Source organism: Globicephala melas, chromosome 5 (genome assembly GCF_963455315.2).
Source record: "Globicephala melas chromosome 5, mGloMel1.2, whole genome shotgun sequence".
Classification (NCBI taxonomy): Eukaryota; Metazoa; Chordata; class Mammalia; order Artiodactyla; family Delphinidae; genus Globicephala; species Globicephala melas.
Window position 1 is genome coordinate 37,162,096 of NC_083318.1, and position 254,120 is coordinate 37,416,215.

The 254,120-nt window shown below is 46.1% G+C and overlaps 3 protein-coding genes across 5 annotated transcripts; 2 read left to right on the plus strand and 1 right to left on the minus strand.

The window, feature by feature from the left end:
* The first annotated feature begins 70,332 nt into the window (after nt 1-70,332).
* STX18 (syntaxin 18) lies at nt 70,333-192,982 on the plus strand. Of its 3 annotated transcripts, none has more exons than XM_060299153.2 (11): nt 70,333-70,351; nt 138,483-138,550; nt 151,212-151,327; nt 153,081-153,158; nt 153,318-153,384; nt 167,395-167,510; nt 176,999-177,087; nt 185,844-185,902; nt 187,384-187,453; nt 189,956-190,036; nt 190,729-192,982. In XM_060299153.2, exons 3-11 carry the CDS (start codon nt 151,219-151,221, stop codon nt 190,822-190,824), a joined length of 765 nt encoding a protein of 254 aa, XP_060155136.1. In that variant the 5' UTR covers nt 70,333-70,351; nt 138,483-138,550; nt 151,212-151,218; the 3' UTR covers nt 190,825-192,982. The 3 variants fall into 3 exon arrangements, with proteins under 3 accessions (XP_060155136.1, XP_030720053.1, XP_030720055.1); XM_030864193.3 differs by lacking the exon at nt 70,333-70,351 and adding an exon at nt 70,686-70,971; XM_030864195.3 differs by lacking the exon at nt 70,333-70,351 and adding an exon at nt 138,645-138,717 and having other exon boundaries at nt 138,498-138,550.
* Nucleotides 191,674-224,285, minus strand: NSG1 (neuronal vesicle trafficking associated 1). The gene is made up of 5 exons (XM_030864198.2): nt 224,099-224,285; nt 223,573-223,727; nt 219,821-219,937; nt 200,239-200,349; nt 191,674-193,508 (listed from the first exon to the last, which is right to left on the minus strand). The coding sequence occupies exons 2-5, from the start codon at nt 223,699-223,701 to the stop codon at nt 193,308-193,310; spliced, it is 558 nt and encodes a 185-aa protein (XP_030720058.1). The 5' UTR covers nt 223,702-223,727; nt 224,099-224,285; the 3' UTR covers nt 191,674-193,307.
* Nucleotides 223,700-224,579, plus strand: LOC138842681 (putative HTLV-1-related endogenous sequence). The gene is made up of 2 exons (XM_070045511.1): nt 223,700-223,830; nt 223,991-224,579. Exons 1-2 carry the CDS (start codon nt 223,700-223,702, stop codon nt 224,577-224,579), a joined length of 720 nt encoding a protein of 239 aa, XP_069901612.1.
* The last annotated feature ends 29,541 nt before the right edge of the window (nt 224,580-254,120 follow it).

Consider the following 254,120-nt stretch of genomic DNA (forward strand, 5'->3'; position numbering starts at 1 on the left):
CCCCATGTACCTTCAGTCGCCACCCTTCTTTCTTGCCAGGAAATGAGGACATTAAAGACAGTTTATTTGGAGGCAAATCGCCACTATCCTAAGCTGTCAAGTGCTGACCATGGCATCCTGGCACGCATGACATGATTCTCTGATCCGAATTTGAATTCCAATCGAGACCTGCTACCTCCACCTCCATAGATTCCTGGTACCCTTCTGTCTGCAACAGCTGAAACATCACAAGGGCAGCAGCTCCCATTGGGTTTTAACTTCTTGCCAGCCCCTCTGAAGCCAGAAGATCCAAAAAGAAAACTGAAACAAAAATTAATTCCTTCAATAGACACCTCTTCTAGCTGAAAAATAGAAAAGAAAAGAAAAAAGAACCAGTTCACATTTGAAGTTGGAATCTTCATCGTAGCTCTTCCCCTCCTTTCATCCTGAACAATTCTCCCATTTACGATGCAGAGGGTTTCAGAACCCCCTGAAGTTGCAATTATTTGGACATTTTTGGAACATGTCTGTTAATGATTTGTGATCCTAAGGACTTATTTTGAATTAATTCCTCTTTTAAAGGGCAGTTTGGTCTCCCAATAAGGGGCAGACCCTGAATGCCACAGCCTCTGCCTTTGTGCTAAATGAACTTTTTAGAGATTCCAGATGACTCCTGGCACCGGACAGAAGGAAGCCAGCCAGAGAGGTCAACGCTCTGGGCCAGCTTCCCGGGAGGATCCCCCCCCATCCTCCCATCCCTCTCCCTCCCCCTCCCCAATCACTGGGCAGGAACCAGTGCCCCCCAGTCAGGTATTTCAGAAATGCCTTTGAGACAACAGGCCAGGCCAGCAAGGCCTGGGGTGAGCTCTCAGCAGGGGCAAAATGGGAGACAGAGTCCCAAAGCTCCTCAGACACCACCCAGAAGGCCCTTAATCACTCCTCCCCGGCTACTGTTTTTTATTGTGGTAAAATATACATAACATAAAATTTATCATTTTAACATAATTAAGTGGCGTTAAGTACATTCACATTGTTGTACAGCCGTCACCAACATCCATCTCCAGAATTAAGTTTTTACCTGTTCCCTCCACCTGGAATGCTCTTCTTTCACCTCATAGCTGGGTTAACTCCTAGTAACTCTCAAGTCTCAATTGAAATGCCACCTCCTCCAGGAAGTCTTCTCTGATAGCCCCCTTAAACACTTAACACCCCATTCTCCCCTCCCCAGTCCCTGGCACCCACCATTCTACTTTCTGTCTCTGTGAATTTGACTACTCTAGGCACCTCGTATAACAGTGGAATCAAACACTATTTGTCTTTTTTTGGACTGGTTTATTTCACTCTGCATAATGTCCTCAAGGTCCATCCGTATTGTAGCCTGTATCAGAGCTTCGCTCCTTTTAAAGGCTGAATCGTATTCCATTGTGTGCATAGACCACATTTTGTTTATGTTTGTCTATAACTGGATATGTGTGTTGCTTCCACCTTTTGCTAATTGTGAACAATGCTGCTGTGAGCTGGGTGTGCAAATATCTGTTCGAGTCCCTGCTTTCAATTCTTAGGGGGTATATACCCAGAAGTAGAATTGCTGGATCATATAGTAATTCTGTTTTTAGCTTTTTGAGGAACTGCCAGACTGTTTTCCATAGCAGCTGAACCATTTTACATCCCCGCCAATAGCGCACGAGGGTTCCAATTCCTCCACATCCTCCCCACCACTTGTTATTTCCAGTTTGTTTGATAATGGGTGTGAAGCGGTATCTCATTTTGGTTTTGATTTGCATTCCTCTGACCAGTAGTGATATTGAACATCTTTTCCTGTGCTTATTGACAATTTGTATCCTTTCTGGAGAAATGTCTACTCACGTCCTTTGCCCATTTTTTATTGGGTTGTTTGGGTTTTTTTGTTGTTGAGTCGTAGTTCTTTATATATTCTGGATATTAACCCATTACCAGATATATGACTTGCAAATACTTTCTTGCATTCATAGGTTGCCTTTTCACTCTGGTGATAGTGTCCTTTGACACACAAAAGGTTTTCATTTTGATGTAGTTCAATGTATCTATTTTTTCCTTGGTTGCCTGTGCTCCTTAATCATTCTTGCCTCTAATTCTTTACCAGTTCTCTCCACCTGGAATGCACTTCCTTCATCTCTTAGCTGGGCTAACTCCTAGTAACTGTCAAGTCTCAATTGAAATGCCACCTCCTCCAGGAAGTCTTCTCTGATAGCCCCAGCATGGAATAGGTGCCCTTCCTCTTGTGTTCCCAGGGATGAGGGGCTTCCTTCAATCAGAATACTTATCCAATTATTTTATAATTGGCCTTCCCACCAATACACACACATGCCCCTGAACTTCGAGTTCCTTCAGGACGGGGTTCTATTTTCTAGTTCATTAACCAAGTGCAGTGCTTGGCATAGGGAAGGTTCTCAATCAAATTCGTTGACAGAAATAAGCTATTCTGTGGCTCCAGATATTTTTCATTATAAAACCTCTTACATGAGAAAGTATTTCATAAATCCTCCCCTGATAGAAATTATATTTCCATGTTTATGTTAATTGAGAATATCCGTGACAGAAACAGTGAGGTTTTCAAATAAATGTTTCTTCTTAGTCCCAGTAGCGTCAAAAGTCATTCCATCTGCCACCATGCTAGGTTTGCTTGAAGATTCCAAGACTCAGAGTAACTACTCAGTCTCCCCTTCCTGGGATCCACAGCCCACAGATTGAGAACAACCACCTATTTTATTGATGGGAAAATTAAGTCTCAAAAGGTGAAAGAGTGCTTCCAGCAATGATTTGTGCTTCCAGCAACGATTTGTCCTAAAATACCAACTGCAAAATCCTGCCCTGTTCTTGCCAAAAGATGCCTACGTTTGTCGGACTCTGGTCCAGATATAGGATTTGGGAAAATCTGGTGGCCGTGGCATAAACAAGGCTGTGGGTCCACCACCTCATTTCTTTTTCCCAGACACATCCTGGTCTACATTTCCCAGCCTTCCCTGCAGCTCAGCTAAAGACCATAGGACTGAGTTATGCCCAATGGAATATGGGCAGGGGGGATGGAAGCCGCTCTCAGCTCTGGTCCTAAATGCACCCTTTCCCTTCTCCTTCCAAGGTGGCCTTGGCAGCCACGTGTTTAAGATAATGACGTGCTGAGACGGAAGAAGCCTGGATCCGCCAATCACCACGTGCAGGAGAGCACTGGAGTGTGACCCAACTACAACATACCTTCACTGCGTCAAGCCCCTGAGATTCCTGGTTACCTTGGCACCTGGCACTGCCCACCCTCTCCCAACTAACGTGTCTGCTCTGCAGATGAGTAAACCCACGAATACTGATTACAAAGGTGCCTCATGTGCTGGTGGGTTTCTCCCAGCCCAGTGCTCTTGTGACAAGTGACCTCTCTCAGTTTTATCTCATTGATTTGATGGGACTCAGAGACCAGTGACATCTCCCCTGGTCCCCAAGCACAACCTAGTCCGACGGGGGAGGCTGACAAGCAAAGCCAAGGTTCAGGCAGGGGACACCGGGGACGCCAGAAGTCAGAGTCACAGCTACATGTGTTACAATGCCAGGGAATTAGCGGGACCCACTGTCTCTACAGGAAAAGTAAGTTACAATCTCTACAGGAAAAGTAAGTTACAAGTGACAAACCATGAGAGAAAAAAAATCGCGAGAAATCGTGGGTTCTGGAGTCTGACAAATCTGGGGTCAGTTCTTCCTTTGTCTACCTGAGAAATCATTTCCACTCACTGGGCCTCAGTTTCCTCATTTGTAAAAAAATAATTACCAATACAAAATGAATGAATGAATGAATGAACAAAAAGATTATTTGCTGGAAGAATTGAATGAACACAAATCTCCCATACAGTGGGCACAGAGCAAACTGCTACTATTATGACCGCTATTATAAAAAAAAGCTTTGTAAATTTTCAAGTTCTATATATAATCATCTTAGTCTGTTTGGGTTGCTATAACAAAATACCATAGACTGGTGACTTATAAACAAGAAATATTTATTTCTCATGGTTCTGGAGGCTGGGAAGTCCAAGATCAAGGCACTGGCAGATTCAGTGTCCGGTGAGGCCTGCTTCCTGGCTCATAGACGGCCGTCCTCTCCCTGGTCCTCACGTGGGGAAAGGGGCTCTCTACCCCTCACCTGCTTTATTTATCTCTGTAGCACTTACCACCACCTTGTACGTTATATGTTGGCTTGGGTTTACTCTTTGTTTCCTTCTCCTCCATTTTGATCCAAGCGCCTTCGGAATAGAGATTTTTGGTCTGTTATATTCCCCGCTATTTCCATCATAATGCCTGACATGTGTGGTAGACATGCAGTAAATATTTTTTGGATGAATAAATGAATAAAATAAAGAATGAATGGGCCACTGGAGAACAACACTTGTCACCTGGCAGGTTCTGAGTTGCCTTCCCGGGTGAGTAATGAGACAGAATCAAAACTAGCCTGTGTCTGAAAGAAAACCGGAAATTCCTCCTCTCCGTGTTGCAAGTGTGTTGGACCTCCTGACTACCTCTGGCTGGTGAGCTTGGTCCTGGGTTCATCTGATGACTCATGTCCAACTGAGCTGCTTAATTCACATCTCTTACAGCAGGAAAATAACTCCTCCAAAGTGCCCTGAAATCCCATCTCTAAGAACCTCGGTGGCCATTGTGTTTGGACTTTTGAATATGCTAAGGGCATTATGTTATGTTATCTGCAGCACAGAAGGAGAAAAACTAGATGCAGGGATCCCATATTTTCAGAGAACTTATACCATAGATGCAGCAAGTGATTGGAGGCTGGTGAGTCTACTTACAATGTAAGTGAACAAGTTCTATATCCTACCATAAAGTAGTATTTAATAGGCAAATAAAATAATAACTTAATGTGCAATGATGCACATGCTTCAAGATGGATGGGTGACATATTCTGAAGATGTTTAGCAGGAATTCTGTATTTAACAGTGACGAAAATCCAGAGTGGAGTTGTACTTATTGTTTTCCCAAGAAGTTTTTGCTTCATCTCAAAAAACATGGACAAAAGGGCTTCTATAAAATTAAATTTAAACTGACTTTTCCCTTCCTGTCTGGTGAAACTTCCTTTATTTTCAGGGTTCCCTTGGTCATGGAATGTAAACAGCCTCACCTTACCAGCAAGACATTCTGAAATTACAGAGTGCTCATCAAAATCAAATTCTTCTTTGCAGCAACATGGATGGACCTAGAAATTGTCATACTGAGTGAAGTAAGTCAGACAGAGAAAGACAAATATATGATATCGCTTATATGTGGAATCTAAAATAAATGGTACAAATGAACTTATTTATAAAACAGAAATAGAGTCACAGATGTAGAAAACAAACTTATGGTTACGAGGGAGGAAAGGGAGGGGAGGGATAAATTGGGAGATTGGGATTGATATGTACACACTACTGTACATAAAATAGATAATTAGGGCTTCCCTGGTGGTGCAGTGGTTGAGAGTCTGCCTGCCGATGCAGGGGACACGAGATCGTGCCCTGGTCCGGGAAGATCCCACATGCCGCGGAGCGGCTGGGCCCGTGAGCCATGGCCGCTGAGCCTGCGCGTCCGGAGCCTGTGCTCCGCAACGGGAGAGGCCACAGCAGTGAGAGGCCTGCGTATCGCAAAAAAAAAAAAAAGATAATTAGTAAGGACCTACTGTATACCACAGGGAACTCTACTCAATACTCTATAATGACCTATATGGGAAAAGAATCTTAAAAAGAGTGGATATATGTATATATATATATATGTATAACTGATTCTTTATTGTACACCTGAAACTAATACAACATTGTAAATCAACTGTACTCCAATAAATTTTGTTTAAAAACTCAAATTCTTCTGTCCCAGGTTTGTCCAATTAAATTGTGGACATCGTTTTTTTGTTTGTTTGTTTTTGCTTTTTTCATTTTAACCAAAGCTGAATCAAAATGTTGGTTCTTAATTTCTATTTCTGCCTTTGGGAAGATCATTTTCATGAGTGTTATACAGTATAAAAAAGTTGGTGCTTAAATAAACTCAATAAGCCTTTAAATAAAGGTTCTGTTAGCAATGGTGTATTGATATAAACATTCTCTAATGATCTAATTGTAAAATCACCTCCATTTTTGAGGGACTTGACCCTCAAAGGTCACAGAGAGCACAGAGCTCTCTGCTGCGGAGCTGCCTTTCATCCAAACATGCTGAGAGGTAAACCAGGTAGGAGGGAGCTCTGTCCGTTTTGCAATTAATTCAATTCCACTCATACTTACTGGGCACCTACTGTACGTCAGGTCGCTCAAGGAGTTCACCCAGGGTCTAGTCGGGAGGAGACGCATGGACAGTGCTGGCAACATAGTGCCATAGAGAAGAGCCAGTAGCTCAGTTCTTGCTCGAGTAGGCACCGCTCCGATTCTGTACACGTGCCGTCTCATTTAACCCTCAGGACAGATTCGCAAGCTGGCTCCTGCCAGGACCATCCCCATTTGGCAGCTGAGAACAAGACACAATGAAGTCGCTTGGAGTCACCATTCAAATTCTGGAGGTCAGAGCTGGAGCCCACACTCTTATAGACGGTAACCACAACTCTGACGCCGGAAGCTTGGGTGATATGGTCTCTGAGAAAGCAGCTACCCCATCCCAGGTGGGGAGGGGACATCCATAAAGGCTGCCTGGAGGTGGGAGGGCTGTGCAGAATGGTGTGGACAGAGTAGGAGTTAGCTAAGGGTAAGAAGATGTTCTGGGCTGAGGGAACAGCCTATACAATAACAGAGAGGAAGGCAACTGTACTAGGGTTCTCCAGAGAAATAGAACAAATATGAATTTTCCTGTTTATTTATTTATGGGTGGGGGGAGAGAGAGAGAGAGGGGGGGAGAGAGAGAGAGAGAGAGAGAATGAGAAATTGGCTTCGGAGGCCGAGAAGTCCCACTGTTTCCCATCTGCAAGCTGGCGCCCCAGGAAAGCCAGTGGTGTAATTCAGTCTGAGTCTGAAGGCTTGAGAACAAGGGACACGATGATGTAAATCCCAGCTCAAGGATGGAAGATGACATGAGACGTCCCAGCTCAGTGAGGCCAAATAAAGGGGCAAATTCCTCCTTCCAACACCTTTTGTTCTGTTCAAGCCCTCAGTGGATTGGATGATGCCCCTGCCTCCACCCTTTGGGGTGGCTGGAATGGGGGTCTGCTTTACTGAATCCACCCATTCAAATGTTAATCTCACCTGGAAACAGCCTCACAGACACAGCAGAAACAGCGTTCAATCTGGGCACTGGGGGCCCCCTCAAGTCATCACCCCTTCTGGTGCAACCCCTGATGCTCAGAGGCAGAGGGAGCTGGTAGGATGAAAGTAGGGCCTGTGTCTGTGCATTCGAGTCCTCGTCTCAGCTCTCCTAGTGATAGAACTTTGGGTTCATTACTTTGTATTCCTGGACCTCAGTTTCCTCATTAGTCAAATGGGGTAGCTGGTGTACCTATTTCACAGGGATATGACAGGGATCAAGTGATAAAACATGGGTAAAAGCAATTTTTAAACTCTACCAAAAAGAGTTTGTTGTTTTTTAAAAAATTATGTATTTATTTATTTTGGCTGCGTTGGGTCTTCATTGGTGTGCATGGGCTTCTCATTGCGGTGACTTCTCTTGTTGCAGAGCACAGGCTCGAGGCACGCAGGCTTCAGTAGTTGTGGCACACGGGTTTAGTTGCTCCGTGGCATCTGGGATCTTCCCAGACCAGGGCCTGAACTTGTGTCCCCTGCATTGGCAGGCGGATTCTTAACCACTGCGCCACCAGGGAAGTCCCACCAAAAACATTTTTACAAATGAAAGGGCTCTTGTTATTATCTCCAATTTTCTACTTTTTGATGCTTTCCCCAAATATTATTTTGTTGTACTCCAGGCAAAGTTGGAATGAATACATTCACTCAACAGATATTTGCTAGGAGCAAAGGGAAAAGATGAAAATCCAAGACATCTTGGAAGGGGACTTCCCTGGCAGTCCAGTGGTTAAGACTCCAAGCTTCCACTGCGGGGAGCATGGGTTTGATCCCTGGTCAGGAACTAAGATCCTGCATGCCGTGTGGCACAGCCGAAAACAAACAAACAAACAAAAAAATCCAAAATTAAAAAAAAAAAAGACATCTTGGAAGTGTCAAGCTAGGGAGGCTTAAAATGGACTCATTCTAAAAAATTTATGGAGCATCTATTATCTATGATACATTTTCAGAAATAACAGTGACCATATAGGTGGGAATAATATTAGCTCCTATAACAAATATACTCCCCGATTGCAGTGACTTCATGAAATGTTTCTCACTCCCATAAGAGTCCCACGCAGAGGTACCTGTCTGCTGGGGGCAGGATCCATTCTTTTCTGCAGGATTATTCAGGGGGAAACTGCCATTTCCCACAGTGGCTACCATAGTCATCCTGGGCTTCGACCTCTGGCTGAGAGATGGGAAAAGATGGTGTGAGGACCATGCCAGGAGGTTTGCAGGCCAGGTGTGGAGGTAGCCACATCACTCCCATTCACATTCCAGTGATGCAGGCACAGGGCCCCACCCCAGCGCCTGGGGAAAAGGAAACCAGGTTTGGTGCACAGCTGGCTGTCTATGCCAACTGACTCTGCCCTCCAGTGGCTCATAATATTACCTGAAAATTCAATTAAGGAAACAATTCCATTTTCAATACCACCAAAAAGAATAGAATACTTAGGAACAAATTTAAGCAAAGAAGTATAACACTTGTATGCTGAAACTACAAAACATAGTTGAAAGAAATGAAAGAAAACCTAAATAAATAAAAAGACGTCCTGTACTGGTGGATTAGAAGAACTTATATTGTTTAAAATGGTAATACTCCCCAAATTAATCTACAGATTCAATGCCATCGCTATCAAAGCCCAACAGCCATTTTTGCAGAAAAGAACAAGCTATTACAAAAATTCATATGGAAATGCAAGGGACCCGGAAGAGCCAGAACAAACTTTAAAAGCATGAAGTTGGAGGATTCACACTTCTTAATTTTAAAAATGACTATAAAACTAGAGTAATCAAAACACTATTATACTGGCATAAGGATAGACATGTAGATCAAAGGAATAGAATTGAGAGACCAGAAATAAACTGTCACATTTATGATCAATTTATTTTTCAACAAAGGTCCCAAAACCATTCAATGAGAGAAAGAAAAGAGTCTTTTAAACAAATGGTACTGAAATAACTGGATATCCACAGGCCAACGAATAAAGTTGGATCCCTACCTCACACCAGATACCAAAACTAACTCAGAATAAATCAAATCAAGGAGCTAAATGTAAGAGCTAAAGACAAAATTCTTAGAAGGTAACATAGGTGTAAATCATCATGACCTTGGATTAGGCAACGGTTTCCTAATATGACACCCAAAGCACAAAAAGCCAAAGAAAAGAAGTAGATAAACTGACTTCACCAAACTTAAAAACTTTGGTGCATCAAAGGACACTAACAAGAAAGCGAAAAGAGCAAACGGCAAAATATTTGCAAATCATACATCTGGTAAGGGTCTAGTGTCAGGAATACATAAAGAACTCTTACAACTAACAACAACAAAAAGCCTCAATTTAAAAATGGGCCAAGAATCTGAATAAACAGTTCTTCAACAGAGAATGGCCAATATAGTAATGGCCAATAAGCACAAGAAAAGGTGCTCAACATCACTAATCACTAGGGAAATGCAAATCAAAACCACAATGAGATACCACCTTATACCCACTAGAATGGGTATAAATAACCAAAAGGACAGATAATAACAAATGTTGGTGAGGATGTGGAGAAATCAGAACCCTGTACACAGCTGCTGGGAATGTCAACGGTGCCACTTTGGCAAACAATTCGGCACTCCTTCAAAAAGTAACCATGTGACCCAGCAATTCCGCTCCTAGGCCCATACCCAAGGGAACTGAAAACATACGTCCACACAAAAACTTGTACATGAATGTTCATTGTACCATTACTCATAGAAGCCAACAAGTGGAAACAACCCAAATGTCCATCAATGGATAAATGGATAAACAAAATGTGATATATCCATACAATGGAATATTTTTCAGCCAAAAACGGGACACAATTCTGATTCTACAGCATGGATGAACCTTGAAAACATATGCTGAGTGAAGGAAACCAGTCACAAAAGGTGACATATTGTATGACTCCATTTTTATGAAATGTCCAGAATAAGCAAAACTACAGAGATAGAAAGCAGGTTAGTGGTTGCTAGAGGCTGAGGGAGGGGCAACTTTGGGAGGGTCTACTAATAAGTATGGAAGATCTTTGGCGAGTGATGGAAATGTTCTGAATTAGACAGTGGTGATGGTTATACAACAGGGTGAATCTACTAAAAACTACTGATGGTACACTTTCAAATAGTGAAGTTTATGTTATGTGAATTATATCGCAATAAAACTTACTCTAAACTAATATGAGAGACATTGGGTAAACACATGAATTACAATAGAGTGTGATAAGAGCATGGCAGGTCACACAGGCGAAGGGACAATAAAGTATAGGAGCATCAAGAAGGCAGGGAACACTTCCTGATCGGGGCTGCCTGGCGTGAATTTTGAAAGATGAGTAGGAGTTTATCACACAGTGGGAACAGCCCAAGCAAAGACATGGCCAGCTGCTCAGCATGGCCGGAGTGGGGGCATTGGGAGAGCGAGGAGTGAGGTTGGAGAGGGCCCCGGGCCAATATTTCTATTGAATTATTTGTGTAACTGCAATCAGGGGTCTCCCTGCTTGACTGTTGGCTCCAGGAGGACAGCCTATGTGTATGCCTTGTTCTCAACAACTGGCCCAGCGGCCAGCCCAGTGCATACTGAGAGGAAACTTCTGGAACTTATTCTCGTTCACCTAGCTAGCCGTCTTTGGGCTCTGCTAGCTGCTCTGCCTCCTTTGGCACCCTGCTCCACAGGTCTGGATACGTCAGACTGTGCATCCCTGAAGCCATTGGCTCCATCAAGGCAAACTCTCATTCCTAAGGCCTGTCGGCACGGGGACTCTAAAGCAGGAACCCAGCCTCAGATGCCCAGTGCTTCCAAAAGTCGAGGCAGGAAGTAAAATTCAACTGAGATGCAATAACAAGGCAGAGGCAGAATTCTCTAATTCAGGCCAACCGCTCCTCCAAGGTCAAAATCCCACTGTACCCAGACTCTGCAGCCATCTCCTGTTGAGCCAGTCAGGGAACGAAATACCCCCGACTTGTTCATGCAGAACAAATTTGTCTCCTAAACAAATACCAATCAGCAAAACAGCCCAGAGTTAGGTACACTGACCTCTCGATAAACTTAAAAAAGCTGTTGAGTTTGGACATGTGGATGGGGGGCTCTCCCCGCGCTCTTTCTTTCTGGAGGGAGGAGGAGAGAAGCCCAGGAAGATCCCGCCTTGCCGATGCTTTGCCAAGGTCGCTGTCCACCCCCTGAACTTCTGACTTGAGGGTCTGGTGGGCTCCCAACTCAGGAAGCCCCCAGGAGCTGGGCTTGGCTCAGCAGATCAGAGCATGCTGACCTGCTCCAGCCCTTCCCCTCCTGCACAGGTATCTTTGGGAAAGTGCCCGTGGAGGAGTTGGGATCACGCTGCGCTTGGGTGGGGCAGGCTCAGGACTGACGAGTTAGGGAGTGGGGACAGCTCCTCCGGCCCCATTGCACTCCATGCGGACCTCTCCATAGAATACCAATAACGGCGACAGCTACCAGTTTTGTATGTGTCACCATTACACACATTTTCTTATTTAATCCTCACATCAACCCTCAAAGTTAGCTGTTATTTTATTTTATTTTTTTTTAGAAGATGTTGGGGGTAGGAGTTTATTAATTAATTAATTTATTTATTTTGGCTGTGTTGGGTCTTCGTTTCTGTGCGAGGGCTTTCTCTAGTTGCGGCGAGCGGAGGCCACTCTTCCATCACGGTGCGCGGGCCTTTCACTATCGCGGCCTCTCTTGGTGCGGAACACAGGCTCCAGACGCGCAGGCTCAGTAGTTGTGGCTCACGGGCCTAGTTGCTCCGTGGCATGTGGGATCCTCCCAGACCAGGGCTCGAACCCGTGTTCCCTGAATTAACAGGCAGATTCTCAACCACTGCGCCACCAGGGAAGCCTGAAGTTAGCTGTTATTATTCCCACTTTTCAGATGAAGAAACTGAGGCAACTTGCACAATGTACTACACCTAGTAAGTGGCTGAAAGAAGATTCTAATCCAGGTCTGTCTAATTCTATAGCGCACGTATTAACCATTAAAATCATGCTGCCTGTCAGTAAGTCTGCAGTCCCAGTTTGCATGGGACTAAGGAAATTTCCAGAGCACCAGATTTTCAGGGCTAAAACTGGTTGCCCCAGGCAAACTGGGATGGTAGTTTACTGTGATAGGCTGAATCACAGCATCTCCCAGCCAAAGATGTTCTCATTCTAAGCCCCGGAAACTATGAACGGCAAAGAGGACTTTGCAGATGTGATTAAATTGAGGATCTTGAGATGGGGAATTATCCTGGATTACCAGAGTGGGTCCAGTGTCATCACAAGAGTCCTTATAAGTGGGAGGCAAGAGCATGAATTTTAAAAAAAAAGGCGATGTAACCACAGAAGCAGAGGTTGGAGTGACGCAATTGCTGGCTTTGAAGGCAAGGATGGGGCTACGAGGCAAGGAAGTCAGGTGACCTCTAGAAGCTGGAAAAAGCAAGGGACTGATTCTCCCCTGGAGCCTCCAGAGGGAACCAGCCCTGCCCAAATCTTGACTTTAGCCCAGTGAGACCCACATGGGACTTCTGACTTCCAGAACTGTAAAACTAAAAATTTATGTTGGTATAGCAGCAATGGGAAACCAACACAGACACTGCAGCTGCCTCCAGGCAATGGCCTTGCCACTCTGTCTTACTTTCTTTTTCCAGGAAAAGGAACATACCCTGGGTGAACAACTATGGTGTCAAGCCCTGGAAGAGTCTCACTCATTCTTCCATGCATCATCTCGTGAACTCCTGTGGACAATGGGTATGAACGTGTTATTATTCCAATTCTCTGTTTACAGATGGGAAGACCAGGCCAGAACTAATGAAGCGGGTTTCGGAGTAGTACGTCCCTGAATCTGACAGCCTGCCCGGGTTCCAGAATTTCCCCCCTGAGTCCTGTCCTAGAGCTCAGGGCCCTGCTACTCATAGATCGATCCTGTTCATTCATTCATTCATTCAGTAAACACTGAGCTAGCAACTTCTTGGTGCCGGAACAGCCCCAGACACTGCGGATTCAGAGATGTGCAAGACATAAGTTTTGCCCACAAGAAGCTCACATCCTAAGAGGCTGATGTTCTCCAAAGTGGGGAAAATGCACACCTGGGGCTGTGCACAATGGCACTGGGATGTAAGAAAACGGGTAAGAATTGCTACTTCTCTTTCTTCTTATCTAAGAGTTAGCAGGACTTAGGAGATTAAGCTCTGCTGCATTTAATATGTGGATTGATGCTGGTGCCCAGGAGCCCACCTGTGTCTGGTGGGTCCACGTGAGCATCCCGCAGAAAGAGGGAGAACTAGTCATCACATGGTGGAATATGCCGGGGGTGGAGGGTGCGGATGGGCAGGATTCGTGGTGATCCCAGCTCTTCCATTGGGCTGTCCAGTACAGTGTAGTTACCTGCACCAGGTAAAGTAGGTTTGCAACTTCGTATTATCTTGCTAATTACATGAACTTGAACAAGCACACACAGCTGAACAAAATTCCTGCAGAGAATCCACAGATTGCAGACAACACTCAACAGGTAAGGCTGAGTGGGCCAGAAAACAGCAGATCTGACACTGCTCCCCTTCCAAGTACGAGCTCTCTGTCATCCCTTAGGTAGAAACCCTGACATCTAATCGGAGGCAAAGGAAATGGGAGAGAGAGAGATTGAGAGAAATTCATCAGGAAAACAAGCTAAATATGATCTACAACTGCTATCACTAGCAACAAACTTCTCTGAATGGTTATATATTGTGACCGGAGATATTGACTGCAGATTTCACAGAGTAAGGGATGTTTTTTAAAAAGCATCCGAAACATTATTAATAATTTTTGTTTCAGCACCGGGAATGAAGAGAATAAAAATATACTTTTAATAAATCTTGTTTAGTAGTTTTTAAAAATCCATTGTGAAATTTTACTGTAAGATTTATAACATTCATTATATATTTACAGTTATTACACATATGTAATTTAGAAATATATATGGAGTGCCTGCTCTTTGCATGTGGAGTGCATGATTTATGGAGTAAATAAATTTTTTAAGTGGAGACAAGAGTGATAGAGAGGACAGGCATGTCAACCATGAAGTTGATAAAACATTACAGATGCCAGTTTAGCAACGCCAACTGCCTACTCTCTGTCTGTTCTCTTCGTTACTAAGAGAACCCTGATTTTTCTCTCTAGGTGTCAACGTGCCTGCACATTTCCCAAACTCTTTTGCAGTTAGAGGTCCCCACGTGACAGCCTTCTGGCCAATGGCACATGTTCTGATTATCGATTGCAGTGCAGAAAAACCAACCCCAAACCTGGTGACTTAACACAGCAACCCTTATCTATTTCCTTTATGATCTGAATGTGGGCAGGGCTCATCTTTGCTCCAGTGGTATCAGCAGGGGCAGCTCAGATGGGGCTGGAGGATCCATTTCCAAGATGGTTCACTCACATGGCTGGCAAGCTGGTGCTGGTTATGGGCTGAGGGCTTCAGTTCCTCTTCACATGGGCTTCCCCATGGGGTGACTTGGGCTTCCTCACAGCATGGTGGCCTGGTACCGAGAGAGAGGATTCCAAGAGCTAGGGAACAGAAGCTGCCACTTCCTTAAAGCCTCGACCTGGAAACTAGCTCAGCACCACTTCTGCTGTACTCTATTGCTCAAGCAGCCCCTGAGCCTGTTCGTATTCAAGGCGAGAACACAGAGACCCTATCCCTCACCGAGGGGAGTAGCAAAGAATTCATGGATATCTTTAATCTACCAGTACATGTAAGCAGAGCTTGCTAAGGATTCCTAGGAAAGCTTGTACATCCTTCTCTACTGTCGCTTCCTTCTTCCTTTTCCTGGAACTCCAGTGGGAGACTTGGGGTGGAATGCCCATCCTGTAAGCAGGAAGTAACCACGTTAATGATTGCCACACACTGGAGATGGTGTAGAGAGAGGAGCCGGGGTCCCTGGGAACATCACTGAGCTCCTGCCCCTGCCAGGACTGCCCATATCGAGACTCCTTGTGAAATGAAAGGACACGAACTGCTCCTTGGTTCAGCCCCTCTAGTGACAGGCGGACAAACACCGTCCCTAAGCCAGAGCTCAGAGCTGGAGGAGCACAGAGGAGAGAAGGATGAGAAGACTTCATAGGGAAGTGATGTTGGAGTCAAGGCTTGAGAGGTGAGTAGATGGCAAAAGCTTTCCTGTAGCAAAGGTGCAGAGGGGCACCATCTACTCTTCCTGCCAGCCATGGATCTCCCAGCTGAGTTGCAGCCCCTGGGTAACAAACACCATCTCCTAGGATCCCTCACTTCTTCTCGGCCCCCTGAGACCTCCTTCTCCCCCACTGCCACCAGGCCCATGCCCCCTGAATCTCCTCACCCCCAAGACTGTTTCAGCAGGATAAAGCACTAGACAAGGAGACATTTAGAAAAGGGAAAGAACAGGAAATCAGGCACCTTCTGTGAACCAGGTCTTGGGCTCTGTTTCATGCTTGTTATCATCTTGTTTAATTCTTGCAACCACCCTGATAAGGACACATATCCCCACTTCACAGGGGCAGGGGGAACCGAGGCTCAGAGAGGTTAGCGACATAAACCAAGGTCACACAGCTACTAAGAGAGGTAGCTCAGTGCAGAGTTCAGGCTGCCTATGTCCCTTCAGTGTATGTGTTCATTCTAGTCCAGAATGCACCCGATCTGTATCCAGGAGTCTTGGATTCAACTTTTAGCCCAGACACCCACATTCTATGTGGCTTAAGTAACTTATTTCACCTCCTTGAGCCTCAATTTCCTCAACCCTAAAATGAGCGAGTTCTGAGGGCTGAATAGGAGCTCTCAAAGGAGGTTTCTATCCTCGATATCCTTTGATCTTATGCAACTTTGGATAACAACAAGGTTTATAAAAACAAAGTATCATCAAACGAGCTTGTAATAAAATTCCAGAGCAATATGTAGAGGGGAAAAGGGCTATAAATCCCCAGGATGTCAATTCCAAGTTGAATATAATTTACAAGAAAATGGTTCAAATATCACAAGGTCAAAACAATTTTGAGCTTTCCAGTATTTACAAACATACCTCACTTCATAAACCTTTCCAGTCCACGCTGCGCAATATATACAGGACCATTTTAAAACGACTCTAGTTAATTTGATGTGGCTTGAAGTGAGGTCTGTTAGAAATGTGCTACTAATTTTGGACTTTTGTGTTTAGGGGAAAATGCGATTGAAGCTTAATCCAATTTTCTAACACCCAAAAACAGCTACAAGGAAATAGACAGGCATGAAGGAACAATGGCCTCAGAAAAGGCTCAACTCACCACTAACTTGCCCTGCTGGAATGTTCCATACCGATAAAATGTTAGCCCTTCCAGCATGAGGAAAAGTCAAGCCATGAAGGTGGCTCATAATGGGACAGGGAGCTTAGGGAGGAAAGTCACTCAGCTTTACAGCTGCCCTCAAGAAACTCTTTCTGGAGGACATTTCTGCTCTGACTAGCTGCACAGAGGATTCTCAGTATAGGTGGATACCTAGTCTTAGAACTAGATGACCGATGATAGTAACATTTATCATTTGTTGAGCTGCCCCCAATGCAATACTTTGGGTTGCCTAGCTAACTGCAGTTTCCTGTTTTTTCCATATTGGCCAATGCCCTGCCCCATCACCGCTCTCACAAATCCAGATAGGTCTGAGCCAAACATGGCGGTCTCATCCTCCTTGTTATTGATTGGTTAATAGGTAAGCATGTGTATTTCGGCAAATTGTATTTTCCGAAAATGGCTGCACCCATATATAATCCATCCCATGTGCTCTTCTGAATATATGACTTTGACACTCCTCCCGTGGATGGGCAGGGGTCTAGGTACCCTCCCTCTGAATTTGGGTGAGATTGCGTCTGCGGCAGAAAAATGCTATGTGACGTCTAAGGCTAAGTCGTAGGTAATATAGTTTCCACCCACTTCTCTTGGGAGGCTTGTTCTTGGAACACAGATACCATACTGTGAGGACACCCAAGCAGCCCATGGAGAGGTCCACAATGGAGAGGAATCAAGGTCCCAGGCCCACAGCCCCAGCTGAGCTCCCAGCCAAGAGCCAGCACCAACTTGCCAGCTGTGTGAAGAAGCCGTCTTGAAACTGGATTCTCTAGCTTCCAGTGGAGCCGCCCCAGCTTAGGCACGGAGCAAAGTCAAGTTGCCCTTCCCAGAATGCAGATTTATAAGCCAAATAAATGATCGTTGTAGTCATGTCACTAAATTTTGGTATGATTTCTTATGCAGTTGTAGGTACCAAGAATAATATGTGATCTGTTCTGACAAATAAAATGTAAGTGGAAGACTGATGGGGGTCATCTGGGAAAGATTTCTTTACTCTTCAGAAGACATGCACAAGGGAAGAAAAAATGTCCTACTTCTGCCTCTGGACATGGGTATGTGAGAATCTGATGTCTGGAGCTGTAGCAGCTATCTTGCAACTATGAGGGGACCCAGTGAAAACGCTGAGGATGGAAAGCGAAGAGGCAAGGTGGAGAGAACCCAGTCTTTGTTGACATTGTTTAGCCAACCCTGGAACAACCCTATCCTCAGACTCCCTTTTATGTGAGATAATAAGTTAATTATTGATTAAGCCAGTTGAGGAGGGGTGTTCTTTTACTTGTAGCCAAATGCATCCTAACTAAACATGTAGCCTATCCTTTACATCATTCTATTTATTTGTGACAACAAAACTGAAAGTATTAATACCATCAATTTTGGGCTGAAGAAACAGACTTAGTGAAGGTAAGTAGCTTCCCCAAGGTCATTTACCAGAATTGGTGGACCAGAATTCACACCTAGCTCTGTCTGACTCCAAAGTCTGTGCCCTCCATGACACCCCGTAACTCTTCGTCACTGTCTAGTGGAACAAGAATTGACCCGGGAGTCAGGGTCCCCGGGTCAATTTCAGACTCTTCACTAATTCTCCGTATGGCTTTGAGAAACACCTCACCTCTAAGAGCCTGTTCCCTTATCTTTAAGCCTTACGGGGGGGAATTCTCTGGTGGTGCAGTGGTTAGGACTCCGCAATTTTATGGCTGAGGGCCTGGGTTCCATCCCTGGTAGGGGAACTAAGATCCCACAAGCCGCACGGCACGACACCGCCCCCCCCCAAAAAAAAGCCTTACAGGGCTACTGAGAAGCCCAAGTGTTCATTTCATTTACTGTGACATGAATAATATTTGGATATATTATACAGATATATATTTTCATCTCCTCTACCTTACTATAAATCTCATTTTCTGTTAGCCATTCTACTTTAGGGTCTCAGGAAATAGGAGAACAAGAATGCCACCTTGGAATGAAGAGGGATGGACAGAGGGAAGTCCCTACCAGACAGGAAGGAGAGTGAAATAAATCCATCTGGCTCTCGAAGAGGAGAGAGAAGGAGGTGGGACAGAGAAGCGATATGCCCATGACCTTGAGGTAGAAATGTCCACATAATTTGGAGGAACCAGAGAGCCTCAGCTTCACGACCTGCTCGCCCAGGCAGAGCCAGAGGAGGCTGCAAGGCTCTAGGAGAAGCTGCACATTGCATGAGGTCCAACAACCAACATGGCGGTCCAGGGCAATAGGGAAGCGTCAACAGAGGACATGTCTGGATACATGACCCTAAGGAGGCACTGTTCATTCTCCACAATCAACAGAGCACCCAGAGGTTCCCAGATGCCTTGGTGAGAGGCAGAAAGGATGAGGGGACCAGGAGAGGCTCAAGTCGGAAGGAAGGAGCCACAGAGTGCAGAGACTCTGAGAGCAAAAATAAGTGCATAGCCAAGACCGTTAGCAACGAGTGCTCAGAGGCTGCCCCAGAGGCCGCTGGGCCCAGCTGACCCTCAGTAGATCCCACACAGGGGACCAGATCAGCCCAAACTGGATATGCCCCCACAGAGCCAAGAAGACCCAGGGACACCCCAACCAGCCTGCCTCCATAGGGTCATGGAAGCTTCACCCTCAACCCTTGCAGATGCCAAGAAAGGAGGAGACACGGAAAGTCTGAGCACGTACCTGAAAGAGATCTGTTACTAAGGAGACTTGTAACTGTGGAAGAGACTGAGATCCCAGGACTATCAAACTGTGGGTCCCTCTCCCCTTTCTGCTGCTACCCAACAGCACAGGTTAGGTCATTTCTAGAAAATACAGAAGCTGCATTTCCTTTACCTGTGTGAGGGGTGGTGTGTAAACCTGCAATCCCACTCTACCTGTTATTGTTATTGGTCCACCATATTGTCTCTGTCCTGTCATAAGTCCTCTCTCGCAAAGGACGACTCCTATGAAAACTCATTTTTAAAAGTGTTCCAAGGGCTTCCCTGGTGGCTCAGTGGTTGAGAGTCCGCCTGCTGATGCAGGGGACACGGGTTCGTGCCCCGGTCCGGGAAGATCCCACATGCCGTGGAGCGGCTGGGCCCGTGAGCCATGGCCGCTGAGCCTGGGCGTCCGGAGCCTGTGCTCCGCAACGGGAGAGGCCACAACAGTGAGAGGCCCGCGTACCGCAAAAAAAAAAAAAAAAAATAGTGTTCCAAGTGGAGCTGATGAACTGAATTTTCTCCCGAGGCCAGTCGGGACTCGGTGGTGTTTTAAGCAGGGAAACAGCTGAAGAAGTTAGTGGTTTAGGAAAAGCTGGAGGCAGTGAGGAGAAGGGGCAAGATTCGAGGCCCAGAGCCTCGGATGTGAACTGGTCCAAAAGAAAGATGGCAAGGATCCTGGACTCAGGCAGGGGCCACAGAGAAAACAGCTAAGGAGGGCAAGATTCAAGATATACTCAAACAGCAAGTCTTGCCGCTGTCACTTGTTTAGCACCTGCCCTTGGGCAGGAACGACCTCCTCTCTGAAACTCAGTCTTTTCTTCCATTAAAAGGAGATGGTAATACTGATCTAGCAGAGATGTCAGGAGTGTTCAACGAGATCGCAGTGAAAACACACAGCACAGTGTTTTTCCCGCTACAATGGCTATCCTTACCCCAACCCCACTATGGAAGGATTCGTTTTCAAACAGCGATGAAGATGTCTAAGAGAGGTACACCTGTCTCTACGGCTGCTAGGAAAGCAAACTAAAGCCTCTGTCTTCCACTTGGAGAAGGAATTATCTTTACAGCGGCAAACCGGGATCCGCAAAGCACAAGAGAATTTCATTACAAGTCTATAAAGAGGCACTCGGAAAGGAAACCCTCCGCACGAGGGGCCTTTGCCAACCACATCCAGATGTGTCGTGAGAACCGCGTGCCTCTGAGGGATTAGGTGAGACCCAGCATCCTGAACTAGAGTATCTCTGCTTCTGTTTACTGTGAGAGGTCAGGCAGGCTCCTCACTTCTCAGGCCCTCAGTTTCCCCACCTCGAAGGGGAATAAATACCCCTGCTGTTACAGGGTTGCTGTGAGGCCTACGAGGAAGCATGCACAGGTGAAGGGGAGAAATCCCGGGTGTGGAGTCACCTGGATGACCTTGGGGGATAATCAGCCCAAACCTCAGTTTCCTCATCCGTTACGTGGGCATAGCACCCCCTGCCTGTCTCCCAAAGTTCATTTGTTCTCCCAAGTCTGAAGAATGGAACCAGTCTCTGCCAGGTATCAGGCTCAGACTGCGTACTCGGAGCACCACCAAAACACAGCAGATGTAGCCTCTGCCGCTGGGGGGCTTAAAAACGCCGGTCAAGGTCATCCCTGAGAATAGCACAGACTCCTCGGTACAGAGGCGGTCAGGCAAAGAGCCTCTGGAACACAGCTGCCTGGCTTGGAATTCTCATTCTACAGCTAACTAGCTGAGCCACATTTAGGAAGTCACTTAACCTTTGCATACCTCAGTTCCTTCATCTGCACAGTGGCAATAATACTAGTTCACTCAATTGTAAGAGCTCATCGAGGTAAAATGGGGAAGGCTGTTGGAAGGGTTATCTGCATGTCCTCTCTCCAAGTCTTATTTTTTTATGAAAGGATCTATGCTACCTGGCCCCAATCCCCTAACAGTCTCGTTCCCTAGTATTTTCCTGCCACGTACTCACCCAGAATCTAGAGACACCAAGCCACTCCCAGCCTCCAATCTTGCCAACACCTTGATCTTGGACATCCAGCCTCCAGAACTATGAGAAAATAAATGTCTCTTGTTTAAGTCCCCAGTCCATGGTGCTTTGTTAAGCAAACTCAGGCAGACTCATACAGATACACACAGAGGACTTTTAAATTAACTTTTTATGCCATTGCCCAAGTCACATTACTGGTCAAATTGGAGTTTTGGTTTGTTTTTTACTTAATAATATATCAAGGACGGCACCCCAGATCACTACATAGAAATCTAATTTTTAAAAGGTTGATATTCCAAAAAGATGTATATCATTAACTTCTTCCACCTTTCTAGTCCCGATGGACTTTCCAGTTGCTTCCAGGCTTTTGCCACCACAAACAAGTGACAATAAACATCCTGTTCCTATGGCCTTACATTCCAGGGCTTTCGTTTCTGCAGGGGAGAGTCCCAGGGTGGGATGGCAGGACCAAAGGAAATGTGTGTTTCTAAACGTTAATAGATTCTTACAGATGACAGTCCTCAGAGGCCTTGCGAGTTTCCAAGGACCCAAACAGCAACTCCTGTTCCCGCCAACAAAATACGGTATGAAAAAAGATTCTCTTTCCCCTGGGAGCTCAGCCCCCTGTCTGCAGAGAGTCTGCCTCCTCAGAGGCCAGCTGGCCACGTTTCCAGGTGGCAGGGAAGCAAGCTGACAGCCGGGCCTGGGTCTTGGCTGAATGTCCAGAGGGAGGTGGCTCAACCTCGGACCAGAAGAGGACCCAAACCCGGCCCAACTCACCTTGCAAGCACTTGGCTGGAGAGAGCAGACACAGAGGGCCACGTGGTACATTGGGGACGATTCTCCCAGCCCCTGAGCCGACTTCCTGACCACATTACTCTGGAGGGCAGTGTGGCCCAAGCCCCTTCTGTCCTTCCTCGCTGCTCACTCAGTATACACTGCGCTTCCCCAGGACAGGCCTTTCTAGACCCCCACTTGTTCTTTCTTCCTCCTTTTCCTTCCCATCCACACCTGGCCGCATCCTTCTGAGGCCTGGTCTGCCATGCTGGGCGTGGGTCTTCATTGAAAAATAGCAATTGCTCTCCTCCTGGTCACAAGTTTGGCGATTCAAACTCATCAGTTCAGCAAAATAATAATAATAATGGCTAACATTTGCTGAACGCTTGGCACTAAGCACTTGAACTTGAGGCGTATTAGTTCATTTACTCTTCACAGCAACCACTGTTATCCCATCTGACAGGTGAGGACATACAGGCTTAGCAGCAGGCACATGGGACCTTGACCTCCTGCTGCCTTGTAATCTTCTGTGAATTCCACAGGACCAGGACTCACCTAGTCCAGGCATCCGTGTGCCTTGGGGAGGAACCTGGATCACCTTGGTCCTCATGGGGAGGTCCAATGTTCCAGGCAACCAAGGGCCCTACCGTGTCTGTCCCAGGGGTTCCTCTCTGGCGCCCACGTTCCAAGTAAAACGTCTGCAGCTTTCATCGACCCACCCCGACCATGCTCACTCATCATTAATTCCGCCCTCACCTGGAGCACCGACCATGTGCCAGGCGCTGGGGAAGCAGAGATGGATTTAAGCCAGTGCCTGCCCCCAAGGGGACCACAATGTGGTGAGAGTTTCATGAGCCCAGAGGGGCCCCCATCCTGCCCGGGAGCAGTCAGGGAAGACTTCCAAGGGAAGTAAAGTTCCAGTGAAGAGGTATCAGGACCACCATTCCTAGAAGAAGGCACAGAAAGAGCAAGGTCTCGGAGGTCATCAAGAGAAGGCCACTTCCAAGTGGTCACCCAGCACTGGACGCACTGCTAATGCCCAAAGTTCTGAGAAGGGTGCCCAGATTCCTTGGTCCTGGACACTTTCCATTCTCAGAGCCCGGAATTAGAATTACAGTCACGGCTGCGTCTGACATCTGCTCGAACCAATTCGTTATCATTAGGAAATGAATCTCTAATGAATTTCTGCCACCATTAAGTCTGATTTACAGTAAGAGTAATCACCCTTGGAAGCACACGCTTTATCCCTTTAATTAATAATCCTCGCTTATCAGCAGACCTAATGATCATGGGACAAAAAATGCAAGAAATCCTCCCAACTCCAGCACCAGCTTCCCCATCGCACCCTTGGGGACAGGGGAGAAGGGTCAGGTCTCTGAGGAGGGTCCAGGGACCACGTTGTCTGCCTATGAGGCTATTAACAGCCCTGATCCTCTAGCTGAAACTTCTGAGCCAGCCAGACGGTTCGGCTCAGACCCCGAGGCCCACAGGTCACGGCCAGCCCCTGCCCTGCCAGGCTCCCCATTTCTCTGAAGGTTCACTCATGCTGGGGCATCTCCACGCTGCAGTCAGGGGTCCCATCTATACTTTAGCAAATCTGAACAAGCCACTCCCTGTTTAAAACCCTGCAGGGGTGCACTTGTGTCTCAGCTCCCTACACCCCAAAACCACCTGCCTGAACCTTCCTCCTACACAACCAGCAACCCTGCCCATTCTTCTCCTCTTCTCCCAGACACCTGGGGCACCCTTGTGTGACCTTCTGCCTCATTCTGACATGACCTTCCTTCTGTCGCCTCACACTCATCCACAGCCCTTCTCCCATCCCTCTGCTGCTACCCTAAGCAGTTTGTACTGAAAGGATCTTCTGTGTATCCGAGAGGCAGGTGGACAAAGTCAGTGAGTAACACGAACGTAACATAAGGAGCCACCGTCAGCACGTGTCACAGAGGGGACCGAGAGGGGGGACCTTTCAAGATGAGGGGATGCCTGAGCTAGGTACTGAAGAGCCAATTCTATATTAATGTTCCACGCACCGTTACTAACCACTCAGCAGGTGCCGGGCACTTTACTACGGTATCTCACGTAAATATCATATCAATGCTAAGAGGTAAGTATTATTACCCCCATTTTACAGGTGAGAAGATCGAGGTCCAGAGATATCAAATATGCCTGGGGTTTTGCAGAGCCTGTGAGTGGCAGAGCTGGATCCCAGTCTCTGAGTGTCTGTCCCAAGATGCACACTTCCAAGGGTACCAGTTTTCATGGGCTTTTAAGAGCACTCTTCATGACAAAGCAGGACACAATATAGCACTGCCATTATCTTGCCATGGCTCACACACACAGATCATATCAGCTGACTCGTTGGTGTCCACCATTGATCCAGAAGCAACACAGCAGGTGTACATTTCCACCCCACTCTGAGGACAATTAGATTCAATATCTTGGCACACTTGGTCTCAGTCAGCTCAGGCTGCCATAACAGATACCACAGACTTGGGGGCTTAAACAACGGACCTTTACTTCTCCCAGTTCTGGAGGCTGGAAATCTGATCAGGATGCCAAGGTTATCAGGTTCTTGGTGGGGGTCTTCTTCCTGGCTTGTAGATGGCTTCCTACTCTTTGTGTCCTCACATGACACAGAGAGAAAGGAAACAAGCTCTCTGGTGTTCTACTTAGAAGGGCACTTACCCCATCGTGGGGCCCCACCCTCATGACCTCATTAACCCTAAGCACCTCCCAAAGGCCCCATCACATTGGGGGATTAGGGCTTAACGCATGAATTTGGGGGGGCACAATTCATCCATAGCACACCTGAAGCCCACTGATGGTGTGGGCTATGCTATGCTAAGGGGAAATCCCATTCATGTCAGAATGATGGAGCCAGAGCCATTTGCTGGGTTCAAGTCCTGGCTCAACCCCTTACAAGGTCATGATACTGAAGAAACTCCCTGTGCTTCAGATTTCCTCATCTAAGAATGAGAATACCAATAGGACCTACCTCCTAGACTCCTGGTAAGGCTTAAATGAACTGAAACATGTAAAACATTTGCAACTGTGTTTGGTGCATAAGAAGCATTCAGAAGTGTTCGTTGATATTGCTGTGTCACCAGGAATATCTTGTTCTCAGCAAAAAACTGGTAAGATTCAGACCTTTGGGGCTGAAAGATGAAATGTATACAAATATATCTAATGAGACAGAAGGATAACAGGTTAGATGGAATTTTGAGATGGTAGCCTGTATTTCCCCCCCACCCTTTTCCTTTTTTCTTCCCAATTCTGAAATGAACAGCCAGGTGACATGTCCTGAAACACTCCACTTATAACGAAGAAACATAATAGGCAGACTTGTGTGCCATTCTCCCTAAAACCCTGGTCCAGGCCTTTCTTCCTCCACATGCAGGAGAACCTCCATGTTCCTCAGGGCAGCGTCCATGCTATTCCTCAAGCTGATCCCTGCTCCATATCTCTGGATTCATCTCTTGATGCTCTGTCTCCTGTGACGCGGCTCCAGCAACACCTGACACATGTGCGTACACACCAGGCTGTTTCCAAGCTCAGGGACTGTGCCTGCTCATCCCCTCTCTCCTTTGTCAGCCCTAGCTACAAGTCTCTGCAAGGACGCCCCTCCAAGAAGCATTCTCTGGTCCTCCCAGTCTGTGCCCTTCCTCCCATGGGCTTCCATAACCCCTGGGCACTGAACCTACCCCACTGAATGGCACCTGTCGGTGGAGGTTGCCCAGGACAGTGGTTAAGAGCATGAACTCTGGACCCCAACTGCCCGGATATGAACCCTGACTTTGCACCTGCCGTCTGCATGATGATGGGCAAATCACTTGGGCCTCCCTGTACCTCTAGTGTGCCCTTTGTCAATGGGGTTACAGACATGTGCCTCCCTCACGGGGCCCTGTTAGGATATAAGGGTACATAAGGCCCTTAGAACAGTGTTCAACATGTTCCCGGTGAAGAGGCCACCGTAGCCCTCGCTAATGCTCTCTGTACATCCCCACCACCCGGCCCAGCGCCGAGACTCAGTAGTTGCTCCGTAAATATTTGTTGAGCTGAATTACCCGACAAAATGGAAACAGAGCTTGGCTCACCAAGAGGGCGATCACTCGTATTACACATTAGGCGATTTTTCCAGAGTATATCATGCCAAACATTGTACATTCTTTATTACAGTGAGGGTAATGAGATTCATTAAAGGGTAGCGCCGTTTCATTAGAAACCCTTATTTTCGGAATTTTGTAACTCAGCCACAAAAATTCACTCCGGGCAAAAATGCTAAGTTTCGTCTGGAAGTAAATGGGTTTATTTTATAAATTTTTATGCATTTTCCACACATAAACAAATGGCTAGATAAACCATTCTTGAATGGAAGGATTGCAAGCGGAAAACTTGATATTTTGGCATAGGAGACAGAAAGACTCAAAAAGAGGGGCGGGGGCAAGGGGAGGGGGCTTGCTTGGCTAGGAAGTGTGCTTCACTGGGCATTTATACATAATCTTTCCTCAGAGCCTTTTCAAAGGTCTCTTGCATCATAATGACCCGCTATTGTGAGGGTTTCATCGGGCCAGCTGCTGTTCTAAGTGATATATATGTATTAACAAATTCCTCAAATTACAAATTACATGTCCTCCTAAAGGATGGGTATAGTGGGTTGAATCATGTCCCCCCCAAATTTATGTCCACCTGGAACCTCAGAATGTGACCTCAGTTGGAAATAGAATCTTGGTAGATGTAATCAAGGTAAGGTAAGGCTTACTAGATAAGGGTGGGCCCTCAATCCAATGACTGGTGGCTGATAAGAGAAAAAGGAAGGAGATTTGGACGCAGACACACAGAGGTGAGAAGGCCCTGTGATGACAGAGGCAGAAATTAGAGTGACACAGAGACCGCCCAGGAAAGGCAGGGACTGCTTACTGCCACCGGAAGCTGGAGAAAACAGGAAAGGATTCTGCCCTGGAGACTTCAGAGGGAGCACATCCTGCTGACACCTTGATTTGGACTCCTGGCCTCCAGATCTATGAGAATACATTTCTATTGTTTTAAGCCACCCAGTTTGTGGTCATATGTCACAGCAGCCCCAGGAAACTAAAGCAAGGCAAGGCCAGGTGACTTACCTGTTTACTCAGTGAGTAGGCAGAGCTGAGGTTGGAAACACAGGCGGTAGGCTCCAGGGTCCAGTGGTGCGCCCACTCGTACCTGCTCATCAGAAGATCCATAAACAAACATTTTGAACCAGCTCAACAGTAAACAACACACCTGTAGATGACTGCATCTCTTAATCCTTCCCCAAGGTCCCAAAGGAAAAAAGGAACAGGCACCCCGAAAATCTTGTTTTCATTTCAGGATTTTAATTCATAATTCAGAGCTCTACCTAACAGCCTAAAAGCTACCTCTCATTGATTTCTACGCCGTGGTGAGATCTGATTAGGGCAACAACGTAGATCTTTACACACATTCAATGTCTAGAAAAACAAAGTCACAAGGAAAAGCAATTTAATAGTGTCTGGGTCGGGGCAGTAACCCCACCCTCATCCTCAACCAGGTAAGCCTCTGTCCTTCCCACCTGCCCACTCTAACCTGCATGACCTCAGCAGGGGCACGTCCGGGGGAGGGGATGCCAGCAACGAGGCAGCCATTTAAAATGTCCATAGTATAACTGAGTCACTTTGCTGTACACCAGAAAGGAACACAACATTGTAAATCAACTCTACTTCAATGAAAAAAAATAATAAAATGTCCATATCAGCTCATAATGATAGCTGTGGAAAGATGTACACAGTGTTATGAAGTGAAGAAGCAGCTTATAAAATGGTATGTACAGTGCACATCATTCTTAAAAAATGTAAATGCAGGGAGTTCCCTGGTGGCCTAGTGGTTAGGATTCCGGGCTTTCACTGCCATGACCTGTGCTCAATTCCTGGTCAGAGAACTGAGATCCCTCAAGCCGAGTGGCGAGTGGCGCAGCCAAACAAATAAATAAATAAAATAAAATGTAAATCAAACATATAAACAGAGAAAAAGGGTGTGTGTGCATCTGTCCATAAACACACAAGTAAGAATGGAGAAGAGTTGACACAATGTTAATAATGGTTCAGTAGGAAGATATTAAGGGTCCTTTTTGCCACGTTTTGCTGCGTTATACGTTTACTTATTGTCTGAATTGTTTTCAATGAATATGCATGTATTTTATAATTAGAAAAAGATAACAAAACTCTTTACACTCAGGGAGGGCCAGGAAGCCTGCAAACTGCAGTGAATTGTGTGCGACCTCTCCTGCAGGACGGGCACCAGAAACCCCCCAGGTCACAGGGTCTCACCCAGCAGTGCCCCAGTGGAAGAAAGGCTTCGTTGAGTCAGCAGCCCAGAAGGATTGGATTTCAGCTCCCCTGTCAGCTCCCCCTGCAGCCATCCCACGTAAGCCGGCCTTTCTTATCTAAAATGCAAATGAATTCCTCAGAGTTAATCTGAACCTCCTGGCCCAGTAAGCAACAGGGAAATGAAAAAGTAAGAGGGCCTACCAAAGCCCAATGGGGCCTGAGCATTTACAGCTAAGGGGACAGGTCCATCAGAGGGGATTTGAGTGTTCCAGAAAGAGGAGCAGTGCCAGGCAATAAGCCTTGAGAGGCAGAAAGACCCAGTGGCTGCTTATTCAAGACAGACTGTGTTAGTTTCCTGTGGCTGCCAAAACAAATTACCATAAACCACGTGGATTAAAACAACAGACATTTATTATCTCAGAGTTCAGATGGCCAGAAGTACAAAATCAAGGTGTCTCAGAGCCATGCTCCCTTCAAAGGCTCAAGGGGAAATCCTTCCCTGCCTCTTCCAACTTCTGGTGGCTCCTGGCATTCCAGTGGCTGCATCGCTCCAGCCTGTCTCTGGATTCACATGGCCTTCTTCTTTCTGCATATCTGTGCATCTTCTTCTCACAAGGACTGTTGCTGGATTTAGACCCACCCTAACCCAGTATGATCTTAATTTAATTACCTCTGCCAAGATCCTATTTCCAAATAAGGCCACATCCTTAGGTCTGGGAGGACATGAATTTTTAGGGTACACTATTCAAATCAGTACAGAGACAGACCAGCTCCTGGGACCAGGTCTACCCCCAGCCTACCCCGAGGTTGTCTGTCCCAAATCCCACATCCTAACAGTATCTGGTGACTGACACAACTGCCCCTTGGAGCAACTGGTCATCCATCCAACAGTCAACAGCTATTTACTCAGCAACAGAAGAAGGACCCAGACACATTAGGGTTAGACATTTGCATGCACATTTGCTCGCTGTGATGGTTGATTTTGCGTGTCAACTTGACTGGGTCACAGGTGCCCAGTTAAACGTTATTTCTGGATGTATCGGGTCAGGGGGGTGGTGTTTCTGGATGAGCTTAAACTCAAATGTAGACCGAGTAAAGCACATTCCCTCCCCAATGTGGGTGGGCCTCGTCCGATCAGTTGAAGGTCTAACTAGACTAAAAAGCTGAGTAACAAAAATTTCTCTCTGTCTGTCTTCAGCCTGGGACATCAGTTTTCTCTTGCCTTCAGACTTGAACTGGAACCAATGGCTCTCCTGCTTCTCAGACCTTCAGACTTGGACTGGAATGACACCATCAGCTCTTTTGGGTCTGGACTTAGCCTCTATAATCATGTGAGCCAATTCCTTATAACCAATCAATCATATTGGTTTTATTCCTCTGGAGAACCCAGACTAATACACTCCAACATGAGGCAGATAGCCATAGACCATCGTCAAGGAACAACAGTGTAAGCAGGATTTAAAATAGGAGAGAAGGGGAAAAAAATAAAAACCTATGAAACTCTGAGGATGGGCAGTCTTGTTTATACACTTTTAGCATAAACTAACAGGCTGGTTTCTAACCAGGAAGTCAGTCCTGGCAACCTGGGTCTAAGCAGACAGACTAGGGGTACACAGAAAACCGGTTCAGCTGTTTTGTGGATCCTCCAGAAAACCTTGGCAACTGGGCTGTGAAGCACAGGAGACAGACTGTCCTGCGTGAGGTTCCTGCTCCTTCCTTCCCCTTCCCATGGGCCGAGTCACCTTATGCATGTGTCCCAGCCTCACTCTACAACAGGCCATGAGCTCAGATACCGGGACAAGCAACACAGCACAGCCCCGGCCTCACTGCGCTTTAATTTTCTCATGTCTTAATGACTCTCACCTTTACCACTTAAAGAATTGAGTCTTGTCCCAAGTTAGCAATAAGGAGTGAAGGAGACTCAGCCCTCATTCCTGACATTCTCCTTCCACACTTTCTTTGATGCAAAACAGCCTGGCCCCCGGCACCAGCCTGAGCTGGCTTTGAACCCCAGTCTTAGGAGGGTTCCCTAGATGCAGCCTCAGGTGGGCTCTAGCACACAAAGGTCACCAGCTCATCCCAGCTAGACATCCCCGGTTTTAGCACTGAAAGTCCTGTGTCCCCAGGAAATCCGTCAGACAGGAAAGCTGTCAGTCCAGGCTTATGACAGAGGGAGGGGAGGGACTCAGGATCAGATTGCGGGGGGAGGAGAGTGAGAAGTTAAAGGCAATACAACCCCGACCCCCAAGGGCTGCTTCTGGAGCTGGGCTGGCCCTTCAGCATGGACACCCTGATCAGTCAGAGGCAGGCTGCCCTCAGAAGGGCTGTCACCATAGGCGAGGTGGCCCCCTTCTCTGGAGGGGCTGACAGCGGGCTAACAGCAGCTGGGGCCACAGGCCTCTGCTGAGTTGGAGGAGGGTCTGGATGGCACATTCCATCCTGCTTTCAGATCCTGCTGTGGATCTCGGGCAGGTTACCCCACCGCTCTGAGCCCAGTCTCCTCAAACAACACCGTTTTTCCTACCTGAAAAGGGTGTGGGGAGGAGAAATCTAAAAAATATAAGGAAAGTGACTAGAACATAATAGGACCTCGCCAATGGGGTCGTTTCCCTCACTTCCACCTGGCTTTAGGACCTGAAATGAAGGTGATAATGAACATGGTCGTACTAGTTTATCATAGTAATGATAATAATAGCAATAGCCAGTCTTTATAGGGCCCTTACCTTGCATGCTTGGTATTATTCTAAGCACTTTGCATATATGAGCTCATTTGATCTTCAAAACGACCCTGGGAAGCAGGTACTATTATTATCCCCATTTCATAGATAAGGAAACTGAGGCTCAGAGGCACTCAGTAAGTCGCTGATGTTTGCAAGAGTAAGAGGGAAAGGGATGGTATTTATGTTGTGTATTCCTTTTTCTTTCAAATGACGGAACTTAGGCTAAAGCACCTTTGACTTAGAAGAATAAAAGTTAGGCAGCATCCAGGATATATAAGGAATTCTTACAACTCAATAACAAAAAGACACACAACCCAATTTAAAAATAAGCAAATGACTTGAGTAGATATTTCTCCAAAGAAGATATAGAAATGGCCAAGAAGCACATGAAATATGTCATCAGGGAAATGCAAATCAAAACCACAGTGAGAGTTGGTGGGAATGTAAATTGGTGCAGCCACTATGGAAAACAGTATGGAGGTTCCCCAAAAAACTAAAAATAGAGTTGCCATATGATCCAGCAATCCCACTCCTGGGCATATATCCAGCCAAAACTATAATTCTAGAAGATACGTGCACCCCAATGTTCATAGCACCACTATTCAGAATAGCCAAGACATGGAAACAACCTAAATGTCCATCGGCAGAGGAACAGATAAAGAAGATGTGGAGGGCTTCCCTGGTGGCGCAATGGTTGAGAGTCCACCTGCCGATGCAGGGGACACGGGTTCATGCCCCGGTCCGGGAAGATCCCACATGCCGCGGAGCGGCTGGGCCCGTGAGCCATGGCCGCTGAGCCTGCGCATCCGGAGCCTGTGGTCCGCAACGGGAGAGGCCACAACAGTGAGAGGCCCACGTACTGCAAAAAAAAAAAAAAAAAGAAAAAGAAGATGTGGTACACATATATAATGGAATATTACTCAGCCATAAAAAAGAATGAAATAATGCCATTTGCAGCAACATGGATGGACCTACAGATTATCATATTAAGTGAAGTAAGTCAGACAGAGAAAGACAAATATCATACGATATCACTTATATGTGGAATCTAAAATATGACACAAATTAACTTATCTACAAAACCAAAACAGACTCACAGACATAGAGAACAGATTTATGGTTGCCAAGGGGGCGGGTGGCAGAGGGATGGATTGGAAGTTTGGGATTCGCAGATGTAAACTATTATATATAGAATAGAAAACAATGTCCCACTGTATAGCACAGGGAAATATATTCAATATCCTGTGATAAACCATAATGAAAAAGAGTGTGCATATATATGCATAACTGAATCACTTTGTTGTAGAAATTAACAGTAGAAATTAACACAACATTGTAAATCAACAATACTTCAGTAAAATTAAAAAAAAATGAAGTGTACAATCCAATGGTTTTTAGTATTTTCACCACAATCAATTTTAGAACATTCCTATCCTCCCTACAAAGAAACCCAATACCTTTTGCCTGTTACCCCTAATTCCCCACCTTTCCCAACCCAAGGCAACCACTAATCTACTTTCTGTATCTATAGATTTCCCATAGATAGAATCATACAATAGGTGGCCCTTTGTGATTGGCTTCTTTCGCTCAGCACGTTCTCACGGTTCATCCGTGTTGTAGCATAAATCAGTGCTTCACTCATTTTTATAGCTGAATAATATTCCATTGTATGGATGGACCACATTTTGTTTATCCTTTCATCAGCCATGGATGTTTGGGTTGTTTCCACTTTTTGCTATTATGAAAAATGCTGCTATGAGCATTCGTGTGTAAGTTTTTGCGTAGACATCTTTTTTCCACCCTCTTGGGTAGATAGGAGTGGCATTGTTGGGTCCTGTGATAATTCTATGTTTCACTTTTTGAGGAGCTTTTGGACTGTTTTCCAAAGTGGCCGCACCATTTTGCATTGCCAGCAGCCGTGTGGGAGGGTTCCAACTTCTCTACATCCTCACCAACCCTTGTCATTATCTGTCTTTTTTTTTTTTTTTTTTTTGCGGTACGTGGGCCTTTCACCGTTGTGGCCTCTCCCGTTGCGGACCACAGGCTCTGGACGCGCAGGCTCAGCGGCCATGGCTCACGGGCCCAGCCTCTCCACGGCATGTGGGATCTTCCCGGACCGGGGCACAGGACCCGTGTCCCCTGCATCGGCAGGCGGACTCTCAACCGCTGCGCCACCAGGGAAGCCCGAAGCAATTACTTTTATTCTCCCTCTTTTACAACAAATACTAAGACTGAGAGAGTGAACAGGTGTGTCCATGATCACTCATCTTAAGCACGCAGGTCAATTGCTACAGCTGTCTGCCTCCCAGTTACCAGCTGTAAAATGGGTGTAATAAAGAACACTAGACACTCAGTGTGATGTGAAAATGGGATAAAATAATATGCGCAAGTGCCTGGTGTTCCCTCACTCACTCATGCATCATGCATCCAACAAGCATTTCTTGAGCACCTGCTATGAGGCAGGTGGTGTATTGGGAACTGTGTAAACTAGAAATGTATTCCTCAAAGTGTGGTCTGCGGACCAGCATTATCAGCAGCACAGGACACTTGTTAGAAACACAGCATCCTCCCTCCTGAATCAGAGCCTGCATTTTGCCAAGGTCTCAAGGTAATTCATCTGCTCACTTAAGTTTGAAAAGCACTTCATGACAGCAGTGGGTCTCAACCCAGGCTGCTGCCCATCCAAATCATTTGTACAATTTTTATTTTTTATTTTTTTAATTTAATTTTTATTTTATATTGGAGTATAGTGGATTTACAATGTTAGTCTCGGGTGTACAGCAAGGTGATTCAGTTATACATATACATATATCCATTATTTTTCAGATTCTTTTCCCATATAAGTTATTACAGAATATTGAGTAGAGTTCCATGTGCTGTACAGTAGGTCCTTGTTGATTATCTGTTTTAAACATATTGAAAGTAGTGTGTATATGTTAATCCCAACGTCCTAATTTATCCCTCCCCCCACCTTTCCCCTTTGGTAACCATAAGTTTGCGCAACTTTTAAAACTAGAAATGCCAGTCTCTCTTCCCCTCACACTCCGCTCTCCGATTCTGATTCAGCTGATCCAAACTTCTTCTCCTGGTGCAGGGATCTAGTTGTGTGTCAGAGTCGGGAACCTGTGCTGGAGACTAGGTCATGCATGGCTCCTCCTCAGACCTTTCTGTACGTGAGCAACCTGGCTTTGTACCTGGAAAAGTGGGGGTCAGGAGACTGGTGAAATAATCTGAGCAAGAGTGATGGGGTCTGGACGGAAAAGAAACAACAGACCCCAGAAATGTCTAGGAGACGACCCCGGCAAAACCTCACCAAGGGGCAGTGATGACAGTGATGGTGACCGGGTGACTGTGGAGGAGCTGGTGATACCATTCCAGGAAGGGGGCAGTGGTCACGAAGATAAAGAATATGGCATATGGACAAGCAGAGTTGGAGCAGCCTTTGGAATAGCCAAGGGGTGATGTGTTGCAGGTAACAGGATAGGCAGGTCTGATGCTCAGCAAAGAGTTGAGGGATAGAGACACGAACTTGGCGTGTGAGGACAAGACCTTTCAGACCATGCAATGATAGCCTTTTTTTTTTTAGGATGTTGGGATGCCGCATTAGGCTATGTTCTGCAGATGGACCTGTAAGGGTGTACTCTTACCCTTGTGTGGGCCACAGCTCATCTGGTTTCCTGGAGAAGCAGTACATTTCTCAAACAAAACCTTGGACCTGGGCAGGAATGCCTGAAGAAGGGAGATAAGAAGACATCCTTTCTCTCTGGTCTAGAGTCTGGGAGAGTAAAGGGTGCCCTGGAGAGCTACCTGCTCACATGTAGTCACATTAAATATATATATATATATGAACCAGGAACCTGCACCTGCTTAGAGACCCCAGGGAAATTCTCACTCAGGACTGAAGGGAAAAGGGTTTCTTTGAAGCATCATTTGTGGTGGAGGGGTTGGAGGTGATCTGGGTGTCCCCATCATCAGGAGGATGGATAAATGAAATGGGGCAGAAACCCACCTCTGAGGACATAAGTTCTAAGTGAACCAAATGACTTACAGAACAAATTCTTCAATCTAATAACATCCATGGAGATTAAAAATCCATGACCAGATAAAACACTACCTATTTTCCAAGTGTGCATAAAAATACAAGGATACCCATTGTTACAGACTAAATGTTTATGCGCTCCCCAAATTCATATGTTGAATTCCTAACTCCCAATGTGATGGTATTTGGAGGTGGGTCCTTTGGGAAGTAACTAGGTTTAGATGAGGTCCTGAGGGTGAGTTCGCATGATGGGATTAGCATCCTTACAAGATGAGGAAGAGAAACCAGCCTCTCTCACTCTCTACCATGTACGGACACAGTGAAAAGGTAGCCATTTTTAAGCCAGGAAGAAGGCCCTCACCAAGGACTAAAACTTGGTCTTGGACTCCCCAACCTTCAGAACTGTAAGAAAGAAATGTCAATTGTTTAAGCCACTAGTCCATGGCATTTTGTGATAGCAGCCCAACCAGACTAAGACATTTATCAAACATTTTAAAGTGATTGCCTGTGGTGGTCATGAGGAAGGGGTGTAGAGGAGAGAGTGCAAGTGTGAGATGGAGATAAAAAGAGAATAAATAAATAAAGCAAAAAAGCAGCCTCCCGTAGAACAATGATGAAAGTATACCATGAATTGTGGAGTAGGATTCATTAAATTCTCCACTTTTGATGTCTAAAGATAAAACTGGAAGAGGGGTGGCCCTGCATGCTCTTGCCCAATTGGTCCTTGATCTGTGACAATGGCTGAAGCCAAAAAGTGAAGGCACCTAAAACCCTCTCTTCATAGGGATCCTCATGGCATGGGACAGTCCCACAGATCCTGGAGAGCAAGTTGGTTCTTGTGGTAGCCAGCTTCCAAGATGGTCCCCAGTGATCCATGCCTCCTGGCATTCATGTCCCTGTGTACTCATCCCCCATACTGAATCAGGGCTGGCCCTTTGTGACCAATAGAATATTAAGGAATTGGACGTGTGTGACTTCTGAGGTTAGATAAGAGGCATTACAGTTCCTGCAATGACCACTTGCTCTAGGGAAAGCCAGCCACCATGCCATGAAGACACTCAGGCAGCCCTATGGAGAGGCCCACTGGCAGAGAAGCCGAGGTCCCCCAACCAATAGACAGAAAGAGCTCGCCAGCCATGTGAGTGATCCACTTTGGAAGTGGAATCTCCAGCCCCAGCCAAGCCTTCAGGTGATGCAGCCCCAGCGGATATGTGAGTGCAACCACAGGAGAGCTCTCAAGTGAGACTGTCCATGAGATGTCTTTCTCTCTTCCCACCCAATGGAAACCAGGAATATAATAAATGATGGTGTCACGTCACTACATCTTGAGTTGATTTGTTACTTAGCATTAGATAACTCACACAGCTCTGTTGGTTCAGACCTTGTAAGCCAAGCTGTTTAACTTCTTTGGTCTTGCTCTGCTTATTCCCCTTGAGTTTTTCCTTTGTATGTAGCCGCATATTAAGAAAGCTTCTCTTGTCAACTGTGCTTTAGGAAAGCCAAGGGGAAGGGATTGTTCACTCTTATGTCAGAGATTTGCAGGAAAGCAGGCCCTTCCTGACATGCCCAGAGGAAGGGTGAGCAAGAATTGCAAAGAAAAGAAAACTCAGACAGGGACCAGGTGGCTAGATACCCCTTCCCATCAGAAAATTCTCCTCTCGACAAAAGACTTGTATGCAGAAAACTACAAGACACTGATGAAAGAAATTAAAGATGATACAAACAGATGGAGAGATATACCATGTTCTTGGATTGGAAGAATCAACATTGTGAAATTGACTATACTACCTGAAGCAATCTACAGATTCAATGCAATCCCCATCAAACTACCAATGGCATTTTTCACAGAACTAGAACAAAAAATTCCGCAATTTGTATGGAAACACAACAGACCCCCAATAGCCAAAGCAATCTCAAGAAAGAAAAACGGACCTGGAGGAATCAGGCTCCCTGACTTCACAGTATACTACAAAGCTACAGTAGTCGAGACAGTATGGTACTGACACAAAAACAGAAATATATATAAATAGAACAGGATAGAAAGCCCAGAGATAAACCCACACACATATTGTCACCTTATCTTTGATAAAGGAGGCAAGAATATACAATGGAGAAAAGACAGCCTCTTCAATAAGTGGTGCTGGGAAAACTGGACAGCTACACGTAAAAGAATGAAATTAGAACACACCCTAACACCATACACAAAAATAAACTCAAAATGGATTAAAGATTTAAAGGTAAGGCCACATACTATAAAACTCTTAGAGGAAAACATAGGCACAACATTCTATGTGACATAAATCACAGCAAGATCCTTTTTGACCCATCTCTTAGAGAAATGGAAATAAAAACAAAAATAAACAAATGGGACCTAATGAAACTTAAAAGCTTTTGCACAGCAAAGGAAACCATAAACAAGATGAAAAGACAACCCTCAGAAAGGGAGAAAATATTTTCAAACAAAGCAAATGACAAAGGATGAATCTCCAAAATATACAAACAGCTCATGCAGTTCAATATCAAAAAACAAACAACCCAATCCCAAAATGGGCAGAAGACCTAAACAGACATTTCTCCAAAGAAGATATATAGATTGCCAACAACCACATGAAAGAATGCTCAACATCACTAATCATTAAAGAAATGCAAATCAAAACTACAATGAGGTATCACCTCACACCGGTCACAATGGCCATCATCAAAAAATCTACAAACAGTAAATGCTGGAGAGGGTGTGGAGAAAAGGGAACCCTCTTGCACTATTGGTGGGAATGTAAATTAATACAGCCACTGTAGAGAACAGAATGGAGGTTCTTTAAAAAACTAAAAATAGAACTACCATATGACCCAGCAATCCCACTACTGGGCATATACTCTGAGAAAACCATCATTCAAAAAGAGTCAGGTACCACAATGTTCATTGCTGCACTCTTTACAATAGCCAGGACATGGAAGCAACCTAAGTGTCCATCGACAGATGAATGGATAAAGAAGATATGGCACATAGATATAATGCAATATTACTCAGCCATAAAAAGAAACAAAATTGAGTTACTTGTAGTGAGGTGGATGGACCTAGAGTCTGTCATACAGAGTGAAATAAATCAGAAAGATAAAAACAAATACCATATGCTAACACATATATATGGAATCTAAAAAAAAAAAAATGATTCTGAAGAACCTAGGGGCAGGACAGGAATAAAGACGCAGACGTAGAGAATGGACTTGAGGACGTGGGGAGGGGGAAGGAGAAGCTGGGATGAAGTGAGAGAGTGGCATTGACATATATACACTACCAAATGTAAAATAGATAGCTAGTGGGAAGCAGCTGCATAGCACAGGGAGATCAGCTCTGTGCTTTGTGACCACCTAGAGGGGTGGGATAGGGAGGGTGGGAGGGAGATGCAAGCGGGAAGAGATATGGGGATATATGTATACGTATAGCTGATTCACTTTGTTATACAGCAGAAACTAACACAACATTATAAAGCAATTATACTCCAATAAAGACTTTTTTTTTTTAAAAAAAGAGGGCTTCCCTGGTGGCGCAGTGGTTGAGAGTCCGCCTGCAGATGCAGGAGACGCGGGTTCGTGCCCCCGTCCAGGAAGATCCCACATGCCGCGGAGCGGCTGGGCCCGTGAACCATGGCCGCTGAGCCTGCGCGTCCGGAGCCTGTGCTCCGCAATGGGAGAGGCCACAACAGTGAGAGGCCCGCGTACCGCAAAAAAAAAAAAAAAAAGAGAATTCTCCTCTCAGGGCTAATCTGGGAGACTCTGGGTTTTACTTTATTAAGTCAGGTAGCATTGCCTTTCTGGTAACTCTAGGCTTAAAGTAACCATTTAAAACACAGGGCTGGATGAACTAACTCTGGGAAGGGAATGTTTCCAGTGAGTAGAAGCAGAGACCTGAACCCTGGGGAAAAGCAACATTCAAGGAATTACCTTTGGAAGAGGAGGCAGGGAAGGGAACAGGAGAGGATGAGAGGTAGGGTCAGAGCTAGGGCTCCAGAGGGTCTTGGAAGCAAAGGGAAAAGATCTTTAAAAAGGGACATTTCTGTAACAAACAGACAAACAAGAGGAATGGATCTTATATGCTTAAAAAAGAAAGGAAAAAGGCTCGAGATGATGACAGCTCTGCAGTAGCCCGGAAGGAAGGTTAGAGTCTTCAAGGATCCAATAAATGTGATCCTTGCCAGTCACGCTTCTCAGAGTTCCTCCTCTGGGCCCAAATGACCCGGACAGTCACCACGACCCATCATCACACAAGCGTCTACTACCTCTCAAGAAGGTGACGTCATTTCCCCATGTCTGTTTCTCGTCTTCAGACAAGGCACAACTCTAGAAATTGCTGAATGCACAGTTTTAGCAGAAAGATGGGCTCTGTCTTCAGCCCCTATTTTCCCAGATGCTGTTCTCTTTTGTTTCTGTGCACCCTGTCTCTGTGTGAACACTGAGATCTCATTGAGCATCCCCAAAAGAGGGATTGCACTCGACGTGCTGAACCGTCCCTGGAGGAATACACAATCATCTTCAGTGAGCAGAGGACAATAAGGAGGTGTCCTGTTACATAATTGAGGAGACAATGTCTTTTAGACTCAGTCTGGTTCACTTTTCACACTAAATTAATCTTAATAAGCATCTGCTTTGAGTAAAGGAAGTTTTGTGATAATTCAACCGTGACCTCTGTAAAAGTCCAAATGATTTCACTTTAGTCTCCCAGCCCCGAGTATCCTATTGAAATGGTCGTCTTTATTTCATGATCATCAGCATGTTAACATGAGCTGATTAATCCCATCAACCTAACTACACAGATCGGACGCAGCCCAGGGCTATGACATCATTAGCTTTGGGATGCGAGCACGGAGAATGGCAGACGGGGCCAGTCAGCTGGTCCCACAGGTCATTTGATCCAGGCTCCTTGTTTCTAAGAATTAAAAGCAGATTCTCCCTCCAGCTTGTTCTCTGGCTCCACGATCCAGGTAAAATGGTCCCTACAAGGGCATCACTGGGACATATGTAACAGGGGTCCACTGAGCCTTCATTCTCCCATGGGACCATTTGCGACCAAGCAACTGAACACTCAGCCAGGACTTAGGACCCAGCACCCCGTGGGTCTCAGTGGCCAGCATGATCTCTGCCAGCCTCTCTTTATCCTCCTCCATCATTTCTGAGCACGCCTTCCTCATGACTGCATCACATACTTTCTCCAAAGCAGGAGCCCCTAACAACCTGGACATTCGTGTCCCTGCCATCTGGCGGCCATTGCTCCCAGCTTCTGCATCGTAATGACCTTTCAGGAAGTTTCTCTTCCCACCGTATATAGGCTGGGTGAGAATGTCTGTCAAGGAGTTCTGCCTCCTCTCAGCTTGAAGCGTGATTCTGGGACGAGCAGCGTCAGCATCACCTGGGAATTTGTAACAAATGCACATTCTCAGGGCCCTCCCCAAACCTGCTGAGTCAGAAAGTCTGGACTGGGGCCCAGCAAGCTGTAAGCCCCTGCAGTGGCTCCATCGTATGCCGTTGCCAGAGGTAGGCACGTGAGCCAAATTACTCTGTTGGCCATAAGTCCATAGTTTACATTTGGGTCCCTCTCCGTGTTGCACGTTCTATGGGTTTTGACAAGTGTATAATGACACGTATCCACCATTACAGTATCATATAGAAGAGTTTCTCTGCCCTAAAATCCTCTGTGCTCCACCTATTCGTCCCTCCACGTGTTCTGATTTAAGCCACTTGTTTGCGATAATGTTTGTGATAATTTGTTACAGCAGCTACTTTCTCCCTCCCCCGGACTTTGGTCTGGAACAGAGTGAGGTACCTCAGAAGACGGCTGGGGCCAGTTGCCCAACATTGGCTTGGCCTCACCTTCTGTCGCTCACATGCCCTGCACCCTCACAGGTGCCCTGATTCCTGTCCTTCCAGAGCCTGCCTTGGCCTTTTTGTGGATTCCAAGAGCTATGATGATCGATCATCCTAGAGGTGGCCTTTCAGCTTAAGTGAACCAGAGTTGGTGCTTGTTGCTTATAACCATAGGGCCTTGTCTCCAAAGCGCAGATTTGAACGACAGTAGAAGTAGTGCCCATAGCTTACACTGAATTCAGCGCTTAGAATGTTAAGAAAAATCTATTTCTGTTTCTAGGATAGAGTTTAAAACAACACTGCCATGAAGCTAACAACTTTCCATGGAAGGGAGCAGATCTCTAAATGGTGGTTCAAGTTGCTGAGCAAGTTTCCTGAGACTTCTGGGTCGGGCTGAGAACACACCAAGCACCATCAGAGCTTCATTTACTCACTCCTCATGGCAACCCTCTAGAGTGGACACAATTATGGTTCCCTTTACAGAGAGGAAACAGGTACAGAGAGGTTGGCTGACTTGCCCAAGGTCACACAGCCCTGCTTACTCAAAGAATGCAAAGAGCACCATGCAGTCTAAAGCGCTGGTATTGTTTCCCAGCTTTGTCACTCACAGCTGAGTGCCTTTCTGTATCTGCTTCCTTTCCTATTAAATGGGGGTCACAATACTCACATGACAAGTGGGCGCAGAGATGATGTGCTGGAATGAGAAGAGGGGCCTCCCAACAAATGGTAATCTTTCCACATGAACAAACCAGTGCAGATGAGAAAACCACAGCCCAGAGAGGACAAGTGACATGCCAAATGCCAGCCAGTCAGTGGGTAGCAAGATCAGAAAAGGCATTCTTAGCCGGATCTGGAAGGTTCCGGAAGCTTTCTCAGCAACTTTCACCAGCAGTAAGAAATCTGCTCCTTTCCACGGAAAGTTCTTAGCTCCGTGGCGGTATTGTTTTAAACTCTATCCTGGAAACTGAAATCGTTTTTTCTTAACATTTTAAGGAACATTTCACTTTCATTTACTATTTTAAATGATAACTTGGATATGAAGACATGACCTAGTTTGGCCTGCTTTTCAATTGGGATTTGGGGCTGAAACACTTTACTGTTAGATATACAGACCCAGTCCAACTCTTTCAAGATTTCTGCACACACACAGACACACACACAGATGCACACACCAGTATCACAAAATGAAGTCAGGGTTGGAGGTAGGAAAATCAGGAAGCCAAGCAAACCAGGCCTCCCCCGTGTGACCTGTCTTGAGGCCTCAGCCCACTACCTACCCAGCCCTTTCAGAGCCCGTGCACACACATGGCTTAGATTTCTCTTCCTTGGCCTGGCATAGAGATTTAAACACAAATATCCTGTGAGAGGAAAGAGTCGGTGCCAACTCCCTGACTCACAGATTTGCTCCCTTTTCTCTGATTTTAGCAAGGACTGCAGGAGTGGAAGAGGCCTACCCCAGGTAGGCACTGAGTTTGGAGGCAGGACACCTGGGTGCTAGCCCATCCTCTGCTACTAACTCACTGTGTGGTTGTGGGTCAACCATCTACTCTCTCTGGGCTAGTTTTGACATTAGGAAAGGGAAAAATGATATCTTGTACCAAGAAGAGATCCCACTTAGAACCCCTAGGTTCACTCAGTTCCATAAAATACTCGCTGAGCAGCTATTATGTGAGGCACAGAAGCCATAAATATGAGAAGATGCATCCTTCTGATGAGAAGAAGCTCATCACTGGGGATCAGGGAGGTACCAGGTGATGTCCCATCTTCAGCCTCAGTTCTACCATTAACCGTAATTTGGATAGCCCTGATCTTACAGACTGAAGTATCCGCCCCCCGCAAATTCATATGTTGAAGTCCTAACACCCAGAACCTCAGAATGTGACTGTATGTGGCGATAGGGTCTTTAAGGAGATAATTAAGGTTAAATGAGGTTCTAAGGGTGAGGCCCTAATCTGATAGAAATCATGTCCTTATAAGAAGAGATACCAAAGAGTTTGCTCTCTCTCTCCAAGCCCTTAGAGGGAAGGCCACATGAGGACACAGTGAGAAGGCAGCCATCTGCAAGCTGGGAAGAGAGGCCTCACCAGAAACCAACCTTAATGGCACTTTGATCTTGGATTTCCAGCTTCCAGAACTTTGAGAAAATATACTTCTGTCCCGTAAGCCACCCAGTCCACAGTATTTTGTTATGGTAGCCGGAGCGGACTAATACACCTCTTCTCAGGCTGCCTCGGTCCTCCAATTAGGTTACTGGATCTTTGCCTTTTTTATCCCCGGGACCCTTTAGGAACCTGATGAAAGCACAAATGCTGGAAAACACCATTTCAGAGGTCTCTCCTGCCCACTAAAGAACATCCACGAGAGGACCCTGAACCCCAGCTGGTCTCTGTAGTTCGTGCCAGTCTCAAGCTTCCCCACCTGGTCTTCTGCACTGATATAGGACAGAGAGACTGCCCCTTCTTCACTCTCAAATGTGGACCCCTTTCAGTGCAATTAGAACAACTGCATGTCTTGAATAAGCAAAGAACACTGGGGTTTCTCCCTCACTGTCCAGACAAACCACTAACCTTTTTCTCATTAGGGAAGAGAACCCACACTGAGTTAGCAACTTTCTTTATGCAAATCCTATACAAAACTTAATTCAAATTTCCTCTGCTTCTGGCTATACACAGTAGCTACACAAAAGTATTCGGAGTAAACTTCTCACTGAGAACAACTATAAAAGCTGAATTTTTTTTAAAGAAAGAGTTGTTTGGGGCTTCCCTGGTGGTGCAGTGGTTGAGAGTCCGCCTGCCAATGCAGGGGACACGGGTTCGTGCCCTGGTCTGGGAAGATCCCACATGCCGCGGAGCGGCTGGGCCCGTGAGCCATGGCCGCTGAGCCTGCGCGTCTGGAGCCTGTGCTCTGCAACAGGAGAGGCCACAACAGTGAGAGGCCCGTGTACCGCAAAACACACACACACACACACACACACACACACACACACAAGAAAGAGTTGTTTGAAGTCATCCAAAAATATCCCAGTCAGGTCGGACTAGAGGGATTAAGACCCCACAAAAACACACTGAAATAAGTGTTACATCCTCTGCTGATTAGCTCTTGGGGTATTTTTCACAATGTGGGTCATAGAGGCCGAATCAAAAGCAGCGATCCAGAACATAAGGCAGCATCTTACTGAGATTAGAAGGATAAAGAAAAAATTAGATACCAGGGGTAACAAGCACCTGGTGGAGGGGACAAGATACCAGAGGATGGAGGGCCATGAAGAAGTGAGTGCTATAATCTGCACTCTATTTCTCTACAAGAAATGTACCAAATCCTAAACTATGCAGTCACAGGAAGAGAGACACAGAGAACCCAACTAGAAAGTATCTGCTAGGAGGCTAAGCACAGAATTTGGCAGTCTCGTGGGCTTGGGGAAACAAAATTTGGAGTTCAGGGTAAATCAAGAGTACGTGTTCCTAATAAACACCTCAGGCTTTCAGTTGAAACCCTAAAGGGCTACACTCTAAGAATATGATGAATGGGACATAGGCCAGACGTGACTGAATGAGGATGACGTAGCCATACTTTATCCATCAATAAGAAGAAAATTAAACCTGTTCTGGAAGAATATGATATCATCCAAAAGCTCTACAATTTTTCATACACAATTTCCAGCATGCAATAAAAAATTACCAGGTGGGATAGAAACAGGGTTGAATACCAACAGTAAAGAGAAAAACAGAGTGAAAACAGATTACAGAGGAACCAGATATTGGATTTCTCAGATATAAACTTTAAAACAAGTATGCTTAATATGCCTAAGAAAATAGAAGAAATGATGGAGAAAATCACCGGAAACTGGCATCTATTAAAAAAGAATCAAAGCCTGCTAGTTTGCCCTACAAATTTTGGACTTGCCAACCCTCACAATCACGTGAGTTAATTCCTTTAAAAAATCTCTCTAAATAAATCTGATATCCATAGATATATATCTATATAGAGAGAATGTATATATATAATATACATATCTTATTGGTTCTGTTTCTCTGTAGAACCCTAGTGCAGGCAAGATCAATCATTGAAGAGAAAATGGCTCAGCATTTTTCCAAGTTTTATTAGAGATATCAACCCACAGATTCAAGAAACTTGACAAATGCCAAGCAGGATAAACACAAAGAAAAGAGATTAAGAGAGCCCGGAAAAAAAGACTGGCTTCAGTTTTTATGGTGATTAGAGGACAGAGCTGGGATTTGGCTTCCCACGCAAGGTTCAGACTTGTGGGGTTCAAATTTCCCACTGGCACAAAGGGAAGTTGCACCCAGGCTTTCTGAACTTGCCCAGATGTGGGACAAAGGGGGAAGAGGGAGAGGTGGGCTTGAAGGCTGTCACTGTCCAACATCAAATGAAAGAGTCAGGCTTTCTGACAGCAAATCATAGTCAAACTACTGAAAACTAACAGCAAAGAGAATAATCTTTAAAAGATACTTTATCTTAAAAAGAGCAATAAGACTGACAATAGACTTCTCAACAGAAATGATGGAAGACAGCCAATGGAATGGCATCTTTTGAGCAGCCAAGTAGAATTCCACACCCAGTGAAAATATCACTTTTTAAATGGAGGTAAAGTATAGATATTTTAGACAAATAAAAACTTAGAAAGTTCACTGTCAGAAAAGCAGCACTAAAAGAATATATTAAAGGAAAATAATCTGAAATAGAAGCACAAATAAGGTAGAAAGAAATGAGGAGCAATGGGGATGGTAAATATATTGGTAAATATAAGTAAATACTGACTACTTAAAGCAAAAATAACAATGTATTTGGGGAATTAATATATATGTAGAACTAAATACATGACAGTATAGCACAAAAGGCAGAAAGGATGAATAAGCTGAAAGTATTGTCAGGCCCTTGCCTTATGGAGGAAATACAAATACAAAAGTATTATCTAGGAAATGGTAACATCCAAAAGTAGATGCAATAGGTCAAGGGTGGGTGTTTTATTCTCTAGGGTAACCAGTACAGGAATAATAACAGGATGTATAACTGACAAGTTAGCAGAGCAGAGAAAACGGAATAAATTTAAAAATTTTTAGATTAATGCAAAATTTGTCAGATATATAAAAAAGCACAACTCAATTGTATTGTGACTATAAGAAAAAGGTACCTTAAATATAGGAGTCTGAAAAGTTAAAATTAGAAGGATAGAAAAGCTGATTACGTTAAGAGTATAGTTATTGCTATTAACCATAGTAACATATAGACATAGAGATAGCTACATGTCTTTAACAACATATAGTTAAAAAGACAATATATTCTTTAAAGCAAGATTCATTACTAGAGATATTTCATAATATTAAAGAGCCAATTTAGCAAAACAATATAAAAATTTTATAGCTGTACACAGCTAATAACATAGCCTCAAGATAATAAAACATAAACTGAAAAAAAAAGAGAAATAATCAAATTCATACTCATAGTGGAAAATATAACATACCTCTTTCAGTTACTGAAAGAAAAAACAGGCAAAAATTCAGTAGATATAAAAGACCTGAACAACATAATTAATGAACTTGAGCCAACAAAAATATATAGAGCACTGTAGCCAACAACTTCCGGGTACATACTCATTTTTTTTTTTTTTTTTTTTTGCGGTACGCGGGCCTCTCACCGCTGCGGTCTCTCCCGTTGCAGAGTACAGGCTCCGGATGCGCAAGCCCAGCGGCCATGGCCCACGGGCCCAGCCGCTCCGCGGCATGTGGGATCCTCCCGGACTCGGGGCACGAACCCGCATCCCCTGCATCGGCAGGCGGACTTTCAACCACTGCGCCACCAGGGAAGCCCACGGGAAGCCCACCGGGTACATATTCTTTTCAAGAGCACAAGGAATGATTACAGAAATAAACCATGTGCTGTGCAGTAAAGCAAGTCTCAACAAATTTGAAAGGACTATCATTGTACAGATATATTCTTTGACCATGACGAAATAAGCTAGAAATCAATAACAACATAACTAAGAAATCAGCTAAATGTTTAGAAATTAAGATATAGCTTTCCAAAACTATGCTTGGTTACTAATCATTGCTCCTGGGAGATCATTTGGGGCCTCCTTTGGTTCCCTCTTGTGATACCAGAACTGTTAATAGATAAACTGAGACATATTAAACATTTTAAGAGGTTATTTGAGCAAAAATCGATTTGAATCAGGTAGCACCAAACCAGGAGTGTTTAGGAATGCTCCTGGTATCAGGTGTTATGTTTAAGTCTTTAATCCACTTCGAGTTAATTTTTGTGAGTTGTGTAAGATAGGACCTAATTTAAAAAAAAAAAAAAAAAGATATAGCTTTCTAAATAATTCATGGGACAAAAAAAGGAAATTTAAAAATATTTTTAGCCGAATGATAATTTAGAAACAACATATTAAAAACTTGTAGGATGCAATGAACTGCAATGAACACAGAGTTTATAGGAAAATATAAACTTAAATATAAATATTAAAAAGAAAAAAAAATCACTTATGTAAACCAGGAGTTAGCAAACTACAGTCCATCAGCCAAATCTAACCCACCATCTGGTTTTATAAATAAAGTTTTATTGGCACAGCGCCACTGCAATTTGTTACTATATTAATCATGGCTGCTTTTTACTATAACACAAGAATTGAATAATTGTAACAGAGATTGTAGAGCCTGTAAAGCCTAAAAGATTTACTATCTGGTAAATATTTCATTGACCTCTGATCTAAGTTTTCAGTCTCAAAACCTGGAAAAGGAACAGAAAACTAAACCCAAAGAAAGTAAAAGAAAACAATAAAGATAGGAGTAGAAACCAGTGAAATAAAAAATAAACTTGCAGAAGAAATAAACAAAGTCCAAAGGCAATTTTTTTAAGATTAATAATACTGATAGGGACTTTCCTGGTGGCACAGTGGTTAAGAATCCGCCTGCCAATGCAGGGGACATGGGTTCGATCCCTGGTCCGGAAAGATCGCACATGCCGTGGAGCAACTAAGCCCGTGCACCACAACTACTGAGCCTGCGCTCTACAGCCCGCGAGCCACAACTACTGAAGCCTGCGTGCCTAGAGCCTGTGCTCCGCAACAAGAGAAGCCACTGCAATGAGAAGCCCGCGCACCTCAACGAAGAGTAGCCCCTGTTCAATGCCACTAGAGAAAGTCTGCGGGCAGCAGCAAAGACCCAACACGGCCAAGAATAAATTAATTAATTTAAAAAATAATAATAATAATACTGATAAACTTCTGACAGGATTGTTGTGGAAACTGACAAGTTCTAAAACTCATATGGAACTGCAATCAACCGATAACAGTGAAGATAATCTTGAAAAGTAAGTACAAAATTGGGTGATTTACACTACCAGGTAGCAAGTCTTTTTGTTACTGTAATTAAAACATTTTGGTAATTATGTGACAATAAAGAAGTAAACAGAACAGAGTCCAGAAATCGACCCACATATATCGGGGCCAATATAATGCTGCTGGCAAAAATAAAAAAGTCTTTCAATAATGGTATTGATGAACTGAAAAGCCATAGGAAAAAAAAATGAACTTTGACCCCTACCTCACATCATATGCAAAATTTCATTCCAGATGGATCATAGACCAAAACAGGAAAACCAAAACAATAAAGCTTTTAGAACATAGAAAGAAAAGGATTTTTATGAACTCGGGATAGGTAGTAATTTATCAATAGTACACAGAAAACACTAACCATACAGGAAGAGATTGATAAATTAAACTTCATCAAAAACTTCTATTAATCAAAAGACACCATTATAAGAGTACAAGGCTAACCACAGAATGGGAAAACATATTTTTTACATATACCCACAAAATATTCATCTTCAAAATATATAAAGAACTCTTATAAATCATTTAGGAAAAGACAGATGGCTCCATTTCTTTTAAATTGGAATTGAATAGGCATTTAAGAAGTCATCCAAATGGCCAGTATATAAATGCTGCGGAGGGTGAGGAGAAAAAGGAACCCTCCTACGCTGTTGGTGGGAATGTAAATTGGTACAACCACTATGGAGAACAGTATGGAGCTTCCTTTAAAAACTACAAATAGAGCTACCATATGACCCAGCAATCCCACTCCTGGGCATATATATGGAGAAAACCATAATTTGAAAAGATACATGCACCCCAGTGTTCACTGCAGCACTATTTACAATAGCCAGGACAGGGAGGCAACCTGAATGTCCACTTCCAACCTGTGTGTCCTTAGACTATCTAGCCTCTCTGTACCTCAGTTTCCTCATCTGTAAAATAGGGATCATACTAGTACCTAAGTCTAAGGTTGTTTTGAGGACTCATAAGTTGATTCATGCAAACTTTTTACAGTAGTGCCAAATACGTAGTAAAATCTCACTAATTGTTTCTTTTTATTTTTTGGTTGGTGTTATTATCTTTGCATTCAACCTGGAGGGTCACAAAAGTTGGGGTAAAAAGCAAAGACCTTACACTCTCAGGCATTCATCCCAGAAAAATGAAAACTTGTGTTCACACCAACATCTCTACACAAACGTTCATTGCAGCTTTATTCACAATAGACAGGAACTGGAAACTCAAACGTCCTTCAGCAGGTGAATGGTTCCATACCACGGAACACCACTCAGCAGGGCGGCGGAATGAACCATTAGTCCATGAAACAACTTGGGTGGGTCTCAAGGGAATGATGCTGGGTGAAAAAAGTCAACCCTAAAATCATATAAATGTATGCTTCCATTTATAAAACATTCTTGAAATCACAAAATTAAGGAGGTGAAGTGATTTGCCCCAGGTTGCCCTGAAATGAGCCAAGATTCCAATCCCTGAGGCTGGGTTCTACTTGCTCAGAGGGGAGAGAGGATCAAAAGTGGGAAATCTGGGGGTGGATGCACTGATTTTCTCCCCCTGACATTGTGTATGAGTATGTTGGGGGAGGGGAGAATTAGGAACCGGGAAGAGGAGCATTAGGAGACAAAGGAAGACGGGGTCAGAGAGCAGACACCAAAAAAATGCTAAGAAAATCAAAGGGCCGAAGGGAAACAATAGTTTAGGGGGCTATTGTGCTCTTGCCCAGATCCTCTGGCTAGGTCTGAATAGAGTCCCCAGCCATGTCCTCCTCTCCCACCAGGGTGCATGCAGAGGTCATCTGGGTTCAAGGATGTGACAGCTGCTCTGGACAGCGAAATGCACTGCACAAATGTTTGTTGTTGTTGATGATGATGATGATGATAATGACAATGATGATTTTTGTAACTGTTGGTTGAAAGGACCCTTGGCATCATTTCACATTTTTTACTGCCCTCGCTGGCCCAAATCCGGGCAGCTGTTCGTCAGTCTCCACGTGCCTGATGCCAAGGCTCAAAGTCAGAGCCAGAAGTGGCATCATCACCAGTGAGTTTGTTAGAAAAGCCCCACCCAGACCACCGGAATCAGACTGCATTTTAACAACATCCTCAGATGATGTGCTTGAGCAGCACGGCTCTAGTCCAGCCTACTGGTTTATTGCCAAGGAAACAAAGGTGTAGAGAGAGTGAGGGACTGCTCTGAATCCCAAAGCATGTTTGCACCAGAGCCAGAGTCAGCGCCAGAACCCGGGCTCCGGGGCTCCCAGACAGCTGCCTTTACCCAGAAGCCTCTGGTTAAGATGGTTAGAGGAAGGTTTCCTTGGTGGCGCAGTGGTTGGGAACCCGCCTGCCAGTGCAGGGGACAAGGGTTCGAGCCCTGGTCAGGGAAGATCCCACATGCCACAGAGCAACTAAGCCTGTGCGCCATAGCTGCTGAGCCTGCGCTCTACAGTCTGCGAGCCACGGCTGCTGGGCCCGCGTGCCACAGCTACTGAGGCCCACACACCTAGAGCCAATGCTCCACAACGGAAGAGGCCACTGCAGTGAGAAGCCCACGCACCGCAGCGAAGAGTAGCCCCCGCTTGCCACAACTAGAGAAGGCCCGCGCACAGCATCGAAGACCCAATGCAACCCAAAGTGAATAATACATAAATTAATTAATAATAATAATAAAAAAGATGGTTAGAGGAGGAATGGGGCTGAGCTTCCTAAGTGAGGAAAGTTCTCTGTCTTTTCTCCTGAAAGCTGTCCTGGTAGGAAAGCAATGCCCCTCAGTGAGCTCACTCAGCTTGTGCTTTGGGTGCAGGTAACAAAGTCCACCAGTTTGCAAACATATAAAATCCTCCTCTTCCAGGGAAGGTTGTGCAGAAACATCACGGGAGCTGGATTGTTTCCGAGGTAGACCACTTCCTCTCTTTGTACCTTGGTTTCCTCATCTGGAAAAGGTGCTCTTCCCTGACAACCATGATTAAGCACCTGAACGCATCAGGCCTGGTGCCAGGCCCTCGGTAAAGATGCACGTGTGCTTACAGCCTGGTGGTCACAAACACAGGAAGGTCATTCGGTATCTGCTAAGGATACAAAGAAAAGTGGGAGGCAGCGGGGAGACTGCACCCAGAAAAAATGCAGAGAATCACAAGCCACTACTGTTGGAAACATTTATTTGACCCCACTTGCCAAAGCCAACCTTGGCATCTTCCCTTCCCATAATGCTCATTTGGGTGAAACCAAACTGTCTCCTCCATGAACCGTATCAGTTGAAGAATGGTAGCACTGAAAGAAGCATCATATTAGAAATCTCCTGGTCCATCTTCATTTCCCAGAAGGGGAAACTGAGACCCAGCGAGGGGCAGAGGCATCCCTGGGGACACCGAGCATTAGTGGCAGCACCAGGACTCTCCGCTCCTTTTCTGGAACACTTTCTATCTCACATCCTGCCCCCCACTTCCATGATAAAGTCACAATTCAATCAATATTGACAAGCGTCCTCCCTCTATCGGCGGTAGGAGGGTTGTTGACACTTGGTTACAGTTAGTTCCTGCCCTGAGTAAACTCATTGCTTAGCAGTTGGTTAATCCTGGCTACTTATTAGTCGTAACACTGGAAGGATGGGAAGCGTCCCCCAGAGTGCGGAGGCGGGACTGGCGTAGGCGGGACCATTCTGGGGGTGGGGGGGAACCTTGGGAAGAGCCTGCAACTCACAAGCTGTGAGGAGGGCTTTCCAACAAAAATGTGGGAGACCTGGGTAAGTAATTTTTGGCTCCACCACGATAAAAGCAAGCTGCAAAGGCAAAACTAATAAATGTCTAATTAAAGATCTACAGAAGGTAGCACCGTGTCAACATCATTAAAGTTGCTAAATTAATTATTCCTAAAAGTTTCATTACATGTGAAAACGATTTCGATTTTCTCACTTTGCAAGAACTTCCCAGTTCGCCCAGTCAATCCTAAGAAATTGCAGCCATTATAAATTAGGGCCTTGTAACCAAGTAAAGCAAAATTAAAATCATGAAAAAATCCTTTCAAAAATTTTATCATAAAGTTCTATGTAATGTGTGGGATGTTGCTCTTTTTAAGAGTTCGCTATGATGAGAGCTGGGACCTCCAAAACAGAGGTACCTAAGGGCCTGCAAGTTACCATAACTTGGTATGCTAACTAGCTCAGGGCTGGTGGCTGACTAGCCTGGCAGAAATCCTTGGGCAAGTCACTTACCAACTCTGAGCTTCGGTTTTTCCCCTTCTGAAATATCCAGGGGAGTCACTAATCCCAACTGCGGGAGCCTGCTGTAAGAATCCATGCCAGGCAGTAGAGGGGAGTGGATACCACCTGGGTAGTACTTCCCTCACTTGTCTGCGAAGCAAAATTTAATGGGCGCCAAAACCTGGGTATCCACGATAACATTTTAATGCAATATATTTTTTTAAAACAAAATTAATGCACACACCAAAAAAGGCAGATGAGCAAAATACCAAATATGAAGATACGATCTGTCGGGGACTCAGGCCAGCCAGTCTGGCAGCACCATTTCCAGTTCTGCAGACTGGTGGCGCAGTTCCTTCGTGCCTCGTTTCCTTTATCTGTAGAACGGAGCTAAGCACCCTCCCAGCTCGAGGAGTTTGGGGGAGGAGGAAACGGGTTAATAAACGCTAAAGGATTTAGAGGAGTGCCTGGCAGGTAGGCGCTTTAAGTCTTTACTATTACGGTGCAAAGAAAGCACTGCACTCAGTGGGAATTTCACACGCCGTAAGAGAAACCGAAGGTCACACCGTCACCAAAATTTGGTTCGGGCCAGGTCTGCGTAGAGGCGAGTCCTGGCTGCGGTTGGACCGGCTGGCGCTGCAGCTCCCGCGCCCGGGAGGCGCTTGGGGGAACTCGGGGACGGCGAACGGGCGCCGGGGAGCCGGGCGGGGGCGCGCGGGGCAGGCGCGGCCACCCGCTGGCCCCTGCCGCGTGCTCGTCTCCACCTTTGTCCCGCTCCGCGCCGCGAGGCAGCCGAGCGCCCTTTGTCCGCCCAGCTGCGTCTCGCGGCGGCGCTGACACTTGATCCCGCGGCCCAGCAAGCCCTTCATTAGGCCCGGCCGCACTTCAAAGTGTGCGCAACAGTCCAGCTCCGAAGGCGATCCCCGCGGGGCCGTGCCCGTCGAGCTACAGGGCCAGACTGTCCGACAGGGCGCGGTGGCCATCCCTGCCCCGCCGCGCCCGGGACACCGAGGGGGTGCCGGTGTTGGGGCTCGCAGTGAACATCAGCTCCTTCGGTGGGAGGTGGGAGGACGCCTTACCCCAAGGGGGCCAATAATGACACGCTTTTTGTCCATTTCAGAGTCAAGTAGAGTGCGTAATTATCTTCAAGATTTTCTTTTTGTAAATAAAACAGCCCCTCCACACACACACACACCTTTTGCCCATTTCTGAGACCAAAGGAATCTTTGTGGCTGCCCAGAAATCCTTGAGGCTGCCCAGAAGAATTACGCGCTGGGAGTAAATTAGCGCACTGGGCCTCGCTGGATGGGCAGGGATGCGCACAGTTTCAGGACAGCTGGTGTGTGTGTGTGTGTTTGTGCGTGTTGGGGGCCTGGGGAGGTGATCACTCTCAAACGGAGACGTGGTGGAGACGGGGAGACCAAGCCAGCACTCACACACTTCACCTACTTCAGTCTTTTCCCACCCACTGACCACCTCCCAGCTCCTTGGTCTTTTCCATCAACCCACGTGCTGTTCCTTGTCCTTGGAAGGCTCTTCTCTCCATTTTCTACTTAATGAACCCCCCACCCCACCCCCGAGGCCCTGCTCAACTCACCCTCATGAGAAGTCTCTTCCCCTGCCTTCAGAGTTTTCCTGGTTTAGCACAGGAGCTCTGGAACAAGAGAGTGGCTGCTTGGAATCCTGACTGGACCACATATCTCCCCCTGTGAGAGAGGCAGGAGGGAGGATAAGTATTGGGTAGGTGAATCCTGGACCAGGTTTCCCAGATGCTGACCTTGAGGTGAGAATTAGTGGTCAAGGGATTTATTAAGGAAGTGCTCCTAGGAAAAAGCAGTAGGGGAGTGGGGGAAGCAGAACAGGGCAGGGAAAGAAAGGATGCCAGGTTAGGCAAAGTCCCAGTCTTACTTAATCTTGCAGGGAGCTCTTGAGGATTAATTCCACCTCCATAAACTCCCTGACATCGGTTTTGGTGATGAGTTTTTGAATCTGACACCAAAAGCAACAAAAGCAAAAGTAAACAATTGGGACTACATCAAACTAAAAAGCATTTGCACAACAAAAAGCTGAATGGGAGAAATGTTTGCAAGTCATACCTGATAATGGATTAATATCCAAAATATACAAAGAACTCATACAACTCAATAGCAAAAAATCAAACAATCCAATTAAAAAATGGGTAGATGTTCTGAATAGACACTTTTCCAAAGAAGACAGACAGATGGCCAACAGGTACCTGAAAAGATGCTCCACATCACTAATCATTAGGGACATGCAAATCAAAACCACAATAAGATGTCACCTCACACCTGTCAGAATGGTTATTATCAAAAAGACAAGCAGTAACAAGTGTTGGTGAGGCTGCGAGAAAAGGGAGCCCTCATGCATTATTGGTGGAGATGTAAATTGGTGCAGCCACTGTGGAAAACAGCAGGGAGATTTCTGAAAATATTAAAAATAGGATTATTATACAATCCAGCAATTCCATTCCTGGGCATTTATCTGAAGAAAATGAAAACACTAATTCGAAAAGATATATGCACTCCCATGTTCATTGCAGCACAATTCACAATAGCCAAGACAACCTAAATGTCCGTTAATGAATGGATGGATAAAGAAGATATAGTACATACATAACAATGGAACATTATTCAGCCATAAAAACAATGAAATATGGCATTTATGACAACATGGATGGACCTCCAGAGCATTATGCTAAGCGAAATAAGTCAGAGACAGACAAATACTCTATGGTCTCACTTATATGTGAAATCTAAAATAAGTAAATAAATGAAGCTCGTAAAAAATTAGTTAAATAAATAAACAAATTACACCTCTCAATTTATTCTGCCTGCAAAGTAAGGAACATGGACTCTCCTACCTGTCAGTCTTTGGCTACTGGGGATGGGGGGAGGCAGGGCTCGGAGAGACACACTTACAGGAACTGTTCGTTGGCCATCGCTGCCAGTGCAGAAGACACTTCTAGCATCCCAGGGTAGTTCCTTGAAGAAGGCTGCAGGTGTCAGTCTTTAAGAGCAGAGCACACAGAAGCTTGGGGGATGGGCAGGCAGAGCCAGTAAAGGGCATCTGTGTTGTCTGGGGGCTCAAGGTGTAGGGGGTCTCTGGGAAGAGCGCTGACAGCATTGGCTACAGTAGCTCACAGAGGGGTGCCACGTCCTGGCCCAGAAGACACTCTATTGTTCTTCTCACTTATGTGTCTGCCGCACCCAGTAAACAACCAGCTCCTTTGGGCCACAACAAACCTAGATGAGGTATGTTCTATAAAATGTCTGGCCTGTAATCTTCAAAACAGTAAAGGTCATGAAGATCAAGGGAAGACTGAAAGAGACGAAAAGGGGCTTGACATCTAAAGGTAAGGTGTGACTCTAAATGGGAGCCTTTTGCCATAAAGGACATTATTGGGACAAAGGGTGAAACTTGAGTGTGGTCTGAGGACTAGATGCAGAAATGCATGATATGAACTTCATGAATCTGGTGGTTGGTCTCTGGAAATATACACTGAAGTATTCAGGGGTGACCAGGGATCATACTGACAACTTTCAGATGGCTGAGGAAAAAAAATTCTTTGTACTATACTTTCAACTTTTCTGTAAACTTGAGAATTCTTTTGTGTGCATGTATATATACATGTGTGAGTGTGAGTATGTGTGTGTGTAATATATCAGGTCATGTCACTTCACTGCTCAGACCATTTATTGCTTCCATATCACCTTTGGAATAAACAAAGTTCTGACCCTGGTCTGTTTGTCCTACACATCCTTTACCATGTCCTCATGCCTCACTGTGTTTCAGCCACACTGGCTTCCTGGATGTTTCTACAGTGTGCCAAGGACTCTCCTGCCTCTGGGCCTTTGCACTAGCTGTTCCCTTTGCTTGGAGTGTGGCTCTCCAGATTTCCATACAGCCCTCTCCTCGCTGTATCCAAGGTCTCTGCTCACAGGTGCCCCATCCGAGAGACCTATGAAAATAGCTCCTCATTCAGGTCAGTCACCTGTATCCCTTTACCTGGTTATCTTTTCTCACAGTACTTTTCACTCCTTGACATTTTAACATGGGTTTCCCTGTCTATGGCTCATTTCCTCACTAGCACATAAGCTCCCTGTGGGCGGGGACTCTTTTGTTTTTCCTTCTACCCCCAAGGCCTAGAAAAGTCCTGGCACAATGTGGTTGGTCAGTGTGGAGTGCTCTGTAAGTCCCTAGCACGGTGTGTGGCCACAGTTAGTACTCGGGAAGATAAACAAAAAATACAACACTGACCAAGTTATGAAGTCGTTCGCTCAAGTCTTGGAACTGGAGATGTCAAGAGGTGAAAGATCAGGAAGAAAGAACACAGGCTCTGCCTGAAGCCTGGAGAGGTAAGCCCCTGAGGACAGAGGCTGGATTCCAAATCGTTTCCTCTTTGCTCTGGGTACAGGTCGCTTTAGTGCTTTGTATCTGGGATTTCTGTCCGCCTCTGGGGACTGGGCCATGCCCACAGGGGTGGGACTTCTCTCTCCCGCTTGGGCTCAGCCTTTGCTTCAAATGCCTTCCTGGAGACAGGTTTCTCATTTGGCCAAGGCGGCCAGTTCCACTTGAGTATGATCCAGTCCACAGGCCGTTTGCTCAAGGCTGAGAAACAGTCTTGAAATGCCACATTTCCAGATTTGCTCTTGCTCGTTTATAAATGTATACTGTAAGCAAGTTCCTGTCCCTGACAATCCAATCCCTCCTTTGGCACTGAATTACCTTCAGAGCACTAACATCAACATGGAGAGGATGCCCTTTCCCCAGCCCCAGAGCAACTGGAAATACTGGATATCCTTTTAGCCATTAAGGATGGATAGGATGGGAAGTTTATAAAATAAGTACCTATCACACTTTTGATAATCTCTGCACCTTGCTAGGAAATAGAATGCTATTTTGCCAGGTCCTGCCAAGTTACCACTCATTCATTCAATAAATATTCATTGAGCTCTTCCTCTGTGGCAGGCAGAACTCTAGATACTTGAGACATACATCAGTGGACACATCAGACAATGATCCTGACCAAGACACCTTTGTACAGGTGTGATACACCTGATACACACATTTCTTGTCGCTTTACCTGGTGAATTTCTACTTACCCTTCAAGATTCTGTTCAGACCAAATCCACCTCCTCTGGAAAGGTTTCTCAGTGTGCCCTCGGAAAGTTAATTACTGCTTTCTCTATACTATCACAATACTTTGTTCAGACCTCTCTTATAGCACTTCATTATCTTTTTTTTTTCTAAATAGGTATTATTGGGGGGGTAGTTTTGGGTTTACAGAAAAATAGAGCAGAAAGTACAGAGAGTTCCCATATACTCCCTCCATCATCCCTGCCCCCACTGATTTTCCCCATTAGTACATTTTGCATTCATGTGGTACATTTTTTATAATTGATTACTATGTGAGGAAAATAACTCCCCTTCCTATTTAAACTGCTATTAGGAGGATTTTGGGTATTGTGTTCTGTATTAGCTTTCCAAAGTAATACAATACCTACAAACACTTACTACAAGCCTGGCACTGTGCTAAGCCTTTTATAGCCATCATGCCATTTAATCTTTGTACTAATCCTATGAGAAAGTGGCATTATTACCACATAAGAATTTTTTCCAGAGCTGGATCTGCTAAGGCTCTGCTTCTCCAATTCTACCCAGACTCCTGAGAAGCAGACCCCAGTCAATCTGCACTTACCCCAGCACAGTAAGTTGGAGTTTTACTTATCCAGGTGTGGTCTTGGCAAGAAATTGCTTTGAGAAACAGAGATTTGAGCCAAAGTCTGCCACCTCCATCCAATAACAACAGAGAAATTTGTGAGTTGAGGCTGGAAAAAGATATGAGAATCTTAGGGTTCTGGGGTCACCACAGTGTTTCTGAACTCAATGCAGTTTACTGGTGGACAATGGGGATGAACAGAATGCAACGCGGAGGATTCTCTGAACATTTCTGGATCCTGGGGGTAGCCAGCCTCCTTTTCTAGAAGCTCCAACAGAGGAGAGGGTTGAGTGGTACCCTGAAAGTTCCCCATCACAGTTAGCCGAACGATACAATTTAAAACAAACCTCCACTTGCTCCTGATAGTACCGTCCGTCTGCTTTTTCACCAATAAGGTTTGCATTTGGGTTAACAAGCAAACACCCTGGGTGGTGAAGAAGAGTGTAAACTATCAACTATTTACTCCTTAGTATGAATTACTTTGCTTCCATTTTCTCTGTAATACCTAGTTTCATTAGGGGATGTTTCATTAGGGGAAGTTTCATTAGGGGATGTTGAATAAATGTGGCAGAATGAAACATTTGCCTATGAATGAACCGCATTCACAAAGGAGTGTTCAGAAACTCACAGGTGGTCTCAGAGCTGAACCCTAGTGTGTATATGCACACACACGCACACACTCTAACAGGAGATGCAGAGCTTTTGAGGTCTTCTTGGGTAACAGGAGCAAGATTCGAAAGTTCAAGAAGCTACAACAAGGGTACTAATGTAATAAGACTAAGTGTAACAAGGACAGGTGTCCAGAATTGCCCCACACAGGGGGGAGATGGGGAAGGCAAGGCTTAATTGCCTAGAGGACAAACAGGAGGATGGGGATGGGGGATGGGGGAGGGAGAGCAAGCAGGGGAGGGCTGGTAGCCAGCAGCTCCTGTGAGTCAGCAGTAGGAGCTGTCTGCCAAAACATTAATGAGCTTCTGAGCCGCTCTAATACAAGCACAGTTTTCAGAACGGGAGACAACAGAGGCATGAGAGTCAGACCACACCTGAAGTCTAGGGCTCAATTCTGGGAAGAAACACGGGCAAATGGTGACCGAAGGAAAAGCCACATGACAGGAGAGGGAACGGGGAAAGCAGGGCAGAAGATGTGGCCTCAAAAAAAAAAGCAGGAACGGGGCTTCCCTGGTGGCGCAGTGGTTAAGAATCCGCCTGCCAATGCAGGGGACACGGGTTCGAGCCCTGGTCTGGGAAGATCCCACATGCGGCGGAGCAACTAAGCCCGTGTGCCACAGCTACTGAGCTACTGAGCCTGCGCTCTAGAGCCCGCGAGCCACAGCTACTGAGCCCACGTGCCACAACTACTGAAGCCCGCGGGCCTAGAGCCCGTGCTCTGCAACAAGAAAAGCCACCGCAATGAGAAGACTGCGCACCGCAGCAACTAGAGAAAAACCCGCACACAGCAACGAAGACCTAACACAGCCAAAAATAAAAATTAAATTAAAAAAAAAAGCAGGAAGGATGGGGGCGGCTGGAGAGCAGGGATTGTGTCTGATTCACTTTGATGTTCCCAGTACCTGTTGCCGAGCCAGGCAAATACGTTTGCGGCTCCGTAAATATTTGCTGAATGAACAAATTGGAGCAAAACAGAAAGAGCTTTCCGGTGGAGTTCCCCATCCATGAGAGTATTTTGATGCAGAATAGATGGCCCCTTGCTGGAGTTTTCCGGGAGAGATCCAAGCATCCAATGAAGGCTTGGGAATAGATGCTAAGATCGACGTCCTGAGAATTTATTCTCTAAGTCTAGGTAGTAAAGCCCTCACCATCTCCACCTCTCAGACTTTATTTCTCTTTCATCAGTGATTCCCCAAGAGAAGGGAAGAGTGGCCAGTGTAAGGGCTGTTCGCTCCCGTAAGGTGTACTCCCCTCTCCCGATGCCCAAGAAGAAACACCACGCCACCCCCCTGCCCCCTCTCCCCGTGCACCACTTCATTAAGAGCATTCATTGTGCTGTGTTTTTCCTGTCTCTGCCTGGTGTATGTGTAACAGCCTCTCTTCCCTGAAGCCTGGCTTCATTTGTTTCATACCATTTTGCCCCGAACACTTACACAGTATTGGTTGAACAGTACCTGTTAATAAACATTTGTCCAAGGAATGAGTGAATGAATCCTGCACTCTTTAGACTTTGTTAGGAATGTGTTTTCTACGCTGGCCTGTCTTTCATACAATATTCTTAAGTAAAGTTTGTGTATATTATTCCACTGGAGGAAAAAGGAAGGCAGACAGGGGTAGGGGGTAGGGAGACATTCTGGAGAAGTAAAAACTACCCTCTGTGGGTTTCAGAAATGTCTGGAATATTATGCCTGAAGCTGAAACATCAGGTTGTATTTACTTTTGCTGTTCTATAAACAGTTGTAAGTTTCCTAAAAAACAAACAACAAATAGAAAAACCTCTTGTTACTTTTTTGTAAAGAAATCACATGAGCATGTGTCTCTCAGATTCTGGGTCTTGATAATCTTACTTGATTTGTTCTCCAAGGTTTAGAAAAATTATGTATTGATCTTATGCCTTGTGTAAGGGTTTTTAATGAGCAAAAGGCAAAAAAGTGCTTGAAGAAATTTCAATGAGAGCAGGGCTATCCATCCCCTATCATAGTTCCTGCAGCTAAAGCAGTGCCTGACCCATAGTAGGTGCTCAGTAAATACTCAGAGGAGTAAAATAGTTGTTTCCTCAATGACAGGTGTCACATAAGGAGCACATTATTAACAGTACTAGTTAATCTACCAACATCTCAATGGTTAAGTATGATTCTGATGTCCAAAAACAAAGAAATAAGATGAAAGAACTAGTCAATGGTGGTAACTGAATGAGTTAGGATTCAAAACCTGCCGTGCCTGACTCCAAAGCCACCGATCTCTCGTGTCACACGCTACTCAGGGGACAGTGGCCTTTGGTCCGAGCAAAGCTCATCTTGGGCTTTACCTGCTACCTGCCCAACCCCTTCTTCCCCTAGTTGTTCTTGGGTCCGAATCTCTGGCTACCTTTTTCAAATGCTTTTGAAAACAAGGTAGGATATAAGTATTAAGTGGGTGGATGGTTAGAGAGTGAGCTAACTGATGGATAGGGAGTGAAATTGATGGGTCGATAGTTAGTTGCACACATAGGCTCCTTCTCTGTCTGTACCTACAGTATCAGCCTGGCAATTTCAGTCTGGCAACACATCCTAACAAAACAAATTGGTCTCTATAACTCTTCCCTGCCAGTTCCGTATCAGCTGCCTGCCCCACCCGGGATGGTAAACCCCGAAGTCTTGAAAAGTGGAGCACACTTCTGCACTACAGTTTTTGCCAGACCTCATTAATTCAGGAAGATGATACTTCAGTCAGTGGAAAGACTGAATTGTGCAAAAACTCCTTAATTGCGGGTTTTCTTTTGCTGTCTGCTCCCTTAATAAAGTTGGAAACTATTTCATGTAAATTCTATTCTTTGAATGGGGCCCTCATGCTTTCCAGCTCCATGAGCTGGAGCAGAGATGGAGCAGAGCAGGATAGAGAAGAACAACCCGCCTGGTGAAAACGCTCCTTCCCAAGGAGATGGCTATTGTCACTACATCTACTTTTTAACTGTAAATCAAATTCCTCTTAGGGATGCTGTATGTGAATGTGAACTTTGGGGATGCCGATGTGAAAGGGAGCCAGAAGTTTGATGTGCAGGCAACAGAGTAGCGGTGCAGCAGAACGCTTGGCACCCGTAGTAACTCCAAGGGCAGGAAATATACACTAAGCCTGGAGATGCCTGGGGTGGGATTGGGTGGCTTAATGAGAAGGATGCATGGGTGAGAGTCAGTGAAATGGACAAAAGAGAGGATGTTGGTCCAGCCAGCAAGGCAGAGCTGGAAGGGTGGCCCAGTGGAGAGATCTGGCCAGGCCAGGAGCCCAGGGGTATAGATGGCCCCTAAATCTGTTTGAGTCCACCTCTGGTCTCAAAGCCAGAGTTCCTGCAGCTACTCTGCACTTCTGCCTGTCTGGCCCACAAGCACTTCTGGCATGACTGATCTCTCCATGGGAGGCATTTCAGACTTTGGAGCTGGGCTGCTTGGGCTCCACTTCTGCTCTTTACTTACTAGCTGTGTGACTTTAGGCAAGTGTCTTAACCATTCTGTACCTTGGTTTTTCACATCTACAAAATGGGAATGATAAGATGACCTCCCTCATAGGATTGTGTGACTTATTGCCCATAAAACACTTAAAATAGTGCTTGTAAGTAAGTAAGCTAGTAAGTAGTACGTAAGGATTTACCATCATCACCGCCATCATCCTTCTCCTTTATCTCTATTAATGGCAATGAGTCACCCAAGCCAGAAATTTCCGTTCATCTACTTGTGGGGAATGGATGTCCATCTTCATGCCCATCCTGCATTTCCTGGAACCTACACTCCCCAAGGCTAAGACAAATAAAGGGACTACAACTCAAGGTGGAGGAGGAGGAAGACACGACCTAGAGAAAGAGGTGGCAGAGCTCACACCGGAAGCATGAATGAAACATCTGACCATTGTTTACACCATCCCGCCAGTGGGGCAGAGGAGACCTCCCTTAAGTCCTTGCATGAGCCCCACTAGCAAAGATGAATGACAGCCCAAGAAAAGGGAGGAGCCAAGGGGACCGCCAGGGCTTCAATAGACCAAGGAGTCAGGGAGGGAAGGACAGAAAGAAGGTCTGAGGGGAGGTCTCTCTGCAGACCCAGGAGGGTGGCCATCGGGCTGCCATAGAAACGAGAGCTAAGGTCTGGCTGGCTACGGGGGCTGGGCCGACCATGGGTAAAGCAGCTGCCTCTGCCTTTCCTCCCTTTGTCGGCCATGTGTGGGTAAGAACCTGAAGTAGAGGACGATGAGAATATTTTTCTAGTCTGTTCAGTTATGGAAACCATGACTCCTCCTTCGACAACAGGGGAGGGAGGGCCAGCCTGGGCTCCTTCGTAACCAACAGAGTCCTGTGGGTCTGACAGGAGGCATCCAACACGTGAAAGTCCTTTGGTTACAATTAGGGACTTTGTAAATTAAATTAGTGGATTATTATAATGAATTCGACATTTCCAACAAAACACTTTGGGGGAGTGTTAACTACTGAATGATTGAATGATACAGGTTCTTTCTTAAAAACCTCTTCCAGATTATAGCCACTCGACTTTAAATCACTTAAAACACAAACCTAACCCATCAAGCCTACTTTTGGGGGGAAATAACTCAAAATTATTCCAACACTGAAGCTCACAGTGAGACTTTTATGTTCAAATTTTAACTTAGAGCTGTAATTTGCCTGCCTTTTTGATGAACTATTATTAAAACCGGTGGCTGGCTTAAAGTCTTCCTAAATTAGTAGTGAGAAACTTGGCTTTCATGAGAGGGTTGGGGAGAACTCCAGCAGTGTGGTCAATTCCTGGTTATTGATAACTTTTGGAATCCTGCTGGGCTGGCCTGCCTTATGCCTACAAGGCAAAGAAAGGTGAAGACAAGTGATAATGGAGACCTAAAAATACATCAACAGGAATAAATGTGTTGTGAGGAAATTCCAAACTTTATTAAACGTACTTTTGTTGAAAGAAGCCCTACAGAGAATTTCTTAATAAATTTCAGAGAGGGGAGGTGTTTGGTCACTGGAGTAGCCTACATAAGCAATCGTGGTATTTGTGGAATGTCGAACGGCAGATTGCTGGAGGTTAGTAGCACAATTGTTTCTTACAACAGGCCAAGGTCTAGGACAGTGGTTTGGGGTTGGCTGAGACTCGTGTTCTCCTGTTAAAGGATTCTGTGAGTGACATGGGATTCCTCGGTTTGGAAAGAGCTTGAGAGTGTAGCCATCCCCACGTGTAGCCAATGCTCCCACACGTAAAGTTCCGTGGCCTGAAGAGCCATTGTCCTGATATTAAACACCTTTTGGTAAATCATTCCCAAGTTCAATGACACCCACATCCAGGAAATACTTCTTGATGTTTAGCCTCAATCCCTCCTGCTTCACTGTAAGCTCGTTTCCTCTCATTCTGTCCAAAACAGAAATAGGGAACAGCTGGTCTCCATCCACTGGTTCATACACTCGAGGACCTTTATTTCATCCATCCCCTAAGTCTTCTCTTTTCCAGAATAAATACTCCAACTCCCAGAAACATTCTCTGAGACTGACCCAAACCACGGTGTCCAATTACTTTCTAAGTTCTTCCTTTAGCCCCTACTCTGATCCAAGGTACCGTCTCAGCCTTTATTCACCCTTGCACAGCACACATTAGTTGGGTGATGCAGAGACCAGAAAGTGAACCAAGTCTCCTTCCGATACTTGAAGAAGACTCTCCACCACCTCCAGATGCCCCGACACCACCAGCCATGAAGTTTAATCCTCAACGACCTATTGCCACAATGGCTGTACTTCCATTCTTAGCTCTGTGCCAGATGCTGCCTTATACACTTTATATAGATCAGCTCATCTCACGCTTCCAAAGTCCTGTTGGATAGATATTTTTTATGTTTAATTCACACTGGGATTTGAACGTGAGACTGTCAGACTCAGAGCCCAGGCTGTTGCCACAATAACAGGCTAAGACCTCATTCCAGCTTTGTACAGTCCCATCAAGACTGGGATGACTGAAATGGCCAGGAAGGACCACCAGAACATACTCTCTACAGTTCTATTCCTGTAGTTGTGTCCCCTTTCTCATTCATGCTGATCTTTTCCTATCCCTGGAGAGTGGGCTAGTGATACATAAAGCTTCTTAAAAATTTCACTCTTCAGAGATGTCATTTAAAAAAAACCAAACTCTGTTATTGTGCTTAACTGTCTATATATACACTTATCTGCCCCATTAGTTTTTTACCTTTTCCAAGGTGGGGATTTCACCTTTGTTTTTATCTTTTCAGCACCTAGCACAGTGCCACTTATTGAGTAGACACTGAAAATGTGTTTGGAATCTACCTGCATGGATGGATGGATGGATGGATATAACACACACGAATCCACACTTACTAGTCAGCCCAATTCTCTAATCAAAAGTTCTTATATGATACATATAAACATAGAAACACATGGGTCCCTTTGTATAAATGCCTCTCCCCCACTCCCGTCTCCACCTCCACTCCCACCAAAAAGCTGGTCTGGGGGGGCACTGAACAGTTTAGGGATAAAGAATAAAATCTCATTTTTTTCCCACTAACTCAGTGTGTGATCTTGGACAAGTCACTTGTTTTCTCACCTGAAATACGAGGGGAATGGCCTGGATGATATTTGAGGACCTTTCCCATCTTAAATTTCCATAATTCTATGACTGTCTATGTACCTTAATCAGACTTATCTAAATAATCACAAAAAACACCACTTCATGCTGGAGAAACACAGTCATAAGAAACTAAGCAAAACCAAATACCCTTCAATATCCTGTTGTGAACTATAAAACGTCCCCTAAAATCACACTTTCCCCTTGAAACAGGATGTAAGAAAATATTTTCCCATTAAATCCTTTTAAAGTGCGAGGGAAAGCATTTATTCTGTGATTTGCTGTCCAACTCAATAAAAAGTGGAGGATTCGGCCACGTTCATCACAGAAGATACTGTCAGAAAAGCAAAGGTGGTGGAAATTCAGGTTGGAAACCAAGATGCCATGCCAACAAAGTGAAGCACGAGTTTTCTGGAGGAAGCTTCCAAGTGTGTATTGAGCAGTTTATATCTACCATTACATTGGGGAAACCACTAAATGAGTTTTAATGAAGTGATTTACCAAACGTCTGGGGTGGACGGAGTGAGTGCTGGGAGGAAGTGGCACTAACCTTGCAAAGCTGTGGGGTGAGGGGAGAGAGAGGACTTGAACTCTGGTAACTGTTGATTGCATTGTTGCAAGTTGAGTCCTCTGAAATGGGTTCAACAAAGTAGGATACTTTCCTTAAGAGAGATGGAAGGGGCTAGAAGATTTCAGAGGAAATCTTGGTACTTTGGATATCTGAAAGCCTCCTGCTAGATTAAATCCTTTAAGGGATTTAAATCCTCTGTTTTTTTAAGATTTAAATTTAAATTTAAATCCTCCATCTTCCTTATTTCTCTAGACCCTTGGAATGTTTCAAGGAGCAGGGCTGGAAACATTGTTTGAGAAATGGGAAAAGAATAGATGGATCTCTCTGTTCATCCAGGAAGACAAGGCAAGAGGTGTCTGCCCAGCTCATAATCAGTCCTCCTTTCTGTTGGAGCTACCCCGCTGGGGTAGGCAGAATAATAGCCCCCCAAAGATGTCCAAGCCTTAATCCCTGGAAAGTGTGAATATGTTACTTGGCAAGGGGGAACTGAGGTTGCAGCTGAAATTAATCCTCCAGGGATTATCCCAGACTTCCCGGGTGAGCCCAGTATAATCACAAGGGTCCTTACATGTGGAAGAAGGAGGAGCAGAGTTGATTTCAGAGCGATAGGTTGTAAGAAGATTGTTATTTTTAGGCAGAATGTTGTACAGCTGGTCTCAAAAGCCTATTTATCGTGTGTAACTGAAATGATATACCTTTTAATTAGCAACTCCCCATTTCCCCCTCCCCCAGCCCCTGGCAACCACTATTCTTCTCTCTCCTTCTATGAGTTTGACTATTTTAGATACTTCATATAAGTGGAATCATGCAGTACTTATCCTTCTGTGAATGGCCTCGTTCACTTAGCATAATGTCCTCATGTTTAATCTGTGTTGTTGTATATTGCAGGATTTCCTTCAAAAAAAAAGAAGGCTGAATAATATTCCACTTTATGTGCTTTTTTTTTTGATCTGTTCATCCATCAATGGACATTTAGGATGTTTCTATGTCTGAACTCTTGTGAATACTGCTATTATGAACATGGAAGTGTAACTATCTCTTTGAGATCCCAATTTTGATTCTTTTGGATAAATACCAGGAAGCAGAATTGTTGGATTATGTGGTAGTTCTATCTCTAATTTTGTGAGGAAACTCCATATTGTTTTCCATAGTGACTGCGCCATTCTGCATGCCGACCAACAGTGTACAAGGGTTTCAATTTCTCCATCACCCTGATTTCTTTAGCTAGGTTCCTCCTTAGGAACAAGTTTATTCTTTGAGCTTCCCATCCCTAGAGTCATGGTCCTTTTTAGAACCCCTGAGAAAAAAAATTGTTTTATGAATTTCTTTAGGTCCACTTTCTAAAGTGAAAACACATGCTCTCCAAGTCCTCTCCTCTTGCATTGTGAATTCTACCATGGCATGGCCGGCCTTCCAGGGTTTCTGTCACTCTAACGCTCCTAGCCAGGTCTTTTCTATTGGTTAGATCTAGGTGTAATCTAGTAGTTCCTTCCTCTCTATCCTTTACCTACTCAGAGATAACACTGTAATGTTGGTAATTGGTGAATGTACCCAGTAGTCTGTTTTGGCAGATTTCTGGTTACGTGGTGTATCAGTCAGGATAAGATAATTATGCTGCAGTAACAAACAACCCCAAATCTCCATGGACAAGTAGAGCGAAGGTTTACTTCTCACTGCCAGCACACGTCCTTAGTTGGCTGTGCTCCATGTCATCTTTACTCAGGGAACCCAGGTTGATGACCCAATGGAACATTACAGGTTGCCAGGGCAGAAGGAGAAGAGAGCACAGTGAACCACATGTTAGCTCTTAAATTTGCTGCCCAGAACCAAAACGTCACTTTTCACGGTTAAAAGGAATCACCTGGTCAAGTAGCTGTCAATAGGTCAAGGAACTATAATCCTCCCCTAGGAGAAGCCGTGAATATGAGTGAACAATGAAACAGACCACCAAGGAGGGTCTCCAGTTACTATATTATTGTGGCAAGTCCATGATTTCATGAACCCAGAAAACTGGTCTCCCCATGCTGCCTGCAGGAATTCACACTTCCAGGCATTGGGCACCCTCCTCCATACAGCAAATACCAGCTTACACCAACTTTCCCCAGGTAGTAGGGCTAGAAAACCAACATCTCTAAAGGAGGGATGATGACAAAACCTCGGTGGCTGACAACTACATGTCTATTTCTAACTGACAGCACAGTTCTGTCATGGCTTGGGCACCCGGTTGGGCAATATAGCCTCTTTTTGGCGGAGGCTGCATTTAATGACTTCCATGAGACTCCCCAAATGATTCTAAGCTGCCTACATCTATCCTGATTGTAAGGAGGGCGCTGTTATAGGGAACTCTATTCCGTAATTCCAATATGCCCTACTGTTTTTCAAGAGTAGAGAGCCTAGCCTAATGAATGAAACATTGTTACTAATGAAATGTAGTTTATGTACCACTTCAAACTTGGAAGTTTGTAATACACTCCCACCATGCTTCTGTTCTTCCTTTTTATCCACATCCCCTCTCAGCTTTATGGGGTTTCCCGTTAGTCCATGGTCAACTGAAGTGACCTTGCTCTTTGAGGTTAGAAGAGTAAAATAAAATAATACAAATGCAACAGCTCATATCCCATGGTCTGTGGGACATCCAAGGGCCTCCTCAAGATCTTTGTAACTTTTCTAGGAGTTTTAGGTGTTTGTGGTCACTTGTGGTTTTAGAGCCTGATGTTTTGAGCTCACGTGGGTCTCATCTCCATAATCTTCTTTGCTCTTTGTAGAGGCAGACAGAAGATTTAGACCTTTCTCCCAAACTTTTTACCCAAAAAACCCAACCGCACCAAACACACTACTCACTGAAGCTTTGGTGTAGCTCAGCCCCCTCCCACTCAAAAACCCTACCCAGTGAGCTACTGTCTCCTTTCCTGGCCCCTTCCCTGGGTTCTGGTTCCTCCCTCTTACCCTTAATTCAGTCCCATTCATTTTATTATGCAGGGTGATTTAGCTCTCCTTCTACTCTGCCCCAGACTTATCTTCGCATAAGCCAAAGACTCATTAATGTCTCGGTAAGACAAAGGGCCACTTATGCAAGGCAGAATCATTGGCAGAGGTTTAGTAATTTCTGTCTTATTCTCTCTCCCTTACTCTGTTGGTGGAAGAAAGCGGTATGAAAATTTATTTTCCTCATAAGGAAAGGCTGAAGTGGCTACAGTGTGGGTTTTAAATACCATTTTCCTTCTTCCTTCCAGGTACCTATGTAGTTTCTTAACATCTATTTCTGATAAACATATTTAACACAGCGGGCGTCAAACTTTTGGTGTCAGAACTCCTTTACACTCTTAAAAATTACTGAGGGCCCTAAAATAACTTTCGTTTATATGGGTTTTAGCTATGGATATTTACTGTATTAGAAATTTAAACAAAAATTTGAAATATTCATTCAGTTAAAAGTAAAGATAAACCCATTACATATTAACATAAGTGGTATATTTTTGTGAAAAAAAAAAAAGCATTTCCAAAACAACTTAGTGAGAATGGCACTGTTTTACATTCGTGCAAATCTTTTTAAAGTTTGACCTAATAGAAGACAGCTGTTTTGCATTCAGTGTTTTGCAATATCACAAGTCACCCAGCCTCTGGGAAACCCAATTGTGCACAACTTATGAGAGAATAAGTGTGAAAAGATAAATAACATCTTGCTATGAAAATCATTTTTTATTTTGCCTACCACTCTTTGACAACCACATTTTAATACATATTCTAATTGTGCATCCTCTTTAGAAAAAAAGAAAACAAATGATGAAATCAAAGATCTTGAATTAGATCTGAACCTCGAACCAAAATGTAGAAAGAATTCACTGGCTAACTTTCAGTCGACTTAAATAACTATGACTTAAGATGGTATATTTAAAAACCATACATGAGGAAGAACAGAAACCAGTGAAACTCTTCCGTCCTTGTCTCGATCTGATAAATTCCTAGTCATTCTTCAAATCTGCCTTCTCTACAGTGTGATGCCTTCTCTATAGAGCTTTCCCCACCATAATTAATAACAAGAATGTTAACAATAATGTTATTATTAACAACGGTAACTAACTTTCATTGGTCTCTAGGAGCCAAGCAACGCCAAAACACTTCGCACGTGTTATCTCGCTGAGGAAGGTGCTGGCTTCATTTTACAGATCAGGTGGGTGACGGTTGGAAAAGAAAGGCCTCTGGCCTCTAGCTCTCTGCCGTGCACACCTGCTCTGCCCTAGCACTTACTGCACCCAGGTGGTCACCGCCCACGTGCTTCGGTCCCGCACAAGGTGGGTTCATGAGGTCTGGGTCAGGTTGGGTCGCTTCCTGTCCCCTCGCAACCCGCGCAACAGGGAGCCAAGAGAATGGAGCCAGCCTTCCGGCTTCCTGATCCCCTCGGTCCCGGGGCCTACACGCCCTAAGCGAGCTCGCGAGGGCTCGGGACTCCGGGACCTCCCCGCACGGCTAAGTCAGCCAAATTTTGCCGGGAGGAGAAACGGGCGCGGGTGTGAGCGTCGCTGGGTCCGGGTCGCCGAGGGGATGGGCACGCGCGCCGGCGGAGACCGGAACCTTTCTCCTCTCGCCGCCGTAGCCCCGGGCGGGCCGGAACCTTTCTTCTCGTGTCGCCGTTGGTGAGCGGAGGCGTGCGGAAACGGAACGGTCCTCCAGCTGCCCAGCTCGCGCCGCGGTCGCCGGCTGCTGACGTGGGCGGCCCTGGTGGGGGCCGTGGGTGTGGGTCGCCATGGCGGTGGACATCACACTGCTGTTCCGGGCCAGCGTCAAGACCGTGAAGACGCGCAACAAAGCGCTGGGAGTGGCAGTGGGCGGCGGGGTCGAGGGCAGCCGCGACGAGCTGTTCCGCCGGAGCCCCCGGCCTAAGGGCGACTTCTCCAGCCGGGCGCGCGAAGTGGTGAGCTGGTTGCTATGGAAACGGCGGGCTGGAGAGGGGGGGCGGATCCGCGGCAGGGACCCCAGACCCCAAACCGGACTCTGTCCCGTAAGCAGTGGGTGAGGGAAGCGCCTGGAGAAGGTGGTGTCAAGGGCGGTCAGGAGAGTTGGTCCCAGAGAGTCGACGGCTGTCTTTGGAAAGGAACAGCCTTAGGTCGAGGAATGGGGACGCATGTTGGGGAGATCGGAACTATGTCTGCAACGTACATGGGCTGCTTTGTGAGGTAATGAGCTTGCCGTCACTGCAGACCTAAACGCAGGCGAAGCTTCCCCCACCGTCCTTTGCTTTCCTGTCGCAGCACTGACTACAGTCACAGTGTATTTATCTCTTCTGTTTACTTGTCTCAGCCCCCTCCCCTCCCCTGCCCCGCACTGAGATCCAAGATCGCATTCGGCCGACCTGGCCCTTCTCCTTGCCTCCTGAAATAGGTTAGGGTTCGTGCCAGAGACCGGTCTGTCTTGAGACTGGTTTAGGATAATCTTTCACAAACACTTTCTATTACAGCCATCTAAACTACTTTCTGTTCCCTGAACACAGCAGGCTTTCGTTCGGGAGAGCTGGGACCTACTCCTTCAAGGCAGTAACAGTGTTGGCTTCACTTCAGAATCCCCGAAGCCTGACTCAGAGCATTGCTTAGTAAATGTTTGTTGGATCAATGAATGAACAAATGGTTGTCTCCTTCCCCACTACACAGGAAACTCTGTAAGGGGAGAGATAAAGTTTGCCAGGTTCACTTTTGGATCCTTGGCAGCAAGGGTGGATCTAGTTTTTGTGGAGCTTGAAGCTTATACAGTTCTGTCTGTCCTCTTTAAGAAATAAAAATACAAAGTCACAAAAAAAAAAAAAGGTTCAGAGCTTTGGGGGGGTGCAGGGGAGGGGCCCTGACGCTCAAACTTCATGGTAAACCCACTTCCGTTTGATACACAGTGCAGTGCCTGGTACTTTGTAGACACTCAGATATTTTTTAACATATGTATGCATGAATTAGTGAGTGGCAGTTTGCAGAGGATATTCAAGCCTGGGAAGGGAAATTGGTCCAGATGAATATATTCAGTCCATCAATAAGCATACACTAAGCGCCTACCTTCTGAGCATTGTGTTAGAATAACGCAATTTATAAGGAATGGTGGGGGAGACAGACATATTACCAAAAGAAGTGCCACAACACCTTGAAGACGTTGTGTAGAACACAAAGGAGAGTGTTCAATTATGCGTCAGGGCCAAGAACGGCTTTACAGAGGCGATGATGCCTGAAACAAATCTTGAAAGAAGAGTAGTTGGTTCCAGTGCACATAGAGTGGAGAAGGGCATCTCAGGCTAAGAGAAGAGTATGCACAAAGGTGTGGAGATGGGTAACTTTATGCTCAGTTTATTTATACTCAATGCGTGTCTACCCGTTAAATTACAAACAAATTAGTAATGGCATTTCAGATTTGGGGGCGGGGAGGAACTTTTCGTAGCTGAACAACTCCTAACGGTGATAACTATGCCACTTTGCATTGGGAGCTTGATTAGTTAACTCATTTGGGCTGTGGGATGAATGGGGACCTTGGGAGTAGAAACTGGGTCTTGGATTTAGAAGACTTAGATTCCAATCTGGGTTCTGCTACTTAGATGTGGGTGACTTGGGTAAGTCCTGTTACCCAAGTCTCATTTCCCTTTTCTATAAAATGGGCATGATAATACCCTCCTTGACTGGTAAGCTGATTATTAGGATCTTATGAGACTTTGTATATATCGTAAAGAGCCATAATGATTATTATTGTTCCCCTTCACTCCTACGCTAACTCTGTGTAGGCCATTTAGATGTATTTTCATCAGTGGCACAAAACTTTATTCCCTACACCACTTTGCTTTCTTGTACTTTCATTCTTCACTTGCAAAGGGGAACCAAGGAAGTTCATGAGGGAATCTGAAAATTCTGTGTAGGTACTAATAGCATCGATAGTGGAGGCAGTGACACTCCTCTGTCAAGGTGAAGCTATCAGCGATGGCATATGTGTGGCAAACATGCAGTTATTCCTCTTTCTCCTTCCCTGGGACCATGGAAGCCAGTGTTAATGTCCCAGTACATCTGTGTTGCTCAGAATCCTTTGGAACTTTGTGCCCCAGGCAACCATTACCTATTGTTGGACCTGACATTCAAGTTGAAATTTGCTGATATCCTACATAACATATAGTAAAAATAGAGTCTGTATGCCTGAAGCAGAACCATGGACTTTTTTCTTTTAGTACTTAAAAGGATCTTAAGTTCATGTTGTTCAGTCTTTTCATTTTATAGGTGGGAAAACTAACACTCACGTAAGTGAAATGTCTTGCCCAGAGTCATAATAGATGAGGTCACAGGACAGAGCCAGAGGAAGAAGGCAGGTCCTTTGACTCCAGTTTAATGTTGCTTATTTCCCACCCTGCCCCATACATATACTTCCACTATAATTTTAAACCAAAAATTCTTCAGCTGAGTTTCTTCTTCCTGAGTTAATACTATATTCATAATTGCATACTGAATAAGATTTGGAGCATAAAGACCTTGCATAAAGACCAAAGCATAAAGACCAAAGAATTTGAACGCCTTTTGCTTACTGCATGAACTTGGGCAAGTTACTTAACCGCAGTTTCCTCACTCCTAAAATAGAGTGAATAATAGCAACCTTATAAGGTGGTTATGCAGATGAAATGAGGAAAGGTGTGCAGGTACTTGCATGAGTGTGAATTCTTTTGATTGCTAGTAAGGGTAACCTAGTTTAAACTAACCTGAGCAAAATAGGAATGTGTTGGCTGGTAAAACTGGGAAACACAGGAAGGAGCTTCTTTCTCCAGATCTTATCCATAAAACCCCAGGAAAGGACTCTAGTTGGTTCTGCTTGGGTCCTGAGCCCTTGTTATGGCCTCAGACGGATAAGGTTCTTCACATGGCCAGGTCAGATGCCCACTCCAATAGGTGGGTTGGGTGCTGTGATTGCTGCCCCACCAGAACCTTGGAAAAGGGAGTGCTGTGTCTGACACTAGGGAGTAAGGGATGCTGGGCAGGCAAAACTGACAAAAATGTTCCTTCTATTCCCTAGCACAGTGCCTGACCTGTCTTCACTTTACCTGCCTGGTGGTCTTCAACTCTGTGGGGAATAAAAGACTAGAATTGTGGGAGCTTGTATGTCAGGCTTTGGTGTGGGAATGTGTCTGGAGGTGCCTCATAGGGGCAGCTCTTTCATTTTCTTACTAATTTATAAAGGTTACAGAGTCCAGGAGAAGCAGTTCACAGTAAACCAAGACCCCTCTGAGTAGCCAAACTGAGTATGCAGGGGCAACAGGAGCCAGTGAACAGAACATCAGGGAACCTGTGTTCTAGACCAAGTTGAGCCATGAAGTGGACAGACCACCTAATCTTTCTGCACCTCAGTGTCCACATTGGTAAAGCCGACAGCTTAGACCATAACTGTAGCAAGTTCTTGTAAAACAAAGATGTCTCATTTATAAGATAAACAGCGACTCTGTGTTGTTGGGAATTCTATTTTCAGATTAGGCATGCAGATGAATTTTTCTTTGTTTATTATACATTGCTTTTGTGAAAGCTAAGTGTCATTTACTTTTATCTTTTTTATGAGTTAATTATCTTTAGTTCCTGGCTTAAATTCAGACTTCTTACAGCAACCCAACCCCAAAGTCCCTGCTACCTTCCTCGAGCTCCCCTCCTCTCACCTTCCTCTTACTCTACTCCAGCTGCCCTAGCCTCCTTGCTTTCCTCACATGTACCAGGCACATTCCTACCTCAGGACCTTTGCGCTTGTTGTTACCTCGACCTGGAACACTTTTCTCTCAGATTCCATGTGGTTTGATCTTTAGGCCTCTGCTCATTCGTTGTTTCAGTGAGCCCTTCCTCCACTGCCCTGTATAAAGTAGCATCCTTTTTCTGTTCTTTACTCCGCTTTATTCCTGTCATTATCTAACATATCATGTATCCATTGACTTGTTGTTTATCCACTAGACTATATGCTTCATGAAAACAAAGACTCTTTAGGTTCTATAATAGTGCAGGATAGGTTCTCAGTAAATGTTTCTTGAATTAAAGAATGAGTGTTATCTACTGTGTCACTTTGCTTTTAATTTTGGAGCTGGTTGATCTCTGTCCAAGCCTCCTTCCAGTTCTAGAAATGTGTGATCCTAACATGATTCCTTAATATTATACAGTTTATTCCAGTATCTGGAATAAACCTTGAATAAATAGTAGCTTTTATTTTATTAGTAAGATTTAGTTCCTACATCAAAGAGTTTATAGTCAAGTGGAGAAGCAGACCCATAAATAATACAACGACTCAGGTAGAAGTGACAACCGTAATGCTCAGCATTGATCCCCCAGGTCCTCCTCGATTTTCTTCTCAGTTGTAGTGTTGAACTTGTGTGCCAGTGTTTGGAGCCAAAGGTTAAGCTGGGACCACCTGGATTATTATCCATAGTAGCTGGAAATAGACTTTATCCAAGGATTGAGTATAATTCTACTTAAACTGGGTTTCAGTTGAGGGAGCATTGTTCAAAGAAGCAGTATCAGGCAACAGGTGCCAAGGGTCAGTGAGAAGCTGGAGACAGGCCCACACAAGACAGGAATAGATCAGGAAACAGTGTAGGTTTAGGATGTAGGATTCAAACAGAACGTGGGTCTGTTGAATCATGTAGATTTAAAAAAAGTTAATGGAGAGTTCTTTTTGCAAATGAAATAAGGAGCAGCTTTTGCTAAGGCTGGGATGAGGGGGCTGGGAAGAGAGAGGTTCATTAGCCCGCTTGCCCCTCTACCGCCATTCCCCCTTCTCCTTGAGGAGCCCCTTTGGAACCAGCCATAGGGCTGAGAGAGACACAGTTTCTCGCTCCATTAATGTTCTCCAAGTCTTCTCTTAACTTCATGGTGCTGTATTTTTATGGATCATAATAACTGAGTGTGTACTGTAAGCAGAACTCAGTGCTAGTGACTTTCCATGGTATAAAGAGTGAGCCCTTTGTATGAACTGCACTCTGAAATTTTCCAGGATTTATGAAGACTATAGCTTTTGAAATTATATTTATTCAATACTAATTGATTTATTCCATCTCCTGTAAGCATTGGACTCTTGATAGGTGTCAGTCATTGTGAGGACACAAAAAACTATGAGACATACGTCTCGGCTCTTTGAAAATAGAAATAAAGGATAACTAAAGCTCCTTGAGGGAGAATTGGTAGAAAATCAAACTGGACCTTGAAGGATGAGAACCATTCTACCAGACAAAGGAAGGGAGTTAAATCGCATTCCTGGCAGAGGGAGGAGTGTTAGCAAAGGCACCGGTGTACAACAGCAGGGTGATGGGGGGAGCAGAGGCAAGGCTGGAGTGATTGGAGCCCTTTTCTGGAGGAGGCCTGGGTGAGGGGCAGAGAGGCAGGAGATGCGGCTGTGCTGGATTAGGTTAGAGCAGGGGTCAGCCAACTTTGGCCCATAGGCCAAATCCAGCTGCTGCTGATTTTTGTAAATGAGGTTTCAGTGGAATGAGACCACGGTCATTTGTTTCCATGTAGGCTATGGATGCTTTTGTGCTATAGTGGTAGAGTTGTAGCTGGCAAAGGCTGGCAGAGTCTGAAGTATTTCCTGTTTGGCTCTTTAGAGGAAAAGTTGACCAGACCTTGGGTGAGAGCATTGTCAGCAGTGCTGAGGAGTTTGGACTTTATGCTCTAAGCTATGTGAGCAGAGGCCTGAAAAGTTCATATTTGTCTTTTAAAATAAGCAGCAATATTGCAGATGGGTTTGGAGTGTAACACGACTGACATAGAGGAGCTAATTGGAAGGTTATTGCAGTAATCCAGGTGAGAGCTGATGAGCTAGTGACAGAGGAGTGAATGGATGAAGTAGATATTTAGGAGGTGGATTTTAAAAAAATGTAGCCATTGGTGGGGGTAGAAAGAGGGAGAGGTAGAATAATTCCCAGCTTTCTAGTTGGCAAGTTTCATGGTGGTAGATATCACAACAACATTTTTTTCAAAGTTTGAGTAGGATGCCAATTAATCATGCCTTCCCTTTCTCAGTTCTAAACAGTGGAGAATAGATTCACGGGGCCCAACAGACATTAGAGTTTTATTAAGACAACAAGTGGTGGGTAACTCCCCAGTGGCAGTGCTTCTTGGTGAATCTGGATTGGAGAGCATAGCTGGAACCCAGTGGGTTCCTCTAGGTTTGTCGTATTTAGATCTTGGAGATGGTTGAGTCTTTAAAATAGACACATAGTTCATATACCCAGCCAACCACCTCACAAAGCCAGCGAACACTGGGCTGGGCCTTATTATGGTGAGAGCTACAAGGCAAGTCAACCGCACCAGACTGCAGATGGGGATACTGAGTAGGGCCATTTAGATACCAGGTTCTTATATAGACTTTTATTCTCAGTTGTGCATTCTTTATTCTTGAAAGAAAGTCATCTGGGTGGTAATGATTGTATCACATACTGTAGAAGCATGGTTCTCAGGGATAGTCAATTGACTTTCTCCTTCATTCCAAGAAAAGTCTGGAATGGGTCAAAGAGTTCCCTCTTTTCTCAGTTTCTAGTTGGCAGGTAGCCAATAGTTCAGTGTATCACCTACTAAGGATAGGGCTGCCAAAACAGGTCCTCTCAGGATGACATTTTTAATGAACTCTTCCTGTCCATGGTCTGATACTATCTTGCAGGCTTGAGAACCAGGTTTGTCAACATACCAAGGATAGAACCATCTATCAGGGCAGATATCAACTGAGCTCACACCAACTTGTGTACAAGTTAGAATACCAGATTATTTTCTTTGAGTGCCATAACTAATACTCAGGAGGATCTAAATTTTGGAAAGTCAGTTATTTTTGAGCTTCTGCTATAGGTCAGTAACTCTGTTGAGGGCTTTACATACCTGATCTCAATTAATTTTTCTCTATTTGGGGGATAGAAATATAATATTATCAAGTGATTTTACAATATTGATCATATTATGAATAATATGATTCTAGAATTTATACAAACTTGATGTTTGAGGTTTCTTGTTGTGTGAAAAATCTATATGGGCTCCCCCTGGTGGGCAAAGTATCAGTGACGTTTACAATGGTTAATTATGGCTTGTGTTACGAAAAACTTGTGCTTAAAACATATTAAGTTTAAAATTGACTTAAAAAGAGGCCCCTTCCGAACCCTCTAAGAGAAAGTGAATAAACCAGAGAAGTGAAAAGTATGGTGGGTTGAATGAACTCATATATCATATAGCTCACATATGAAAAGTTTGCAGCACAGTTGTAATTTTAAGCTCGGTAGTACTTTTTTCTTCCTGACTTTCAGGTTCTCAAAGTCTGTAAATACTAGAATTTGCCTTCTACTTGTTACAGTCTAACATAATGCCTAATTGTCAAAACTTTCTTATGGAGCTCAGAAGCTATATTTAACCAAGAGAAGTGAGTCTTTTCATTTCACAATATTGTATACATTCCTGTTCACTTTTTGGACAGATGATAAGAAAACCATAGTAAAATCAACATTTGTCTTTTATAGTCTAAGTAGAAATGACAGACTGCAGCATATCTTGACTGGGAGAAATTGAGAAAGGAATTAAAAAGCATAAGTTTTGAATTATAAATACTTTTGGACTATGCCAGTAATTAACTGTATGATCTTGGAGAACTCACCTAACCTCTATTTTTGTTTTTCGTTTGCTTTTTGTTTTTTTCATTTTTCTTGTTTAATGAGGAGCTTTGACTAGATAATCGTTTAAGGACCTTTTCAACAGGGTGTTTCCATGATTCAGTACTCCTTTTTCTGAAAGTCTCAGACTATATTTTAAAATGCTTTTTGCAGTAGTAACTGCCCCAGCGCCTTATGATACTTCCCCCGAGTTCCTATGTACTCAGAATTTTTCACCTAGATAAAAAAAAATGATTTTGTTTTTCAAAGTTGTTGTTTGGTATGTTTCCACAAGTATATTTGATTTAATAGTGATTATGTACTCTTATAATGGGCTGTTATCAGTGGGGCATGTTTTTGAAGTTGGCTAGTTATAAAATCTGATTATAAAAACAGTAAGTGCTCATTAAACAGAATAAAAAAGAAAGTGAAGTTCACATATAGTACTACTTGCCAGAAATAGCCACTGTTTTAATTTTCGTATATATTTTTTCAGACATTTTTCCTATTAAACAAAAACAATTTTTCTACAGTGCTGTTTTCTAGCCCCTCTTTTTTTTTTTGTCTTGTCTTGGTTTTTTCACTTAATAACATATTGTGAACATTTTTCTATGTCAATACGTATTGTTCTTGTCATCAATTTATTTGGCTGCATAACCATTAAAAATAATATTACAGAATAAAAATCTCTTACCTAAAAAAAAAAAAATATTACATAACTTATTCACCTGAACCTCTATTGAAAGATATTTAGGCTGCTTTCAGTTTATCACTATTTTAAACAAACAGTACATTTTTTACCAAATTTGTTTCAGATTTATAATCTCTTAAGATAAAAGGCAAAATGTATATAAATTCACGTTACTTGTTTTCTGTTGAATCTTTTCTCAAATATAAAAAATTGGATGCCCTAATTTGATAAAAAGAAAATTATTCCTAACTTTGGGGAAAGTGTTAAATGTATGAGAACTTATTTCAGTGCTGGAGGAGAATAGAAAGGGGTAGGTGATAACTGGGAGCAGGCTAGTCAGGAAAACTTTTACGTGGGAGCAGAGCCTTGAAGAGCAAGTAAAATTGGGTAGGTGGCGAGCCTGAGCAGAATGTATTTCAGTGACGGTAAGGAAACTGGCTGACTAGGCCAGTGGGTTCTTCTTTGTCAGTGGCGTGAAACAAACTTGGGGAGGTACTTTATGGTCTGCAGATTATAGAAGGCCTCCTGAGCTTTTGTACAAAACAAGTGTACAAAAATCAGTGGCCATCCAAATCTAATTAATGACCACTTAAAATCTAAAGAAATCATTTACAGTAGTAACAAAAAGCATTTCTAGAAATAACCTTAATAAGAAATGTAAATGCCCCATTTGAAGAAAACTTCCCAGTTTCGTAGAGAGATATAGAAAACTTGAATAAATAGAAACACATATTGTGTATGTGGAAGGGAAGAAGTGTTAGAAAGACATCAGTTATTCCTAAATTAATTTGTAGATTTAGTGCAGCTTTATTCCAAATTCCAGCAGAAAGTAGTTCTGAAATTTATCTAGAAAAGAAGATGAGTGAAAATAGCTAATTAATTTTTGAAGAAAAGTGGAAGGGTGTGTGTTGGGGTGGGTGTACTAGCCTTACCAAATATTAAAACATTTTGAACCCAAAAAATAATATATGTGTATATGGATCAATCAGTGAAGCCTGTTAGGCCAGGTGTGTATGTGTGTGTAACTCTTGTTTAGGGAGGTATTGTAAATCAGTCAGAAAAAGAAGGTTTATTCAGTGATTTGGGGATAATTGGTTAGCACTTTGGAAAGAAAGGCTTTTTTTTTTTTTTTAGGTCCTTGTCTTTTACTGTACATACATTAAAGTAAATTTTTACATGGACTAAAGATTTAATTGTAAAAGCAAAACTGAAGAAAATGAAAATGTATATGAAATATTGACCTATCTTCTAGAAGTGGGAGGTCTTTCTGAGTTTAAAAATTAGCAGCAGTAATCTTAATAATGGTGTTGATTTTGATGATAGCAGCTATCACAAGTACTTTACATAGAGACACTATAGCATTATTCCCAAGTACAAGAAATTATTAGGTAAATATGGCATAGTGAAGAGTTTGTCATGACATGAGAAGAATTGCTCATATTAAAAAATACTACCAAAACCAGTTACAATTAAAACTATATATACAAAATCAAAAAACTGTAGGCATGGACATAGTGATTAGAAGGAAACTGGCTGACTAGGCCAGTGGGTTCTGGCCTACATTTTAGTGTATGTAAAATGCTAACAATGGCTATATCTGGCTGATGAGACTATGGGTGATTTATTTTTCTGCTTCTATCTTCCTGAATTTCTCTAATGAACACATATTACTCTTGAAATGAGAAGCAAAACAGAGTAAGTAAAACTCTAGGCAGATGAGTTTTTATTTGCTGTGGGAGGAATGGAAAAGAATATCTTTTGATTGGAAAAATGTCATGAATAAGCAGTATCTAATTATATATTAAATGTACAATGGAGGGGGCCCCTCTTTAAAGGAAGTCTGTGGTAAATCTTTTGTAAAGGGAGTAATATTCCTGTAACTCAGCTGGAGTTTCAATTCAGACTTTCTTAACCTGTACAGGAAAATCATCCACAAGTGTTTCATTGATGTCTTAGCTTTCTGGTTGTCATTCTAAAAAATAATAAATGGTAATAATAGCTACCACTCGTAGAGCACCTACTCTACCTGGCACTCTGCTAAAAGCTTTGTAATTTGGTTGACTATCCTTGCAAGTTAGGTTCCTTTACTCATAAAGAAACCAAGGTGTCCTGCCCAAGATGATGTAACATTGATGAGCTTGTGCCGTATTCCTGGGATCGCCTGCCACCTCTCCAGGTTCTGTGGATGCAGGGATATGTGCATGCGGAGTGCTGTCCTGGGACTTTGGAGCTGGACTTCACTTTGTGTGGCACAGGTCAGATCTCTGGTGATTTTCTCCTTGGCATGTTGTCATATCATCTACTGTCTTTAGGAGCATATTTTGCTACATAAATCACAGGTATTTGAAAATGCCTGACTAGCTTTTGGGGAAATACAGCTGCCTCCAAATCAAACTCTTTTTTTAGTCAACAATTACTAGTAACTGTGTATTTTTTAGAGGTAGTGTTGAGGTATGTTTTTGGGAAAATGGAAAAAGGGTTGTAGTTTTAGTTAGTAAAATCATTGAGAAGGAAGGAGACCCAATTTATACATTATATCCATCTGAAAAAGTATAATTCCCTTTTCTGTCATTGGGACACTAGTTTGTTATTTATTTGTTCATTCAACAGTCAGTCCCATGAAGAACTCGAGCTGAGATGATTTTTCAGAATTGCTCAGGTGAGGCAAGGGACCAGGCCTTTAAAAACATTGGTCAGTCATCAGAAGAGGGCTTCACCAGGGAAAGGCCTTTGAGTTGGGTGACATAGCTTCTTTCTGCTGAGGACAGGGCCTGAGAGAGACTCAGCTGTGAGCCATCAGCAGGCAATTCTTCTGGATGTTGGGGGAATGAGGGCCTTCATCCTGAAGGCACAGCTCTGCCATACTACCCTTTAGGGTTGTTGTGAGGACTGAATGAGGTATTTCATGTAAAGCTGCCAGCATTGTATCTGGTACATTAGAGATACTCATTAAATGGCGACTACTTTATTTCAGCTTATATTTTTTGAGTATCTGCCCATAAGTATAAGGAAGGCACTTAGATTGCTCTTTGGGCTGGAAAGATGAATGAGACTTTCATTTTGGTCATTAATATGCTAACAGTCTAGAAGAAGGCATTCATTCATTCAACAAATATTTATTGAGCATCTGCTATACGCTATGTACTATTTTTGACCCTGGGGATAGAGCAAAGGTAAGACAGACCAAAATCTCTGCTTTCATGGAGAGTATATTCTAATGGGAAACTTATAGTAAACAAGTAAACAAGTAAACAAGTAAACAAGTAAACGGATTCAAAAATACTTGTGTCAGGTAGTGATAAGTAAACTCATAAGGCATACTCACAATTATAGAAGTTTTCACAAGAGGAACTTTGATCATTTAGATAGCAGAGAGATTACTTCAGGGTAAGGTTGAGGGGAGGCTTCATGGAAGAGGTGACATTTAGGTGGGCCTCCCAGATTTTCCACATGTGGAATGGAGAGAGGAGATGCAGGACTGAACACATGACGAAGGCTCTAGGAGTGGGGAAGCACAGGATGGTAAAATCTGAGGAAAGCTGAGTTTAACTGGAAGGAGTGTGAAAAGTAGGTAATGGGGTGTGCCAGGTATTTCCCCTCGGCCCCTACAGATCTGCTCTCTATCCTTTCCACTCTGCTCCTGCGTCAGCAGGCCGATCTTTATGGAGTGCGTGACTGGCTTGTTCTCTGGCTTCTGATTGGGTGCAGCCAGTTCGAGGCTCCAGCAGGAGACTGGAGGGCTGGAAGAGGCAGGAGTTGGTTTGGGAACTGGGTAAAGGCTTTGCATCCACAATCTATTACTTAGATTACGTGTCTTCCCACCAGCCCTAGAATTTTTTACCTGTGTATGTCAGGCATCCCATGGGTTAGGATGGCTTTAGCCAGTAGGCTGGTACCAGCCATCAATAGACAGGATTGTACTGTAGCCCCACTCAGGGGTGACCCTGAAAGATAGTGACAAAGGGAATTCCTCCCCGTGGATAGAACTTTGGACATTTCATCTTTGCCTTTTTATTTAAGGTGGCTTTTAAAGGCGATATGTTTCTCTCTGTCTCTCTCTCAACTTTACAATGGGGTAATGTCAAGAATTTTAGGCTCACACAGATTTTCTCTTAGTGATGTGGCAGTTCATACTTTTCTTCCAAATATGACCTGAAGGATTAGAGGTGGTAAATGGTCTTGTGGCACTTTGACTATAAATCTGAACTGGAATGGAATCTGTAACCCATTATCAGATTCTGAATCAGGCTGCCTTGTCTTTCTCCTGTTTTTGTTTCAGTGAAAATGTGTGTTTTTATTCTGTCAGTGGATGGTTTACACACCTAATATACCTAATATTAAAAGGGAGTTATATAATGAATACTTGATGTGAAAGGGACTAGTTAAATACTTCAACTCCAAAGGATTCCATTAAAGTAATAAGGAAATTACATTTAATTTTAAATGGTAGAAAGATTTTTTTAATGTTATTGCTATTAAGCATGTATTACACACACTCAAGCCATTTTCTGCAAATGAATTTCCAAAGCACAATTCATCTTTTTACAGGTGGAGAGGAAATATTCTTGCAAAATATAGTTTGATGTTGTCTTCTTAACTGCAGAGAGAAGCATACTTTTCCAAAGAATAGAATGTGATGGTTGATTGGAAACTTTCGGAGTTACGGGCTTTTAGCTCTACCTCTTGAAATAAGAAAATATATATAAATGGGTCCCCAGATGAAGGCGTGGTGGGGTACTTTATAGCCCTAATTGACTCCAGACATAGAGGCCGTGATTTGCAAGCAAGCAGTGACAAGAGGAAGTTAAATCAAAATTAAATTAAGGGAAGGAAGAAAAAAAGAGAGATATTAAGGAAAGGTGATGAATCTTCTGAAGGCGTCTAAATACTTATCTGTAGGTAAGTGAGAAATCTGTGAATATATCTCAGTTATGTCAAAGGATGAAATCTGGAAACATTTCAGTCCTAAAAACGACCTTCTCTCTTTTATAAAGTCTTTTTTGTATTCATTGCTTGGTACAGTTCAGTCAGTACACGCATATTTGCTTCTATACTTTTCCATGACTCAACTGGCAGTAAAATCAGCATCTCCCATGATACACATCAGGTGATATTTTGGGAGAATTGGTTTTTCTGTTTATATTTTGACTGTTTGATTTTGTTCAGCTCATGTAAATACAATTCTGGGAGTCAGAATTGATTCCGGCCACTCAGCCACGCTGACCGCCATTTCTGCACTTGCCTCAGTTTCCCTTTTGCTGGCCTCCCCTGTCCAGTGAGTTCTCAGGCCCAAGAGGACAGGGACTGTGTCCCACTCCCCATCACAGCACAGATGAAGTGCAGCATTCAGCACGTATTTGTGAAGTTAATCTGTGCCTTGTGCTTCCTCTCTTTCTCATCCGGCCCACTGCTACCGTGTGTGCTCATCCCTCACCATCTTGAGCCTGAGTTGATTAAACAGCACTGAGCACTCCCCGCCCTGCCCCCCGCTCAGAGCCAAGCCACTGTGCCGAAAATGCGGCTTTCCTTATGTTCCTGTGCTCAGAAATGTTCAGTACTGCCCATTCCTCACACAGTGAATTCTGTTATTTGGCTGGTCTTCAAAGGTCTTTATAAAGGTAGCCCTACCCACTTTTCCAGTGTTGCATCCCACACTTCCCTGGATCATCCTACCAGCTTTAACCAAGCTGCTCTTTTCACAAACTCCTCTGCTTTCTTGTCTCCTTGTTTGGCTCTTGCTATTTCTCTTGCCTGGACAGCTCGCTCCCCTTCACTTACTCAAATTCTACCCATCCTTAAAGGGTAGAAGTTTAATCTCTTCTGAATTCAAAGCACTTGCTGTCTGTATTACTCATTAAGCCAGCAACTATGTGTGGCTTATGACAGCCTTTGCATTATTGTTTGGTGGTGTTATTATTCTTACTTTTTGAAGATCTGATTGGCTTTATTCAGTGATTTATGAATCAAGCAGTATCCCATCTAGCAAAGAGATAGGCACTCACATGTTGTTATTTAATGATTGCATTGTTGCTTAGCTTTCCAAGTGCTGTTATCTTCCAAACTACATTATATATCTTTGAGCATGGGAGATGGAAAAGGAAAGGGCGCGAGTGATTTGATGTTTTTTACATATTTCCCTCACTGGCTTTGGTAGCTAGTGCTGCAGCCGTTAACACAGGACAATCACCACGTCTTACTCATGTTTCCCTTCCCAGTGCCCAGCCCCGCGCCTGGTCCATAGTGGCGATTCAGTACATGGTATGTGACTAAATAAATAGAAGGCGTTCTCAAATATTTGTTTACTAGTTTGACCCAAAGCTAAAAGAATCAACATGGGTGATTTTCCAACTTCTAAAAGCCATAAAAATCCAGTTTCTCATTTAGCTTTTTTTCACCATTAACAGTTCTCCCTCGAGCACTTCTTCCTTTTGCCTGCCTTCAGCTTCATGCTGAAATATAAATCAATTTCCTCTAATTCTTTTCCCTGTGAAATTGGAGAACAGCTGTTTAGTCACCTCCTTATAAATAACCCTTCAACAAGTTAAATTGCCTCTAGGATATGCTTTCTCCAGATTAAATTATCCCAAAGCCCTTTCTTTTTCTCATAAAGGCCTTTTCAGAAAGAAGTGTTAGTTGTTTTTTTAATTTCTTTTTCTAGCTCTTTATAAAACTTTATTCTTTTCATAAATGTACCATAGAATACCCCTATAAAGGCCTGATTAATGCTGTCTGGAAAGGAAGGCATCTTGAATCTCCTCATTTGTGTTTTGGAGTATCCTGTTAACCTTTTTTACCTGTTGCCTGTCGGATTTAACTTGTGGTCTACTCTCACCCTCTCCTTGTTTTGTTTCCTTTTTCTGTGCATTTCTTCAAATGAGTAGCTTGATTTTCTTCCCACAAAACACTAACTTGCTGTATCAGGAGTCTTACAATTACAAGTTACAGAGACCCAATGTGAATTAGCTTAAATGATTAAGGGAATTTATTGATTTATGTCACTGAAAAGTCTAGTAATAGGACTTAACCTCCAGCACGGCTGGACCCAGGGGACAAAACAGTGTCACCAAAAGCCTTTTTTCTCACTCCCTATGATCTGCCTTCGTGGTATTAGCATCTCCCTTAAGGTACCTCCAAGCTCTGCTTCATGGTAGCTGTAGAGCTGCAGCACGTGCAGACCTTACTTGCCATACTACCCCATCCAGAGGAAGAGAGAGGTGCTTTCCTCAGAGTACCCACCAGCATCTTGGAACTGAGGCAGATGCCTCTCCTTAAACCCAACTCCAGAGGTCTGCTTAGGACCCAGCTCTTCAAATAGAACAGTGTCACACATGGCTGAGAATAGGGAAGGAATGATTTCCAAAGGAAATTTGGGGAGCTGTTCCCAGGAGGAGGGCAATGGATGTGAGTGGCCAACAATAGATGTATGTTACACTCAAAATTGTGCTTCTTCATTCTGCCTTAGACAGATTATTGATATTGCTTTGCACTGAGGGTATCTCTGCGAATGAATTCTTCACTCAGTCACTCACTCAGTCACTCACTCTCTCATTCTTCATTGAACACTCTGGATAGAGTATGCCAGGCACGCAACTAGGTATTGGGTATACAAACGTGAGTGAGGCAATATCCCTGACCAGGAGAAACTCATAGTCTACTGAAAAGACAGACTAATAGGCAGATAGTTAAAGCATGTTGTAATAAGTGCTGTTATCAAAGTATATATGGACACAGAGGTAGAAGTGAAGAACTCAGTGGGAGGGGCTTGAAGCAGGGAGGGCTTCACAGGAGAGCTAAGCCTTGACGAGTAGAAGGGATTTCCCTAGATTGGGGAAGGAAGGGCATTATCCTCAAAGCCATGGTGAACCATAAAACGTTTTCAGCAGGGGACTGGCAGGATCAGGTATGGATTTTAGAAAGATCATTCTGCTGGCCATTGGTAAACCTAGTGGAGGTGAGAAGGACTGGCGGTGAGGAGGAGGATCCATCGACTGTTTCAGTAAATGACATCTGAGTGAAGACCCCGTGCACTGAGCCAGGGACCATAGAGACAGAGGGCAGATTTAAGATATATTGACAGGATTTGGGACTTGTTAGATGTAGGAGATGAAAATCAATTGTTCTAGATGAATTCAAGGTTTCAGTTGTGGGTGACTAGATGAGTCTGGTTCAGTTCAAGATGAGTTCATCTTTGTGGTTATTTGAGGTGCCTGTTGAACACCCACCCAAGGGATTCATGTTTATCAGGCCGTGGTAGATACAGAAGTGGACCTCAGGAAAGGTTTCTGAGCCAGAGGCATAGACAGGGAGACATCGGAGTATAGGTTGAAGCCTTGAGGAAGGAGTGAGGTTACCCAAGGGGAATTTCAAATGAGAAGAAAAGAGGGCCTGGGAATGGGGAATGGCAACATTTGAGAGGCTGGTAGAGGAGAAGGAGAAGGAGGCTGTGGAGGAGTTAGGCAGGCATCTGGGTCCCTCCAGATAATAGACCTCTTCTCATCTTGATAAAGGCAGTGTCACCTGGGAGGTTGGTGGCATGGTGGTTAATTAAGAGCATGGACTCTGGGCTTTACTACCTACTGGTGTGTGACTTGTGGGCAAATTACTTAACTTCATTTCCTGATCTATAGGATGGGAATTAGGTAGTACCTAATTTTGGAGGATTAAATGAACAAAGCGCTTTGAAAGTGCTTGGCACATAGGAAATGTTATAAAGTGTTTGATAAATAAACATGGAAACCAATAAATGCATGTGCCCTGCATTTGTGCATCTGTCCGTCTCTCTGAGCTTACATATCCACTGGCCAGTTAATCTGAAATCCAAAATTAGTTTGTTTGGACTTAAATAATTTATTCTTCTGAAAACTCTAGTGATTCCAGTGTAACAGTTTAAGTGTCTGACTTCCTGAAGATTTTCTGGATTATTTATTGGATTATTTTTTCTACTGGCTATTAATTTTACCTCTGACTTTGATGTACTTTTCTTTGTTTCTTCCATACTTCATATATTTTAAAATTGTTCTTAATAACCTCACAGCATACAGCTTTCTCTTCTCTTTTTTTTTTTTTTTTTAAGATTTTCTTCCTCGGAATCATTCTTAAAGTTCTGGAATGCTCTGTCAGTTGCTCCCCCGCATTTTGGTCAGTTTCTGGCATGTTACTTTTAATCAGGCTACTTTTTTCATCCATCTGTAGGAATTGGCAATATTTTCAATTCCTCTCCATTATGGTCAGGAATATGAACTTGCTGTCTTTTCTTCTTCCTTTTGCATTTTCCCAAGTATGTGTCTTGAACCACTGATTAGATCTACGTGCCCACAATAACATAAGCAGGCACAAAGCTTAAATCTGATTTAAAGGAGTATTGTACAGTTTGTTCCTCCATTAAAGTCTAGATTAAAATAGAACAGTATTCAGGGTGTGAGTTTGTCATGGAATCTCTAACACTCGTTGAATCAGACATCGTGTGTGTTCGTTTTTAAGTAACTGGGTGGGTCACTTTTTTATTTATTATGAACACAAACACTGATGCTAACAACTGACATGTGAAAGGAAAACAGGGAATAGTGATGAAAACCATTTAATGATTAGTGAGGAAACAAATATTGTTTAATGAAAATAAAAACCATGTCTAAAGGGCCTAATGCTGACTTTTGGAAATATAACCATGTTGCGGTCTGTTGTGTACCCTCTGTCCTGTACAGTAGATATTGTTTAAAATTGCTTGGGAACTGGAGCTTGCAATTGTGAGCCTGGAATGTCCTGCAGATAATTAAGTTGTGGTCAGGCTTTGGAAAAATAAAAAGTTCTCGAACTATGATTTTATAAACATGCTACAATAACATTTCTTTATATTTAACAGTTTCTTATAGAAAGCTGATACTCTCATGAGGCATTGATTAAAGGTAAAACATCAAGAAAGAAAAAATATTAAATTAAAACTTCACTTAGGATGTTGACAGTTGGCTTGTAATATTAAACAGATGTGTATGTTTCTCGGGATATTCTTCTTTCTGAACTGAATTGCTAAGTTGTATTTTTTTAAATGACAACTACAAATTTTTGATCAGTTAATAATTTTAAATGCCCTTTCTACAATCTTCCGTATTCTAACTTCATCTGTAGTTTGAGCCCTCTCAATGATATAATGATTGGTGAAACCTTTGCTGCCTCTTCTAAAGTCTTTCATTTTCTTTCTTTCTTCACTCCCCCCCCACCCCCGGTCTTAAAGCTTAACTGGGCTCTTCTGATTTCATGATGCATTCTTGGAGATTGATTCCTTGAAATAATTTTAGGATCACTGAGTGGAATTCTACCCTTTTAGATTTATGTCTGTAGTTTACTTCTATATAAGTTTCACGTTGGCATCTCAGTGCACAAGTTGACCTACATTGTGGTATTGTGTTTGTGTGGTCAATTGTAAAAGCTTCGTGATACGTGTGTAGAGCCAGCCATGCAGATCGGCCCATACCCCCGTGCTGTGGGCCCAAAGAAACGTCAGTGAGGGACCTCAAGGAAAGAGATTCAGTAAACTCTTCTTTTTGCTCACAGGGTTTGCCATATTAGGCAAATAACAGAGTCCAGTAAGGGCAGTGGAAGGGGTGGATTGGGCGGGTGGGTAGCCTTTGGTAAATGGAGGAGGAGTCAGGTCAGATTTTGTAGGATGAGGGGAAGATATTTTGCATCTTCAAAGATTCTTCGTATCTATTCGCAAGACTAGATAAATTGTTCATTGCGTTTATGCTGATGAAATTTTTTAGTTCTGAAGATCATTTTAATTGTAAGTCTGACATGTGGACATCTTAAGTTTTCTGAGAGATATATTTTATGAGGCAGGAGTCTCTGATCAACCTGGAAGAACAGTTTAGTTGGTTTGGGTAGATTTATTTATCTTGGAACTATGTATTGTTTGCACAGTCTTCTTTTTGGAATCAGTGTTTTTTTCTCTGCAGATTCTATTTGGGAAGCTCTGATTTGGGGCCTAGTATTTGGAAGGCATTTCCAATAAACACAAACAAAGACCCGCTAGACTGTCTGAACAAATACAATGACATACTTTAGCATACAAAGCTTTATTTAACCTCAAGAGTAATGAATTTAGTTTTAATAGCAAACTATTTAAACATTACTATTTGTTCTTTATATCTAATATTGTAAATCGTTTTTAAATGTCCTCTTTCTTAAAGTTTGATTTAGAAGCCAAAAATTTTCTTCTTATAAAAAAGTGCATTTTTATATGAAAGGATTTGACAAGTATGCATTTCAGGTGTTCAGCTTTTGTTCTCCAGCTCGCTGTTTTAGAATTATTCTATTACATTTTGTGTGTGGGAGGAAGGAGAGCAAATTTCTGTGTTCGATGTCTTAGCAGATTTAATTGAATCATTGCCATATTCTCCTAGAAGTTTGCAATGCTAATTAACAGTACTCTTTCGGAAGGAGTTGGGAACTTGAGCTATGTGCAAAAATACTATATAAGTTTAGCATAATTTGTTACTCTAGAAAGAGCCATCCATTTTAGCGTAAGAATCTGAAAAGCAGTAGAACATGTCTGTTAAGGTTTCTATCAGTTAGCTTGTTTCAGAGCTTTGTATTATTTCATTCCAATTCTCTTCCAATATTTTGCTGTGAAGGAGTGTTGTAAATATTTTAAATAGTTCTCTCTGACCAGAATTAATAATACCAGATATAAGTAGAAAATGCTGTTTCATTTTACCATTCTTACTGCATCATAAGCTAACTCTCTGTAAATGATATTCTTGTATAGATATTTTGGCCTGGCTCACTGATCCTAATTTCAGTATTATGCCTGACTTAGCAATACGCTGCTGTGATCAGCAACAGTAAATTGTATTAGGCAGGCTTTATTTTCTGTGGCAGTGTGGTATTGTAGTTTCTCCCACCCCTGAGGTAGAAAACCATGGTCTTAGTATTGTTTTTCAGTTTTAATGTTTAATAACTCTGTCTTGGGGAAAGGGAAAGTGGGAAGTTTTTCAAAGTAGATGATGATTAAAGAGTTATACCATTTGAATTACTTTCATCTTTTAAAAATTTCATTTGATCATCATTTTTTCTCTGTACAGTGTTTGGATCTTCTCAGCTATTTCACAGATAATGAATTTGGTTCTGTTCGGGAGAAGGGAGTACATTGCCAGTGTTTGCAACGTTCATTCTCTTAACCGCGAAGTTACTGATTTGGGAATGGAAGACACTCGTTGGTCCCTAGTGGTCTGAAATGGAAAATGCATCTCCGGAAAATTTCATTTGAACTTTCCATAAAGTTTAACATTTGATTAGAAACAAAAATGTTAATAATTTTAGGTAGGTTGATTGGCTTATTTATAGTGTTCTTTGAGCTACAGTTGTAGTTACTTATTTTCTTAATCTCTTATTGAAAGTAGATGAACTACATATAAAAACTTGGGAACTAGATTAGCACCTGTATTTCAAGCCACTTAGGAAATGGAGGAAAACTCTGTAAATGCTTGTGTAAGTGCTAAGTAGACTGAGAAAAATCTGTCAGAAGTTTTCTCTTTGTCATTTCTTTGTTAGCTTTATCATGCTTAATTTTCATGAAAATAATGTGTTTGTTACTGTGGTCGCACCGTGATTTAGCTTTGGCTTGTGTATGATATTTTATTGTCCCTGTCCTGGAAAATTATAGCAGTTTTTATGAGGAGTGGTTTGTGGGTTCACACAACCCCCTTGGAGTGCCATTTACCATAATTCTCTTCTAAAAGGACCATAAAACATCATGTAAATTGTTTAAAAAGGGAAAGGCCTTCTTTGAGAAAGGCTAAGAAGAAATCTTTCCAGGCTTTCTTTTGTTTCTTATAGTTTCATGATTTTAAGCTCTATTTAAAGTATTAATGTTAAAGAAATAAAGTGCACATGTATGTGAGTAAAGATTGTTGTGAGCCAGAGCTGGGCTAAAACCGGGTATTGATGCAGAATAATATGTATCAAATTCATTATAATATTTTAAAATGTGTTTCCTGTGACTTTGGAAATGAAATTAAGGAAGAAAGGAAGAGAGAGAGGGAGGAAGGAAGGACGGAAGGAGGGAAGGAAGGATGGAATTAATTCATAGCATGTATATCTTTTTAAGAAAACCCTTGTGTTCTCTTAACTAGTTGTTGTGTGTCTGTAGTCGACGTTAAGGCACAATTTTTGGTAACCAGTCTTGTGAAACGCATATTTAATTTCACAAACAGATTTACCTAGAGAAACTTCCCCCCTTGGCCGTTTTACCATTTCGGTTGGCTTGTGGCATTCAGTTTATGTACACCCTTACGAAGAAAGCATAGAATAGCACAGTAACAAGGCCAAAGTTCTGTCATGGTTTTCTGTACAAATGCTTTATTCCGATATTATCTTGGTTTTGTGCATGAGCTCGATGGAGAGCAAGGACGGAAATTGTTAATAATTTTCTACAGCATTTACGTGGTACTCTGAGCTTCTAGTCACTTAATACAGATATATCTTAGGTTTAGGAAATTTTAATAAGAAAATCCATACATATGCAAAATATAAAATAGAGGCCCCTGTTCGTTTTGCATAAAGATATAACAAATATATAATAGATTTAATTTAAAAAACCACTTCCTTAGTACATGTGAGGCTATTATAGTTGTAACAACATTTATGGGAACACTTACAAATGAAATGATGATAGCTCTGTTCATGTAAATAGTGATATAAACATTTGTCTCTGCAAAATTTTCTATTCAAATTAGTGTGTTTTAAAAAACCCAAGATTATCTGTGTGGTTTAGAAACTCCTTGGTTTTGTGACAAGAGGAGGTTACAAGTAGATTATATTTATGCATCTTGAAGAGAGTGTCAGTAAAATTGCTAAATTTTCTTGAACATGGCTGTAAATCTTTGTCTATAAATACTTCCTATTTGCATGTGTAATTTCATGAAGAATATCAACTTAGGTTTTATTAGGTGACTGTAAATTCTCCTTTTCCATGTGTGTTGAAACACACACATGCACACAAAACCAACTTCCTAAAACATATCAAAACTTTTTAGAATTATTTCTTACTCTACACTCTTTTTTTTTTTTCTCCTGTTGAGGTGTTTCTATACTATCAGGATCACAGAGTAGCCAACCGAAGTGAACTTGGGGAATAGAAAATGAAGGAGATTTTAAAAATAAACAGACGAGTCTAATGTGACGTTGTGAAAGGTGGGAACGAGGTGAAGGCTGTCCTGCTGGGCCTGGAGCCTCTGTGCCGCTGGTACAGAACCGCCCTTGGCCTGAACCAGCTCTTCTCGGGGCTCGTTTGGTGGAGTTGGGAGCCCCTTTGACCAAGTCTTTAGCCTGAGAATCTACTTTCTGTGGTTAAGTGTACTAAGCAGAGAAGACTTTTTGTGGTATTTTAACTGAAGCTATTGGTTATGCCACAAATTCTATAATTAAAAATTTTGTGTCTAGCTCTATTGACTAAATTGTTTTAACATGAGATGTTTGGAAATAGGATAGGCAGGACACTGAAGGGACCAAATACCAAATTCTCCAAGTTAGATATTATTTTCCACCATGAATTTATAATACACTGCTATATAATGACATCATTATTATTGTAAGTGATATAGAATGCTATGTTTAGGGGTTTTCTTTTTTTAGATTAGGAAATAATTTTTCATTTTTTGTGTTTACACAGATAACGTATTTCCTAGTCATTTACAGTTATTAAATAAAAATGCATAAGGTGAGTCAAGTGTGTGTTATCTTGTTTTATAAATTACTCAGTTGGAAGGAATCTAAACTTACTTTGCTTACAGCTTTTGTCCCAAATGTTGATGTTTCCTTGTTTCTGTTTTTCACTTGAGTCAGAAAATATTTTTCGTGGACTTATTAGATGACAGTAAGTCATTTGTTATTAAATAGCTATATTTTTTCTCTTATGTGAAAATCCTCATCAATATGACCAATTCCTGTCAGAGAAGGGGCACAATTTTTCAATTTTTCCCCCCAAAACTGCAACTTCAGAAAATATGTAAGAGATGTAGCAATTAACCTACATGCACATTTATAATACTAGAAAATGGGCAGCTAGTTACATTCAAAGACAGGATCTGATAGACCCAAATTGCTTAAAACATCACAGTTATTGAAGATCTACCCCAGGGAATTTGAGAAACCATTTAACAGATGAAAGTACATTTTGAAAAGTCTGACCTTACAGGCAATCATAAAATGAATCAAAACAGTGCTTTTTTTCCCCCTGAAATGTACAGAGCCCATCTGTGTCTAATCCAGTAATTATAGACTGTGTTCAATTACCTTTTCAAACTTGGAGCAGACTGGAGACTAGGCAGTGAACAAACATAGGGTTTTGTCTAGACCTCAATTGACCACAGTCTAAAACTTGAATTTATATCTAATTTTATTTTTTGTTTGGTTTGATGGTTCTTAAAGGATTCATTTTTGCTACTTGGTGTTTTCCCTTCTTAGATTTGAGATATTGCCTTTTCTCATCACAAAAGCTTTTGTGTCATTGATAGCTTATGCTATAATCAGATGTGTGTTTTCTGAATACTTTTGTCTGCAAATCAATAATTTGCACTGGAGAAAAGACTGCATGGGGTGGGGGAGGGGATTATACCTGTGAGTAGTATTTTTTTAAAGTAGCCTTTAAAATGTTGCTGCTGACTATAACTCTTTTTTATGTGCTAGGAAAAAATAATTTATTTGCCCTTAAACTTAGAAAACTATAGTTAAGGTAATTTTCAGTTGCTTTGTACACTTAATAAGATGTTTTTAAAAATACATGTAAACTGCTAAAACAAATCTGTCTCTTTTATCAAATATATTTTACAGTTGTTTTTCTCTTTGCACATTTTTTATTGCATTTGCTCATCAGGCTGGTATCCATTATAAGATACAGTGTATAGTGTTCAAAATCCACTTCAAACCATTTCTCTTCAAGTCAGTTTATGATTTGATGAATCTTTGTGTGAGAATTAACCACTGCTCTGACGGTTCAAAATATTTAAATTTTATCCAGGAATCTTGGAACTTCAGGTTTTTCTTAAAATACAAGACAAACAAAAGGTGACTACGGTTTGTTTTTTGTTTTTTTTGTGGTACACGGGCCTCTCACTGCTGTGGCCTCTTCCGTTAAGGAGCACAGGCTCCGGACGCTCAGGCCCAGCGGGCATGGCTCATGGGCCCAGCTGCTCCGCGGCACGTGGGATCTTCCTGGTCCAGGGCACGAACCCGTGTCGCCTGCATCGGCAGGCGGATTCTCAACCACTGCGCCACCAGGGAAGCCCCGATGACTGCAGTTTTTAGAATGCTTATGCAATAGCCAAAGCTCTTTTTTCCCCATTATTTAGTATTCATGTCATTCACATTCTAATTAGCATTGGAAACCAATGTTTTGAGGTATTTATTGGATGTCATCATTGCATATTGAACCATGAATTTTTCTAGAAACTTTATGACCATTCCCAGAATGGTGTTTTGGGTTTTTTGTTGTTGTTTGTTTTGTTTTAAGTTCATTTAGGTCTCACCATTCTAGGGAAGTTTTAAAGTTTCTGTCATAGGGGAGGGTATTTGGTTGCATGAATGAAATTTCTGAGAGTTACATGGGGAAAATGAAACCTAAAGAGAGTTACAAGTACCTTATGCTTAATATATCCGTGAGACATTTGCTCAGTTAGACTAGAATAGTATGATATCTTTACCTCTTTCCTGTCCCCATGCTTCTTAGGATCTTCACAGAGAAAGTGAAATATTAGTCTAAGTAGGAACTTGAGAGACCCTTTGGATCCTGTCTCATTCCCTCCCTTATCTAATCCATTTAAAATGTTCTTATTTCTATCTCCACCCAGTTTTTCCTAGGCCAGCGCTCCCCCCTAGTTCCTACTTCATTATGCGATGTTTGGGCCACTGAAGCTACCTCCTTCATGGCACTTAGCCTGGTTTGGATTTTTATATTTGTTTATTAACCTGTTTAATGCCACTCCCACTGGACTGTAAGCTCTTTCAGATCAAAGGCTGGATGTGTGCTATGTTCTGTTGTATTCCACCATTAAACACAATGTTGCTTGTGGCAGGCATTCGCTCCTTGTTGGCTGAATGATGGATGAATGCACTGTCTGCCTTACTTTCATCCCATTCTCCCTGGCTTAGTCACCATATCCATATTCTTTCTCAGATCATCCAAGCCCCTCTTAACCCAATGCTAGTCTTTCTCTCCTTTTCTTTTTGTGCCATTTCCTCATATAGATCTTATTTCTCTCACCAAATGACTCTGGCCATGCTGGTACCCTGCCCTGAATACCCCCCACCATTTTCCTTTCAGCCAGCCAATTTCTCTCCTCTTTACAAAGTGATACACTCCTCAGAAACACTGTTGCTCTAAGCTACATCTCCTCTTGTATACTTGTACTTACCCGATATTTGCACTTAATTGAACATAACCTTGGAAAAGTTGTTTCTATGGTTGAGGACGTTGCTTTATGATCTGTTGATATAGAGCAGTTAGTCTTTCAGGCTGTGTTGTTATAGGGCTCACATGAGGTCTAAGTGTGTGAATAATAGCTAGTATTTCTTTAAAGCGTTCCAGTCTGCCAGTCGTTTTCGCTCAATTCTCACAATCCTTTTAGGAAGGCCTCCCTGTTTTAGAGATAAGAGACAGTGAGCTTCAGAGAACCCAAGTTGACTTGACTGAGTCATGAACCCCAAAGCAGCAGGACAAGAATTCAGATCAGGGTTTTGGCACTCTAAACTCTTATGTTCTTTCTGGCACATCAAGATTGTTTGAAAATATAAGTTTTATCTTTATAGACATTCTGGACACATAGAAAACTATTGGTTTGTTCATTGATTAAAACGATGCAGCCCATAGTTTTGTTATATCACTTATTGGACTCACCGCAGCTGTTGGCTGTTTGTCTTCCCCATTTTTGCTTTTTAAAGGCACTGGCCACATCCTGTTTGATTTTCAGTCCACAGTGTGTGGTCATAGTAGAAATGCAATTGTTGAATGAATATAGTGAATCAAATGAAAGTATAAAAAAATGCAATCAAAGATAAATCCTTAACTGACATAGATAATATCTAAAACATTGGGCTGATATAAAGGCAGTACGGTCCGGTGGTTAAGACCAGAGCGGCTGGAATCCAGTCTGCCCAGGTTTTAAGCCCCAGCTGTGGCACTTTCTAGCTGTGCGACCAAGCAAGTTACTTTACCTCTGTGTGAATCAGTTTTCTCATCTGTGAAATGGGGATTATAATCGTACCTGTCTCATAGGGTTGTCTGTGTGTGTGTGTGTGTGTGTGTGTGTGTGTGTGTGTGTGTGTGCGTGTAAAAACTTAGAATAGCATCTGGCTCATAATAATGCTCAGTAAATATTAGCTTTTATTAAATAGACCACATAGGGCCACTGGGCCATAAAGATAGGCATTCATAAACAAATATACTTGATTGTGTGTATCAGTAAAAATAATGGAAAATATTAAGGAGTTGCTGGAGTAATTTGGGTGGCTCACGCTGTGTGAGGGCAGCATGAGAACGCCAAGTGGAGGAGGGAACACTGAGCATTGAGTGTGGGAGAAGAACGTTCACTCTGCAAAACACATGCAACATTTCCTGCGTACTCTGCCATATATGATGTATGTATATTCCACAGATCAAGTTCAGAGGAGAAAGGTGCTACAGGGTGCTCCTTTAGTCAGGAGCTAAGGATAATTCCTGAGACGTGCCCTCAGAGAGTAGAGGATACAGATCGGAATATCCTGGATCCCAAGGAAGAGAGAATTTTGATTAAATAAATAATTGGTTAAGTATCATGCAACAGAGGAAAACCAGGAGGTTTGACCATGTTAATTGGTTATCATGTAGAGAATAATTTCATTGAAGAGTTAGTTAAGAGAAGCCAGGTTGGAAGGGCTTAAGATTAAATATATGAATGTCTTGAAAAATCGGGACAAAGTGGACCATCCATTCAGGGTTTTTAGTATTGAAAGACAGGAGTGAAAGATCTTTAAAAGGTAGTAGAAATCACATCTAAATAACATTGAAGCTCTCTCTTTCTGCCATAACCAAATAGCTGAAAGAACTTTATTTCTCACTCTAAATTTTTTTAAATGACAACAATGATAGAATGAATTTCATTCATGAGATCAGTTTTCCATTCACGCTGCACTGTCTGTTGCTGTGCTTGACAAATTGATTGCTTTACTTATGATAATATTTATGCAACTGCTTTCCCCATCTGCAGTGAAAAGATTGAGAAACATTTCTTTGATTTGTGTATCTACAAGTCTTCCTGATTTATAGAGAAGTCTTGCAGCAATGACCACTCAGTAAACAGTTTTTGAGCACTTTCAGGGTGCTGCTTGATGCAGAGACATCATAACGTACAAGTCCTGGCCTCGTGTATTTTGAAGGCTGAGGGTTGATCATCATGTCTCCTTTAGGCTGGATTCTCTCCCTCAGTGGAAGCTGGAATCGTACAGTCCTTCCTCCAGTAGTGCCTCATGCATGGGTTCCTTCCAGATCCTCAATGTCTTTATCACAGCCCTGCCCTCAGGTTGAAATAAAAAGAAATTATGGCATTTATAAAAGCAATGATTGAACATCAGTCTTTTATAAGAAAAGATAGAAGTTTATGGTTGTCTAATCGCAGCCAACTAGCACGTTATTACTGCATTAGCACAGAGACACCGCAGACCTCTGGCTTTGCAGTGAGGATGTGAGTGCTGGGGTACTTTTTCCTCATTAGAGGATTAAGAATCTCATTGGTTATTCCTTTTTGTTGGGTGTCTGTTTAAAATGTAGAAATGTGATTTTTACTAAGCTTGGAATTTTAGAGATTTCCAAGGTGTCATATTTAAGTAATCTACTGATGAACTTTGAAAATATTAGCATTACTGTGTGTTGCTGGTGAATGTAGCCCCTAAAACTGACACTTAACACAGTAAGATTCAAGAACAGAGGGGAGAGGCCCCAACCTCCGTGACGCTGACGGAGATGACTCTGCAGGTTGAAACCCCCTGCACTTTCCTCTACTGCTTCAAGCCTTTTTCTCTGTCCTTCCCTTGATTATGACTGGCTCCTGGCTCTGCAAAGGGGTGCTTCTTCTGGGATAAGTTGCAGTCAAGTGTTTGAGCCGACTTCTGTGGGATAACAGATGAATGGAAATCCTGAGAGCTCTGGTGTGCCTAAAGCTGAGATTTGGGAGCTAGGCTCTTTCTGATCTTACTCTCAAGGTGCAGGTGCTTCTAAATTAACATGGAATATAATTTCTGGGATTTGCTAATGGGAGAACCAGGGAAAGATTTCCTGTCTCCTGTCTCCTCTTAGTATTTGGGAAAATTTTAAAAAATTTTAAACTTAGACTGCTTCCTTCCTTAAAATTTGAATTGAATGCACTCATGCCCATTTGATGTGTGTATTATCATATTCCTGGATTTTATTCTTGAACCCAGTTGGAAAGTTTCAAGGCAAACATTTGGTTTTCTGTTAGCCCACAAATTGGGCAATGGTTGTTCAATTATGGTCTTCCGCTGACTTAGGCAGAGTCACATGTTAAAAGTATATTTTGCTAGTAGCCCACAAAGCATACCAACTGTCAGTCCTTTGTCATGTCTGCCTGTGGACAGTAATATTACAGTAATAGTAATATTCCAAAATTTCATCTGTGGATTACTTAAATGTATCATCCAGAAATTCACTTTAAAATACATCAGAGACAAAACAGCCAAGCATAGATGTTATGTACTCTGCCTGCCCACTTACCTAAAAATTATAATGGTCTCTCAGTGGACTCAGATGCTGCCCGGAATACCTAACTCACAGACGTGCCTCAAATGTAGAAAATCAAGTTCAATATTATGAAGAAATATTATTTTCCTGACTATTTGCTCTGTGTTATGCTTATTATTCCATATTAAATGGTTGTGGTGGATGCCTATTATATTTTTTGTCCCAAACCACCCTTCTATCAACAGTAAGCACCTTCCTCCTTTTGGGAACTGATACCGTCTCTGACTTCAAACTGGTATTTTCAGCAGAAGCTGCTGTGTTTCCATGTAACATCCTCCAGGTCACACACAAAGGGTAGGTATCAGACTCAAATCAGGACAATAAGAATCCTTCCCTAAGATTTCTTAAAAATTGCAATTTGAGAAAAGAGTGATTCTTTGTCCAGTGGCCTGGATTTTAACAAATAAAAGGAGCTGTTGGTGGCCATGTTCCCATTGCTGAGCTGCAGTGAGAGAATTAAAGCTGAAAATCAGAGAAGAAAAGGGATTAGAAATCAAGGGAGCTCTATAATTTAAAAATTAATTTATTTTTAATTCAAGTATAGTTTACTTATACTATTAGTTTCAGGTATACAACACAGTGATTTGATATCGTTAGAGATTTCGCACCATACAAAGTTATTATAATATTATTGACTATATTTCCTGTGTTGTACATTATATCCCCGTGACTTCTTTATTTTATAACCAGTAGTTTGTACCTCTTAATTCCCTTCACCTATTTCACCCCTCCCGCCACCTTCCTGCCCTCTGGCAGCCACTAGTTTGTTCTCTGTATCTGTGAGTTTGTTTCTGTTTTGTTATATTTGTTCATTTGTTTTTTAGATTCCACATGTAAGTGAAAACATACAGTATTTGTTTTTCTCTGTTTGACTTAATTTCACTTAGCATGAGATACCCTTTAGGTCCATCTATATTGTCGCAGATGGCAAGATTTCTTTCTCTTTTACAGCTGAGTAGCATTCCGTTATGTGTGAGTGTGTGTGTGTGTGTATCACATCTTTATCCATTCATCTGTCAATGGGCACTTAGGTTGCTTCCATGTCTTAGCTATTATAAATAATGCTGCAGTGAACATTGGGGTGCATGTATCTTTTGTTTTTGCATATATATTTTTGATTTAGTGTTTTTGGTTTTTTGGATAAATACCCAGAAATGAAATTGCTGGATCGTATGGTAGTTCTATTTTTAATTTTTTGAGGAACCTCCATACTGTTTTCCACAGTGGCTGCACCAGTTTACATCCCTACCAGTAGTGCACGAGGGCTCCCTTTTCTCCGCATCCTTACAGACACTTGTTATTTCCTATCTTTTTGATGATAGTCATTCTGACAGGTATGAGGTGACATCTGATTGGGGTTTTGATTTGCATTTCCCTGATGGTGAGCATCATTCCATCCACAAACAGAAGAATACCCATTCTTTTCAAGTGCATGTGAAACACTCCCCAGGATAGATCACATGTTAGGCCACAAAAAACAAGTCTTAACAAATTTAAGAAGAATGAAATCATATCAAGCATGTTTCTGACCACAACGATATAAAACTAGAAATCAATTACAGGAAGAAAATTGGAATAAACACAAATACATGGAGACTAAACAACATGCTACTAAAAAACCAGTGAGTCAATGAAGAAATCAAAGAGGAAATCAGAGAACAGCTTGAGACAAATGAAAATAGAAACACAGCTTTCCAAAATCTATGGGATGCAGCAAAAGCAGTTCTAAGAGGGAAGTTTATAGCCATACAGGCCTACTTCAAGAAACAAAGGGCTTCCCTGGTGGCGCAGTGGTTGAGAATCTGCCTGCCAGTGTAGGGGACACGGGTTCGAGCCCTGGTCTGGGAAGATCCCACATGCCGCGGAGCAACTGGGCCCGTGAGCCACAGTTACTGAGCCTGCGCGTCTGGAGCCTGTGCTTTGCAATGAGAGAGGCCGTGATAGTGAGAGACCCACGCACCGCGATGAAGAGTGGCCCTCGCTTGCCACAACTAGAGAAAGCCCTTGCACAGAAACGAAGACCCAACACAGCCATAAATAAATAAATAAAAATTTTAAAAAAAGAAACAAGAAAAATCTCAAATGAACAACCTAATTTTACACTTAAAGGAACTAGAAAAAGAACAGAACAAGCCCCGAGTCAGCAGAAGGAAGGAAATAATAAAGATCAGAGAGGAAGTAAAGGAAATAGAGACGAAAACAAACAATAGAAAAGATGGATGAAACTATGAGCTGGTTTTCTGAAAACATAAACAAAATTGATAAACCTTTAGGCAGACTCACAGAGGAGTTTTAAATACCCACTTCCAATTGTTTCAGAGGTCCAGCTGGATCTTTGCCCTTCCCATGTTTTGGCATTAAACCAGTGGCTCTCAACTGGTGGCAGTTTTGCCTCCAGGGGATTTTGGCAATGTCTGGAGACCTTTTTGCTTGTCACTGCTAGGGGCCTGCCCTGGCATCTAGTAGGTAGGGGCCAGGGATGCTGCTAAGCCATCCTGCAATGTACAGGACAGCTCCCATTCCCAGAATAATGCCCCTACAACAAAGAGTTATCTGGCTCAAAATTTCAATAGGGCTTAGTGTGATAAACCCTGAATTTTAACCCCTTTTTCAAACTTGTTGGGGATACCTTAGTATCCCCTTTTTTGGAATGCTAGCTAGAAGCAGTTGCTGTTCAAGAGAACCTTAACTAATCTAGGGGTGCACATGAGCTAATTGTGAGTGTTGTTTGCTTATTGGTACACATTTTAGTTCCATATTTAAGATTTTTCAGCACAAAGCTGACCTAATGAACAGATATCCCATCACTCAGGTTTAGAGGGACTATTGAATTCACCTACCACACCTACACATATTGTTCAAATGGACCTTTGGAGCCTTTCTTGGGTACCTAAGCAACATATATTCTGAACTTGAGAACTTTTGAAGCAAAATCTGTTCATAAATTGCTACTAGGATTGCATCAAAATTATGCTGTCCTCCCTAAGATTTCTTTTGAGATTTACATTCAGCTCCTATATAAGGGATGAAATATATCCATTTTTAGGAATAACTATGTGGAATAATAACACACTGTCTTACAGTGGTCTTGATCAAGCATGGCTACCACAAGGAACTGCCAGCATCTGTGTTAACATGGGCTGGGCAAGCAAAATTCCTCTTTGAAACTATCAGAAAGCAAGGTACCTCTGATTCATCTTCAGACTCATATACATGAATTTCTCAATGAAAAATTGATGAAAAGAATGTTAGTGATGACTTAACAACGAGAATTTGAGGTGTTGAGCACGGTCCTGCAGTTAATCTCCTAGATTAAGAATCAGATTTAATGTTTCTTACATTTTTCACTAAATCTTTTTTTTTTTTGTAACTTTCTTTGACTAATGTTTTTTAAAAACTGTGATGGGGAATTCTCTCTCAGTTTCTTTCCCCCTGGCCTCCCCCATTGCTCTGGTTAAAACTACAGATGAACTGCAGAGCATTTTGTGAGGCTAAATTTCTCTCGCTCCTTTGTTTTGTCTTTCTCTCTGTCTCTCTCTTTTCCACTCTCCCTGCCCTGGTTGACACATAGGCACTCATTAAGTGTTTGTTCAAAGAACAATGAATGGTTGTCTCATCTAACCGCACAGCTCTATTTGAATTCCATTAACTCCTAAATTTTTATTTCCAGCTCCAACTTCTCTTTCAAACTCTACGTTGGATTACCTACCTGACATCTGTGCTCAGAGGTCCAGTAGACCTTTGCTGTCCTTGCTTTTCATCACATATGCTAGGTCTACTCCTGTCTTAGGGCCTTTGTACTTGTTCCCTGGACTTGTAATGCTTTCCCCCAGATATCTGTCTGGATGACTCTTACCTCCGCTCCTTTAAGCATGTCCTTACGTGTCATCTTCTCAATAAGGCCATCCTGACCACTCTATTTAAAATTATAATTCATCTCTTCCTCCACATTCTACCTAGATTTCCCTTTCCTTACTCTACTTTTTCTTTTTTTTCCCCCATAACATTTATCACCATCAAATATACTTTATTAACAGACTTACTACTGTTTATTATTATATGTTTTTAACATATTTATTATATTTATTGTTTATCTGTCTAGAATCTGGCTAGATTGTAAGCAGAGCCAGGATCATTCAAATTGGGATCTTTTGACTCCCAAGTTTAATTCAGTTTTTGTTACAAACCAGCTTCTTCTTCTTGACTTCAGAATGGCCCTGGTATTTTGGGATCTACTACTTCTGGTCTCCTGAAGTGTCGGGCTCAGTCTTTGCTTCAAAATAACAAATTTCATATATACAACCTACATAATTAAAGTGATGTTTCTTTCTGTTTCTGACTGCAACACCAAAACTTCTTGGATTTTCACCAAATTCAGAGCTTATGTTTGGGATGACGTAAGTAAAATATAGGCTCCGTAGCATAAATGAGAGATGAGAAAGGGCAGTCAAAAGAGGCAGGTTTCTTCTGGAGCAGCTTCAGCAGGGAATGGAGAGGCCCAAGTGACAGGCTCTTAAGACACCATGAGCACACAAAAAACAAAAGCAAAACAACAGTGGTTTGGGATACGAGCCCCAAGTTAAAAGTCCTAAAAGCAGGTGTTTTTCACCTGGGCATTTCTATAATGCATCTTACGCTCTAGAAGGAGTATCAGCCATGATACATTTATTTGATGATAATTCATAATTCTCCTAAGCAGTCGTGGGAGGCCAGCTAGTATTTAAATTAAAAGACACCCTATATTTGGACTTTTACATCTGTGTTAGGATGGCCAAAGTCATTTGTTCTGTGGTCAGCTCACTGGCACAGTAGCTGCTAGACGATAAGCACACAGTAGATACGGAATGCTTACTTTCCAGGCTGGAGCATAAGGTGCTAGGAGAGTCAGTGTATATCTTTCTAGTTGGCTTCTTTTTTTTCTTAATTTTAATTAAAAATTAACATACAATAAGATTGACCTTTCTGCTGTACAGTTCAATGAATTGTAATACATATGTGTATATATATACATATATGCCAACATATATATATATATATATATACACATATATATATTCTCTTTTGGTGTAACCATTTTATAGTCAGGATGCAGAACAGTTACATCACCTACAAAATCTCCCTCATGTTATCCTTTTGTAGCCACCCCCCACCCCCCTCCCCCTACACAACTAGTTCTTCCTTGCTATAGTTTTGTTTTTTTGAGAATTTTATGTAAATGGAATCATGTTGTATGTAACCCTTTGAAACTGACTTCTTTTAGTGAATATAATGCCCTTGAGATTCATTTAAGATGTGTGTTTATTAATAGTTCCTTCCTTCTTTGTTGCTGAGTAGTAGTTTATTATATGCAGGTACCATGGTTATCTGTCACTTGTTGAAGGACATTTGGGTTATTTCCAGTTTTTGACACTTATGAAAAGAGCTGCTACAAATATTTGTGTACAGGTTTTTGTGTGAGCATAAAGTTTCATTTCTCTAGGGCAGATAGCCAGGAGTGGGATTGCTAGGTCGTATGATAACTGTATGTTTAATGTTATTAAAAAAAAACTGCCTGTGCACAAATGTTCTTAGCAGCATTATTCGTAATGATCAAGAAGTGAAAATAGGGCTTCCCTGGTGGTGCAGTGGTTGAGAGTCCACCTGCCGATGCAGGGGACACAGGTTCGTGCCCCGGTCCGGGAGGATCCCACATGCCGCGGAGCGGCTGGGCCCGTGAGCCATGGCCGCTGAGCCTGCACGTCCGGAGCCTGTGCTCCGCAACGGGAGAGGCCACAACAGTGAGAGGCCCACGCACAGAAAAAAAAAAAAAAAAGTGAAAATAATCCAAATGTCCATCAACTTGAGGAATGGGTAAATAAAATATGCTATATCTGTACAGTGGATATTATTTGGCAATAAAAAGTAATGAAGTACTGATACTTATTACAACATGGATAAGCCTTGAGAACATGCTAAATGAAAGAAGCCAGTCACAGAGGGCCACATATTGTATGATTCTATTTGTATGAAATGTCCAGAAGAGAGAAATCGGTAGAGACAGAAAGTACGTTGGTTGCCTAGGGCTGGGAGGGTTGGGGAGATACAGGAAGTGACTGTCAATGAATATGGGATCTTTGGGGTGATGAAAATATTCGAAAATTGATTGAAGTGATGGTTGCACAACTTGTGAATATACTAGAAACCACTGAATAGCACACTCTGAGTGAATTGTATGCTATATGAATTATATCTCAATAAGGCTGTTTAAAAAAACAGCAACGGCTAACTTGTTTTTCACAGTGGCTGTACATTTTGTATTCTCGCCAGCAATACGTGAGAGGTCTAGGTGCTCCTCATCCTCACCAGCACTTGGTATTGTCAGTATTTTTTATTTTAGTTGTTTTAGCTAATGGGTGTGTGTGTAGTGATATTTCATTATTAATTTGAATTTCCCTAATGGCTAATGATGTAGAACAGCTTTCACGTGTCTGTTTGCCTTCTTTAGTGAGGAGTCTGTACAAGTCTTTAGCCCATTTTAAAACTGAGTTGTTTGTTTTCTTAGCGTGAAGTTTGAGAGTTCTTGACATGTTCTGAATACAAGTCCTTTGTCAGATGTGTGATTTGCAAGTATTTTCTCTTAGTCTCCCAGTTAGTTTGTCTTTTCACTCTCTTAAACACTTCTTGATGGGTTACAGGTTCTCAGGGTTTCATTGTTTGATTACTTCTGTACCCTCAGTGCCTAATATAGTACCTGGCATAAAACAGATAATCAGTTAATATTTGATGGATGAATGAATGAGTTCCCTCTTCTTACTGATTAGCAGCAGGTTTTTGTTTTTGTTTTTGTTTTCTGAGAGATAATATATTAAAAGTAAACCTAATTAGGTCACTTCCCTGATTAAAATATTTCCTTCCAGTTACCTCTTTAGGAAAAAAAAATCTCTAATATAGATTGTAAAGCCTGGAATGATACAGCTTGGTTCCTTGAACATTTCATGCTGTCCTCTGCCTCATAGTCTTTATACATGCTGTCCCCTCTGTCTGAAACACTTTACCTCCCACTCTCTTTGCCAGGCTAATTTATTTATTTCTTAGTTCAAGCATCACCTTCGCTCATTCATTCTAGACTCTGGGAATATAAGAATGAATAAGACAGATACAATCCTTATCCTCTTGAGGCTTACCTTTCATGGCAGAAACCCTCTCTGCCCCTCACCCCAGAGTAGGTTGGGTGCCTCTATTTTATGCTTTTATAGTATCCCTATGTTTTTACTTCACAGAACTTTGTGTAATTATTTACAGTTATGTATGTTCAGTGTTTTTCACCCTACCAGCCCATAAACCAGTGACTTTTAAATATTTTTGTTTATTTGTCCTTTAAAAGAATTTTGAAAAAAACTAAGTAACCTCATACATATATTTCAAGCTGACATCTATAATTTTTCATTTTAAGTTTAAATAGTTGCAAAGGATATCATTTCCAGCATACTATAAAACTTGACATTTTAAAGTTAAACTTTTGATCATTCTTTTAAATGTATCCCATGGAATCTAAATACTATATTTGATACCATCATTTGTTGAAAAAAAAACAAAACCCTTAAAAAATCTTTTTTATAGTCATAAATTTTACAGTCTTCCTTTTTCTCCGTAAACTCCATTTCACTTCCCCCACATAATATTATCCTATCCCTCATTGTTGAAAATCTTTTATTGCTCATTCTCTTATACTTCTTTGCAACAAAAATAGGTATGCAAGTAGAAATTTAATTTTTAAGGTATTTCCAGTGATAAACAAAAGGCTGCAATTGTTCTCTGTTGAATTATTCTGTGTTGAGTTACCTTTGCAACTATTACCAATATACATGGATTAAAACAAAAAATATGTTATTTGAGGTGAAAAGTCTCTTAAGGCAACAGATTTTTTTAACTAGATCGTATGCAAGTGGATGAATGTTACTTTTTTCTAGACTATGACAGTGTTCAATATCAACTACATTCTTAATTTGCATTTCTTATGACGTAAGAGCCAAGAAACCTTGGAAACCTTGTTTGCATACATAAGCGGACAAAAGTGGAAGGAGTTTTGTTATAGCGCTGGCACTCCACTCTGTTCTTTGAACTTCCTCTGAGTTACGTGCCCAAACTGTCATCAAAACTTTTTAAAGTGATCTGTCAGCTGACAACTCAGATCCTCCATTAATTGTGTTGAGTGGAAAAAATTGTAACCCCCCCCCCCCCGCCACCAGACTTGTGAAAGGGTTTGTTGTCCAGTCATTAGAGTCATTCCCAGAATTTATAATTGTCCCTTTGTTAGAGGTTTTTATGTCCAGGACAGTGCACCATAGGAAGATTCAGGTATGGTGGAGCTCTGACTTTCTTTAAGAAGTGGGAGAGGGGTGCTTGTGAAGGGTTTGTGAGAAAGTAGAACCAGCAGGATGTGGGTCACAGCAGATTCACAGGCAGATCTGCTTCAGAAAAGAGTTATACATAGATGTTGAGGCTCTAGAAATAGACTTCCTTAAAACTATGTGTGCCAGATACGCCACAGCAGTCCCTCCTGTGCTTCCAGGGATACCCATCCCTCCGTTGTGTGGACTACTGCTTCAGGACACATGAGGGCAAAGAGCTATGATTTTTTTTTTTTTTCCAACCACAATTTCCTCAACTCAGGGCATCTAGTAAGAACTCAATAAATATTTTTTCACTGATGCAGGAAAAAATTTTTCATGTAAAATTTGACTCTAAATCTATTAACTCTTTCAGTTTTCTTTGAAAAGATATAAAAGGGAAAATGTTTTTATTCCAGAGTAGTGTTGTATGCTATGAAGTTCATTTTTAATTTTCAAGAATAAAATGTTCTTTTACAAGTAAATTTTTTAACTCAGTAGCTTATAATAATGCCACTTTCCCTAAATCCTTTTTCTTTGTTTTCCCAATTACAGTGTTTAAGGTAACTTTTACTGTTTTTCAAGTAATAAGGTTCTGCTTGAATTCGCCACTGAAATAATGTTTTTTTGGTACTTTTTATCCTAATGTAATTTTCAAAGATTTAAAAAAATGTTGTCATTTGTTTTCTTTTTACCTGCAAGTGGTTTTGAGGTATCTGGTAGGTACTTTTAGGCATATTACACCTATAGGGTAATAAAGGTCTGTGTGCGTGCATCACGTAAATAGGTTATATTGCTGCTAAGAAATATGAACTGTAGATTGGCAGCTTCATCTTTCTGTTAATGTGCAGATTCTTAATGCTTAATATCCTGGAGGTTTCTGTTTTTCTGCAGAAAATCTAATACAGATTTTCTGTTGCCTCTTAAAATGCTGCACTTCTCCAGGAAACCTTATCTTCAATATAGCATCTGGTTTTCTGTGAAGTCAAAATTCTGAATCAGAATTTCCAGCTGTTGCATCTAGTTTTATGGAGCCTGAATTGAAAATCAAAAACTAGGTTATGTACTTAAATACCAGAAGTGAATATAATCTTTCTTTTTATAAAACAGGATGGCAATTGTATTTAAGTATTTCCAATTTGCAGAGTTATTGTTCATGATTTGCTCCAAGAGAAACAAGATTGAATAACAGCTGAACAGCTTTAAGTGAATAGGTTAAGTTTTATTCTCCTGTCAGTGTCCTGTGAACCTACACATGTGGTGTCTGCACAAGGACAGATAAGAATTGTAAAATGTTAGTACTCACAAGCGCCTTACAGACCATTTAGTCTGACTCTCCTCATTTTCTAGATGAGGAAACTGAAGCCTTATTTTGCCCTGTATATAGAAAATGATCACTAACTTGAGGCAGAAGAAATCGGGTTTAATGGTATTAAGATAATTGTGTTGTTTACTGTTCTAAAAAGCAGTCATTCTGAACAGGCAAACAAAGGGAGGGGAGCCTTGGCAGTACTGCTCATGGACTGCCGCTGTGTGCCTGGGACTGGGATGCCGTATGAGGCAAATAGTTCCTTTCCTGTGTGGGAAACCATTTGGCAATATATGTCAAGATTTAAACATGTTTGTAACTTTTTAGCTTGTAATTCCTCTTTTAAGACTTTGTCTTAAGGAATTACAAAATCAGATAAAGGTTTAGTATACAAAAATACTCTGGTATGGTTTAGCACAAAGATGTTCATTACAGCATAATTTATCCTGTGGAAAATCAGAAGAAACAACTTAGTTATCCAGCGGTAGGAAAATAGTCAAATTATGGTAAATTTAAACAGTGAAATGTTATATAGCCATCAAAGTAGTTTTCTAGAAGATTTTTTAATTATGTGAGAAAGTGTTCATTATGGTGTCAATTAAAATAAGTAGAATATAAAATTGTACATATAATATGGTTCCAATTATATAAAGGATATATATACATAAAATGGAAAATACATCAAAGTGATAAAAGAGTTTATTTCTAGGTGATCTTATGGGTTGGTTTTATTTTCTTTATATTGTGCTTATTTCACAAATTCTCCCTGATTAGCAGAAAATAAGGTTATTAAAAAAGAAATTTAAAATGTAGTTGAAGAGGCAAAATTTTTTCTAATACCAAGTGATGGAAAACCCACTTTAAAATCCCACTGAGGACAGGCTTATTGATACACAGTCTCTGATGCTTGTGCTCTGTTAAGTCTCACACAGCTGCCCTACCTTCACCCCCATGGCTGGGATCCTAACGGTGGGAGTAGTGACCCATCTGGACTGTGGGCAGTGGGGTGAAATACACGAGTAACTGCTGTATTAATCAACAGTCATTTTATTTGGCAAAAAATAAATTTGAAAAGCCATTTCCCCCTGTTGAATGAACATTCCTTTATTCTTTCATTTAGCATACGTTTTTAGTGCCTACTAGTTAATTCTTCTGACTTGAAGGTAACATTCTGCTACTAGTGATTCTTTGCCCAGTGATTGTTGAAATTTTCATAAATCTGCTTGCCAGAGTATTCTGGTATACAGGTAACTCGACACAGTTCCTGTTCTCACCTGGTTCAGGTTTAATAATTAAATTGGGTTAGCAATTAAATAATGAATGTTTGTGTAGAAACCAGTCAGTGTAATATCTGTGAACCTGAAAAGACAACTTTATAATCAGTGCAGGGCTTGGTGGGATCCATGTGGCTGTGGCTTTGCAGTGCAACATGGTCGAGCAGCTGGGCAAATTAAATGCTGTTTTTCTAAAAGGTAAGCTTTCCAGAGCATGATATGGTTTTCTTGCTTTCAAAATTCTTTGAAAAATCTGTGAATATTTTGAATATTCCAGTTTATAATTTATAATTCCACTTTATAATTCCACTTTATAATTTAAAATTAATAACTTCTTACTACTGTAATTTCATACGTTTTATACTAACCCCCTAGGAAAAAAAAAGTATTTACTTACTTCAAATTTCTTATATTGATTTCAGTTGGTCTCATTCCACATTACAATTACGGCTTTCCAGTCCACAAGGTATGGCTTAGAGTTGTGTTTCAAATTTGAAATGGGTTGTGCATTAATAAAGCTACTGTTTTTAGTTTAATAAGAAAAGATCTTCGAAGAAAGTTTGTTAGGCACTGGGATAAATTTTGTAAATGTTTGTTATATGTAAGTTCATGATAGCCTCAAATTGCTATCCCCCTGCTAAGAAGTGGCACCTTTTTTCTTCATTTGCCTGTGCGGCCTAGTTGTCCATTTTGTCTCATAGGCTATAGCCAAGGAATTCTAGAGCTGGAAAATGCTGCCTAGGTGAGCTTTCTGTCTTCTTGCAAAAATAACCTGAAGCCCTATGACGAGTATCTTATTCTTAAAGGCCTTCAGAGAAGGCCACAGTCTTTCCAGTGCTTAGCATTTCTCATTGACCACATCTTTTTCTCTTTTTTCTTTTTTATCTGATATGAAACCTAGATCTTTTTCTTAAAATTTAAGATGTTTTGCTATTTGCCTAATACTTTGGAGTACTAAGTTATACCCTTATGGATATAAACTAATTGTTCTTATTATCCTTCCTAAATGTCCTGCTTATGTATTACCTGATTGTTTTGTCCTAACAATAGTGTTATGTACCAGTGAACTGGTATCACAAAACAGTTTTTCTTAGAAAGATTGTGAAGTCTTTGATGTTGAATTGGGCCAGTGATTTAAATAGTCCAAACACACGTTCTTAGGTTTATTTAGCAATTCAGTAGATGTTTATGGGATACCGGGACTATGTGCCAGTCATTGTATTGAGGATTGAAGATACCAAAAAAAAAAAAAAAAGGATGAGATTAAGTGTTTCAAAGTACAGCAAGTCTAGTAGGGAGACCTTTCTGATATATTGGCAGTAATATTATAGTTATTTGGGGTTTATTATTATTAATGGGTTTATTATCCAGTATTATTTTGCAGAGAAGTAGAAAAGTGACTTCAAATCTGTTTTCTTTTTGCCCACCCCCCCACCTCCCCGCCGCTCCTGGGAGTGTTTCCCTCCAGAGAAAAATTGTTCTAAAAAGAAAAATAAAACTTCCAAATTTAGGGAAGACATATATAAACGAGTTATAATTTATGTGGTGAAAACAATATGCAATGAGGTTCTATGGAACAAGAATTCCCCTTTTATAGAAAAGAGTGATAAAGTTTGATTTTCCCAGTTAGTATTGTTACAAAAGTTTTATGTGACTAATTTTAATGAGTATAAAAATACAACATCTGTTCATTTACAGTAACTAGTAATCATACCTTTCTTTGACATATACCATATACCCTCAGATGTAAATACCCAGGAGTACATTATCTCTGACCATAGCATATTGTCTCCTTATATTCTTAGAAGATAAAGTTAATCTTCGTTTAACTCATCAGGTGCAATGCACATTTTGTTCTAGGCCTAGTAGATGTATCTCAGGAGGATATGGCAGGGTGACTCTGAGGACCAGTGAACACATTTTTAATTTACAGATCTTATAAATTCTAGTGCAATAGGCAGTATAGACATTAGTTAAGAGCAGAGATTCTGGAGCCACATTAACTGGGTTTTAATCTAGTTATGCTCTGCATTAGCTGAGTGACAGTGGGCACAGTATATAACCTTTCTGTGCCTCAATTTCCTCATATGTAAAATAGGGATAATAGTACTATTCACCTCATAGGTTAAGGAGAATTAAGTGAGTTAGTATCTGTAAGACAGAATAAAACTGTGCCCGGTGCAGAGTGTTATATGGGTGCTAGTGAGTGTGTGAATAGACGTTTTGTTATCTGTTGATGTTTTTGGTATTAATCACAGAATAACAAGGTGCCATTTGTAGTTCTGGGGCCTGCTCGGGGATTGATGCTGAACAAGTTGAGTGGTGATATAGCTTTTTCTAGTTTTCCTTAGTTCCCCCCTGCCGCCACCCCCCAGTTTTTCTGCAACTCATGGTTCATCATAAACATCTTAGAAATTGGAAGTCTGTGATCTTTATTGGCATATTGTGCAGTAATCCTGGGAATTCAGCCTGAGCCCCTGAGAACTAAATCAGAGGTCATGCTCTCCTAAAGCCATACCAGACAGGCCTTCTGGTACAGATACTGGGGGGCGGGGGTTGGAGGAGTCTTGTGGTCTTCACGGCTCCCTTTGCGCTGTGGAGCCTGAGGGGGCGTCTGGGCGATGGTACACTTGCATGTCTGTGATCGTCCGCTCCCATCGCCAACCTAGGTCCTGGATCTGGGATGGCAGACCCAACCACAGTCCTCAGAAACCAGCACAGTCCTTCACTGGTTCAAATGCTGTTTTTATGGAATTCATTTCTGTGTAGAACATTAAGAAGCCAATTCTTCCACTGGCTATTAAGTCCTCTCAGATACAGGCTAATTTGCCTTGGCAGTATGAAGGAATCTTCTCCCTGCCTCCCACAAAAGGCATGTAAGTCACTGCTTCCCACACCCTTCATCTACCTCTTTCAAACAGCTGTTCTTTGCACACCCTAAGTGCTAAGACTTACAGAATTTGAGTCTCCTGCATGACACAATGGTTTAATGTGGCTGGTGGTAGGTTTTTTTCCTTTTCTTTCTTTTAACTCCAAACTTGTGGTACTATAGTTATTTAACATGGAAAGGGTTTTAGGTAAAATGTCAGTCTTTCTACCCACAGTTGTGTAGGCAGCATCAGTCTGGTGAGGCTTTTAATGACACTCCAAAGCTGCTGCTTTTAAACAGCACAGGTAACCCAGGCCTCAGCTCCTCCCCCCATTACTGTGGCTTGGGCCAGCTGGGTGGGTGGGGTGGGAGTGTGGGTGGTGGATCAGAGAGAGGAGAGCCTGCAAAGTAGGGACAGCAGTGAGGCATCTCCACGGTTAAGGCTGACGGGTGAGCAGAAGGGGGTGGATTCAGGAGCCATTTCAGACAGAGTCTGTAGGGCTCGCTGATGGATTGGCCGGAGTAGTTCAATGGGAGGCAGTGATCAGCTGTGAGGGCTCTGCCTAAGAGGACACTGACGTTCTCGTAATCTCATAACTGACTCAGAGCATAGTAGCTGACACAGGACCTGCGGCCACGGTCCTGTGACGGGGGGTTATCAGGACGTGAGAGGCCTCACAGCTCTCGGATGCTGTTTCATTTTGCTGCCCAGGCCTCTCCTTTCCCCCTTAGCTCACCACTGGGGTTGCTATTTAAGAAATCAGAGTTTGGGACTTCCCTGGTGGCGCAGTGGTTAAGAATGCACCTGCCAGTGCAGGGGACACGGGTTCAAGCCCTGGTCTGGGAAGATCCCACGCGCCGTGAAGCAACTAAGCCCGTGCGCCACAAATACTGAGCCCGCAAGCCACAACTACTGAAGCCCGCACACCTAGAGATCATGCTCGGCAACAAGAGAAGACACCACAGTGAGAAGCCCGTGCACCGCAATGAAAAGTAGCCCCCGCTCACTGCAACTAGAGGAAGCCTGCGCGCAGCAACAAAGACCCAACGCAGCCAAAAATAAATTAATTAATTAATTAAAAAAAAAACCCAAACTCATCATTAGATGTTTAAAAAGGAAATCAGAGTTTATCTCACTTAATGGTGGTGTTGGGCAGTGCTCTGACTCGGTTTCTTCATCTTGATATTGAAGATCTTATATTATTTGCTTTACCTTTCTCTTGGGAATGTAAAGAATAAATGAAAAAAAAGAGAGAAATCTTGGTTTTGAAAGTGTATATGACAAAGAGATCTTGATGAAGGTACACTTACTTAATGAAATATAATTCAACTGTAGGATAAAAATATCACATGATCTGATAATCATAGATGTTCTCATTTACCATCCCAATATTTCAGACGTGGACAGTTTTTAGAGCCCGTAGTGTGTAGTTGACAGGCCCACTGTACTATGTCATTTTATTTTAACTCTCATATCCATTTTAACTCGTTCCATCTTCTTATACTAGGATACTGTGAGATCCTCCTTTTTTAAAAAATTTTGTTGCAGTTAACTCAACAGATTATTTTACCTGAAAATGAATGTTATTATGTGTTTTTTTTTTCCTGTTTAAAAATTCAGACATGGGGTTGGGGAGCTGGACCTGGACCTGGACTAACATAAGGCTACCATTTATGTTTTGTATTTAAATGTACAATTTTAATATGAAAGAAAAGAGAAAGAAAGAAAGTCGTCTTCTTCTGTCAGCACCATCTGTAAAAGAACACTTAACACCGTTGGCTTACAGAAATTCCTTCACTGGGCATTCAAGGCCTTCCAGTCTTTGCATAGTACTTGTTGTATGCCAGGTATTTTTCTGAGCAGAAAATAACCCATTTCACCCTCATATATGTGTGGTATGTCCCCATTTTTACAAAAGAAGAAACTGAGGCAAAGATAGGTTAAGTAATCTGGGCACACCCCCACAGCTAGTGACTGTCAGAGCCTGTGTTGGATCCAGGCAGTCTGAGTGCAGAGTCCGCTTTACTGTCCCCCACCCTGCCCCCATCAGTGGTTCTCAGCCTGCTTGTCCATTAGACCCATCTGGAGAGCTTGCCAAGAGTGCCAAGGGATAAAGAGAGACGTTTTACCTGGCCCTACTTGAAACCAATCAAATCTTCCTTCTTCTCACTTTTCAAGGTCACTGTCTCCCTGTTTTTCTAGTCCACCAGACCCTTTTCTTCCCCTGATTTCATGACATATGTAGGGTTTTTAATGGCCTTTTGCAATTAATGGCATACAGCTTTATGGGTTGGCTCTCTAACGCAGGGCCCTTGGGGACAGGGACATCCTTCCTCCCTGTGTGTAGCCTTCCCTGTGCCCAGCACAGCATTGTACGCATACACAGCACTTGATTGTTAATCCCTCTGTGGATGCCTCAGTGTACTGTTGTCGCTTTGAATCAGGGGAGATCCCATGATGTATGGAAAGAGCATGGATAGTTAATTGGGCAGATCTAATTTGACCAACTCTAGCATATCTGAGCCTCAGTTTTCTTAGCTGTAAAATTGTAAAGGTGATAATATTAGAGGATTAATAGGAAGATTAAATGAGATATGTAAAAATATGGGCTATGCTCTGTCCTGTAGTAGGTAATCAAAAATAAACGCTGAATTCTTTCTTTGTAAAGTAAGCACAGTTTTGAATATGAAAAATCGCTGGAAAATGTGCTGTTCAGCTTTCAGGCAAATGCAAGAAGTCATGGAATTTTTGGAGCTCAAATAGACCTTCAGGATCAGCGAATGCAGTCCCTTCATTTTGCAAGCGAGGAAACTGAAGCATAAAGAAGCGACTTGACCAAGGGCACGCTGTGAGCCCAGATGCAGTCTGTGTGTGGATTACTCTTTCTGTACTGGTGTACAGTTAGGTGGTTAATAAATGCTTTCTTACTACTGTGATTATTATTACCTTCTGCTTCATAGCGTTTGCACTGTCACCTCAGTGTACTCTTATATGCGTTATGGAACTCTCAAAGCAACTTTGCAGGCCTCCAGTGTCTGACCCCAGTGTAAAGCTTTGCCTGTTGGATACAGTCCTAAAGGAGCCACCATTGGATACGGAGTTAAGGAGGTACAAGGAAAGAGTATATATTTACCTTGATTTTTTTGCACAAGAGGGAGTAGAGTTAAAAGTATACAATGAGGTTGAAAGCCCATGAAGCTCTTTCCAGTTCCTGTGTTTTCTGTGAGAATGGGGCTCTTTTATCTTTCATAAGTTCTTGCATGTATAAGGTTAAAAGCAGACGGGAAATGAAGTTATTCCAACTATGCTTCTAATAGAATGTTGATATTTTGTTTTTACTAAACATCATATTGTAGAAGCTTCAAAATAGCATCATGCGTTGAGATTGTTTAAACCATTATAAGCGTCATTTTCTATTGATGCTTTAGAATAGATTTTTTAGATTTCTATTAAGGTTGGTTATTATAATTTGAAATAAAAGTGAAAAACAATTCATAGACACATAATATGTATTATTTATTTGGGGGCCTAATTGCTAGGGAAGTGTGCAGCCAGTAGTGAAGATAGGAAGATAGTAAGATGCGTCATTTTCTGATCTCTGAACCCAAATTCTTGACTCCTGTCATCTCCCCTCCACCCCCTGCAGAAACCCTTTTTTTTTTTCATAGTGGGATAGTTTTTGGAACAACCAAGGTGAACACACTCTGGTGTCAAATCATTTACAGTTCCTCATCATTTTCTGACCCATTTTGCAGCTTACTACATATGCTAAGATGTCTTGATTCTCTTAAATGCTTGGGAAGGTTTTCCTTTGTAGGACTGTGAAATTAGCCATGAACAGTGGGGGGAGGAAAATGCCTGTGTCTTTTCCAAAAAGTGGGTTTGCTTACAGAAGATGATGATAAATGTTTAGCATTCTTAGCAGTGCCTAAAGTCATGCGGAGAAATACCTATTTCAGGCCTCTCCAAGGACTTTGTCTAAAAGCAGAAACATTTGTAGTTTGGACTTTACTTGGGGTTTACAATACACTGTATGAGCACGTTACAAATATTTAACATTTATTTTTTGACATGATCATTGGTATCTTTGTTTCCTGATTCTACACTAAGCTCTTAACCTTTTTTTGTTTTTATCTTCTTTTTCAGAAAAGTCTAAATGGGTGGGTTTTTAAAAATATAATGGAAACAATGTGGCTTAACTTCTAAAATTATTCATTATGCAGAGAAAAACCTGAAGCTATAAAATTTAAATCTCATGAAAGTTAATCAAATTTGGTAGTGCACAGATTTCATCAAAACCTGAATTTCATAAGCCTTGAAAACTTTGATGTTTTAAAAATGTTTGAGGAGTTTGTCTTTACCATTCCTCAAATACACACATTCTTTCAGACCACTCGGGAAGAAAGTGCACAGAAGAGTGTTGCCGACTCCCTGAGGCGTCCCCAACTGGTTTCTAAAGCTGAAAGAAACTTCTTAGTCATATGGTGATAAGCAGAATTCAGAACATGTCTCTATTTTATTTTAGCACGTGTGAAATAGAAAGTGATAGTGATCACAAGAATGCAATTTGAGTTATGACATGTTGATGGAGCTTCATACTAAGGCACCGTAAATGATATTTTTGGTTTCCTTATGAAAACAAAGTGAGTTCTGCTCTGAGTGATTCTCCTAATTGTTATTGTTAAGTTCTTTGCTCTGCTCTCTCTTTTTCTGCTCACGCTCACATAATCTACAAATACTGTTTGGATCCTGTGTGTTTCACTTTCTTTTCTTAACGAAAAGTTTTCAGTGGGTGTAGTCCCTGAGCAAATCTTTTTCTTTCCAACAAAGTATTTAGCTTTCTATGCACACAAATTCACGAGTCAGTTAAAAGTGTTTGATTAATTTATCACAAAGAGTGCCACCTTGAGTAAAAACAATTCTACTGTGTGGAAAGTTCTTTCTTTTTAAAAGAGGGTCCTTATTTCTAAGAGCAGAGCTCTGATTTTAATTAAAGAGCATTTTATGCCATTTTTTTCTAAAGCTTAAGATTAATTTCTATGGTTACTAGGGGTATAAATCTCTAGATTGCTTTAAAACAGAGATTTTTGTTCAGGAGAGAGTTGACAGCTCCCTTTAAGAGAAGCAATTACTTAATTTTACTTTCCTAAGTTTAAACACATAAAAATATTTGTAATGATACCCCAAAGGCATCATAAAAATGTAAAATAATTGTACTCTAAAATATCTAAAATTACAGGAAATAGATCTCATTTTAAAAAAAGAACTGGGATTCATGGCTGGGGAACTGGGGTGTGACATACTTCAAAATCAGAATCTCTTGTCTGGAGCCTTTTTTTTAATGGTAAAAAAAAAAATCTTTTCTATTGCCAATCATACAGACTTTAAAATATGTTCATTCTATTAGGAAATATTTCTTTATAGTTTCATTACCTTTAACATGCACCACTTTACGAATGTCTTAGATCCCCCTTGAGAGACAAACTGCTGTCTCTAGAATTAAATGGCATCAGTTGGCTGGTGGATTAACTGTATCGCAGTTACCCTTTAGGCTCTTTTTAATGATTATTTTTAAACCTACATAGCCCAGTTTTCTAAGCAGCTTTGAACAAGGGCAGCATAAATAGTTTCCAGTGTTTTACTTACCCAAAGTATACTTCCTTTTTCAGTAGATAATGTTAACTGGTAAATTGTTCCCAGGTTAAAGGTTTGTCATATTTTAATAAATATAGTGCAAGATCTATAGTAGGGACGCTTAAAGAAAACCCCCCACCTTTCCAAGTAAATGAATTAATACTTATCTTCTTTCCCACGTTGGTATTGTAGTATCAGTTCTTTTGCTGTTTTCAGTTACTAAAATTTTAAGTGGGTCTTATATAGTAAAATGTCGTCATTTTATTAGGAAAAGTGAAATTAGATAGTTTTGAAAGAAAGGGTGTTTCTTACGTAATATGAACGCTGTTGGGACTAGATATGCTTTTAGTTTAAAACGTGCCTGATTCAGGAATGCTTTGCATTAAATGAGTTTATATTTTGAGAGCAAAATGGGGGGAAAGAAAACTACTTTCCCTCCCTTTTTTTTTAAGAGACAAAAAAATTAAGTTGAATGCAGATATTGAAAGTGCTGTGAGCTGAATGTTTGAGCAACAAATGTAAACACTGATTATTGCAAATGTACATTTGGACCAATTTACTTTTATCTTTCAAGCGAAACATTTCCCACGGTTTTTGTGGGCTTTTATTTAAGTTGGGAAAGCTTTGGAAGTTTGTGTGAAAGTATAAATAAGTTTGGGAAAATCATGATTAGAGTTTGATAATAAACATGCAAAAGCAAATTGGGAAACTATTAAAGTCAGATGTAATATTTAATAATGTTTTCTCTAAAAACTCATTTTCAGGGAGAAGAATGGTGGTTTATGTGGCTCTGGAATAAAGACTTTGGCTGTAATTGAAAATAAGGGCTAAATATGAATTCTTCAACATGTATGAAATTTTGCTTGTTTTTTTTTTTTTTTTAAGAACCTTAATGATTGTTTGGGAGTTCCCATAATGTCCCCCTCCAATTATGGGCACAAAAACTACATATGGATTTCCATTTAAAAAACAAAATACATACTTAGTTGCCAGGAAAATTTAAACTACTTTTTAGGAAAGAAGCATTTTAATGTATATATTTTTAATGTATATATTTTAATGTATAGGGAGATTCCTAATTTTGCAGGGCGGAAAAAAATTTTAGTTCATTTAATTATTGAAATATATCATAATATAGAGTATAAATAAAAATAAAATTTAAAAACCTTAGTAGTCTGAAATTTGTTATAAACCTCATTGTCATTACATCAACCTCACAATTGCAAATTGGCATTTTATTTTTAGTTTAAACAAATTCTTGGGGAGATTTGTCCATTTTTTACTGTAATACCGGAAGTGTAAAATGATACTACATTTAGGTACTTTTGAAATAGTAGTCATGCCAACATTTGATCAGATACAGAATTTTTGAAAGCTTTCTTGAACATTTATAAAGTTTTACTTTCCTTTCTTTGACACACTACTGTATATGTCCCTGAAAAGTGTATGTGTTTGGGATGGGGGGGCGGTTAGTGTTACATTTTGATGACATTTTTTTGTTTGTTTGTTTTTTGTTTTTTGTGGTACGCGGGCCTCTCACTGTTGTGGCCCTTCCCGTTGCGGAGCACAGGCTCCGGACGCGCAGGCTCAGCGGCCATGGCTCACGGGCCACTCCGCGGCATGTGGGATCCTCCCGGACCGGGGCACAAACCCATGTCCCCTGCATCGGTAGGCGGACTCTCAACCACTGCGCCACCAGGGAAGACCCTTGATGACAGTTTTATTGCTTACAAATTGATATGTGATTTTAACTGAAACTTGTTGCTGGGATAAGAATGGAAAATTTTATATGCATGATGTTTCAGATGCTTTACCTAATGATCTGAAAAACTGTTAAAAGGAATTTAAATTATATACACTGGTTTTACTTTTAAAGCTTTCAACTGAGTTCTCAATATAAAATTCAAATATAGGACTTAAAGTATTTAGGTGTCTAAATATAAAACAGTAAATCTTAAAAGTAGGCTGAAAAGATATAATTTGATTCTCAAAATCAAGATCTCTATATATACAGCTCAGGATCTAACCATTATTTTTCTAGCTATTATTATACACAGATTGAAAAATATATTAGGAACTAATTATTTTCTGCTATTTTGAACACTTAAGTAAGAATCAGTTTTTATCAGTTTAGTCCCCATTTTATAAAAACTAGCAGTTAGCAATTTGCTATAGTCTCTTTAAATCCTAGAAACTCCTAACTTTTATTTTCATTTTTTCAAGCAAAGAGATTGTTAGAATGTTCTGTAACTTACTCCTTGAAGTAGTATTTTTGCCTTATTTTCACTTTCAGTTTTATGCCTTATTTACTCCAAAGAAGACCACAATGAGGGAACGCAATCTTTATTTTTTAGAGGACAGGGAATGATGAAACAAGGCCCGGATTTTGCTTGGAATTTGAACGTTTGTATTATTGTTTGAGGCTGGCATGCTCTGCATTTTATTCCCACTCACTCAGTTGAAAGATGACTTCGGAGGCAAGGCTGTGTATCTTGTTACCAAGCCCTCTTTCTCAGAGCTTCATGATAAAACGCACATTGGTTCCTTTGCTTTTGTTTTCACTAATAAAGAAAAAATATATGTTTTAATAGAGCAAAGCACTTACACTTTGGGGGTTCGAATGTTATCTAAGCGTTTTCTGTTGAATGTAAATTATTGGCATCTATCAAGCAGTATGGAAGTTGAATGTATGTTTTCCCTTTGTACCACCCTCAGTTGATTTCGCTCTTCTCTTTGCTGATGTGAAGCAGAAACTGGACAAGGTAACAGTTTTGATGATGAGATTAGAGGTAGCCAGGCTGACTGTCTCCTGGCTTTTAGAGAACCTTATAAGCTCAGGGCCACCCCTTCCCCTTGTTTAGATATTACTTGCTCTTTTGAGTTTCAGATTACAGGAGCAATTGATCTGCATGACCTATCTTAAGAACTTTAACTTTGCAGTGGAAACTTAAACCAAATGTATATCCTCAAGAGACAAATCATCTTAAAACCAGGCTGTTGTCATTTTGATATACTGTACTGTTCTCTGAGGAACAGTGTGGTAGAGGGCAGCACCTAGTGGATGGGACGTGCACTTGCTGCTCTTGGGTACAAGGTTTAGAGAGCCAGTCTATATTGATGTGACTCTTGCCCTTCCTTGGCTTGCAAAAAGGTGAGGTTTTATGTTGTTCCCAGCTCATAATTTCTACCCAGGGCTAGGATCCCAGGAGAATGAGTTTGGGAGAAGTTGTGACATGTCAGTTTTATTTGTGGTTTTCCCACTTGCGTAGGTGTGTGTGTTGGTCCTTGCCATCTTCACAAACATTTTCTCCTCATAGTTGATATTATAATTAAAACAAAAAGATCGTTTTTAAAATAATTTTAACACTCCTTTTTTAAAATTTTATTTATTTATGTATTTATTTTTTTGGCTCTGTTGGGTCTTTGTTGCTGAGTGCAGGCTTTCTCTAGTTGCGGCGAGCCGGGGCTACTCTTCATTGTGGTGTGCAGGCTTCTCATTGCGGTGGCTTCTCTTGTTGCAGAGCACGAGCCCCTAGAGCGTGTGGGCTTCAGTAGTTATGGCACACGGGCTCTAGGGTGTGCGGGTTCAGTAGCTGTGGCTCACGGGCTCTACAGCGCAGGCTCAGTAGTTGTGGCGCACGGGCTTAGTCGCTCCGCGGCACGTGGGATCTCCCCAGACCAAGGATCAAACCTGTGTCCCCTGCATTGGCAGGCAGATTCTTAACCATTGTGCCACCAGAGAAGTCCCCCAAAAGGTCATTTTTTAAAATGTCAATAGGGCAACATTCAGTCTTTGGGGATTTTATGTTTTTGAGTGTATGTGTTTAACCTTAGTAATAAGAGACTACCTTTGGATAGAACTGCTTGTTGCCACAGCCTTTATACTCTGTTGCTAATCTGTTCTCTTTTTGAGAAGAGGAGTTGCTGCTGATTTATCAACTGGATCATAAATTGTTGGCTGCCCGTTAACAGAGAGTTGTGTGCCTTTGGAGTAAACTAACAAATTTGCAAAAACAGTGTGAGAAAATTCCATATTAAAAAAAACTTTTAATGCATCACAACCACCAGTTTTAGGTTTAGCTATTCCTTAATGTTTATTTTAGAATGAGAGATTCTTAATAAAATATATCACTCTTTCAACAGACACTTATTGAGTTAGGAACCTTGCCAGATTTGGGAATCTGAAACGAACATGACATAGTTCTTTCTTGGACGTGCCATTTTTTTTTTTAAGTCTTTTAATTCTTTACCACAAAAGGAGTGAACACATTCCTGAGAAGTGGAATGTACTACAGTGGGGTATAAATGTGTTTATTTGCATGGTGTTTTCTGCTACAACTGGAAGAATTTAGAAGACATTTAGCAAGTACTTTTGGAGGAACTGATAAATAAAATTGATGGCTTTCTCTTAATAAGTTTGGTGTGTGGGAAGTTGTAGAAGCCTGCATGATAACTCTTCCTCAGTTGGGTTCTTCAGCTCGAGTTTTATGCTGAAAGAGCCCAAGCTTGGAGATGCAGCGTGAAGAATTTAAGAGCACAGGCTCTGGAATCTGTTTTGAGTGTGGACCTTGGCTTTTCAACTTGCTAGCTGTGTGACCTTGGGCAAGTTACTTAACAGCTCTGCGCTTCAGTTTCCATTTTCTCATTTGTTATGAGAATTAAATGAGATCATCTATGCAGTGGCATATTCAACACTAAACATTGATGATGATGATGATGGTGACGACGCTCGGTTAGTGCTTCTCTTCCATCTTCCCTTTTCTCCATGCTATAAGGCAGGAGTGTGAGTAGTTGTGACAGTGTGCTCAGTCTTTCCCCCACACCTGCAGGCTTCGCACCCCTGCCGCCTCCACCTCTCCCTGGTTACTGTTACTGCTGTGCAGATAGACTGTGCCGATGGACGGCCAGCAGCTGCTTCCAGGTGCTGAGCTGGAAGTGCTTCCTTAGGCACATGAGGTTTACAAAAAAGTTGTGCTCTCCTGTGTTTGTCTATTTGTTTGCTTGTTTGTTGAATTGTGTTTTGTGATCAGAGGGTCTTAACATGAACTCCAGTGAGCCAAGAGCCTCTGAAGCTCAGTGTGGTGGACAGGAAGTTTTTTGTATCTTTGGGAATATTCATTTTCTTAAAGGAATAGATCAGACACGTAGCTTTGGTTAGTGTCTCAAAGGATCTGTGCCCCCTAAAAGGGTCAAGAACTATACGTTTGAAGTTCACAGTTCTTTCTGGAAAGCCACTCATGAAATTAAAGATACCATAACCCCCCCTAGAAAATGAAACTCAAATTTGACTTTTACACTATTTGTTTCGTAAGATATACAGACATAATTTTAAGGGTAGAGTTGAGAAGTTAATTTAATTTGAGAAACTCAAATATAAATGGAACATTTTTCCTCTTACCCCCTCTTGTCAAAGTTCTGAAGAATCATAAGAACAAGGAAAAGTCAGGAATACAGGCTCTGGAGTAGACCCCCTGATTTCAAATCCAGCTCTGTCACGTGCTAGTGGGACCTTGAGCCAGTAAGTTAGCCTCTCCCACTGTAAAGGGGGAATAATAACGGTACCTACCTCATAGGATCGTACCAAGGGTGAAATGGAGTCATCTGGACAAAGCCCTTGTGGCTCTTCTTGGTGTGTAGTAAGTACTCTGTGTTTGCCGTTATCATTTTGTTGCACATTTTTGTTTACCCAACAACATTTGTAATATGTACAAATTTGTTGCCTATTACAAATGGTCTTTGTCTGTTTTACCTCTACTTTATTGTTGTGTGAACGTTTACAAATATTTCTAGTTTCTTTCTTCTGACCAGACTTTCCAAGGTTCTATAGCTGAGTTGCCTAAGTTAGAAAAACCTTAATAAAGGAGTATCCCAAGTACTTGGATCCTTAAAATCACGCTTGAAACTTTGGAGAGCATAAAAGGAGTGAAAAGAAACCAGTAGGGTTTGGTCAGAAGGAACGTTCTAATGGATTGAACGCCAAAAATTATCATGGAGTTTCTGAGGCGAAAGGACCTCTGCGGCCTGCAGGTGAGGAGTCCAGGCCCAGAGCAGAGAGTCTGAGGCCCTAGGGCCGGCTTGGGTCCCGGTGTGCCCGGGGGGCAGGGGGGGCCTCTCCCTGCCTGGAGCTGGCCGCCCACCATACCTCCTGCTTGAAGCGCGGTGTGAGAGCAGGGTGGATGCGGCGGGCTGGCGGTGGAGTGCCAGTGTGAGCGGTGGACCTCAGAGAGGGGGCGCTAAATGCAGAGACTGCCTGGGAGGAGAGCACCTGTGCTGAGAGAAAGGAAGTCCTTGTGAGCCAAGAGAAGATGCGGAGGAGGGGGGACGGGGTAGGGGGAGCCAGCTGCACCCGCGAGACGCACCTCACAGACACTGAGCCAGCAGGGGTCGGCTGCTCCGCGTGCTTCGCCAGGGCCCCTTGTCCAGTCCGCATGTGCGGCCCTGGGTGAGTGTGGGATGGAGCTTGGGCGCTGCTGTGCCTTCCTCGGTTGTTTGCCTAAGACCTCTTCAGTAAGAGTACCTTGCCTCGCTGCCTGTGAGTCTAGCATGTAAGAATAAGCATTTTTGCTCTCACTGTGGCTCTTAAAACTCTAACCAGCCACTCCTTCTGATGCACAACTGAAGAAATGGCAACCGTTACAGCTCTGGGGGAGTGAGCTGTCTTGGACGTACCTAGGAGCGTAAGTCAGAATCCGGAGCAACCTGTGTAAGCGCCGGCTGGGTCCTGTGCCGTATTTCACCTCGTGCCTGGAAGTTAGCCTGATGGTGAGGGGCGGCTCTGCTGTGGAAGCAGCTCGAGGACAGCAGGCAGCAGAGCTGTCATCCAGCCAGCTCTTTTCAGGAGTTGGTCGTGCCCACGTGAGTTGTTCCCAAGCTGCTTTCAAGAAGGGCTTTTCCAGGTGCCCTGCCGCTGTGGCGTTGAGCCTGCATCAGGGCGCCTCTGCCCCTCCTACCTCTGCTCTTTGCTCCTGACCTTGGTACCCGTGGGGGCCACCTGTTGCCGCTGAGGCAGTTAAAGTTGGACTCCGCAGCCAGACCCTCTGGGGCCAATTGTGATAAGTCGCGGACTCGCTGTGGGGCCTTGGGCAGTGTGTTAACCTCTCTGGGCTTCAGCTTCCTTCTCTTCCATGGGGGTAGTAACAGTGCCTATCTCATAGGGTTGTCATGAGAGTTAAATAAGTTAAATATACATAAAGCTCCTAGAATAGTGCCTGGCCTGGAGTAAGCAGTCAATCAATGTTAGCTACTAGTGTTAACCACCACCTGTCCTCCACTTGTGCTGTATTTGTGCCAAATCCAGTTTATTTCCTTCCCCTGACTCCATAGCTCTCTGTTCCCCTCAGTGCTACGACTTTGTGAATGACCTTCTAGGTCACAGCTCTTTCACGTGACCTGGGTCCCTCCACCTCCCTTTCCATCCGCTGCCCCAGGGCAGCCCCCACCCCCATCCAGGCAGACCTGGCCTCGTGGGTAAGGCCCAGACAGCAACGAGGAGGTGGCGGAGGGAACCTTAATATGCTTGAGCACCTGCTTTGTACCAGACACCGTACCGACATTTTCACTGACAGCTTGTAGTCACCTTCAGTTACTGTCTCCAGTTTATACGTCAGAGTGTTAAAGCTCAAAGAAGTTAAATATCAATAAGTTGCAGAAGGCACTATCACTAGTCAGTGGCGGAGCTGGGATCTGAACCCAGGTCTGTGTGACTCTGGAGTTCATGCTTTGCATTACCCAGAGTGGACAGAGAGCAGGATGCGTGCGCACTCTGCACACACACTCTACACACAGCCTCCGGACCAGACAGGATTTGGATTGGGTCTGAAAAGCGATGTGAAGCCATGTCAGCCCTGGGTTGGAACTCCCTGTCTGTCCTCCCTCCTCCCTTCCTCTCTTCTGCCTTATTATCTCCCTCCTTAATGTGTTTGCCCCATACTGGGTCTTAATCTGTTTGTCAAGAGAACAAATAAAAGGAAGGTGGGGTTTTTTTGCACACAGAAAAGAAAGTAATGATGATTAACTAGCATACATTTGCAAAGCACGAGCCCTGTCCCCCCAGCCTCATTGTGCACTTTTGGATCAGGTTGTAGGTGAGGAGAAGATCTGATTTCAGAGTGCGGTTAGCAGATCTCACCGTGATATTTTTGTGGAGGAAACATTTTTTTTAGTGGACTGAATATTTGGATTTCAAGTGTGTCTGTGGTTCGTTGATCTGACTGTCCACCGGGAGGGGTCTATAACTCCATGCTTCTTTTTCAGCCCTGTTTTCATTCCAGTTTTTAAAATGATAATTTTTACTTAGAGATGTCTTTAGTGGCAGAATGATCAGAATGGCAAATGACAAGGAGCCAGGGGGAAATATGGATATAGTGAAGACATAGTTCTTCATGGAAAACGTGATTTTAGTTGATGGAAAAAATTATTTTAGTCGATGTTAAGTCAGCTTGACTCTAACTTGACAGTGAACATCCTCTTAGGCGGCATTAATAGAAGCACAGAGGCTGGAACAGGGAGGTAATGGTCCTGCCTCCTCTCCACCTCCTGTTGACGCCGAGTATTGAGTCCATTCTCGGAACCACATTTGACTTTTGAGGCCAATAAATTCCTGCATTCAGAGACTAATAAGTAAGACCAGCAGCCACAAGTGTATTTCACGTAAAGAATTCCTTAAGGGATTGAGAACATTTAGCTTACAGAAGAGAGAAGACTTGCGTGGGGGGCACACAATAGCTGAACTCGATTCAGAGTGAGAAAGAACTGTGAGCTGTGATGGAGCGGATGGCCCGGAAGAAGCAGGGGCTCCCTGCATGCAAGGAGAGCAGGGTGTTACTTCCTGGAGTTATACTCTATGTCAGCTAGCAAATTGCAGATTCAGATAGGCCAGGAGTGGACCGAGCTTTGGAAGTGGAGGGTATGTGCCAGCAATGCCAAACCCATGCAGTTTGGGGAGCCAGTAGAATGGGAATTAAAATGTTTAATGAGATTAAAGTGTGAACCTGAAGACAATGAGATGTAAAGAGAAAGCTGGGGCAGAGAGATTGAGGAGGAAGAGGTTGAGAACATGATATGCTTTTACTTTTTCTTGAGGTTAAGAGTCCTAGACCTGTTTTAAAATGGAATTGCATTGAGCTTCATGGGTCATTAAGCCCTACGGTGCTACTCAGCTTTTGAAAATTGTCATGAGTTCGTTCATTATGTCATTAGCACTAAGAATCTAAGATTTTACTTTTTTAATTTCTTAAAAGGAGATAGGGGCTTAGTATTAGAAAATAATACCTTTCAGGTTGCTTGAAGGTTAGTTGCTAATATCAGAAATTAGACCACTAAATTCATCTCAACTCCTGTTAATTGTCCTTGTCCCCTCCGTGTGACCCTCCCTATCGTCTGCTCCTCAGGATCTATGAAGCTGGCGTAGAAGGCTGGAACTAGAAGAATCACTCTCTCTCCTCTTTCAAGTACACATTTCTCTCTCTCTCTCTCTCTCTCTCTCTCTCTCTCTCTCTCTCTCTCTCTCTCTCTCCCCCTCCCTCCCTCCCTCTCCCCCCTCCCCGCCCCTCTATTAGAAAACATACGCTGAATTCTGGAAACTACAAACCAGTAAGGTTGGCACTGGTTCTCAGCAAAATTCCAGAACAGGTTATTTAACCACTGATGACAGTTTCCTTAGATCAAGAATATTTGTGTCTTCTTTTCTAGTGAGGTTTCCAGACTGATGGGGTAGAACACTTTATATATTCAACTAACATTTATGTTATATATATGAACACATATATATGCATGTATATATGTAATGTGTATAACATATATACATGCAGCGAACATTTATAACATTCGGCTAACAGACACTTACAGCATGCCTCCCAAAGGCATCATACAGAGAAAGTGGGAAGTGAACCCAGAATGCCATATTTTAAAACCTCCTAGGGCCCAGCACATTTGAGTGCTTGGTGGGTGAGAAATAAGATGTTCCAGGCAAAACAGCAGTGCCAAAGGGCAGAGGTGGAGGGAGGAGGCTGGATCAGGGAAGGGCTCTGAGGGTCTGGGCTCTGGGGTGGGTGTGGGAAAGCAGGCAGAGAAGCTGGTTTGTGGGTGCCCATTCCTTTGGCAGATTTTCAGCCAGTGGTGTGGACAGGCCTGGCTGACCAGTTTACTTTGTGGGGTGAAAAAGAGGGAAGAGTCAAAATGTCCTGAGATTTTCTAACTTGGGGAATCGAGAGAGAGAGAGAGAGAGAGAGAGAGAGAGAGAGAGAGGCTCTTTCTCTTTGTGGGGACAAGGAGGGGCTGAGAGTAAGTCAGGAGGATCGAGCGTGAGTGGTTGGATGACTAAGGCTTTGGGACATGTAGCTTTTGAGGCACCAGTGGGACACACAGTAGATGGTTGAATACGCTCCTGGAACACAGGAGGGAGACAGGGGCTGGGTGGGCATTTTCTGTAGATGGTAAATTAAGCTATGTGTGGAAGGGGTGGGTTTAGCAAGAATGTGTCAGTGCTGAGCTTCATTAAGTTTCTGAGGTGTGCAAAGGCGGAAGAGGCAAGGAAAGAAGGTGAAGCAAAGTTGTCAGAGGTTTAGGAAGAGAACCTGGGGAGAGTGGGGTCCTGGAAGCCGAGGGAGTATGGTGCTTCAGGAGGGGCTTGTGCAAGGACTGGGAGAGTGGCTGCCACCCCTCCAGGGCCCTGTACGCGCTGAAGGGTGGCCTCGTGCAGTAGAAATTAGGGCGGAAGTGATAGGAGGAGGCTCAGACTCCTTGCTTATTACTTGCTTATTACTAAACAATTGCTGAAAGGAAAGAAGTGAAGAAGAACAGTTCATACATGTAATCCCTTAACACACTCACTGCTGTGACCCCAGCACCGAAGGAATGTCTGTGGCCATGCCAGGCTCTTTTGTGGGTGACCAGTCACTGGGAGCTTCTCTAGCACGGGACTCAGACAACCCTCACTGTGACTTCAGCAGAGTCGTCGCGCTCCAGTGCTGTGACGGTTCTGAACTTTTAGCTATAATTGGTATTGATGCATTTTTCAATTATGACTGAAGGGAGGTGGATTTGGAATTTAGTTAGTGGGCCTCCAGATTAGACTTGGGAACATGATCCTTGTGAAAAGTCGTTTTAGCTTATCAGTAGTTGGCAAACATTTGTACAACAGTGGTTGTTCTGACTGTCCTTTGGCTGCCTACTAAACTGGACAGCAAGCTGTGTCCACTGATTGAATGAAAAAAATAACGATTTTGTGTTACAGGGAACTTTTTACAATAAGCCAGAGGGCCTTACCGGAGTCTCTTTAATCTTTAACAATGGCTGTCTCTTGCGGAGGCAAATTATGCAAATCAGTACTTAGTGTTTCATAATCAATCAGGTCTTTGTTGGAAGTGTTATGAGCGCCAGAACAGAATTCCTGTGGCGGGGGAGAGTAGTTAGGGGAGTTGCAAGTCAGGCCACTGCTGTGATCTGCAGAGGACACTGGTGGCTGCTTTGAACCCCCCTGCAGTGAAAATGCAGTCGTGCTTTGAGAAGAATCCCTCAGTTTTGTAGCAGGGTTTTTGTTTTACAGTTTATCTTGCTTTGGGTAATTTACAAAACACCCACGAAGGAGCAGCTAGCAGGTCTGTGCTGTGGATGACACACATAAACAAAGCTGGGCCCGCTGCCTGGGACGGCAGATGGCAGCCATGCTCCAGAGCTGCCTTTGTGTTGAACCTGCCAGGAGTGCAGTGTTTTAAAACCTTGGACTCATCCAAGTGCACGTGTCTGTTTCAAAACAGTGTCATTTCAGCTTCAGCCTGCACAGCACAATTAACCTTTAATAATCCTTTGATTCTAGATCAAAAATACAGAACCAGAGAAAATTTTAAAGCCTTTGGGAAAAAACTGTGATATTTTTGAGAGTTCCTGTTACTACTCCTGCTATAATACATGTGTTGCCATCTAGTGGATAATGTAAAGTATATAGCAGACTTACTGTGTTTGGAGTTTATTTTACCCTGCTGGTAATTCTTGAAGCGGATAGAAAGTCAGTTCAGTTCGGAGCATTAAATCATTTCTGGAGAGCCGCTTTGGGCTAGGCATATGCCTGAGCAGATTATGTCCGATAGACATGAAAACATTTCAAAACAAGATGGTGACATCCCTGAAAAAGAGATGCTTGAGAGGGGTCCTTAACCTGGCCTGGAAATGGCAGAGAAGACTTCCGGGAGGTGTATCCCCTGAGCAGAGTAGGAGTAAGTCAGGAGACCGGGATTGGGAGATGGGGGAGGGCTCTGAACCCGGAGAAGTCAGCAGGGCCAGGAACACTAGGGGGTCCCAGGCTCAAGGAATTGGATTTGACCCTGCAGGGCCTGGGGAGTCAGTCAGTATACACTCTTAGTTAGGCAAGATTTACCATTTTGTTTAAAAACATTTTTTTGTCTGGTTGCAAAGATTACACATACGAAGTGTAGAAAAATTTTAAGGTACGAAAAGGTATTAGGAAAAAGCAAAGTCTTCAAATCTTAACCACCCAGACAGCCATCAGTGTTTTGATGAGCAGTCTTTTAGATTCCTCTCTCTCTCTGTGGGTTCAGCTTCAGGTCTGTATTTCATATAGTTTACCTAAGTACATGCTGTGCGCAACCTTGGTTTTCCCTCCATTCAGCAACATGCTTGTGGGCAACCATCCATGGGGTTGAGTCCCTGGGGCTGAGTCCATGTCAAGCAGTGCACATATTGGGATGTCTTTGTTTGGTCTCTCCTAGTAAAAGCTTTATGTGTAACAACAGGTGATGTGAGAATCTGTTTTTCCCTGTCAAATGCATCTACTATAGGGACCACTGCTACTGTTTTTTATAATCAGTCTGCTTATACGGTAGGTGTGTTTTGTAGGGAAGTTCAGTGTCTTGATGATTTTTGAAATTAGCCTTATTAGAATACAGTCATTTAAAAGTGAACTTGATTTATCTTCAGAGAAAGAAAAGGATGAGTCACATGAATGCCTGTCATTTTAGAATAGAGTTTAAACAACTGTTTAGTTGAGTATCAGCTTTGTGGAGAAGCCAGATCCTGGCTGACCCTGGAGTGTGGCTCTTGGCTTTGCGCTGACCCATAGCTGTTGACATTGCATTTGACCTGAACAAGGCATCTCAGCATTGGGTACTTTTGATCTTAAAACGTTCTGTGTGCACTGTGGTGAGAGCAGCCCTCAGAGACCCACTGCACTCGGATGGGATGGTAGGTTTGTCTTCGTGGGCAGACTTGCAGAGGCTGAAAGCACACAGGTACTTGGTTTGGGAGTCACAGTCCCCTGTTTATTTTGAACCATTTATATGAAATGTGTTACTTCAGTGTCTTCTTATCTGTAAAGTGGGATTATAGTGGAACCTATCCCACAGGGTTATTAGGAGAAGTAAATGAGCTAATTGATGCACAGTGTTTAGACTGATGCCGGCCACACAGCATGTGCTCGATAAAAGTTAGCTATTAACTCGTGCTATTTCTATTTTTAAAGAATCATTTTTACTGCCCTCCCGTTGTAGTGAAGCTCAGGGAGATTAAGCAACTTGCTCAAAATTTCAGTTGGCAAAGGTTAAGAGTTTAGGGAGTTTATTAAAAACACCTCTTTTTTCCCAGCACAATTTTGGAACTACCTGAAAGAAATACAGGAGTCAGAACGTGAAAAAGCCAAACGGAGAACCTGGCTTTAGATTTGTGGCCAAATATGGGTGGAGCGCTGGCCAGAACAGACCCTCTCTGCCTGTTGCCGAGTGTGCTCACTGCTGTCTCCAAACCCTACACCAGTAAGTCCTCTTCCCTCAGACGCGTGAGTGAAGCATTGGGAGACAGAAGAGGAAGTTTGTCCAGCTGGGGTCCCTCCACACGAAGCCTGAAGGGGTGGGGGGGAATCAAGGTCCCTTTCAGAGTAAGTGGTGGAGATTGAGCAGAGATTAGAACCAAGAAGCTCAACCAACTCCCTGGATTCCGTACCTGTTTCTCTCGTCTGCCCTGCTCCACCCAAACCCCTCAGTCTTTTGCCCGGAGTCTGCTCCTCTGCTCATACCCCGCCCCGCACTAGGCGAGGAGGTAGAGGAACTCAGACACGGGGAAGAGACCCAGTCCTGGAAGTTGCCTTCATTACTTGTTTAAACTGTGTTTTGAGGCAGTTTGATGATTGATACTCAGGGTGAACGGGTCGCCATTGCACCGCCAGTCTTTCTGACCATACTGGTTCCTTGCTCACAGCTGTGGGCCTTCCTCCCAGCATCCCTATGGTACTTGCGAATTCCAAGCCTCCCGTGTCCCAAACACAAGGAATAACAGCCGAGCTTGGAGGAGGAGACTTCAGTGGTAAAAACAGGCACTTTGGATATGGGCACGTTCCTACTTTGAGTGACTTATAAAACGAGCGCTCTACGTGGAAACATTCAAAAAACCTTTCTTGCAGATCTTTCTGTATCCACTGTAGTTGAAAACATTTTAAAAATCAATATATACAAATGCTGTCACATGAAACCCAGTTTATATTTGTGTGAAGAAAAGCCTCAAACTTAAATAAGCTAAATAGTAATAGTTTATTAGTCTTTTGACCATATAATGTAGAATAAATAACTTAGCCTTTGAGTCATACAGACCCGTGATCCATGCCACTTCTTCCCCTTATTATCCTGTGACCGACCTCACGTGGGCCTCAGTTTCCATGTTTATCAAACGGGAATGGGGGTAACGTCTAACTCAACTGATTGTTATAGGGGAGCCGATGACGGCACATAGTGAGCAATTCACACACTTCCTGGCACACACATGCCTGGTATGTCACTCTTGGGTAACATCAGGTGTGTAGTGCACTGTTGAATACAGACACAAGACAAAACAGCTTGCTGTTGCTCACTGGATGCTTTTCTCGGTTCCCAGTCATCCCTCTTTGTGATTACTGTACTGGGAAACTGCACTTGCCACCTGCCAAGAATCTGTGCTTAAATCTGGGCATTAAGAACTCAAGCCTGATACTTAGAATGCTGGGTTCCATTCAGGCTTCACCCCATGTGTTCCTGAGCAAATTACTTACCCTGTCTCTGACTTAGTTTCCTCATCTGTAAAATAGGTGTGATGATGTTACCCATCTTGTGTAGCTGGGAGAATTTGATGAGCTAATGTGTGGGGAGATCTTGGAACAGAGCCTGGCACGTAGTAAACTCAATGAAGGTTTTGTTGGTGGTGGTTTTTTTTAAATGGCATTGATCCACTTAAATGGAACTTTAAGCAAGGCTTGCAAGTACTTAGAAATAAAATAGCTAGAGATTTTGCGTGGGGTTGAGGTGTTGGTTCAAATGTGGGTTATTACTAGTTTGGCAGCAGAAAATCTGTACTTCAGAATCACCAAACATGTTAAAAGAGAGTGCAAAATGGGAGATTTTTTAAAAAAATCATGTTTTGTTAAGAAAACATGTCAAGTATGTACTAAAGTAGGCCGAGAGTGTAAGGAGCCCGCCTGTGCGCACGCGCCCACCTTCAGCTGTCAGCGCAGGACTGACCCTCTTTCCTGTGTTCCTCCCCACCTCCATATTATTTTGAAGCAAATCTCAGGTATCATGTCATAAGAAATTGGGATCACATCTGTTGTACTTTAAGGGAAACTTCTTGTAAGCATGTTTTCTGAGATGCCTGCGGGGCCTTCTTGTTCCTGGCACTTATCCCCTTGCACCATTCTACCCTGGTGGACTGAAATTAGCTAAAGCTGGGGGGTGCTGCTGGGTCTAGCCTACGTAGTAGATTCCTTTGGGCCCATTCAAACTTTTCATTGAAAACTATGACTCCTTTTTTTTTTTAAAAAAAAAAAAAACTGTTTTGGATAAGGCTTTAAACAGGTATGCTATGACTGAATGTTTGTGTCACCCCAAAATTCATATGTTGAAGCCCTACTACCCAATGGGATGGTATTTAGTGGTGAGGCCTTTGGGACCTAATTAGGTCATGAGGGTGGAGCCCTCCTGAATGGGATCGGTACCCTTAGAGGAAGAGACACAAGACCACCATGTGAGGATTCAGCAAGAAGGCAACTCTCTACAAATCAGGAAGAGGGCCCTCACCAGGCACCAGATATGCTGGCACCTTGACCAGGACTTTCCAGCCTCCAGAACTGTGAGAAATAAGTGTTTGTTGTTAAAGTCACCCAGCCTGTGATATTTTGTTATAGCACCCCAAACTGAGACAAAGTGTATTAGTTTCTTATTGCTGCTGTAACAAATTACCACAAGTTTAATGGCTTAAAACAAGAAAAACTTACTATCTTCTAGTTCTGTAGGTCAGAAGTCTAAAATGGGACTCCCTAGACTGAAATCAGGGTGCTGGCAGAGCTCTGTTCTTTTCTGGAGATGCTAGGGGAGAATCCATTACTTTGCCTTTTCAAGCTTCCAGACGTTGCCTTCATCCTCTGGCTCCCTTCCTCCATCTTGAAAGCCAGCAATGTTGGATTGAGCTGTTCTCCCGTTGCATCGCTTTGACTCTCTCTTCTGCCTCCCTCTTCTCCATTTAAGGACCCTGTGATTACATAGGGGCCTACCTACCTGGATACTCCAGTATTAATCCAGGGTATTCTCCCTATTTTAAGGTCAACTGATGAGCACCGTAATTCCATCTGTCACGGTAATTCCCCTTTGTCATGTAACATAATATAGTCACAGGTTCCAGGGGTTAGGACTTGGACATCTTTGGGTGGAGGTAATGGCATTACCCTGACTACCACAGTAGGTATAATCCTTTGGGGATTATTCAGTACCCACTATCTATTCAACATTTAGTAAAAGTTTCTGAGGCTCTGCTTTGCACCAGGAACTGTGCCTGACAGGTTCTGGGGAAAGAGAGAGGACCCTTTAACCTCTAGGAGCTTGCACTCTGGTGAAGAGAAACCAGTCGGTAATGAGTCATTGTGGTCTGTGGGGAGCGCGGCAGGACTGAGGCCGCTCAGGACTTTTGGAGCTGAATTGTGAAGGGCCTTGAGTGCTGCATTTGGGGTTTGGACTCAATCCCATTGGTTAGGCCCAGAGATGACAATTAGCTGCCCTTTGGCAAGTCGGCCGGCAGAGATGCTTCCTTTGGCTGCAGTGGGTTTTAAAACCAGAATTCATCCCTGCCCAATGCACTGCACCCTCCATTCCTCTTGCTTTACTGCTTACCTGGCCCCTTGCAGGCAGGGGTTGGGGAAGGGAATGGAAACCACTGAAATGTATTAAACTTAACTTGATTAAATCTTGTATGTGGTACAGTAAATACCTTATTTGCACATCTCTTAAATTTTTTTCCCAACAATCTTAAAAGTCAGATTTTAAAATGCAGCGTCAGTGGAAAATAGGAGTAAGAGTGTGAGGAAGGCAGCTGTGGCTTAGTGGTGGAAGACGGGACAAATTTGAACTCAGAGTCCCAGGCTTACCTCTGAGCCCCACCAGGCACTAACCATGTGACTGGAAACAAGTCACTTAGCTTCTGCAAGATTCACTTTCCCAACCTGGTTAATGAGCGTGGTGACGTCAGTGCCCACAATGGGCTGCTGGGAAAGAACAAGGTCGTGTGTGGGGAAGTTCCTCACGGAGCCAGGGATGCTGGACAGACTCTGGCTGTCTCAGTTGTTGTTTGTAATCTGATAAATAAATGAATATTGTGGCCATAGTTCAGTTTTTCTTCGATTCATGCTCTTATAGATGCCTAAGGGTGCTTTTCTGAACCATATTTGCTTTTAGTCTAGACTCTGTGAGAAATTTAACTGAACCCTTACTGACCTGTCTCCAGACAAATGCTGAATGTTTCTTTAGTGGTAAATACTATTTTTGCATTTAAACATTTACTCATTCCACAAATACTGACTGACACCTTCTGGGCTTCATGTTGTGCTTAGAGCCATGCGGGAAGCTGTGCAGCCTCTCCTTGCGTGGTTCCTAACCCCCAAGAAAGAGGCGTGCATGCAAAAGTGAAGCCAGGGGACGTGGCTGTGTGTAGCTGAGTGCCCAGTGGGTGGGATGCAGAAGTGCTTTTAAGTTCAGAGCAAAGTGAAAATTAGCCTGAGTTGGCCTTGACAGAAAAACTTTCATGAAAAAGATGAAAGTTCAGCACATCCTTCAAGGATGGGGCTCCGTATGTTTGGAATAAGTACAAAGGACATTAGGAGGAAACTAGTGTGAGCTGTGGTCAAAGGACAGAGCAGGCCACCAACTTAGTTAATCATTCTCTCCTTCTGGAAACACTTTTGTCCATGTTGACCATGATCCTAGGTTTCTTCCTACCTCTTTTTATTTTATTTGTTTCTTAATCCCTCATTCCACACACATTACCTGACACATGCTTTAGTACTAGAAATGAGCCGTCACAAATTCCGTCCTCTGTACTTTTGTGTCTGTTTTGTTCATCCGTGGAAGTAGGGAAAATGGAGACTTGCTGTGTAGGGATAAATCGTTGCTCCTGCATCTTTTCTTTAATTCTGCTGCTCTGCATGGGCCCTATTTATACACTTGATAGCTCCAGCCTTAGAATCCATCCCCTAGAACACTTGGAAGAAGGAATATTTTTCTATAAAATTTTGGATATAAGACATATAAGGAAGGGAATTGGCCTTTATTGAGCACATGCTCTGTAGTTACTAGACATGTACTATCTCATTGAATCTCGAAGTTCCTTAGAGATCATCTCTTCGTTATGTCACAGATCACAACAATTACAGGAAGAAGGAACCATCGGTAAGAGACCAAGACCCAGGAATGTGGGTGACTTTCCCAAAGCCACCCAACAAGTCAGTGATTATACAGGAGTCTAAAACCAGAGATATCCAGTTTGTAGCTTCAAAATCTTTTTACTACCTGCATTCCATTCTCTACTAATTTAAAATTTGTTGCATATGAGCGTAACATATTTATCCATATAAATCGTTTGCTTTCTTTTCATTATAGATTTCACACATTGGCAAACTGAGAGATTTTCTTCTCGAACACAGGAAAGATTATATTAATGCTTATAGGTAAGTGTCTATTTCTTACCGTGATTTTAGTGACTGTTCTTTTCCATACCTATATTCCTTTTGAGCTTTTTGTCCTCACTTTTTACTAACTTAGGGTTGTAATGGGGAAGGTCAGTTTGGCAGTGGAAGAATATCTGCAGAGCAAAAAGGGGCTCCCCCCAGCCAAGGTAAGCTCAGCCATACCCCATGTCCTCAAGGTCACCATATCCTCACAGCAATGTCCCCTATTCTGATGTTCCCATGTGTCTGTAGCTCTTTGTGTGCCATATATGTTGTGAAACATGCGGAGAGAAATGGGGCAGTTTCTCATTGAATGCATATTGCTGAGCAAATGAAGAGAGAATGCAGGTCATGTAAAAATGCCATTTGGAAAGACAAGAGCTCTTGCCTCTAGTGAAGAAACTTTTGGTTAGGTTGATTTTTAAAAAGAAAAAGCATTTTGATCAAGCCTTCCAAAGTGGCTTCTGGAATAGACTCCAGCTCTCAGTAGACACAGGAACACCGCCGTGCAGATATCATGCCTCCTGCTCTTCCCTGACCTACATTTGCACCTGGCTTTAGTGTGGCATTTCTACCATAGGAGTCAGCTTCAAGTGTATTACCTAAATTAATGGAAAAGTTGGATTAGACATACGAAGTGACATCATTAGAAGCATCTTTTTAGGAGTTCATCATTATAAAGCAAGGGATTTTGCCCTTCAGAAGCCTTCCTATCACAGTTAGAAAATACAGAAAAAATCTGATTTTTAAAAAAACTTCGTCAATATATGCAAAAATGAAAATGTTTCATATAAATTCTTTAACAGAGAAAATAATTATGCCCCAGGTGAATTTTAAATAATCTCTACCAGTTTGTCTACTTCATACTTTTAACTGTATTTCATTTGCATAATTTTGGAATATACTAAATTATTCTAATGCTTAGTACCAAGAAAACCTTATTTTAAAGTTCTCAGTTAAAATAGTTGGTCACCACTAGATGGCAGTGTAAATTTTATTTCTAAAGGTGTATGTACATCAGATGCTAATTTTATAGTACATAAAAATGGAAGCGACAGTCATTTTGGAAAGCTTAATAAAACTGGTATAAGCCTGTCAGTTCCAGCTCCTTTCTTTAGTACTTTACAACTTAGGTTAAATAAGTGGTTGTAGAGATCTCTCATGGAAATCCATTATTAACTCCCCTTTTCCTTGAAAAGGCATCCAGCCAGGTGAATGCTTTAAAGGTTGGTTTAGTTCAGGCCACCCTGTCCCCTTATTAACCGTGCAAACCTGAGAAAGTCACTTAATCTGTAAAATGCAGTGTCTTCCTCTAAACCAGGGGTCAGCAAACCACAGCCTATAGGCCAAGTCCAGTCCGCTACCTATTTTTGTACAGCCTGTGAGCTGAGAATAGTCCTTATGTTTTTAAATTGCTGGAGGAAAAATAATAACAATAGGGACTTCCCTGGTGCCTCTGGTTAAGACTCCTCCCTCCCAATGCAGGGAGCCCGGGGTCCATCCCTGTTCGGGGAACTAGATCCCACATGCATGCCGCAACTAAGACCTGGTGCAACCAAAATAAAGAAAGAAAGAAATATTAAAAAAAAAAAAAAAAAGAAGATGAAATTAAGGGAAGATGCTGGGCCAGTGCCCCACCTCCTCTTCCCTGGTTAATCAAATACACTGTCCCTCCTAACAGTATACTTGTAATACATAAGAAATAAAACCAGGTTTTAAAAATAATAATAATAATTATAATAATATTTTACCACATAAGAAAATTATATGAAATTAAATTTTTGGTGTCTGTAAATAAAGCTTATTGGAACAGCGCCACACCCATTCATTTGAATGTTATCGCTGGCAGCTTTTACACTATGACAGCAGAGCTGAGTGGCTGTGACAGGCTGTGTGGCCCTCAAAGTCTAATATGTCTACTATGTGGCCCTTTCCAGAAAAGGTTTAAGGAGCCCTGCTGTAAATAATGAGAGTGATGATCACTTGCCACTTGTCAGGAGATTCAAATAAGACAGTACAATTGAAATGCAGTGCAAAAGGAAAAAGCAATGAGGGGACTTCCCTGGTGGCGCAGTGGTTAAGAATCTGCCTGCCAGTGCAGGGGACACGGGTTCGAGCCCCGGTCCGGGAAGATCCCACATGCCGCAGAGCAACTAAGCCCGTGCGCCACAACTACTGAGCCTGCGCGCCACAACTACTGAAGCCCGCGTGCCTAGAGCCCGTGCTCTGCAGCAAGAGAAGCAACCGCAGTGAGCAGCATGCGTACCACAACGAAGAGTAGCCGCCGCTCGCCGCAACCAGAGAAAGCCCGAGCGCAGCAACGAAGACCCAATGCAGCCAAAAATGAATTAAATAAATAAAATTTTTTTAAAAAGCAGTGGATTTAAAAAAAGATTATAAGGCTGCTGTTCTGTAACTTTGCAGTAGTTTTATACTTTTGATTATAATGGTGGGATTAAGGCATTTCTCCTCGAACAGCACAGCTCAGCTCCACACAGTGTGTCAGTGTTTCCAGAGCAGGTGTGGACTTAACTCCGAGTCCTCATGCCCCTGCTCAGGACAGTGGGCAGCTGGCCTCGGCCTCCCCCTTTCCCGGCTACCATGGCAGCACACTCTGGGGCGGAGGACCAGGCTCCCTGGAGCCCATCTCACCCTGCCACTTACTGGTTGTGTGGCTGCAGCGTCAGCAGAACTAGAGCTCCTGAGGCTTTCTTAGTCTTGACCAGTCATTACCCCATTATAGAAACTCAGTCTTTAATTCCTTTTCCCAATTGCAGTTCATGGCCAGCCAGTGCAGTCTGAGTTTCACTCCTACCCCTGTTTTGGTCCCTTTGAAAGATCAGGGACTTGGAGGGTCAATCACACCTAGGTTCTAGTCCCAGTTCTGCCATGTATTAATCACGTAAGTGTATACAGCTCACTTCACATCTTTGTGCTTGCTTTTTTTGTTTGTTTTTAAATAAAGTGTGGATAATGTTCTTGTGAGGATTAAAAGAGATGTGTGAGAGTTCCTGGCACATAGAAGTCCCTTGGTGAATGGTACCTGAATTGGAATCCCATTTGACCTGTGATGAGGTTGCAGCAGTGGTCAGTTGATAAAGCAAGCACCTCTAATTTCCTGCCAGAAGGGGGAGGGAGGGAGAGAAAGAGAGAGAGAGGATGCCAGAGTCAAGTCGACCTGACAGAGATGGACGTGTTCTCAGCGTGATCACTAGTGAAACCTAGGGTGGCGGCAGAGGTTAGGTCTGCAGGAGGGTGACCTTGCTGAAGGCTCCTGAATTAGACGCACTCAGCCATTAGTGCCACTGAACGGTCACAGCCCCGGAGCACAGAGAGCACAGAGGCCCCTGATAGCATATGAGAGAGAGGGCAGGCAGATCCCAGAGGAGAGAACAGAGAGGAGCTGTGGCTCCATGTGTGTTCACGCCCATGCCCAGGTCCTTCTGCCAGGCTGCCAATCAGAGAAGTCCCTGCCCCCAAGGGAGGGGCAGGAGGGAGGATGCTGAGGTTAGGTGTCACGCTAGAGGAGTGGATTCATGTAGAAACAGGAGGACTAGGGAATAAGCATTCCCCTCCATGCCCTACATTCTCTCCAGATGGAGAAAGGCCATCCTTATCTTCTCCCATCAAGCTCTCCCTCCCAAAGGTGGTAGACTGTTTAAAGCCTTTCTTTTTTTACTGCTCTGCCTCCCAATGCAATGTGCTGGCCTTGGCTTGTTACTGAGAAGATTTTGGATGGAGTGTGATCATGGAATGGAGAGAAATATTACCTTCAGACCCATAAAGCTATGTTAGCTTGGCATAATTAGGAAGCTGTAATCTTTTCCACAATGTAGAGCTCAGACTTTATTGACCCATTTAATTTTTTTTAAATAATGACATTTTACTAGAACAGCATGCAACCTAGGTAGCCTCTGGCTGGATCTCTTGAATGATTTTAATTAAAACTGATTCCTCCACTTCTGGTAGATGTACCTTTTCCTCAATATCCTGGCAACGAAACAATACCACCTGGGGGAGAAACTTGGTTTTTGTTGTTGTTACTAATAGAATAACCATACTGTCAATTTCCAGTTTAAAAGGTTAATATATAATGTCTCCTAAAGGAACATCACCTTTTAATTGAGTAATCAGTTTTATCAAATTAACCTTTAGACCTTTTCAATTTCACTGAGCTGAGTTTCCATTAAGTCAAAATAGAGTAGGAGGATGTTAATCTAATGTTTTTGGAATTAGTCCTTTATAGGTCTGCTCCGTCCACAAGGTACATAGCCACTTGGAAGTGGGTACCTGTCTTATTTATTTGTTCCTGACCCCGTTAGCCTCCGTTTCCGGAGAGGTGGTTTCTATTAGGGGCGGCACAGGACTCGCCACCCCTCTGCTCACTGCTCTCACTCCGCCCGCCTTGACCTGACCGGGGAGTTGGGAGGAGGGTGGAGCGTGCTTGCCCAGCCCCTTCCCCTGTCTCTTGGGTCTTCTGCCTCAGGTAGAGTACATTCTGTCTGGGGTTACCATGTTAAGCCGAACTAGTTAAGAAAACAGAATATTGGGGAGGGTTGGGATAGGGAAATAGGTCTCTGTTGCTTTTCAGGTTCTGCTGAGGGGAGGACCATCCATTCCCCAGGAACCTGTGGGCTTCCTTCTCTCCTTCCAACGACCCCCTGCCCCCGAAAATGTGGACCCTGGGGTTGGGGCGTGGGAAGGTGCCACAATGAGGGAGGAGAGGAGCCTGGCCTCCTGGTTGGCCCTGGGAAGAGCCTCAGGCTTACTCCTCCCTCTTCTCTTGGGGTCCTGTCATCAGGATGGACACATTCCCTGCCCCTCTGTGCCTCCACTTTTCCAGGGAAGGCTCTGGAAGGGGGGGTGCCCGCGGGTCTCAGGGTGGGAGTGAAATAAATCCGGGAGGGACCTATTAAGGAGCACAGTTGTGTAGCTGTGCGTCAGGCCTCTTCAGGTCAGCCTCATGCATTAAGTGAGGTCATTCAGAAAGTATTTGGCTCTTGAGATATTGATTTATCAGCCTACTAAATCCTAGGTATTGCTCGTGATGATGGGATGCAGTAATGAACAGACAGACAAATGTCCCTGCCTTTATGCAACTTATATTTTGGAGAGGACGATAGAAAAGAAACAAAATAAATGAGTAAAACATAATAGTGTTAGAGCAGGATAAATGCTTTTAGGGGGAGGGGAGAAGGGAAAATAGAAAACGTCAGGGAGGGTACAAGTTTATAAACGTAGCTTAGGGAAGGACTTTTTAAGATGGGGGGGACATTGAGTAAACACCTAAAAGAAGTAAGCAGTCAGTTGTTTATATAGATATCATCCAGGGAAAGGACATTCCAGAAGGAGAAGACGGCAGCAAGTGTAAGGTCCTAATGCAGGAGGATGTCTGGAGGGTTCACGGAACAGCAGGGAGGCCAGGGTGGCTAGAGCAGGAGGGACTGGGGAGTGTGGGGGGTGGTAGTTGAAGATGAGCTCAGAGGGGGCAGCAGCCAGATCTCGTGAGCCGTCTTAACGGCTCATGTAGCTCTTGTGAGGACCTCGGCTTTTACTCTTAGGGGGGAAGCACTAGAAGGTCCGTACAGAGGGTTGATAGGATCTGAGTAACTTTCTAACAGATCAGTAAGGCTAGTGTGTTAGAATAATCTGTGGAGGGACACGACAGAAGCAGCAGACCAGCTGGGAGGCTACGGTTACGTTACAGTCCAGGCGAGAGATGCCGATGGCATGGCCCAGAGGGGTTAGCAGTGGATGTGATAACGAGGTCACATTCTGGAATTATTTTTAAGGTACAGCCAACGAGATTTGTTAATGGATTAGCTGTGAGCTGGGAGAGAAAAAGAGGTGCAAGGATGACTCCAGGTTTGGGGCCTGAGCAGCTAGAAGGAATGGAATTGCCATCAACCCAGATGGGGGAGCATGTTTGAAGAGAGCGGGCAGGAGCTCAGTTTGGGGCATATTTGCAACACAGGTTAAACATCTGAATAGAGACGTTGAGCCGGCAGTTAGATATACGTGTCTCAGGTTCAAGGAGAGGTTCAAGCTGAAGACATAAATTTGGACTTGTCATTGTAGAACTGGTATATACGCCGACCAAAAAAAAGCCACGAGCCTAGCTGAACTCACCAAGGGAGCAACGTAGACAGTGGAGAGGTTGAGGGACTGAGGGTAAAAGGTATCAACAAAAAGCCTGAAAACGAGCAGCAGCCAGGGAGATAGGAGGGAAACGGGAGAGTGTGTTGTCGGGGAAGACAGAGGAGAAAGCAAATCAGGGGAAGGGGAGCCATTAGCTCCATCCAATCTGTGGAAAGTAACTGAGGGGAGGGATGACCCAGGGGTGACCCTGGGGAGTGAGGAGCACAGTGGGGGGATGAGGGCAAAAGGCCCTTTGGATGGGGTCGAGAGAGAATAGTCAGGAAGATGGAGACAGGGTTGTAAGCGTCTCAGAGGAGTTTTACTGAAAAAAGCGGGGAAATTGGACAGTAACTGGTAGGAGACATGGATTTGAGAGGTTTCCTTTTGTTTTTTAAGTTGGGAGAAATAACAGCATGTTTGTATGTGGCTAGGAAAGATCCAGTAGACGGGGAAAATTGATTTTATTAGGAACTAACACGTGTAGTGTTCACTGTGTGCCAGACACTGCCTGAGCACCGTGTCTGCGCAGTAATTCTTTTACGGTTGATGGTGCACGAGAGAGAAACTGGGGCCAACCTGGTGCCCAGGTGGAGGGGCAGAGCTAGGAGATGGACACCTCATCCCTAGTAGCTGGGGAGAAGGCACAGTGTGCCGGCCCATGGGAAGCGAGGTGGGGAGAGCTTGGAGGAGCTCTCAGAAACCAGGAAGCACAGTTATTACTGATGCTGCAGATGGGGACGGAGGTGTTGGAGGTTTGAGCTGTGAGGAGAAGATACGAAACAGGCACCTGGGAGAGTGGGAAAGCAGACACAGTGAGAACATACCGCATAATTGCCAGGCACCATTAGGGGGCCATGTGTGGTTAGTAATCATATAAAGCCAATATTTTGATCTCTGTCTGATTCCCACTTGATCCTAAACTCAGCTGCTGGTGAGCTAGTAACTCTCCGTTCTCCGTACAGCGCCGGTCTCCGGACTCTTAACTCCAAATGGCCCTTCTCTCATTGCTTCCCACTCCTGGCATTCTTCCAGGAGCCAGACTCTTCCTATAGCCCTCAGAAGTTTAGGATGGAAAGAGTCAGATCAATTAAACAAAATCCAGGCAACCAAATATTTTTTGAGTCCGTCATGTGAAAGCAGTCTGTTATTAGTTTGTGGACTGCACCAGTGTTCTGTTCTCTTGATCAGGCTGCGGTGAGCGTCAGTAACCTCAGTCCTGTGTCAGCTTTGTGGCCACTGTGCTGTATGTCACAGTGACTTTTCCCTTTCTCCTTCATAAATTATAGAACTTCAGAACTTTACTTTGTCTAGATTTTATCACAAAGTGTTTAGAAGACCATTTGCCCTGGCTTCGCTTTTGAAAACAAAGTATCAGTCGTAGACCATCTGGTCTCAAGAGCATTACTTCTGTCCTTTTGAGTTGCATTATAGGGACAAGTGTTGTTAGCAGCTTCTTTCTTTCATACTTCCAGTTCTTTCTCCTCTTCCTTCTGTGCTCTTTGTTTCTACTGCTGTCTCTTGCTCACCCAGGCCCCAGATCTCAGGGTCTGCTGATGCTTTGCCTCCAACATCTACTCTGTTCCTGACGATTTTTACATCTCAGATCCATCACCCCTTTTCAGTCTTGCCACCCACGCTCTACCATGGCTCCTGTCTTCAGTTCGACAGAAATTTACTAGCCCCTACCTGTGCCAGGGATATAAAGATGAATAAGGCAGGATTCTCTGCCTGATTTCCATAACCCATCACCTGATTTTCCCCCTCTCTTCCAGCTAAATGTGGAATTGCCACATTTATCTTCATCAAGCTCTGCCTTTCCACTGGCTACAGAATAAAACTCCTCAAGTCATACTGGAGGCCCAGCAAGAACTCATTGCTTCTACCTAGCCTGTGCTCCAGCCAAACTGAACCACTGACTGTTCTCCAGACAGGCTCCCTCTCTCCCGATTCCGTTCTGTTGCTCGGAGTGTCTGCTCTTGTCTCCCACGGCTACATCCTGCCTTTCAAGATTTAGTTCGTAGATCACCTTCCTTCTGATTAGCTAATAGGGAATAAGCGTCCCCTCTTCTGAACTCTTCTACCTTTTATGACTCAAGAAGTGCTTTGAGCAGTGGTTAAGAGTATGGAGGCAGGATGCCTTGGTTCAAATCCCAACTCTGCTAATTCCTAGCTGTGTGACCTTGGCAAGTTACTTAACCTCTCTGTGCCTCAGTTGCTTCATGCGTAAAATGGGAATTATAATAGTACCCACCTCATAGAATTTTGATAATTAAGTGGGTAAATATATGTGAAGTGCTTAGAACAGTGAATTAGTGTTAATGCATGGACAGTGTTATATGGCTGTTAACCTTTGTTTATGATGTATAGTTGTGTACATAAGCCTGTGGACATTACCTGTTGTGATGGAGCTTATTGAGAGCAGGGTCTATGTTTTGTTCATGTAGCCCAGACATTAACAGTTTCATTTCATAACGTATATTGGGCATATACCATGGGCAAGGTACTACACTTGCTCATAATTAATATTTATAGCAAAAATGAGATCGTGATCTTTAACTTTTGTCCAAACCTTTTCAGTAACCTTTGGAACAGAGTCTAAAATAACTTACGTTATTCTCTCTCCTTCTCTGTCTTCAGGAAGTATCTAATTGCATATTAAATTAATAGGCAGAATGTCCGTGGTATTTTGTAATTTTGAACTCGCCCTTTCTTAACATAGTAACCAACCAGATAATTTTTAAAAGCCTATTCCTTTAAATTTCTGAACCAGTGAATAAACTTACTTCTCTGGTTTTTTCCTTGTTTCTCCCTGAAATAAGTTGACTAATCCAAACCTATACCTAACGTAATCTCCTTAAACTGAATCTAAAATTTAGATAAATTGAAGTCTGTAATAAAATTATTCCTCTGCACATCATAAAGGAAATAAAATCAAAGTTTGAAAAAGTTAGGTGTGCATGTCCCGTGAGAATATATCTTTTGGAATTATTGGCCAGATGGTTAACCTTTTCCAAATAGTAGTCATTTTGTTATGGTGATTCTTAATTTGGGGCTATGTCACTGCCAAGCCAAGCGTTCGTTACTTTTGATGAGTGTTTCAAACACCGATTATATAGCTAGTGCTGTTCTTACAACATCACAGCAGAATCAGAGTTTGAACCCTTTCTCAAGTTGCTCCATCTCCTCATCTGTCACGTCCTGAACTTTCCGTGCCGTCTTTGGCCCTGCATCTTACCGTCTTTCCTTCCACACCTGTTCTTTCTTCTGTGCTCTGTGTCCTAGGCGTCTCCTCGTTTACCTCCACACCCAGTCAGCCCAGTCTTGTAGACCCGGTCTGTGAGATCTCTCTCAGATCTGTTATGCTTCCTCTCCCCCACTGACATGGCGTTGCCCAGGCTCTGTTCATCTCTTCCTGGATGCTCAGTGCCCTCTTAACTGGGGTCTGATTTCATCCACCTCCAGGCCAGCGACCACAGAAGACCCCATGCAAAATGCAGATTCCTCTGTTTAAAATCCTCCAATGACTAAGCCAGCCGGCAGTCCCCACCTTCTGTACCGCAGGGACTCCTTTCCGGTTGATAGTGGCATATTTGTATTTTGTATGATTGTTGTATTTGGGGGAACCTGTTGATACTGAAGAAACAGCTAATGCAGATTTGGTAACTTTAAATAAATGTGTACTTATCATAATCTCGTCTGCATTCCTTTGGAAAATTGTGTAGACATATGCTAGGCACATTCAGCGTGGAGACACTGACCAGGTGCATGTGATGTGCTGCCCCTTGAAATAAATTAGGGGGTCCCAGAGGTCCATAGCTAGGATGCTTGGTTTACAGGGACCACCTGGTATACTTCTGTTTTCCCTTTCATTCTCAGATGTGTCCTGTTGTAGATCATACATTATGTGGTCATTCCAACCATGACCCACAGGCTGGGGATTTGGAGCAGGCCTTCTCCGCTGTCTCCTGTGTGGAGACTCTTCCTCTCCACCTGCCCAGCACCTCCCCTGCATGAACTTACCACTCCCCGCATGGGTCCCACAGTCCACTTCCAGACCAGTGCCATCCACCGCAGTTCCTGTGCCCCCCGTGTCTGTGCCAGTCTCCCCTGTGGTGTGATACCCTCTGTGGGAATCAGAAATGAGCCTTACTTAATTAACTTTGAACCTCCAGCCCTGCCACAGTGACATATGGGGGGCTAGTATACAAGTGAGTGAATGAATGAATTGCAAGGATTAAAAAGTAAATAAAATACATGTTAGGCACCGAGAATAGTGTCTGGTGCATCCTAAGTGCTCAGCTAATGTTAGCACACTTACTGTGTGGGGGACAGCATTTTTAGGTATTGGGGAAACAGAAGTAAACAAGACAAAGTCCCTGCTTTCGTGAAGCTTGCATTCTCCTGGGAGGAGATGGATGTTACTATTTCAGAGTGCTGTAGAGGAAAACAAGCCAGGTAAGGAACGTATAGTCGGAGAGGAGTAGTGTGATTTGGGGAGCTGCAGCCCTCACATCACAAAGCAGAGTGTGGGAGGGCGGCTTTGGAGCTGAGAGACAGTGACTTAATAACCAGCACAGACTATTTACAACAGCTGAGACATGGAAGCAACCTAAATGCCCGTCAACAGATGAATGGATAAAGAAGATATGGTGTGTGTGTGTGTGTGTGTGTGTGTGTGTGTGTGTGTGTGTGTGTGTGTGTGTGTGTGTGTGTGTATATATATATATATATATATACACACACACACACAATGGAATGTTACTCAACCATAAATTAGAATGAAATAATGCCATTTGCAACCACATGGATGGACCTAGAGGTTATCATACTAAGTGTAGTGGGTCAGACAGAGAAAGACAAATACCATATGATGTCACTTATATGTGGAATCTAAAAAATTGTTACAAATAAACTTATTTACTAAACAGAAACAGACTTAGAAAACAAAGGGGTTACCAAAGGGGAAAGGGGTAGGGAGGGATAAATTAGGAGTTTGGGGATTAGCAGATACATACTGCTATATATAAAATAAACAACAGGGCTTCCCTGGTGGCTCAGTGGTTGAGGGTCTGCCTGCCGATGCAGGGGACATGGGTTCGTGCGCCGGTCCAGGAAGATCCCACATGCCACAGAGCGGCTGGGCCTGTGAGCCATGGCCGCTGAGCCTGCGCGTCCGGAGCCTGTGCTCCGCAACGGGAGAGGCCACAGCGGTGAGAGGCCCGCGTACCGCAAAAAAAAATTAAATAAATATAATAAACAACAAGGACCTACTGTACAACACAGGGAGCTATATTCAACATCTTGCAGTAATCGATGATGGAAAAGAATCTGTATAACTGAAGAATCTGTATAACTGCATCACTTTGATGTACACTTCAAACTAACACATTATAAATCAACTGTACTTCAATTTAAAACAAAAGAATTAGGGAGACTAAAGAAAATAAAAACTAAAAATAACCAACACAGGCAGTGACCACCACTGAGGGCAAGTGCTGGGTGTGGCACAGGGGGTGGTCGGTGGGGCTGGTTCTGGTCAGGCCGTGTGCGCAGAGATGCGAGGGCAGAGAGAGGGCAGGCATCTGCTGGGAGAGAGCCCAGGCTGCCGAAGGTTGTGTGTCTGATTGGGGGATAGCAAGGAGGCCAGTGTGACTGGAGCAAAGTGAATGGGAACGAGAGGCAGGAAGTATGGTCACAGGTGGAGGTTGGGAATATCAGGACTTTGTATTTTATTCTCAGTGAGGATGGGAACGGGGGCTAGTGCGGCTGGTGGGTGGAAGTGGAATGATTATCTAAGGTCCCTTTTAACTTGACATTTTGTGATTCTGAATTTCAGCTGTAGTGTCCAGGGTGTCTCATCACTGTTCATAATAATGCTGCAGCACCCACCCATGTCTTACAGAAATGAGCACAGAGATATAGCTACAACAGCTTCAGGGTGCGGCATTACTGAAAGTGGGCACCCTTACTTGTTCAGTAACTTTAGAGTTTTAACTGATTATCAGGGGAAGTGAAATGGTTCTAAAACTCTTTCATGGTGAGTTTTGAAGACCACTTGTCAACATGGGAGAAATGCCAGCCTGAAACAGCTCTTCACAAATGGTGTCCCCACAGCGCTCTCCGTGCAGCCCCAGGGGTTCCTCTGGGGGACTCCAACTCTGTCAGTGTGCTTTGTGACAGCCGTCAGTAGCTGCCCCGCTGTTCTCAAAGTCAAAGCCCACACTCGTAACAAGGCCTGTGTGCTCCGGCCCTGATTCCACTCCAGGCCCGCCACACTCTCGCTGGCGTGGCCTGCTCCAGTTTGGTCTTCAGGAAGCTTTTCCTGACGGCCTTCGTAAGTGTTGGTTCTACTGTCTAGAGCGTTCTCCCACCTCTTAGCCTGGCCAGTTCCTCCTCATTCTTCAAGTCGCAGCTTAAACGTCACGGCAGCAGGGAACTTTGTTCTTCCTTTCACACCCCGTGACTCCACGTGTGGTCATTTGCTGCTGCCCTTTAATTTTGTCCCTCTCTCTCTCTTTGTTAGCCATGTCATGTCTGAATATGGGAGAATGACGGACACAGAACGAGACCAGATAGACCAGGATGCTCAGACATTCATGAGGACCTGCTCAGAAGCGATCCAGCAGCTGAGAACACAAGGTGCCGTGCCCCACAAGATGCAGCCAGCCAGCTGTGACTCAATTCAGTACTTACATCATGCACGTGGCACAGCCGCGTAAAGCTCTCTTTTGTGTTCTTATTTCGATTTAGGTTTCAGAACTTTAAAATTCTTTTTTCCTGATTAGTGTTTTAACCTAAGCTGTTAACAATAATGAAAAGGCCATGAATTCGGGTGAAACAGATGGGAAGAGGGAGGTGGAAAGGACCTCTCCACACAGAACCAAAAATTTACCAAGGGACCAGGGTCAGAGAAGATGAATCGTGTGTGGAGGTGTGTGCGTGTGTGCCTGTGTTCTGGGTGGCACTGAGAGGGGCAGCAGTTGATGGCATGTGGACAAGGATACAAGGTCTCTGAACTCTCTACTTAGAGTATTAAAGTAAACTGCAGTATCAGACTCTCATCGTTAAGAGGAAGACTCTGGAGCCTTGGCTGCTTACGTACCCACCCCAGCCCCACCATGTTCTGGCCATATGGCCTTTGGCAAGTCACTTAGTCGCCCTGGGTCTCAGTTTCTTCATCTATAAAATGGAGATATTTCTCAGCGTATATCTCTTAGGTATATTGCTTAGGGTTTTTATGAGAATTCTCATGGCATCCTTAGAACAATAGCTAGCATTAGGGTTACTATTATCATCTCACTTTCACTGATGTTTAGATCTTACTGAGAGGCTGAGGTGGCTTCCTTGATTCTTTTTTAATTTGCTTAGGCAGATACAGATTCCATTAACACAGCATAGAGTTCAACTGGCCAGATGCTGTTGTGCTTGACACAGACTTTGTTTGGGAAGCTTCCATGGACAGCCTGGAGAGTCTGTTGAAAGCTATAGACATTCCTGCCAGAAAAAAATATACATATGCACAAAATTTTGTGTCTAATTTCATGGATCAGCTAAATTCCTCATGTGAATCTCAGATGACGCGGCCCTATGGTAGAAAGAGATCATGCCCCCTGCCCTTAAGGACGTTCATTGAGATAACCTAGAAAATATACATGAACATTAATAAACTGAGGAATTAAGTGACCTTGGCCTCCTTATTGACTCTGAGCCTTAGTTTCTTCATGTGTAAAACAGGCCTAATTAGAATTGCCTTTTGCATTGTTTGGGTCAATAGCAGTGATTTACGTGAAGTACTAACAGGGTGCCTGCACATGGTAGGTACTCAGTCTCTCATAAACCGGAGCTGTCTTAGCAAAGTAACTGGCACAGACTCTAAGAAGAAGTGATGGTTCACAGAAGAAAGGCATCCTTGTGGCTCAGAGAATCAAGGTTTCCTGGAGAAGGAAGGTTTGACTCGGTGTCTAAAGGAAATGTGAATGGCTGAGGGAAGAGGATGGAGCATTCCAGGCTGAAAAACAGGCAGGCACAGGGGGCATGTGTGCTCTGAGTTTGATTTAAACGTGTTACTTGAAGGTCAGCTTGAACGTTGGGTGCTGTTAATACGAACAGGGTCAGCACTCAAGAAGAGGGCTGTGTCAGATGCCATCCCTATGTGCTGTAATAACCCATAAATTATTTGACTAGTTTTTCTGCAGGTTGAATCTTTTACTCTCACAAAGCCTAATAAATCTTACTCTTTTAAAAATGTAATGCCACTTGACACAAGACTTGTTTTATAGCTGTATTTTTAAGAATACTTCTAATAAAGAAACTGTTGTGAGGAAGCTGAAGATGAATTGTTCTTCTGTATAATTGAATACAGAGCCCTGAATATTGTTCTTTTCTGTTACAGCCCACAAGGAGATACATTCCCAGCAAGTGAAGGAGCACAGGAGTGCTGTTTTGGATTTCATTGAAGATTACTTAAAAAGTATTTCATTTTATCTTAAAGGGCAAATGTGGCATTTCACAATAGATGGGATGCAACATTTAGCTTTGCTAGCTGAAGACTGTCCTGTCTCATTGTATTTAATGATACCTTTGCCCGAGAAGCAGTTTTAAGTGGTCTCTGCTATTTTCCCCTGAACAGGAGTATGTAAACTTTACTCAGAACAAAGAGCCATCCGAGTTAAGCGAGTGGTGGACAAGAAAAGATTGTAAGTATTGTCTCCATTGGTGTTCTTTAATTAATAATAGCAAATAAAGTTTGTAGAGCACTATGCTTTAGAGTCAGACTGGGTTGCTATATAAACATGAAAAACAAGCTAACTTAATCAGGATATGTCATAATTAGTGAGATCTGTAGCAAGTTCAGGGTGGGACTGGTACCATTGAGTAGCAAAGCCTAGGACCTAAGAGCTCCAGCTTGCAGGCAGGCAGCCTGTGTTTAAATCGTGGCTTTGCTGTCTGACCGTGGGAAGATTGCTTAACTTCTCTGTGCCTTAGTTTCCTCACTTGTAAAATGGAAAGGTTTATAACACCTACCTTGTTGGGTTGTTGTGAGAATAAAATGAGTTGATGTAGGTAAAACACTTGCCGTTGAGTGGTTAATATACGTTAACTTATACTATTATCTGCTCTGAAGCATTTACCATGTGTCAGGCACTATGTTTATTTCATTTAGTCCTCACAGCCACTCTATTAAAAAGTATTAGTACCCCATATTATAGAGGAAGTTGAGGCTCAGGGAATTTGGGTTACTTGCACAGTGTCACATAGCTGAACTCAGATTTGAACGTCAGGTTAACCAGGGCGGATTTCTCAAACAATGGGCTTTGTGTTGGATGCTGAAAGAAAATAATCTGGGTAAGGGATTAGAGAGGAAGAAAGCAGGCCAGGCTCAGGCAGGAGGGCAGGCAGAGTATTTGCCCAAAGCAAGTCCTGGAGGAGAAGTTAGGGCCTTGATGGTGTGTGATTTGTCATCGAGAGGTGGTGCGTGGTCACTGGGTCTCACACCCACCAGAGCGAGAGATGCCAATTCTGCTTCCTTATCTCAGGCGGACCTTGACACTTGAGACTTAACAGGTACCTTGAGTAAAGTAAGAAGAGGCTTTGGCAGCTGCCTCCTCAGTTCCTGGTTCTCAGCAGAGGTTTGGACAAATTAAGATCAGATGGGAATTGTTCTCATTTAGGCAGTGAAGTTCATTCTCGTCTCCTGTCAGATAGCTGCCCTGTGCCAATTACTTTGAGCAGAGGACCTTGAGGGAAATAACTGTGTGTCCCTTCACAATGTAGTCCAGCCCTCCCTTCTAGTTCTTTCCTCACCTTACCCCAGAAGGCATCTGCCTAAAACATACGTATACTTTTATCACTCCCTTGCTCCAGTGTCTTTACAAAGCTAAACTTCACAGCATGACATTCCAGGCCCGTAACGATTTGTTTCTAAGTTGGTCTCCATGGATTTATGCTCTGACTATACCTGACTACTTTGTGTTCTAAAGAGGCCTTGTTCTTTGAAATTTTTATGCCTTAATCCTTGCTGAGGTCTCTGCCCAGAATGCCCTTCACATATATATTTATATTCCCTGCCCCTGTCCCCTATATTCACGTGGCAAGCCAATTCCTATTTATACTTCCAGCCCCAGTTAAGATGTTGCTTGCTCTTTAAGGCCTTTCGCAGTTCCCATGGGCCCTATTAGTAGCTCCTTCCGATGTAGGTTCCCTGCGCGTTGTCATGGTCAGGTGTGACACTTCCACTCTTAGAAAGCTGCTAGTACGCCCCCTTAGCCCAGTGTGTGGCATGATGCCTGTCCCAGTCTAGGGAAGCCACTCAGTGAGGACTGTGGAATGAATGAATGAATGAATGGCAAGTTTCCTGAAGATAATTTGGCTGTTAAGTAGAGTTGTTTTCACTGTCAAGTTGGATTGGTGGGTTCTTTGTTTTTGTATTATTTTGTTTTCATTGGTGATGGTTATGTTAAAAATCATTCTTATAAAATAGATTTGTGAAACCCAAGTTCTCATGTTTTATGGCATTGTTGCTACTCTCATGTTTGTTTTTTTCTTGGTGAAAGAAGAGCATATTTGTTAGTAAAGGGGCAGTCTGATTGTTTTGTATTTTAAACCCTTCACAGTGTAAGAGAAAAGTTATTCTCTGATGGTGTTTATTTTCATAGAAGGGTAATATCGCACTAATCTCTCACACCAAAGGGCTCTTATTCCAGACGGGGTGAAAATGTTTTGCCCGTGAAGGCAGACGTAGTCTCAGCCGAGCTTTCTGGGGTTTTCCCTCCATGCCTGCTCCATTTCTTAGAAGGATGCACCATTGTCAAATGTAGCTCTCTTCACCCATCCCTAGGCACTGTGCTACCTGAGTTGACAGTTGCACCTGCTGTTAGTTGCCTTAAGCTGAGCATGCAGATGGTGATAACTCTTGCTGGGGTCTCACCTCTGTTCTTCCTCCTGCTATGAGACTGAGAGTCCTTTGAAGACAGGGACCATTGTGTCTTTTCTCTCTGTGGTCCCAGTGCCTTAATCAGACCCTAGCACAAGATAGGTGCTCAGTTAAGGGTTCTTGAGTGAAGTAAGGAATGGGGCACAGGCACTCATTACAGGATCCTCAGGTCTATGTATTGAGAGCTTATAAAATGGAAAGGTTGTGGGCAGTATAGACACAGCATTGGCACAGGTGACCTTGTCATCCCCAAAGGGTTTGACGTACACCCATATCCTCCTGATCACCTGAAAGCACTAATATTTTGGTTAAGATTTAAGTTGAAATAGCCAACAGATGCCCTCCTGGGTATGTGCTCTAATTTAAAACATCAGAAACGTTTCCCCTTTCCAGAAAGCAATCAGGTTGAATATCAATCGCCTTTCTTTTTCCTGGGAAGAGGTTTGAGGTGGCGATCTGGAAATTAAAACTAACCTCTGATACTGTTTTTCACGAGTTCAGAGCATTTTCTCTGTTTAGGTGTAATAAACTATACAAAAATCCAGGAACACATCCAAACTTAAAATAGTAGGGCTTCTCTTCAAATTGCTATTTCTTTCTTATTCAGTGGTGAGTCGGCTGATCCTGAATCTGCCCATGGCTAACCTCACTTTAAAGTTTGCTGGGTTTGGGTGCATCATTTGAACACATCACTTTTCGCTAGTACAGTGATATTCTTAGAGTGGGAACTCCTGGCTATTTTTTCTGCTTCAAAGGAGACTTGAGATTGATAAAACATATTGCCTGAAAGATGATGTTTCTTCTAACATTGCACAGGTTATGAAACAACAGATAGGAAGTCTAGACAAGTTTATAGCACCTTCTGAATTTATCATTGTAGCTTGAAGTTAACTATCAGAATATTGTCACATCCTACTATTAATTCTAAAGGATAATGTGAGAATTTCCTATGATATTCTGAGGAAATCCTGGCAACCTAAATAAAATAAGTGTTACTCTGTAAGCAGGTTCCATGGTCAAACAAGTTTGAGAAACGCTTAGTGTATAGAGTTCCCTGAGTCTTTACACTGACCCTGTGCCTTGATTCCATCTTTCTAAGTGAAAGCCCTGCTCACTGTGGAGCCCTTTACTCTTGAAACACCTGGCAAACACACTTTAGAAATAGTGCCCGATCCCATGGCCAGGTGTAAGACCTTGAGTTATTTATTATTTACTCCCTTAGGTTGGTTACAAAAGATAAAAATTTTGCTGCATTCCATTTTTCCTTCTTTAAAGAAAAACTGGTATACTTACAACACATGCTCTCACCATACTTATTTGGTACTTAAAGAACGTACTCACAGTATTATCTATGATTTGGTCCTCTCATTCCAACTAGATTGGAAGCTTGGTGAAGGCAGAATTTTGTCTTTTACCTCTTCATATCCACAGCCCCTAACCCGGTATCCTACACGTCGTAACAGCTCAATAAATTTTGCCAGTGTTGGGGATGATAATGATGATAGAGATGAAGAAAACAAGAAGTGATACGATGTGATACTAAGTCCATAGCAAGGATTTTGTGGGGTTTTTTTTTTAATTTTGGCTTTTTTTGTATTTGACGTACAAAATTTTAAAATATTTAAAGAGTACACTGTAGTGATTTGATATATGTATGCATTATGAAAGGATTCCTGCCCATCTAGTTAATTAAAACATTCATAACCTCATATATTTATCTTTTTTTTACCTATTTATTTTTTGAATTTTTGTATTTTATTTTATTTATTTTTTATATAGCAGTTTCTTTTTCCTTTTTTTTTTTGCTGAGAACATTTAAGTTCTTTTCTCTTAGCAAATTTCAGTTATACAATACAGTGTTATAAGCTATAGTCATCATGTTGTACATCAGATCCTTAGACCTTGTTCACCTTATAATTGAAAGTTTGTACCCTTTTACCAACCTCTCCATATTGCCCCCACCTGTGATTTTGTCTTAGTCACCACCTAGAACAGGGGATCAGCAAACTATGGCCTGCAAGCCAAATCTAGCCTGTTTCTGTACAGCCCTCAAGGAGAACATGGTTTTTATATTTTTAGATGTTTGTAAAACAAGAAGCAAAAGAAAAAAAGAAGAATATGGGGTTAGAGACCATATATGTTCTTTCACAAAGCCTACAGTATTTCTCATCTGGCCCTTTACAGGAAAAGCATGCTGACCCCTGGCTTAGACCAAAGTCTCTGAGGTGAAGGACCACATTGTTGCTGATTGTTCTTTGCAGTCCATCATGGACTGATGTGTCAAGTTCCACTGCGCAGGTCAAGTTCGTAGCTTATGCTGCTGGTGAGCCACCACAGTAGTTTGATAACACCTGAAGTGGTCTATACCCTGTTCAGAGACAGGAGTCCCCTGATTAAATGGCAGTATCAAATTGCTATAAATGTTTCTAAATGCTTATTCTTCATTTTTGTACTTATTCATAGCAGACCGGTAACAAACAGTTCATAGTCTCATTCTGGTCTGCGGACCATACTTTGAGTAGCACTGGGCTGAAAATCACCCAGTATGGAGTAGATGCCCAGTAAATATCTGTAAGTGTGAAGATGGCTTAAGGTAGTTTGAGATATTCCTGCTCTGTGGGAGTACAGGGTACCTGTGCCAGAGTGGATACCTTAGACTGAAAGCCATCTTTGAAATGAGAGTGCTATAATATTAGGTATCAAAAATATCTCCTTTCTACCAGAGTCTTTGTTGGGGGCATAAAAGAAGTATAAGAGCTATGCCTGACTCTAGAATATTAATCATTTTTCTCAAATATTTGTACAGGGCTTTATTTAAGGTTTGCAAAGAACTTCTTCCACATATTTTCTTGTTTTGAAACTGGAAAATCTGTTTCTCTCCCTCTCTTCTATCTCTTCCTGTTCTTAAATTTTAAATAAAATCCCAAAGTCTTTCAAATAAGGGACCTGGAAACAGATGTTGGCCAGGTGGAAACTGTTTGGATTGCTGTTATGAAATGCTCAGCTTTCAGTTAGAGAAATCAGTTTAAGTAAATCATGGAGCATAAACTGATTTTTCTGATGACTTTTTAAAAATTGCTTTTCTCAAATTGCCTTCAACTAGTTAATCTGTAATTTCCCTGAGGATCTCAGTAGACATTCTGTGTATAATTAGATCTGTTTTTATCACTTAAAAAAAAAAAAAAGCACTCAACTTCATCTGTGTCTGCTGCATTGCAGTCCTTTATTCATTTTAAATTAAAAACTGGCACATTAGCATACCCTGGACACAAAGGGCGACAGACATTAATGGAACCCTTTATTTAAAAGTCAGTTAAGCCCCTCTCCTTCCTGAACAATTCAGTCCTGCAGCCATGGAGTGGGGCAGCGTAAGACGCGTGTCTGCAGCTTCGGGGAGCTGTCGTTTCCCAGGGCAGGTCAGAGTGTGAGCAAGCTGAGGAGGGGTGGCTCAGCATGGGCAGTGAGAGCCTGAGCAAGGACAGGGGCGTGTCCACATGGGGGAGGAGTGGCAGTGGAGGTGGCAAGTTGGTGATATACAAGGGGGACTGATCAAATAGTAAGTATATACGGATAATGGGAGCCAGGTTTCACACTCAGGGGAGTGAAAGGGAAATTGGATTGGAATGAAAAGTACTGGTGTGAACTCATGGTTTTCATTTTACATAGGTAGATATAGAAATGAAATATGGTTGTAAATGTGTATGCGTGTCTAGGTCTGCAAACACATACACATTTTTCCTGGTTCTGTCCACTGAGAGGGCCTGGACGCACCGATATCCCAGTAGCAATAAGAATACTTAGCACTCAGATCTTGGCTTCTTAATAGCAATTTCAGCTTCCAGGAACCAGCGCTCCTTGGAGAAATGGCTGATTCTGGGGCTGGGTCAGGGAAGGTATAAAATGAGCCTGGAACATTTTGTTGTGCCAGAAAGCAAGGAACGAACGGCTCAGAGAGTGATGGGGACATGCAAAAAGGACATAAGCCAGTTTGAAGGGGCTTCTGCTGACCACATTAGAGACAATTGGACCGTCAAAATACATGGTAGCAGATTATAACCCATTGAATAAAGTAGGGCATCATGAGCCCATCTAGAGAGGAATAAATAAATGAGTAAATTGAAAGTTTGAAATTGATAATTGCATAGTATCTAAGCAGTCCCTCCCCCCAGACTTATTAATTACAAAGAGGAAAGAGTAACTTTACGGTTACAGCCACTACCTTAATCAAGTGATCAAAGTGAAATCATGTACAGCCTGATAGGATGAAATGAGAAGTATGGAAATAGAATATCACTTCTATCATATCATATTGTTTTTATACCAGAGATGCATAACCTGAATCCAACCACGAGGAAAGGTCAGACAAACTCAGATTGAGGGACGTCTTACAGAATAACTGGCGTGTATCAAGGATTTGAAACTCAAGGAAGGGCTAAGATCTGTTTAATCCAAAGGAGACTAAAGAGAAACGACAACTAGATGCAGTCAGTGTGTGACTCTGAACTGAATTTTTTTCTTATAAAGGATATTATTGAGATCTGGTCAAATTAGAATGGGGTCTAGGGAGAGGATGGGAGAAATGTATCAATGTGAATTTCCTGATACAGATGGTTGTATTCTGACTGTATCAAAGAATGTTCTTGTTTTTAGGAAGTACTAAAATATTCAGAGTTGAAGGGGCATCAGGTTGGCAACTTACTCTCCAATGGTTCAGGAAAAAGCATTCTTCGAACTACAGACTTCTCTGCATGTGATTATTTCACAATAAAATAAAACCCTGCAAGATCCCATTTCACACATGTTAGAATGGCTAAAATAAAAGTGATAAATGTTAGGGAGGATATGCAGCAACTGGAACTCTCATTTATGGCTGGTTAATAATTGGAACTCTGATTTATGGCTACTTACTTCTAATAAAGTAACTCTTTATTAGAACCAGCCAGGGACTTCCCTGGTGGTGCAGTGGTAAGACTCCACGCTCCCAATGCAGGGGGCCCGGGTTCGATCCCTAGTCAGGGAACTAGATCCCACATGCCACAACTAAGGAGCTGGTGAGCCACAACTAAGGAGCCCACCTGCCGCAACTAAGACCCGGCGCAACCAAATAAATAAATAATAAGAAATTTAAGAAAAAGAAAAGAAAAGTGTGTATTAACAACCAATTTATTAAAAAAAAAAAAAAAAAGAACCAGCCAAATATTTCTCCAAAGTTAAATGACCACCCAATGACCCAGCAATTCCACACCTAGGTTCTTTATGCCTAGAACGTCCTTTCTGCTTTTCTGTGCCTGGCAAAACTTTACTCCTCTTTCAAGAGTTTGCCTAAGTGACACTTCCCCTGAGAAGCCCCCAGTTATTTCCACTCTCTGAATTAGTAGCAGTAAGAATTTATAAAGTACTTACCTTTTCCATAGTACTTTTTTTTTTCGGTCTGCTGTGTTATTTAGTCTTTGCAATGACTTTGAGTGTTAATATTGGAAGGATACCAGAAGCCAGGTTTCTCATTATCAAAGAAGTGAAACGAAAAAAGGTAGAAGGAACCTTGTTTTATTGGTTGGAACAGAAGATACTGGAAGCTGCTCTACAGATATGGAAACTGAGGCCCAGTGCTTACAAGGTGAGCCAGGGTAGCACCTACTGCGTGCCAACCTCTGTGCTAGGTTGGTTGTCACAGGTGATCTCATTCAATGTTTACAAGAACCTTTTTAGAAAAGCGCTATTTAATTCATTTTGCAGATAAAGAAAATTCAGCAAAGAGGATTTAAAAAACAAAACAAAACAAAATACCTGTCACATTGCAGATAAGTGGCAGACTAGAGGCTACTCTGCAGATAAGCTGCAGACTAGGATCCAAGCCCACTTTTGTCTCCAAACATATTTCTAAACATATTTGTCTGTCTCAGGCAGTCAATCAGCCAGTGGTTTAAGGACCCAGTCTCCAACCGCCATGGATGTGTGGAATTACTGGAGTAACCTGTCAGCCAAGACAGTCTAGGAGGACATCAGACCAGTCCTACTGAGGAACATGGCTGAGGTCAAGGCTGTGCACACTCAAGCAGTTTGTGGCTGCCCCCCGCCCCGAGACCTCTCCCCTGCTGATCTACCAAGACTCCTCAAATCCTTCCCCCTCCACAGCACCAACCCAGAAGATGAGCACTAGTTGGCCCCTAATTGGAAGACCCTGCTGAGTCCCTTGCAAAGATTACAGCAGTGTTCTCCCTTCTCTGATTTTTTTGATTTTTTTTTTTAGATTTTTGGCCACACCACGCAGCATGTGGGATCTTAGTTCCCAAACCAGGGATCGAACCCGTGCCCCTTGCAGTGGACGTGTGGGGTCTTAACCACTGGACCACCAGGGAAGTCCCTGAATTTTTTGAATTACTAATGGATTTTGTCAGCTGTTTTCTTCTGTTCCTCCATTGGTCTGCATCTTGTCAGAATAAAAAATGTGTATTTCTTTAGGATTTCACAAGACTATCCCACCCCTCTGCCTTTTCTTATTACCCAGTGATAGTAGCGGCAGTAGTAAGAGTGGTAGTAATAGCTCATTTTTTAGCTCTTGCTCTAGACTGTGGTCTAGAGCACCTTTTCCTCTGCTTATTGACTACTCGTATATTTGCTTCTTTGAGATGTCTGTTCAAGTCTTTAACCCATTTCTTTACCGGATTGTTTGTCTTTTTATTGTTGACTTGTAATGGAGTTATTTTTGTATAGCCTGCATACAAGTTCCTTGTTCGATATGTGCTACAAATATGTTTCCCTGTTCTGTGGCTTGTCTATTCATTTTCTTAAAGGTGTCCTTTGATGAGCAGAAACTCTTAATTTTGAGGAAGTCCAATTTATCTGTTTTTATATTGTCTACCGAGTTAGTCTTTCATGTTTTCTTCTGGGATCTTTGTGAGTCTAGGTTTTATGTTTAGGCCCATCATCTATCTCAGATTAATTTTTTGATATAGTGAGATGAGGTTGAGGTTCATTTTATTCCATATAAATATCCACTTATTCCAGCAATATTTCAGCTTTCTTTTCCTCATTGAGTTGACCTGGCACCTTTGTCAAAAATCAATTGACCATACATATATATCTGTTTCTGGACTCTTTATTCAGTGTTATTAATCAGAATTTTTTATTCTGGTACCTCACTATCTTGATTACTGTGGCTTTGTAGTAAATCTTGAAGTCAGCTGATGTTAGTCCTCCAAATTTCTGCTTTTTCAATATTATTTTTGCTATTCTAGATCCTTTGTATATTTCCATAGAAAGTTTAGAATCAGCTTGTCAGCTTCTTCAGAAAACCTGCTGGGATTTTTATAGGGATCATATCGAACCTATATATAAATTTAGGGAGAATGGATGTCTTAATGCCTATCTACAAGCATGGTATATCTTTTCATTGATTTCTATCTTTATATTTAAATTTCTTTTTCTTAGCAATATTTTGTCATTTTCAGCGTAGTAGAGGTGTTACTCATCTTTTGTTAAATTCCTAGATTTTTTGAAGCTCTTGTAAGTGGTATTGTTTTATTAATTTTCCTTTTCAATTTCTCATTGCTAGTATATAGAAAATACAATTAATTTTTGTATCTGCAAAATAACTTTCTGTCCTGCAACCTTAATTAATTCACATATTAGTTCTAGCAGCCTTTTTGTAAATTCTGTGTAATTTTCTGCATAAACAATGATGCCATATATAAATAACGTAATCTTTATACCTTTTATTTCTTTTTCTTGCTTTATTGCACTGCCTAGGATGTGGGCCTCCAGTACCATGTTGAATAGAAGTGGTTAGAATGGACATCCTTGCCTTGTTCCTAATTATGGGGCAAGGATTTATTGCTTCACATTAAGTGTGATGTTAGCTATAGATATTCTGTAGCTCTTCATCAGGTTAGGAAATTCCCTTCTTTGTCAGGGGTTCCCAAGACTGCCCTCAGGTTTAATGATTTGCTAGAAGGACTCACAGAACCCAGAAAATCTGTTATACTCATGGTATAGTATTACAGTGAAAAGAAACAGATTAGGATCAGCAAAGGTAAAAGGCACGTAAGGCAAAGTCCAGGAGCCACCAGATGCAAGCTTCTTGTTGTCCTCCCAATGGAATAGCGCGGACAGTGCTTAATTCTCCCAGCAATGAGAATGTGTGATGTGGGACAACATGTACACAGTATTTGTCAACCAGGGAAGCCCACAGGATTTCATTGGGGATCAGTCATGTATGCATGGAGCACCCAAGCTGCTGGCTTTAGTTAATCAGTCTCTAGTCCCTCCAGAGGTCGAACTCATACAGCTTGGTCCAAGACCCCAACATTAATCACATTGTTAGTGTAAACTGTCTGGTGTGGTCCAAGGCCCCAGGCGTACAAGAACAGCCTTTATCAGGCAGGATGTTCTCAGAGCTTGGTGGTTATCTCCCAGGAACTGGTCCAGGGCCAGTTTCTTTGAAATGTGTAGAGTTGGAACACCCAAACCTGCTGCATCAACCCTTTCCTGCACACTCTCTAGTACTAGTTCGGTGAAACATTTTATTATGAAGGTATCTTGAATTTTTCAAATGCTTTTTCTGCATCTAATGAGATGATCATGTGCTTTTCTTTTCTGTTAATGTGTATTACACTGATCGATTTTAAGATGTTAAACCAACTCTGCCTTCCTGGGATAAACCCCACTTGGCCATGATGCATTGCTGTTTTTATACATTGTTAAATTCAGTTTGCTTATATTTTGTTAAGGATGTTTGCATTTATGTTCATGAAGGTATTTGTCTAATTTTCCTTTCTTGTCATATCTTTGTTAGATTTCCATATCGGGGTAATGCTGGCCTCATAAAATGATTTGTAATTGTTCTCTCTCCTCTCTTGTTGCCCAGGTATACTACATCCCTACCTTCTTTCTCATCTTAGGGAAAAACATTTAGCCTTTCACCATAAGGTATGATGTTAACTGTAGATTTTTTGTAGATGTCTTCTATCAGATTAAGGAAGTTCCCTCCTATACGCACTTCTCTTCACCTTGCTTGATTTGCTCCACAGCAGTATAGAGAGTTACTCTTCATTCCTTACAGCTCCATAGTACTCCAGAGTTTATTAAGCCAGTTCCAGGTTGATGGACATATGGTTAGTTTTCAGGATTTTGCTGTATTAAAATTGAATTACAAAATTGCTACAATGAATAGCCTTGCACCTACTTTTTCATATTATTGCTGTATCTTTGGGATAGAGTCATAGAAGTCATTTCTGGGTTAGAAAGTAAATATAATTTTGCTAGATATTACCAAATTTCCCTCCATAGGTGTTAACACCATTTGGCATTTTTTTATGCAATTCAAAATAAATTGCAAACATCAGTACACTTATCCTTAAATACTTCAGCATGTATATCATTAACTAGAGTTCAATATTTATTTACAGTTTTTCGGACTATTCTTGCATGTTTCCAAATGAATTTTATAATTGACTTGTCTGACTTCAAGATGGCGGGGGGGGGAACCTGGTGATATTTTTATTGGGATCACATTATATTTTTAAATTAGAGAGAACTAACAGCTTTATGGTATTTCTTTTTTCAATCCAAGAACATGATATATCTTTTCATTTGTTACAGTATTTTTTTTTATCTTTCAAGAACATCTGTGAGTTTTGGGCTTTTCTTGCTAAGTTTACGCTGCAATTTTTGTTGTTATTGTTAGTTTTTTAATCTTTTTTGTTTTGGCTATTGCAAATGGAGTCTTCTCTTTCATTGTATCTTCCAACTCTAAACCAGGTACTTTTTGATGAACATCTAAGTCATTTTTTTGTTATTATAAGCAGTGCTGAATATCCTTGAAACTATATCTTTGTGCATATCTATGATACTTAGAATAGCAGATGTATTTTTCAAAGATGGCTGCACCCAAACATATCCCATGCCCCATGGTCTTACTAAAATGTGATTTTGTTACTGCTTCATTGAGTGTGAGATATGAGGTCTGTATTCCCTCTCCTTGAACCTGAGTGGACCATTGCAACTGCCTGGGCAGTGGAATATGACAGAAATGACAGTTTGTTATAAACTGAGGCTGAGGCTGTTATAAAAGGCCTTGAAGCTTTTACCATAGTCTCTGAGACTGCTTTCTTTGGGGGAAGCCAGCTGCCATGCCAGGTAACACATTGACATGGCCCCACGAGGAAGAGATGAGGCTCCTCCCAGCACCAACACGGAGCTGTGTGAATGAGCTTCCCTGGAAGTGAACCCCCCAGCCCCAGTCAAGCCTTCAGATGGTGGGGCCCCATTGCCCTATAACGGTACCCTCATGAGTCAGAACCGCCCAGCCAAGCTGCTCCCAAATTCCTGACCCCAGAAACATGGATAGATGGTAAATAATTAATATTGTTTCAAGGCACTAAATTTTAGAGTGGTCTGTTACTCAGCCATAGTAACTGGAACACTTAACATGATTGATATTATAATTACTTTTGAAATTTCTATTGTTAATGTTGTAGAGGAGCATTTCCAAAACAGCCTTTCTTAGAACACTAGTCTGTTGTGTTTTGGGTTCCCTAAGGTCACATCCCAGCCCAGTTACTAACTGTGTGACCTGGGCAAGGTTCCTAACTTCCCTATACCTCAGTTTCCTCCTCTGTAAAAAGGCCATTAATACTAGTAACTACTTTATAGGGATGTATGACATTAAATAAATTTATGCATATACAGTGCTTAGAAAAGTGCCCAATACCTGATAAGCCCTCGGTAAACGTTAGCTGGCATTAATTATATCATCCTTATATGCATTTACATTGTCCTTTTTATTTTTAGTCCTTCTGCCTAGTAACGTGGAAATTATCTTAGATCTTTTTAGCAATCTGCCTAGAATTTTCATAGTGCTGTATGAATTCCAATACAAGGCCCGTTGTTTCATAACCGGGTTGTTTTTCCTCGTATTAGCCATTTATTGACAATTGTAAAGTATCCGTTCATTCAACCTATATTTATTAAACACTAAATGGCACACACTCATCTAGAACCTAGGGCCACACAGCAACTACGACTTATGAAGTCAGGTACCCTGCTCTCAGAGCGTGCACTGCAGTGGAGTGAGACAGCCAGTAAAGAAATGAACGAGCAGGATGGTTCCAGACTGCAGTGACTGCTGGGGAGAAGACAGACAGGGGCACAGAGTAACAGGAGGAGGCCTGTTTTAGGTAGGAGAGTCAGGAGGCCTCTGTGAGCGTGTGAGGTTGCACCTGGCCCTGAGGGTGGAAGAGAATACACTGTGGGAGGAGCCCAGGGCCAGTGCCAAGTGCTGAGGCTTAGGGACCTGAGTCAAGGCCTTGCCCCCCAGTGGATATGTAAAGACTTGTGCTTTTATGGTTCAGTTATTTTCAGATATTACTTATATGTCATATTTGTTATATAACACGTGCGTGTGTGTAGTCAGCAACACTTTTGCATTGGTGTAAGACAACCAGCTTCTTGGGTTTGTTGAACTTAGAGCAGTCGGCCTTCGCTGCCCACGTGTAGAGTGTGGGTTCAGGAGGTTGGGCTGTTCTGGTGTCCTTTCCTTTGGTGCGTCCTGATGGCACTCGTCCTGCTGCGTGCTATGGCTGGGGGTGTGCGGTCTGCCATGTATTAAGTGCCCCACTAGAGCTGTGTGGGGATGGCCGCTGGGCCCAGGGCAGCGGCTCTGCTCTCCCCCAGAGGGCACAGAGCAAGCATGAGGGCCACGTGTGACTCCTCTCTGCTTTTAGGCGGAATCCTGTGTAAGTAAATGATATGACTGCTAATTTTTTATCTTTAGATCTAAGCTGGAACCAGAACCAAATACAAAGACAAGACAATCCATGTCTTCTGAGAAAGTTTCACAGAATCCTTCAAAAGACTCTGAAGAAAGACCTGTCACTGAAGAATTTCCAGGTATGAATTAAAATCAGAATCTTGCCTTGCGCCTCTTCCTTGTGACACGTTGGCCAAAATACAAAGCAGAAAAAGAAGGAACACAGCCCCAGACATCTTGTGGTGTTAGTATTTGCATAAAGCAAAGGAAACACGGAAGTGTCAGTCTTTTTTGGTCACAGTTGGATCTTAATGCCGCCGCAGGGGCGGGGTGGGAGGATCCCCCAGTCACCTGGCAGCCGCCAAGGTCCAGAGAAAGGGCCTGAGTTGCTGCGCACCAGTGGGGTGGGGACTGGAGACTTAGAACCTGGAAGAATCATGGGGATCTCTGCCTGTCAGTCTCAGGAACGGTGGGGCGCTGCCTCCCCTGCACCCACGCAGTGCACTGTCAGCACTGACCTTGCCTGGACCTGACCATCCTGCCTTGGGGCGGAGCCTGTGGTGTCAGCCGCCTTTGTCAGCCAATTGAGCCAATAGGACAAAATGCAAGTCTGGGTTTATAAACTTCCTGTCTTCATGTTTGCTAGCCGGCCCATAACTTAGAACAGCTCCTAACACATGGTAGATGCTGGATAAATACAGTGTCTCTGTAAAGTCTGGAAATATAGGGGAATGTATATATAATGCTGTCGGGGACATCTTCAATCCATGTGTCTGGCCAGGGTGGCCACCCTGTGTAGGGGATGCATGCTTAGTTTGCTGTACCTCAGAGGCACATGAGATTTTGCTTTGTGTGAATCCCAGGATGCTGAGGCCCGAGAGTCTCCCTCGCCTCCTCTTCTATACTCTCACAATGGCTGTCATTTACTGCATGCCTCCCAGGTACTAGGCGCTGTCCTGAATCTTCACAGACATCACCACCATCCTTGTAGCAGCCCTCTGGGATGGATTTTATGACCTTTTTCTTGTCCAAGTTAAAAGTTCATAAATGGTGGACCTGGCATTTCCATGTGCATCTGTGCTGCCCTTCCATCTAATTTATTCCCTGCATATTGCAAGCGAGGGAATTCAGAATGCATTTGGGGCTTTGTGAGCCTGAAAGATGCCAGAGGCCTTTCTGTAGCTGAAAACAGCTTCTGTGGGAAGGGCAAGGAGACTGGCGTTCAGTGACCACCCCCTTCATTGTGCTGGGCACCCACTGGGGGTGTCAACAAATCAAGTCTCACTGAGTCTTTTGAGGTGTTATTGTCATCATTTTATGTGTGAGGAAACAGAGCTTTGAAGAAATTATATAACCTATCAAAAGTCAAATAACAAGATAAGAGCGTCACTGGGATTCCAGGTGTGGGTCACTCTATGTCGAGCCTGAGCCCATCCTCTCTGGAGGCTGCCTTGTCCCATAGGCCAGAGGCCTCGCACACACCCTCCTATGCCCATCTCCGCTTGTTCCTAATGAGGGAAAACCCCAGCATCAGTCACAAAGTGATGGGGCCCTGCTTTTCGTAAACAGTACATAGGGGTATCATATCTAAATTTACTCCTGCCAGACATAGCTGCTCGACCCTTTATCCATCCATTCATTCATTCAGTAGCTATTGTCAGGGCTGCTGAGAGTGGGGAGAAGCCAGTCCAGAGTCTTGGGGCCCAGGTGAGGGTAAATCTCACGTAGAGAGAGTCTGCCCTTGCTGGGTCCCTCGCTCACACTGAGAATTGTTATGCCAGGCACTGCGCTAGGTGTTGGGGATACGGGAGCGAGTAGAAAATAGGCACATGTGCTTGCAGTCCAGAGGGGAACAGATGGTAATGGAATATTACACAACTGGGTACACAGTCAGTCTGTGCTATAAGAGAGGGGGTCCTGGTAATAGAGATACGGCCCACTGGAGAGGTCGGAGTCCTTGAGGTTTCAGTAAGACCCAAGGGCAGTGAGGAGTGAGCCATGTGGCTCTCTGTGGGAAGAGAGTCAAGGCAAAGGAAGCAGAAGTGCCTGGTGTGCTAATGAGCAGCCGGGAGGCTGCAGAGTAAGGGAAGAGCAGAGGGACAGGAAGCAAGCAAGTACCAGGGCACCAAGGTCATGGGGCCTTCCGGGCCACGGGAGAGCTGTTTACTCTGAGTGAGGTGGGAGGCCACCAGGATGCTTGCACAGAGGACTGTCACACAGAGGACTACATTTGAGCAGGGTCCCTCTGGCTGCTCTGTTGAAATAGATTGTTTAGGGGATGAAGAAGCAAAATAGGGACAGTTAGGAGGCTGCTAACGTCTCCTAGGAACAAGGTGGTGGTGCCCCTCACCAAGCTTGGTAGCAGGGACGTGGAGAAGCGGTGGAATTCTGGATATATTTTGAAAGTTGAGCCACAGAATGTGCTCCCTGGACGTGGGGCATGAGGAGGAGATGGGGCAAGAAGGCTGCAGTGGTTGTTGGCAGTGGGAAGAAGGTGGCTGCCCTTCACTGAGTTGTGGAAGGCTGAGGGGGGGCAGGCTGGGGGCTGCAGATCAGCTCAGTGTGGAGTATGTTAATTTAGGGATGTCTGGCACAGAGGTTGAGCAGGAAGTTGGGTTTATGAGTCTAGAGGTCAGGGGACAGGTCTTTAGATCACGTCAATCCCATGAGACAGGCTGGGATCCCTGAGGAATGAGGGTCAGTAGAAAGAGGATGACGCACTAAGCCTCCCGATCTGGTCTTCCCTGTTCTGTCTTTCTCCCCGGCACTTGTCGCTACCGTTCTATATGTTTGACTCATTTATATCCTTTATGCTCTGGCTCCCCTACTAAAACTTAAGTTCCACAAGGACAGGAATTTCTGTATGTGCTTTGTTCAGTGCTGTAACACTGGCACCCAGAACAATACCTGGCACATAGGAGGTGCTCATTAAATCTTTGTTGAAGAAAATGAATGAATGAAGACTCTATTTGGAGCACTGATTGCTTTTAGTTGCTGTGGAAATATTTCCTGAAGCAAAAGGAACTTAATGCCTCTCGGTGGTAGAAAACAAATGGTCAATGAGAGAATGCTGTTCCTCACGGTTTATATTTTTATCTTAAAGTCAGTATTTGGATGCTTTATAATCACGAAGTTATCTCCTGACTAAGCCAGCCCACCAAAATGTTGAGAGAACCCTCCAGTTTAGCTTCTGATCAACGTGTAGGAGCAGAATGGTGTGAAGGGTGTCTCTCTGGAGGCCGTCAAGGTCCCAGCTGCAGCATTTAGTGGCACTTCCGAGAACCATTTCCCCCATTTTGTAAATACATCTCAGGACTCCTCCCGCCCCATCTTGGTCCTCTCTTGCTTTTCCCCCTGTATCCTGGCCCCTGCTGCCGCTGCTGGCTCCACTTCACTGTCCCCACAGCTCCACCCGGCAGCTCTTTCCTCCGTGGTCATTTGGTGATGCTTATTTCTGAGCCATCTCTTCCTTGGTTATGTGGAGTCCCAAAGGGTAATAAAATCTTAACTAGTGCTCTTTAAAAATGTGCACACTTTATATACAAATTCCTGCATATATAACAGGCTTTTTCTACCTCATTTTGTTTGTTTTTCCCAAAAGAAAGCTATTACCATTGCTGTACCCCACCTTTATCTATTTTCTGTTCATGGAGATGGGCCATCCCTTCCTCTGAGTGAGAGGGAAGGGAAAGCACAGTGGTTGCAGTGTGATGTCATGGAAGGGTCGTGAACCTTGGTTTCACAGTCTGGCCTCTGTCCTGCACCATGACCTTGGACAAGTTATTTGAACTCTGAGCCTCAACTTTCTTATAGTATCATGTGGCTGTGGTTTGTTGTGAGCATTTCAGGAGCTAGTGTAAAGGGCCAGGCAGTGTCTGGCATGTGCAGTAGGGCTCCACAAAGAGCACATTTTGCGTTAGTTCGTAGAGCAGCTATGACGAGATCCATTGCTAGACACTAAGGATTGGGCAGGATTCTTTTTCAAATGAGTACTGGAAGTCAATTAGTAGGCTGGCCAAGATAGCAAAGGCAATTAGGAAGGCAAAGGAAATGAAAGTCTAGATTAGGAAGGAAGTTTTTTCTATTTACAAACTGCCTGGTATTGTGTACGGAAAATTTTAAGGAATCCACCAATAAAAGAAGTAGTAAATGAGTTCAGCAAGGTTGCAGGATACAAAACCATTATACAGAGATTTCATTTCTGTATACTTTCAATGAACAATCCAAAAATGGAATTTAAAAGGAACAATTCCTTTATGATAGCATCAAAAAGAATAAATTCAACAAAAATGTAAAACATACTTTGAAGGCTGCAAATCATTGTTGAAAGAAATTAAAAATGATCCAAATAAATTGAAAAATATCCCAAGATCATGAATCAGAAGAATTAGTGTTGTTAAGATGGCAGTACACCCCAAAATGATCTACAGTTTCAATGCATTCCTCTTCAGAATCCCAGCTGATTTCTTTGTGAAAATTGACAAGTTGATTCTAAAATCCATGAGGAAGTGCAGGGAACTCAGGATAACCAAAACAGTCTTGGTAAAGAAAAAAGTAGGAGGACTCACACTTCCCAATTTTGAAACCTACTACAAAGCAACAGTAATCAAGACAGTGTGGTACTGGCACAAGGACGGACATATGGATCAATGGGACAGAATTGAGAATCCAGAATTAAAACCGTGTGGCTCTGGTCAACTGAGTTCCAACTGGGGGACCAAGATCATTCAAGGGGGCAAGAACGGTCTCTTCAACAAATGGCGCTGGGAAAATTGGATATCCACATGCAAAAGAACAAAGTTTGACACTTAACTCATACCATTTATAAAAAAGTAACTCAAATAGACCAAAGACCTACACAGAGCTAAAACCCTAAAACTCTTATAAGAGAGCATAGGGCTGGGGCTTCCCTGGTGGCGCAGTGGTTGAGAATCTGCCGGCCAATGCAGGGGACACGGGTTCGAGCCCTGGTCTGGGAAGATCCCACATGCTGCGGAGCAACTGGGCCCGTGAGCCACAATTACTGAGCCTGCGCGCCTGGAGCCTGTGCTCCGCAACGAGAGGCCGCGATAGTGAGAGGCCCGCGCACCGCGATGAAGAGTGGCCCCCGCTTGCCACAACTAGAGAAAGCCCACGCACAGAAACGAAGACCCAACACAGCCATAAATTAATTAATTAATTAAAAAAAAAAAAGCATAGGGCTAAATCTTCCTGACCTCAGATTTGACAAAAGATTAACAAGGATATGACACCAAAACACAAGCAACAAAAGGAAAAATTAGATAAACTGGGCTTCACCAAAATTAAAAGCTTTTGTGCTTTAAAGGTTAAAAAGAAAAGAAAGTGAAAAAAGCCCACAGAATGGGAGAAAATATTTGAAAATCATATATCTGATAAGGGGTCTATATCTAGAACATGGAAAGAACTTTTACAAGTCAATAAGAAAATGATAACCCAATGGCAAAGGGTCTGAATAGAAATCTCTCCGAGGAAGAAATACAAATAGCCAAAAAGCACACGAAAAGATGCACAACATCATTAGTAATCAGGGAAATGCAAATCAAAAGCACAATGAGATTCCACTTCACACCTACCAGGATGGCTAGAATGAAAAAGGCTGACGATAAGTGCGTTTGCAGGATGTGGAGAAATCAGAACTCTCCTGCAGGTATAAGTTCTCCAGGCAGCGGGACCAGCCAGTGAAAAGATCAAGGAGGGAGAAATGAGCTGGCATATTTCCACATGCGTGCACACACATGTACACGCACACACACTCACACTCACAAGAGGGAGGCACCAGTGAGAATGGCACAAGGAGGGGGGAGAGACGGAGGCAGAGGCCTGATCACACAGGGCCCTACAGGCCGTGGGAAAGGTTCAGCTCTGGGTCTGTGTGTAGTGAAGAGCCCTGGAGGTTGTTAAGCTGAGCATGACAAGGCCCGGGTCACATTTAAAACCTCCCTGACTACCGTGTGGAGCTGGAGTGGAGTGAGAAAAAGAGGAACCAAGTGGCCTTGTTGGGAATCTATTGCAGGAGGCCACACGCCGGCGGGATGAGGTGTCACCTGAGGGACGTGGTGGTGGAGATGGCCGCGGAGACAAGGGCTCAACCTCTGCTCACACTTGGGAACTGAAGGTTAGCCAGTAGGTAGGACGCGAGAGGTGAGGGAAAGAGAGCCATCAAGGGCAACTTCTAGGTTTGGGCTGGACTGACCAAGATGACGAAGGTGCGAGGGTCTGCAGTGAGGCCGGGAGGAGTGGGAGGGAGCAGAATCATATTCTGTGTGAGGTCTGAGATGCCTATTGGATTTTCAGGTGGAAATAATGAGTCCGTTGGAGTGAGCCTAGAGATCAGGGAAGAAATCAGGGCTGGAGGTCTCTGGGAGTCATAGGACATAGGCAGTTCAGAGCCGCGGGCCTGGATGCATCACCTAAGGGGAATGTGTGGGGAGGGGAGAAGCCTGCACAGACCTCCGTGGTGCTGCCAGTTTTCCAGGGCCTTTGCCATTTCATCTCCATCCCCACCTCGATGCTGGCAGGTAAATCTCGTCCCCCACACCCAGCTGGTTCCTCTTAGAGGTCGTATATCTGCCCTTTTCTCTGTGCCATTGGAAGACAGCTTTTTCCTGTCCATGGGCATTTTGCTAAGGTTATCTACAGTTAGCAGAAGGATTTTTAAAATCTGGGCTATGTGGTGTCTTTTTGCTTATCTTTTCAGGTTTTTCATTTTGCTTTTGAAACATGAGATGTAACTTAGAAAAAATACTTTAGTGTAGGACTAGGTGGTACACTTCTAGGCAGAGGGTGGTTTCTTGCTTGTCATACTCCTGTTTCTTAAAAAAGGCACTAGTCTTGTTATTTTTGATTTAGGCAGCACAATAAAGCACCTCTGTGGTCACAGCTGACCTTCTGTGCATGTCTGGGTTTAGTTTTTTTTCCTTCCATATTCTGACTCAGCCAGGATGAGATCTTTGTGGACCCATTTATAATTTGTTTCCTGACATTGGTTTCCACTAAGATGGGTACGGTTATTTATGAATACTTCTTGCCCTTCTTCTCCAGTCAGTCACGGGTCCTGCCCTCAGTTGACAGGGAAGCTCAGATCCAGCCCCTGAGAAAGTGAGTAGTGCCAAAAAAGAGGGCACAGGTGGGAAAGACGTAGTCCACTCAGAGGGCCAGGGAACTTCAGGAGGAGGTGGTCCGGAGAAATGAGTCTGAACCTGAAAAAGGGGAAGCTTAGAATGTTCTAGGCAGAGGAAACAGCATGAGTAAGTACTCAGAGGCCGGAAAGCGTGGGAGAGGTATGGAATGTAGTCAGTAAAGAAACCACTTCTGGGTCAGCAAAACTCACAGAAAGGGGAGGAGGAGTGGGCCTTAAGGTGGGAAAGGTGGATGGGGCCAGACCATACGGAGAGCCTTGAGTACTGGACCAAGGAGTCTGGACTTGAGTGCCTTGGCATCGTGGTGCATGGAGGTCTGGGCAAAGCACTCGCATGGGGTGTGCCGTGCTTCAGGCTGATTCTTACAGCTGCAGGTCAGGGTGGCTCCAGGTGGCTGCAAAGGCTCTTAACAAACTTTCCATTCCAGCTCAGAGCTGATTTATGCTTCGTTCTGATGTGAATATGTTTTTGTGTTTCTAAATTTGATGTTCTTATCCTTAAAACACATAAAGGTAAAAGCTTGAGATGGATACAATAATGAGGTCAGGTAGGAGATAGAGGGCTCTAGGGGTGGGGGTGGGATGAGTGAAAAGTACAGATGTTCCACCTGAAGAATGTGGTCTCAGAAAAACACCTCTTCGGCTTCTAAAGATGTTTCCAACCTTTTATAAATATCATTTATATAAAAATTATGTATTATATTTATAGGTCCTATATTATATCTAAGTTACACATGTGTCTTTTATAAATATGATGACAGTTCTGGCAAAAACAGCCAATTTTTAAAAACTTGCACAGGGTCGCAGATGACTTGGAGTTTTTTTGTGATGACATATCCAGAATAATAACCATACCTTGTACATAGGTCTGCCTAATCTTCTTTCTCTAAATTGGTGCTATCATTATGTTCTTTTCCCTTATCAGTCTCAAAGCAAAAACTCTGGACTTTTGCCCATCTCATGGGGCTGAGAGCAGCTATGGGAAATTTGCTGAGATTGGGGAAGAAAAGAAAAAGAAGCAGTATTTGCCTTTAAGTACTTGGCAACCCACTGACAAGCCCAGAGGCACTGCTGAGACACCCGACACAAAGTCACTTATACAAAAAAAAGACCCTATTACAGCCTCCGCCCAGGAGTGACGCTCCGCCTCCCCCCTCCCGCCCCCACCTTGCTCCCAGCCCACCCCTGGATGAGCCGCATAGGCCTCTCTATCAGGGTCCCCGGGTGGGGCAGCCCCTTCTGGGAGCTGTGCTGTTGTTCTGCTCTGTCAGAGATCTGGCCCATGTTTATGTGATCCCGGTCAAAGTGTTCTCTAGATTAAAAGTAAAATTACCACCAGTCAGCAGTCCATGCCCAGGTTCCCGTCCTGGAGTACATCAAAATGGACCAAAGCATGGACTGGCACACATACCATTGTACTAGCAGAAAACCCAAAGTAACCAAAGGTTTATCAGTGGAGTTACAGTTACACAGAAAATTCCTTACAGTGGAATGTTATGCGGCAATTAAAAGAACAAGGTAGGGCTTCCCTGGTGGCGCAGTGGTTGAGAGTCCGCCTGCCGATATAGGAGACACGGGTTCGTGCCCTGGTCCGGGAAGATCCCACATGCCGTGGAGCGGCTGGGCCCATGAGCCATGGCCGCTGAGCCTGCGCGTCCGGAGCCTGTGCTCCGCAGCAGGAGAGGCCACAACAGTGAGAGGCCCGCATACCGCAAAAAAAAAAAAAAAAAAAAAAGAAAGAACAAGGTAGATATATGTGAAATGACATTGGGTAATCACCCAGATGCATTGTTAAGTTATAAAAAGCAAGTTTTAGAACAATGTGTTACCACTGATATCTTTGTGAAAAGCACACTGCCACACACACAGAGAACTATAAATTATCTCTAGGCTGCGGAGGAGGCAGGGAATTGCATATCTGTGTGTGTGTGTGTGTGTGAGTGTGCTGGATAGAGCCTGCGAGACTCCATCAAAGCACTGACAAACAGTGGTTACTTCTGGGAGGGGAATGGGATTGGCGTGGTATGTCATTTCCTCTATTTTTTATATATGTATATATATATATATTTTAATGAAATTACCCATACATTTTGCAGTCTTTAAAAAGTAGAGGGAGGGGTATAAGCATACGAGTATGTGATTTGAAGTCAAGTCCACTTGAAAACTGGTCCTGAAGAACGTCCATTTGGTTTGCGACCATTTGAGATCAGGGCAATACTGAAACTGTGCATGGGTCCCATCTACACACACACACACACACACACACACACACACACACACACACCTTTACATTGTAAAGAGTCATGCTGCAGTGCTTGAATATTAACCAACAGATAGTCGAATGTGGACAAAGCTCTATGATTTCCTTCCATCTCATGTTTTTAAATATGCCTGCATCCTAAGACAACCTATTCTAAAGTGAATATTTTGCCTTCTGCCTACTTTCAATTTCTTTTTTTTTTTTAACAGAAAAGATTCCGGCCGAAGCACAACCTGAATTGGGAACCTGGGGAGATGGGAAAGGTGAAGATGAATTATCCCCAGAAGAAATACAAATGGTAATGCTATTCTCTGCCTAATCATGTATTTTTAACTAGTTTTAGTAAGAATATTTCATTGAGTAGGAGGTCATCCTAAATGCCCTTGCCCTCGTTTTTATACTGAGTTTTAAAAATTATAAATAAATATTTTAGATCAATTTTCCACTTGATTTCCAGATTCTTAGTATGCTTTTCTTATGTTTTAAATTTGCAGTAGCTTAAAGAAGAAATTGCCTTGGAATAATTTTATTAATATTAGATGTCTTTTCAGTGGCAGTAAAATAGTCTTCTATTCTAAATGGGTCTTTTATAATCGCTGCTATGGTGCTTTTTAATTGTTTGAATTACTGGTGCATGGTAATGTGAAGAAAGCATAAGTAATGGCTGAAGAATGAAAAGAGTAACACCTTAACTGCGAATATCACCTCCTTTTATTTACCTGTCCCCTAGCTGCCAATTGTAGTTTATTATCTCTGGGTGAGTTTCAAAAGAAAAGGGACAGATTTGGCCAGAGCCCCTACCTGTTCGTTTACAGCCGGGTCTATGCACAGCTGTCTGGACATCGGTGTGACAGAGCCACATGGAGTACGTGTACCTGGGGTTGGGAACAAATGTGTCCTAGAGCTGCCCTGGTGGGATGCGGGCCTTGCCCAAAGAGCTGAGAAGCCGGTTCCCACATAGTCCCCCTCCAGTGGCTGTGCCTGGCAAATGACATCTTAATTTGCAGCTGTTTACGGTGGACAGAGCTCTTTAGTGCTTGTTTTATCCGTGATAGTCTCAGTAATCACACTAAGAGGTGTTGGGGCATTACTGTCTTCTTGTAACTTTGGCAAAAAGCCGTCGGCTCTCTTGTCCAAGGGCCCCTCATTAGTAAGTGGTTGAGCCTATCTGCAGTCAGCGGTCTCCTGATGTCTCCTGAAGAAGATGAGAGGTAGAGCTTCGAGCCATGGCTGTCGAGTGAGAGAGGCACCCATCTCCTCCCAGACCTCACACAGAGGCATTCGTGTCACCAGGCTCTTCACTCGTCTTCCTGTCCTACAGGCTCAGATGTTATGTCCTCAGAGAGTCCTTCCGCGACCACCTGGCCTGAAGTGGCCCCAGCCACTATGTCTGTGTGCCCACATCCTGCTCTCATCCCTCCACTAGAATACAAGTGCCCCGAGGGTGGAAATCTGTCTGCCTTCACTGCTGTGTTCCCAGAGCCTAGAGCAGGGGTGGGAACTGTTTGTTGAATGGATGAGTGACTTTGATGAATATAATATAAAAACTCTAGGTTGTTTTAAATGGTAAAGCAGGATCATCAGTAAGAACTACTAGAATATTCTATCTAAGTTATTATTATTATTTATATTTATGAACACCTTCTATGCACCAGGCCTTGTTTGTTTAATCTCGTAACAGTCTAGTGAAGTAGGAATTATCTCTCTTGTATAGTTGACGAAAATGGGGCACAAAACTTCCAAAGCCCGTGCAAGGTCACAGAGCCAAGCATCTGAGCCATGCTCCACGCCCCGAGCCCTGGCTCCAAACCCTGAGCTTTTTTCCTGCATCACAGCTCATGTGAGTGCCCGCTGGGATCTGGTGGTCTAGGTGAGTGTAGCCTGCACAGGAGCACTGGCAGACTGACCTGGGCGGCCTGACAGAGGCCTCACCAGCCCCAGCAAGGGGGCCAGGTCTGCTCTCTTGAGCGTTGGCTGCCGAGAGCATAAAGCTGGCTCAGAATCCTCTTGCTCTCGAGGCTTCCTGTTTCTTCCCCACGCCTGATTGTGGGATTGAAACACCGGTGGCCCCTCACGGTGGGCTAATGACTGAGTGAGCTGACCCAAGAGGGTGCCAGGCATACAGAAGGCACTCATAATTGAGTTCCCTCGGCCTTTCCCCTTCAGAGTGGCAGGTGTGCACAGAGGCAGGGCAGCCCTGGGCTGCACAGGGTTGGGGGGGCCTGGGCAGTGCTCACGTGTGTGGGGAAGGGCTGTGGTGCGTGTGCTGCCCTCAACGGCAGGATCAAAGGGCCACGCGGGGTGGCAGCTGCCGCTCCGTGGAGTCTTCATACATATTTTATACTCAGGACTGTTTCACAAACATTCATTCACCCAGATGAGCAGTTTCCCCTTTAAGATCATCACCTTAGAAGCGTGACACTGATTCCAGTGATGACACCATTAGCCATGACTTTCCTGGGACTTGCTATGGGGGTGCTCCCTCAGAGGCTGTGGGACTTTCTTTAGAACAAGAAGCAGAGCTGTCTGTGCCCCTGATAGATAAAAATAATTCTGAGCTAAGGAAGTAACTCAAACACCTTAAAGTGGCCTGCCAGGCCCCTGCTTCCTTCCACACCTCTGACTTGGAGTACGTGCTCAGTGCCCCCCAGACCAGCAGGCACGTGAGCCGGAGGCCTCGCAGTGTAGACTGCGGCAGTGTAGACTCCAGGCAGCAGCTGTGGCTGCCCAGTCAAGTAGAGAGAGGCTGAAGACGATGGCCAGGGAGTGGAAGTGAGAGCGGAGATGAGAGCTGCCGCGGGAAGTGGACTGGACCTGGTGATCCACTGGAGGGCAGCAGGGCGTGTGAAGAGAGTGAGGCAGGAGAAAGAGCCTGGAGCTTTGTGACCCGGGGAAGCAGGATGCCGGCAGTCAGGAAATGAGGACCTGGTCACGGACAGGTGTGAGTCCGTGGGAGGCGTTTGGTGGGCGCTGGGTTCCCGGGCTTGGGGCTTGGGCTGGAGACGTGACTGTGGGATACACCTGAGGGCTGGTGTTTGAAACAGTGCATACAGGGGAGAGAAAGGCACCGCACATCACCCCGGGACACAACGCTGGAGGGCAGGCCCAGGCGGACAATTTGATCACGCTCCCTGATAGCCAAATGATGGCCAGAGTTTCTTAAAAGCTCATAGTTTTCCTTCAGCTTACACAAAATAACTTTATTATTGAAAATGATGTCACGTTCCCCCGTATCATGTAACATGACCACCTATCTTTGCTAGAGATAAAAATATGTATAGTACTGTCCCTTCATTAAGAAAGAATACATTTGTATTTAGGCAGAACTTAGCTTCCATTTAGGGCTTTTTAAAAAATACACTGCACGGCTTCATAAAGGAAGTAGCTGGAAGAATGGCCGTCAGTCGTTTGCCAGAGGACTTGCCTTCCCCGCAGGCAGTGGTGAGCAGCAGCAGCTTGTTAACCTGCACAGACGCGTGCTTAGAAGCTGCAAGGTGCACGGGGGCTGGACCAGTGGAAGGCTGGCAGCAAGGATATCTGTGATCAGCTGATGCTTGGCCCCAGTGAGAGATGGCCCCAGTCAAGGGCTTTGGGACTTGACAGAGTTGGTTTTTAACCCTCTCTTTATATCACTTACTGCCTGTGTAATTTGGGGGCAAGAAAATAAGCCTCACTGAACTTCAGCTTGGTAAGTTGACAGGATTGTCAGGAATACAGTCATGTATGTATGAGTGCCCAGGAAAGTGCAGGGCACGTAGCAGCTGCTCAGAGAATGTTCCCTCACAAACAGTGAGAGATCGTTGCTGGCCCCGTGTGGTCCTGGGTTCCCTGCACATGTTCTGAGTGTGATGTATGTAGCTGTTGCATATGAGAAACACATGTTCATATCATAAGGCTTGTCTTTCCGTAATGATGGTTGGTGCACCATGCTTTGTCCAAGCAGTGACCAAATGAATGAAGCATTGTCCAGAAACATGCGAGGGATCATTCCCAATAATGCTAGTTATTTCGGCGTCATGATATCAGTGACCTAAGCAATCAGAACCAGCAGGACCTCCCTAATTTTTATCGCGTAATTGCAAGAGGATGGGGCAGAAGGCTGTACTGTTCAGTACTTTTATGACAGGCTGTTTAATGTTCAGTTCACTTCTTTCTTAATTGAGGCTCATAGCTGAGTACCATATCTTACAGTCTGACTGACCCGAACCTTATTTAAAAGGCTCAACCCTGAAAATGAAGAGAAAGAAATGCATACTATTGGTTTGAAATTGGAAAGTGTTACAGCAAATTGTGGTCATAAGTCATAATGACTGTTCCTCAGGGTAAAATAATGAATTGAGCCCTATAACAGCAGTTTAATTCATTATTTCACCCATAGGAGCTGTTGTTACTCGTTCCAGAATGGCTGCGGAGCATTGTATGATTCGCACAATACGCACAATACGCACAATTCGCACAATACATCACTCATGATGCAGGGATATTAATGCCTTTGAGTTAATATAAGCAGATGTTTTGTGGTCAGGCTGAGTGGAACCAAATTGTTTTCTGATGTTACCCAGAGAAAATGCCTCCTTTCTAAGCCCACATTCATTTTACTTGCCTCCAGTGAAACCACTGCACTTAGTGATGTATTTCTTGGAATAATTTTTAAAGTCATGAATGTGACTTCTGTTCTTCAGATCACATGAAAAGTGTCCCTAGCCCCTGTCCCCGTAGGTGGGCCCTTGGAAGCACCAGGGGGCTGGCTGGCAGGGCTTGTGGTCTGTGGCCAAGCTTGGCTTACACATTGAGAACAGGAGAATTGTCGATGGAATTTGAGCACCACACAGGTGAATGCTGGGGCACAGACCCTGGGGAGGTTCACAGGGGCACAGGTGGGGGTCACGGTGAGGGTCCCAGAGCCACAAGTGTGAAGGTGTTTGACACAGATAAAGCACAACTAGAAGAGCCCAGAGTGGGCCTGGGCGGTGGTCTTCTGAGCCAAGGGGGCAGACTGCCGTCTAGGCCAAGCCCCCTGTGGGTTCACAGTGTCGCTTCAGTGAACTGCTCGTAGGTCTTTGCAATGCAGATCCTTCTCCTGGTCTCATCTGACGCTCAAAGGCCTTGGTAGGAATGATTTTCTTTTTAAAACTACAGTAAAGAGGATTAGATTAAAAAAGGATTTCTGTGACAATGTATTCACAATGTGGATCTGTATACTTTAAACCAGATTATAAACCCTTTTGGGGGGCCCTACTTGAAAGTCTGACTTACTTCCGAATGGAATAAAGCAGTTAAATGATACTGCCTGACATGCATGTAACCGTCTCAGCCCAGTACCGTATGAGCGCTTGAGCATTTATTAATTTATGCTGCCCCATGTGGTAGGGACTGTTGCTGGGCCCCCAAGTCCTAGACTCTTAACTATGATGCTTACCACTGCTGTTGGGGGTCTGCACTGAGGGAAAGCACCGTGTGTTGCTGTGAGGCCTAAACAGTGTAGATAGAGTACAGTGGCGCAGAAGGACAGGCTGGCTGCCGTCATGCTTGCCGGGCCCTGCCTGCCCACCTCCTCCATCATCCGGGCCTCTCGTCTCCCTTTTCCGGGACTCATGGAGATGGAGGACATGGCAGGTGTGTCGTCCCAGGGCCTGTAGGTCCCCTGCCCTTGGTGCTGATCGTGGAGCTGAGGCTGCATTCAGCACTGCACCTTGTGAAGCCCCTGCCTGTGCGGGCTGCCAGTGAGCCCCAGGGAGATCTGTGTGCCTGTGCTTCTCAGGCCTGAGAGGGTAGGAGACCAGTAGTGGCCCTCTAGAATTTGAAACAAGGGAGGGGGAAGGGGCCGTCAAAGCATTTAATGACTCATTTTGCATATCCAGGATCTACTCCTGAAGAGATTAAATAACAGTAATTAACGTTTATGGAGGTGAAGTTGGTAAGCAGCTTCCACGGATTAGCACATATCTTCCTCCTAAGGACCCTACTGAGTACTACAATTATCCCCAGTTTAGTGATGGAGGCAGAGACACAGACAGGTTAAGTTACCTGCCCAAGGGCATACAGCTTAGAAGGTAAAGGGGCTGTCCCTCCTCACCCTTAGGATCAGGCGGGAAAGGATAAGAATAACCAACCACATCTGTTCACAAAGAGAAACTGACAGGCCACACAGAAGGCCAGTGACTGGGGCAGGGTCACCCAGGAAGTTCCCGTGAGGCCACAGGAACTGGGCCATCAAAGCCCCTGGCATAGCCCCTACCTCGCCCCGCAGCCTGGCATTTGGTGGCTCCCTGCCTTACTCGGCGGATGAGAGGTGAGGTGTACAGGTTTGCTGCCCAGACAGTCTCGGAAACCTCCCTGCAGCCTGTGCGAGTGAATGCGGTCAGCATCCTGGCCGCCGCCTAACCTACCAGAGCGTGGCCAGATCTCGTTAAATGGCTCCCTGTGGGAAACAGGTTTTGTTGGGTTTTTAAATGCAGTTTCATTGTTACTCCCAACCCCTGAATGGAGGCTGCTCTCCATAGATGTGGTGCAGCAAACCTCTCTCCTCAGCCCTTACCACTGCTTGATCCCTTGAGGCATTTGTTTCTCTCACTTCCTCCCGGAATGGGGAGTTTCTCAGGTGGCATCAAGAACCCATGGGTTGGAAGGAAGTCAGAGCCAGAATCTGATCCCACTCCTGACCCTGCTAACAGGAGCCCTTCAGAAGTAGCAATTACCAACCAAAAGAAAAAAAGTAACAATTACCAAGAGGCTTAAAAGAAAGCCAGGTGCCCTTAAATTGGGGAGGAAACAAACAGAAAGCTTTGTTCCCAAGGACCATTTCCAGTAATAAACCACCTCAAACCCCTAGTTAATTTTGTTTAGGAACAGTTTAAAAGCATGAAAGGGCTGTAGATTTAAAAGGGTGGGGCCATATTATTGTTAGAAAAATTCAGAGAAAATGCCCCCTGCCACCCCACCCCCAAAACCTGAGTAAAGTACCTGAGAGAATTAGATTAGCGCCCACATGCCGAAGTAATTGTATTTTTTCATATATATCAGACTCTTAAGTAACTGTTGACAGTTAACAGAGCTGATTCTTTCAGACTCAAAAGTGATGCTTTTATTCCCTTAAATAGCTTTTTTGACACATAATTAGAAGGGCCGTGGCAGTGCCCTGGCAGCGGCCAGCAAGGCAGCCTGCTGGTTGCCCCGGCCCAGCAGGAGGCTCCCCACCGCTCAGGCCTCCTGGAGCCTCGCCAACCCCGGCCTCTGAGGTGGCCTGGGGTGGAGTAGAGGCCTCTGTGCTTTGATGAGCAGCTGGTGCTGGGAACCCACGCCCTGTCGTGTTTCGGGCCCTGTGCTGGGCTCGGGGTCCAGAGGAGAAAGACCACCCCACCCAGGAGGGGAGCCAGACCCCAAACAAGCGTGGGAGTGCAGTGATGGAGGCGAGAGCAGAGAAGCTTTAAAGAGAGGGGGATGGTGGAACATGACGAAACCTGCCCTGCTGCGTCTGATGACTAAGAAGGTGCCTATGCTGGGTTTCTAGGGACCCGTTGGAGTTCCCCAGCCAGAGGATGAATCCACCTTAGGCTGAGGGCTAGCCTGTGCAGAGATGAGGCAGGGGATGGCAGGAGATGCTCTCGGAGAGGCCTGGGGCGTGGCCGGCTCGTGCACCTGGCGTCAGACCTGATCTGCAGGGTGCAGGGGCAGGGCCGGCATGTGACTGACGGGATGGAGGGCAGACTGAAGACTATGAGAGATGAGGGCAGAACTTAGATAGCAGGGAAGGAACGAATACGGCAAGTGTGCCAAGTAAAACTGGCAGAGTAGGAAGGGAGGTTGCCAGCCGAGAGCCTCGCAGAGGGGCTGGAGGGAGAGGAAAAGGACTTGACGTTGAGGAGGCCCCGCTAGAGGAAGCCTCCCTGAGTGACGGGGCGTGGGAGTGAGCAAGGCGGAGGTAAGGGGTGCGGAGGGGCCGGCGGCTGTAACAAGGTTGCTGCGCGGGCAGGTGCGGAGATGAGAGCACAGCCCCCCTCCCTGGTGGACCAAGCCCCTGCATGTGGACAGCGGCCTTTTCCAATGTGTGTGGGTCCAATACGTTTCCCACCTGAGCGGCTCATAGTCGTGCAGACAGTTTGAGATACGCACAACTCAGTACAAGGCAGAAAATGGCTAATATTCTAAGGGATTTTGAGAAGATACCAGGCCACGGTTAGAAAAATGAGAAATAACCTTGAGCTCCAAGGCCCAGGACAGTATCATGCAGAAGGTGGCACGTGAGCTGGGAACACGTGGGACCCGTCGGGGAAGAGACAGAGGAGTGGACGCGTGAGGCCTGAGTCATCATCGTGGACGACAAGCTCCTCCTGGTCCCACACCATGGCGGCGCTTCAGATGCGCGCCGTCCTCGCGTTTGACCAGTATCGAGCTGGCAGGATGGCTGGGAGAGCAGCTGTCCACCCTGCAGTTAGCTCAGCTCTGATGAGCTCCCCGGGTGCTGGGGTGGCATCGTTACCCAGACTGAGCCCCAAAGCCTGGTGCCATCCCAAGCACCGGGAGTGCAGCTTCTCCAGCTCCTGGGCCTGTGTCCCTGTTGTGGCGACTGGCCAAGGCCAGGCTCTGCGATCAGACTGAGTCCCAGTGCGGTCCTGCCACTACCCTGATTCAGCACGGCCGCGCAGCCTCACTGCTCCATTTAAAGAGGACGATGTCAGGAGGTCGTGAGGGCCCAGGGGAGAGCAGGGCGGCCAGCCTAACGGGGCTGACCCACAGGCCTCCGCGCTCCCAGTCAGAGTCGGCTTGCGTGCGTGCGGTTCAAATGAGTGAGATGGAAAGTCCAGCCACAGGCAGCCCCGCTGCACTGCGGGGTTTCATTTTCTCCCTACGGGTGGCTATCCTCACACGAACACTCAGGGTCTTCCAGCAATGCCGCCACGATCCATGCTGGAAAGAGGGGCTCCGCAGTGATTCTTAGAGGGCGGATCAAAGGTTTCCGCACAGACACGCCTTGCTCAACACTTGCCTTTGGCTGTGGTGCTTTGAGACTCTAGTCAGTTTGTCCTCATCCTTAACGTGTTTGTTTCCTTACAGTTCGAACAAGAAAATCAGCGCCTGATTGGTGAAATGAACAGCCTGTTTGACGAAGTGAGGTATGTGTGTGGTTCCTTTGTGAGCCGATGGCCTAGTTTACAACTTTCCCCAAAACTAGGAACTTTATTAATTTACTCTGGTGCCCAGGCATCACATGTGGCCCTTGGGCCAAATGTCGCGCCCCTCCCGCCACTTAGGGGGTCAAGGAGACTGCCTGAATTCACTGACTCCCCTCGACCTGTGGGCCTGTGAGATAACCCCACGGGCTGCCACGAGGCTCCCAGGTGCTGCTGCCCCATCCAAGAGGATCGGCTCCTGATGGCAGATGACACCAAACATCATGACCACTGCCACGTGGGGGCTAGTTACACTTAATTACTCCAAGATGAAAGGGAGACCTCGTGAGGGACGGCTGACAGAGGGAAGCCCTGCAGGTGGCTTCACTGGGGTCCGGCTGCTCCCTCACCAGAGCGATCAGCCACGCAGAAGGCCCGTGGCCGTGGCCCACACAGGTGTGGTTAGCAGCCCTCCGGTGAAGGCACTCAGGCCTCTTGCCCTGGGAATGCCGGGAGCATTCTGAAAGGATGCGCCGGAACTCTTGTTGCACCGTGGTCACTTCCCGAAAGAAGATGCATCCTGACGTTACACTTGCGCAGCCCTGGAGACTGAGTGCAGGTGTTTCCCTCTGATCGCTGCCCCCGGCTCTTCCCCGTCTCTGGCTTCACAAGCACGTCTCCCAGTCCTTCCTCAGAGACGGCGCTCTCCCCACCCTCACCCCTCCTTACTCTTCTCCCAAGTCTCCTCTCCTTCCCTCACCTGGTCTAGGGGGACTCAAGGCCCGAGCGACACAACTAGGGATCATCTCCCCATCGAACATTTCCGCTTCCTCCTGGGCTGGAGCTCAGCCGCTGCCTGTGCTAAAGCAGCTGTCAGCTCAGCCTCTAGACATGCACCTCCCGGCCCGCCCCAAGGTCACCCTCGCCGCCCATGAAACGGGGAGAAGCCCGCACACTTAGTTGCTGATATCCCAGCGTGGGATGTTTTCAGCCAGAATCAGGTTTCCTTTCAAAGTTGGGTTGAGCGGTGAATGCACTCTTCCCCCTAACCTGCTGAGAGGTAACAAAGTTGGGTGACAACACATTCTGACGTTTTCTTTTGAATCCCCCCCATGTGTCACGGTGTTGCTAAGACAGGGCTCGGCATTAAAGGAGACTTTACTTTGTGTGACTGGGCGCAGCTGCGCGCCCCTGGCCCGGGCACTGGCGCAGGAGGCTGGGCCCCGGAGCCAGCTTATCCAGGGGGGCGGGGTGGGTTTCCAAACAGTCCAGTATGCCCCAGTAAGCTGAGGGATGTTAAAGGGGAGCCAGTTAGGAGAGTGAATCTTCCTCTGCCCGTGTTCTCCTTCCCTGAGCCTGACGCGGTGTCCCCTCCCTCTCTCATGCCTTCACTTAGAAGAGACAGCTTCTTTAGAAATGTGTGACGCTGCTGTTAAGATCACCAAGTACTAATAGTTAATGTGTAATCTGTTTTTTTTATGAAGGCAAATCGAAGGGAAAGTGGTTGAAATTTCCAGACTCCAAGAGATATTCACAGAGAAGGTTTTACAACAAGTAAGAAAAAATATAGTGGTTTTAAGATTTAGCTTAAAATGGGGATACACTAAGAACTCGGGACATTTCTTGTGAGGTCGTTGGGCCTCTGCAGCTGTGTGCCCAGAGCCTCCCCTTCCCCGGGAGCAGCCTCTGCAGTCCGGGGCAGCTCCCCACACGCCCCAGCCCTGTGCAGCGGAGCACGTGGGGGAGGGAGGCGGCTAGGTTTGGGTTCTGGATGTCCTCTGGGAAGCTGGGGAGCCTCTCTGAACTACAGGTTTTTCATCTGTAAAATAGAGTGGCCCTTGCATGGTTGTCGTGAGGCTCCGAGAATACCCCATGGAAAGCACCCAGCAAGGTGCATGAGTAGCAGCTTTTCAGCCAGCGGTGTGACAAGCTCAGACTTGGCCCTCTCAAAGGCCGGGTCCCCGCCACCTCAGGTGTCCCGTCCTCACAGGAAATGTGACTGTCCTCATACATGGATTTTCATGTCATTCCTACCTGCCTACAGTTCTGAAATTCTTCCAGCAGCCACTAACCGGCAAAATTTTCAGACACCTGATAAATTCTCCCTGTTGTTTTTAGTATCCACACAGACTGGAAGAGTTTGAAAGACAAAATTATTTTTCTTCACTGTTATTAGACTGGGCTGCTTGGCTAAAGATACTCCACTCACAGGATGCCCCCTAAACCACACAGCCAGTCAGATCATTGCACGTTGGGTACACAAGGTGGTTCACAGGAGGTGCCCTTTTCACTAGCGTGTTGCAGGAACCATTCTAATATGTATCTGCTAAGCCTTCACTTGGAAGCCTGATGGCCATCAGTTCAGCCTCCGGACACAGAAAACAGCTCAGTCAGATGTCTCCCCCTCAGAGCACCCACTTGTCCCTTAGAGGCAGCTCGGTGTGGCGGGAGGAGCTCAGAGCCCAGGTGGAGTCAGACAGACGGCCCCCACCCGGTTCCCCGTCACGTGTAATGTGACATGAGCTCTTTCCCCCTCAGCAAAGCGGGGCTGAGGTCACCTGCGTCACTCTCAGGGGTGGCGAATGGGATCCGGGCCCCCTCAGGCTCTCAGTCCTGGAACCAGGAGCCGTTGTTTGTGGGCACGGCTGTGGCAGACCTGGGTAATGCACTGTTCACTAGCGCAGCCAGAGCCACGGGCCAGGGGCCTTCACTACAGCAGGGCTGCTTACATGCAGCAAAGTACTCTGAGGTCCTGGGGCCCAAGTGCACTAAAAGCCCTTACTTTTCACGACCATTTCTTCTGCTCCTACACTCAGCCCAGCCACTGAGGAGCACTGATTGCCCTTCACATTTGATTCTCAGTTGGGGGCTGGTTCTCGGTTAGGAAGCAGCAGTCCCGGGGTTCTGGACATGTGCCCCAGGAGGTGGCAGAGAGCCACTCAGGGCCCCACCCTGTGTCACCCCCAGGGCTCTGGGCCTCGACCTGGGAGGGATTTGCAGAGCACAGGCTGAGCCCTGCCTGGCTCCCTCGGGGTTTCTAAGACCTGAGAAGAGCTGAGTCTGTCTGGGCTTCCTCATCTACGTTGCACGGTGGTTCTTACCCATCCTCTCATGGGAACAGTGGCCGTGGTCAGCCAGCTCCCACTTGGAGATTCTCTAAAAAAAAAGCGAGATTTTGGAGCAAAGCAGTCCTTGGCCCTCAGGTCCTTAGACTATGTGGCATTCACTGCTGGGAATCGGATGGCTGAAGGTCGATTTCCTCTCTGCGGTACTGTATCAGTCAGGTTTCCCTAAAACCCACACTCGTCTGTATTCCCTCCCCACCGCCTAGAGGGAGAGATAGGCCTGCTCCTCAGACCTCAGTGTGGTTCGCAGCCGGTGCAGGGGTGCAATGGTGGGCGATTAGCCAGCCACTCCTGTGTAAGCCCAGGATCCCATGTTTAAGCTTTCCCAGTATTTGGAGTAAAACTTTTGCAAACATCCTGCATACCATTTTGATTTTTAAGTTTTAGCTTTTTTTTTGAGAGAGAGAAAATGGTGGTATACAAAGTGCCATTTTGATTTTTAAGTTTTAGCTTTTTCTTTGAGAGAGAAAATGGTGATATACAAAGTGCCATTTTGATTTTTAAGTTTTAGCTTTTTTTTTGAGAGAGAGAAAATGGTGGTATACAAAGTGCCATTTTGAAGCTAGCACGTATGTGTTAGAGCCACGTGTGCTTTGAAGCCCCTGGCACGTGGTGGCCACTCTGCGATTGAACTCTTCCTGTCCAGTGAGTGGAGGAAGGCGGCCAGCCGGGGTGGAGGGAGCACAGGCACCGGGTCCAGTCCCAGTCCTGCAGCTTGGGTGCTGTGTGACTTTGGGTTTCTCTATGCTTTAATTAAGTTTCCCTCTTGTAAATGAGAGTGTTGCCTACCTGTCGGGTGCTATGAGGACCCGTGGGTTCATGGTGTGTAAAGCCCCAGCATTTAGTAAGTGGCAGCTACTGTTACTATGGTGACATACGCTCGGCGAAGGAGGTGGCAGTTGTATTTATCTGCTGTTCTCTTCCCCGACAGGAAGCTGAGATTGACAGTATTCACCAATTAGTAGTAGGAGCAACTGAGAATATCAAGGAGGGCAATGAAGACATCAGAGAGGTGGGTACTCTCGGGGCACCGTGTCTGATTTGGAGGGGCGCTGAGTCCAGGCAGTAGTGTCCACCCTGTCTGGGCCACGTGCACAGGGCTGGTCTCAGGACTGCGCTGGATGGGCCCGTTCCACCCTGCCAAGCCCAGGACCCCACTCACTGCCCTGCAGAGGAGCCAGCTGGGGTGCAGGGGTCCCTCCCTGAGTCCGGGCTGGGCCCCACAGGAGAGGCTTGTGGGACCCCTCCAAGGACCCAGAGCCCTGGTCGCTGTTCACAGGGCCACCACAGTAGACTCTGTTGAGTGGACTTTATTTTCTGAGTCCAGTCCTCAGGTTTGGGTTGACATGGGACCGTTCTTGGACCACCACTGCCATCGCACTACTAGGAAGCACACGTCAGGGTAGTGGACACACGCTCTCATCCTGTCTGTGTGGGTTTAACCCTGGGGTGGACATGAGCCATTTTTCCTGGGAGAATTGTGCATGATCTCCACGTGATGACTAACCAGAGAGGGAGATGCAGCCCATTTGTCTAACAGACTTTAAACCCACTTTTTGGTTTTGCTTAATAATTAAGGCGTCTGTGCAAGGTAAGCATAGGGTTGAGCAGTCCACACAGTCGGAGCCCCGCAGGGAGAGCATGTGCAGACGCACGAGGCAGTTGAGAGCCTTTCCAGCCTAACCCCCGTGCCGCGCCCCCCAGGCCATCAAGAACAACGCTGGCTTCCGCGTGTGGGTGCTCTTCTTCCTGGTGATGTGCTCCTTCTCCCTGCTCTTCCTCGACTGGTACGACAGCTAGGCGGCCACACCCGGCAGACGGCGCGCTGGGCGCGCTGTCGTGGTCCCTGGCGTTGGAGCCATCGGTGGGGAGGGGGCACGGAGATATGTACTCACAAAAGGGACACCCGACTTGTGGTTTTAAGCCCATGTAGTAGCTGAAAAAGAAAACAACACAACTAAACGTGGTCTGCGTCACAAGCCTGCGGCCAGAGGGAAGGAACCGGGGGTGATTATTCCTGCACCTGATGGGGCCGCCCCGGGGAGCGGGGAGCCGCCTCCTCCGCAGGAGCCACGCGGGCCTCCTGCTCCACAGACGTCTCAGGCTTGGAGGCGGCGCCGGCCTTTCCCTCCCGGTGGCAGCAGGAAGAGCACTGGCCAGTAGCTTCTCACAGCACATGATGGATTGTTTCCTGGGCTTCCTGTCTGCCTCAGCCAACTGATACACAGACTCATCGCGCAGTAGAGAAGATATCACCTTCGCCCTGGGAGTCTAGTGCATACAACTACAGCCATTTAATGTATTATTGGTGGGTCCAAGGTTAGAAAGTCAGTGCGTGCCCACCTGCCTCCTGCCTGGGAAGAAGTGTGCGGACGGGGCCTGGCTCCCCTCAGAAATGCTGCCCCCAACACTCTCCTGATGGGTGGGCAGGGGGTGGGGAAGGCCCAACTTGCGGCCACTGGGGCCCATGGAGCTTCATCCAGAGGAGGACTTGGGCCTCTCCACCCCCCAGAGCCCCAGGAATCAGGAACGCCTGCTTGTACTCAGGCACAAGGCACCTGCGGCCACATCTGTGCAGAAAGCGCCCAGTGCGCATGGGCCCCCAGGGTGTGGGTTCGAGGGCTCTGCAGACAGTCCGGGGAGCACCACGGGGATCCTGTGTTCTTTATTTGCACAGAGGGAAAATGTCAAAAGTTACATGTGAATGAGCTTACAGTCAATAAAATACATGTCTCCTAGAAAATACAAATAGGGTTGCCTTGACACTGCATTGACACGGGCTGGAATCTGCTGATAGATGCTATCTCCACAGAAGTTCTGGCGCGCGGTTATTGCTCTTATGCGTCGGCACAGCTTCACAACGTCCATGACTCTACGCCCGCCCACTGCTCCGAGGTCATGGTCGTCGTTTCCAAACACCCTTGATAATAAAATATACTGTATGTTTTGGAAGCACATTTCAGGAAACAGTAATGGAGTTGGCCATGACCACCATGCTTGTTCGCAACAGATCTTGCACTATTTGTCATTTATTTTTGATCTAAAAAAACAGTGAAACTTTTGACATGTCCACCAGAAACAACACATTTAAATAACATGGAAGAAAATGTCCATGAACGTCTTTTTTTCTATTTAATCATCTTACACACTTAGTTTATCTAACTGGCAATTTTGTAAACATATACTTTAATGTCAAGATTCAGGATGAAACATAATTGTCTTACAAAGATTGTGAATGAAAATGTCATAACTGGACTTGCAAGGTGCGACGCCAGCCCCCCTCCCAGCCTTTCCTGCCTGCTTCTTACATCAAAGGAGTTACATCTGTCCCACAAAATAAAAATTAAAGTAGCCTTGGCTTACCAGCAATTACACTTTCACTTTTCTCACCCAGCTAATTGTTTTAAAACTAAGTAGCTAATACAGCTGTCGGTGCAAACTTATTCATAATAGATGTGAACAAAAGGGCCGGTAGGTTTCATTCCTACTCAGCCCATCACAGAGCAGACAGACTAGCTACAGGGAGACGGGTTCTGCAGCCTGTGGCCCAGGATCCCCTCTTCCCAGAGTCCCCACCTCACATGCTCTGACCCAGTCCACATGCACTGAGGGAAACACGGCTCCCCTGCCCAGCGGGCGCCCTCTGTACCGAGAGGCAGCCTTCTGCCTGCAGCAGTGACCCCTGCCCGAGCCGACCTGCCGCAGCGCCTGCGCACTCAGGAGTGAGCACGGGGCAGGCGAGGGCACAACTGCGACCTGATGGCATCTTTCCTTCCTTCCCTCTGACGCTCACTATGGTGCATCTTGACCACTGGCACTATTGCCATTGGCGGGAGGGGGGAAGAAACGTGCAGTACAGCTTGCTCTTAGCAAAGCAAGGGATCACTCTAGATACGGCTATGGTGTAAGGTCTGCAAACGGCAAGGTGGTTTTAAAAAAAAAAAACAATCCCACAAAATGCATCATTTATCTGAAGTCTGAACCCCTTGCATATCCAGTGTAAATTTATTTTTTGACAGCATCCAATAAATCCCAGTAAAGTTGCTAAATTAAGATTCTTTACCATGGCAAGTGGTGTCAGAGCTCTTTTAGCAGTGCTGATATGCCCTTGATTTTAGCCCATGGTCTGCAGCAAGCTGTATTCGCAGAGCAGCGTTAGCAAACAGAAGCAGTGGCACCATACATGAGTAGCCTCTAAATTACCAGTAATTCTATCTAATGAAATCTCCCTCAGAGTCCCTTTGTTACCTTCCAGCGACACTGTAAGGAACCTGCCCATCTCGCTAAGCAGATTTCTCAGCAGCCTCCGTCTCCTGCTCTGAGAGCTTCTCTTCGGACAGAACTGACATCCACGGCGACACCGAGCGGGTGATGCTCTGCTTGGCCAGGTTGTAGTGGTTGATGACGGTGTAAAATTTCTCCCGGGCGTTGGAGTCTTGCTCCGCATAGTAGCTCTCCAAGCCTTCTGGGATGCACTGGGTGTTCTGAAAGACAGGCCGCCCCCTGAGACGCGCGTACCAATGCAGGAGGGAGGCCCGTGAGTCTCCAGGTAGCACCCAGCCCGTGGTCACTGAGCACCTCCCTGGGCTCGGAGGAAACTCAGAGATGAGCTGCCTGCCTGACACTGATTGCATGGTAACGGGATGGACGTCTGTACAAGGCCGTGGCGACAGGACTTACACAGCACGCCTTCCTGCTTCTTTAAAGATCTTACACTCGTGGCCATTGATTTTAAATCTCCTAGAAGACAATGGAACTTTTGACATGTCCACCAGAAGCAACATATTCAAACAGTGAAGGAAGGGAGTCAGAAAGGCTCCTGGGAGCAGGGGGTGGGGGCACTTGACCCAAAGGAGCCGGTCCTCGGGGCAGGAGGACAGGGACACAGGCTGAAGAGAGGCCCGCGGCCGGAGCAGAGGGTGCAGAGCCGCAGGACACAAACGCTGGGGAGAAGGCAAGGGTTGGGGGGTCAGGACACACCACCTACAAGGGCCTGGTAGGGAGCTGTGTGACCTGGAGATCCAGAGAGCCCAGGAAGCCACGAGGACCCCATGAGGGCACGTGAGGGTGGGGGGCTCTCGGGGGGCAGCTGTCCGCTAAGGGAGAGGCACTTCCCTACAGCCCGTGGAACCCGGGGGTGGGGAGGTCAGTCCCTAGCTCTCGTCCGCTCACCGGGGGTCTAGGGCCCCCCAAAAGTCAGGCTGCCTTCCCTTGTCCATCCAGCAGCCGGGCTAAGCCGCCGCCCACCCCGTCTCCACATGTCGCTCGCCAGGCCCTGAGGAAGGGGTCGCGGGCTGCATTCTGCCTCCCCCCACCCTTCTCCCAGTGGCAGGCGGGCGCGTGAGGCCCAGCTCGCGACACGCTTCTCAGCCCTCCCGGCAGCCAGTAGAAGCCATGGGGCTAACTTCTGGCCAACGGGGTGTGCGGGGCTGTGACAGGAGCAGGTTCTGGGGGGCTCCTGCCCTCCACCGCTCCCTTCTCAGCGGCTTTGATCGCCTGGACTAACCTGCCTGGAGAGGGACAACACCCTGGGGGCCGGCAGCGCAACACGACAGAATCGGGGCTCTAGGAGGACCTCAGGGAGCCCCACTGCCTGCCAGCTGCGGCTTTAATGAGAGAGAGAGAGAGAAACCTTCCATCTGGCGGAAAGCACGTTACCTGTGTCTCTAAGCAACCAAAGCATTACAGGAACGCCAAGGCCTGTCACACAGTGAAGGGAGACTGCAGTAACAAGGGTCCTGGGCCTTGGCTACCTTCACAGGCACCAGGGAGACTTTTAAACCCCTGATTCCCAGGACCGCCCGCAGGGTCCGGCTAGCACCCCCGAGCAGCATCTCAGCCGAGGCCACCTCGCTGGCAAGAGCGCAGCCAGGATTCCACCAACTCCTGGGGCCCAGGACACCCCGCGGCTCGATGCGCCCCTCTGCCTCTGGGCTGAGCAGTCTCCCAGCATGGAGACCGTGACAGAGTCTCTGATGGTCACCAGGATGGCCGGTGGCGGCTGCTGCCCTGTGGACGTGGGCGCCAGCCTGGGATGCACGGGGGGACCTCCTCTGGGAGCCCCGTCCCTGCCCAAGCCGGGTCTCTTCAGCCTCCGGAAGCTAAAGGCAGGTTAGCTCCGTCTTCCTGTTAAGGGGCTGCTCCTTGGAGTCTCTGCAGACCCAAGGCCCGTCTCCACATCCCAGCCCTGCCACCACACCGGTTCCTTCTGACAGGTGGCCAAGTGCCTTCCGGGCACGATGTCTCCCTGTGAGCTGAGATCTGTTAGTCCCATTTCAGTCACAGCAAGTGAGACCCAGAGAGGGAAGGGACCACGGGGCAGTGTGGGGAACCGAGCTCCAACCCGGGCCTCTGCTCAGTGCACTCCAGACGTCGCCCCACCACCCCCAAAGCTGCCGATGGTGACCGCTCAGCTCAAAGGCAGAACAGTGAGAAACAAGGCAGCGAGGTCCCCCGGGGCGCCGGAGCAGGACTGTACACCCTGGCAGCTCCAAGTTCAGCCAGCGTTCGTGAGGCCCCAGCCGGGCACACCCGGTCCCGCCTGGGCTCTCAGCATCCTCAGAGGTGGGTGTGGCGGAGCTCCGTCCACAGAGCTCAGGGGGCTGGGCTGGAGCGGGGAGGTGCTGCCCGGGAAGAGCTGCTGAGGCCAGGACCAGGGGAACCCGGTGAACGCCACAGCCTTCGTCCAGCCCTCTTCGGGCACCAGGCGGGCAACGTCACCCAGTGGACCCGGAGGCCTCCCCACCGTGCGGGCCCATTTGCCTGGTATCGGGAGCAGCCACACAGGGCCGAACACATGATTTGTGGACGAGAGAAGGGACCATGTCTCAGTCTTAGAAAAGCTCCCGTTTGAGCCACCGCAGAGGCTGGGCCGAGTGTGAGCCAGGGCCTCCTGTTCCACCTGTAAGTGAGTGAGCTCCCTCTCCGTCCAGATGCCTCTTACAGGGTCACCAGCCCTGTGTCTGCGAAAAGGAGTGTCAGCCTGAGGTTAACAGGCTCTCCCACAGGTGGGCTGCCCATCGGGTGCAGAGCGGCTCACACCAGTTCTGGGCCAGGCCCTGGGGATCCCACAGGCCCTGCAGCCCCGTGCCCACCCCGTGGCCTCCAATCAGGATCCAGCTCTGCCGCTCACACTAGGAAGGGGCAGGTGTGGCCACTCGGCAGAGGGAGGGCAGCGCTACCTGGCGTGGTTACTGGCGGATGTGATGGCGTCATGGCTGGTCCAGCCCTGGCCCACCTGGCTGCTATTTCATCACTCATGGGTCTGGGAGGATGGCAGGTGGTGAGGGAAGGGATGTGGTTTGCGGGCAGGGGGCTTTAGACAGCTCTGGGATTTGCCAGAGGTTTATAAATAAGTTGAATTTGACAGCAGATCCATCCATCCGCCTCTGTTCCCTGAGCCAGGGCCTCTCAGAGATGCGTGGCTCACTGCCGCTGGTTTAGTGAAGATGGAAGGGAAAATAATAAACGCATGCTTTCCCCGCAGCCCTGATACCACCCTGCCCCACGGAGAACTGGTCTCCTTACCAAGTCACTGACCCTGAAATACAGACTAGAAACGCCTGCCAGCTAGCTACTTCCAGGAGAGAAGTGACAAAGGGACGCAGTGTGTTTACGGCCCGGCGCCGCTGTACGCAGCGTTTCCGTGGGCTGAGGCCGGCAGGAGCAGGAGGTCGCGTTACAGGCCGAGGTCACGTTCTGCCTGAGCCTCAGTCCCCTCGACTATAGAAAGGAGCTGATGAGTCACCGCCCGGGCTGCTGTGAGGACTGCAGCCAGCGCAGCACAGCGGACAGCAAGGATTAAAAGCCCACAGGGGCACCGCTGAGGTCATGCATGCCCTTCTGTCATCGGCGTCCTGAGCCCGGCCACGCCTGGGCACTGGGGAGCCGGGCCACTCTGCAGGGGCAAACCGTCTGTTCAGCCCAGGGCCGGCCCTGCAGGTGAACTGGCCTCTGTCCAGCAGGCCGGCAGCCACCCTCCTCCCCCACCTGCACTGCCACCTCCCCTTCACTCTGTCCTTGCCACCAGCACAGGGTCTGGCAAGACATTCTGAGGCCACCAACACCTGCTGAGGCCACCAGCACCTGCTGGGCAGTGAGTGACTCTGCTCCAGGCTAGGGCAGGCCTCCAGATGGGATGGGGCATCCCTGCCCTCCAGGCACCCAGGACAGACGGTCCCGCTGCCACCCACACAGCGAGGCTGTAAGACAGGGGTGCTGGGGAGGCACTGCGGGGGGGCGTGCTAGCAGCAGGCAAGACCCCGGGGGAAGACAGCTTCCAGGGGTGTCCGGGAGCCACGCAGGAGTAGGATGGGGTAGGAGCTCCGGGGAAGCTGCGACCTGCCCCCTTTGGCTGGAGAGACCCCAGCAGAAACACATGTCAGCTGTGGGTGAGCTCCGGGAGGTCACAGAGCTTCTAACGTGAAACGATAACTGGACGGTGAGGGAACCCAGGAAAGTGTCCCAACAGCCCTGGCCCACGGTCCAGGAGGCCTAGCTATTAAACCTCACATGCGAGCTCCCCGAAAGCAAGTCAGTCTACGAGGAGCACCCAACTGTAAACACCTTGTAGGGTCTGGGGCAGTTTCCTCCCATTGTGTTTAAGACCTTTCTGTAACACTCATCCAGTGCCTTCATGGTTTAAAAAAAAAAAAGCAGAAACCTAGGATCCTCCCCAGCCCACATCTGCCTTTTTAAATCCCCTCGTGACACTCCTCAGCTTGGGGCCCCCTGCAAGAGGCTGGCCCGCGCCCCTCTACGCATCCCAGAAGCTCGGGCGCCTGTGCCCATCAGCCCTTCCCTCGGGGCCCGGGGTCAGCAGGCCCGGCCCAGTCTGTCCTCAGCACAAGCCCAGCCCACAGCAGGTCCACACCAGCGCCCCCCGCTCATTTGGGTCCCAGCCTGGACGAGCACCGCGCTCCCCCAGGAAGGGGTGGCCACAGGCACGCGGTCCCCCACGTATTCCTTCTTGCCTAACTTGGCAGCATCCACGTCATCTGGACGTCGGTCTGCTGGCTTGCCGCTAGAACGTGAGCTCCGAGGGCAGGCCCCTGACACACCCTGTGCCCCGTGGCACGCCCAGCACCCCACCACGCACACAGAAGGCGGCAGTTAATAAACAGATGCCGAGTAAAGAAGGACGTGCAGGGTGTGACTTCGGGTACGACGTCTCTGTACTCAACTTCCTGTTGGTAAAAGGGGGTCTAATGGCATCTACCCCACAGGGTTTCTGGGAGCATCAGAGATCTTCGTTAAAAGCTCCTTGTAAACTGTCGGGTGGTGGCATGTGATGCACATGTACGAACACACAGAAAGGAGGGAGGAAGGGGACACACACACGCTCATACCTTCCCTCCTCCAGCCTTAGCCCGAGGGCCGTGGGATCCAGGGCAGCAGCTCCCCGGCCCTCCCAGTGACCTTCTCCAGGAAGGACACCACCCATTAGATGCCAGTGGAAAATGCCAAGTCCCCTGAGGCGGAACAGTCTCTCAGGGGCTGTAAATTCCCAAGGCTGGCTGTGCACCGGAACCACCTGCAGAGCCTTTTAAGCATGTACACACCTGCCATCCAAAGCTGCTGTGAGTCGGAGGACTGGGCCTCATCTCCCTGGCTCCACCTGGACCAGGTTATCTAGCAGAACCTGGCCCTGCAGGACAGGGAAGGCAGTTTGGGCCCACTCCTGCCTCCGTCTCAGGCACAGAGAGAACGAGTCCGGAAGGAAGCCCTGCATCTTCCTCGTGAGGCTGTGGCCGCAAGTGTGGGAGCCGTTTGCCTGGACGAGGACTCCAGTCCCCAGGGGAGTGTCCTCTGCGCACCCGGCTTCCCTCAGGGCGCGGCTCCTGCGTCACCTTGGCTCCTCCTCCTTGACCTCAGGTCCTCCCCCCCCCCGCCCCGCCCCCGCCTCCCAGATTCACTCCTGCCCCACCCACAGCACCCAGACCAGTCTAGACCCGCATCTCTTCCCTGGTCGCCTGCAGCAGCCTCCTGTCCCTCCCTTCCAATTGGCAGCCTCCCCAGCCAACTGAGTGGCCATCCCATCACCTCCCTCTCCTCCAGCGGCCTCTGGCCGGCACTCCAGTCTGGCCACAGCTGGCTCTTCCCCAACAAGGACTACGTACGGACCGGCCCAGCCAGCACCTGTGCGCTACTCCTCCCCTCGCCCACCTGGCTCAGCCCTGCCGTCCTCCAGCATCAGCTCATGTGCTGCCCTCCTCGAAGTCCCAGCCCTCTGGGTCAGCCTCCTTTAAACCATGTTGTCTCCTGAGCCTCCCAACAGATCATAACTCCTCCAGCCGCAGCCCGGGGTGTGCACGGGCTGGTGGAAGGGGCCGGGGGCTTCGCCCTGCCCAGACGCCCTTCCCCAGGTCCCTGCACGGCGCCCCCACGGGCCTCTTACGTGGTGGGCACAAAACGCACACTCGCTGAGCACAGAAGGGCTCAAGTGTCAGAAGCCTTGAAGCCGTGGAAGGAGGAGCCCATACAAGGGCCTGTGTCCCTCACATCTGCAGCTCCCAAACCGCAGCCGCCCAGTGGCAGCGGGCGACCGGGCTTGTTCTGCTCGTGCCCAGCAGCACGCAGGGCCAGGTTCTGCTTTCATTCCAGCAGCGCCAAATCCTGGGACTGATCATGTTCTCCTCTTCGCACTGGCTCTGGGAAGTTCAGAACCAAAAGGGGGCCCAGGTGCTGAGTGTATGGGACACGGGAGCAAGTCCACAGCCCGTGCGTTTCACTCCCGCTTCCTTCACCCCACCCCCTCACTTATTTTCTCCCCTTAATCCTGCGGCCCCATGTGTCTGCTTCTCGGCCACTTGGAGCCTTTGGGGAAGGAGGCATCATCACATCAGCAAAGCGAGCATGGAGCGTGGAGAGCCCAGCGGCATGGCGGGCAGACCAGGGTCTGCGGTCGGGGGGCTGGGGTCACCCGGCCCTGCTCCCAAACCCCTGAGTGGTGGTGCAAGTCTTCCTCTCCCGGGACCTCTGCTTCCTGGCATGTCCCCTCATCACTCACTGCCCCCCCCAGGGGATGTGCTAGGCCTGCAGACAGGAGCCTCCCTTTCACAGGCCCCGCCGTGACCCCGCTTCCCTGCCCCCAGGTCCCCACGAGGAGCTCCCGCCAGGCCCCAACACCGCCCCTGCCGCTCTAGCCCTGTTGTGAGTCACGCGGGGGGACAAGGCGCAAAGGCATCAGGGGCCCAGGGGGTGGGGGGGGCTTACCTTGAGGACGAAGCCGTCGGGGCAGGCACGGTCATACTTGTACACCTTGTAGACAACCAGGAAGACGACACAGGTGAGGAAGGCCAGGGCAAAGAGCACCAGCACGGACACCTGTGGGGGGGGCGGGGCCGTCAGCACGGCTGAGGGGGCGGCCACGCAGACACACCCACACACAGATGCACACAGACACACAGGCCCGTGGGCCACTGTACACGGGCACCGTCTCCGGAAGGAGGCACGGAACACAGAACCGGGAGGCCTCTGGTGATGAGCAGTCAGCAGAGTCACTTTACACTGGACAACTTTTTGTACCATTTTCATTTTTTCACCACAAGCTGCATCACCTTCATTTTAAATTAGCCATTTCTAGTATTCCAGGCCTTGCATGAGAGCTCGGGGTACAGGTGACGATCAGGCCTCATGGACATCGGACACACCATCGAGCCGTGGGTGTGGGCTGCCCTTCTGACGCTGTGGGTCACCACAGTGACGCATCAGCCAATGGCTAATCAGCTGTTCCAGAGACACCCCTGAGCCCTGGACACGAGCCCTGCCCTTGACCTGGGGCCAGCTGGGCAGGACAGAAGACCCTCCCGGGCCCCCATCACCTCCACTCTGGACAGTTTCCTGCGTGTTCGGTTAGAGCCTGTCCTCCCCACCCTGGAGGGCGGTCCCCATTAGCATGGGGACTCAGCCTTCTGCACCGTGGCTGGACCACGGGACGTACTCAGTAATGTCGGCAGATGACGCATGACAGCCCGTGAGCAGAGTGGGCCAGCGATGGGAGACCTCCCCGCTGCAGGGCCTGGGGCACGGGGGACGAAATGATGCTGCATCTGGCCTTGAAGGTGCTCCCTGGCTGCTGGGAGCCGCTGGGCAGGGGCGAGAGCATGTCCTGGGCTGAAAGGGTTGCAGAGGCCCTGCGGGTCAGGTCGGGAGGTGTGACCAGGAACCGCAGCACCCAGGCCCCCAGCCCAGCCCCACTACTCCCTCTCCTCTCCCCACACGGCCACCCTGGCCACCGGCCACTGCTGCCCGGGCTACGAGTCCCCACCTCCAACCACCCAGCTCACGCTCACTGCAGCCTGGGCGACACCCGTCCCCTCTGTGCCCCCCACCCAGGGAAGCAAGCAAGGAGTCTCTGTGTCACCCCCAAGGAGGCCCTTCCTGCCCATCTCTGCAGTCCGCCCCCGTCAACATCTCTGTCCTCTACCCCCCGTTCTTCCCGTGACCCCTCACCTGGGCTGTCAGGGCTGTCACCCTCACTAGCCACTCCAGCCTGTCTGGACAACCCGCCTGCACGTGGAGCCTGCGTCTGACAAGGGGACACAGGGTGGCGCCGCGGCTGCCTCAAGGCCCAAAGCACCCCCAGGGAAGATGCCATCTGGGTTCTGGTGGCCGCTATGGCACGTGGGCAAGGACAAGACCACCCGGCCCGGGTGGGCAGCCCGGGGAGACCGCAGAGGAGCTGAGCATGGAGCTGGGTGACAAAGGAGGCTGAATCTGAGGAAGAGGAGGGGGCAGAGGCCCTGGGGACACGCGGCGGCCGAGGGAGCAGCAGAGTATGTGCGGGGCTTTCCGACAGGGGTGGCAACCCTGCCGGTGCCCGGCGCCCAGGAGGGGCAGCCAGATTCTGGGTAAGTCACCCCACTCCTCCAGGCCCAGGCTCCTGCCAGCCAACGGCAGTGAGAGGCCCCAGCTCCCGGGGCTGGTGGGAGGACGGCACCTAGGCACACGGGATGCTCTGGAAGGAAGCGTTTGCTGTTGTTGTGCAGCTGTCACCACAGCCATTCCGTTGCTCACTCGGGCCACACAGCTGGCAGATGCAGAGCTGGACTCTCGGCCCAGGCCGCACAGCCTCCCCCAGGCCCGCCGCCCTATCCCACCTGAGCCCCTCCCCACATTCACCTGACTACTGCTCACCCAAATCTGCCCTGCCTGGGACCCAGCTACCCACTGGCGGCCCCTGGGGGCAGCAAGGGCCACTTCAGCAGCTCCTTCCACAGTCTAGAATAGCAGGGTTGTCCATAGGGAGAGCTGTATTTAAAATAACTGAACTCCTTCGTAACCCTCTATATTCTATTTTGGGCATTTGAAAACATTATTCCAAGAAGAGGTCCATGGCGCACAACAGGTTAAGAAGCCCTGTTAGAATCTGTTCTCCTCAATAAAATATTAGCGAACTGAATTCAACTACACGTTAATAAATACATGCACCATGATCAAGTGGGATTCATTCCATGGTTGCAAGGAGGGTTCCAACCTCCACAAAATCTATGGGACATATCACAGTAACAAAATGAAGGATAAAAATCATATGACCGTCTCAACAGATGCAGAAAAAGCATGTGACAAAATTCAACGTGCATTTATGATAAAAACTCTCAACAAGTGGGTATAGAGGGAATGTACATAATAAAGGCCATATACGACAAGCCCACAGCTAACAGCATACTCAATGGTGAAAAGCTGAAAGCTTTTCCTCTAAGATCAGGAACAAGAAAGGGATGGCCACTCTTGCCAGTTTTATTTAACATAGTATGACAAATCCTAGCCAGGACAATTAGGCAAGAAAAAGAAAGAAAAGGCATCCAAATTAGAAAGGAAGAAGTAAAACTGTTACAATTTGCAAATGACAAAGTATCTACAGAAAACCCTAAAGACCACCAAATAACTGTTAGAACTAATCAACAGAGTTGCAGGATACAAAATCAACATACAAAAAATCTACTGCATTTCTATACACTAATAAGTGAGCGATCAGAAGAGTAATTAAGAAAACAATCCCACTTACAATTGCATCCCAAAGAATAAAATATCTAGGAATAAATTTAACCAAGGAGGTAAAAGACCTGTATGAAAACTATTTATAAGTCAGTGATGAAAAAAAACTGAAGAAGACACAAAAAAATGGAAAGATATTCGGTGCTCGTGCACTGGAAGAATGAATATTGTTAAAATGTCCACACTACCACTACCCAAAGCAATCTACAGATTCAATGCAATCCCTATCAAAATTACATACTCATTTTTCACAGAAATAGAACAAACTATCTTCCAATTTGTGTCAACCATAAAACAGCCAAAGCAATCTTAAGAAGAAGAAAACCGGAGGCATCATGCTCCTTGATTTCAAACTATATCACAAAGGTATTCAAAACAGTGTGGTAGTGGTGTAAAAACAGACACATAGACTATGGAACAGAGAAGAGAGCCCATAAATCAACCCACATTTGTATGGTCAATTAGTTTATGACAAAGAGCCAAGAATATAAAACAGGGAAAGAACAGTCTCTTCAATAAATGGTGCTGGGAAAACTGGAGAGCCTCATGTAAAAGAATAAAACTCAACCACTAACACCACATCCAAATATTAACCCAAGATGGATTAAAGACTTGAACGTAGGACCTGAAACCAGAAAACGCCTAGAAGAAAACGCAGGTGATGAGCTCCTTGACATTGGTCTTGGTAAGGATTCGTTGTATTTGACCCCAAAAGCAAAAGCAACAAAAGCAAAAATAAACAAGCAGGACTCCATCAAGCTGAAAAGCTTCTGCACAGCAAAGGAAATCATCAACAAAATTAAAAAGCAACCTACTGAATGGGAAGGAATATCTGTAAATCATATATCTGATAAGGGGTTAATATAAAAATATATAAAGAACTCATAGAACTCTAGAGCAAAACCCAAAGAATCCAACTAAAAAATGGGCAGAGGAATTGCATAGACACTTTTTTCCGGAGAAGACATACAAATGGCCAACAGGTACATGAAAAGGTGCTCAACATCACTAACCATCAGAGAACTGCAAATCAAAACCATAATGAGATATCACCTCACATTTATTAGAATGGCTATTTTCAAAAAGAAAAGAAATAATAACGGTCGGAAAGGATGCAGAGAAAAGGAAACTCTCGTGCAATATTGGTGGGAATGTCAACTGGTGCAGCCACTACGGAAAACAATTCAGAGGTTCCTCAAAAAACTAAAAATAGAACTACCGGGACTTCCCTGGTGGCACCGTGGTTAAGAATCCGCCTGCCAATGCAGGGGACACAGGTTCGAGCCCTGGTCCGGGAAGATCCCACATGCCACGGAGCAACTAAGCCCGTGCGCCACAACTACTGAGCCTGTGCTCTAGAGCCTGCAAGCCACAACTACTGAGCCCACATGCCACAACAACTGAAGCCCACGCACCTAGAGCCTGTGCTCCGCAACAAGAGAAGCCACCACAATGAGAAGCCCGCGCACTGCAATGAAGACCCAACACAGCCAAAAATAAATTAAAAAATGAATTCACAAAAAAAAAAAGAACTACCATGTGATCCAACAATCCCACTTCTGGGTATTTATCTGAAGGAAATGAAAAAACTAACTTGAAAAGATGTCTGCACGCCCATGTTTACTGCAGCATTATTTACAATGGCCAAGATACAGAAGCAACCTAAGTTGCTTGGATAAAGATGTGGTATATATATTCAACGGACTATTATTCAGTCATAAAAAGAAGGAAATCTTGCCATTTGTAACAACATGGGTGGACCTCGAAGGCATTATACTAAGTGAGATAAGTCAGACCAAGTAAAACAAATACTGTTCAAGCTCACTTATAGGTGGAATCTTAAAAAAAATAAAAACTGAGCTCATAAATACAGAGATCAAATTGGTGGTACCAGAGGCAGGGGGGTGGGGGAAATGGGTGAAGGGGGTCAAAAGGCACACACTTCCAATTAAAGATAAATAAGTCCTGGGGATGTAGTATAAAGCATGGTGACTACAGTTTTAAAACTGTGCTGCGTATCTGAAAGTGGATAAGAAGGTAGCTCTTAAAAGGTCTCATCACAAGAAAAAATATTGTAACTGTGTGGTGACAGATGTTAACTAGACTTACAGTGTGATCATTTCTCAATACACACAAATATTGAATCATTCTGTTGCACAGCTGAAACTAAAATATTGCTATATGTCAACTACATTTCAATTTTTTAAAAAAGAGTATAGGGACTTCCCTGGTGGCGCAGCGGTTAAGAATCCGCCTGCCAATGCAGGGGACACGGGTTCGAGCCCTGGTCCAGGAAGATCCCACATGCCGCAGAGCAACTAAGCCCGTGCGCCACAACTACTGAGCCTGCGCTCTAGAGCCCACGAGCCAGAGCTACTGAGCCCACGTGCCACAACTACTGAAGCCCACACGCTTAGAGCCCGTGCTCCGCAACAAGGGAAGCCACCACAATGAGAAGCCCGCGCACTGCAACGAAGAGTAGCCCCTGCTCGCCGCAACTAGAGAAAGCCAGCGTGCAGCAACAAAGACCCAACGCAGCCAAAAATAAATAAATAAAATAAATAATTTTTTAAAAAAATTTAATTTAATTAAAAAAAATTTAAAAGAGTATAATCTCAAGTCTTGGAGAGACGTGCATCCTTAAACCTATCCCTTGAATCAGAAGCCACGTGGGGTTTGGTTCACAGTACCCCATCTTTTAGGTATAAAAAGAACCCCCCCCTCTCTGCAGGACCGTGTGGAACCACCTCCTCAGGGCCGTCCTCCTGGAACCTGGCCTGGGCCTTCCATCCAGGATTCCTGGGCCCGATGGCCAAGGAGCTCACAGAACTGAGAAATGAGAACACGACAGTCCCCCAAGCAGCCGAGGGAGAAGGCAAAGGAATAGATCCCCGGAGAATCAGCAGGAGGCATGGGGCATGGCAAACCCCAGCCCCCAACGGCGGGCTGTCCCCCTCCCCCCTCCACGCCTCAGTGAACCCCGGGCCTCTCCCGGGCCCCAGAGTCTGCTCGGAGCTGGAAAGCACATTTCCCTACATGGCATGGTGTCCCCTGCAGTCACCACGGCCTGAGAGGCCTGAGAAGCGAGCCGCAGGCCTTTCCAGGAAGATCCCCAGCTGGCTCCGAACTGGATCCTGGCTCTGCCACCCGCCACCTGTGTGACGAGCAGGTCGCCTGCGCATCTTGTCTCTGAAGAAGGGACAAGGCCTCACACTCTTACACGTTTATCAAGAGAATGAAAAGCTATCAAGGGCTGGAGAGCATGTTGCCAGCCCCATGTGCTGCACCCCAGTCAAGGTTGAATTGTGCCCCAACCCCCCAAAAAAAAGTGGAAGCCCTAAGCCTGGCACCTGTGAATGTGACCTTATTTAGAAATAGGGTCCTTGCAGGGGTGATTCAATTAACTGAGGTCATTTGGGTGAGTCCTAATCCAGTATGACTGTGTCATGAAAAGGGGACATCTGGACACAGAGGCGCACACACACGGCCACGTGAAGATGGAGGATGGAGTGATGCACCTTCAAGCCACGGAAAGCCAGGGACTGCCGGCAACGCCCCGCCCCGCCCCAGGAGCCAGGAGGAGGCACGGAAGGGTTCTCCCCCGGAGGCTTCAGAGGGTACCTGCTGGTACCTCAGTCTTGGACCTCTGGCCTCCAGAACCGGGAAACAATACATCTCTGCTGTTGGAGTCCCCCAGTCGATGTACTTTGTCCCGGCAGCCCTAGCAAACTAACACAGCCCCTAACACCAAGGCTGTTTTAGGCCCTGAGTGGTCAGCACTGGCTCACCTCCCCCGGAGGTCGCCCTTGTCCCTTCCCCAGTTGGCCAGGCTGGCGGCCTTCCCTCCTCCTCGCCAAAGCCCTGGCCAGGCCCACTGCCTCCCGGAGGGCTCTGGAACGTGCCAGCCTCTCTGGACACCGAGAGCGCATGTGTCCCCCATAACCCAGTATCTACCATTTCCTGAGTCAAGTGACATGAAACTCTGTCCCAGTTTGGAGAGTTTCATGAACCTCCCTCACCTCCCACCCCCATGAGACAATTAAGAATATTCCAGAACAGAATGTGAAATCACTTAGCCAGACATACCTGTTTCCTCCAGGCCCTGGGAGTACCCTCTGGCTTTCTCCACATGGGCACACCACGGCTGTAAGCACCCTGGAGAGCCCTGATCGCCCGAGGCTCCATCTTTCCGCCAATTCTGAAATACTCTGGCCAAGAGACAAGCCACCCATCCACTACCCGTTGTGTGTCAAGCGCCCTGGGTTCTAGGCCTGCTCGGCCAACACACACAGTGACTCTGGAAAGGGCATCTGGCCCCTGACCCTCAGTCCCCTCTCAGCTGTGAAGGCGGGGCACCCACATTTACAGTGGGGTGTCCAGGAGACCTGGGCAGAGCAGCCCCTCACTGAACAACATAAGCCCCACTCCCTCAGGGCTGTGGCCTCAGAGCAAGGAAGATGCCTGGAGACCATCAAATCCAGCACCTTCCTGTACACGCGACGGAGGCCCAGCCACTGAAAAGGCAGCACCTACAACGGGAACAATGGGACGCACAGGTGGCCGAAAAGCCCGCGGCGCACACAAGAGGAGGGGCAGCCATCACCTCAGTGACCCGACCTGAGCACAGAAAAGGCCCCAACGGCGCTGTGTACCAGAATCACAGGAGCCTCCAAGGATCCCGGTACGCGGACCCCAGACCGGGAGATCCCAGACCGGGAGACCCCAATACCCGGACCCCAGACCGGGAGAGTCCAGACCGGGAGACCCCGATACCCGGACCCCAGACCGGGACACCCCCATACCCGGACCCCAGACCGGGAGACCCCAATACCCAGACCCCAGACCGGGAGATCCCCATACCCGGACCCCAGACCGGGAGACCCCAATACCCAGACCCCAGACCGGGAGACACCAATACGCGGACTCCAGACCGGGAGACTCCAGACCGGGAGACCCCAATACCCGGACCCCAGACCGGGAGACACCAATACGCGGACTCCAGACCGGGAGACTCCAGACCGGGAGACCCCAATACCCGGACCCCAGACCGGGAGATCCCCATACCCGGACCCCAGACCGGGAGATCCCCATACCCGGACCCCAGACCGGAGACCCCGATACCCGGACCCCAGACCGGAGACCCCGATACCCAGATCCCAGACCGGGACACCCCCATACCCGGACCCCAGACCGGGAGACCCCAATACCCAGACCCCAGACCGGGAGATCCCCATACCCGGACCCCAGACCGGGAGACCCCAATACCCAGACCCCAGACCGGGAGACACCAATACGCGGACTCCAGACCGGGAGACTCCAGACCGGGAGACCCCAATACCCGGACCCCAGACCGGGAGACACCAATACGCGGACTCCAGACCGGGAGACTCCAGACCGGGAGACCCCAATACCCGGACCCCAGACCGGGAGATCCCCATACCCGGACCCCAGACCGGGAGATCCCCATACCCGGACCCCAGACCGGAGACCCCGATACCCGGACCCCAGACCGGAGACCCCGATACCCAGATCCCAGACTGGGAGATCCCCATACCCGGACCCCAGATCGGGAGACCCCAGACCGGGAGACCCCGATACCCGGACCCCAGACCGGGAGATCCCCATACCCGGACCCCAGACCGGGAGACCCTGATACCCGGACTCCAGACTGGGAGACCCCGATACCCGGACCCCAGACCAGGAGCAACACCCAGGCATCAGTATGTGAGCCCACCGCCTTGCTGAGAACCGTGGGGGTGAACAGTGGATCCCACTTTTGCGTCGAACTTCTGCAGCCAGGGGGCTCCTGAGCTCCCACCCAAGCTCTGCCCTGTTGCACCAAAACACCATACTGATGGCAGCTCCAGAAACTTCGTTGCCTCTGCACTACGTACGGTAGGCGGTTTAAATAAAGCTTGTACACTCCTACGACAGCACCTGCAAGGCCACGTTACTGACTGCATCTTACCAACGGGGCAACGGAGGCTCAGACATGTAGACGACTAGGCCAAGGGAAGCCGGCTGATACCCTACAGGTATCCAGGTCCCAATCCCTGGAACCTGCATATGCCACTTTACATGGTAAAAGGGACTCTGCAGATATGATCAAGTCAAGGGTCTTGAGATGGAAGATTATCCTGGATTATCCAGAGGGGCCCTCAGTGGAACCACAGGCGCCCTTATAAGAGGGAGGCAGAGGGCGAATCTGCCACAGAGGAGACGCCGATGGGAAGATAGAGCAGAGAGAGTTTGGAGATGCTGTGCCGCAGGCTTTGCAGATGGAGGGAGGAGCTGCAAGCCAAGGAATGCAAGCAGCACACCTCCAGAGGCTGCAAGAGGAAGCACAGCCAGTGCGACTGATTCAGGACCTCTGGCCTCCAGGACTGTCAGAGAATGAATGCGTGTGGTTTTACGCCACTCAGCTGCCCCAGGAAACTAATTCACCTCCTTGCAAGCCCACCTCCCCATAGACCGAGCCCCTGCGGGCAGGGCTGAAACCACACAATAGGCAGAGGGAGACGAGTGAATGAGTCAGTGGGTGGATGCAGCTGGCAGGTAGCCCATCCCCCAGTGAGGACTTACAGGGCAGCCCTTGGGTGCCAGGAGCCAACCCAGAGCATCTACACATCAAGTGGAACATAAATTCAGTTTACCGGGGTTTATTAAGGAAATGATCATGCGCAGGAAGGGGGCAGGACCCCGGGCAGCTCTGCCCTCCAGGGTCCCCCGGAGGCCGGGACCCGGGTGGACGGGCAGTACCCAAACCTGCCGCTGTCCTCTCCGGGTGGGGCTGTGGGCCTGGGGGCCAGGGATGAAGGCCATGGAGGCCCTTGGTTGGCAGAAGGGTGTTTCCTTAGAGGCAGGGCCTTTGTTTCAGGGCCGACATCTCTATCAGGCACACAAAACCCAGTGCTGGGGCCCGCGATGCTTTTAGTGACCCCAGAAAATGGTCTTAACTTTTTCTTCAAAACCAGAAAAAAAAATAGTAATGAATCCAGCCTGGATTATATTCATCTTTAGTCCAAGACAGTCATAAGATGTTTTTTGTTTTTTTTTTTTTAAGGAGGAAAGGGCCCACAAAGGCAAAAGTGTCTTGGGCCCCAAGGCCCTGCCTTCCTACATCAACGGAATCCCCAGTGGCTGGTGGAGGCTCCCGGCCACCATGGAGTGACCTTGGCCAGCAGGGTCAGCCCTGGTCTCTGCTGAGTGGTGTTAACTCACCAGAGCACAGAGTGAGAACCGGGAGGGGAAGGTGGGAGCAGAGGCCAAACCCCCCCATGCGGGGAAGCGGTCCAGGAGGGGGTGTCTGGTCTTGAAGGACGGGGAGCGCTCCTGGGAAGCTCGGGCAAGTGTGTTGTAGTCAGAGGGAGAGAGAGGTTGTACCAAAGCCCCAGGCATCCAGGACACAGTGTGTTCAGCCAGTGCGGCTGGAGCATCACACGTCCTGCAGGAGAGCGGCACGGGTGGGTGACAAAGGACCCCATGTGCCACACCAAGAGGTGGGAGCCCAGACGGTTCCTGGGCGCTGCGGGATTCCAGAAGATGGCTGCCCCTCTATTATGTCCCAAATTAGCATTTCTCATAGCGCTGGGAGGTATCGCCAGCTGCCTAAAGGACAGATGTTTGCCACCAATTTACGTGTGTGTTAGAGCAGATACTACATGGTCCCTAAATTGACACCACTTTTGTGCAGCTGTCAATAAAAGCTCTAAAGCAGGACACAGTGGGGTGAAATTCCAGCTACTGTACAGGGATTTGTACTCATCACCCCGTGTCCTCCGGCGGGTGCCCCATGGTGACCCTCACTCCACTGCTGTGGGCAGTGGGCTTTAAGGAACAGTGTGTGGGAGCAGCGGGGGTCGAGGGAGAGCCTGGTGTAGGGTTTCCACCATGTTTGTGCCACTGACCTCCGGCAGCTACGTGAAGCCTGTAAATCCTTCTCAGAATCATGCTTAAAATGCATAAGACACAACACACAGGAAAAAAAACCAATCACACTGAAATACTATTATCAAAATATTGCAAAAATGTGCATTTGTGATATATTATGCATGTGCTTCCTTATTAACACACCAAGAAAAACAAGATCTTATAATACTGTGATTTCAAAGGAAAGATGGGACTAAGCACTTCCCAAAATCTTGGCAACACCTGCAGTGTGATACAAAGAACACTTGGGATTTGCATTGGTGACAGTCACGGGATTTACTTATACTACTGCAGTTGATCGCCTAGAGTAAAAAGTGAAAGAATGTATACACTGCAGACTATAACACGTTGCTGAAAGAAAGGAAAGAAGACCCAAATAAATGAAAAGCACCATGGATTGGAAGACTTAATAATGTTACGATGGGAATACTTCCCAGACTGATCCACAGATTCAGTGCAATCCCTATCAAAATCCCAACAGCCTTTGCTGTAGAAATGGAAATTGCAAGGTATAGTGAACACCAAAGCAATCTTGAAAATGAAGAATAAGCTAGAGGACTCACGCTTCCCAATTTCAAAGCTTACAGTTTCAAAACTTACAGCTACAGGGCTTCCCTGGTGGCGCAGTGGTTGGGAGTCCGCCTACCGATGCAGGGGACATGGGTTCGTGCCCCAGTCCGGGAGGGTCCCACATGCCGCGGAGCGGCTGGGCCCGTGAGCCATGGCCGCTGAGCCTGCGCGTCCGGAGCCTGTGCTCCGCGGCGGGAGAGGCCACAACAGTGAGAGGCCCGTGTACCGCCAAAAAAAAAAAAAAAACCTTACAGCTACAGTAATCAAAACAGTGTGGGACTGGCATAAGAACAGCCATATAAATCAATGAAATAGAAGGGAGAGTTCAGAAATAAAACCATGTGTTCATGGCCAACTGATTTTTTCGCTAAGTGCACCAAGACCATTCAATGGGGCAAGAACGGTCTCTTCAATAAATGGTGTTCGAACAACTAGATATCTGCACACCAAAGAATCAAGTCGGACCCTGACCTCACACCATATACAAAAATTAACTCAAAATGGAATAAAGGCCTAAATATAAAAGCTAAAAGCCATAAAACTCTTAGAAGAAAACATAGAGGTAAATCTTCATGACCTTGGATTTGGCAACGGTGTCTTAGATGTGACACCAAAAACACAAGCAACAAAAATAAACTGTACTTCACCCAAATTTTAAAATTTTGTGCATTAATGAACACTAGCAAGAAAGTGAAAAGACAACCCACAAAATGGTAGAAAATATCTGCAAATGATACATCTGATAAGGATCTAGTATCCAGAGCATATAAGGAACTCCTACAACTCAACAACAGGAAGACAAACAACCCAATTTAAAATGTGAAAGGACTTGAATAGACATCGCTCCAAAGAAGATAAACAAATGGCCAACACAGGAAAAGACGCTCAACATCATTAGCCGTTAAGAAATGCAAATCAGGGCTTCCCTGGTGGCGCAGTGCTTGAGAGTCCGCCTGCCGATGCAGGGGACAGGGGTTCGCGCCCCAGTCCGGGGGGATCCCACATGCTGCAGAGCAGCTGGGCCCGTGAGCCATGGCCGCTGAGCCTGCGCGTCCGGAGCCTGTGCTCCGCCACGGGAGAGGCCACAACAGTGAGAGGCCCGCATACCGCAAAAAAAAAAAAAAAGAAATGCAAATCAAAGCCACAATGAGATACACTTCACCCCCACTAGAATGGCTATAATAAAAAAATAAACAAGTAACAAGTGTTGGTGAGGATATGGAAAAAGTGAAAACCTTGTACACTGCTGGTGGGAATATAAAATGGTGCAGCTGCTGTGGAAAACGGCAGTTCCTCAGTATGTTAAACATAAAACCACCACACGAATCAGCAATTCCATTCCCGGTTACATACCCGAGAGAACTCAAAACAGGTGGTCACAGAGAAACCTGTACATGAATGTTCCCTCCAGCACTATTCACACTTAACCGAAAGGTAGAAACAATGCAAATGTCCATCAATGGATGAATGGATACACAAAATGTAGTCTTACCCGTTCAATGGAACATTCCTCAGCCATAAACAGGAATAATGCAGTGATACATGCGGCAACCTGGATGAACCTTGAAAACATCATCCTAAGTGAAAGAAGCAGTCATACAGGACCGAATATTGTATGATTCCACTTACATGCAGTGTCCAGAATAGGGAAATCCACAGAGACAGAAAAGAGATTAGTGGTTGCTTAGGGCTAAGGGCAGGGGGAAATGGGGAGTGACTGCCAATGGGTATGGGGTCTCCTCTGGGGGTGATTGAAAATGTTCTGAAAATAGATAATGGTGATGGTTGGGCAACACCACGCATGTAGTAAATGGCACTGAACACTTTAAAATGGTAACTTTTATATTATGTATATTTTACTACCAAAAAAAAAAGGGCCAGAGGCAGGAGGCCGGCCTGTGGCAGGGGTCCGGAAGAGATGGTGAGCCCAAGCCAGAGCAGCCCTGCCCCAGAGGCAAGAGGGGTCAAGGGGTGTTTTCTGGAAAGAACAGCCAGGAATGGACAGCAAATAGGATATGGGCCTCGGGGTGAACTTTATTAGGAGTTTATAAGGATGGGACCATGTGCCCGAGATGCTTGGGACAGTCCTGGCTGACAGTTACTGCTCCGGCATCCCAAATGCACAGGGTCCACCATCACCCTCCAAAGTGTCCTGGTCTGGGCCATGAATTACACGGCCACTCGACTTACAAGGCCCTGGCCCTTATACCTGTTCTCCAAATATTCACCATGAGTCGGGAATTAGCAGTCACCCTGTTTCATAGACGAGGAGCTCGATGGGCACTTGAATTTGCTGTGTTCCCATCTGCTCTTTCTGGCCTGGGATCTCCTCTCCTGCCGGGGAGCCTCCCGGGGGTCACTGCCCAGCTGGGATGGGAACTAGGGCATCTGCAGCAGGGGAGAGTCACCCCGCAGGCCCCATGCAGCTGTGGGTATGGAAAGCAGAGCCTGGCGGGCTCAGTGTCAGATGGACGTGGGGCCGAATCCTACTGCTATCCCCAATTAGCTGGCTGACCTTGGGCCGGTTCCTCTCTGACCTTAATTCCCCACCTCCAAAATTAGGACAGTAAGATCAACCTTCAAGACTGTTACTAAGAGCCCAGGCAGGCAGCGTTGGGTCGATGGCGGCTGGGTCATCCTTACTCTGCTCTCTCTGCCCTCCCACCCTCAGGAGGGAGAGGGGAAAAAAAAATGTGCTTTTCTGCTGAGTAATGCAGTTAAGAAAAAAAAATCTTGGAAAAATAAGATGAATCCTGACATCTCCAAGCATTTACAGCACTAAGTATTTTCGGTAACCCACACAAAATGAACATACAGACACACCCCCAGATGACTCAACCCACTTAATTATTCCATTCCAGATGAAGCTCCCACTCTCTAGCTGGGCCAGGAAACCGCAAAACGGGGCAGCTGAACCCTGCATGACGCCCTGCTGAAGGTGACAGTGTTGAGATGCATTTCTAGGATCCCCAGTGCCACCTTGCAAAGACCACGCCCACTGCTGAGTGCCAAGGCAACGGTGCCGCCGTTCATAAATATTTAACAAATGCATCTTGAAACACACCAGGGGATTATTGGAGAGGGTGGAAAACAGATGGACACCTAGGAAGCTCAAGGTCATTAAGGATGTGAGAAAAGATACGAACCACCCACAGATTCATCTGTTGACAGAAGGCAAAGGGACCCCCATTGCAGCACATGGACACTATTCAAACAAACCTGGTCTCTCCTTCCAGGACATTCTCCCAGCCCTGCACCAACTGTGTAATGCCGACCTTGGAATCTCTGAAAGCCCCGAGGGCAACATGGAACCAGGGGAGGGGGTGCGTCTTGTTCGCCCAAACCCTGAACTCACAACGAGACGGTGTGTAGATGTCGGAGGCGTCAGCAGCCCTCCATCACGGCAGTCACAAGCATAAACCTTCCTTTAATCTGCCTAAGTATGGCCCCTCCATCCTCCGAGCGTGAAGAAGCAGCCTCAGCAGCACTGCGACACGCCGCTCTGCATGGGTGAGGGGGACTGTGCAATTAAAACACTGTTTAGGTTTAGTTAATTTGAGAAACATCTCGGGCCCGTGTTTATTCTCGGCATAGACACACCGCGAGGTAATTCAACAACTGCTTTCCTCGTTGACACTCACCTTTTCGGGAAGCCTAGACTCTGGGCCACCTCTGGGTGACTCATCCAGCAGTCCCTGTGTGGCAGAGCCTCAGAAAACCCTCTCCCCAGCCAGCAGTTACCTAGCAACCAGCCTAGCAACCTCGCAGCCAACAGATTAATCCCCGGGTGCTAATCATAAAGCAACATCCAAAAGGACATCTCATCTCGAGGATGCCATCCGCCGGTACACAAAGATGAGGGGCAGAGCAGGGGCACCTCGCTCCTGAACTACACACATCGCAGACAAAAGGGGGGCACGTTATTTACGTGTTGCTTCAACACTGAAAGGCACGATTTCATTTCTGCGATTCACACACGGAGCCGAAAAGAACGAGGAGACAGCTGGGCTGGGGAGCCACGTGGAAGCTGCCCTACCACCAGCAGGATGAGGAAGATGCTCTGTTCCAGCCACAGCTGTGACTGACCCTCAAGTGGGAGGCGGGGGCAGGGGTAGAGGTCCTCCTCTCCGTTGCCCACACACATCCCAGTTTTCCAGGAGACAGCCCCCAGCCCTCAGCCAGCTGACGTCTCCCACCAGGGAAGCACGCCTCGCTGTGTGCGTGCATTCAGAGATGGCAGAAACACAACTGGGCAGTAAAAGGCCGAGAGAACATTCCAGAAAGGCCAGCACTCTTAGCATTTCCAAAAGGCACCAGCCCTCCTGAGCCTGCCCAGTCCTGGTGCTGGAACGCAGCCCACCCATAAAGGGTCACGAACTCAGCAGGATCATCTGGAGAGCTTGTTACCATGCACGTCCCCAGGGGCCAGGGTCTCTCTGTTAAAATCGAACCTCCGGTGATTCCAACACAGGTGGCCCCAGACCACACCTGGAGGCCACCTCCCGCGCACAGACCCCACGGCCGGCACGCAGGCAGCCCGGTAAACCAGCTTCCTGTTCAGCAGGGCTCTGGAGCAAAGGCAGGAGGTGTGCAGGATGCGGGGCATTCAGCTGAGCGACTCAGGCCCACAGGCCTCTGGGTCAAGCTGGCCAGGTCGCCTCGCGCTGACTGTGGGACCCTGGGCAAGTCACCTGCTGAATGTGTGATCACCTGTAAAGGGCTCACACCCACTCATGGCCCAGAGAGGGCTCCCTCAGGAGCTGCCATCAAACTTACCCAACAAGCGAGGGTCTCTGGAAATCTCACCAAGTCCCCATCACTGGGGGCCAACAGCCCAGTCTGTCATCCCCTGACATATGGAGTTGTCACTGCACATGTGTCCAGCACCAGAGGGGAGGCATCAGGGAGCTCCTCTCTTGCCCGACACAGAGGGGCTGGAAAGTTCTGTCTGCACCCAGAGCCCCGCACCTGCACTCTGCCTGACGGTGGCTCAGGGGGCGCTATGCTCTGTCTCTCCCCCAGGTCACCGACTCAGGTCAGGGGGCCTTTGCTTACCAGGGCCACCCCACTGGACACTCATCCCACTCACAGGGACACCAGGTGACAGGCCTCACACCCAGAGAGAAGCACGAGTCAGGGAAAGGGGTCTGGTCACCGTGACATAAAAGGAAAGGAAGGCAGAAAAATGATGCTTACACGGGAGAGGACTCGGGGTACGTGGGCCCCCCCATATCCGAAGGCTGCTGGGAAGGAGGGCGACTTGTGTTCGGATCGAGGCCACAGGGCAGCAGTCACTGGGAAGTGGTTTTTTTTTTTTTTTAACATCTTTATTGGGGTATAATTGCTTTACAATGGTGTGTTAGTTTCTGCTGTATAACAAAGTGAATCAGTTATACATATACATATGTTCCCATATCTCTTCCCTCTTGCATCTCCCTCCCTCCCACCCTCCCTATCCCACCCCTCCAGGCGGTCACAAAGCACCGAGCTGATCTCCCTGTGCTATGGGGCTGCTTCCCACTAGCTATCTACCTTACGTTTGGTAGTGTATATATGTCCATGCCTCTCTCTCGCTTTGAATCAACAAAGGAAAAGGCTTCTTAGAAGCAGAACAATCCAGAAGCGCAATAGGTTGCCTGGGGCTGAAAGCATCCCATGCAAATGTGTCCTCCAGAAGCCACGTGGACCTCAGGTGTTACAGCCAAGAGCAGGCTGCTTGGGTTCAAGATCTCTGCCTTGGTTTTCCCTCAGTTGTAAAATGGAGATAATAATGGTGCCTGCCTCATGAGGTTTCTGAGTATAAAATGAGATCATAAGCGTAACGAGGTTGACCCAGAGTCTGGCTCATGGGAGCACTCCGCTACTGTTAGATGCTGTTACTGCCTCGTTACAAAGGGGGGTGGAAACACCAGGAGAATGAGGTTAATCCCAGGAGGCTTCACGGCAGAGGTGATATCTGAGCTGGCACTGGAAGGTGACGGAAGGGGAACGGGGTCTGGGACTTGGAAGTTGGGGCCCATAGGGAGGTGTGTATGGCAGGAGATGTGAGGAAGGGTGCTGGCCTCAGAGGTAGAGTCATGGGGAGTACCCCAGCAGCCCCCGGTGACCACCTGGGACTCAACAGCCTCATCTGCAAAAGAGGCAATGACGCCCCCTTCCGGGTGGCTGTGAACCACAGGGAGGCCACAGATCTAAACGTACAGACATGCCTGGTTTATGTGCAGAACTGGGGAAACGGCCACTGCACTGCAATAATCCCCTGAGCACCAGCTGCATATACCACCTTCTTAGACATTCTTGGACATCCCAGGAGGTGGGAGCAGAGAAGGCAGGTCTTCTGCCACCACAGCCTGATCCACTGGGGCAGGCACGGATCTTCTGGGTCCTCAGGTTCCGGGCAACTGGAGCCAGGGAACCACACAAAGGCCCAGCTGTGGCTGCCGAGAGCCCTGATGGCCCACGTGCATCACCCACGCCTTGAACAAGGGACATGGGGACCTGCATGAGGTGAGCGTTCATGAAAAGCACCAACAAAGGACCCCAGAGGTGGGGACGGAGCCTGGCATGCAAGCAACAGACGAAGGGATAGCAGTTCAAGCTGCTTTGTGGACACACAAAATGCCGGGGCCAGGAGAGGCAGAGTTCAAATCAGGAATGACAAACCCAGACACGCTCAGATATCCAGATGGCGTCTGCCATCGGGATGATGGCTATCGTGCCCTTAAAACTGAGGTCACCTCTGCCTCAGCCGGGGGTCGATCCCCGGGCGTGGACAGGGCAGGTCACGCACGTGGCAGCAGATGAGGCACACGCCACGCAGCTGGCCAGAGTGGGAGAGAGATACTGACCTTAGGTCAGTCCAACCTGACCCCGTGAACCTCACAACACGGATGAATTACCAAGCCAGGAGCCGCCGGAAGAGCATCTCAACCTATACACCCTCCTGAGGCCACCAACAGAAACCACAGATGCAGGCCTCTCTCTCTGCGCCTCAACTTCCCCATCTATAGAATGGGTTATACTAATAGTACCTGCTTCTCGGGGAGGGTTGCTGGGAGGAGGAGATGAGCTATCGCAAGTAAACACCCCACAGACACAAAAGACAACGACTCTGACGGCACCCGCTGGCTTGGCCGGCCCCTGTATGGTTTTCCTCCAGGCCGGGGAGGCAGCACGGAGTGATGGGAAGGATTGAAAGTCACATTATGCCCTGGCATCCCCAGTCACCCCACAAGGCCACCTCACTCCTTGGGCTTCACTTTCATCCCTTAACCAGTTCACAGGTGCGTCATGGAGATCGAACAGGATGCAGTGTGCAAAGGGGCTTTGGAAACTGCAGGGCACGGAGGTGGGCAGGTGCCCATGCACCCAGCATAGAGACGCGGCTCACACATCCACGTGGGCGGCAAGCAGGGAGCCAGCCGCGGCCACCCTTCGAGGCCTGGGTGACCTACTCATGTCGCCCACGTCACCCTTCCGAATCCAGGTGAGGGCCCCCATTTTTCCATCTGTTTCCCAAAGAACAAGTTTCCAGAAGATCAACAGCCTAACTTGTTCCTCAACCAACACAGCTGCTTCCATCCTCAGAGGCCACTCAGACTCAGGGGAGAAGGCTCTGTCCCCAGGCCTGGCTGCAATCCCGCCCCTTTCAGCAGCTGTTCTTCCCTGAAGAACAGTCCAGAGAAAGGTTTCCCTCCCCAAAGTGAGCACTTCCAGCAACCCATGTACAGGGCCAGCCAGGCCCCACCCCTCCACATCCTGTCAGATGGAGTGTGAACACAAGGGCTCTGCAGTGGGCCACCTCTGACTCCCGGTCCTGCCACACAGTGCTATGACCACCCTGTGCCTCAACTTCCCCATCTGCAAAATGGGCTACATGGATAGTCCTGACCTCCTGGGGAGGGATGCTTAGCTGAGCCTGCATATGCCAAGGCTCAGATCGGGTCCTGGCACCAAGTAAGTGCGATGGGTTGCCCTTTTGTTATTGTCTGCCCTCCTCCCGGAACTGAAGGGATTTTAATGTTTGGTAAGTGATCTGTCGTATGTTTATAACCTTTGCCTAAAAGAAAGTTTAGGGATGGGTCTTCCCCGTTATTACAACTAAGTAATATTGATCATTTTGGAAGATAAAGGAAAGAAAGAAGAAATTTTAAAAACCACAAGGTCAATTTTGCACATCTGGGGTCAGCCCATATCTGTGTCTCGTCCTGTTCCCATCACTCCACAGGTCATCTCTGCAGCTCAGTGGACCCCTCCTGGGGGCAAAAGCAGCATCTCATCCGCTTCCAGGGCCACTCACCTTGAACCTCTCGGTAACACCCTCGGTGATGCTGACGGTGAACTCAGCTATCTTGGGAGGACGTGTTTTGCCTTTCTTGCGGTCAGGTTCATATTCAGTCTTAGTTTTCACCACCACCTTGTCCAGGAAACAGAAGCAAACAGTCAGTAGTACAGCCAGATACATTCGGACACATCTGTCCAAAGAGGACAGGTGGGGAAACCCTCGTTCAGAGTCACCATTTCACCAGGAAGTATTTCACAGAAAGAATGAGAACAGCCACCACTTATTAGAAATCTCCTCTGTGCCGAGACTTTCAGCACATTACCATTAATAATCCTGATAGCAGCCCCAGGAGGGAAAAATGATAATGGAGGGGCAGGGAAGTTAAGTACATTGGTCCAGGCCACGTAGCTAGTAGGTGGCAGGGCTGAGAGTAGTGAGCAGAGCTCCTGACTCCTAATTTGGTGCTCCCTTCACTGCCCAGAGCTTCACTGGCCCAGGTGGTGGGAAGGACGCGCTGATTTTTTCACTGGTCTTCACATGCCGCCACGGGTAAAACAAGAAGATTCAAGGGCACTATTGCCCTCCAGCACCAGGAAGGAGCAGGCAGCCAGCCTTCAAGCAAATCGACCTTGGGGAGTCTGTCGCTACCCCCCACCCTCCTCTCTCCCTTGTCTTGGCAACAGCCCTTAAAGGGTCTCCCTGCTCTGTCCTCCCCTCCACTCTCCACTGTGAAGCGGGAGATGTTTTGCCAACCACGAAATCTGCTCTGCCTCTGCCCCAGGCAAACCCTTTCCCGACACCCAACGCCCAGCGTCAGCTGCACCCTAACCCACCCCTCGAGCCTCCACCCTCGGATGCTCACAGCCTCTCCGCACCATCACTGCCCCCATCACAGCCCGTTGCCAGGGCTGTTTCCTTCTCTGTCCCCATTGGACGTGGAGGCGAGGGGTCCGGGAGCAGTGTCCAGGGGCTATGTGTGTCTAGTCCTCAAATGCCCACCCCCTAGAGCAGAAGCCAGGAAGTTGGACTGGAGAGAGACAGCCCCCCACCCTCTTCCTCACCCAAGTGACAACGCCCTTCACTGGGTGAACCACAGCGTGGGGACACACTGCCCTCCGTGGTGGTGGGACCCAGCGCAGAACAAGCACTCAGGACACTGTGGGCGCTCCCAGACTGAGCCGTGACACCAGATGCAGCCTCAGGAAGAAAGTGGCCCACGCCATGCGACACTGTAAAGTGCTCTAAGGGCCACACCCCTTTAAAGCACACTCTTGCCTCCCTCCTCCCGTTACATGCAGCTCTCCCTGCGCTCAGTGTGACAGCCTGCGTGCCCACCCTGGGGGCACCCATCTCTAGGGCAGCACCTGGGCCTCACCCTGCCATCCTCGAACCCCAACTGTACCTGAGTAGCTGTGGGACCCTGAGCACACCCTTGGCTACCTGGAACCTCAGTTTCCCGGCCTGTGACATGGGTGCAAGGCCTATCTGGTAGGGCTACTGTGAGGAGGAGAGCATCCACGGGACCCTGAGCCCAGTGGGGACCCGGTCAGGATCCCATCAGCCCGGATTCCATCTGCCTCTGCCACTAACAAGCTAGGTGACTTCGGGCAAGTTCCTTAAACTCTCTGTGTCTCCATTTCCACACCTGTAAAATGGGGTAACAGTGGTAGTTACCTCCTAACGCCAGTGTGTTAAAGTAACTGAAAGCCATAAAGCATGCGGACAAGTGCCTGGTGAGTAACAAGCATTCCAACGCGTCAGCTGAGACTGGCCCTGAGGCTGCTCCCAGCTCTGCGACTACCGGCACTGTTGCACCTCAGAACCTTGTGCTCAGCACACATTCTATTTACAACCTGAACTGTGTTACCAGCCCTCGGACACGCGTCCCCTGGGACAGGTGACATCACCTCCCTGAACCCTAGCTGGGAGCAACATGTTGCCGCTGTTCGGGTTAAGAGATGTGTCGTGAGAGTGCGGTCTGGCTCCAAGCAGGGCAGAGCAAGGGGCCCCGCCAGGGCTTCCGCATCCTGGAGGATGGCAGCCTTCAGCCAAGTGACCTTGCGCACGTCCTATAAACGCCTGGAGACTCGGTTTCCTCATCTGTGACCTCAGAAACCTGGCGCAACCATCACTCCCTGCTAGAATGCCCATGTCTGGAGCATCTCAGGGACGGGAGACTCATCACCTTCAGAGCTGCTTAGGTTACCCTTGATGGCCTGATTGTCTGGCCAAAATTTCATACCTGCCTGAAACCTCCTCCCTGGTATAAGCCAACTATGTGCCAGACGGTTCCGGAATGGAACAGACTGAGGACCAAAGAGGAGGCTGAGTGGAGGCGATCACCTGACAGAGGTGCTTCCTGGGGATGCCGTGTCCCTGGCACAGGCTGAGGCAGGAGGGGAAGGCGGGCACGGTGGCGCCAGGCTGGGCTAACTGGGCAAGTCTGACACCTAGACAGGGAAGGGGGAGGCGGAAGCCGAGTCCTCAGGCAGCCCTGCCCCTCCCACAAAGCTTCTTTTAGACCATCGATGCCTGACCCAGGTACACAGGTGTGACCAGCTGATCCTCTTTTCTTGAAATAAAACACCTGTTCCAGCATCGCTCTGGCCCCCGCCCCCCGCTCGCCTACCCAAACACAGACAACAGAGTTGGGGGAATCAAAACCACTTTGGGGAACTGAGTAAGGCTATCAAAAGGCCCACCGTGGGAATAACGAAAGGAAGGACCCATGGCAGGGATAGTCTCTCATCCCCACCCCTGCCCCACGGCCAGTAATCACCAACATGCCCCAAATAAACAACAAGCCCTGCGTCAGAACCTCCCTGCCAGGCATTAAATGAAACAATTAACGCCAGCACACCTGGGGGAACAGAGTGCGCTTCCTCGTGGCTGGGATGATTCTGAAAAGCTGCAAGGGGGTCAGAATGGATGTGTGTGGATAATTTTAGGTTGGAGTTTTACAATATAACTGTCTAGAGTTTTAAGCGTTTTTAATGTTAACTCTTGAAAAAATTGCTCTTAATGGACACAGACTACTTGATGGCAGGCGGTATTCAAGAAAGAGGGGATTCCTTAAATTCAACAAAAAGAAAAAACTCCCGCTTTAAGGAGAGAATGATGAATGGCTGTCCCCAGTTACCCTAATACTGAGGAGCACGAGTGCTTATTTGGAGATTTCACAAAAGGAACAAAGAGAGGAAGGAGGCGGTGTAGGAGCGCGCACCCTGCCGCATCTACCGCCGATGTGGGAGGGGTGGGCGCAGAGGGTAAGGAGGGGGATTCAGCCCCTAGGGAGGGCCCATCTGGCCAAGGAGAGGGGCCTCTCCACCCCAAAGGGGCAAATCGGGCTGAAACTGCATCATCCGGGAAGGCACGAGGGGCAGCCGCACCACTCCTGGGCTCACCCCAGAACCAGAGCTCCTGGTACCCCGGGGCTGAGACGAACGGGGCTGGGTTGTAGGTGGAGGGGCCAGGGGCCTCTCTCGGACAAGAGTCCCACGAAAATCAAGAAGGGACCCTACCCCGTCCGCGTTCCATTGTCAGGAAGAAGCTGTCATCTAAGGCGGGGCGGGGTGGGGGGGGGGGGCCAGATCACCCGATCCAGAATCCCGCGCGGGTACGTGGTCCTCCGAGGGGCGTCCTCCACCCCGCCCGAGCCCGCCCCCAGTTCGCGTCCCCAGCGCACGCGGCGCGTTTCTTTTGTTGCGGCCGCCACCCGAGATTTGGGGGTGCGCACCCAGCGGTCCTCGGTACCGGGGGCCTCTCACCTTATCCGGGGGCGGGAACTGCAGTTGATTGACATCAAGGGGCGTCATCAGGGGGATGGTGTCGAAGCCATCCTCCAGCAGCGGCTGCTTGGTGCCCTTCTCCGCGAAATTGTTCCCCAACTTCACCATGGTTCCGGGAGACCCGAGGCTGCCGCCTGCGGAGCGAGGGCCGGGCGGGAGTCACCGCGAGCAAGACCCACCCGCTGTCCCGGGCGTCGGCGAGCTCTCCGGCCCCCGCCTCGTCTCCGAGGAGGGGTCGTGAGGACGCAGAGGTCGCGGCCCGAGGGCTGGGGGGTGGGTGCTGTGTATTTATGGACTCACCCGCTGGGCAAAAGCGCCAAGCTCAGGGACGCCGCCCCTGCCCGCGGGTCTAGACGCGTCCCCGGTCCTGGCGACGCCTCGCCGGTGACCTGCCCAGGGACCCCTGTCCCTCCCACCTGGGGAAATGCGCGGCCCTGTACCCGGCTCCCCGGCGGAAGGGTCCAACCCGGGCGCCCGGCGGCCCCGCCTGCCGGCCAGCACTCACCCCACGCCCGGCTCCGGCAGGTCTGGACTCCGACCGCACTCCGAGCCTCCGCGTCGCCCGCTCCCGCTCACAGCAATGGCAGAGGCGGCGCCGCGCGGGGCCGGGGCGGGGGCACCGCGCGATTGGGCTCCCTCCCCCCGCTCGCCACCTCCCTTCCTGCCGCTCCCGGGGGTTAACTGCGCGCTGTGAGTGCGTGCGTGTGGCGGCGGCGGCAGCCTTGACGCAGCGCGCGCGCGCCGGCCGCACAAAGAAGCGCGGGGCGGGCGCAGGGGGGCGCTCCCCGTGGACCCCGCGGTCGCCGGGACCTCGGCTGGTGGGGGGAGATAAGGGGGATGTGATCGCGCCCCGGATGGGAGGCTCGGAGGGCGCCACAGGGCTGGAAGCCGGGGATGGGGAGAAAGAGAGGTGCGGGCTGCGCAACCCCGAGGCGGCGGCTGGGGCGCAAGGCGATTCGAAGCGAGAGAGGGGCGGGGGATCCTAGGGATGGAGCGATCCCCCAAACTGGGGGAAAAGGTGCCCCCCTTACAGCCGAGCCGATCTGGGAGTCCTGAAGGATAGGGAAGGGTCCTGCGGGGGAGGCTTCCAGGAGGCTGTGGGCGGTGGCAGGGACGAGAGCGTGGTCTGGTTAGTGCGTGGCTGGCTTGTGGAGAGGCCGACAAAAAGAGGGCGTGTCCCTGGTGAAAGGAGGCTCGGATGGGAATGGAGGGGGGAGTTTTTTGGTGGTACAGGATGTGGAGGGAGCGCTCTCCAGAGCTGGGGACGGTGTCCGGATGTGGGGGGACGCCCAGGGTAGCGGGAGGGAAGGTATCCAGGGCAAAGAGAGCGCTTCGCGTGACGCGTTGTAGCGTTTCTCTGGTCTGGTCAGAAGGTAAAGCTGGGGTCCGCTCCCGGCAGCCGCAGCCTCAATCATCCAGGGCTCAGAGAAGGGGCGTCCTGGAACGAAGAAGGGGATTTCTAACCCGATCCTTTGGCCCTCTCTCCCCCCATCGGAGCCACTGTCGCAGCTTCCCAGATTAGGGCCCCATTTTATAGACTTCCAACCAGCCCTAGCCTAGGACTCCCCGGATGAGAAGGGGTTTCGGGGAAGAAGACTAGGTGCGGGAGGAAGGCTGCTGCTGGAAAAAGGGCACCTCCCAGGCCCCTGTGTCCTGTTGGGGCCCTGCTAGGACACAGAGTAGGTGTCCCCCAAAGTCTTACTTTGACACCCTTTGCCTGATTCTGTTTTGCGTGGCTGATGGCCTGAGACCCAGCGTTTTCCATCTGCCGCCTGAGAACCATGAGAGAAGCACCCCGGCAGAACCTCCTCTCCATGTAGCTGGAGAACAGGAACACTATCCTCTCACTGCCTGCTGAGCCTTGAGCCACCAGGTCAGTCTAGGAACCTGGCCATGGGCACCTTGATTTCAAAATCCCCTGGAGGGCACAAGCAGATGAGGTGCCTGGATTTCTCTTAACTGGGCCCAAGTCCTCAGCAGGGTCCACATGAGCCTTTGACCACAGGGCAGCCTGGCAGGACCCAGGCTCTTGGCGCACACTCACTACCCCTGGCCAGCCCAGGAAGGGCTGGTGTCCCAGACGCAGGCACCTTGGGGCCTGGCCTCAGCATCCTTCTGGCAAAGGCCCTTTGAACGCAGGACTGGTACAGCGATAAGGCATCTGTGTGTGGTCCAGGTTCTTACAGGGGACCAGAGGGGGCCTCTTCCCTGACGCTTCGTTACTTCCTGCAGCAGTTGAGGAAGAGCAGCTAGAATCTGCTCAGGTGCTGGTTTAGGTGCGTCCCTGGCCAGACTAAGAGCTTACAGATCGCAAGAAACCTTGTGGGCTGCATTCACCGAGGGAATAGCTTTGTCCCCATCTTCGGCCCCAACACGCACACACACAAACACTGCAGTCAGAATCCTACACGGGGAGCTGCAGAGTGGGCCTCCTGGGCCCTGTGTGGACCCCTCTCCCCCTCAAAGGCTCTGTCAGCTGAGGAGGACAGAGACAAGGATGGCCCATGGTTGTCCCAGAGACAGCAGGGGACAGTCGCCAGTTGCTTTTTCATGCTGTCCTGGGTTTTGACTGGTGCCGGTCACTGGGACTCTGCAGCTTCATTCTGTGTGGTATTTTTGTGGGTGCCCAGGCCGCACCAGACCCTGTGAAGGGCACACATGTGGACAATGCAATTCACAAGACACGCTGCGCCCATCAGCAGCTGATGGACAAGGGAAAAGAAATGGCAAGCCTTCCGAAGGAGCAGAGGGCCCACCAGTGGGAGTGACCTCGTCCACTGCCAGGGGGAGAAGGCAGGAGGCTGTGGGCAAAGTATGAAATCCTCCAGGGGGGCCCGAGGGAGAGCAGAGTGGGCGGAAGGTCTCCCAGGTGGGGATGCATGTGTAGGCAGATGTCAGTTTCCCAGGCCTGCTGTAACAAATTACCCCAAACTGGAAGGCTTAAAACCACAAATGTATCATCTCACAGCTCTGGAGACCAGAGTCCGAGATCAAGGGATCAGCCAGGCCACACTCCCTACAGAGACTGCAGGGGAGAATCCGTTCCTGCCTCTGCCAGCTTCCGGTGGCGCCAGGCTTTGCTAGGCTTGTGGCCGCATCCCTCCAGTCTCTGCCTCCGTGATCGCCCTGCCCCCTCCTCTCCTCTGTGTCTCCTATAAGGGCATTTGTCATTGGATTTTGGGGCCACTGGGATGACCCAGGATAATGTTCTCTCAAAATCTGTAATCACGGGGCTTCCCTGGTGGCACAGTGGTTAAGAATCCGCTTGCCAATGCAGGGGACACAGGTTCGAGCCCTGGTCTGGTAAGATCCCCCATGCCGCGGAGCAACTAAGCCCATGCGCCACAACTACTGAGCCTGCGCTCTAGAGCCCACGAGCCACAACTACTGAGCCCTTGTGCCACAACTACTGAAGCCCGTGTGCGTAGAACCCGTGCTCCGCAACAAGAGAAGCCACCGCAATGAGAAGCCTGCGCACCACAATGAAGAGTAGCCCCCAGCTCACCACAACTAGAGAAAGCCTGCGTGCAGCAACGAAGACCCAACACAGCCAAAAATAAATAAATATATATATACATTAAAGAAATAAAAAATGTTTAAGAAAAAAATCTGTAATCACATCATTTGCCCTATAAGACAATATTCACAGATTCCGAGGGCTAGATCTGGACATCTCTGGGGGGACCACCACTGAGCTCACCACAAGCGTCAAACCTGCAAGGGTGCAGTGATTTGGGGAACTCAGGGTTGTAGATGGTTCTGGGAGAGGCAGGGTAGGGTCTTGGCTAGAGATGAGGTTGAAGAGGCCACAGTCACAGAACTGGGGACCAGTGAAGCTGTGTTGTGGGACAAACTGATTTAAGGTATTTTTACAGTGTCCACAGAGTGAAATCTGTGTGAAATACACTATGCTCTTCCCTCAGACCCCAGTTTCATCCTAGCACCAGCAACCTGTAACTCCTAGAGATTCACAGGATTTTTGACATGGATTTGGTTTTTCTAGATGTCTCTTTAAAGGACATTTCTAGGGTTATGATCCCTTTCTAGGGACAGATCCATCACTGTGCAGATGAGTGCAGTAACCACTGCCCCGTCCACCTTCCACCGGGCAGGGCAGCCAACTGCTGCTCCCCAACACTCAAGACCCTGTCATTTCCACTTCCTAGCCTCTCGGCGACCTTCTTTGTCCCACTGGTCAGAGCCCAGGCTGCCACGGCAGGAGGCAGTGTGACACAGTCTGATTTCCAGTCCTCTCTCCCGCTTCTAGCTGTGTGACTTTGGACAAGTTGCTTAACTTCTCTGTGCCTCAGTTCCCCCACTTATAAAATGGAAGGAATAATAATAATACCTCCATCACAGTGTTGTGAGACTCAAATGAGCTATTATGATACTAAAAACAAAACACAGTGCCTGCTTTGCCTCTTATGATGGCTTCGACCTCTAATTAGGTACCCTGCAGTGTCTTCTTGGTAGTGATGTTGAGGCCAGGAGGAGGTGGTAAGGCAGGTCACGAGTGTAGGGTTAGTGCTCAGAGTGACTAAGGAGATCCTCCCCAGGTCCTGAGGAGCTTCTTTGTAGCTCAGGGAAGTAAATTCCTAGTCCCAGGCCACACAGTGCCGGGCAGAGGCGGGCCAGCCTCTGGGCTCACCCGGCAGGCTTCCCCATAACCAGCCTGATCCCCAGCACAGGAGCAAATTCTGGCAAAATAAATATTTTTCCTTTCTGCATCCCCCGTGCCTAGAACAGGGCCTGGTGCACAGCGAGTACACAGGAACCGTACGTTAAATGGAGTAGGCATCCACTCATCTTACGTTCACAGTAGATTCAGACATTGAAATGTCAGGTTTGTAAAGCCAAGTTCAAGTGTGTAGTGAGAAAATTCACGGTCTAATTCAAGCTGAAGGCAAGGTGGCCCATAGCATCACTGAGGCATTCTTCCTAGGTTTAACCCTGCTGCAAATGCTCATTTCTGGAAAATGCCAAACCTTATTTTAAAATGTATGATGTGTAGACAAAATCATAAATACAGTGATTTTTATGATTTTAGTGTTCCATTTACCTTTGTAGTCCCTAACCCTCTGCGCACATTAGGGACTCAGTAAATGGTTAAGAAATGAATGAGCGATACTTTTATCCCTTTCTTTGTATTTGCAGAAACTAAATAAACAGGATTATGGGGCTCCAAGTCATTTGGTGAGCTCTTACATTTTTAAACAGAACTGTATGTGTATTGGGGGTTTTAGGAGTCTTGCGGGGGGGAGTTGGGGGGTGGGTTGCTCGTTGCTGCCTGTAGTCTTAACGAACCAGTCAGCAGTTCCTAATTTTCCCCAAATGTTTCTAAGATCAACCTCGCTTTGGCCGTGAGGCCCTTGACCTTGGCGGGGTTGTGGGGGTCAGGGGTTGTGAGCAAGAAAGACACAGGGCTCTGGGGAGTGGCTCTCTCGGGACCTCAGTTTTCTCGTCTACAAAATGACGGGAGTGATCACAAAGGTTTCCTTTTCTGAGCTCCAAGATTTGGGATATAAGAAAAGATGATTTTTAAAATCCTTCCCATTGGAGTCCCATTTTTGGATTTGCGGTCAGAGCATTGCCATTCTGGGCGATTGGTGCACGTAAAGTCAGCAGAAGTTGAATTTTTTGGTTGGGTAATTGTCTCCAAGATGCTGGTAGCTCCAAATTCCTATGGTTTGCACAACGCAGGCTGCTTTCAAACGTTCAAACCTGTCCAGCCCTAAAATCAAGGACGGTAGAGTAGAAAAATATTCAGGACAAGGAACGTCACTGCCCGGCGGAAGGAACCTAAAAGAATATTTCTTGACCCCAAGGTTTTCCATGTCAGCAGGGAGGGAGGGGGAGGGAGGAGTGACACCACCTCCCTCTATCCGACAGAAGAGGCTGAGGGCAGGGGAGCAGCATGTGCTGTGCGGTTCCAAGGAGAACATCCAATAGTTTCCCTTTACTTGGCAGGGCCGGGGGTGGTGGGGGAGGGGGGGGCGGGGGGGCGGGGGGTGGGCAGTGGGGAGGAGGGTTCAAGTTCAGAAGATACATCTCCACCGTCCTGCCTGGGGAGGAAATGCAGATCAAATTACCACGCATCTTGGGATCAAGGGTTTTCCAGAGGTTGAATAATCCTCTAGTTCCACACCCTCGTTTTACATTTTACATCCAGGGAAGCTGAGGCCAGCCAGGAGTAGGGTGTAGAACCTGTCCCTGGGGCTTTCAGCGGGTCAGCCCCCAAGGGAGCCATGGTGGTGAACTCACAGACCAGGTGAGCTCCCACCCCTTGCACTTTGCCTCCCAGGCACCCCTTCTGCGCAGGGGGCACCAATGGTGCTGTGCTGGGTCCCCTGCAGACCCGCTCCCGCCTCCCCACTCTCTGTCTGGGCCTGCAGAGACCATGGCTTACTTCAGTGCCCTCTGGCCAATAGGGTCCTGTGTCCCAGCCCCCTCAGGCTGGCCCTGAAGAAGGTGGGCCACATCTCTTAAGTATCCCTTGAAGAAGGTCACTCAGGAGGAGCCCAGGCCCCTCTGCCTGCCTCCCTGCTGACCCAGGAGTAGTCACAGCCCCCCCAGTGCTCACTCCGGCTACAGGGCCACATCTTCTGGGCCCCTGGTCACATCCCTCCTCAAACAATCCCATTTAGTGGGCCACCTGCTACCTCTTGGCACCTTTTTTTTTTTTTTTTTTTGCGGTACGCGGGCCTCTCACTGTTGTGGCCTCTCCCGTTGCGGAGCACAGGCTCCAGACGCGCAGGCTCAGTGGCCATGGGTCACAGGCCCAGCCGCTCTGCGGCATGTGGGATCTTCCCGGACCGGGGCACGAACCTGTGTCCCCTGCATCGGCAGGCGGACTCTCAACCACTGCGCCACCAGGGAAGCCCTCCTCTTGGCATCTTGACCGATACAAATGCCGAGGAAGAGCATTTTTTGCTCCTGCCTGGACACTCTCTGGAGCCTCCAGGAAGACCCCTACCCACTGCCCTACCCCCCATCCTGGGTGAAGAACTAGATGAGGAGGAGAATGAAATACTTTCTCTGCCATTTTCTTTCTCTTTTTAGCTTCACAAAAATTCCGAAGTGGTAGGGGGCAGGCATTGTTATACCCATTTTACAGATAAAGGAACCATAATAATAGGTAGAAAGACTGTACCAACAATAGCTAATGGGCAGTGAATGCTGATAAGTGCTCTCTAGGCACTGACTATCAATCCCCTCTAACCACTGTGTGAAGTCCTATTAATCCATCTCTCAGAGGACACCACTGAGGCTGAGATGAGATATACCCCTTAAGACAATGCTCAGAAGGCATGTAGGTAGAAGAACATCAGGACATCTCAAGAACCTAGTGAAAGTGTAGATTCCCGATCAACACTGCAGCTCCCTCCCTCTGCTCCAAGCCCCGGCCAGATGCTCTTGCCCTCTGATGGGAGAACCCAGCTGCCTCTGCTTCCCCCTCCCTCCCTTCCTCCAAGTTCCACTTAGGACCAGAAACGGGGCAGGGGGAATACCCTAAATCTGAATACCCTAAACTCTGGTCCTGAGTTTATGCCACCCGTTGGAGTCATACTAGCAACGTGGCCTTAGGCAAAGCACCAGCCCACCTGGGCCTCAGTTTCCCCTTACATAAAATGAGGGGGTTGGGCTAGAACCATAACTTAATTCCCCTCCAGCTTCAAAGCCACACCCACCCCATTTGGTTCACTCTCCCATGACAAGAATGGCCCAGGATGGGGCTTCCCTGGTGGCGCAGTGGTTAAGAATCCGCCTGCCAATGCAGGGGACACGGGTTCGAACCCTGGTCCAGGAAGATCCCACCTGCCGCGGAGCAACTAAGCCCGTGCGCCACAACTACTGAGCCTGCGTGCTACGACTACTGAAGCCCGCGAGTCTAGAGCCCATGCTCCGCAACAAGAGAAGCCACCGCAGTGAGAAGCCCGCACACCGCAACGACACCCGCTCGCTGCAACCAGAGAAAGCCCGCGCACAGCAACGAAGACCCAACGCAGCCAAAAAAAAAGAATGGCCCAGTATGAATCAGAACCCAAATTACGGAGAGCATGTTGAGGTCTAGCAAGGTACTGCACACGACCTGGGGAATAAATTACCAGGGCCATCTAATTCCATCCAGCTTTTACCCTGCTCAGTTCAGAAGCATTTTCACATCACCCAGCACCAGCTAAGAACCAGGTTTCCAGCCTGTAACAATAACACGTGTTAAATTATTTAGCTGGTAAATGATTATAAAAGCCCTTTGCCAAAGTAAAGAAGCAGAGAAAGGCCAAATCCTAATAACAGTAATAGCACCGTATGGTGGAATTAATTATTGAATTTTTAAAAAGCCCACAGATGGATGAGTGCAATACATTCCACGCTCTGTGGAGCCAGGGTCCCTGGGAGAGTGTCTAAGATTCACAGCATCCCAGGAGTGTGCTGGAGACTACACAGCACAAGGCTCAACTGCATTGCAGGCAGCTCAGCTATGACCTAAAGGGGCTGTTCTATCCGGAATGTATCCTTTCCTGAGGCTGGGGCTGGGATTTGGTTAGTTGCAGCCCAGCGAAATTAGCACATGGCTGATCCACAGGCCCTGAGCTGAGCTAGGACTCCTGGCCGTGGCATGATTTTTTTTCTTACATCCATAATTTATAACCTTTTCTCTGTCGGGCAGGCTCCCCTATGTCTCTGGTCCAGCAGGGGAATGGGGGTGGGTTTTCCCGAAGATTGAAATTTTCCTCATTTTGGACCACAGTTATTCTAACGTGGTGCAAGGTATGTTGCCCTGTCTTCCAAAACAAAGGATGTTGAAAAGAATCTTACCCTTTCTTGAAGAATGGGGTCAGCTTTCTGCAGGAGCTGAACAGGAAGCACATTGCCAGGGACCCTCCCACACTGAGTGTCCCCAGGCTCCAGGGGCTTCGTTAGTGCTTATTCATTGACGTCTCTGTGGTCTCCATCCCCTCAGGGGGCTGCCGGTAACCATCCTCACCAGTCACCCCATTACCTCTTTCCAACCTGCTGTGAGCAAAATATCCAAATCACCAAATTTATTAGACTAAATCAGAAAAAGGAGAAAGGGGGCTGCCGTGGGTTGAACGGTGTTCCCTAAAAATTCATGTCCACCGGGAACCTCAGAATGTGACCTTTCTTGGAAATGGGGTCTTTGCAGATATAATTGGTTGAGGCTTGGGACGAAATCACCCTGGATATAGGATGGGCCCTAAATCCAATGACCAGTGTCCTTACAAAAGAGGAGGGGACACAGAGCGACATACAGAAGAAAAGTCCAGATAATGACAGAGGCCATGGCGCAGAGAGATGTAGCTTCAAGCTACAACGCTGAGGATTGCCACTAGCCCCTGGAAACTAGGAGAGAGGCATGCAGCAGATCCTCCCCTGGCGCCTTCAGAGGGAGCACGCCCTGCTGACACCTTGATTTTGAACTTCTGGCCTCCAGAACAGGGAGAGAGTGCATTTCTCTTGTTTTAAGCCCACCCCCCAGTTTTTGGTCATTTGTTACAACAGCCCTGGGAAACTAACACAGAAACTCTTCAGCCCAAATAACTTCCTTAATGTTTTTACATTTTTTAAATCTTAAACCAGTGCATATTTTGACATCATATGCGTTTCTTTAAATAGCCCTTTAGTGTTTTCAGAGCATTTCACAAGCATGAATTTCCACGATTAAAGCTTGGTAGAGCGGAGGGTACCTGCTCCACGCTGCCATCTTAGCTGGGTGGTCATCACAGGAGCCTGCTAACTCCTGTCCAGAGCCCCGTCCACGACGTGGTGCTTCCTCCCCTTGAGAGGAGAGCCCACACTCTGGGGTCTAGAATCACGAACCTGCATTTCAGAGCTGGGATGCAACTTGGAGTTAGTCCAGGGCTGTGATTCTCAAGGTGGGGCTCCCAGACCAGCGGCAGCAGTCTTGCCTGGGAACTGGTTAGACGTGCACATTCTCAGGCTCCACACCGACCTGCTGGATCAGAGACTCTGGTTTAACAAGCCCTGCAGGTGATTCCCATGCACACACAGGTTTCAGAATCATTGCTTCCAGGTTTGCAAACTGGAATTCTGCAGGCTGGGCTAGGCTAGATACACAGATAGGTTTTGCCCGTTTGCACTTTAAAATAAATTGCTTGCATTGGAAATATTGAAAAACCAGGAGATTGCACAAAACGTCCAGATTTCCTGCCTTCTTTTGAAAAATTGGGGGATCTAAGAATAGAGATATTCCTATGTGGCAAAAATCAGCTGCATAGGGATAATGGCTGCCCACCCCCCCCCCCCCCGCCCATGCCCCCATCCGCCTTACACCTGTGTTACCCTGCCTGTTTGGCCCCTGTAGGCACTTGAGTTTGAGACGCTAATCTAATCCAATATCTCATTTTACAGTTGGGGAAACTGAGGGACAGACAAGGGGGTGAGCACTTTCCAACATGTTTGCCGGGTGACGGGCAGCTCAGAAGCCTTTGCAGGTACTTGGGCAAACGCAGAGGTTCATCATGGGGCACCTGGGAAAATGCGATCCTGAGGCAGTCTGCCCTGAAATTAGAAACCCTCAGTGGTACCATGGGCCACGCAGAAGGTGAAGGAGGAATGGGCACGAGGTCATGGAGAAGGAGAGGAGGGAGAGACACAGAGATGGTTGGGGGATGGCTATAACAACAACAAGAGACAATAATTAGTGTCTACAAGGATGTGAAGAAATCGGAACCCTCCTACACTGTTGATGGGAATGTAAAAGGATCCAGCTACCGTGGAAAACAGCATGGCGGTTCCTCCGAAAGTCAAACGTAGAATGAACGTAGGGTCCAGCAATTCCACTCCTAGGAATGCACCCAACACATGTTCACACAAAAATGAGTACACAAATGTTCATTCCAACATGAATCATAAAAGCCGAAGAGTGGGCTCAACTGATGAAAGGCTAAACAAAATGAGGTCTCTCCATACAATGAACAATTACTCATTAAAAGGAATGACGCGCTGGGAATTCCTTGGCGGTCCAGTGTTTAGGACTTCAGGCTTTCACTGCTGAGGGCCAGGGTTCAACCCCTGGTCAGGGAACTAAGATCCCACAAGCCGGGTGGCATGGCCAAAAAAAAAAAAAAAGGAATAAAATACTGATGCGTGCTACAGCATGGATGAACTTTGAATACATTATGCGGAGTGAAAGAAATGGGTCACGAAAGACCGCATATTGTATGATTGGTATGGAATGTGCAGAATAGGCAAATTCACACAGATAGAAAATAGATTAGTGGTTGCTGGGGGATGGGGGAGCGGGGGAGAGGAAACGGAAGGTGACTGCTAACAGAATAGGGTTTCTTTTTTGCCATGGTAAGAATATTCCAGAATTAGAGAGTGGTAATAGTTGCACCACTCTGTGGATGTTCTGAAAACCAGTGAGTTGTATGCTTTAAAATGGTGAGCTTTATGGTACGTGAATTATATCACAAAAAGCGGGGGTGGTGAGATCGGGTCACAAAGTGGTTGGTGCATTGGCAGTTCGGGTGGGGACAGAATGATTCTGAGGCATAACGATCTTAATTGCTAACTCTTTTATAGCATTTACACGACAGGCACTGTATCAAGACTTTACATACATCGACTTATTTAAATACCATACTTGCAGTGAACGTATGTGTAGGTACTGTGGTTAGAGGCCTTTTGCAGATGGGGAACCGAGACCTGTTCAAGGCGTGGCAGGGCAGAGACTCAAGCCCAAGGAGTCACCCACTCTACCATTGTGTCAGCGGGCTCGTGACACGGTGGCTGTGTGTGCGTGGGTATTGTGTGTGCAGGAGCCCATCTGTGTATATGTGTGTGTGCATCTGTGTGTGAATTGTGCATGTGCGTGTGCATGGGTGTTCATGTGTGCGTATGCGTGTGTTTGTGTGTGTGCATGTGTATGTCTGTGTGCATGTGTGTTTTTTGTGTGTGTCTTGCACACCCATGAGAAGAGACTGAGGGCCTGTTAGGGAGCTTCTCTGTCTCCTGGTTGGGTAGTTCCCAAGGGTGGGATGGAGCTGGGTTGAGAGAAGAAAAGCTCCCGAGCAAGTCAGGCTGTGCCTAAGGGCAAGATGGACTGAGAAAGACACTGGGATTTGGGACCAGAAGCAGCCCTGCCTTTGCAGGTCCCTCCCAATGAACTTCAAGACCTGCCCGCCCGATGTGCAGATCCTCTCAGACCTCACCCCCTCCCTAGGTTGAAACTCACCTCCTCAGTTCCCCTCAGCAACACAACAAAGCACCACAGATATGGGGACGTAGGTATATGTATAGCTGATTCACTTTGTTATAAAGCACACCACTGTAAAGCAGTTATACTCCAATAAAGATGTTAAAAAGCAAAACAGGGGCTTCCCTTGTGGCGCAGTGCTTGAGAGTCCGCCTGCCGATGCAGGGGACACGGGTTCGTGCCCCGATCCAGGAAGATCCCACATGCCTCGGAGCGGCTGGGCCCGTGAGCCATGGCTGCTGAGCCTGCGCGTCCAGAGCCTGTGCTCCGCAGCGGGAGAGGCCACAGCAGTGAGAGGCCCGCGTACCGGAAAAAAAAAACCATCAACAAAGCACCACGGCCTGGGGGGCTTAAACCACAGATACTATGTTCTCATCCTGGAAGCTGAAGTCGGGATCAAGTTGTGGGTGCAGATGATTTCTCCTGAGGCCGCTCTCCTTGGCTTGTGGACGCCCACCTTCTCCCTGTGTCTTCACAGGGTCGTCCCTCTGTGTGTCTGTGTCCTAATCTCCTCTCCTTATAAGGACCCCGGTCAGATTGGATCAGGGCCCACCCTGGTTATCCGTTTTACCTTAATCACTTCCTTAAAGGCTTCTTCTCCAAATGCAGGCAGTTCTGAGGTGCTGGGGGTTAGGACTCCAACATACGAAATGCGGGGGACAGACTTCAGCTCACAGTGAAGCTCAACTTCATTACTCATCATAGAGTACTGTTTCAGAAAATAGCTTGGGCTTCGAAGCCAGATGCGCTGGGGCTCAAACCTAGATTTGGTCACTTTCCAGCTGTAAGTCATTTCCCCTCTCGGAGCCCCTGTTCCCTCCCCTGAAGCACGAGGGGCATCGCGACAGTCTAATACGATGCCCTCAGGTTTCTGCAGCTAACAGTGCCCGGCACATAGCGTGCGCTCAGTAAATAACACTCCCTACCATGGCAGCCACCCCGGCTTCTGGTCGCTGAGGCTGCTGTGGGCCAGGCCTGGGTGGGGGCTCTGCAGATGTCCATCTGATCCTCCCCGGGCCATGAGAGGAGGGAGGCACCTGTAAGGAAACCGAGGCTCGTCGAGCTGAAATACCTGCTCAGGGTCGCATGGCTGAGGCAGGGAGCTCGGGGTGGGTTTGCGTCTCCTGTGAGCCCTGAGAGCTCAGGGGCTCATCCGTTTGGAACCCCCATGCCTGGCATGGGCCCCTTGTGGAATACATTCTCCATCAATGGAGCTTCGATCACATCGAAGTGACTTGAAACAGGCAAGAGACAGGGTGTGGGAGATGGAGGGCCACGACGCTGATTTTGTTCTCTGGGTCCTCTTGAAGATTGCTTTGAAACCTCTAACAAGGCCCCTGGAATGTGAAATGAAAACATTTTTCCCAGCAGAAGATGCATCCATCCATGTGAAAGGGGAGGCGAGGCTGTGAACAGCTCAGGCTATGCTGCTCCCCGCTTTAATCTGTGAGGAAGGAGATGATATGTATAAATGATACAGCTAATTGTGTTTTTCTACAAGATTAATTTTACTGTCCCATTATCTGCTCCTTCTGAATCCATTCAGGGGTGGATTATGTCTTAGCTTTCAACACTGGAGCTTTCATTAATAATTAGGTCACCTTTTAGCCAGGAGCCCTGGATGGCCCAGGCCAGGGAGACTTCGACTGGAACGGAACCCCTTAACATGGTACAGTGTTCTCACTGCTAATGTCAGGATGCCCCGGGGCCTGGGAACAGCGTGCTTCCTCCAACATCTGATGCCGGGAGCAGGGGACCGGCACTGGTTTGGGGTTTACTAGATCGCAGACACTGTACCTGGGGCACTTTTCTTGTGAAACCTCACAACAGCCTGGGAGGTCAGCGCTATTCCCCATGATACAGAGGAGGGGCTGAAGGTCACCCCCGCAGGCCGGTAGAGCCTGGTCAGCTAACATAGATTCCAACCAAGTACAGCTTGCCTCAAAACTAGCGCCACCCCCACCCTGCCAGATGGGTACCTCTCCCTCCAGAGTTTAGAGAGAGGATGTATGTAGTTTCACTCTCCTGAGATCTAAAAGCTAAACCAACTGGAAACGTTTCTAACAAGATGCCTCGAACACATTGACACTGGTTGTTTCTCCTTTTTTTATGGTTGGTAAAAGATGGGGCAAGTAGTGGGAGGGCTGGAGGTTAAGATACATTACCGTTGACTAAGCACCAGCTATGTGCCAGACAAGCTCTATTCTTATCCTTGGTCTTCATCATAATCCTAAAAGGTAAATCATATTTTCTTCTATTTTCCAGATAAAGTAACACAGGTGCTGGGGCCAGACACTGAATGATCAGCTTATTAATTGGGACCCAAACAATACATGTTGAACATGCAGGATGTTTATGATTTTTCACAGTGATAAGTAACACTGTAATGAACATCTTTGAGCACATACAAATCTCTGTGAACTACTGTGATAATAACTATTGGTATAGGAACTCCTGTACCCATGCTTTTAATGTGCTGTGTAATGGAGAGGCTGGAAAGCAAAATGCTTGGTTTTCCACACTCCCTTGAAGCTAGAGATGCCATGAGGCTCAGTCCCGACCAATGAGGGCTATACGCAGTCTTCCAGGAGTGTCTGTGGGAAAACTTTTGTTTTTCTGCTGAAGAGGGACACACGTGTTAGCAGTACTCTTCATCCTTCTTCCTGCCTTAAATGTAAAAATGATGTCTGGAGGCACAGCAGCCTTTGTCTGTCCATGAGGCTCCAAGTCTGAGGATGGAAAGCAACCCTCAAAGTGTGGTCATCTTTGTAATGGCTACACTGTGCCAGCAACCAAGCACTCCTTGTCCAAGAAAAGCAAAGCCTAATTTGCTGAAGCTCTGTTAGGGCAGGATTTCTGTTCCTTGAAGCGAGTAGATTCCTGACTCACAGGGTCAGTCAGGTTCAGCATAACAGATGTGGACCATTCCCAACACCCTTTCTCCCCTTCTTCTGTTGTAAAAAAAGTTCCCTCCAGGCACATGTCTGTTCAGAGTAAAAACACCATTGTCTTACCTCCCTTGCAGTGAGGTATGGCCCCGTATGTAAGTTCTGGCAAGAGAAAAAAAGGTAGAAGTGTTGTGTGGCAGCTCCTAGTAACCTTCCGTAAGGGAGAGTCGCTGCCTGCTCCTTGCCTCTGTTGCCTTTGTTCCCTCCTCCCTCCTGCTGCCTGTTATGTGGAAATCACCATCCTGGAATGTAGGATAAGAGTCCCGGCCAGGTTGATGTAGCTGAGAACTGGAAGGAACTGGGATCCCGAGGACCTCACGCTGAGCCTGCCCCCAGCCCTGGGCCACTTGCCTCCAGACTCTGTACCCAGCTCTTTTCTTTGAGTCACTGTTAAGTGGGATTTTCTGTCACAGTCAAACCTAATTCCAGCTGTATTAGTTTCCTGCAGTTGCTGTAACAAGTTACCATGAACTCATTGGCTTAAAACAACACAAACTTACTCTCTTACGGTTTTGGAAATCAGAAGTCTGAAATCAACTTCACCGGGTTAGTGGAGCTGGTTCTTTCTGGAGGCTCTAGAGGAGAATTTGTTTAGTCGCCTATACTCGTCAGGGACCTGCTGATCTAGGAGCAGAGAGAAAAGAGAGCTGCCCAGACCACGTGATGGGCCTTAAAGTTCCTCCTCAGGAGGGGCACATGCCACTCTAGTCACATTTCATCAGCAAAGCAAATCCTATGATGGGGAAGTGGAGTTCCCTCCAGAACTGTGAGAAAATACACTTCTGTCGTCTAAGGCCCCGACTCTGTGGTACTTTGTTAGGGCAGCCAATATTGGGAAACCAATATCCTAGACTTTGAAAGAGTATTGGTAGTTATAGTTTGGTAGAAATAATGTAAGCTTTTATGTTTCTAAGAGTTGGATAACTGCAGTTATACAGAAAATAGGATTTTGATTGGAAAGTCTAGGATCTCCCATCCCACACCCTGGGGGGTATTTGGGAAGTGTAACGGGGATCAGTCAGGCCTGAACTCAATTCCAGCTGGACCACTCACTTGCCTTCTGATGGGCGACAGGTTGCTTAACCTCTCTGAGCGTTAGTTTTTCCATCTGTAAAATGGGACTAATGTTCCCAGCGATGGATTGTTGTGAAGGCTGGCTCAGCATTCAGCAGGCTTAGAGAAAGTGTGATTAATCAGACCTCTCGGTATTCATGATCCACACCTCTGACCCAATCACTGTACAGAGCCCTCATTCATTTGTTCATTCATTTAACAAACCTACCATATGATCCAGCAATCTCACGCCTGGGCATATATCCAGAGAAAACTCTAATTTGAAAAGATACATGCACCCCAATGTTCATGGTAGCACTATTCACAATAGGCAACATAAGGAAGTAACCTAAATGTCCACCGACAGATGAATGGATAAAGATGTGGAATGCACACACACACACACACACACACACACACACAATGAAATATTACTCAGCCATAAAAAAGAATGAAATAATGCCATTTGCAGCAACATGGATGGACCTAGAGATTATCATACAAAGTGAAATAAGTCTGACAGAGAAAGACAAATATCACATGATATCGCTTATATGTGGAAGCTCAAAAAGTGATACAAATGAACTTATTTACAAAACAGAAATAGATTCACAGACATAAAGAACAAACTTATGGTTACCAAAGGGGAAAGGGGTAGAGAAGAATAAATTACGAGTTTGGGCTTAGCAGATACACACTACTATATATAAAAGAGAAAAACAACAAGGACCTACTACTGTAGAGCACAGGGAACTATAGTCAATATCCTGTAATAACCTTTAATGGAAAAGAATCTGAAAAAGAGTATGTATATATCTATGTATATTTCAATAAAAATTAAAAACAAACGAAACTTCGACATCAACCAAAACCTAACTGAGGGTGTCCTGCTACGAGCCAGTCACACATGTGGTGTCAGGTGTCAGCAGATGTAGCCTTTGCTCCCCACGTGCTGTCACAGAAATCCAGCTTCCCTCTCCAGGGGCTGGCTAGTTTTTCCCACAGAGGAATGTGGAAAGATCTCAGGCTTCCAAGCTGGAGCCCCTGCTCAGCTGCCTCCCGCCCGACCGCGGGGCTGAGAGCTCTGCTCCCTCCCCCACGCATCAGAGGCCCTCACTGTTGTTTGATCTGTCTTCACGGGCTTGCCGCCCAGTGGGAATGAAGTGATATCTCACTCAGCACTTTGCAGACTCGAAAAGCACTGTGTCCGCTGGAGGGAGGATTATTTTTTCTGGACATTAATCGTGTGTCTTAGCCCTTATTGAGCACTGATCGTGGGTCAGGCCCTGTCCCTGGTGCTTCACTTGGATTTTTCACTTGGATTTTTACATCTTATGAGGCAATGACTATGAGTGTTTCCAATTTACAGATGAGGATACTGAGGTCCACAGAGGTTCCCTGCAGTCCCGTGCCAGCCCTCAATGACTTCAAGGAACGGGTGCTTCAAGCCAAGGGGTTAGTAGTTGATAATGGCTCAATCCAGGGTCAGGGGGACTGACAGGACCAGAGAGGGGACATGCCCTGAACTACAGCCACAACCTTGGGGGTGGGAAGGAGGGTTTGGATTCTACACTAAGGAAGCAGTTTTTCAGGCTATAAGGTTAAAAAAAAGAGCACTCACCCGGATGCATTCTAAGCCAGTGAGCAAGCATGGGTGACCAGTCTATGAGTTCCCAAACTGTCAAGAAGACAGACATCTACAGTAATTCATCAGGAGGTTAGGGAAAGCGAGGGATGCCATGTGGCTTACCCAGATCAATTCGGGGGAAGACACCTGCCAATCTCTTGGAAATGCTTAACAAGCCCAGAGATATTTATTGCTCATGAAGCATTGTTTCAATGCTCATGGCTGACTCTGAGCATAGGCCATAGCTTCTAGCTGGGATCCAGTGTTCGCTAATAAAACAGCATCTACCAGAACCAACCTAACCTAATGACACCGGGGCTGCCACTGGAGCCTGGCTGGCTTCCCAGGGTGGCCCTAGTGACCTGGAGGATCCCACTAAGCTCTCTGGGACTCCTGCATCTGCAGCAAACACCACCTAATTGACTTCTACTCACAAAGATGAAAAGCCATGGTCCGATCGACTAACAAGTACCACGGTGGTGCAAGGACGATGAGTGGGCCAGAGGAAATACAACACAGAATCTACTGGGCAATTATGCCAATTGCTGTGTTGAGCTGTTCAATGTACATTATTATCTCACGATGACATCACGAAGGAGATGTCATTATCCTCATTTTATACCAAAGAAAATTTTGGTTCAGAAAGCTTAGATGACTTGCCGACGGTCACGCTGTCAACAAGAGTTAAAGCTGGTATCTGAGCTGAGGTGTTCTCTTCCCCAGCCCTGCCCTGGATGCCGTAGAAGATCTCGGAGGGGCCTTGTGGCTCTAACATTCTACCGAACAATTGGGCCAATGAGTCAAAGGTGGATTTTGTGAGAATTTCAGAAGCCGTGTGTATTAGTGTCCTGTAGCTGCTGTAACAAATTACTTCAGACAGTATGGCTTAAAACAAATGAAATTTATTCTCTCACAGCTCTGGAGGCTGGAAGTCTGGAAGCAAGGTGGCAGCTCCCTAAAATGGTTCTAGGGGAGAATCCCTCCTTACCTCCTATTATATGGCAGATTGTGATTGCATTTGGAAATAGAGGTCATTTAAATTGAAAGAAGTAGTTAGGGTTAAATGAGGTCACCGGAGTGGGCCCTACTTCAGTATGACTGGTGTCCTTATAAAAGAGATTCAGACACACGCAGAAGGACAACCATGTGAGGGTACAGGGAGAAGATGGTCATCTACAAGCCAAGGGGAGAGGCCTCAGAAGAAACCTAGCCTGCTGACACGTTGATCTTGGACTTCCAACCTCCAGAGCTGTGGGAAAATAAATGTCTGTTGTGGAAGCCACCCAGTCTGTGGCACCTTGTTATGGTGGCTCTAGGAGACTAACACAATCAGTTAGATGCACTCGCATGAGTCTTGGGCTTGGAATGGAATCAGGTGGAGAGGGAGGTGGCAGCACAAAAGCCTTCATTCTGCAAGGCAGTGTGTGCCTGGAGCCAAGAGCAGGACAGGCTCTTCCATCACCATCTTCCTGACTGTGGCTCACAGTGGTTTTCTTGATGACCCAGTTCAGTGCGATTGCCCTGGAAGTCACTCCTTCTCCTTCAGCTGTTCCACCGACTGTGTATGCATCTGATTCCCCAATGAAATCGCTCTCTGCCTAAAGCAGCAGGAGGATTTTTGTCCCTCACCTGAGTACTGACTGATATACGGCTCCTCCCCCAATCTTCTCTACCAAGGCAGATGCACGGCGATACCTAGGAATCATCACTGATTCCGCTCCTTTCACCAGTCCCCATCCAGTCCGTCAGCAAACCTTGTCACTCCTACCTCCAAACACAGCCCTAGTCTGACCGCATCTCCCCGCCTCCCTGGCTACCCCCCAGCCTCACCATCACCGCCTCTGCCTGGTGACCAACCTGCTCCAACTCTTAGACCCTGTAGTCCATTCTCCAAACAGTAGCCAGAGGGTTCTTTTTCTTTTCTGTGATATAAAGCACACTATTTATTTCTTTTAAAATTTATACACAGGGACTTCCCTGGCGGTCCAGTGGTGAAGACTCTGTGCTTCCACTGCAGGGGGCAACGGTTCAATCCCTGGTCAGGGAACTAAGATCCCGCATGCCATAAAATAAATAAATAAATTAACTAATTAATTAATTAATATTTATACAGAGAAAACTTTGCTTTTTAAAGGGGTACAGTTCTATGAGCTGTGTAATCACCATCACTCAGAGCACAGAGAATAGTTCCATCATCCCCCCAAATTCCGTCTATTTGTCCCTTTGTAGTGAAATCCTCCCATCTCTAACCCCTGGGCAACTACTCTCTGGTCTCCATCCCCACAGCTTTGCCTTTTCCAGAAGGTCATATAAATGGAATCACAGAGTGTCTTCATCAGCTTGGGCTGCCATAGCAAGAGTACCATAGACCGAGGGGATTAAACAACAAAATTGTATTTTCTCATAGTTCTGGAAGCTAGATTTCAAGATCAAGTTTCCAGCTGTGTGACCTTGTGGAAGTTACTGAAACTCTCTGTGCCCCAGCTTCCTCATCTACAAAATGGACCTGACGAGAGTTTCTCCCTTGTGGAGATGTTTCGAGTGTTAAGTTAGAATCGTCGCGTGGCAGGGAGGTAGTAAGAGCCCAGTCGATGTCAGCTCTAAGTGTTCACTGTACTGACCCATGAGAAGGTGCACTTCCTCTGCCCCTGACGTGTCTCTGTTCCAGGCACTCTCAGCATCCCCGACTGCTCTCACCTGACCTGTTCCTTTCTGCAAGGTCGAGTGCAGGTCCCTCCTGGACACATGCTTGTTTGTGATGTGACCCTCCCATGGTGAGGCCAGAACTGGCCTGGGATTCCAATGCTGCAAGCGAGGGGTACAGATGCGCTGCACTGGGAGAGGGCAGCTAAGGAAGTGCCCCGGGGTGTCACTCTGAGGTCTCCAGACAGAGGGACCCTGTGCAGGGACAGGGAGAGCATTCCAGAAGAAGCAGGTCCTTGGCACATCTGAGCAGGGATTGGCGGAGCAGGTGAGAAGGTGAGGAGTTGATGCTGCTGAGGGAGGGGAGCAGAGGCCAAACCGGAGGGGCCCTTAATGCCAGCTGAGCCAGCTGAACAATGGCCCCCAGGGGCATCCGGGTCCTAATCCCTGGAACCTCTGCATGTCGCTTTATATGGCAAAGGGACTTTGCAAATTTGATTACATTGTCCATCTTGAGATGGGGAGATTATCCTCAATTATACAGGCGGACCCTAAGTGCAATCACAGGTGTCCTTTGAAGAGGGAGATTTGACACATAAGAAGGCCATGTAACAAGGAAGTAGGATGCTACGTTGCTGGCTTTGAAGACGGAGGAAGGGACCACCAGCCAAAAAAAATGCAAGGAATACCAGCTCTGAAAGCTGGAAAAGGCAAGGAAACCTCTAGATGGGATGTGGCCCTGCTGACGCCTTGATTTTGGCCCAGTGAGACTGATTTTGGGCTTCTGACCTCCAGAATTGTAAGAAAATTAATTTTTATTATTTTAAGCCACGCAGTTTGGGGTATTTTGTTTTAGCGGCCACAGGAATCTCCTACACGGGCTAAAGAGATTTTAGCTTTCTTCCCCAGGGTCGCATACGCCAGTGAAGAGTGACACATTCAAGTGTCTTGGGGAAATCATGCCATTACAGGATGGAGGAGATTCCCCTTTGGTGGCTGGGCAGGCATGGAGGGTTCTGTATTCAGTAGGTGCTTACATCACCCCTGCACCCCCTTCCCAGGGAAGCTCCCTCAGTCCCCTACCAGCACCTACCAAAGCCAACTTTTCCTTCCCTGACCCATTCCTTGAGGTGTTCCCCCAGCCCCCAGCATCCCCATTTTCTGCCACACAAGCTCCTACGCATCCCTCAGAGCCCAGTATGAATGCCACTCCACCCCAAGCTATCAGTCCCATTTGAGGAGTCATCTCTCCCGGCCCTAGGACTGTGTCTCCATATTTGCTGCACACTTACTGCGGGCCAGATGCTAGTCTAAGTGCTTTGCGTAGATCACTGGGTTGACTCAAATGAAACTGCCAATATCCAATTACTTCTGACTTGCAAAAACGTCAATTTAACACGATTCAACCTAAATACTTTGGGTAATCCTTTACAAGCTGTATAAATTAGGTGCTACTTGCAAGTGCGGAAGCTGAAACTTAGAAGATGAATTCCTGCAAAGTCATGAAGCTCACGTGTTCGTTTCCTAAGGCTGCCGGAACATATACAGCAAACTGGGTGGTTTCACACAGCAGAATTTATTCTCTCTGGAGAATAAATTCTGGAGGCCAGAAGTCCGAAATCAGGGTGTTGGCAGGCTGGGCTCCCTCCGAAGGCCTTAGGAGAGAGCGCTTCCTGCCTCTTCCAGCTTGTGGGGCGTCAGCAGCCCTCGGCTTGTGGCTTCATCACTCCGATCTCTGCTTCATCCTCACATGGCTTTTATTTCTGTCTCAAATCCCCCTCCTATAAGGACACTTGTGGGATTTAGGCTCCACCTGGGTAATCTGGGACTATCTCATCTGGAGAGCCTTAACCTAATCACACCTACAAAGGCCCTTTGGCCAAATAAGGTGGCATTCAGAGGTTCCAGGGATTAGGACATGTTTTCGGGGCCGCCATTCAGCCCACGACGTGCTCACAAGTGGTGTCACCGGGCGCGGGATGCCTGTACCTGCGCTCCCAGCCACGACACTGGTGCTGGGGTAGAACCCGCTCTGGCACCAGTCCCCCACCGGCTCCAGCTGTGCCCACGGAACACCCGCCAGCCCCTCTGTGCGGCTTGGCTGTGGTCCTAGACCCAGACCCGCATCATCTGACAGCCACCCGTCACTCTGCTGAGTGTCTCTCCCCCGGCTCCCTCCACGGAGCCCCAGGCACTTTGGAGGTTTTTCTTACTCTTGTCATTTTTCAAAAACAAACCAAAAGATAACCATTCACTGCTTCTTGTTGAAGAATTCTGAACACCACGCGTGGGAGGATCCACGTTGACGGGTGAGTGAGTCTCTCGGTGGCACATACTTGAGGCAAGCAGCTCCCGGGCACAGCTGGGTGAGTGGGCACGAAGGGGAGGCCACTCAGTCCTGACGTGGGGACCTCCCTTGTGAGTCAGAGTGCACGGCTCCCACGAAATCAGCCTCGATCTGAGGCAGAGGTGGCCAGCTCAGCGAGAGAGACAGAGGTTCGAGGCGGCAAACCAGAGAAAGGACCAGCGCTGTTTCCTTCCCCACCTCACTGAATTCCCTCGGTGCTCCTCTGCAGAAAGTATTATGTATTATCCCCACTTCAAGGAAGAAGAAAGTTGTCCAGAGAAGGTAAGCAACTTGGTCAAGGTCACACAGCGGCAAGCAGTGAAAGTGGTTTTTGAACCCATATCCCTTTGACTCTTTTCTCTATGTTGTGGGGAACGGAAGAGGAGTGGACAGAGGTCTGGAAAAACTGGCATGGAGAAGGTGACAACTGTACAGAGCTAGATGATTCAGACTGCTTGGGGCATGTGGGCTGGGGTGCAGCCCGTATTAGGAGTTTACCTCGAAGCTGTCCAACATCCACACTCTTGGAGGAGGATCCTGGGAATTCTGCACGGTGGGCTGGCCCGGCTGAGGCTGGGGTCTCTCATTAGCTTCAAGTCCTGCGGTCCCCATCCTCCACCCTGTGTGGTACCCACGGTGTTAAGGCCTTGCGGACAGTAAAGGATGCCTTAACCATAAAATCGGCATCCGGGCTCCAGTTGCAAAACAAAGGTCCTCCGTTATGGGTAACCGAGGTCTTTCCCCCCTTGCAGACGGAAAGGCAGAGCCGGGTAGACAATTCCAAACCCTGGACGAGAAAGCATCAGGAAGGAAGGGTGTGGGTGAGGTAGGTTCAGCAGGCAGCACAGAGGGTGGCCTCCTGCTAGTTTATTTGACACCACTCTGATGGCTCTTCCTTCAGCAAGGCGCTGTCCTGTGTGCTTTACAAAACTTAGCTCGTTTGATCCTGTGAGGAGGGACCGTTATCAACCCATTTTACTGAGAAGAAACTGAGGCAGGCACACAGAAGATTATAAGTGGCCACACAGGGACCCAGGCAGCCTGGCCTCAGGGTCCCTGCTCTAAACTTTTGCTAAACTGCCTCCTCATTTTGTGACTTTTTTTCCCGGAGGCAGAGAAAGGTGGCATTACAAAATGGTCTATCTGTGCAATGGAATAGTGTTTGGCCTTAAAAAAGAAGGAAAATCGGGACTTCCCTGGTGGTGCAGTGGTTAAGAATCTGCCTGCCAGTGCAGGGCACACAGGTTCGAGCCCTGGTCCGGGAAGATCCCACATGCCACAGAGCAACTAAGCCCGTGCACCACAGCTACTGAGTCTGCGCTCTAGAGCCCGCGAGCCACTACTGAAGCCCACAAGCCACAACTACTGAAGCTTGTACGCCTAGAGCCTGTGCTCCGCAACAAGAGAAGCCACTGCAATGAGGAGCCCGCGCACCGCAACGAAGAGTAGCCCCTGTTCGATGCCACTAGAGAAAGTCTGCGCGCAGCAGCAAAGACCCAACATGGCCAAAAATAAATAAATTTATTTAAAAAAAAAAAAAAAGAAGGAAAATCGGACGCAAGCTACAACATTGATGAACCTTAAAGATGTTTTGTGAAATAAAATAAGCCAGTCACAAAGGACAGATCCTGTATGATTCCATTTATATGAGGTTCCTGGAGGAGACAAGTTCACAGAGACAGAAAAGCAGAATGGTGGTCCCAGGGGCTGGGGGAGGGGGCGTGGAGAGTCAGTGTTTAATGGGGACTGAGTTTCAGTTTGGGAAGCTGAAAAAATTCTGGAGATGGATGGCAGTGATGACTGTACAATGTGGATGTACTTCACGCCACTTAAAATGGCAAATTCGACGTTGTATATATTTTATCTCAATTTGAAAAACCAGTGGAGTAAAAGTGACTACTCTCCCCATTTTACAGATGAGCAAGTGGACGCCCAGAAGGGAAGGGGCAGAGTCAGAGCACAGCGCCCTGCAGAGCACACCCACCCTGCGGGTCTGAGGAGGAGCCTGGGGAAGGAGGGGGAGTGGGGGGAGGGACAGAGTCAAAAGGCACAGAGAGCAGGAGGCAGAGGTCCTGCTTCCCAGCAACTCACAGTGCAGTCTCGCCAACTGAGTCGCCGGGAGCTCAGGGGAGATCGGAATGTGTGGGAGGGAGGGGCCCAAGGAACGTGGCTCTTGTGGAAAGAACCCAGCTACACCCAGGGAACATGTTTAGGATTCGCCCAAAGGCAGGGAGGGATATTTATGTATTTGCCCTTCATGTCCTCGGATTGTCTTTTCTGATTCACAAAGCTCGGGGAGGGAGGGCTGGTGGGGGAAGAATGGAGAAGACCTTCACAATAGCTCAAGTATTAAAGAAAGCCATTGGGGGCAGGCGTTTATCGCCCCCCCATTTCACCCCTCCCGCCCCACCTCCCGTCCTTTAATAAGATGGTAGGGGCTGGGTGGCCAGTTTTCTTTATTGTAAAGAAGCAGCCCAGGGGCACCCGGCATCATGTTTCTGGGGAGGCCCCAAGGATGTCACCAAACAGCCATAGCCCAGGGCATCAGTTAGGTCAAGAGAAAGGAAAGTCGAGCCCCCGCAGAGCACTGGGGCCCAGGGAGTGCTCAGAGGGTGAGGATGGGAGGGGCTGGCCAGGACCTCTGAGGCCCTGGGGAGGATACATCCAGGTCACAGAGTCCAGCTCCCCCAGCCCTGGGGCCCCTCCACGACCAGGGCTGGCCCACGTCTCCAGCCTGCTGCCTGGTGTCGCTCCCAGCATCCTCCACTGCAGGCTGGCTGGACACGCCCCCCTCGCCCCCCACCCACTCCAGGGCTGACCGTCCCAGGTCCCTCACGATGCTGTGCTCTTGACAGGCTGGTCCCTCGGCTGTTCCTGAAAAACCACCCAAGTGGGCTCAAGTGTTTCCTTTTCTGGCAACCCCACCCCAGGCCTACGCGGGAAGACTTATACCCCAACTATTCACCCCTTCATTGGAGTGGGGACCCTTTATGAGGAGGGGCCCACATCCTTCATCTCTGGAATTTGTCAGGCCTGGTCCGTGGCAGCTGTACAACCAACATCGACTGGATTAAGATGAAACCCACTGAATAGAAGTGAAACTAATTAAAACAGGTCATAAATACACTCCTAGGCTGTATGTAATTAGTGAAAGTTGACTCCCCCTCCCCAAACTTCCACGTCCCAACTAACCCCCAGAACTTGGGAATGTGACTTTATTTGGGAAAAGGGTCTTTGCAGATGGAATTATCTGGGTGGGCCCTAAATCCAATGACAGTGTCCTTATAAGAGACACTCAGAGGAGAGACAGAGGCGAAGCCATGCGGATGGCGGCAGAGACTGGAGCCACAAGCCAAGAAGCACCTGCGCCTTTGGAGGGAGCTTGGCCCTGCTGACACCTTGACTTTGGACTCCTGGTCTCTGAAACTGTGAGAGTACAAATTCTGGTTGTTTTAAGCCACCCGCTTTGTGGTACTTTGTTATGGCAGCCCCAGGAAAACTAATACAAGTGTGGTAGAAAGAACACGAGATATCTGGATTCAGAAAACACCTGCTCTGCCTCTTGATGTCTTGGCCAGATTCCTTAAGCACTGTAAGTCTTAGTTTCCCTGTGTATTAAATGAGGGTCCTAATTCCTATTTCTGACAGTCATTCCAATGAGTAAATTCATGGAACTTCTTGGTCAGCCATGACATGTAATCACTATTCAACAAAGGTTCAATGGGTTTTTTTTTTTTAATTTATTTATTTTTGGCCGCGTTGGGTCTTCATTGAGGTGCGCGGGCTTCTCATTGCGGTGGCTTCTCCTGTTGCGGAGCCCGGGCTGTAAGCCTGCGGGCCTCAGTAGTTGTGCCTCACGGGTTCTAGAGTGCAGGCTCACTAATTGTGGTGCACAGGATTAGTTGCCCCACGGCATGTGGGATCTTCCCAGACCAGGGCTCGAACCCGTGTCCCCTGCATTGGCAGGCAGATTCTTAACCACTACACCACCAGGGAAGCCCGTTCAATGGGTTTTTATTGTGGATTGGCTCCAATACTGGGCTCTGAAGATTCTAGGTGAAGAAGTGACCTTGCCTTTCAGGAATTCACAGCCTGGAGAAGGAGGCAGAATGCCAAAGAAATCTTTACAGTGTAAGAGCAGGTGAGAGCTGGGATGGGGATGGGGGGCATAAGAGATTGTGGGGGCAGAGGAGGGAAACTCCAACTCACTTGGGGACAGTCAGAGAAAAGATCAGAGAGGAGGTGGCAACTGATTTGGGTTTTGAAGGATGTGTAGGAGTTCACTAGGAGGAAATGAAAAAGAAGTGGATTTTGGGTAGAGGGAAGAGCATGAGCAAAGGCACAGAGGAATGGAAGAGCATGGCTTATGGTTGGAGGCAAGAAGGGTGAGGCTGGGGAGACAGGTGAGCTGACTGGGAAGCACCTGGTCTTCCAACTTGGGCCTGGATTTATCCTGTCATCAGTGGGGAGCTATTGAAGGGTCTGTGGCACGGGAGTGAGATGACCAGGTTTGTGTTTTGGAAAAATCACTCTGCCTGCGGGGTGGAGGATGGAGGGAAGTGATGGGGCAGACCAGGAGACCAGTGGGGAAGGGAGGTGGGGGCCGGTGTGGCCATGGTACCTGCCCGAAAACGCTTCAAAACCTCACATCCATCTATGCACTCCTCGTCTTGGGGGATAATTTTTAGGCTGTGACCTCCCACCCCCTACCCCAGGTCTCACCTCTGTCCCAGAGACAGTCCCCTTGCCAACTTGGGTTTTTTTTTCTCTTCCAGGGAGATGTAGTCTCCCTGAAGAGGTTCATTATCACAAGCACATCAAATCCTTTCTTTCTGCACAATTTTGTACACATTTGCGGTCCTGTTGGATATACAATTGTGTATCCTCTTTCACTTAGCATTGCATTCTTCCAAGTTAGTACAAACTCTGTAAACATTTTTCTATCAAGCTGATATGTCATTGTTTACTCAATCAATCCCCTATGGTTAGACATTTAAGCTATCTCCAATTTATTTTTTACCATGATTTTTTTTAAATGTTGTAATAACATCTTTGAACAAAATATTTGACCACTTCTCTGATTATTTCCTTAGGAGGGATGTTTAGAAGTTGAATCACTGAATGGAATGGCATGCGTCTTTTGGCAGCTCTCGGGAAACGCTATCACATTACTTTCCAAAAGGGGCCTTAAGCATTGTATGAAAGTGACTGTTTCAAAATCATTGCCAGCATTGACGATTACCATTAAAAAACAAAACCAAAAATCTTTCACTCATTTGAAGGACAAGAAATGATATCCTGTGTCTGTTTGTATTTGTTTGACCACCGGAGGGATGAACACATTTTCAGTCTTGTTAACTAGCGACATGTCCTCCTGTGGGTGACATTCCACCCCCACCCCACCCCCGTTGCCTGTTTATACTCTTTGCTTCTGACCTCTTATAAACACAGCAGCAGCCTGGCAGCTCCCAACCACAGGGGCAAAAGCCCTGGAGGGGAAATTCTAGAAAGGACAATGAACCAAACCAGAGCAGAAGTCCCTGTTTTGTTAGGATGGAATTGCACAGCTGGCCCCATATGTGACAGAGCTCTGGGCACTGTGGGGACTGCCAGTGGCTCCCCCAGCCTCTCCTGTCTTCTTGTTCTGTGCTACAGCCTGGGGTTGAGAGCAGATGGTGGGCTTGTACTGGACTGAGTAGCATCCCCCAAAATTCCCATCTACCCGGATCCTCAGAATGTGACCTTATTTGGAACTAGGGTCTTTGCGATGTCATTAGTTAGGATGAGATGATGCTGAGTAGGATGGGCCCTAATCCCATATCTTATGAAAGGAGAAGAGACATAGACTCAGACACAGAGGAGAAGCCATGTGATGATGGAGGTGGGATTAGAGTGACACGGCCACAGCCAAGGAGCCACCGGAAGCTGGAAGAGACTCTGCAACACCTTGACCTCAGACTTCTGACCTCCAGGACTGTAAGAGAATACAGCTCTGTTGTTTCAAGCCAGCCAGTGGTGGTAATTTGTTCCAGCAGCTGCAGGAAAGTAACACAGGGCTTATGGTGGGACAGGGACAGCTGGCAGGGTGACAGGAGGGCCGTGGGCCAGCCAGGTCACTGAGCGGCACCAGCTCTGTGCTCTGCTCCGAGGCTGCGCCCAGGTGGATGGCTGGAGAGGTCCCAGCGTGGACGTCAGGGAGCTGGGCTCAGCCCTGCCACTCGGCGGTGACTAACTCTGGGCTGCTGACGGAGCCACTCCACTGCTCAGTTTCCTCTTCTATAAACTGAGGACACTCACAAGTCCACCGCAGGACTATTGTAAGGATTAGAGGCGATGATGAACTAAACAACACTGGCCTGACACACGCAGTTGCCCAGAAAATGTTATCCCTTTTCCTCCTTTGCTGCTGTAAGCCTTGGTCTTGGCATCAGACCGCCTGGGTTCAGACTCCAGCTCTCCACATCCTCAGCTCCGTGACTTGGCAAGTCCCTAACTTCCTACGCCTCAGTTTCCTCATCTGTAAAAGGGGGCTATTACTAGATCAAACGAGACGTTGCATGCAAAGCCCTTAGCATGTTCCCGGGCTCCCAGGAAGGGCTCCGCAGAAAGCAGCTGTCATTCATGCATCGGAAGGGCTATATGGTGAAGCACTATAGTCTGGTAACTCCTCTCTCCTCCCTGCTGGTCCAAGATCCAGCGGTATGGGCACCATCGGGGAGCTGGTTAGTAAGGCAGACTCTGGCCCTCCCCGAGCTGCTGCTGAACCAGAATCTCATTTAACCAGCCCCTCTCCCCAGCCCCAGGGATCTGCCTGCACAGCAAAGTTTGAGACGCTTAACTGAAACGCAGTGTTTCCCAAACTTGCACCCCAGAAATGCGCTGTGACTGCACGTTCCCAGACCCTCATCCTGGACCAGGGGATTCCGACTCTTGCGGGGGCAGACCTGGGGAACACCTTGCAACTAACCTTTCCTGGTGATGGGGGGGCCCCCACCTGAGCAGGACAGCCTGACTCGGGAAGGGGAGGCAGGCGTTTGCTGAGCCCACTGGTCCTGGGGTTGCTGGGCCCAGCGGCCTGGGGTGAGGCCTACGATGCTCGAATGAGGGGACAGATGGCAAAATGCACTGCACACAATCGGAGTAAGGAGTGTTCAGAAGACAACTGTTAGGGCTTCCCTGGTGGCGCAGTGGTTGAGAGTCCGCCTGCCGATGCAGGGGACGCGGGTTCGTGCCCCGGTGCGGGAAGATCCCACATGCCGCGGGGCGGGTGGGCCCGTGAGCCATGGCCGCTGAGCCTGCGCGTCCAGAGCCTGTGCTCCGCAACGGGAGAGGCCACAACAGTGAGAGGCCCGCGTACCGCAAAAAAAAAAAAAAAAAAAAGATAACTGTTAGGTGAATGAATGAATGAATGAACAGGTAGCACCAGCACACTGGAAGAGAAAGGAAACCACTCAGGAGTTTTGCAAGAGTGTTCCGGGGCCCCGGGGCAAGGCTGCATTTTGTCCTCCTGCCTGCATTTCATACCTGAATTTTAGTTCACAGGTACTTGAGGACCCAACACACACACGGACTCAGTAGCGGGGACACCTGGCATCTCATTCAAGCACCTTCCTCCCCACACGGCCCTCTCCAGGGCGGGTCATGGGCCACCCCGTTGTATGGCCTTCG

Excerpts from the sequence above, each read along its gene's own strand:
- LOC138842681 (XM_070045511.1), top strand. The coding sequence starts at position 223,700 with ATGGTTCCGGGAGACCCGAGGCTGCCGCCTGCGGAGCGAGGGCCGGGC. Across the intron at positions 223,831-223,990 it reads CTCGTCTCCGAGGAGGGGTC|GGACCCCTGTCCCTCCCACC; the intron begins GTGAGGACGCAG and ends TGACCTGCCCAG.
- NSG1 (XM_030864198.2), bottom strand. The coding sequence starts at position 223,701 with ATGGTGAAGTTGGGGAACAATTTCGCGGAGAAGGGCACCAAGCAGCCG. Across the intron at positions 219,938-223,572 it reads AGTTCCCGCCCCCGGATAAG|GTGGTGGTGAAAACTAAGAC; the intron begins GTGAGAGGCCCC and ends TTCCTGGACAAG. Across the intron at positions 193,509-200,238 it reads CCGACGGCTTCGTCCTCAAG|AACACCCAGTGCATCCCAGA; the intron begins GTAAGCCCCCCC and ends CCTGTCTTTCAG.
- STX18 (XM_030864193.3), top strand. The coding sequence starts at position 70,804 with ATGGCGGTGGACATCACACTGCTGTTCCGGGCCAGCGTCAAGACCGTG. Across the intron at positions 177,088-185,843 it reads CCCCAGAAGAAATACAAATG|TTCGAACAAGAAAATCAGCG; the intron begins GTAATGCTATTC and ends GTTTCCTTACAG. Across the intron at positions 187,454-189,955 it reads CAGAGAAGGTTTTACAACAA|GAAGCTGAGATTGACAGTAT; the intron begins GTAAGAAAAAAT and ends CTTCCCCGACAG.